We start from the raw sequence: 278302 nt of genomic DNA, 5'->3' as shown, positions 1-278302 counted from the left end.
CACTCCTTCCAATGAACACCCAGGACTGATCTCCTTTAGGATGGACTGGTTGGATCTCCTTGCAGTCCGAGGGACTCTCAAGAGTCTTCTCCAACACCACAGTTCTAAAGCATCAGTTCTTCGGTGCTCAGCTTTCTTCACAGTCCAACTCTCACATCCATACATGACCCTGAAAGAAATAAAAGAAAGTGAAGTCATTCAGTTGTACCTGACTCTTTGCAACCCCGTGGACTGTAGCCCACCAGGCTCCTCCGTCCATGGGATTCTCCAGGCAAGAGTACTGGAGTGGGTTGCCATTGCCTTCTCCAATACATGACCCTAGAGGTAATCAAAATATCAAAGAGGATGAAGGCTTACTCTAAAGACCCCCAAGGAAACCCAAGTCCTCTGATACCCTGGGGAGGGAGCCCACCCAGAGGCAGTTACTGGGAGTTCAGTGGACACGTTAACACACTGTCTGCACCTGGATACAGACGTTTCCCTCTGTAATTTCAGGGGTGAGCAGCCTGCAGGCCTGAGGCCCGGCTCCTGGGAGGTCCTGCAGCGCCATCGTGTGGCAGCAGGAGGAACAGCACGGCGTCGGTCCCCTCTTGAGCTCAGAAGTATTCACACCCCTGGACGAGCCTCTTTCTTCAGAAGCATCTGTGAGAAATCCCGCCTCCAATTATCCTGAATTTTACCTGTCAACCCTGACACCCACATGATGAGCTGAGGCGAGAGGTCTCAGAAGACCAGAACCAACCTCCCTGTTATGACGGGAGCAGCTTCCTAGATGGAGCGTGAGGCAAAATCCTGGGATAAGCACCTTAATCCATTTTTTCACCCAATACTGAGAATCTCCTATACAGTCCTGAATAGATGAGACGCCCAAAGATCAGAAATACCCCTGGAGAGGAGCCCCTGCACACAAGGATGGTGAGGGTCCGGGATCCTCCAAGCCCGGAGAAGTGGTTTCAAAGGTGACATCACACAGGATCGATGCAGGCCATGGGCCCCACACCGGTTCCCAAGACCAAGCTGTGGGTGAGTCTCCACCTTCTCTGCGCGTCCACACCCGGGGCCATCAAAGGAGCACCACATGCTGGGGTGGTCACCTTCACCGAGAACAATATTCCACCAACAAAACTGACAGCAAGGTGCAGAAAGGACGGTATAAACACAGAGGACTTACGTCATGTGGGACACAGAGATCCCCTGGGGAAGCGGCACTAGAACCAGGAAGTGACCCTGTGTCCAGCATCACACCTCTCCCTGGACAGGTACATAGACCTTCTGGCCCAGCAGGCCCCACACCTGAGCATCTGCCCCCTCTCTCCCCTGCTGCTCTGACCGGCTCCACCCTCAACCCGCCGACCACGGGCTGCGGGCCCGCGGCTGCAGCTTTGAGGGCTGGGCTGCGTTTGGCTGGTGCGCTCGCTGGAATCAGAGAGAGCAGCATGAAGAGTGGGTGTGTGTGACCTGAAACAGGGTCCTCTGCTCCACTGAGAGGTTTAGGAGAACGACCGAGCCAGTCACCAGCATGAAGACTGCTGAGCTGAAATACAGTCCTCACACCTTAATCAGGCCCAGGTTTCCTAGAGACATGGGTCTGGAAATGAAGACTATGAATCTGAAACATCTTGTGATCCCAGAAAGCAGGAAGATGACAAAGAAGGACCACTCGGTCATGCCATTAGAAGGAGGCAAGAACTTGAAAAGACTCCCGAAAACAAACTAGAGATGGTGTGAACACCAGTTTTTCAAGTGGATTGCTACAGGTCAAGTATATTGACATCTATGAGTCCACAATCTCACACCAATCATAGTATAATGACATAGAAAAGGCACAGCTTAGCATAACTGTAAGATGCTTCATCTAAGTTTTATAATTGCTATTGTTGTTCAGTTGCCAAGTCGTGTCTGACTGTTTGCAACCCCTTGGACAGCAGCATCCAGGGTCCTCCATCCTTCACTATCACCGGCGTTTCCTCAAACTCAAGTCCACTGATTGGGTGACATCACCCAACCATCTCATCCTCTGTCGCACCTTCTTCTCCTGCCCTCGATCTTTCCCAGCATCAGCTTCTTTTCCAGTGAGTCACCTCTTCCCATTACCTGCCCAAAGTATTGGCACTTTAGCTTCGGGATCAGGCCTTCCAGTGAATATTCAGGACTGATTTCCTTAGCATAGACTGTTTGAATCTCCTTGCTGTCCACAGGACTCTCAAGAATCTTTGCCAGCACCACATTCAAAGCGTCAATTCATTGCTGCTCAGCCTTCGTTATGGTCCAACTCTCACATCTGTACCTGATGCCTGGAAAAACCAAGCTTTGACTATACAGACCTGTGTCATCAAAGTGATGTCTCTCCTTTTCAATACACTGTCTAGGTTTGTCAGAGCTTTTCCTCCAAGCTGGAATCAAGATTGCCAGGAGAAATATGAACAACCTTAGGTAGGCAGATGACACCACCCTAGTGGCAGGAGGTGAAGAGGCACTAGAGACCTTCCTGATGATGATGAAAGAGGAGAGTGAAAAGCTGCCTTAAAACTCACCATTCGGAAACAGAGACCATGGCATCTGGTCCCACCACTTCAGAGCAGATAGATGAAGAAAGAATGGAAAAAGGGGCAGATTATATTTTCTTGGGCTCCAAAATCACTGCGGCTTCATAGTAATCAGAAGCAAAATTCTACTGTGGATATAGAAAAGAGAAAGAGACAGGAATCCAGGTATTCCACTACAAAGAATCATCAGGTCAGAAAGGAAGACAGTAAGGGAGGGAGAAGAACTAAACTACAGAACAGCAAGAAGCAATGAACAAGAAGACGAGAGCAAAGCCCTCACCAGCAGTGACCAGCGTAGAGGAGTAACGTTCTCCAAATAAAGACTCAGAGAAGCTCTACTAAAACAAAAGGTCTGAATTAAAACATAATCCAGAAGAAAGAGTGAAGTTCCTACAAATGCTCTAATTCTATAGCTAATTGAAATATATGAGAGAATCATTTCAACAGGAATCGGAGGCACTGTGATAAAAACATGGAGGAGTGGAAAGGAACATGTGGACACCTGTAGAAAGAAGAGACCATCAGTGACCACCACACGAGAACACGAGGAAGAAGAACACAGAGAGGAACACAGCTTGCCAGAAACTGAGCAGTTGAGCCTCGAAAAAAACCGAGACATTCACCACGAGGGGAAAATGCAGAGCGGTATCACCAGCAGACAGGTAAGCAGATGCCGGCAAGTCAACACCCAGCCACACTGCATCCCTCAGAACCTCAGAGAACAGAGTTGAAATCTGTATTTTAAATATAAGAAACACTCCATGACCTGAGGAAAATCTGCACATTTAGCTGAAAGGAGGATAACATGTTCCAGGGGAAAACAGATGCGAAATGCTCAGGACTAAGAAGATATAAAATGATTACAAGCAGAATTCCATGGGTTTTAAGAAATGTTGCGAAAACACCAATCCCCCAGTCCCAGGGCCCTGGGTGGGGAGCCTTGGCTATCTGGTCAATGTCAGCCCCGTCTCTTGGAAACACCCTAAACCCAGCGATGCAGGAGCCCTATCTGCAAACACCTGATGGGAACAGAGTCACCCCTGAGACAGTCCCTATGGACACAGCATCCTCAAGGACTAGCCACAGGCAAGCAGGCCCTGCAGGACAGGAGGCCAGAGCTGCAGGCCCCTGGCTCCTCGACACAGCCTGGCAGGACCCATCCCTCGGGACTGCCTCACATCAAAGAGGAGCGATGGGAGAGGCCCTGATGGGACCCATAACGTGGGGATTAATGCTGAGTGATTACAAACGATGATCAGAGCAGGGACCAGCAACGGATGCCTGAGTGTCACATGTGAACTGCAGAATCTCCCCTTCATCCCCACGCTAATGCTTCTTGCATCTTCCAAGGGGACCGGGAGATTCCTATCAAATCTGCGTCATAAGTTTCTTTTGAAAACTGTTTTTCCCTGACTTGGTTTGTGTTATTCCCACCCTGCCACCCTGTTAAGGAAGGGCTGGAACCACTGATCTCCCCAATTTCCCAGAAGAAAGAAGACCTGGGAAACACAGTGTATCTTTTGATGTTTTTATGTGAAATTGACATGTATGCTGTGCTACAGAATTTCTGTCTTCCCTTTTACTTGCTGAATATGATATCTTTGAAAATTCAGTCACCTTTCTTTGTATGAATCCCGTCCATCTTCCCTCTGGTACCTAGTTCTCCAGCAGAAGCCTCCACCCGGCTTACTGAGGGTCTCAGCTGTCGACACCAGGGGAGCCCCCACCTTCCTCCCCAGGAACCAGGCCCTGCAGCACCTCCTATGTGGTCCAGGCTCTGAGTGCCTGCCTAGTGGGGCCATGGTCCCATCACACGCTAAGGGGCTTAGAGCTACTCCCATCTCCAGGATCAGATCTGAGCACCAGTGAGGCACGTCTGAAGGACATTCACAGCGTCTCCCGACACATAAGAAAAGCCCCGTGTACCACCCGCCTCCATCACTGTGCCTGATTTCAGAGGCTCAGGTGCCAGGTCACCCTGTCTCTACCTCCTGTCCTTCCCAGCCCTGCCTCTCAGGGCCCAGGCCCCATACCTGGAGGGTGACTCCGCTTCTCTGGTGATCCCTGAACTCTCCTGCTTCCACATCACTGCAGAATTGTTTGTTCAGTTCAGTTCAGTCACTCAGTCGTGTCCAACTCTTTGCGACCCTATGAATCGCAGCATGCCAGGCCACCCTGTTCATCACCAACTCCCGGAGTTCACCCAAACTCATGTCCATCGAGTCGGTGATGCCATCCAGCCATCTCATCCTCTGTTGTCCCCTTCTCCTCCTGCCCCCAATCCCTCCCAGCATCAGAGTCTTTTCCAATGAGTCAACTCTTCACATGAGGTAGCCAAAGTATTAGAGTTTCAGCTTTAGCATCATTCCTTCCAAAGAACACCCAGGACTGATCTCCTGTAGAATGGACTGGTTGGATCTCCTTGCAGTCCAAGGGACTCTCAAGAGTCTTCTCCAAAACCACAGTTTAAAAGCATCAATTCTTTTGGGCTCAGCTTTCTTCACAGTCCAACTTTCACATCCATACATGACCACTGGAAAAACCATAGCCTTGACTACACAGAACTTGGTTGGCAAAGTACTGTCTCTGTTTTGAATATGCTATCTAGGTTGGTCATAACTTTCCTTCCAAGGAGTAAGCGACTTTTAATTTCATGGCTGCAGTCACCATCTGCAGTGATTTTGGAGTCCAAATAAGTAAAGTCTGACACTGTTTCTACTGTTTCCCCATCTATTTGCCATGAAGTGATGGGACCAGATGCCATGATCTTCGTTTTCTGAATGTTGAGCTTTAAGCCAACTTTTTCATTCTCCTCTTTCACTTTCATCAAGAGGCTTTTTAGTTCCTATTCACCTTCTGCCATAAGGGTGGTGTCATCTGCATATCTGAGGTTATTGATATTTCTCCTGGCAATATTAATTCCAGCGTGTACTTCTTCCAGCCCAGTGTTTCTCATGATGTTCTGCAGTTAAATAGCAGGGTGACAATATACAGGCTTGGCGTACTCCTTTTCCTATTTGGAACCAGTCTGTTGTTCCATGTCCAGTTCTAACCGTTGCTTCCTGACCTGCATATAGGTTTCTCAAGAGGCAGGGCAGGTGGTCTGGTATTCTCATCTCTTTCAGAATTTTCCACAGTTTATTGTGATCCACACAGTCAAAGGCTTTGGCATAGTTCACAAAACCATGGGGAGCTGGTAGAACTGGCAGAGTGATTGGTTTGGAGGCGGTGGCATCTGTCTGTCCATCACCACCAATGACTGCAGGTTGAGACAACCCCCCGCAGTTTGGGGAGGACCAGCCTAGCGGGGGCCTTGCTGGCGGCTGACCCTCGCTCCGGTCCCTGTCTGTCCCTGCAAGTGAACCTCTGTCATGAATATTCTCACTTGTAGCCCTCTCTACAAGCCTGAAACTTTCCAAGCTCAGATAAATCAGCATTTTGTCATCTTACACACTGCTGCCCGGCGCTTCAGCTGTCAGTGTATTCTGGTTTCAGGCGATAGAGGAGTGAAAACCCACGTGATCCACCCCTGAGTCCCGGGACGCCCACAGCAACGTGAAGGGGCAACGCCGCTCTCTGTCCTTCCCTGCGGCCTCCGCTTGGAGGAAATTCTTAACGTGGAGCCTGCAGTCCATGGATGGACATCAGGTCTGATATGGAGTCTCTGAATTCGATGCAAAGGTGTGTGGTGACGTGCAGATGTGTGGACTTGTCTGAGGAGAGGCCCAGCAGGATTTCAAAGAGACGCATATGCAGCAGAAGTCCTTAGCAAGGGGCTTCCGGTCTGGGCCCCGATGCAGAGCAGGAAAGTGCACTGAAGCACACCTGGGTCTCAGCGTCAGAGGGCGAGAATGGACTAACACGCGCCCCCTGGCGGCACAGGAGCGTCTCTGCCTCACAGGAAGACCCTCCTCCCGGGGCAGCTCAGACTGCTCATCGCTGGGTGGGCATCAGGGAGGGGCGAGGCCCTGCTGTGCTGGCGGCTCAGCGGGAAGGCTTCAGGAGCCCCCTCCTCACCTGCTCAGGCCTGAGACCACTTTGCAGGTCTCAGTGACCCTGCTGCTGCTGCTGCTGCTAAGTCGCTTCAGTCGTGTCCGACTCTGTGCGACCCATAGACAGCAGCCCACCAGGCTCCCCCGTCCCTGGGATTCTCCAGGCAAGGACACTGGAGTGGGTTGCCATTTCCTTCTCTAATGCTTGAAAGTGAAAAGTGAAAGTGAAGTCGCTCAGTCCTGTCCGACCCTCAGCGACCCCATGGACTGCAGCCTTCCAGGCTCCTCCGTCCATGGGATTTCCAGGCAAGAGTACTGGAGTGGGGTGCCAAATCAAAGGAGATCCAGGCTCACTCTAAAGACCCCCAAGGAAACCCAAGTCCTCGGATACCCTGGGGAGGGAGCCCACCCAGAGGCAGTTGCTGGGAGTTCAGTGGACACGTTAACACACTGCCTGCACCTGGATACAGACGTTTCCCTCTGTAACTTCAGGGGGACGCCCTCCCTCCGCCTGGGGTGAGCTGCCTGCAGGCCTGAGGCCCGGCTCCTGGGAGGTCCTGCAGCGCCACCGTGTGGCAGCAGGAGGAACAGCACGGCGTCGGTCCCCTGTGAGCTCAGAAGTATTCACACCCCTGGACGAGCCTCTTTCGTCAGAAGCATCTGTGAGAAATCCCGGCTCCAACTATCCTGAACTTCACCTGTTAACCCTGACACCCACGTGATGAGCTGAGGAGAGAGGTCTCAGACACCAGAACCAACCTCCCTGTTAACGACAGGAGCACCTTCCTAAATGGAGCTTGAGGCAAAATGCTGTGATAAGCACTTAATCCATTTTTTCAGCCAAAACTAAGAATCTCTAATACAGTCCTGTATACATGAGATGCCCGAAGACCAGAAATACCCCTGGACAGGAGCCCCTGCACACAAGGAAGGGGAGGGTCTAGTACCCTCCAAGCCTGGAGAAGTGGTTTCAAAGGTGACATCACACAGGATCGACCTGGCCACGGGCCCCACACCGGATCCCAAGACCAGGCTCTGGGTGAGTCTCCACCTTCTCTGCGCGTCCACGCCCGGGTCTGTCAAAGGAACATCACAGGCTGGAGTGGTCACCCTCACCGAGAACAACATTCCACCAACGAAACTGACAGCAAGGTGCAGAAAGGACGGTATAAACACAGAGGACTTAGATCATGTGGGACACAGTGATCCCCTGGGGAAGCGGCACAAGAACCAGGAAGGGACCCTGTGTCCAGCATCACACCTCCCCCTGGACAGGTACATAGACCTTCTGGCCCAGCAGGCCCCACACCTGAGCATCTGCCCCCTCTCTCCGAGGCTGCTCTGACCAGCTCCACCCTCAACCCGCCGACCATGGGCTGCGGGGCCCGCGGCTGCCGCTGTGGGACTGTGCTGGAATCAGAGAGAGCAGCATGAAGAGTGGGTGTGTGTTATCTGAAACAGGGTCCTCGCTCCACTGAGAGGTTTAGGAGAACGACCGAGCCAGTCACCAGCATGAAGACTGCTGAGCTGAAATACAGTCCTCACACCTTAATCAGCCTGGGTTCCTAGAGAAATTGCTCAGAAAATGAGGACTATGAATGTGAAACATCTTGTGATCCCAGAAAGCAGGAAGATGAGAAAGAAGGACCACTCGGTCACTATGGCTGAATCATTTGAGCAGGACTCATAAATGAAATAATAAAACTATAGAACTCATAAAAGAAAAAACCGGAGACCTATAGATAAAAATTAACATTCATGATCATTATGCATAAAATCAATAAATAGAAATGGATGGACAGTTCAGAAATGGCTAGAAATTAGTCTGATATAACAAAAAAAAGAGATTTGAGAGGTTCACCATGCAGGTGAAAATGGAAACATATTAGAAAAGCAGAAAGGTTAATGGAGGTAGGGGCAGAGCACACCCACCTCAGTACAGGTGGTAAAGATCCCCAGAGGGGAACAGAAATGCAGTGTTTCAAATGCAAGACCCTCCATGAGGGTTGAAATCTGCACGTTTAGCTGAAAGGAGTATGACATGTTCCAGGAAAGCAGATACATAATGCTCAGGACTAAGATGAACTGAAGACATAAGATGACTACAAGCAGAATTCCACAGGTTTTAGGAAATGTTGCAAAAACACCACCAATGCCCCAGTCCCGGGGCCCTGGGTGGGGACGCTGTGGCATCTGGTCAATGTGAGCCCCATCTCCTGGAAACATCCTGAACCCAGCGATGCAGGAGCCTTATCTGCAAACACCTGATGGGAACAGAGTCACCCCTGAGACAGTCCCTGTGGACACAGCATCCTCAAGGACTAGCCACAGGCAAGCAGGCCCTGCAGGGCAGGGGGCCAGAGCTGCAGGCCCCTGGCTCCTCGACACAGCCTGGCAGGACCCGTCCCTCGGGACTGCCTCACATCAAAGAGGAGCGATGGGAGAGGCCCTTATGGGACCCATAACGTGGGGATTAATGCTGAGTGATTACAAACGATGATCAGAGCAGGGACCAGCAACGGATGCCTGAGTGTCACATGTGAACTGCAGAATCTCCCCTTCATCCCCACGCTAATGCTTCTTGCATCTTCCAAGGGGACCGGGAGATTCCTATCCATTCTGCGTCATAAGTTTCTTTTGAAAACTGTTTTTCCCGACTTGGTTTGTGTTATTCCCACCCTGCCACCCTGTTAAGGAGGGGCTGGAACCACTGATCTCCCCATTTTCCCAGAAGAAAGAAGACCTGGGAAACACAGTGTATCTTTTGATGTTTTTATGTGAAATTGACATGTATGCTGTGCTACAGAATTTCTGTCTTTCCTTTTACTTGCTGAATATTATATTTTTGAAAATTCAGTCACCTTTCTTTGTATGAACCCAGTCCGTCTTCCTCTGGTACCTAGTTCTCCAGCAGAAGCCTCCACCCGGCTTACTGAGGGTCTGAGCTGTGGACACCAGGGGAGCCCCCGCCTTCCTCCCCAGGAGCCAGGCCTTGCAGCACCTCCTATGTGGTCCAGGCTCCGAGTGCCTGCCTAGCGGGGCCATGGTCCCATCAAACGCAAAGGGGCTTAGAGCTACTCCCATCTCCAGGATCCGATGTGAGCACCACTGAGGCACGTCTGAAGGACACTCGGAGCGTCTCCCGACACATAAGAAAGGCCCCGTGTACCACCCGCCGCCATCACTGTCCCTGACTTCAGAGGCTCAGGTGCCAGGTCCCCCCGTCTCTGCCTCCTGTCCTGCCCAGCCCTGCCTCTCAGGGCCCAGGCCCCTCATCTGCAGGGTGACTCCGCTTCTCTGGTGATCCCTGAACTCTCCTGCTTCCACATCACTGCACAATTGTTTGTTCAGTTCCTCACAAAACATGCTGGACTTGGTAGCCTTGGCCGTGTCATGAGTTTGGAGGCGGTGGCATCTGTCTGTCCATTGCCACCCGTCGGTGCAGCTTGAGACAACGCCCCACAATTTGGGGAGGACCCGCCTGGCAGGGGCCATGCTTGTGGCTGACCCTCACTCCTGTCCCTGTCTGTCCCTGCAAATGAACATCTGTCATGAATATTCTCACTTGTAGCCCTCTCTACAAGCCTGAAACTTTCCAAGCTCAGATAAATCAGCATTTTGCCATCTTACACACTGCTGCCCGGCACCTCGGCCCTCAGTGTATTCTGGTTACAGGCGATAGAGGAGTGAAAACCCACGTGATCCATCCCTGAGTCCCCGGGACGCCCACAGCAACGTGAAGGGGCAACGCCGCTCTCTCTCCTTCCCTGCGGCCTCCGCGTGGAGGAAATTCTTAACGTGGAGCCCCCAGTCCATGGATGGACATCAGGTCTGATATGGAGTCTCTGAATTCGATGCAAAGCTGTGTGGTGACGTGCAGATGTGTGGAGTTGTCCGAGGAGAGGCCCAGCAGGATTTCAAAGAGACACATATGCAGCAGAAGTCCTCAGCACGGGGCTTCCGGTCTGGTCCCTGATGCGGAGCAGGAAAGTGCACTGAAGCACACCTGGGTCTCAGCGTCAGAGGGCGAGAATGGACTAACACGCGCCCCCTGGCGGCACAGGAGCGTCTCTGCCTCACAGGAAGACCCTCCTCCCGGGGCAGCTCAGACTGCTCATCGCTGGGTGGGCATCAGGGAGGGGCGAGGCCCTGCTGTGCTGACGGGAAGGTTTCAGGAGTCCCCGCCTCACCTGCTCAGGCCTCAGACCCTCTTTGCAGGACTCAGTGACCCTCAGTTCAGTTCAGTTCAGTCTCTCAGTCGTGTCCGACTCTTTGCAACCCCATGAATCGCAGCATGCCAGGTATCCCTGTCCATCACCAACTCCCGAGTTCCATCAAACTCACATCCATCGAGACAGTGATGCCATCTAGCCATCTCAACTCCTCTGTCGTCCCCTTCTCGTCCAGCCCCAAATCCCTCCCAGCATCAGAGTCTTTTCCAATGAGTCAACTCTCACATGAGGTGGCCAGAGTATTGGAGTTTCAGTTTCAGCATCAGTCCTTCCAATGAACACCCAGGACTGATCTCCTTTAGGATGGACCGGTTGGATCTCCTTGCAGTCCAAGGGACTCTCAAGAGTCTTCTCCAACACCACAGTTCTAAAGCATCAATTCTTCGGTGCTCAGCTTTCTTCACAGTCCATCTCTCACATCCATACATGACCCTGAAAGAAAGAAAAGAAACTGAAGTCACTCAGTTGTACCCGACTCTTTGCAACCCCGTGGACTGTAGCCCACCAGGCTCCTCCGTCCGTGGGATTCTCCAGGCAAGAGTACTGGAGTGGGTTGCCATTTCCTTCTCCAGGGGATCTCCCCGACCCAGGGATCAAACCCAGGTCTCCTGAATTGCAGGCAGACGCTTCAACCTCTGAGCCACCAGCAAAGCCATACATGACCTTACTGCTGGTACTACTGCTAAGTCACATCAGTCGAGTCCGACTCTGTGCGACCCCATGGACGGCAGCCTACCAGGCTCCTCCGTCCATGGGACTTTCCAGGCAAGAGTACTGGAGTGGGTTGCCATTGCCTTCTCCAATACATGACCCTAGAGGTAATCAAAATATCAAGGGGATGAAGGCTTACTCTAAAGACCCCTAAGGAAACCCAAGTCCTCTGATACCCTGGGGAGGGAGCCCACCCAGAGGCACTTACTGGGCGTTCAGGCTCCTGGATACAGACGTTTCCCTCTGTAACTTCAGGGGGACGCCCTGCCTCCGCCTGGAGTGAGCTGCCTGCAGGCCTGAGGCCCGGCTCCTGGGAGGTCCTGCAGCGCCATCATGTGGCAGCAGGAGGAACATCATGGCGTGGGTCCCCTCTGAGCTCAGAAGTATTCACGCCCCTGGGACACCTGGGACACCCTCTTTCTTCAGAAGCATCTGTGAGAAATCCCGCCTCCAATTATCCTGAATTTTACCTGTCAACCCTGACACCCACATGATGAGCTGAGGCGAGAGGTCTCAGAAGACCAGAACCAACCTCCCTGTTATGACGGGAGCAGCTTCCTAGATGGAGCGTGAGGCAAAATCCTGGGATAAGCACCTTAATCCATTTTTTCACCCAATACTGAGAATCTCCTATACAGTCCTGAATAGATGAGACGCCCAAAGATCAGAAATACCCCTGGAGAGGAGCCCCTGCACACAAGGATGGTGAGGGTCCGGGATCCTCCAAGCCCGGAGAAGTGGTTTCAAAGGTGATATCACACAGGATCGATGCAGGCCATGGGCCCCACACCGGTTCCCAAGACCAAGCTCTGGGTGAGTGTCCACCTTGTCTGCGCGTCCACACCCGGGGCCATCAAAGGAGCACCACATGCTGGGGTGGTCACCTTCACCGAGAACAATATTCCACCAACAAAACTGACAGCAAGGTGCAGAAAGGACGGTATAAACACAGAGGACTTACGTCATGTGGGACACAGAGATCCCCTGGGGAAGCGGCACTAGAACCAGGAAGTGACCCTGTGTCCAGCATCACACCTCTCCCTGGACAGGTACATAGACCTTCTGGCCCAGCAGGCCCCACACCTGAGCACCTGCCATCTCTCTCCACCTGCTGCTCTGACCGGCTCCACCCTCAACCCGCCGACCACGGGCTGCGGGCCCGCGGCTGCAGCTTTGAGGCCTGGGCTGCGTTTGGCTGGTGCGCTCGCTGGAATCAGAGAGAGCAGCATGAAGAGTGGATGTGTGTGACCTGAAACAGGGTCCTCTGCTCCACTGAGAGGTTTAGGAGAACGACCGAGCCAGTCGGCAGCGTGAAGACTTCTGTGCTGAAATACAGTCCTCACACCTTAATCAGGCCCAGGTGTCCTAGAGAAATGGGTCTGGAAATGAAGACTATGAATCTGAAACATCTTGTGATCCCAGAAAGCAGGAAGATGACAAAGAAGGACCACTCGGTCATGCCATTAGAAGGAGGCAAGAACTTGAAGACTCCCGAAAACAAACTAGAGATGGTGTGAACACCAGTTTTTCAAGTGGATTGCTACAGGTCAAGTATATTGACATCTATGAGTCCACAATCTCACACCAATCATAGTATAATGACATAGAAAAGGCACAGCTTAGCATAACTGTAAGATGCTTCATCTAAGTTTTATAATTGCTATTGTTGTTCAGTTGCCAAGTCGTGTCTGACTGTTTGCAACCCCTTGGACAGCAGCATCCAGGGTCCTCCATCCTTCACTATCACCGGTGTTTCCTCAAACTCAAGTCCACTGATTGGGTGACAACACCCAACCATCTCATCCTCTGTCGCGCCTTCTCCTCCTGCCCTTGATTTTTCCCAGCATCAGCTTCTTTTCCAGTGAGTCACCTCTTCCCATTACCTGCCCAAAGTATTGGCACTTTAGCTTCGGGATCAGGCCTTCCAGTGAATATTCAGGACTGATTTCCTTAGCATAGACTGTTTGAATCTCCTTGCTGTCCACAGGACTCTCAAGAATCTTTGCCAGCACCACATTCAAAGCATAAATTCATTGCTGCTCAGCCTTTGTTATGGTCCAACTCTCACATCTGTACCTGATGCCTGGAAAAACCAAGCTTTGACTATACGGACCTGTATCATCAAAGTGATGTCTCTCCTTTTCAATACACTGTCTAGGTTTGTCAGAGCTTTTCCTCCAAGCTGGAATCAAGATTGCCAGGAGAAATATGAACAACCTTAGGTAGGCAGATGACACCACCCTAGTGGCAGGAGGTAAAGAGGCACTAGAGACCTTCCTGATGACGATGAAAGAGGAGAGTGAAAAGCTGCCTTAAAACTCACATTTCGGAAACAGAGACCATGGCATCTCGTCCCACCACTTCAGAGCAGATAGATGAAGAAAGAATGGAAAAAGGGGCAGATTATATTTTCTTGGGCTCCAAAATCACTGCGGCTTCATAGTAATCAGAAGCAAAATTCTACCGTGGATATAGAAAAGAGAAAGAGACAGGAGTCCAGGTATTCCACTACAAAGAATCAATTGGTCAGAAAGGAAGACAGTAAGGGAGGGAGAAGAACTAAACTACAGAACAGCAAGAAGCAATGAACAAGAAGACGAGAGCAAAGCCCTCACCAGCAATGACCAGCGTAGAGGAGTAACGTTCTCCGAATAAAGACTCAGAGAAGCTCTACTAAAACAAAAGGTCTGAATTAAAACATAATCCAGAAGAAAGAGTGAAGTTCCTACAAATGCTCTAATTCTATAGCTAATTGAAATATATGAGAGAATCATTTCAACAGGAATCGGAGGCGCTGTGATAAAAACATGGAGGAGTGGAAAGGAACATGTGGACACCTGTAGAAAGAAGAGACCATCAGTGACTGCCACAGGAGAACATGAAGGAGAAGAGCACAGAGAGGAACACAGCATGCCAGAAACTGAGCAGCTGAGCCTGAAAAAAAACCGAGACATTCACCACGAGGGGAAAATTCAGAGCGGTATCACCAGCAGACAGGTGAGCAGATGCGGGCAAGACAACACCCAGCCACACTGCATCGCTCAGAACCTCAGAGAACAGAGTTGAAATCTGTATTTTAAATATAAGAAACACTCCATGACCTGGAGGAAACTCTGCACGTTTAGCTGAAAGGAGGATAACATGTTCCAGGGGAAAACAGATGCAAAATGCTCAGGACTAAGAAGATATAAGATGATTACAAGCAGAATTCCACGGGTTTTAAGAAATGTTGTGAAAACACCAATCCCCCAGTCCCAGGGCCCTGGGTGGGGAGCCTTGGCTATCTGGTCAATGTCAGCCCCGTCTCTTGGAAACACCCTAAACCCAGCGATACAGGAGCCCTATCTGCAAACACCTGATGGGAACAGAGTCACCCCTGAGACAGTCCCTGTGGACACAGCATCCTCAAGGACTAGCCACAGGCAAGCAGGCCCTGCAGGACCGGGGGCCAGAGCTGCAGGCCCCTGGCTCCTCGACAAAGCCTGGCAGGACCCGTCCCTCGGGACTGCCTCACATCAAAGAGGAGCGATGGGAGAGGCCCTGATGGGACCCATAACGTGGGGATTAATGCTGAGTGATTACAAACGATGATCAGAGCAGGGACCAGCAACGGATGCCTGAGTGTCACATGTGAACTGCGGAATCTCCCCTTCATCCCCACGCTAATGCTTCTTGCATCTTCCAAGGGGACTGGGAGATTCCTATCCATTCTGCGTCATAAGTTTCTTTTGAAAACTGTTTTTCCCTGACTTGGTTTGTGTTATTCCCACCCTGCCACCCTGTTAAGGAAGGGCTGGAACCACTGATCTCCCCAATTTCCCAGAAGTAAGAAGACCTGGGAAACACAGTGTATCTTTTGATGTTTTTATGTGAAATTGACATGTATGCTGTGCTACAGAATTTCTGTCTTCCCTTTTACTTGCTGAATATGATATCTTTGAAAATTCAGTTACCTTTCTTTGTATGAACCCCGTCCTTCTTCCCTCTGGTACCTAGTTCTCCAGCAGAAGCCTCCACCCGGCTTACTGAGGGTCTGAGCTGTGGACACCAGGGGAGCCCCCGCCTTCCTCCCAGGAACGAGGCCCTGCAGCACCTCCTATGTGGTCCAGGCTCTGAGTGCCTGCCTAGTGGGGCCATGGTCCCATCACACACTAAGGGGCTTAGAGCTACTCCCATCTCCAGGATCCGATGTGAGCATCAGTGAGGCACGACTGAAGGACACTCAGAGTGTCTCCCGACACAAAAGAAAGGCCCTGTGTACCACCCGCCGCCATCACTGTGTCTGACTTCAGAGGCTCAGGTGCCAGGTCCCCCCATCTCTGCCTCCTGTCCTGCCCCAGCCCTGCCTCTCAGGGCCCAGGCCCCTCATCTGCAGGGTGACTCCGCTTCTCTGGTGATCCCTGAACTCTCCTGCTTCCACATCACTGCAGAATTGTTGGTTCAGTTCAGTTCAGTCACTCAGTCGTGTCCAACTCTTTGCGACCCTATGAATCGCAGCATGCCAGGCCACCCTGTTCATCACCAACTCCCGGAGTTCACCCAAACTCATGTCCATCGAGTCAGTGATGCCATCCAGCCATCTCATCCTCTGTTGTCCCCTTCTCCTCCTGCCCCCAATCCCTCCCAGCATCAGAGTCTTTTCCAATGAGTCAACTCTTCGCATGAGGTAGCCAAAGTATTAGAGTTTCAGCTTTAGCATCATTCCTTCCAAAGAACACCCAGGACTGATCTCCTGTAGAATGGACTGGTTGGATCTCCTTGCAGTCCAAGGGACTCTCAAGAGTCTTCTCCAAAACCACAGTTTAAAAGCATCAATTCTTTTGGGCTCAGCTTTCTTCACAGTCCAACTTTCACATCCATACATGACCACTGGAAAAACCATAGCCTTGACTACACAGAACTTGGTTGGCTAAGTAATGTCTCTGTTTTGAATATGCTATCTAGGTTGGTCATAACTTTCCTTCCAAGGAGTAAGCGTCTTTTAATTTCATGGCTGCAGTCACCATCTGCTGTGATTTTGGAGTCCAAAAAAGTAAAGTCTGACATTGTTTCCACTGTTTCCCCATCTATTTGCCATGAAGTGATGGGTCCAGATGTTATGATCTTCGTTTTCTGAATGTTGAGCTTTAAGCCAACTTTTTCACTCTCCTCTCACTTTCATCAAGAGGCTTTTTGGTTCCTATTCACCTTCTGCCATATGGGTGGTGTCATCTGCATATCTGAGGTTATTGATACTTCTCCTGGCAATCTTGATTCCAGCTTGTGCTTCTTCCAGCCCAGAGTCTCTCATGATGTTCTGCATAGAAGTTAAATGAGCAGGGTGACAATATACAGCCTTGACGTACCCCTTTTCCTATTTGGAACCAGTCTGTTGTTCCATGTCCAGTTCTAACTGTTGCTTCCTGACCTGCATATAGGTTTCTCAAGAGGCAGGGCAGGTGGTCTGGTATTTCCATCTCTTTCAGAATTTTCCACAGTTTATTGTGATCCACACAGTCAAGGCTTTGGCATAGTTCACAAAACCTTGGGGAGCTGGTAGAACTGGCAGAGTGATTGGTTTGGAGGCGGTGGCATCTGTCTGTCCATCACCACCAATGACTGCAGGTTGAGACAACGCCCCGCAGTTTGGGGAGGACCCACCTAGCGGGGTCCTTGCTGGCGGCTGACCCTCGCTCCGGTCCCTGTCTGTCCCTGCAAGTGAACCTCTGTCATGAATATTCTCACTTGTAGCCCTCTCTACAAGCCTGAAACTTTCCAAGCTCAGATAAATCAGCATTTTATCTTACACACTGCTTCGGCGCTTCAGCTGTCAGTGTATTCTGGTTTCAGGCGATAGAGGAGTGAAAACCCACGTGATCCACCCCTGAGTCCCGGGACGCCCACAGCAACGTGAAGGGGCAACGCCAGTCTCTGTCCTTCCCTGCGGCCTCCGCTTGGAGGAAATTCTTAACGTGGAGCCCTCAGTCCATGCATGGACATCAGGTCTGATATGGAGGCTTTGAATTCGATGCAAAGCTATGTGTGAAATGCAGATATGTGCACTTGTCTGAAGAGAAGCCCAGTAGAATTCCAAAGAGACGCATATACCCCAGAAGTCCTTAGCACGGGGCTTCCGGTCTGGCCCCCGATGCGGAGCAGGAAAGTGCACTGAAGCACACCTGGGTCTCAGCGTCAGAGGGTGAGAATGGACTAACACGCGCCCCCTGGCGGCACAGGAGCGTCTCTGCCTCACAGGAAGACCCTCCTCCCGGGGCAGCTCAGGCTGCTCATCGCTGGGTGGGCATCAGGGAGGGGCGAGGCCCTGCTGTGCTGGCGGCTCAGCGGGAAGGCTTCAGGAGCCCCCTCCTCACCTGCTCAGGCCTGAGACCACTTTGCAGGTCTCACTGCGCCTGCTGCTGCTGCTGCTAAGTCTCTTCAGTCGTGTCCGACTCTGTGCGACCCATAGACAGCAGCCCACCAGGCTCCCCGTCCCTGGGATTCTCCAGGCAAGGACACTGGAGTGGGGGCCATTCCTTCTCCAATGCATGAAAGTGAAAAGTGAAAGTGAAGTCGTTCAGTCCTGTCCGACTCTGACGACCCCATGGACTGCAGCCCACGAGGCTCCCCCGTCCCTGGGATTCTCCAGGCAAGGACACTGGAGTGGGGTGCCATTGCCTTAGAGGTAATCCAAACATCAAAGGGGATGAAGGCTTACTCTAAAGACCCCCAAGGAAACCCAAGTCCTCGGATACCCTGGGGAGGGAGCCCACCCAGAGGCAGTTACTGCGAGTTGGCTGGACACGTTAACACACTGCCTGCACCTGGATACAGACGTTTCCCTCTGTAACTTCAGGGGGACGCCCTGCCTCCGCCTGGGGTGAGCTGCCTGCAGCCTGAGGCCCGGCTCCTGGGAGGTCCTGCAGCGCCACCGTGTGGCAGCAGGAGGAACAGCACGGCGTCGGTCCCCTGTGAGCTCAGAAGTATTCACACCCCTGGACGATCCTCTTTCTTCAGAAGCATCTATGACAAATCCCGGCTCCAATTATCCTGAATTTTACCTGTCAACCCTGCCACCCACATGATGCGCTGAGGAGAGAGGTCTCAGAAGACCAGAACCAACCTCCCTGTTATGACGGGAGCACCTTCCTAGATGGAGCATGAGGCAAAATCCTGGGATAAGCACTTAATCCATTTTTTCAGCCAATACTAAGAATCTCTAATACAGTCCTGTATATATGAGATGCCCGAAGGCCAGAAATGCCCCAGGACAGGAGCCCCTGCACACAAGGACGGTGACGGTCCGGGACCCTCCAAGCCCGGAGAAGTGGTTTCAAAGGTGACATCACACAGGATCGATCCACGCCACGGGCCCCACACCGGTTCCCAGGACCAAGCTCTCCACCTTCTCTGTGCGTCCACGCCCGGGGCCATCAAAGGAGCATCACATGCTGGGGTGGTCACCTTCACCGAGAACAACATTCCACCAACGAAACTGACAGCAAGGCACAGAAAGGACGGTATAAACACAGAGGACTTAGATCATGTGGGACACAGTGATCCCCTGGGGAGGCAGCACAAGAGCCAGGAAGTGACCTGTGTCCAGCATCACACCTCTCCCTGGACAGGTAGACAGACCTTCTGGCCCAGGAGAACTGTTCCTCTGGTTCCTCTGCCTTTTCTAAATCCGCTTCTACATTTGGAAGTTCTCAGTTCACGTACTGTTGAAGCCTAGCTTGACGTATTTTGAGCATTACCTTGCTAGCATGTGAAATAAGAGTAAATGTGTGGTAATTTGAACATTCTTTGGCATTGCTTTTCTTTGGGATTGGAATAAAAACTGATTTTTTCCAGTCTTGTGACCATTGCTGAGTTTTCCAAATTTGCTGGCATATTGACTGCAGCACTTTAACATCATCACCTTTGAGGATTTGTAATAGCTTAGTTGGAAGTCCTTCACCTCCACTAGCTTTGTTTATAGTGATGCTTCCTAAGGCCCTCTTGACTTCACACTCCAGAGTGTCTGGCTCTATGTGAGAGATCACACCATCATGGTTGCCTGGGTCATCAAGACCTTTTCTTGTATAGTTCTTCTGTGTATTCTTGCCACCTCTTCTGAATTTCTTCTGCTTAGGTTAGGTCCACACCATTTCTGCATTTACTGTGCCCATCTTTGCATGACAGGTCCCTTGGTATCTCTAATTTTCTTGAAGAGATCTCTAGTCTTTCCCGTTCTCTTGTTTTCCTCTATTTCTTTGCACTGTTCCTTTAAAAGGGCATTTTTACCTCTCCTTGCCGTTCTCTGGAACTCTGCATTCAGATGGGTATAGCTTTGCTTTTCTGCTTTGCCTTTCATTTCTCTTCTTTTCTCAGCTGAGAACACTGTTCCATGAACGTAGCTGACAGCGAGGTCGGGGCAAGGTAGGGAAAGGACAGAATAAAGAGGGGGATTGGAAAATGTGAGAACAGAGTGATTCCCGGGGAACTGGCCCAGACAGGAACCAGGAAGGGAGCATGTGCCCAGGATAACCCAGACCCCTGCAGGCATGCAGAGGCTCCTGTTCCTGGAGGCCCCACACCTGAGCACCTTCTCTCTCTCCACCTGCTCCTCTGACCTGCTCCAGCCTCAACCCACCAACCATGGGCTGCTCTGGCTGTTTCAGAGGCTGCGGCTCCAGCTGTGGGGGAGGGGGCTATATTTGGTTGTTGTGGTATATTTGAATTTAAAAAGCAACATGAAATCTTGATGAGTATTGTCCCTAAAAAAATAGTATGCTATTCCATTGAAAGACCTAGAATAATGACCAACCCAGTAGCTATGAGCACTCCAGGACCAAAATTGCAGGGGTGCAAGACCATTTCCCGTATGTTAATGAGACCTGAGTTTTCTGGAGAAACAGATGTGGAAAAGAACAATCCTCTTGTTGTCCCAGGAAGCAGGAAGATAACAAAGACTACTCCGGTCAAGCCCAAGGACTGAGGCATCAACCTGGAAGAGGCCCCAGGAAACTGGGGACAAGGGGAAAACCAAGATTCCAAACGGACTGATACACAGCAAATGTGCTGAAATCCATGAGTACACAATCACACTCAGATAATAACAGAAATAGTACGCAAAATACATGGACTGTTATGAGACGTTTTATAGAAGCCCCTGATTACATAGTAATCAGAAAGTTAAAATTTGCAGAAGATAAGCAAAAGATAGACAGGAATCAAGGCATTCCACTACGGAAAAATCATCAAAGAAATAAGGAAGACAGCAAGAGAGAAAGAAAAAGGAAAACAAACTACCAAAGCCAGAAACAATCAACTAGATGATGAGAGGAAGTGCCCACCTCTCAATAACTACCTTACATGTAAATGGACTAAAATCTCCAATCAAAATATATACCAAAGTTCAAGGAAAAAAAGAAAATCTAAATTAAAACATAATTCAGGAAACAAAGACAATTACCTATAGATATTTGAGCTACACTGTAAATTAAAATATGGCTGAATCATTTGAGCAGGACTCATAAATGAAATAATAAAACTATAGAATTCATAAGAGAAAAAAGTGGAGACCTATAGAAAAATTAGCATTCATGATCATTGTACATAGAACCAATAAATAGAAATTAGTCTGCTATAACAAAAAAAAGAAAGATTTGAGAGGTTAACGATGCAGGTGAAAATGGAAACATATTGGAAAAGCAGAGAGGTTAGTGGAGGTAGGGGCAGAGAACACCCACCTCAGTACAGGTGGTAAAGATCCCAGAGGGGAACAGAAACGCAGTGTTTCAAATGCAAGACCCTCCATGAGGGAGGAAATCTGCACGTTTAGCTGAAAGTAGGATACCATGTTCCAGGAAAACAGATGCAAAATGCTCAGGACTAAGATGAACTGAAGACATAAGATGATTACAAGCAGAATTCCACAGGTTTTAAGAAATGTTGCGAAAACACCAATCCCGCAGTCCCGGGGCCATGGGTGGGGACGCTGTGGCTGTCTGGTCAATGTGAGCCCCATCTCCTGGAAACATCCTAAACCCAGAGATGCAAGAGTCCTATCTGCAAACACCTGATGGGAACAAAGTCACCCCTGACAGTCCCTGTGGACACAGCATCCTCAAGGACTAGAAGACAGGCAAGCAGGCCCTGCAGGACAGGAGGCCAAAGCGGCAGGCCCCTGGCTCCTCGACACAGCCTGGCAGGACCCGTCCCTCGGGACTGCCTCACATCAAAGAAGAGCAATGGGAGAGGCCCTGATGGGATCCATAACGTGGGGATTAATGCTGAGTGATTACAAACGATGATCAGAGCAGGGACCAGCAACGGATGCCTGAGTGTCACATGTGAACTGCGGAGTCTCCCCTTCACCCCCACACTAATGCTTCTTGCATCTTCCAAGGGGACCAGGAGATTCCTATCAAATCTGCGTCATAAGTTTCTTTGAAAACTGTTTTTCCCTGACTTGGTTTGTGTTATTCCCATCCTGCCACCCTGTTAAGGAAGGGCTAGAACCACTGATCTCCCCAATTTCCCAGAAGAAAGAAGACCTGGAAAACACAGTGTATCTTTTGATGTTTTTATGTGAAATTGACATGTATGCTGTGCTATGGAATTTCTGTCTTTCTTTTTACTTGCTGAATATTACATTTTTGAAAATTCAGTCACCTTTCTGTGTATAAACCCCGTTCATCTTCCCTCTGGTACTTGGTTCTCCAGCATAAGCCCCCACCACACCCCCAGGTTGCCTTAGCGTGGACACCAGGGGAGCCCCCGCCTTCCTCCCCAGGAGCCAGGCCCTGCCAGCACCCTCCTATGTGGTCCAGGCTCCGAGTGCCTGCCTAGCGGGGCCATGGTCCCATCACACGCAAACGGGCTTAGAGCTACTCCCATCTCCAGGATCCAATCTGAGCACCAGTGGGGCACGTCTGAAGGACACTCAGAGCGTCTCCCGACACATAAGAAAGACCCCATGTACCACCCGTCGCCATCACTGTGTCTGATTTCAGAGGCTCAGGTGCCAGGTCCCCCCGTCTCTGCCTTCTGTCCTGCCCAGCCCTGCCTCTCAGGGCCCAGGCCCCTCATCTGGAGCGTGACTCCGCTTCTCTGGTGATCCCTGAACTCTCCTGCTTCCACATCACTGCACAATTGTTTGTTCAGTTCCTCACAAAACTTCCTGGACTTGGTAGCCTTGGCCGTGTGATTAGTTCGGAGGTGGTGCCATCTGTCTGTCCATCACACTCCGTCGGTGCAGCTTGAGACAACACCCCACGGTTTGGGGAGGACCCGCCTGGTGGGGGCCATGCTGGCGGCTGACCCTTGTTCCTGTCCCTGTCTGTCCCTGCAAATGAACATATGTCATGAATATTCTCACTTGTAGCCTTCTCTACAAGCCTGAAACTTTCTAAGCTCAAAACAATCAGCATTTTGTCATCTTATACACTGCTGCCCGGCACCTCGGCCCTCAGTGTATTCTGGTTTCAGGCGAAAGAGGAGCGAAAACCCACGTGATCCACCCCTGAGTCCCGGGACGCCCACAGCAACGTGAAGGGGCAACGCCGCTCTCTGTCCTTCCCTGCGGCCTCCGCGTGGAGGAAATTCTTAACGTGGAGCCCCCAGTCCATGGATGGACATCAGGTCTGATATGGAGTCTCTGAATTCGATGCAAAGCTGTGTGGTGACGTGCAGATGTGTGGACTTGTCTGAGGAGAGGCCCAGCAGGATTTCAAAGAGACGCATATGCAGCAGAAGTCCTTAGCACGGGGCTTCCGGTCTGGTCCCCGATGCGGAGCAGGAAAGTGCGCTGAAGCACACCTGGGTCTCAGCGTCAGAGGGCGAGAATGGACTAACACGCGCCCCCTGGCGGCACAGGAGCGTCTCTGCCTCACAGGAAGACCCTCCTCCCGGGGCAGCTCAGACTGCTCATCGCTGGGTGGGCATCAGGGAGGGGCGAGGCCCTGCTGTGCTGGCGGCTCAGCGGGAAGGCTTCAGGAGCTGCTTCCTCACCTGCTCAGGCCTGAGACCACTTGGCAGGATTCTGTGAGCCTAAAGACATCAAAGGACCAAAGGGGATGGAGGCTCACTCTAAAGACCGCCCGTGAGAATAAGTCTTCTCATACCTGGGGAGGGAGTCCACCCAGAGGCAGTTACTAGGCGTCCCCCAGACACATTAACACACTATTCCATGCTCTGGGAGCTGTGACTCCAGCTACAGGGTCTGTGGCTGTATTTGAGTTAGAAATAGCAAAATGAAATCATAATATGTATTAATATTAACTTAAAAAAACACACAACAGTATTCTCTTCCATTGAAAGACCTAGAAAAATAGCCAACCCAGTAGCTATGAGCACTCCTGTGCCAAGACTGCCCTGGTGCAATATCACTTTATGTATCTTAAGAGAACCTGAGTATTGGGGAGAAATGGAAGTCCCAAGATGAATCCGGAACATGTTCTTATCCAGAAAGGAACACAACAAAGAAACGCTACTCAGTCATGCCATTGGAATAAGGCACCAAACTCTAAAAGACTCCCAGGAGACAAACTGGAGAAATGTAAACATTAATTTTTCGACTTGGCTGCAATCTATGAGCACATAATCATACACAAATATAAGTACAAATAATATGCCAAATGCATAAGCTGTCATGACTCTAAAAATTTCATCTAAGCCTCACAGCTCAGAAATCAGTACCAGCAGAAGATACAAAAAAGCTAGGAATCCAGGCACAGCACTACAGAAAATCATCACATCATCAAAGAAGAGAAAGAAGAAAAAGACCTGCAAAGCAGCCTGAAATAGACAAAAGTATGCCCCTACATGCTAATAAGTACTTTAAATGTACATGGATCAAATTCTCCATTCAAAAGACATAGAGAAGCTGAAGAAGGGAAGAGCAATCAGCCTCAATTGAAATATAATCCAGGAAACGAAAGTGCATTTCCTACACATGGTTGAGCGATACAGTCAATTCCAATATGGCAGAATCATGTGAATAAGGCTCATAGATGAAATGATACAACTCTAGAAGTTAGAAAACGGAGACGTGGAGCCCTATAGACACAAGCTGACCGTCAGAGATCATTGCAGATGATTCACAGAACATGTGAAACAGAAGAGCGCGGAGCCAGACAGAGAGCGGCACAAACTGAGAGGCTGAATGAGGAAGAAAAAGGACCTAGGAGGCTCACCGTGTGGCGGACGTGCAGAGCCATGACACCACCACAGCGGCGAGCAGGACAGGGCAGGGATGGCTGCAGAGTCCATAGCTGAGGCTCACCGTGTGGGTGGGAGCGCAGAGCTGTGACGCCACGAGAGTGGTGAAGAGCTACCTGGCGGGGGCAGTGGACACGCGGCCTCAGCACAAGTGTAAAGACTCAGTAAGTGGGATGGAAATGCATTCTTCAAATATAAGAAACGCTCCATGACCTTAAGGAAAATCTGCATGTTTAGCTGAAAGGAGGATAACATGTTCCAGGGAAAAACAGATGCAAAATGCTCAGGACTATGAAGACATAAGCTAATTACAAGCAGAATTCCACAGGTTTTAAGAAATGTTGCACAAACACCAATCCCCCAGTCCCGGGGCCATGGGTGGGGAGGCTGTGGCTGTCTGGTCAATGTGAGCCCTGTCTCCTGGAAACATCCTGAATCCAGCGATGCAGGAGCCCTATCTGCAAACACCTGATGGGAACAGAGTCACCCCTGAGACAGTCCCTGTGGACACAGCATCCTCAAGGACTAGCCACAGGCAAGCAGGCCCTGCAGGACAGGGGGCCAGAGCTGCAGGCCCCTGGCTCCTCGACACAGCCTGGCAGGACCCATCCCTCGGGACTGCCTCACATCAAAGAGGAGCCATGGGAGAGGCCCTGATGGGACCCATAACGTGGGGATTAATGCTGAGTGATTACAAACGATGATCAGAGCAGGGACCAGCAACGGATGCCTGAGTGTCACATGTGAACTGCGGCGTCTCCCCTTCACCCCCACGCTAATGCTTCTTGCATCTTCCAAGGGGACTGGGAGATTCCTATCAAATCTGTGTCATAAGTTTCTTTTGAAAACTGTTTTTCCCTGACTTGGTTTGTGTTATTCCCACCCTGCCACCCTGTTAAGGAGGGGCTGGAACCACTGATCTCCCCAATTTCCCAGAAGAAAGAAGACCTGGGAAACAGTGTATCTTTTGATGTTTTTATGTGAAATTGACATGTATGCTGTGCTACGGAATTTCTGTCTTCCCTTTTACTTGCTGAATATTACATTTTTGAAAATTCAGTCACCTTTCTTTGTATGAACCCCGTCCATCTTCCCTCTGGTACCTAGTTCTCCAGCAGAAGCCTCCACCCTGCTTACCGATGGTCTCAGCTGTGGACACCAGGGGAGCCCCCACCTTCCTCCCCAGGAGCCAGGCCCTGCCAGCACCTCCTATGTGGTCCAGGCTCTGAGTGCCTGCCTAGTGGGGCCATGGTCCCATCACACGCAAACGGGCTTAGAGCTACTCCCATCTCCAGGATCCGATGTGAGCACCAGTGAGGCACGTCTGAAGGACACTCGGAGCGCCTCTCGACACATAAGAAAGGCCCCGTGTACCATCCGCCGCCATCACTGTGCCTGATTTCAGAGGCTCAGGTGCCAGGTCCCCCCATCTCTGCCTCCTGTCCTGCCCCAGCCCTGCCTCTCAGGGCCCAGGCCCCACATCTGGAGGGTGACTCCGCTTCTCTGGTGATCCCTGAACTCTCCTGCTTCCACATCACTGCAGAAGTGTTTATTCAGTCCCTACACAGCCCTCTGGGAGATGTTAGAATCGGCTGTGTGATTAGTTTGGAGACAGTGGCGTCCCCTGGGCCATCACTCCCTTGTGTCAATGAGTGTTTAGACAACGTCCAGGAGTTTAGTGGAGGACCATCCTCGTGGAGCCATCCTGGTCACTGATGCTTGTTCTTCTGCAGGTTCTGTTCACTGCAAGTGAATCATTGTTGTGATTATTCTCACTTGCATCGCTCTCTACAAGGCTGTAATTTACCTTCCGCACGTAAAGCAGTATTCTACCATCTTAAATAATGGTTTACCCTGTGCCTTTGCTTTCGATGTGTTTTGCATTCAGGTGACAGAGGACTGAAAACCCATGTGATCTGCCCTCCAAACCCCTTGGGATGCCCACCGGAAAGCGAAAGGGAAGTGCTGCTCCCCTCTTGTTCCCTGGCATCTCTGCTAGGAGTGCATCCTCAGCGGGGAGATTGAGGACCATGGTGGGCTGACAGGGAGTCTATACAGAGCTGTGTGTTGACATGCAGATGCATAAATCTGTCTACTGGGAAAAGCATTAGAACTTCAGAGAGGGGTATATGCACAGAAAGTACTTCAGAGAGGAGTCTACACACGGAAAGTACGCAGAATGGGGTATACGCACGAGAAGTACTCAGAGAGGGGTATACACGTGAGAAGTACTCAGAGAGGGCTATACGCATGGAAAGTACTCAGAGAGGGGTATACACAGAGAGAGTACTCAGAATGCAGTATACGCACGAGACGTACTCTGAGAGGGGTATACGCACGGAAAGTGCTTCAGAGAAGGGTATATGCACAGAAAGTACTTCAGAGATGGGTATAGGCACGGAAAGTACTTCAGAGAGGAGTCTACACATGGAAAGTACTCAGAATGGGGTATATGCACGAGAAGTACTCAGAGAGGGATATACACGTGAGAAGTACTCAGAGAGGGGTATACGCACGGAAAGTACTCAGAGAGGGGTATATACGTGAGAAGTACTCAGAGAGGGTATACACATGAGAAATACTCAGGGGTATACGCACGGAAAGTACTCAGAGAGGGGTATATGCACGAGAAGTACTCAGAGAGGGGTATATGCACCGAAAGTACTTCAGGGAGGGGTATACACACAGAGTGTACTCAGAATGGGGTATACGCACGAGAAGTACTCAGAAAGGGGTATACACATGAGAAGTACTCAGAGAGGGGTATACGCACGGAAAGTACTCAGAATGGGGTATACGCAAGAGAAGTACTCAGAGAGTGGTATACACGTGAGAAGTACTTACAGAGGGCTATATGCATGAAAAGTACTCAGAGAGGGGTATACACACAGAGAGTACTCAGAATGGGGTATACGCACGAGAAGTACTCAGAGAGGGGTATATGCACGGAAAGTACTCAGAGAGGGGAATACACGTGAGAAGTACTCAGAGAGGGGTATACACGTGAGAAGTACTCAGAGAGGGGTATACGCAAGGAAAGTACTCAGAGAGGGCTATACACATGGAAAGTACTCAGAGAGGGGTATATGCACAGAAAGTACTCAGAGAGGGGTATATGCACGAGAAATACTCAGAGAGGGCTATACACATGGAAAGTACTCAGAGAGGGGTATACGCACAGAAAGTACTTCAGAGAGGATTATACACACAGAGTGTACTCAGAGAGGGCTATACACATGGAAAGTACTCAGAGAGGGATATATGCATGGAAAGTACTCAGAGTGGGTCTAAGGTGAAGTCCTTGATATGGAGCAGGAAAAGGATTTTAAAACACATGTGTTTCACCTTCAAAAAGTTAAAATTACCTAACATGCTGTGTGTAACACTGTAGGAGCATTTGTGCATCACAGAAATACCCTCCTTCCTGAGAGCAGCTCACACGCTGCTCATCGCTGGGTGGGCATCAGGCAGGCGCGAGGCCCCTGCCGTGCTGACGGCTCAGCGGGAAGGTTTCAGGAGTCCCCTCCTCACCTGCTCAGGCCTGAGACCACTTTGCAGGACTCGGTGATTCTAAAGACATCAAAGGGGATGAAAACTGTTGGTCACTCAATCATGTCCGCCTCTTCGCGACCCCATGGACTGTAGCCCGCCAGGCTCCTCTGTCCATGGAACTCTCCAGGCAAGAATACTGGACTGGGTAGCCATTCCCTTCTCCAGAGCGTCTTCCCCACCCACGGATGGAACCCGGGTCTCCCACATAGCAGGCAGATTCTTTACCATCTGAGCCACCAGAAAATCCCTAAAAAGAATGAAGGCTTACTCTAAAGACCCCCAAGGAAACCCAAGTCCTCTCATACCCTGGGGAGGGAGCCCACCCAGAGGCAGTTACTAGGAGTTCTCTGGACACGTTAACACACTGTCTGCACCTGGATACAAACGTTTCTCTCTGTAACTTCACTAACTTCACAGGGACGCCCTGCCTCCTCCTGGGGTGAGCTGCCTGCAGGCCTGAGGGCTGGCTCCTAGGAGGGCCTGCAGCGCCATCGTGTGGCAGCAGGAGGAACAGCACGGCGTCGGTCCCCTCTGAGCTCAGAAGTATTCACACCCATGGGACCCCTGGGCCATCCTTACTCTTAAAAATAACTTGTCTATGTGAAACCCAGGCTCCACTGGCCTCCTGAACTTTACCTGCCTACCCTGCCTCCAACCCTGGACAGAGTGACCGAGTGGCATTTTTTTTAAGACTCAGGTATATGATGCTTCCTACAGAGATTCATCTGAACTTCAAGGACATACATGGGCTAAAAATGAAGGGAAGGAAAAAGATATTCCATGAAAACGAATAGGGAAAGATACACTTACATCAGAGAAAATAGGTTTGTTAGTGAAAACCTATAACTAGAGGCAGAATGTCATTCTATAACAGCAAAAGAGTGAATTCATGAAGAGGATTACCGCCGTAAACATAGATGCACCCAACATTAGAGCAATTAAATATGTTATACAAGCACTAACAGACCTTAAATCGGAACTAGACACAGATGCAATAACAGCAGGGAACTCCTGTGCCTGCATTCAGCAATGGATAGACGGTCCAGACAGAAAATAAAAAAGGAAATATTGGGCTTGAATTCCACATTATATCACAAGGACTTAACAGATATCTATGTAATGTTCCACCCAATAGGATGACATGGAACATTCGCCACTCTTCATTCTCATATGTTCAGTTCAGTTTAGTTCAGTCGCTCAGTCGTGTCCGACTCTTTGCGACCCCATGAATCACAGCACGCCAGGCCTCCCTGTCCACCACCAACTCCCGGAGTTCACCCAGACTCACGTCCATCGAGTCAGTGATGCCATCCAGCCATCTCATCCTCTGTCGTCCCCTTCTCCTCCTGCCCCCAATCCCTCCCAGCATCAGAGTCTTTTCCAATGAGTCAACTCTTCGCATGAGGTGGCCAAAGTACTGGAGTTTCAGCTTTAGCATCAGTCCTTCCAAAGAAATCCCAGGGCTGATCTCCTTCACAATGGACTGGTTGGATCTCCTTGCAGTCCAAGGGACTCTCAAGAGTCTTCTCCAACACCACAGTTCAAAAGCATCAATTCTTCGGTGCTCAGCTTTCTTCACAGTCCAACTCTCACATCCATACATGACCACAGGAAAAACCATAGCCTTGACTAGACAAACCTTTGTTGACAAAGTAATGTCTCTGCTTTGAATATGCTATCTAGGTTGGTCATAACTTTCCTTCCAAGGAGTAAGCGTCTTTTAATTTCATGGCTGCAGTCACCATCTGCAGTGATTTTGGAGCTCAAAAAAATAAAGTCTGACACTGTTTCCACTGTTTCCCCATCTATTTCCCATGAAGTGATGGGACCAGATGCCATGATCTTCGTTTTCTGAATGTTGAGCTTTAAGCCAGCTTTTGAGTCTCAATATATTTAAGACTGAAATAATATCAAGTATCCTTTCTGACCGCAATGGCATGAAACTAGAAATCATTGACAGGAAAATAGAAAAGTTCACGAAAACGCGGAAATAAATAAGACACTCCTTAACAACCAACGTGTCAAAGAAAAAGATCAAAAGGGAAATAAATCAATATCTTGAAACAAACAAAAATGGAAACGCGACATACCAAAGCTCACGGGATGCAGCAGGAGCGGTTCTAAGAGACAGTCAAACGGCTTGAACAGCTGTGTCTGCCCCGCCGCCCAGCTCCGGGTCCTGCACTGAAACCCCAGCATCCCGTGTAATGGTGTTTGGACGTGGAGTCTTTGGAAGGTGCTCAGGTCGTGGGAGTGGGCCCCTGGTGAATGGGATTAGTGTTCTTATAAAAGAGACCCCATGGAGAAGGCAATGGCACCCCACACCAGCACCCTTGCCTGGAAAATCCCATGGACGGAGGAGCCTGGTGGGCTGCAGTCCATGGGGTCGCTAAGAGTCGGACACGACTGAGCGACTTCTCTTTCACTTTTCACTTTCCTGCATTGGAGAAGGACATGGCAACCCACTCCAGTGTTCTTGCCTCGAGAATCCCAGGGACGGGGGAGCCTGGTGGGCTGCCGTCTATGGGGTCGCACAGAGTCGGACACGACTGAAGAGACTTAGCAGCAGCAGCAAAACAGACCCCACAGAACTCCCTCGCCCTCCCGCCACGTGAGGACACAGCGACATGATGCCGCCGCGGAGCCCGGAAGTGGCCCCCCAGGGCGGAAGTCCTCCCAGCGCCAGCGCCGCGGAGCCCGGAAGTGGCCCCCCAGGGCGGAAGTCCGCCCGGCGCTAGCGCCGCGGAGCCCGGAAGTGGCCCCCCAGGGCGGAAGTCCGCCCAGCACCAGCGCCGCGGAGCCCGGAAGTGGCCCCCCAGGGCGGAAGTCCTCCCAGCGCCAGCGCCGCGGAGCCCGGAAGTGGCCCCCCAGGGCGGAAGTCCTCCCAGCGCCAGCGCCGCGGAGCCCGGAAGTGGCCCCCCAGGGCGGAAGTCCGCCCAGCGCCAGCGCCGCGGAGCTCCCCGGCTCCATGGCGTGAGAAACACGCTTCCGTCCTTTATAAGCCACCCCGCGTGCAGTCTTTTGTCATAGCAGCCCAAGTGGCCTGAGACACGGCTTACAGCAATCAACACTCACATAGAGACAGAGGAAAGGTCTCCAGAAGGCAACCTTTACATCTCAAGGAGCTAGAAAAAGAAGAACGAACTAGGTTCCAAGTTAGCAATAGGCAGAAAATAACAAAGGTCAGAGCAGAAATAAATGAAACTCAGGCTACAAAGCAATAGAAAATATGCAGGAGACCAAGAGCTGGGCTTTTGAAAAGAAACAAAACTGATGAGCCTTTAGCTAGATTAACTGGAAAAAAAGAGAGGGGGGGGAGAGAGAGAAAGAGAGAGAGGGAGAGAGAGAGAGAGAGAAACAGAGAGAGAAAGAAAGAGAGAGAGACAGAAAGAGAGAGAGAAGAGAGAGAAAGAGAGAGAGGGAGAGAGAGAAAGAGAGAGAGAAAGAGAGAGAGAGAAAGAGAAAGAGAGAGAGACAGAGAGAGAGAGAGAGAAAGAGAAGACTTGACCACAACATTATTAATCGACTATCCTCCAATGTAAAATTTAAAAAAAAAATGTTTTAAAGAACAAAAGGAAAGTAAGTTATAATAAAATAATGTGTATTTCAATAAAAAAGAGAAGATTCAAATAAAATCAGACATGAAAGAGGGGACATTGTAACAGAGACCACAGAAATCATACAAGTCTATTATGAAGTTATACACCAATGTCAACAGAAAAAAAAAAGGAAAAATGCACCAGTCGAGAGTTGTGAGTTAAGTTTTATTTAAGCTGTGTCCGCAGCTCCAAGGAACTGCTCTGCCAAGGTGAGGCGAGAGCTCAGTGTACGTGATTTTACTGAAGGAGGAGAAGGTGCGACCAAGCCTTGGTTGGCAGAAGGCTGCTGCTGGTCGCGGGAATCAACTGTCTCAGGTAATGACGTTAGTGCTTGTCCAGACGGGAGGAGACACCCAGCTCGTCGGTCCTTCTCCTGATACATGTCTCTCTGAGGGCCTGTTCTGCTAGTCTTCTCCCAGGCACATTGTGCTTCATTCCTGACCTCCTTTCAGAGGGCGTTGAAGGCCGGTGACCGCAGTGCCTCGTGACCTCATTCCTACAGAACCAGAGGGTGAGGGACGATTTTTAGTTGGCACCAACAAGCCGGAAAACTCCAATGTGTATTTTTTCAATACCACCAGACAATTTTTTAAGTTCTCTGTGGTCACTGACCAGGTATCCCACAAATGTAACTCAATTCTGTTCTGACACTGTCTACCTGGAGTCAGTGTCTGACCCCAGGGGTTACTGCTCGGTCCTTCAACTGCCCACTTTCAACTTCAGACACCAACATCAAGTCCAGGTTGTCACCGGCGTGTCTAAACTGGACACGGAGCAGAGGCTCAGCAACCCTCTCCTTGGGGTTGACTCATGTGCCAGAGCAGCTCACAGAGTTACTGGATTACTGATCTAGCGTAAAAGGATGGGATTCAGGAACCACCGGTGGGAGAGGCGCAGGGCAAGGTGTGCACAGGGCACAGCACTTCCATGCCCCCTGCAGCCGCCCGCTCTGCCCGAGCCTCCGCGTGCTCGTCAGCCTGGACGCTCACTAGCCCGGACCGTTGAAGAGCTTCTGCAGAGCTTAGTCCGCAGCTCCCCCTCCCCAGACGTCAGTGGGTCAGGCTGCGAGTTCTCTCTCAATCAGCCTGAGAGTTCTCTCTGATCCCTAGTCTTTCTGATGGCCAGCCCCATCCTGAGATACTCCAGGGGTCCCACCTGGTCAGCAACCACTCAGGTGCTCCAACGAGACTTCTAATGAAGGACAGACATTCCCATCACTAAGGAAATCCCAAGGGTGCCAGGGGCTCTGTGCTGGGAACCAGGGACAAAGACAATATGTATATTCTTATTAGATGCAGTACCCTAGAAGAAAGAGAGTCCTGGACACACATGACCAAAACCAAATCATGAAGAAACACAAAATCTGAACAGACTGAATCAAAACACTCCCAGCAAAGGTTCAGCACAGATGGCATCATGAGAGGCAAAAGCAAAAATAAACAAGTGGGACCACAGCAATTCAGCAGTTTCTGCACAGTGACGGACACTGTCAACAGAGTAAAAAGACAACCTGGGGAACTGGAGGAAATGCTTGCAAATCATTTATCTGATAAGGGGTTAGTATAAACATATAAGGAACTTACACGACTCAATAGCAAAATACAAACAATTGAATTAAAAATGGGCAGAGAGCATGAACAGATATTTTTACAAGAAGACATACAAAAGGCCAATAGGTACACTGCAAAAAGTGCTCAACATCACTAACCATCAGTGAGATGCAGGTCAAAACCACAGTGAGGTCCCCCTCTGCACCTCTCAGAATGGCCATCAGTGAGATGCAGGTCAAAACCACAATGAGGTCCCCCTCTGCACCTCTCAGAATGGCCATCATCAAGATAAGAGAGCAGGAACTTGGTGAGGATGTGGAGGAAAGGGGGCCCTATGTGTTGGTCATGGGAATGTAACTTGGTGCAGCCCTTATGGAGAGCAGCAGGGAGGTCCCTCAAAAAATTAAAACTAGAACTTCCATACAATCCAGCATGCCACATCTGGAATTGTTTCCAAAAGAAATGAGCGTAGTATATCAAAGAGCTATCTGCACACCCGTGGTCATGCAGCATTAAGCACAACAGCCAAGATACAGAAGCAACCTAGGTGTCCATCAACAGATGAACGCGTGTGGTTACATCTCAGAAACCTGAGGTGGTTCATACGCATACCGGAACGGTATACTGCTGCTGACTCCCTAGGTCGTGTCCGACTCTCTGTGACCCCACAGACTGTAGCCCACCAGGCTCCTCTGTCCATGGGATTCTCCAGGCAAGAGCACTGGAGCTGGTTGCCATTTCCTCCTCCAGGGGATCTTCCCGACCCAGGGATCAAACTCGAATCTTCTGCATTGGCAGCAGATTCTTTACCACTGAACCACCAGAGAAGCCCAATGAAACAGTATACAGCCTTACAAAAGGAGGAAATCCTGCCATGTGTAGCAACATGGATGAGCCTGGAGGGCACTGTGCTAAGTGAAATAAGCCACACGTAAAAAGACAAACGCTGTGAGATCTCATTCACATGAGGACTCTAAACCACCTGAACTCATGGTAACAGAGAGTAGAGTGGTGGTTTCCAGGCACTGGGCTTCCCTGGTGGCTCAGGTGGTAAAGAATCTGCCTGCAATGCAGGAGACCCAAGTTCGATCCCTGTGTTGGGAAGATCTCCTGGAGAAGGGAATGGCAACCCACTCCCGTATTCTTGCCTGGAGAATCCTGGGGACAGAGGAGCCTGGCAGGCTATAGTCTATGAGGTTGCAAATAGTCATACATGACTGAGTGACTAATACACACACTCCCAGGGACTGGGGAGGTGACGGAAACAGGGACCTGTTGGTTAAAGGGTACAAGCATTCAGCTACAAGACAGGTAAGTTCTGGCTTCTGATGTACAGCGTGGTGACTATAGTTAATAATGTATTAAATGCTTGAACTTTGTTAAGACAGTAAATTATCAAGTGTTCTCATCACAGGAGAAGGGTGGCTATGTGAGGTGACAGGTGTGTAAATTAGCTGGATTGTTGGAACCATTTCACAATGTGTGGATCTAATGCATGTGCTCACACAGCGGACAACAGAAGCAATTTTTATGTATTTATCAATCGTATCCTTTTTTCATTTACAGAAAAAATATGCAAAATGCAAACCCTACTAGCTGGCCTTTGGAGGAGGCTGAGAACTGATTCATTAAACATGAGTAGGTTTATCCAATTTTTCATACACAAACTCTATCTCATGGTAATCATAAAATGAAAGGAAGAATTCCAGCTTATAAATGGGGAGAAATCATAGGATCAGAAACTCAACGTCCTGTATCACTCATGAAATAATGAATCTAGGCAAAGATAATGAATCACTATGTATGGAGTTTACTGAAGGCAACCAAATCAGCACTTGGAGAAAAATGGATACCCTGAAATGCACATTAGAGTAAAAAGGACGGGCTTAAGACTACCAAGTCGAAAACCCACCCCAAGTACAGACAGAGGCTGAATTAGGGCTGTTGGCAGGCCCTGCCCGCCTTTGGGAGCCCGGCAGGCAGCGGGTGGGCAATGGTGGAGCTGGCGGGTCCCCTGGAAGCTCCGCGTGGCCACTGAGCCGCCCGAGCGGGACTGACGCGAGGCCGCATCGCTCCTCCTTCTTGCGGGGTGCCCAGGGGTGCTCCCGCCGAGCCCCACGGTGAGGGGCCGGGCAGAGCCGGCGTGACCCGCACCGGCAAGAAGGCACGCTCCGTCCCGGCGGACGGACAAACGCGCAGAGCTGTGGGGCAGCTCAGGGTCCGGGGCGGGCGTGGGAAGGAAACTGGCAGGACAGGCCGGCCGCCGCCCCCCAGCCCCTGGCGAAGCCCCTGCATCTCCGGGGAGAGCGCAGACAGCACCGTGCTGCCACGGGGAGTGGCTGCGGCTGCGACCAGCAAAGCATTTGGAGAAAAACGTGGCGTTTGAAGGACTGCTTGCTTTACAGTCAGAGGGGAAGTCTGAAGAATCCGCTTAAGAACTGGTCACAACCTCAAAGTTGAGAGTTATGCTTTATTTACTAGGTGGAAATTTTTAGGACTTAAGCCTGCGAGGCAGCATCTCAAGCAATCCTGAGAGAACTGTTCCTTGGAGGCAGGGGGAGGAGTCAGGTTAATACAAGTTTGCAACAAGGGCCCGGTCATCTGAAGATCAAAAGTATTTTTGTGAATTAAAATCAGATATCTCAAGCTAAGGGATTCAGTGCTATTCTAGGTATGGGAAGATGCGAGAGTCTGGGCTCACTGAAGTCGTTCCTCTCGCGTGCATCTCAGCCGTCTGGGGCCAGCGTCCTGAGCGCCTCGGAGCTCATGGAAGGTGGGGCCGCAGCCTGGTTGGTTACCAGATGGCAAGGGTTGCCCTCCTTCCTGGGTGCCCTCAGGGCTCAGAAATTCACATTTGGGGGCTGGAACTTTTGATGACTGTGACATCCTTGTTTACTGAAATGGCAGGAATACTCCATTTCTCAGAAGAAAGTCCATAAAGCTGGGGAGACACAGAATTCTCAAGCCCAACTGGTCAGTGAAAACACTTAGAAGGTGGCAGAGCGGCCAAGGACGCCGAGATTCCAACTAAAACGTACCCACTCTAAGCGCAAGCCTCTCCAAGGCCTTGCAGGGGCCACACCTGCAGGCAGGGAATCTGCACTCACACCCTATGAGAGCTCGGCTGTCCACAGGGGTTTTGATTAGCCGCGTGGATGTTCAGAGTGACTGGAGGGGGAGCCGGTGTGCAGAAAGCGCTGTGCGTGTTGGTGGCGGTGTGAAGGTGGTGAAAGAAGTGAAGTCGCTCAGTCGTGTCCGACTCTGCAACCCCATGGACTGCAGCCCACCAGGCACCTCCGACCATGGAATCTTCCAGGCAACGGTACTGGAGTGAGTTGCCATCTCCTTCTCCAGGGGATCTTCCCCACCCAGGGATCGAACCCGGGTCTCCCGCATGGCAGGCAGACGCTTTTACTGTCTGAGCCACCAGGGAAGCCAGCCAGATCCCTGATGTGTTTCAACAGCAGAACTGAGAGGAGCTGGTGGGACAGAAGGAACCCATGCCGCCTGTGGAGTCCTGGCTCCATCCCCATCGACCCCCCCCCATTTGAGAGCGGCTCCCCAACGCCTGAACCTCCTTCAAGAACTGGGACCCATGCCCAGGAGCCCCCTCGGCACCCACCCCCCCGCCCAGCCCGCGTGGCCCAGGTTCAGTTCCTCGGGTCTGGTTACCCCAGGGGTGAGGAGGGCCTTCAAGTCCTGAAAGCATCCACCGCCCAGCCAGCCATTTCTAGAATGAGTCTGCTCCCGTCGCCCCCCTGCTGCGATGCAGTTTATCCCCCATGCCTGTCGTGTCTTTGCAGCCCCAGATGCTGAGGCAGTCAGGTGAGTGTGAGGGAAATGAACCCCTGCCGACACTCACTCATACAAATCGAGTTTGCCATCCAACACAGAACTAAACGTAAAAACAAAAATGGACGCTCCTAGAAGGAAAGCTAGCAGATTTTTCAGAGGGCTCAGAAGAAGGCATACTAACCATCAAAGATAAAAAGTGTTCAATTAGATCATGAAAGTAAAAAAAAAAAAAAAAAAAACCTGTCAAAGGATGCTGTTAAGATATCAAGAAACAGACTTCCCAGGCGGTCGAGTGGTTCAGACTTCGCCTTCCAATGCAGGGGGTGTGGGTTTGATCCCTGGTCAGGGACCTAAGACTCCGCTTGCTTCACAGCCAAAAAGCCAAAACAAAAAACAGCAGCAATATTGTAATGAATTCAACATAGACTTTAAAAATGGTCTGCATCAAGGTAATCTGTAAATTGAAAAAAGATATCAAGACAATAATGAGGCAAAGCAAATAATAGGAGAAATATATATATATACACACACACACAGTTTATTTAGATATAATTTGTGAGAATTCCAATAAATCAATCATGGAAAAAAAGAAAAACAAATAAAAACCCACAATAAAATTGGCCCCAAAACAGAACGAATGTTTTTTTCCAGAGTATACAAATGGCCAGTAAGCATGTGGGAAGGTGCTCGACAACCTGAGTCACCAGAGAGATGCAAATCGAGGCAAACGTGAGCTATCACTGCCCACCCATGGGAACACTGCAGATTTTTTAAATCTGCAAATATAAGGGGAGACAGGGAGTCGCTGTATGCTCAGACCCACCAGCAAGGTTGAAAAAGGCATGAGTGTCATGGAAACCATCAGGCTCTGATGAAGTTAAACCCTTGCCGCAGTCCCCCACCCACAGTCCACAAGCCCACGTCTACACGTGTAACCGAAGCAAACAAGACACATTCTCAGAAAGACGCATGCATACACACATGTAACTGAATCCCGATGCTGTGTACCTGAAACGAGCAACACTGTACGTCAGTCACGCGCCAGCAAAACAGAAACAGCGCGAGCCGTTCACAGGAGTCCTGTGCGTCGCGGCCCAGTGCCGGGCACAATGCCGGCGTCTGCGAAAAAGGGGGTGAGAGGGTCCCCGGGAGCACACTTCCACCTGGGACACTTCCTGGCGATTAAAAGTTCATGCACGAAAACACAAAAATAAATAAAAGTTCACGCACGTCTCTGAGACACAGGATAAGATGCTAAGTCAAAGAAGCCAGGACATATGCTTATGATATCGTTTATGTGCCTCCAACTACAGGAACACCAGTCAGAAGGGAGGGGGCTGTGGGCCTGGGGACTGGGGCTGGAAGGGCCAGAGACCCTGCATGATGGACACCAGCCAGCGCGACCAGGGGGCAGTCACATCACAGCCTGTGAGCGAAACTGCTGGGGTCGCGGATTCGAAGCACTTGAATCACATCTCTGGATGTAACTGTCACCTCAGTAGGAAAATCAAAATCAATCCTAGAAAATGAAGTTCCATCGGAGAAGATGTCTAACCAAATGGTGGCCAATCCACCCAAACTATCTTCACAGCCCTCAAAGACAGTCAGTGTGCACTATGTCAGTTGATTCATGGGATTTTTATAAAAATGGACTGAAGAAAGCTAAAAAGCGTAGGAGGCGTCAGAGCAGTTTGTGAAGCCAGGTCCTGTGAAGAGAAGAATAGGGGGTCTAATTCATGTTTGGGGGGATGAACTGAGCAGAGGGAAGGCAGGAAGGCCAGAAAGGCAAAGGACTTCAAATCCTGCTTCTCAAATTCAACAAAATATTGAGACTGGCAGTGTCGGGATTTGGGAACTATAAGTAGTCTTTTATTTTTCTGCTCAATAATTTTATTTACAGAAATGACACCAACTGATCTTTAAGAAGAGAAATAGAAACTTACAGAGGTTTATCGATGAGCAGAAACAGGAAAACCAAGGATGTGACTCGCCGCCTGGGGTGGTCAGACCTCAGGGCTCCCTGAGCTGGGAGCACAGGCTCTGTTTACAAAGAGAAACACCCTAAGGAGGAAACCACATTTAGAAATCAAGGAAGCAGACCTCGGTGTGAGCTACTGGGGGCTCATGGGACTGTAAAGAGTTTAAGAATAACGTGTGTGTTTGAAAGAGGTAAACACACAAGAGGAAGTCATGTGTTGAGTATAAACACCCGGCAGGTATATAGAGGCTCCTGGCCCAGGAGGCCCCACACTGAGCACCTTCTCTCTCTCCACCTGCTCCTCTGACCTACTCCACCCTCAACCCACCAGAACCATGGGCTGCTCTGGCTGTTCCGGAGGCTGCGGCTCCAGCTGCTGTGTGCCCGTCTGCTGCTGCAAGCCCGTGTGCTGCTGTGTGCCAGCCTGCTCCTGCTCCAGCTGTGGCAAAGGGGGCTGTGGCTCCTGTGGGGGCTCCAAGGGGGGCTGTGGCTCCTGTGGGGGGTCTAAGGGAGGCTGCGGCTCGTGTGGGGGCTCCAAGGGGGGCTGTGGTTCCAGCTGCTGTGTGCCCGTGTGCTGCTGTGTGCCAGCCTGCTCCTGCTCCAGCTGTGGCAAAGGGGGCTGTGGCTCCTGTGGGGGCTCCAAGGGGGGCTGTGGCTCATGTGGGGGCTCCAAGGGGGGCTGTGGCTCGTGTGGGGGCTCCCAGTCCAGCTGCTGCAAACCTTGCTGCTCCCAGTCCAGCTGCTGTGTCCCCGTTTGCTGCTCCCAGTCCAGCTGTTGCAGACCCTGCTGCTCCCAGTGCAGCTGCTGTGTCCCCGTTTGCTGCTCCCAGTCCAGCTGTTGCAGACCCTGCTGCTCCCAGTCCAGCTGCTGTGTCCCTGTTTGCTGCCAGTGTAAGATCTGAGGCTCTGACTGAAGACTTCAGGTGGCTCCTGAGGGTGTGGGCTTCCCATCGAGCGCCTGTAGACGTGTCCTGGATCATCCCCAAGCAGTTCCTGTCCAGGTGATGGACAGCTAGAGTCTCCTGGCTCCAGACTCCTCCCCAGAACCTGAGGGAAAGGCATGAAGTTCGCCCACACACATTTCCTGAGAGGGGGGTCCCGTGCCCCAGACACTTTTGCGCCTTCTACCCACACACCCTAATGCCTGAGCCAGACTCACCCTGAGAATGGCTCACAGATCAGGGAGGTGGCCGAAGCTTCCATCCCTAATTCTTCTGTGCCAGGCACCAAGCCTGTGTCTTTCTCTGTTTGCCAGGAGCTTTATCACTCCCATAAGTGTGTCTCCAATAACCCACCTGATTAAAACAAGTGCATTAAGACCCACAATGGGTCTGGGTGCACCAATAAATAAATCCTCCACCCACAGACCTTGGTCTCACTGTGGTTTTCCTTCCAGCCTGTCTTGTTAGCGAAATCAATCGTGTTTCCTGCTCCTGCTGCCTAATCGATCAGCTCCCCAGGCCCTTTGCTGCTCTCACCCCAGTGCCGGGCTCAGCGGTCATTCCACAGACATTAGGTAAATTAATGAGTGGAGGGACCACTGAGTGCGTGTGTGAGTGAGCAAAGAATTGATGGAGAGCGAATGGAAGACTCTTATTAGCAGAGGCGGGGTACCCTCTGAGTGAATGGGATTCAGGATTCAGGTTGTCCTTGCTGGCATCAGGGATGCAGCTCCTTCCCCAGAGAGGATGTGCTTGGAGGAGGAGGAGACATTTGCCCTCAATGTCCAGAAAAAGGTCTATTGGGTGGGCTGTGCACCGCCCAGGCCCCAGAGCAGGGGTCAAGCCTGGAGAGAAAGAGGTGACGAAAACGAGCTGAGCTCCTGAGAAGCTGCAAAGATATAGACTGTCCTGTTTCAGAGACCAGTGTCGGCCCGGCTCAGCATGGAACAAGGAGCTCTCTCCCCACCGCTGGGCTCAGAGTCAGTGAGAACCAACCACTCTCGGATCTCAACAGGGGTGGGGCTGGAGGAGGAACGGAAGGGGACCTGATGAAGGTCACCTGCCAAAAACCCCCAGCTGACATCACACCTGCTGTGAGAGCCTGGACACCTTCCGGAAGATCAGGAGCAAGCAAAGGGCATCCACGCGCCCCATGTCTGCTCAGCATCACTCTGACGTCCTAGCCAGGGTAAGAAGCCAGAACAGGAGGCAACAGCCATGAGCTTCCCTGGTGGCTCAGTGGTAGACAATCCACCTGTCAATGTAGGAGACACGGGTTGAATCCCTGGTCTTGGAAGATCCCACGTGCCTCAGAGCAACCGAGCCCATGCACCACGACTACAGAAGCCCAAGCACCCTAGAGCCTGTGCTCCGCAACAAGAGGCCACTGCGATGAGAAGCCCACGCACTGCAACCCGAGAGAGCCCACCTGCAGCAGAAGGCCCAACACTGCCAAAAATAAAATAAACAATAAAATTTTAAGAATAAACAATGAAAGAAATAACAGTCATCCACACTGGGAAGGAAAAGGTAAAACAGCCTCTATTCATAGAAGACAATACCTTGTGTATGGAGAATCCTAAGCACTACACACACACACACACAATTATTAGAGCTAAGAAATGAATTCAGCAGGCCACAGGAGACAACATCAAATATACAAAAATCAACTATATTTCTGTATACCAGCAATGAGCCATCAGAATTTAAATTAAGAAGACAATATCATGGAAAATAACAAAACAACTTAATAAACTTAACTGAAGTGCAAAACTGCAAAACACCATTGAAAGAAGTTAAAGAAGGCCAAAATAAATGGAAAGCTATCCAGTGGTCCTGTATCAGGAGACATAATATTGTTAGAATGACAGTATTTCAAAACTCTGCAGATTTAACATAATCCCTTTCAAAATCCCACGTTGCTTTTTGCAGAAAGTGACAAGTTGACCCTAAAGTGCATATGGAAATTCAAGGATCTGCAGATAGTCAAAGCAATCTTGACAAAGAAAATCTAACTTGGAGGACTCACGTTTCCCAATTTCCGATGTATTACAGGGTTACAGTAGGACTTGTCTGGTGGTACGGTGGATAGGAACCCACCTGCCAGTGCAGGAAACCCGGCTCTGACCCCTGGTGCTGGAAGAGCCCACGTGCCTCGGAGCAACTAAGCCCGTGCCGGACAAGTGCTGAGCCCGCCTGCGGCAACTACAAAGCCCATGCGCCTCGAGTCTGCGCTGCCAGGAGAGGCCCGAGTACCGCAGGAGCTGCTGCGACCAGAGAGACCAAGCGCGGCCAGAGACGCAGCCCAGCGAAAAATAATAAATTATGCATCAAAAGCTATAGTAATAGAGCTGTGTGAAACTGCATAAGGGTAGACATAGATCAATGGAACAGAACTGAGTCTAGAGACAAATCCTTCAAATTATGGGCAACTGATTTTCAACAACGGTGCCACAATCATTCAATGCAAAGTCTTTTCAATGAACAGTGCTGAGACAAGTAGTGACCACACGCAAAAGAATACAGTTGAACCTTTATCTCAAATCATATGTACAAAAAAAAAAAAAAGCCTTGAAATGGATCCATGACCTAATCATAAAAGCCAAAACTAGAAACTATAAAGCTCTTAGAAAAAAAGATAGAGTAAGTCTTTGTGATCTTATATTAGACAATGGATATTAGATAGGACAGCAAAGTGAAAGTGAAAGTCGCTCAGTCGTGTCCAACTCTTTGCGACTCCATGGACTGCATAGTCCATGGAATTCTCCAGGCCACAATACTGGAGTGGGCAGCCTTTCCCTTCTCCAGGGGAGCTTCCCAACCCAGGGATGGAACCCAGGTCTCCTGCATTGCAGGTGGATTCTTTACCAGCTGAGTCACAAGGGAAACCCAAGAATACTGGAGTGGGTAGCCTATCCCTTCTCCAGCGGATCTTCCAGACCCAGGAATCAAACCAGGGTCTCCTGCATTGCAGGCAGATTCTTTACCAACTGAGCTATGAGGGGAGCTTTTGACAGCAAAAGCATAAGCAAAAAAAAAAAAAATTATATAAATCAGACTGCATCAAAATAAAAAGATATTGAGCTTCAAAGGACAGAAGTCAAAAAGTAAAAAGACAATGTAGAGATAAAATATTTGCCAATCAGATATTTGACAACTGCCTTATATTCAGAATATAGAAAGAACTCTCACTCCCCAAAAAGGAAGAGAAATAACCCGATTAGCAAAGGATCTGAATAGATGTTTCTCCAAAGAAGATACACAGATGGCTAATAAGCACATGAAAAGATGCTCAACATCATTAGTCATCAGGAAGACACAAATCAAAACCACAGTGAGATAGCACCTCATGCCCTTTCGGGTGGATATCATCAGAAAAACAGGCAGTAACAAGTGCCGGTGAGCACTGGAGACGTCGAGCCCTGTGCACGGCTGACTGAAGAAGTAAATGGCACGATTACTCCGAAAACCAGTTTGGCAGTTCACCAAATGTTAAATACAGAATTGCCACACGCTCCAGAAATGCCATCGCTAGGTATATGCCCAAGATAGTGGAAAACACGTCACACAAAAATCTGTGCAATAATGCTCATCGTAGCATTATTCATAATGGCCAAAAAATGGAAATAAGCAAATGTCCATCAACTGGTGAATGGATAAACAAAATGTGGTCCACGCACACAGTGGCGTACCCCTAAACAGGAAGGAAGTTCTGACACATGGTACAAGAGAAATAAACTTTGAAGCATCGTGCTAAGTGAAAGGCCACATATTATGCGACCACATTCACATGCGGTGTCCAGAACAGGTGACTCCACAGAGGCAAAGGGCAGATGAGTATTTACCATGGGCTGGTTTGAAAGAGGGAGATGAAGCCTCCCCATTAAATGTACATGGAATTTCTTTCTGAGACGATGAAACTGTCCTGGAATTAAGTGGTAGTGATGGTCATGTGACTTTGTGAGTCTACTAAAAAGTCACTGAATTATACACTCTAAAGGGCAAATTTGATGGTATATGAATTGTACCTCAATTTTAAATTATAATTTAAATTTAATTAAAATTTAAATTTTAATTCATGTAATATGCTTTGCTGTCGTTCAGTCGCTCAGTCGTGTCCGACTCAGCGACCCCATGGACTGCAGCACGCCAGGCTTCCCTGTCCTTCACCATCTCTCAGAGTTTGCTCAAACTCATGGCCATTGAGCCAGTGATGCTATCTAACCATCTCACCCTCTGTATGTGTTTAAGCACTTCCCAATATTAAAGAATCTTACCAAATCACCATGTGATTTCCACTGAATATGTGTATTTTTTAGCCCTTGATTTTAGAATCATTTCAAGATAAATGTTATAAATGATCCCAACTAAATCTAAAGACAGTACTGAAATATTTAGGAGAGCTTGATATTCACTCTATCAAAGGTTTTGTGCATCTGGCCAATGAACATTATGTACTAAAGGAGGTGTATGTGTTGGTGCTCACTAAGTGTTTTGAGGGTGTAAGTCATTCCAGTCTAGCATGGAGGGAGCTCGGACATGGCCATTCCCAGGCACACAGCAAGGAAAAATGCTGAACAAACTGAAAATCAACACTTCTTCTGAGATCCATCAAAGACCTGAGGTCACAGGGCACAGGGTGGTCCCCCAAATTGGAGAAAGACAGGCACATACAGAGAATCAGAGAAGCAGAAACATCCGTGGGAACCCGCGCCCAGCCCGCAGACTGCTGGAGGCTCAGTGCAGACAAGTCCGCGAGTTAAAACTCCAGGGAGACCGAGTCAGATGAGGTCCCCGCACTCTGATAAGTTTTACCTCCAGGAACCCCACTAGGTTCTCACAGTGGAGACTGGAGAAAAACCCCTTCGTGCTTTTGGCAGGGGCAGGGGCAAGGGGGCATTCTGAAACCCGCAGAGCATTCCTAACACGACCTGCCCTCTTTCGATGCTGAGTCACAGCTCTCTCAGTAAACGCCACGTTGCACTTGAAAATATGCGGGTTAGTTTTAAAAATCTTTTGATACTGACCTCTAATATAATTCCACAGTAATAAGAGAGCAGAATCTATGATTTCAATACCTTTAGATCTGAAATTTCTGCACCTTTTTTTATGTCCCTGGATATGTTCCAGTGTCTCCTAGTTTATGCTCTATGGGAGCTTGAATAGAATTTGTATCCTACTGTTATGTGAAAGTTGTATAAATATTAATTATGTCAAATTGGCACATAATACTTGCCAGGCCTACTATATACTTCTACTTCTCTGTACATTCATGCTATTAATTTCCGGAGTTTGATATAAAAACCTTAATTTTTCTTCTTGAAACAAGCAGTTGTAATATATGGTGGCAGCATATATAGCTTTGTTCTGGATTTTCCAAGTCTCTTGTAAATGTGTTATCGCATTTTCATAATTTAAAAAATAAAAAAGAAAGATTAAAAAAAAGACCTGCCCTCACAATAAATTAGTTTACCAAGCCCAACCTGTGGGGGTTTCATCAGTGCTCGTGACCTCGGGGGAGAGAAGCCCCCAACTCCAGCCCCTGCAGCACTCCTAACCCAGCAAGGGGCGAGGAGGGACTGAGAAGCACTGGATCCGTCACCAAGCCCAGGAAATAGACACTGCCCCCCCCCCAACACACCTAACCTGCACATCCCAGAAGGCCTGCTGGCCACAGTTCCCATCACCCACGGATACATCGTGTCCAGCTTTGAACAAGAAATCACAGGGCGTCCTCAGAGGCAAGAGCGCGGCTGGAAGAGAGAGAGCCAGCATCAGAGCCAGACTCAGACAAGGCAGGCAGGTTGGAATTCTCAGACTAGGAGATGACTGTGTGTGTTACAGGCTCTAAGAAGACACTCAAGAGCTAATGGGTTATGCGGGGGCGGGGGGAATCCCAGGAGAGAATCAAAGAAATGCTAGAAGTCAAAGCAGCGTAAAGAAATGAGGAACACCTCGGACGGGCTCATCAGGACGCTGAGCCTCCTCAGGAGCCTTCATCAGGAGGCTGGACATCAGGACGGATCAAGGCTCTCAGCAGACCTTCCACCCCGAGCGAAGAACCAGGGAGCGTGAAACAAAGACACAGTAGAAGGGACTTCCCTGTGGTCCGGTGGTTAAGAGTCCACCTTCCAATGCAGGGGACGTGGGTTCCATCCCTGGTCTGGGAACTAAGATCCCACGTGCCACGCAACTAAGCCCGCACGGGGCAACCACTGAGCCTGCGCACAACTGGAGAGTCGGCCGTGCGCCACACGAAGACCAGCACAGCCAAAATAGTAATAATGATTTGCTACAAAAGAATAGAAACTCCCCAAACAGAAAAAGAGGAGCAAGTCTGAAAAAATGGAACAGAATACCCAAGAACAGTGAGGTAATTACAGAAGAGGTAAAACCAAAGGTAACTAATGTATGCCTGTGGCTAAAATGTGAACGGGAATGTAGCTAAATTATAAAATTGATGGGATGTTTAGCTTAAGAAAGTTTGGACCATTCCAACTTGAGTTAATGAAACATTAACCATAGGTCCTTCTGACAGTGATTGTTAAATTTAGTACATCTACATTTTTGAAGTTATATTTTAAATATATATATCATAAATACAGTATATATTTATAAATATATACTGAATTAAATTTTATATAATTATTAAATTATATCTATTTTATAAAATATAAATGTCAGTAGCTAAAATTATATTTATTTTCTATATTTATAAATTATCTTTATAAAGTTTTAGAATGTAAGATTTTTTAAGCTGTAATGCTAACAAATTGAATATTGATTTCAATACCTAAAGCAATCAAGGACTTCCCTAGTGGCGCAGTGGGGAAGAATCCGCTTGCCAAAGACGGGACACAGGTTTGATCCCTGGTCCAGGAAGATTCCATATGCCAAGGAGCAAGTAAGCCCATGCTTCACAACTGCTGAGCCTGAGCTCTGGAGCCTGGGAGCCACGACTCCCGAAGACCGTGCGCCTAGAGCCCGCCCCACAGAGAGCCGCCACTGTGGGGAGAAGCCCGACCACTGCGACAGCAAGTAACCCCGTGCACACCAGACAAGATTGCTGTTTATAAAATGTAAATATCAATAGCTTAAATATAATAAATATATTACAATACATTTATATATTATAATTATATATAATTATAATATATATTTGGAGAAGGCAATGGCGTCCCACGCCAGTACTCTTGCCTGGAAAATCCCACGGACGGAGGAGCCTGGTAGGCTGCAGTCCATGTAGTCACTAAGAGTCGGACAGGACTGAGCAACTTCACTTTCACTTTTCCCTTTCGTGCATTGGAGAAGAAAATGGCAACCCACTCCAGTGTTTTTGCCTGGAGAATCCCAGGGACCAGGGACCAGGGAGCCTGGTGGGCTGCCATCTGTGGGGCTGCACAGAGTCCGACACAACTGAAGCGACTTAGCAGCAGCAGCATAATATATATTATATATCATTACAATATTATATATATTTATTATATATTATATATTTATATATTTTAATATATAATAAAATATAATTATATAATTGTATATTATATATATTTATAATATATATTTATTATAACATATTATATATAATATATAAATATATAAATAAAATTTATAAAATATATTATATTATATATAATACATATTATATTTTATATTATTATATAAAATAATATATGTTTATAATATAATATATTTTATAAATTTTATTTATATATTTATTTTAATATAATATATTTAATATGTAATATATATTTTATATATTATTTTACTATATAGTATATATTATTTATATATAAATATATATTTATGTAGATTATTATATATTATAATAAAAATTTATTTATATTTATATTTATTTTTAATATAATAACATATTTAATATGTAGTATATATTTTATATATTATGTTAATATATAGTATATATTATTTATATATAAATATATATTTATATAGATTATTTATTATATATTATAATAAAAATAAATATCAATATCAAAATATAAATATAAATATCAATGGCCCAATAAATATATATAATTATTTATATATAAATATATATCAATATATCAAATATAAATATCAATAGCCCAATAAATATATTATTTATATATAATATATATAATCAAAATATAAATATCAGTAGCCCAATACATATAATATATTATATATATAATTATATATTTATATATGTATTGTTTAATTATATATTTAAATATATATAATATATTTAATATATTTATTATTTAATTATATATTATAATAAATATAATAAAATCAATATCAAAATATAAATAGCAATAGCCTAATAAATATATTGTATATAATTATATATTTATGTAACTTATTTAATTATATATTTAAATATAATTTAATATATTTATTATTTAATTATATATAATATATATTATACTAAATTTGATAAGAATAAATATCTTTATCAAAATATAAATATCGATAGCCCCTTGCACACCAGCAACGAAGACCCAGCGCAGCCAAAAATAAATAGATAAGTGTAATAAAAAACAGACAAACTCTCAAGCAACCGGAAACCCACAGGGAGCACACACGGTCCTCACACCGTCCCTGCCCCACCGGGTGAGGGCTGCCTGGAGGACAGGCCAGGTGAAGCCACTCGGAAAGCAGTGAACCGCGGCGAGACCACGTTGGGGCGCCTCCCTGCGAGCGCCCCCGAGGACGCGGGAGACGCGGAGCCGTCGCTGCCCGCTGCAGCCTCATTCACCATTTTCCCCGCTGAACCACCAGCAGATGCTCGTTTCCAACGCCCGCACCCTCAGGCCCCGCTGGTCTCAAGGTCTGAGCTCCCGAGGGAGGGGGGCGCCCACCAGGGGACCAGTGGGCAGCCACCGGGCTGGTGCGGGGCGGCCACGGGCCACTTCCGGCCCCTCAGGCCCAGCATCAACAAAGAGGTTTTCTGCCGACTGCAGTGACTAATCCTGATTACCAAAGAGAAACCGAACCACCGGTCAACAAGGGACGTAAGGAAGACGACAGTCAGCCCTCATATCAGCAGAAAACCGGTTCCAGGACCCCATGTGCACCAGATTCCAAGGATGCTTCAGTCTCGTGGATAAAACAGCGTTGTTGTGTTGTCGTTGCACAGTCACTAAGTCATGTCCGGCTCTTTGCAACCCTGTGGACTGTAGCCTGGCAGGCTCCTCTTTCCATGGGATACTGAAGCGGGTTGCAGTTTCTTACTCCGGGGGATATTCCCGACCCAGGGATGTAACCCACATCTCCTGCATTGGCAGGGGGAGGCTTTTCTGCTGAGCCACCAGGGAAGCCCATAAAGCAGCACAGTATTTTCATTTGACTATGCACGTCCTCCTCTGCACTTTAATTAATCTCTAGACGACTTGTGATACCTAATACAAAGTCAATGCTACATAAATAGTTGTACACACAATGTAAATGCTATGTACACTGTTGCCAGCAGGGCAAATTCAAGTTTTCGTTTTTGGAAACTTCTGGACTTTTTCTGGAATATTTTCAATCCCCAGTTGGTTGACCCCTGGCTGGCTGGCTGGCTGGATATAGGAGATCCCTTGAGGCATGGTCAGCATGGCCAGGCCTGGGACTCAGGTCCATGGAAAACTGAAACAGCCCAACTCAGGCAGGACCACAGACCATGTGGCTAGGATTGCAGGTGACACGTGCTCTGAATCCCTGAGATTAACAGGAAGGACGTTCCCCACCGCCGCCTGCAGTGGCCTCCTGCCTGGCACTCTCTCCACGCCCTGAGGCCACCATCAAGACTTCACAGTCCAGACGTGGTCAGGCGTTGTGCCAGGGTGATGACCAGTATGGCCCTGAGGCTCAACCTCTGTCTCCTGCAAACAAGGAACACAAGCCCATCAGGTGATGAAGCCGTGTGCTGGGAACACGCAAGACACAGCAGGAGCGTTTCTTATAAACACCACAATGTGTTCACGACTAAATCTATTTTAAACACTCAGAATTTTTCTGCTGGAAAGTGGTGCGAACAGGAACCAGGAAGTGAGCCATGTGCCCAGCATCTCACCTGACCCCTGCAGGTATATAGAGGCTCCTGGCCCAGGAGGCCCCACACTGAGCACCTTCTCTCTCTCCACCTGCTCCTCTGACCTACTCCACCCTCAACCCACCAGAACCATGGGCTGCTCTGGCTGTTCCGGAGGCTGCGGCTCCAGCTGCGGGGGCTGCGGCTCCAGCTGCTGTGTGCCCGTCTGCTGCTGCAAGCCCGTGTGCTGCTGTGTGCCAGCCTGCTCCTGCTCCAGCTGTGGCAAAGGGGGCTGCGGCTCGTGTGGGGGCTCCAAGGGGGGCTGCGGCTCGTGTGGGGGCTCCAAGGGGGGCTGCGGCTCCTGTGGGGGCTCCAAGGGGGGCTGTGGCTCCAGCTGCTGTGTGCCCGTGTGCTGCTGTGTGCCAGCCTGTTCTTGCTCCAGCTGTGGCAAAGGGGGCTGTGGCTCCTGTGGCTGCTCCCAGTCCAGCTGCTGTGTCCCTGTTTGCTGCTCCCAGTCCAGCTGCTGCAAACCCTGCTGCTCCCGGTCCAGCTGCTGTGTCCCTGTTTGCTGCTCCCAGTCCAGCTGCTGCAAACCCTGCTGCTCCCAGTCCAGCTGCTGTGTCCCTGTTTGCTGCTCCCAGTCCAGCTGCTGCAAACCCTGCTGCTCCCAGTCCAGCTGCTGTAAACCCTGCTGCTCCCGGTCCAGCTGCTGTGTCCCTGTTTGCTGCTCCCAGTCCAGCTGCTGCAAACCCTGCTGCTCCCAGTCCAGCTGCTGTGTCCCTGTTTGCTGCTCCCAGTCCAGCTGCTGCAAACCCTGCTGCTCCCAGTCCAGCTGCTGTAAACCCTGCTGCTCCCGGTCCAGCTGCTGTGTCCCTGTTTGCTGCTCCCAGTCCAGCTGCTGCAAACCCTGCTGCTCCCAGTCCAGCTGCTGTGTCCCTGTTTGCTGCTCCCAGTCCAGCTGCTGCAAACCCTGCTGCTCCCAGTCCAGCTGCTGTAAACCCTGCTGCTCCCGGTCCAGCTGCTGTGTCCCTGTTTGCTGCTCCCAGTCCAGCTGCTGCAAACCCTGCTGCTCCCAGTCCAGCTGCTGTGTCCCTGTTTGCTGCTCCCAGTCCAGCTGCTGCAAACCCTGCTGCTCCCAGTCCAGCTGCTGTAAACCCTGCTGCTCCCGGTCCAGCTGCTGTGTCCCTGTTTGCTGCTCCCAGTCCAGCTGCTGCAAACCCTGCTGCTCCCAGTCCAGCTGCTGTGTCCCCGTGTGCTGCCAGCGCAAGATCTGATTCTTCAACACACACCCCAGTATGTATCAGATGCCCTGGATGGAGATCAATGCTTGACCTCAAAGCCCTGAATCCCAGCCCTGGCCTGCTGTTTCAGGAATGTGGGAGCGGGGGTGTTTATAGTAGAAAGAGCACACCCAGCTCACCCTTGAGAGGGTCTGACCCCTGACCTCCCATCAGCTTCCTGTGAAAAGCCTCGACCACAGCCCTCAGACGTCTCCCCTGAACTCACCGGCTTGATTCTCTGTCATGGGCTACAGATTCTGAGAATCCTTGCAATTCCTTTCAATAAATGTATGCCTTCCCCGCACACGTCCTGGTCTTAACGTGATTCTTTTCTTACTGTTTCTGGTAATTTACCATTTCAGCATCCCTCCTCTCTCTGTCTCCTTTGGATTTCCTGAATCTCAACAGAGCATTCAGCAACCCACTGCCCCGGGCAACCCAGAGTGCTCAGCACCCACAGCACGCACTGTGCAAGAAACTGGGGCTCAGGAGAGAACCGGGCACACACCTGCCCGAGGCGGGGAAGGGGGCAACCCTGATCGGGTTCGGGAGGGGGCGGGGCCAGGCAGCCACCGGGGCACAGGGACGCCAGAGGAGGGACGGACCTGAAGGTCTGAGGCCGGCTGCAGAGGCGGTGGGGGCGAGCCCCGTTTCTCAGTAACTTGGGGGTAAGAATTCTGAACACAATGGCCGTTTGGTTCCGCGGCAGGAAGCTGAGCCGTGAAGAGAGGTGAGTCGCAGCACCCGAGAACTGAAAGCGACCTGAGTCTCTGGTCTTCGGTGTGGTTCCGCACAACCTCCACAGGATGGCGCTGGAGCTGCTGTAAGCGGTTTCGCGTTTGCTTGAAAGGGGTTTATAGTTTCAGGTCTTTTTAAAAAAAAAAAAAAAAAAGCAGACGGGGAAATCCCACGCTACCCACGCGCCTGAATCCTGGAGACGACCAGCCCTTCTGCAGAGAAGGGAGCGAGGCTGCTGTGCAGACACTCACGTCTGCTCTTCAAGCTCAGAAAGAGGTGTGTGTGTGCGTGTGTGCGCGCGTGTGTTCACATGCCCATCAGAGGACGAGAGAGACGCCTTCTGAACCGCGGGGACTCAGAGCTCGGAGCCCACCATAGCCAGTCGCGTACCTGGAAGGCTCCTGAAGCCCGGCTGGGGACCCCAAAGTGTGCACCCAGTCACACCCCGGTGGCTGCTGCCAGCTGCCCTCCGCGTGTTCCTGCCGGGGCCTCGGGTCCCACAGCCGAGACCGGCAAGTGCTAAGCTGAGATACTGCAGACCCGGGGTGCTGCTCAGAGAGCCACCCGTGTCCAGCTGCCTCCTCGTCAGTGCCGGAAACCGGCCCGGTCCAGCCACAGAGAGAAGCCCGCTCAGCCTGGGGCCAGGGGGTGCGCACAGGGGCCGGAGCCTTTATCTCCAAACTCTTAAGTCGTGTCTGCCCGTTCTGGCCTTTGCTTTCTGTACCAGACTCTCCACTTGGGACAGGACCGTATCCCAGGCTGACGGCGGGTAGGGGTGGGGGGGCCGGGGGCAGATGAAGTGCACAGCAGGGGGGTGTGGGGTAAACAGAGCTTGGGCTCCTGAGCTTGCCTGCAGAGCTGCTCAGGACCCAGCCCTGAGCCCCTGGGGTCCAGCCGCAGGGCAGGTGGGACGCCCTGACTGCCCCGCTGCTCTTGTTCAGTCGCTAAGTCGTGTCTGACTCTTTGCGACCCACAGGCTGCGGCGCACCAGGCTCCCCTGTCCTTCACTATTTCCTGGAGTTTGCTCTCACTCACGCCCATCCAGGTCAGTGATGCCATCCAACCATCTCGTCGTCTGCCGCCCGCTTCTCCTTTCGTCTTCAATCCTTCCCAGCATCAGGGTCTTCTCCAATGAGTTGGAGCTTCAATTTCAGTATCAGTCCTTCCAATGAATATTCAGGACTGATTTCCTTTAGGATTGTCCGGTTTGATCTCCTTGCAGTCCAAGGGACTTTCAAGAGTCTTCTCCAACACCACAGTTTGAAAGCACCAATTCTTCAGTGCTCAGCCTTCCTTATGGTCCAATTGTCACATTCGTACATGACTGCTGGAAAAACCACAACTTGACTATACGGAGCTTTGTCGGCAAAATGACGTCCCTCTTTTGAGTACATTGTCTGGGTTTGTCGTAGCTTTTCTTACAAGGAGCAAGAGCCTTTTAATCTCATGGCTGCAGTCACCATCGGCAGTGATTTTGGAGCCCCCAAAATAAACTCTGTCCATTTTCTCCCATTCTGTTTGCCGTGAAGTGATGGGACTGGATGCCATGATCTTGGTCTTTTTAATGTTGAGTTTTAAGCCAGCTTTTTCACTCTCCTCTTTCACCCTCATCAAGAGTCTCTTTAGTTCTTCTTCCCTTTCTGACTGTCCTGGGGAGACCAGACAAGACCAGTGCACGTGGCCAGCAGCATCACATGCTGCGTCATCTAGGCCCCGGCTGAACTCGGACAATCAGATATTTTCTCTATTTGCCTCTATTAAGCCAGGTCTCCCCTTCTGGGTTTCTGCAATTGGTTTTTGGACATAAGCTGCCACTGAGCTTCCAGCCATGCCCATTCCAAGCTCTGACCACCCAGACAACCTGCCGACCGCTGTTTCTGAATCCTAAATCCATCTCTTCTTTCCTACAAACAGAGCAGCCTAGTTACACCCTGCAAGCTCTGCCCACGACTGGCTGTCCCTCCACCACCTGCGGGGCCAGCCCCCTGCCCCGGGCTGTGATGCAGCAAACGTCCACTGGGGATGCTGAGCCCGGCACAGACCAGGCCACAAGGCTTCTTCCCCCACTAGTGGTCCTAGGAAATGCACTGGAAGCCATGTAGGGAAGGGAGAGTCCAGTCACCCCGAAGTCTCTCTGGTGTGAGCATACGGCAGTCAGGAGGCATGGAAGAGGAGTTGGGAGAAGTCTGAAACAGCGGGTCAGAGGGAGAGCGAGTCACCAGCCAGATTCACCGAACACAAGGCGCCCGGGGACTCAAGGGCAGACCTGGGTCTGGAAAGGGGCGGCCACATCCACCAGGAAAGGGGCCGCGGTTCCTCTTGTTTGACCCGTAAAGAAAGTCTCTTCTGAGAACTGAAAAGCATGGGTGACCTTCGAGAATAAAGAAAGCATGTTCATGCCTGCTTTTAAAAAAATTACATGGGATCAACCAAAATATGAACACTCTAGGACTTCCCTGGAGGTTCAGTGGTCAGGAATCCGCCTGCCGATGCAGGGGACACTGGTTTGATCCCTGGTCCAGGAAGATGCCACGTGCTGCCGGGCAACCAAACCCACCCACCACAACTACTGGGCCTGTGATTCTAACACCCGTGCTGTACAGCAGAAGCCACTGCGTGAGGAGCCCGCGCACCACGGGCCGAGTGTAGCCCCTGCTCGCCTCAACTAGAGAAAGCCCACGTGCAGCAAGAAGACCCAGCGCACACGTGCACACACACACACACTCACGACACTCTAGAGAGTGGGATTGTGGGTGATTTGCCTTCTCTACTTCTCCAATTTTGTTTAACTAAGACCTCACTCTTTTCCTGAGAAATAATTGATGTATCTCTCTCTCTTTAGTTGCTCAGTCCTGTCCGACTCTTGCAACCCTGTGGACTGTAGCCCACCAGGCTCCTCTGTCCGTGGGATTCTCCAGGCAAGAACACTGGAGTGGGTTGCCATTCCTTCTCCATTTGACCTAAATGCTGCCTTCAGGTGGACACCGCAACGATTCAGCATTTGTATTGTGAAACCGTCACCACAGTACATCTAGCAGCAGGCTCACCTTCTAATTACAATGTTTCTTCTTGTGACCAGATCTTCCCGCGACTCTCAAACATAGAATACGGCATCATTAACTATTGTCTCCATGCTGCACCTGAGGTCCCCAGGACCTGTTTATCTTGTAACTGGCATTTGTACCTTTTGACCCCTTCACCCACCTTGCCCACCCTTCACCCCTGCTTCGGGCAACCCCAACCTCTCTCTGTATCTATGAGCCTGCTGGGTTTGGGGCGTTTTACGTCCCACATATCAGTGAGACCACACAGGATATGTCTTTCTCTGTCTGACTTATTTCACTTAGCTTAATATCCTCTAGGTGTTCAGCTGCCCGGTGTCTGACGCTTTGTAACTCCATGGACTGTAGCCCTCCAGGCTCCTCTGGCCACGGGATTCTCCAGGCAAGAGTACTGGAGTGGGGTGCCATTTCCTTCTCCAGGGAATCTTCCCGACCAGGGATCAAACCTGGGTCTCCTGCATCTTCTGCACTGCAGGCAGATTCTTAACTGCTGAGCCACTGGGAAGCCCCCACAATATCCTCTAGGTCCATCCCTATTGTCCTAAATGGCAGGACACCTTTCCTTCTCTTTATAGCTGAATAATACCCCATGATACCCCACATCTTCTTATCCATTCACCCCTAATGGACATGTAGGTTGCTTCCATGTTTTCACTCATGTAAACAATGCTGCAATAAACATAGGGGTCCAGAGGTCATTTCAAGGTAATGTGTTCATTTCTCTAAGATAGTATCCAGAAGTAGAATTGCTGGCTCATATGATAGCTCTATTTTTAATTTTTTGAGGAAACTCCATACTGTTTTCCACAGTGGATGCACCAACTTACATTCCTACGAACAGTGCCTGAGGCTTCCCTTCTCTCCACTTCCTCATCTTGCCATTTGTTGTCTTTCTGATAATAGCTATTTGCAGGTGTGGGGTGATACCTTGTGGTTTGGATTTGATTTCTCTGACGGTTAGGGATGCCTGAGGCGTCCCTTCTCTCCACTTCCTCATCTTGCCATTTGTTGTCTTTCTGATAATAGCTGTTTGCAGGTGTGGGCTGACACCTTGTGGTTTGGATCGATTTCTCTGACGGTCAGGGATGTTGAGCATCTTTTCATGTGTCTGTGGGTCATCTGTATGTCTTCCCTAGGGGAAAAAAAAGTCCATTCAGATACTCTGCCCATTTTTAAAGCATATTGTTTGCCCGTTTTGGGGGGTGTTTTTTTTCGCTATTGAGTGATATGAGCTCTTTATATACTTTGGATATTAATCCTTTATCAAAAAGGATTAATCAAATGATTTAGAAATGATTAATCAGATATTTTCTCCCACTCAGTGGGTTGCCTTTTAACTTTGTTGGTGATTTGGTTTCCTTTGCTGTGCAGAAGCTTCTTAGTTTGATACAGTCCTGCTTGCTTACTTTTGCTTTTGTTTCTACTACAAACCTCAAATTTTAAAAAATAAAACTTTGAAGATAAGTAATGGGGGGGTTTTCAGTACAGAAAATAGATGTTGGGAAAGATCCCAGGACCCCCAATTATATGTAGTCAGCAGAAAATTGGAAATAGCACAAAGCTGGAGCTGTTCCTTTTTACAGGAAACAAACAAGACAGGGAAGAAGCCAGACTTAGAAACCCAGGAGGGTGTCTGCTGGGAAAAGTCAACAGAAGCCCATGGATTCCAGGCCCACAAACAAGACACAGCACAGATGGGAACCAGGAAGTGAGCATGTGCCCAGGTCACACCTGCCCCAGCAGGTATATAGAGGCTCCTGGCCCAGGAGGCCCCACACTGAGCACCTTCTCTCTCTCCACCTGCTCCTCTGACCTACCCCACCCTCAACCCACCAGAACCATGGGCTGCTCTGGCTGTTCCGGAGGCTGCGGCTCCAGCTGCTGTGTGCCCGTGTGCTGCTGTGTGCCAGCCTGCTCCTGCTCCAGCTGTGGCAAAGGGGGCTGTGGCTCGTGTGGGGGCTCCAAGGGGGGCTGCGGCTCGTGTGGGGGCTCCAAGGGGGGCTGTGGCTCCTGTGGGGGCTCAAAGGGGGGCTGTGGCTCATGTGGGGGCTGTGGCTCCAGCTGCTGCAAGCCCGTGTGCTGCTGTGTGCCAGCCTGCTCTTGCTCCAGCTGTGGCAAAGGGGGGTGTGGCTCCTGTGGCTGCTCCCAGTCCAGTTGCTGCAAACCCTGCTGCTCCCAGTCCAGCTGCTGTGTCCCTGTTTGCTGCTCCCAGTCCAGCTGCTGCAAACCCTGCTGCTCCCAGTCCAGCTGCTGTGTCCCTGTTTGCTGCTCCCAGTCCAGTTGCTGCAAACCCTGCTGCTCCCAGTCCAGCTGCTGTGTCCCTGTTTGCTGCTCCCAGTCCAGCTGCTGCAAACCCTGCTGCTCCCGGTCCAGCTGCTGTGTCCCCGTGTGCTGCCAGCGCAAGATCTGAAGCTGTGTCCAGGGACCTCAAGTGGCTCCCGGGAACCCAGGAATCTAGGAAGTGACTGATGCCCCATCCAAGATTAGCAAGTGGCAGTTTTGAATCCATCTTTTCTAGAACGGGGAGCCCAGCAGATTGCTTCCCAGATGCAGGCGAAGGCAGACCTCTTCGTGCCTTCTGTCCGTTCTGGATCCCCGCCTTGAACAAGTCATTTCCTTCCCAGTCTCTGCATGACTGCAGTCCCCACAGGCCCCTGATTCCTGGAGCCCATTGACCCTTGTGCTTCGGACTTGGCCAACCTGGCCCATCCCACAAGGCCAACATTCGGACCACAGACCCAGAGGGTGCCCCCACTCTCCTCAGCTGGCCCAATGCCGCCCTTCACCAGGATTTGCTTGTGCCTCCTTCACCGGCCACAGTCCAGTCTGGACCTGGTGCAGACTCTAAATAAACACATTCCCCTCTCAAGGACTCTGTCTCCATGATACTTCTTTATTTTTTTAATATTCTTTAAAATTTTTTTGGCTCCACTGGGTCTTCGTTGCGGCCATGGGATCTTTTAGTTTGGGCACATGACCTCAGTTTCAGCATGTTGGGTCTAGTTCCCCAACCAGGGATCGAACCCATGCCCCTCTGCATTGGGAGCATGGAGTCTTAGCGATTGGAGCACCAGGGAAGTCCCCAAGATACTTCTTTAATGGAGACTCTAATAAGGAATTCAAAAAACAGCTGTGCATTGTTGATGGGAATAAAAAACAGGTGCAATTTCTTTTTTCTGAAGGTATTTTTGGCAATATTTACTATAATTTCACTGTTGCTGGCATTATTTTCCTTGCTTTGGTGGCATTTTTAAATAAAGTTATTAGTAAGAATGAAACAAAATATAGCAGTTGGAAAAGAGAAAGTAAAATTATCATTATCTACATATGTTCCCACTGCATACCTGCGGGGGAGGGGGGAGGTGAAAAAGTACTGCAAAATGTAAGTGAACTCAAGCAGGAGGCTGGGGACATAAAATGTAAAATCAACAGCCTTTCTCCTTACACAAAACAAACAGAAATACAATGAAAGACAGGACTTCCTCCACTCCTTAAACGTGAACTCTATAAGAACCATTTCTAAAATCTGCATAAAAAGCACTCCTTCTAACAGTAAGAACTGGAAAATGTCCAGATGTCCATTAACAGAAAAGAAGAATTGCTTGTGGTTTAGTCGCTCAGCGGACCACCAGGCAGCAATGGAATCTTACAGACTGATGCTGAGTAGAAGAAATCGACAGAAAGGCACACGCTGTGACCATTTCCACATGACGTCCACACACGCAGAACAGACTGGTCTACACCACCAAGGACCGGGATGCGGCTCCTCTGGGGGAAAGTGGTTGGAAAGAGGACAGAAGAGAGCTCCCGGGGTCTGGGGACGCTCTCTCTCCAAATCTGGGCGTGCTGGTTACATGTGTGCTCAGTCTGTGAAAGTCTGTCAAGCTGTGAAAGACGGGCACTCAATATGATGCATGGTGAGCGTGTGCTGCGTGGCTGGAACGGGGGGGACCTTCGCATTCTGTCACAAGGTCGTCACTAAAGGGATGTTGGCTCTAAGCCTAAACTATGCTTAGTGGCCCATCTTTGGAAAACTTGCCTTGCAGGTTATGGGCATTAAGGTAAAATAGCTTCACAGGAAGCGTGGTGACATTCTTCTCCATGAACTTCTATTTCAATAAAAGTCTTTAAAAATCTATGTGAAGAAAGTTGTAATATACTGAGAGACATGAAAGGAGTCATGAATAAAAGAACAGATAATTCTTGTTTTAATAGGAAGGTTTTTCATTTATATATATTTATTTCAAAATGTTTATACCAGTACTGCTGCTAACTTGCTTCCGTCGTGTCCGACTCTGTGCGACCCCGTAGACGGCAGCCCACCAGGCTCCCCCATCCCTGGGATTCTCAAGGCAAGAACACTGCAGTGGGTTGCCATTGCCTTCTCCGTATACCAGTACAGTGAAACTAAATTTGAAAGACACTGGATATCATCAGTTTGGATATTGTTCGTTTATTATAAAAGAGAAACATGGAAATTATTTACGTGATGAAAGATGTCACGACTTCAGTGGAACGAGCAGCTTCATGTGATGTCATTTCAATAGTGACTTATTTCAGTCGACATAGTCAGCAAGAACGCCACCATCTCTACATAAGAAGTGATCCTTGTTGTCTATAACTACTTTGTGTGCTATGTGCTAAGTAAATTGTATCTTTACTTCATCTCTGGTGCTCATTCGCTTCAGTTCTGTCCGACTCTTTACAACTCTATGGACTGTGGCCCACCAGGCTCCTCTGTCCATGGGATTCTCCAGGCAAGAATACTGGAGTGAGTTGCCATGCCTCCTCCAGGGGAACTTCTCGACCCACGGATCGAACTCACATCTCCTGGGAGGAGAACTGTATTTCCAATTTGCCCATTAACTGGTTGAATCTCTCCACTCTTTCCGTTAGAGCCCCATCCACAGCTACTACCATTGCTTGCAATGTTTCCTTGTGATTTTTCTGGAAGCCTAACGCCCCTTTGGTTACAGTTTCAGCTGTCCTTCTTTCAACTAATACTCGGTCAAAGAGGGGAGGAAACTTTCTAAATGGCTGTCCTGCCATGACCCCGGCTGCCGCGGCTCCCAGTCACGCTCTCACGCCTTGCTGCAGGCAGCAGGAAGTGTTAATATTTTAAGCAAGTCATTCTTCCTAAATTAATCTATATACTGGATCTGAATACATATACCAAGAAGATATTTTAAGTAGCTACGCTGACTGTAACATTTATACAGGGGGAAAAAAAGATATACATAAAAATAGCTAAGAAAATGTTGAAAAGAAAGGGGACCAGGGCTTCCTTGGAGATCCAGTGGTTGAGAATCCGCCTGCCAAAGCAGGGGACACACGTTCGATCCCTGGTCTGGAAAGATTCCACATGCCGCAGGGCAGCTAAGCCCGAGCCGCGAAACTACTGAGCCCTCCTGCCACAGCTGCTGGAGCCTGAGTGCCCAGAGCCCACGCTCAGCAATAAGAGAAGCCCCTGCAGTGAGCAGCCCCAGCACCAACTAGAGAAAGCCTCCGTGCAGCAAAACCCCAGCACAGCCAAAAATAAATCAAGGGAAGAGACAGTTTCGGAAAGAGTGCACTGCCTAAAAGAAATGGAACCAGATAGCAAACCTATTCTTAAGTTATGAGCATTCAAACAACTTGAAACAAACGTAAAAATCCAACAAATAGAGGTAAAAGAACAGACCACCAGAGAGAGGTTGAAACGTGCGTGAGACTTTTCTACATATAAAAGAGAGCATATTATATTTGTTCAAAAATACATTATTCCACAAACGGATATTAAAGCAACTATGCAGGGCCTTCCTGGGCGGCTCGGTGGCAGAATCCACCTGCCAGTGCGGGAGATGCTGCGTCCATCCCCGGCCCAGGAAGACCACGCGCGCCGCGGGGCGACGAAGCCCGAGCCGCGCAGCTACTGAGCCTGCGCTCTAGAGCCCGGGAGCCGCAAGCACTGAGCCCACGAGCCGCAAGTACTGAGCCCACGAGCCGTAAGTACTGAGGCCCGGCTGCCTAAAGCCCGTGCTCCACAGTAAGAAGCTCACGCACTGCAGCTAGAGAAGAGCCTGCGTGCAGCAACAAAGACCCAGCACAGCCAAAAACAACTATGGAGGATGCTAAAAAATCAAAATTGTACCTTTACTTCATCTCTTGTGCTCAGTCACTTAGCAGTAGTGTCTGACTCTTTGTGACCCTGTGGACTGTAGCCCACCAAGTTCCTCTGTCCATGGGAGTCTCCAGGCAAGAATACTGGAGTGGGTCACCATGCCCTTCTTCGGGGGATCTTCCCGACCCAGGGATGGAACCTGGGTCTCCTGTGTCTTCTGCATCGCAGGCAGACTCTTCACCGCTGAGCCACCAGGGAAGCCCCACTTCATCTCTTACTCTAAAAATAAATACCATACAGAGTAAAGATTCAAATAAAAAATAAAAACACAAAATGACTGAAAGAAAAGAGGAACTTTTAAAATAATACTGAGATGGGATAGTTGTTTCTAACCATGGCACAAAATTCAGCAGCTCACAGAAAGAAAAGATAGACAAATTTGGCATAAAAGAAAAATAAACATATAAAAAGAACAATCTGTATGGCAAAAAATAATAACAACAGTGTCGACTGATAATTAACAAAGGACGAACTTCAGCTGGAGGGATGGCCGTCCCATCAGTCTGGCCTGCTGGGGGGCACTGACTCGACTGATTCTCTCGTTTGGAAGCCACAGGAAACAGACACAACACAGGCCGCATCCGAGCTGCCTTTCCGGGGTGGGCGCCAGGGGCTGAGATGATGGGCTGCGCAGAGGGAGCCGGGACTAAAGGCCCGGGAAATCCACGGTGATGTAAAGTGCACACACGAACCCAGAGAAGACACCTCCCCAGAAAAGGTCTGAGAGCTACCACCTCACCCGACCAGAAGGACCACAGTTATAAAGACAAGGAATAACTGGTGCTGGCGAGGACGTGCAGAGTAGGGGAGCCTGGCGCTGCTGGCAGGAGGGCCAACTGGCGCAGCCACCACGGGGAGAGGAGGGCGGCTCCTCCAGAAATCAGAAACGGGCCTGTCATGCGACCCGGCGATTTCACTTCCGGGCGTCTACCCAAAGGAAACACGGACATGATCAGAAAAGACGCAGGACACGAATGTTCACTGCAGTGCTTTTCACAACAGACAGAACACAAAACCGAAGAACTGATGCTTCTGAACTGTGGTGTTGGGGAAGACTCTCAAGAGTCCCTTGGACTGCAAGGAGATCCAACCAGTCCCTTCTGAAGGAGACCGGCCCTGGGATTTCTTTGGAAGGAATGATGCTAAAGCTGAAACTCCAGTACTTTGGCCACCTCATGCGAAGAGTTGACTCATTGGAAAAGACTCTGATGCTGGGAGGGATTGGGGGCAGGAGGAGAAGGGGACGACAGAGGATGAGATGGCTGGATGGCATCACCGACTCGATGGACATGAGTCTCAGTGAACTCCAGGAGTTGGTGATGGACAGGGAGGCCTGGCGTGCTGCGATTCATGGGGTCAAAAAGAGTCAGACACGACTGATCTGATCTGAAGCATCCATCAGTAGATGAAGAAAGAAGATGTGGGGTGTATATATATATATGTGTATATATATATATGTATGTATATATATAGCTTTTTTCTGAAGGACACTTCAGAACCAAATTCTGAACTGTATTCATCTTTGCACGAGCCCTCACAACTATGTCAAATGTAAAAGCACATGTGACTCATTTATCCAAAACAGTTCATGAAAATTCAACCCAAATAAATGAGAATATGTACAAGATAAACCGTGAAATAAACCAGACACAAATATGTGTCCAGGGCTGGATATGCTGCTTGGAAATGGTGAACCCCGATTGGCTGGCAAGAGTTGTCCGTTGCTTCTGCCACAGCAAACTTTACAAGCAGTGTGAAACATTTCCACCGACAGAAAACAGTCCACCTGTGACTTCACTCAACAAAGGGAAAGACGTGGCTGCCGCAACCAGCGCTGGAGCGGCGTGTGTGGTTAAGGGCAGCAGTGCGCACCCCTCTTCAGAAGGGCAGGTGCTCATGCAGAGCACCAGGCCGTGTGCAGCCCCAGAATCCCCGCAGGCAGTTCCCTCCTAATGCTGCAGCGTCTTCCACAATAGCTCACGTTTTTCTCCACAGAATCTGAAAGTAACGATGGCTTGCTATGGTTTGCCAGTAGAAGGCTGTGGAAGCCTCGCAACGTAGATTTGATGTTTTAAGTCCTCTTAAATAGATCTTCAAAAATTCAGGAGAGAAATCTGAACACACACAATGTACCAGAAGTGCACTCAAAAGGACGAGTTTGTTGTTAAAAGACAGATGTGCTTTCTGAACTGCGGTTTGCCAGCTCAGTCACTCAGTCTGGTCCAACTCTTTGCGGCCCCGTGGACTGTAGCCTGCTAGGCTCCTCTGTCCTTGGGATTGTCCAGGCAAAAATGTCTGTGCTGTGCTATGCTTAGTCGCTCAGTCATGTCCGACTCTTTGCGACGCCCGTGGAATGTAGCCCGCCAGGCTCCTCCATCCATGAGATTCTCCAGGCCAGAATACTGGAGTGGGTTGCCATGCCCTCCTCCAGGGGATATTCCTGACCCAGGGATCAAACCCAGGTCTTGCGCATTACAGGAGGATTCTTTACTGTCTGAGCCACCAGGGAAGCCCAAAAATGTTTGGAAATATGTTTTTTAAGCATTCCAGGTAAAAAACTGAGACAGGGGCTCCCGTGGTGGTCCAGTAGTTAAGAATTCGCTCACCTGTGCAGGGCAGAGGCTCCAATCCCTAGTCTGAGAAGATTCCACAACTAACCCTGTGCACCAACAACTACCGCGGCTGCGCCCCGGAGCCGAGAGCTGCAACAAGAGAGGCCACTGCCACGAGAAGCCCGCTCACCTCGGCCGCAGGGCAGCCCCCGCTCGCCGCGGCTGGAGAAAAGCCCCCGCAGCAACAAAGGCCCTGGGCTGAACATGCAAGAGCAAAGTGTCTTTTGTCATTTTCACACTTAGTTATTAAAGAACTAAGAAAGATTTCTCACAAAAGTAGTAAAATGTACCCTCCTACACTGTTGATGGAAATGTGAATTGGTATAGACACTACGGAGAACAGGATGGAGGCTCCTTAAAAAAATAAAAAGAGAGCTACCAAATGACCTGCAATCCCACTCCTGGGCATGATCTGAAAGGACGCACCCCAGTGTTCGCTGCAGCACCGTTTACAACAGCTGGGACGTGGAAGCACCTAGAGGTCCATTGACAGAGCAATGGATAAAGAAGGTGTGGTACAGATGCACAACGGAATATTACTCGGTCATTAAAAAGAATGAAATGGCATTTGCAGCAACACAGATGGACCTGGAGAGTGTCATACTGAGTGAAGTAAGTCAAACAGAGATGGAGAAATAATGAATGGCATCCCTTATATGTGGGATCCAAAAAGAAATGATACAAATGAACTTACTTATGAAACAGAAAGAGACTCAGAGAATGAACTTATGGTTGCTGGGGGGGAAGGATGGGGGAGCGGATGGTTAGGGAGTCTGGAAGGGCTGTGTACACACTGCTATATTTAAGACGGATGACCAACAAGGACCTACTGTGTACCACATGGAACTCTGCTCCGTGTTATGTGGAAGCCTGGATGGGGGCGGGGTTTGGGAGAGAATGGGTTCATATGTGTGTGACTGGGTCACCTCGCTGCTCACCCGAAACTACCTCAGCATGGCTAGTCAGCTCTACTCCCGTGTGAAGTAACAAGTTCAAAGGAAAACAAGTAATAAGATGTGAAATAAACATGCGAAAATAAGCTGTAAGTCATTCCTAAAAGTGAAAATATTATTCAGTCAATCATATCCAATTTTTAGTGACCCTATGCACCATAGCCTGCCAGGCTCCTCTGTCCATGGAATTCTCCAGGCAAGAATAGTGCAATGGGCTGCCATTCCCTTCTCCAGGGGATCTTTCCAACCCAGAGACTGAACCCAGGTCTCCTGCTTTGCAGGCAGATTCTTTACTGTCTGAAACACCAAGGAAAGCATGCTGATGAAAAGCACAAATTACAGCAAAAGTTTCATATCACGTCAACAGCAGAATTCATTAACAAGGGGCGGTGCATTTCAAACAAAAGTAAGGAAAGCTCGTTAACTATTTGATAATCCAGTAAATGTGTAATAGCAAGTCACATGAATATTTTGGTAAAGGTTTACGTTTCCTGCTGATTTGACATGAAAACATTGACACAGTCAAAGATAGTATTAAACACATAATGAGCCAACTCCACCAAGGACGTAATCACAAACAGGCTGACAGATGTAACTTAAAATGAGATATAAGGTAAACAAGCAGGTCAAACCAGTCCATCCTAAAGGAAATTAGTCCTGAATATTCACTGGAGGGACTCATGCTGAAGCTGAAGCTCTAATACTTAGGCCACCTGGTGTGAAGAGCCAACTCATTGGAAAAGACCCTGATGCTGAGAAAGACTGAGGGCGGGAGGAGAAGGAGACGACAGAGGATGGGATGGTTGGATGGCATCACCGACTCAGTGGACAGGAGTTTGCGTGAGCTCTGAGAGATGGTGGGGGACGGGGAGCCTGGCGTGGTGCAGTTACGGTTGCCGGGCCGGGGGGAAGGGTGGGGAGTGGATCAAAAAGAGTTGGACACGACTTATCAACTGAACAACAATAAGACTCAACACCACACAATGCTGCTCCCCTGAAGTTTTACAGCACAAATGTAAAGACATTTGATTAATATTTCCCCAGATTCAATAGCAAGCCTAAATACTTACATATCATGAGGCTAAAACAAACTTTCAAAATCAACAACTAAAAAAAAACCTCAAGCAGCCATGATAAAGGAAAAACTGAAGTAGCTTTGTGTTCACTTTAGAAAGTGAAACTCTGAAATTGTTGTCATATGATTAAGTGATGAAGGATATGTGGCCAAAAAAAGAAAAAAGAAAGAAAAACCATAGTGGAGGATGCCCTGGGGTAGAGAAGAGGGGTTGGGGCAATTCATTCAACAAAATAAGATTATTTTCCCTGCGTCTGTGCTCCGTAACGTCTGCCTCTCTGTGAACCTGGCTAGGCTCCTCTGTCTGTGGGATTGTCCGAGCAAGAATGCTGGAGCCGCCGCGACTTCCTCCTCCAGGGGATCTTCCCGACCCAGGGACCAAACCCGTGTGTCCTGTGTCTCCTGCGCAGCAGGCGGACTCTTGACAGCTGAGCCAGTGTGTAAACCCCTTATTCTCTCAGGTCCGGCCGCATTTGTGGTATCTATCATTTCTTTAAATCTGTAATCTACTGTTATTTCTTTTCTTACTCGGTTAACTCTAATACATGCATACCCTCTCTGGGTTGGACCTCCAAAGTCAGACAACGGATACAGATCTTGAACTCCAGCCTTTAAGCTCGAAACGAGGCCAGATTGGAGTCAAGCGCGTTCCGCTCCCGCAGAGAAAGCGGCGGGAGCCTCGGCACCCCCTGGTGACGACGCAAGAAACCGCGCCTGGGGCCCCGGGCCGCGTCGCCCGAAGCCGGGCGGGAGCGGGGTCTGGCCAACTCCAGGGCAAACATGCAAGACACGAACACTAGGGCCCCAGCTTCTTCAATATTTCTAATAGGAAGCTGTCAGCACTCCATTTTGAGGTATTCCCTTCCCAGTGACACATTTTATTTTCTCTGTTAGAGTTCTAGATATCTAGATACCAAAGAGATAGCCAGGTTTCTTGAAAGAACACTTAAGAGTCTTGGAAACAGAGACCCAGAGGCGTTGCACACGGCCTCAGGGATCCTATTCTGGCTAATAATGCCCTTAGAAGCTGCTCAAGTCACCTCTGTACGTTCGATTTGCTGACAATAAAACTAAAAGCTGAAAATGGTTCAAGAACTCAGCTTGTGTTCTGCTAGAGGGTTAAGGTCAATAACACTGGTTCCGAGCAGCTCAGTGGATCAGAATCTGTCTGCCAGTGCAGGGGACACGGGTTCGAGCCCGGGTCCGTAAGTCAAGTCGTCAGCAAGGCCGTGCTCCCTCCGCAAGTCTGCAAGGAGAGCCCATCTGTCATCGCCACCACCTTCTGGTGGCTGCCAGGATGCCCTGGCTTGTGGCCACCTCACTCAGACGCTCAAAGCGGCACCTGCAAACCCCCTCTGCTGCACCTCACACCCTCTCCTCCTCTCGGCGTGCTAAGGCCTCCCCCACCTGTCTCTCACAATGATGGATGTGCTCACACTTAACCCATCACCACCCAAGGGGATACTCGCTCATCTCAAGATGCTGAGCTTAATCACACCTGCAAACTCCCAACAGAGATGGAGGAGCCTGGACCCAATGCCATCCTCACAGGTCACACACAGTCCAACCAGAGGCAGGTGACCAACTACCGGGACGCTTAGGAAGGACAGACTGAAATCCAGATGAATGAGGAAGAAGCAAAATTTAGAAACCTAAGAAAGTTGTCAGTGACCCAGGCAACAGGAGCTCAGACAACAAATAAAAAAACATGACCTGGAAAAACAGACAAGAGGAAGTGATCAGCGGCCTGGTATACACCCCAGCAGGTGTATAAAGGCTCCTGGCCCAGGAGGCCCCACACTGAGCACCTTCTCTCTCTCCACCTGCTCCTCTGACCTACTCCACCCTCAACCCACCAGAACCATGGGCTGCTCTGGCTGTTCCGGAGGCTGCGGCTCCAGCTGCTGTGTGCCCGTCTGCTGCTGCAAGCCCGTGTGCTGCTGTGTGCCAGCCTCCTCCTGCTCCAGCTGTGGCAAAGGGGGCTGCGGCTCCTGTGGGGGCTCCAAGGGGGGCTGTGGCTCCTGTGGGGGGTCTAAAGGGGGCTGTGGCTCCTGTGGCTGCTCCCAGTCCAGCTGCTGTGTCCCCGTTTGCTGCTCCCAGTCGAGCTGCTGCAAACCCTGCTGCTCCCAGTCCAGCTGCTGTGTGCCCGTGTACTGCTGTGTGCCAGCCTGCTCCTGTTCCAGCTGTGGCAAAGGGGGCTGCGGCTCCTGTGGGGGCTCCAAGGGGGGCTGTGGCTCCTGTGGCTGCTCCCAGTCCAGCTGCTGCAAACCCAGCTGCTCCCAGTCCAGCTGCTGCAAACCCAGCTGCTCCCAGTCCAGCTGCTGCAAACCCAGCTGCTCCCAGTCCAGCTGCTGCAAACCCAGCTGCTCCCAGTCCAGCTGCTGCAAACCCAGCTGCTCCCAGTCGAGCTGCTGCAAACCCTGCTGCTCCCAGTCCAGCTGCTGTGTGCCCGTGTGCTGCTGTGTGCCAGCCTGCTCCTGCTCCAGCTGTGGCAAAGGGGGCTGTGGCTCCTGTGGGGGCTCCAAGGGGGGCTGTGGCTCGTGTGGGGGCTCCAAGGGGGGCTGTGGCTCCTGTGGGGGGTCTAAAGGGGGCTGCGGCTCCTGTGGCGGCTCCCAGTCCAGCTGCTGCAAACCCTGCTGCTCCCAGTCCAGCTGCTGTGTCCCCGTCTGCTGCTCCCAGTCCAGCTGCTGCAAACCCTGCTGCTTCCAGTCCAGCTGCTGTGTCCCCGTTTGCTGCCAGCGCAAGATCTGATGTAATGGTCACTCCAGCATTCAGCTAACCTCTTCCAACTGCGGCATCTGTGAGGCTCTCTGGCTTGTCATTCTCCTGCACACATCTTGCTCTGTGGACCTCTTCCCTGCATTTCCTGCTCCAGCATAGGAAGCACCATTCACATGAGGAGACTCGGCTCTGTCCCCATCCATCTAGGATATCATTATGCAGAGGAAGGCCACATGCTAATAGTCCTCTAAACCCAAGTGGCCGCCACCTGTCCTTCTGACTCTTCTAAGGGCCATCATCTGCCACAACCAGGCGCTGACCCTCATGTGAAGGGTCTGGTCAAGGACATCCAGCTCCTGGCTTCTCAATTAGAAAAGATGCCACTTTGATCACATCCAAGTTTCCTTCTCCAATGAAGCCCAGTCCAGCAGAACTCCGTTCCTTACGGCAGGTTTCTATTCTTGTTTGTTAAAATACAATAAAATGTCCTGTCAATAAAATTATCTTTGTCCCTGCCAACCAAATTCATTCCCAGTGTAACTCTTCGTAGCAGTCTCTGTACAATGTACTGATGAACAAGCGGGTTCACTGGAAGTGGGTGCCCGGAAGCCCATGCCAGCTGACCAGGCCCTGACTCCACTTACCGCCAGGTGTCCCGTCTGCCTCCAGCCATGGCCATACTCCACCACCGATGTTGTGGCCAGGGGACATTCCAGGGCGCAGCAGAGAGGCCTGGGCTCCAAGTCAGGATGTAGCATGTGCATCCTGGATGTGTGGCTGTCCAGCAGTGGGACCTTCCCTTTGGGGGGGCAGTAAACTTGCTGTGTCGGGGCCAGCACCCTCTCCATGCCCCTCCTCTCTCACGTCCAGAGGCTGGATGGCACTCTCCTGGCTCTCTTGTGGCCATGGTTCAGATGCAATGGCTCAGCCCTTGCAAATGCCAGATGCAGTGGCTCAGCCAGTCTGCATTTACCTTCTCATGGTGTTTAGAAAAGAAAAATAACGCAGAAGCAGATAAGGGCATTGTGGACCTCTGCGTGGGACATTAACAACATCCACTGTCCAGCCGCAGGTGTCATGCTCGTCAGTCATAATGCAGCAGGGTGGGCTCCTCACCCAGACTGGCAGGGGTCCTCACATACAGGGGAAGTTTAGGGGCAGACGGACGCACACACGGGGAAAACACGGGGAGAAGATGAAGCAGAACTCTGGTGATGCTTCCAGAAGCCAAAGATCACCAAAAATGGACCAGGGACCTGGGAGAGAGCATAGAACAGATTCTCCCTCCCAGCTGTCAGGAGGGAGACAGCACTGAGAAATTCACCCAGACTGTAACAGTCATAAAGAGTTCAGCCATGAAATAGAAGCCAAGAACCGCGGAAGAGGGATCAGAGGCTCCATCACAGCTCTACCACATGTCCCACACGGAGAGATCAAAAGAAATGGCAGGAGAACAATACTCAGAGAGATGACACGTGAAGCTTCTTCAGATCAAAGGCACAAACTTGGTACCTAGGAGGAAGCACAAGAATATATACAAACAAGTCACGTCAGAGTGAAACTGGAATACTGCAGACAACAAGAAGTGGATTTCTGCCGCCATGTAAAATGTGGTAAGTTGCAGCCTCCCAGAATTCCTACTACAACAACTAAAAGAAAACCCTGATGCTGGGAAAAATTGAAGGCAAAGGAGAAGAGGGTGGCAGAGGATGAGATGGTTAGATAACAACACCAACTCAGTGGGCAGGAACTTGAGCGAACTCCAGGAGATAGCGGAGGATAGGGAAGCCTGGCGCGCTGCAGTCCATGGGGTTGCAGAGACTCAGATACGACTTAGTGACTGAACAGCAAACACAACAAATTAGGGACTTCCCTGGTGGTCCAGGGATAAGAATCCGCTTGCCAGTGCAGGGGACACAGGTTTGACCCCTGGTCCAGGAAGATTCCACTTGCCATGGAGCATCGAAGCCCGTGTGGTCTAACTGCTGAGCCCAGGTGCCCAGGGCCTGTGCTCCACAAGAGAGAACACCACGTGAGACGTCTGCACGTGGGAAGTCAGCACGTGAGACGTCTGCACGCCACGGCCAGAGAGGAGCCCTGCTCCCGCAGCTAAAGCAAGCCCGCACAGCAGCGAGGACGCAGCACAGATAGAAAGTAAAGAAATAGTTCTTAAAATAAAGCCAGGTAAGTTACCAAAAGTGTATCTGAAAGACAATGGGGAAATATAGAGTAACAGGGACTAGATGGATAGGATAGGACCTTTCCCCCAAAAGAGGGCCCTCCCATGATGGAAGATTATACCATGTAAAACTTCTATGGTCCTTCCATAAAAATAGCCAGTACACACTAAAAAAAAATTACCAGATGTAAAAAGAAATAGGAGGGACCCTCCTGGCAGTCCAGTGGTTCGGACTTGGCACTTTCACTGCCAAGTCCTGGGTTCAGGCCCTGGTCAGAGAACTAAGATCCTGAAAACTGCATGGCCAAAAAATAAAACCAGAAATAGGAAAATGTGACAAATAATCAAAAGGGGAACATGTGATAAAAGCAGACTCAAAATGATTCAGATCTTACTGTTAACTAGCAAATACTTAAAGATAGCATAGGGAAAATATGGACAAACTAGATGAAAAGATGGAAAAATTCCGCCAAAAGAGTGTCCATAAAAAGATAATAAAATGGACATTCTAATACTGAAAAGTACAATATATAAAATTCAGAATTTATCAGATGGCTTTAACAGATGACTGGACATAGCAAAAAAAAAAAAAAAAAAAAAAACAGAATTAGGGAATTCAATTTTTTAAAAAGTCCGTGGAAAAACATCCAAACTGAAGCAGATAGAAACGAGAATGCAAAAAATAAATGAGTGCAAAAGACGTGTGGGAATGAGCCAACAACTCTAACATAAATGTAATTGGAAAATCAGAGGGAAATAAGATAGAAATGGGGCAAAAGCAATATTTCAAAAGAGAGAGGTTGAGAATATTTAAGACTTAACCAAAGATACCAACCCATAGATTAAAGAAGTTCAGCAAAACTCAAGAAGAAACTTTTAAAACCCTAGCTACAAAATGACCATCTTTTGAAAGAAAAAAAATTTAAGGTCTTAAAAGCAAAGAATATGGCACATAATTCCCAAAGAAGCAACAGTAACATTTAGAGCTGACTTTTCAATAAAAACCATGGAGGCCAGGGGACAAGGGCACACCACCTATAAAGGGGTGAAAGAAGAAACTTGTTAACAATTCTGCACTGGAGACTACTCTGAAAAAATACGTTTTGCAAAAGTGAAGCTTAAATAAAGATATTTAAGAAAGACAAAGACTATGCCAAAGCCTTTGACTGTGTTCAGTTCAGTTCAGTCGCTCAGTCATGTCCAACTCTTTGCAACCCCATGGATCGCAGCATGCCAGGCCTCCCTGTCCATCACCAACTCCCGGGGTTCACTCAGACTCACGTCCATCGAGTCGGTGATGTGATTGTGTGGATCACAATAAATTGTGGAAAATTCTGAAAGAGATGGGAATAGAGACCAGACCACCTGACCTGCTCTTGAGAAACCTATATGCAAGTCAGGAAGCAGCAGTTAGAACTGGACATGGAACAACAGATTGGTTCCAAATAGGAAAAGGAGTACGTCAAGGCTGTATATTGTCACCCTGCTCATTTAATTTATAGGCAGTGTACATCATGAGAAACACTGGGCTGGAGGAAGCACAAGCTGGAATCAAGATTGCCAGGAGAAATATCAATAACCTCAGATATGCAGATGACACCATCCTTATGGCAGAAAGTAAAGAGGAACTAAAAAGCCTCTTGATGAAAGTGAAAGAGGAGAGTGAATAAGTTGGCTTAAAGCTCAACATTCAGAAAACAAAGATCATGGCATCTGGTCCCATCACTTCATGGGAAATAGATGGGGAAACAGTGGAAATGGTGTCAGACTTTGTTTTTTGGGGCTCCCAAATCACTGCAGATGGTGACTGCAGCCATGAAATTAAAAGAGGCTTACTCCTTGGAAGGAAAGTTATGACCAACCTAGATAGCATATTCAAAAGCAGAGACATTACTTTGCCAACAAAGGTCTGTCTAGTCAAGGCTATGGTTTTTCCAATGGTCATGTATGGATGTGAGAGTTGGACTGTGAACAAAGCTGAGCGCCAAAGAATTGATGCTTTTGAACTGTGGTGTTGGAGAAGACTCTTGAGAGTCCCTTGGACTGCAAGGAGATGCAACCAGTCCATCCTGAAGGAGATCAGTCCTGGGTGTTCATTGGAAGGACTGATGCTGAAGTTGAAACTCCAATACTTTGGCCACCTCATGCAAAGAGTTGACTCATTGGAAAAGACTCTGATGCTGTGAGGGATTAGGGGCAGGAGGAGAAGGGGACAACAGAGGATGAGATGGCTGGATGGCATCACCGACTCAATGGACATGGGTTTGGGTCAACTCCGGGAGTTGGTGATGAACAGGGAGGCCTGGCGTGCTGCGATTCATGGGGTCGCAAAGAGTCAGACACAACTGAGCGGCTGAACTGAACTGAACTGAAGAAAGACAAAACTAAGAACATTCTTCACAAGCAGACTCATACTTCCAGAAACACTGAAAGATGTTCTTCAGGCTGAAGGAAAATGGTCCCATAAAACACACACACACACAGATCTACAGGAAGGAATGAACAGCACTAAAAGTGTAAATATATAGATAGATACAAAAGAGTAATGACTATAATGAGCTGAATTGTGCCCCCCCAAAACTCTTAGGCTGAAGCCCTAATGTCATATTTGGAAATAAGGCTGTTAAGAGCAACGCTCACTCAGTCGCTTCAATCATGTTTGACTCTTCTGTGACCCCCGTGGACTGTAGCCCACCAGGCTGCTCCTCCCGTGGGATTTCCCAGGCAAGAATACTGGGGTGTGTTGCCATTTCCTCCTCCAGGGGATCTTCCCAACCCAGGGATCGAACCCAGGTCTCCCGCACTGCAGGCAGATTCTTTACCAGCTGAGCCACCAGGGAAGCCCAAGAATACTGGAGTGGGTAGCCTATCCCTTCTCCAGCAGATCTTCCGGACCCAGGAATCAAACTAGGGTCTTCTGCACTGCAGGGGGATTCTTTACCAGGTGAGCCTTCAGGGAAGCCCTTGTAAGGGCAGAATTAAGGTTGAATGGAGTAGTAAGGATGGGACTCTAACCCAATAGGACTTCTGTCCTTATAAGAAGAGGAGACACATCAGCTCTGTCTCCCCCTGCTCTCCTGACAAAGGTCATGGAAGGAGACAAGCCAGAAAGAGATGTCTCACCCAGAATCAACTTTGATCTTGGACTTCTAGCCTCCAGAATTGTAAGAAAATAAGTTCCTCTTGTCTCTGACACCCAGGAAGTGGTCCTTTGCCAGGGCAGCCAAGCAGAGTCATACACTGAGTGCTTAAGGCAACAATAATAAACGTGATTTCTGGGATTCACAAGAGTGTACAAGTGAACTGTGCAGTAACAACACTCAAGTCAGCAGAGGGGAGGTAGCCCCTAGTAATGCTCTTGATTTCCTTGTGAAGAAGTGAAAATCACTAAGGGTGGACTAAGTTTGTCAAGGAAATCCTGAAATGTGAAATACGAATAAACACAAAAGAAACATCCAAAATAATCTACAAATAAAGCATCACAATAAATAAGTAAATTTAGCAAGATCAGTGGGGAAACAACAAATATAAACTAAATTTTCCAAATGTACTAACAACAGTTAGAAAATTTTAAACATATATTTATTTGTATTAAAATACAAAAATTATTTATAATTGATCCCCTAAAATAATAAACCTAGAAATATAAATCATATGAAAGATGTACAGATTCTCTAAAGTGAAATTATAAAGCATTATTGAAAGAAATTAAAGAGGATTTAATCAGTGGAAAGCTACGCATGTTCACAGATCACGTGATTTGATGTTGAAAAGGTGTGAATTTTCCAAAAATTGATTACTGTGTTCAGTTAAAATCCTAGCAATTTTTTTTTTTAATTTGACAAACTTACTTTGAGTAGAAGGGGTAATAGTGAACATTCTTCCCTTGTTCCCAGTCTTACAGAAAAATATTGTTTTTGCCACTCTGAAGGGCAGGGAAGCTTGGCATGCTGCAGCCCATGGAGTCACAAAGGGTCAGACATGGTCTAACGTGGTTAACTACACTGATTCATTTTCAAATATTAAGGAAACCTTTTTTTTTCAGGTATGATAGTGTGAGAGATTAGTATTAGATATTGTCTAAAAGTAAAACATAGTTATTGTTAATAATATGATTCTTAGTTTTATTTCAATTTAAACTAGCCATAAGGAACGAAGATGGCAGCCGTGGTGGGAAGGTTGCTCCGGTCTTCGCGGTCTCTTCATTATTGACCCCAACAGAGTCATCAAGCATCTGAGTGTCAATGATCTCCCAGTGGGCCGAAGCGTGGAAGAGACCCTCCGCTTGGTGAAGGCGTTCCAGTTTGTGGAAACCCATGGAGAAGTCTGCCCGGCCAACTGGACACCTGAGTCTCCTACAATCAAGCCCCATCCAACTGCTTCCAGAGAATATTTTGAGAAGGTAAAACAGTAGACCGTCCCGTGCACACCTGCAGCTTCCCACACCAGAAAAGAACCACAGTGGGAACTCACTTGTAGCTTTTCAAAGATTAGTATTTATAGCAGGCAAAAAAAAAAAAAAAAAAAAAAAACAAACCCAGTGATGCTTATATTCATAAATAGTATTACTCTAAATGCTTTGTTTTTGTAATGTTGGCCAAGGCTTTTAAAATGTTTTCAGTTACTAATGTAATGAGTCCAAGGCAAGGTGTGGATGGATGGCTAGTTTCTACGGAGTGTGTATGTGGATCACCTGTTTCTTGGATCATGTCTTCAGTGGGAAAAGGAAACAGATCTTTTTCCTCAGCCTTACTTGAACCTTTGTGTATACCAGAGTAGTACGACAGGTATTGAAAACTTCTGATCAAAGGTCTTGAAATTTTCCTCTTGAATTTCTTTGTATTAAACTGAATTTTCTTTAAAGAACATAGTTTTAAGTTGTTGGTATCAGTGGTCTAATTTAACACTTGCATTGAATGTATGGTTGAAGGAAATGTGAATCATGTTTTTTTTTAAAAAAAAAACACAGTGGCAAAGTGACTTAACTGATCATGCATGCTCCCCACTCCTGAGGGACTATAAAATCATAGTTTATATAGTTATTTTACTTACTGTGTTAGCTGACTTAGTGTCTACATACATTTCTAATATTGATTGGGTAAAATTAGAAAGGATATTTATTGAATCCAAGGATTGCAGTATGAATTTGAATCATTCATGCATTTGAATTATTGTAATGATTTTCTTTCTTGAAGTGTTCCATGTAAAAAATATAATAAAAAATATACATATTTTAAAATAAAAAAAATAAACTAGCCATAAGCATATAATAATTCTTTCATTAGTAATGCACATCTCTTACTCTGTCAGACTTTTTTTTTTAATTTATTTATCTATTTTAATTGGAGGAAAATTCCTGGGGTAAAGCCTCATGAAAATTTTTAAACTATATGTCTACCACCTTGATTAAAAAATTAAAATTAATCTTTATGTAGTAAATAATAAATTTAGTGTGAAGACGAATTGGAAGTTAGTATTCTCCTAAATAAGCTGAGAGGAGCTGCATTTGGGGCGCTGAGCGTAAGCTGGGCCAGTCCACCTGGAGCCACGAGCCTCTCCCGTGCAGGCAGGCACTGAGAAGGAGGCCCCTGGGACTCTGTTGGGTACAGACTTGGGCCATCCTATCGAGGGCCACTTGTGATGGGCAAAAAGGGCAGGTGACCAGTTCCTAGGGATGTCAGGAAGGAATGGGCAAGCAGAGCTCAGGCGCTAATTATAGGAGCCAAAGGGGGGGGAGACACCAAATTTAGAGCCCTAAGAAAACAGATGCTCATGAGTCAGTGAGAGCACAGGGGCAAGGAGGAAACAAATGCGGCCCAGACAGGAACCAGGAAGGGAGCACGAGCCCAGGTCACACCCGCCCCCGCAGGTATATAGAGGCTCCTGGCCCAGGAGGCCCCACACTGAGCACCTTCTCTCTCTCCACCTGCTCCTCTGACCTACTCCACCCTCAACCCACCAGAACCATGGGCTGCTCTGGCTGTTCCGGAGGCTGCGGCTCCAGCTGCGGGGGCTGCGGCTCCAGCTGCTGTGTGCCCGTCTGCTGCTGCAAGCCCGTGTGCTGCTGTGTGCCAGCCTGCTCCTGCTCCAGCTGTGGCAAAGGGGGCTGCGGCTCCTGTGGCTGCTCCCAGTCCAGCTGCTGTGTCCCCATTTGCTGCTCCCAGTCCAGCTGCTGCAAACCCTGCTGTTCCCAGTCCAGCTGCTGCAAACCCTGCTGCTCCCAGTCCAGCTGCTGTGTCCCTGTTTGCTGCTCCCAGTCCAGCTGCTGCAAACCCTGCTGCTCCCAGTCCAGCTGCTGTGTCCCTGTTTGCTGTTCCCAGTCCAGCGGCTGCAAACCCTGCTGCTCCCAGTCCAGCTGCTGCAAACCCTGCTGTTCCCAGTCCAGCTGCTGTGTCCCTGTGTGCTGCCAGCGCAAGATCTGAGATGCTGAGCTCAGACCTCAGGTGGTTCTAGCCAGTCCCAGCTCCCTGACTGTGAGCAGTGACACGTCCAGACCCCAGGGCACACTCCATCTCTCCAGGGTGGTGAAGTCTGAATCTCCGGGACCAGAGATCCTGTCCCACACTCCCTGATGGAGAAGGGCTTCCCCTTGTCCTGCTTGAGCCATCTGGGGATTCGCTGCCACTTTCAACCCATGAGAATCTCCCTCCTTGGCAGCTGAGTTCCTCCATCTGCAGGCTGCTCAGGGACTAAGCCACAGAGAACCCACCCCTCATCCTCTGATGGGCACAGAGCTGTTCTAACCATCTGCTGGCTTCTTGCTGCTCTGCCCTGGTTCTCACATAACCTCAGGGCTGGTGTTGACCTCCCAGGGCCTGGGGCCCAGATCCACCAAATAACCCTCCCCTCTTCCGTGACTCCACCTCCTTCTGATCTCGGTCTAGCAAATCCTACTCTGGGCTTGTGAAGCTGCTAAATAAACAGACTGTCCTCAACAAAGCTTGTCTCACTGTGATTCTTTTCTCACAGCCTTTCTCAGGAGAAACGTTTCTAAACGTCTAAACATCAGTGGTAGCGGAAACCAGAGTGTGTTGGCAATATTTGCTGAAATTTATAGTATTACACGTAGACCTTTCCTCTCTCTCTTTTTTTTTAAATTTTTGTTTTTTTTTTAATGTGGACCGTTTTTTGGTAAGTCTTTATTGCAGCTGTTGCAATACTGCCTCTGTTTTATGTTGTGCGGGTTTTGGCCGCAAGGCGTGTGGGCATCGAACCCGTGCCCCCTCCACTGGAAGGTGAAGTCTTAACCACGGGACCACCAAGACGTCCCACAGGCAGACCTTTTCATTCTGTGCATTGAGTTCTCATTATTTATTGGGAGGAAAGGATACTGTAAATTCACAGATTTTGTTGAAATAGCTGGTTAACACAAAATTATTTATCAGAGGATGGAATTAGCCACCACCTAAAACTGAATGGCTGACACTTGTTTATGTGACTTAGGATACATTCTCTGGGTGGATGGAAGGGGACTCCAGACAAACGGTAGCGATGCCTGTGGGGTCACTGTGACTTGATGCTGGGGTTTTGTTATTATGTCAGGACAGAAAGTCAGGACACAAAATATGAGAAGCATGTGGTCAAAACCATGCGTGGCCAAGAGACGGATGAGCTGATGTTTCCTTAATGTTTTATTTTTAATTTTAAAAATTAGTAAGCTTTTTAAAAATACGCAGATCTGGGACACTGTGAGCACTCCTTAGTCTCATGAAAATACAGTATCCAGATGTTCTTAAGTCACATGAAGAAAACAGATCACATCAGGATTTCCTGGTGGTCCAGTGGCTAAGACTCCATGCTCCCAATGCAGAGGGCCCAGGTTCGATCCCGGGTCAGGAAACTAGATCCCACACTCTGCACCTTAAGACTTGGTGTGCCATGGCTAAGACCTGGTATGCCATGGCTGAGACCTGGTGTGCCACGGCTGAGACCTGGTGCAGCCATGGCTGAGTCTTGGTGTGCCACGGCTGAGACCTGGTGCAGCCAAATATATAAACATTTAAAAAATAGGTCACATAGAACCCCCTTGCACAGTCAGTGGGAATGTAAATCGATAGGCCACTATGGAGAACTGTATGGAGATTTCTCAAACAACTGTGACGAAAGCTATCAACCCAGCAGCCCCGCTACTGGGCACACACCCTGAGAAAACCATAACTTGAAAAAGACACATGTACCCCCGTGTCTGCTGCAGGACCTGGAGGTAGCCTAGATGCCACCGGCAGATGAATGCATGAATGAAGAGGTGGCGGTACATACACACAGTGGAATATCACTCAGCTGTAAAGAGGGATGACTTTGAGTCAGTTCTAGTGAGGTGGACGAACCTAGAGCCTGTTATACAGGGTGAAGTCAGAAAGAGAAAAATAAATACTGTATATTAACACACATACATGGAATCTAGACAAACGGTACTGATGAGTGACCCTAGCGGCAGGGCAGGAACAGAGTCACAGACATAAAGAACAGACTTGTGGGTGCAGCGGGGGAAGGAGAGGGTGGGTGAGCTGAGAGAACAGCACTGAAATACACACGCTGCGTTCGTAAGACAAGGAGCTAGCGGGAAGCTGCCGCACAGCACAGGGAGCTCGGCTCAGGCCCTGTAACGACGGAGACGGGTGGGATGGGGCTAGGTGAGCGGGAAGGCCGAGGGGGAGGGGACGCAAGCATGCGGGTGGCTGAGTCGCCTTATACGGCAGAAACCAACACAACATGGTAAAGCAACGATCCTCCAGTGACAAATAGAGTTTTTAAAGAACGGATCATATCAAGTCCAGCGTTGGATGTCAGGGGAAAATCACTTCCCTCATTTTGCCAGATACAGGGCCGCAGGCCTCAGGAAAGAGCTTGCCCCTACGTTTGGTTCTCCAACTACGCTGTGTGTCCAGGACTGCTGACGTTGTCAACACCAAGAAGAGCTGGGACAGAGCCTGAAACCTTTTGTGAAAGTCACTCTTGTCTCCCATAAACTCAGAGTTAGGAAAATCCTTGCAGAGTACCAGAGAGGCCCAGGCCAAGAACCCTGGCAGGAAACACAAAGACTGCACAGTCCATCACCAAAAGGGCAGTCTCTGCAGACAGGACTGGTGTGTTCCAGGGGCAAGGCTGATGACCACCACCCAGTATCATTCACTGGTGATCATCATCAGCCAAACATTCCCGCCTTGTGGGGAGGGATCCGTCTAAGAGGGGGAAAGAGTCTTTCAACCATGGCGCTGGGACAGCTGGAGACCCACATGGCCTTATTCCACACCATACACAAAAATTAACTAGAACTGGACCCGAGAAGGACTTCCCTGGTCGTCCGGTGGTTAAGAATCCACCTTGCAGTGAAAGGTGCAGAGGCTCTGCCCCCGCGACCACGATCCCACATGCCGGTGGACACTACGCCAGCCCCCGCGACCACGATCCCACATGCCGTGGACACTACGTCCACCCCTGCAACCACGATCCCACATGCCGTGGACACTACGTCCGCCCCCGCGACCACGATCCCACATGCCGTGGACACTACGCCCACACACCACAGCTGGAGAGCAGTTCCCGCGCCACAGCTGAGACCCAAGGTGGCAATCAACAAACAAACCAATCTCAAAATTAGACCCCAGACCCAAATCTAAGTGCTCAGACTATGGAACTCTTAAAAGAAAACATGGGTGTAAGTCTTCACGACCTTGGGTTTGGCGAAGGATTCTTAGATATGACACAAAAAGCAAAGCAATAGGGAAAAAAATGGATAAATTGGACTTCATCAAAATTAAGAACATTTGTGCTTCAAAGAACATCACTATGAAAGTGAAAAGACAACACAGATTGGAAAAAATGTTTGCAAATTACATGTCTAAAATGGGCCTTTATGTGATCTATACAAACTTCAGTCTGTCTGACGGTGATTGCCAATGATTTGCGCTCAGGAAATTAGAAATAGAAAGAAACTTCCCCAAATTGATAAAGAACACCTACAAAAAACCTACCGGCAACATCACACCTAATGGTAAGAAAGTCAAAGCTTTCCCACTAAGATCAGAAACCAGGGGAAAATGCACTTCTCTCTCACCACTGCTTTCCAGCACCACGCCGGAAGCCCTAGCTAACGCACTAAGACAGGAAAAGGAAATGAAAGACATACAGATTGGGAAGGAAGAAATGAAACTGTCCTTGCTCACAGATGACATGAGCATATGTGTAGAAAATCCAAAATAATCAATAACAACAACTCCCAGGGACAGAACTCCCACCTGTGTTCCCCGCCTCTTGTTTGCAGAAAAGTTCTAGCCTCCGAGGTCTTCCCTGAGTTCCAAAGGGCAAATCAGAGAAGTGAAAAAAGCAGAAACAAAGGCAAATAGTCAAGCAAGACACAGTAATAATAGTTTAGCCATAAACTACTTCCTCCTCAACAGCGGTAGATAATATCATGAGCCACATCCTGGAGCTGTTTTGCAGATACTGAAGCCCCCAGCAGGTGGAAGAAATTAAGTGCAGGCTGCCCACAAGCACAGCTGGAGCCATAAGGGTGATGACCGAGATTCTTCAAGCATCGCCCTATTACTTCACCGGACTGCCTCTCTCAGAACTGTGCACGAGCTAGTCGCCCACCCTGGGACCCTCTCCCTCACGCTGTCTTTAAAGACCCTTCCCCCTGGAAATTCCGACAGTCCAGTGGTGAGGACTCCATGCTGTCACTGCTGAGGGCGTGGGCTCAATCCCTGGTTAGAGAACTAAGATCCTGCAAGCCATGGCTATAAATACATAAATGCGATTTGAAAAAAAAAAAAAAAAAATCCCCTTCTCTGAAAGCCACGGGGGAGTTCAGGTCTTCTGAACCTGAGCTGCCAGTTCTCCTGGCCTGGTGCCTGCAGTAGACTCGGCGCTTCCTTCCGGCAGACTGTGTCAGAGACTGGCTGTGTTGTGTGTTTGGTTTTGTAACACCTTCTTGGGACAGCAGGAGCACAAAGGCACCTGCAGGGAAGTGGGGGTCTGGGCTTTGTTTGGGGCCCCACAGAGAGAGCAGCACACACCTATGAATGGCAGATATTGCATTCTAGAAAATTCCAGAACAGCTACGAATTCCGGAAAGTTCTTTCCATTTATAACTGCAAAACAAAATCGCAAGAGATCAAATTTAGAATCATGGGAAAGGAGATGGTGGACAGAGCCAATGAGAGGCCAGGGGCAAGCAGTGTGTGTGCACAGACACACACACACACACGCACACGCACTCGTGGGCCCTGGAGAAATGCACAAACAGGAAGTATTAATAGGAAGTCAGCATATGATCCACCTGTCCTGGCAGGTATATAAAGGCTCCTGGCCCCAGAGGCCCCACACTGAGCACCTTCTCTCTCTCCACCTGCTCCTCTGACCTACTCCACCCTCAACCCACCAGAACCATGGGCTGCTCTGGCTGTTCCGGAGGCTGCGGCTCCAGCTGCGGGGGCTGCGGCTCCAGCTGCTGTGTGCCCGTCTGCTGCTGCAAGCCCGTGTGCTGCTGTGTGCCAGCCTGCTCCTGCTCCAGCTGTGGCAAAGGGGGCTGCGGCTCCTGTGGGGGCTCCAAGGGGGGCTGCGGCTCCTGTGGGGGCTCCAAGGGGGGCTGTGGCTCCTGTGGGGGGTCTAAAGAGGGCTGTGGCTCCTGTGGCTGCTCCCAGTCCAGCTGCTGTGTCCCCGTTTGCTGCTCCCAGTCGAGCTGCTGCAAACCCTGCTGCTCCCAGTCCAGCTGCTGTGTGCCCGTGTACTGCTGTGTGCCAGCCTGCTCCTGTTCCAGCTGTGGCAAAGGGGGCTGCGGCTCCTGCGGGGGCTCCAAGGGGGGCTGTGGCTCCTGTGGCTGCTCCCAGTCCAGCTGCTGCAAACCCAGCTGCTCCCAGTCCAGCTGCTGCAAACCCAGCTGCTCCCAGTCCAGCTGCTGCAAACCCAGCTGCTCCCAGTCCAGCTGCTGTGTCCCCGTGTGCTGCCAGTGCAAGATCTGAAGCTGTGACCTTGAACCCCCCACAAGGGACTCCAATCTGAGCTCCCATGGCTGTGACCAGTGAGACACCAGTATCCTCAGAATGCAGAGTCTCGTGCATCTTCATCAGGAAAGGCACCACCTGAGACTCTGGATCCTGAGCGCGCTGCAGGCCACCTCGTGCCCCCGCCCCATCTTGGAGCCCCTCCCCAACTTGCCGTTCTCACCTCTGCTCTTGTATCTGCAACTTATCCGGGTCTGAGCCAGAAACACCCCCCACTTCCCTCACTGGCTCCAAGGACCAACTAGTGCTCTGGCTGCCAGAGACCTGCCCGCCTCCCCGTCACCTCTCTTCACCACCTGTAACACCTGAGCTGTGTGGGCTCAGGACCCCCAGGAGGTCGCTAACACTCCCCCGCCCTGGGATTGCCCAGGACCCCCAGCCCAGCTCCCTTCCTCCCTGGACCTTGCTCTCCAGCACCTGCTCTCTGCTCCAGACCCTGAAGAACCCCTAAATAAACACGTTCTCCAACACCAGCTGGGGCTCACTGTGATTCTTTTTTACTTGCTCTGTAGACAAAACACCGTAGAAACACCAGTGGGAGTGAAAACTGGTGAAGTTTCGTGACATTTACAAATGTTGAACTCAAATTCCCTTTTTGAGAGATGCATTTTCTCAGAATGTGTCCTAAGGGACAATTCCTGGTTATTCCCCAGAAACACATGATAAGGCTATGAGTCAGATTATTATTCACAGAAGCGAGAACTCGGGCGGTGTCTGCGAGTACAGCGAGTGTGACGCAGTGGTTAAGTTTCCCATCCCCAGGCGGGCACCAGGCCGAGGGCACGGACACCTGTGTGCCCTGGCCACCTGAAAGGATGGCTCTGGGGTCAGGAGGGATATGGCCTTCTCTCAGCTGTGCGCCCTCGGGACCTTAGCAACGCTTCTCTTTCATTGCTTGGCTGGTGCTCTGTTCTGCTCTGACGCAGTCGGGACCAGCCTCATAGGAGACTCTGAGCTTATCTCGTGAGCATTTTTAAACTACACATTTATTTTGTTGTTGCTCAGCCACTAAGTCATGTCCGAGTCTTTGTGACCCCATGAACTGCAGCACGCCAGGGTTCCCTGTCCTTCACTATCTCCCAGAGCTTGCTCAAACTCACATCCATTGAGTCGGAGATGCCATCCAACCATCTCATCCTCTGTCATCCCCCTCTCCTCCTGCCTTCAATCTTTCCCAGCATTAGGGTTTTTTCCAATGAGTCGGCTCCTTATATCAGGTGGCCAAAGTATTGGAGCTTCAACTTCAGCATCAGTCCTTCCAATGAATATTCAAGGTTGATTTCCTTTAGGATTGACTGGTTTGATCTCCTTGCAATCCAAGGGACTCTTAGGAGTCTCCTCCAATACTACTGTTTGAAAGAATCAATTCTTCAGTGTTCAGCCTTCTTTATGGTCCGGCTCTCACATCCGTACATGACTGCTGGAAAAACCATAGCCTTGACTATATGGACTTTTGTTGGCAAAGTAATGTCTCTGCTTTTTAATATGCTGTCTAGGGTTTTCATAGCTTTTCTTCCAAGGAGCAAGTGTCTTTTAATTTCACATCTTGTTGATTCAAAGATATGGTTTAAAATAACACATAAATGATGAAAGAAATGACCCAGATCTTCTAAATAATTCCTAAAGGAAGGCATTCTAGACATCGGAACTCATGGCCTCTCAGAAGAGAAACATCTCTGGTTCTCAGAGGCTGCCAGCCCTCGCTGGCTCCATGAGCACGTACACAGCACCTGCTAGGCACCAGGCCCTGTTCTGACTCAGGAAATAGCGGCCAACAGCGTAAAGGACCTGCTGTCGAGATCTTGGCTGTCCTGTCGAAGAAGCAGACAGAAAGAGAGTGATCAGCCTGCAGGTTATGCTGGGCGCTGAGATGGCGCCGTGGAAACGGGAGGGAAGGCTGGCAGGGCAAGCACCACGCTGCAGAGCCCAGACGCTACATGGAGGACCTGCGGGCACCTGGGGACACAGACATGGGTGGCAGCCCTCCTCGCCCTCAGACTAGAGCAGTGGTGCCTCCCAAGGCCGGCAGGAGACAGGAAGGTTCTGGTTTATGACTAAACTCTCCCCACCCACAAAAAAAAAAGAGGAAAAATCTCATTTTTCATGAATTTGAAGTGGTGCAATGCAGTGACTTCCCCGGCGGTCCACTAGCTAAGACAACACTTCCAATAGAGGGGACGGGAGTTCTGGCAAAAGCTGAAAGCCAGATGAGTGTAAGCGTTCTGTATTTGGGGGCCAGTGGGAAACAACACCCCAGTATATCCCCTTTCCTCTGTCCTAAATGCCCACGGCTGACTTTGGAACCGTGGCCAGCCAGCCACCAGGACAGGGTGGTCTCTATGGGCCCATTTTCTTTTCCTTTCAATAAATATTTTAAATTAATTTAAAATGTGGGGTGGGGGCATGGATCCAATCCCTGATCAGGAAACTAAGATCCCACATGCTGAGTGGTCAAAAAGAAGAAGAAAACTCAATGCAGAGACCTAAGCTTGCCGCTGAGTTCCTATCTCTGCTCACGATTGAGGTGACACCCGACGCTGGTCTCAGTGACGGGGGCTTTTCCACGTCCTTGACGGCAGAAAGAAAAGCTGCCGACGACAAGTCGTTCCCTAGGACCATTTTGTAAAACTTCATAGACCCATGAAATCCAGAACCCTTAGGGCCACTTTCTTGGTCCTAATAGGACACGATCCCCTGATGAGAAAGCCTCTCCAGTAATGTGATTTGTTGGTGCATCCACTTAGAAATAGGAAAATACCCTGTGGACAGTCACAGAAAAGCACACACAAGCTCTCAGACCAAACGTTGTTGACGGCTGCATTTTAACTTACGGGCCACCCAGGTGACTCAGTGGTAAAGAATCTGCCTGCCAGTGCAGGGGATGCAAGAGACCAGGGGTTCGATCCCTGGATCAGGAAGATCCCTGGAAGAGGAAATGGCAACCAGCTATTTTTGCCTGGAAAATCCCACCAACAGAGGAGCCTGGAGGGCTACAGTCCATGGTGTCACAAAGAGTTGGACACGACTTAGTGACTAGGCACCCATGCACACATTTTAACTACCCTCTGCATAAACCAACTAGAATTACACTATTCACATTACTTTGTAAGCAACTTGATTTTTTCCAATAACACGTATTATCATGGATACCCCTCCTGGGAAGTGGCTGAAGGTCTGACTTTTATACGGATCTTTATGTCTTTACACCTAGACAAGCATAGTTCCCACATTGGACTCACTTCTCTATTGTCATCTTCTTGGCCAGCCTCCTACCCGCCCCCCACCCCATGCTACCATGCCACCCAACCACCACGCTACCCCAGCCTCAGGGACACGCCCAAAATACATGCAGGAGACACTCTGTATTGTTTGTAACAAAGTAGGGTGCTATTCTTCTCATTATCTGCAGCTACATGCTGGAGCTGAAGCTTTGGTACTTTGGCCACCTGATGTGAAGAGCTGACTCGTTGGAAAAGACCCTGATGCTGGGAAAGATTGAGGGCAGGAGGAGAAGGGGGCGACAGATGATGAGATGGCTGGATGGCATCACCAACTCAATGGACGTGAGTTTGAGCAAGCTCCGGGAGAAAGTGAAGGACAGGGAAGCCTAACAAACCGCAGTCCACGGGGTCACAGAGAGTCGGAAGCGACTTACTGACTGAACAACAATGCATTGATCACTAACCGATGCCTCAGGGAAATTTCTCCCATCCATCTGGTGTGGCTCATCTAATCTTCTTAAAGGGCATTATTATTGGTTTCTAACTGGGTGGTATTTTTTGGCCAATGCTGCTGCTGCTGCTAAGTTGCTTCAGTCCTGTCTGACTCTGGGCAACCCCATAGATGCAGCCCACCAGGCTCCCCTGTCCCTGGGATTCTCCAGGCAAGAACACTGGAGTGGGGTGCCATTGCCTTCTCCAATGCATGAAAGTGAAAAGGGAAAGTGAAGTTGCTCAGTCGTGTCCAACTCTTAGCGACCCCATGGACTGCAGCCAACCAGGCTCCTCCGCCCATGGGATTTTCCAGACAAGAACACTGGAGTGGGGTGCCATTGCCTTCTCCAAAAGTATCTATGTGTGTTTATGTTTGCTTTTATTTTTAGCAATTTCAAGGCAAATTGTATTGATATCACCTAATTGTTTTAGTTGTTGTTTTTAAGAAAAAGAAACTAAGAATTTATATTCCCAGAAAAAGCGTATAAGGGCACCCTCTTCTTCAAATTCACCAGAAAGAGGTATTATTATTCTTGTTAATTTTTTCCCAACTGGTAGACATAAAATAACTCATTCTTACTTTGATTTGCTTTTAACTACCAAGAAATTTGATCTACTTTTCATTGGGGGCAGCAGAGGATAAAACAGTTAGATGGCGTCACCGATTCAATGGACATGAATTTGAGCAAACTCTGGGAGACAGTGAAGGACAGGGACGCCTGGCGGGCTCCAGGCCACGGGGTTGCAAAGAGCTGGACACAAGTGAACACGACAATTTGCTCTTCAGATAACTGCCTATTTTCTACTGGATTGCTTGTATTCTACCTGTGAATTTATAAGAGCTGCTAATGATTATAGATCTTAGACCTGATAAAGGACCCCAGGAGCTCTTCAGGCTACAGGGTCAACATGCAAACCTTGACTGTATGTCTATTCACTTGTAATGAACAATCAAATTAAGAATGCAATTCCATAGTTCTGCAAAGAATAAAATACTTTGGAGTAAATTTAACAAAGGAAGTGTGAAACTGATGATCTGCAGATGACAAAAGATTATGGAAAGAAACAAAAGAAGATCCAAGCAAATCAAAACACATCACGTGTTTACTGTGTCTATGTGCCTCTAAAAGTCTACATTGAAGCCCTAACCCCCAGTTAGGCTAAATGTGGAGGTGGGGCCTGTAAGGAGGTCATTAAGGTGAAGTGAGGTCACAAGGGTGGGCCTTTGACCTGTACGAATAGTGGTCTTTTTTTTTTTTTTTGGTCATATCTCTTGGTTCTCGGCAGTGAAAGTGCCAAATCCTAACCACTGGACAGGGAACTCCTAGGAGGAGTGTCTTTATGAGAAGAGAGAGCAGAGACCCTCTACCCCTCTCTCTCTGTCTGTCTGTCTCTCCTTCTCTCCATCTCTGTCTCTCTGTCTGTCTCTCCATCTCGCTGTCTCTCCATCTCTCTCTCTGTCTCTCCTCCTCTCTCTGTCTCTCCATCTCTCTGCCCGTCCTTCTCTCTGTCTCTGTCTCCTCCTCTCTTTCTCTGTCTCTCTCTGTCTCTCCTTCTCTCTGTCTCTCCTTCTCTCTGTCTCTGTCTCCTCCTCTCTTTCTCTGTCTCTCTCTGTCTCTTTCTCTCTCTGTCTCTCAATCTCTCTGCCCCTCCTTCTCTCTGGCTCTGTCTCCTCCTCCCTTTCTGTCCCTCTCTTTCCCTCCCCCCACGCCTATGCACACACATCCTAAAGAAAGACCGTGTGGAAGACACAGTGGGAAGGCAGCCATTAGCACCCAAAAGGAAAGCCCTCACCAGAAGCTCAGTCGGCTGGCGTGGTGATTTGGACTCCAGCCTCCAGAACTTTGAGAAAACAAGTTTCTTTTGTTTAAGCCATGAGTCTACGGTACTTTGTTGTGGCAGCTCAGGCTGACAAATACAACATTCATGTATCAGAAGATTTAACTACGTTGAGATGGCAACACTTCCCAAATCGCTCTACAGATTCAGTGAAACCTCCATTAAAATCCCAGCTGGCCTCTTTGTAGAAACCGACAAGTTGATCTTAACATGCATATGGGAACTCAAGGGATGCAAAACAGCCCTGAAGAAGAGAAACATGGTTTAAAAACATAATTTAAAAACAGTTAGAAAAGAGAACCACACTTCCTGATTCCATAACTTACTACAAAGCTCTTGTCGTCAAGACAGTGGGGCAGCAGCGGGCACGGGCACGCAGACCCATGGGACAGACTCGAGAGCCTGGAGACGCGCCTTGGCCTGTGACCGGTGACTGCGGACAAGGTGCCCAGGTCAACGGGGAAGGGACAGTCCCTCAGAAGGGCTGCTGAGGGGCCTCCCTGGAGGTCCAGTGGCTGGGGCTCCATGCTTTCACTGCCAAGGACCCAGGTTCAATCCCTGGTTGAGGAACTAAGATCCAACAAGCTGAGCAGCACGGCCAAAAAGGGGGGAAAAAAATGATGTGGAGAAGACTGGACCTCCACACTCTTAAGACATAGGGGTAAATTTTCACGACCTTGAATTTAGCAATGGTTTCTTAGTACGACACTAAAACACAAGCAACAAAAGAAAAGAATAAATCGCATTTTAATGAAGTTTTGACATTTTGTGCATCAAAGGACACGACCAAAAAAGTGAAAAGATAGCCAGCAGAATGGGAAAAATATTTACAGATCACATATCTGTTAGGGCCTAGTAGCCAGGATGTATTAAGAATTCTTACAACTCAAAAATAAAGAGACAGATAACCCAATGAAAAATGGGCAAATGATCTCAACAGATATTTATCTGAAGAAGATCTAGAAATGGGCAACAAGCACGTGAAAAGGTTTGCAGCATCACTAGCTATCAGGGAAATTTAAACCAAAACCACAATGAGATACCAAGAGAAGCCACCACAGAGAAACACAGGCACCGCAACGAGAGAGTATCCGCTGCAACTAAACAAAGGCCACGCACAGCATCGAAGGCCCAGCGCAGCCAAGAATAAACACACACATGCGTTTTTTACAAAGATAATGGGAGAAAATCTGGTGACCCTGGGTTCAGTGAGGACTTCTTAGACACATCAAAAATGGGATCCATAAAAAATGATAAGCTGCACTTCATTAAAATTAAAAATATCTGCTCTGCAAAAGCACTGTTAAGAGAATGAAAAGACAAGCCACGGCCTGGGGTAGAAGTTAAAAATCTTTCCAAAGCACATCTCAGATACAGGACTGGTATCCAAAATACACAAAGAATTCTTAAACTTGACGAAAGAAAACGAACAACTCGATTTAAAAGTGTGCAAAAGATCTGAAAGGACACATCCCCAAAGGGATGTCAGATGACAAACAAGCACATGAACACAAGCCCGTGTCGTAGACCGTTGAGGACTGGCAAGTTTAAGTGACAACGAGATACCACCACAGACACTCTGGGAGGAATGCAACATGATGCAGCCACCTTGGCAGTGTCTCAAAACATTAAACATGCTCACACCCGACTACTCAACAATCCCCTTCCTCGGTATTTACCCAAAGGGGCGGGAAATTTGTGTCCACACAAAAACCTGCACCTGGGCGTTGACAGCTCTGTTACTAATAACGACCAAAACCTGGAAGTCACCACAGTGCCCGAGTAGGTGGCCGTCCAGACAAGGGGCTGTTCAGTTCAGTTCAGTTCAGTCGCTCAGTCGTGTCCGAGACTCTTTGCGACTCCATGAATCACAGCACGCCAGGCCTCCCTGTCCATCACCAACTCCCGGAGTTCACTCAGACTCACATCCATCAAATCGGTGATGCCATCCAGCCATCTCATCCTCTGTCGTCCCCTTCTCCTCCTGCCCCCAATCCCTCCCAGCATCAGAGTCTTTTCCAATGAGTCAACTCTTTGCATGAGGTGGCCAGAGTACTAGAGTTTCAGCTTTAGCATCATTCCTTCCAAAGAACACCCAGGACTGAATGGAATATTATTCAGCACTAAAAAAGAAATGATCAAGGCAGGAAAAGACAAAGAGGAACCTTAAAAGCATGCTGCTAAATGAAAGAAGCCAATCTGAAAGGCTTACGCACCGTGTGACTCCAACCAGACAGCATTCTGGGAAAGGCAAAGCTGCAGAGACAGTAAAGAGTTTGTGGGGAAAGGTGATGGTAAGGAGATGAGATGAATAAATGGAGAGTAGAGAACTTTGAAGGCAGTGAAACTGTTATTCTGTATGACACAACAATGATGGATACATGTCCTTACACTCTTCTCAAAACCCACAGAAGGTACGACACAAAGAGTGAAATCTAAAGTAGACTATGGGAACCTCCCTGGTGATCCAGTGGTTAAGAGTCTAAGCTTCCAATGCAGGAGACACAGGTTCAATATCTAGTTGCGGAACTAAGATTCCGCATGCTAAGGGGCAGCTAAGCCCGTGTGCCACAACTAGAGAGCCCTTGAACTCACAACTACTGAGCCCCCACTAAACACAAGCAACAAAAGAAAAGAATAAATCACACTTTAATGAAGTTTGGACATTTTGTGCATCAAAGGACACGACCAAAAAAGTGAAAAGATAGCCAGCAGAATGGGAAAAATATGTGCAGATCACATATCTGTTAAGGGCCTAGTAACCAGAATATATTAAGAATTCTTACAACTCAAAAATAAAGAGACAGATAACCCAATGAAAAAGTGGCAACTTATCTCAACAGATACTTATCTGAAGAAGATCTAGAAATGGGCAACAAGCACATGAAAAGGTTTATTCACCCACAGATGAATAAATAAAATATGGACTTTGGTTAAACAATGATAGATCAGTATTGGCTGATCAACTGCAACCGATGTACCACACTAATGGAAAATGTTAAAAAAAAAAAAGGGAAATCATATAGGTGGAAATAAAGGGTATGTGTGGGAATCCTCTGTACTTTTTACTCCATTTTTTCTGTTAACCTAAAACTGTTCCAGAAAAATAAAGCCTATTAAATGTTTTTAAATCTTTGGGTGTGCACCCGACTCCCCTTAGCTACTCTTCATTTTTGTTGTTGCTTACTTGTCATGCCTCCACACCAGGAGCTCCATTTTATTGGGGATTGTGCCCAGCCCTCCAATTCCGTCGCCCCTTAAGTGTGATCTCAGACCTCCTGCTGCCCCGTGGAGTCCGCTCCATCCACAGAACACCTGTGCGGGCTGCATTCTCACAGGACGTGGAAGGCACTCTGGGTTCTGGCCCTGGGGACCCTTAGGCAGCACAAAGCAAAGGTCGGATCCCCACCAGGAGGAATCCACTCTGCTCCCCAGTGTTCCCACTGTTCTTACAGAAGTAGAGAGGACTCAGGCTTCCTTTTTTCTTACCTCCTTGGGGACAGAGAATGAGGACACTTGACCTGACTCCCACTCTGCTCTGGGGTCCTCTGGGGTTCACATAAAGACAGACACACAGACCAATGGAACAGAATTGAGAGACTAGAAACAAACTCTCATCTATACGACAAGTGACTGTTGACAAGGATCCAAGTCTCCCTCCAGACCCACTGCATCCCAATATTTCCCCAGGCCAGGGTCCTGACTCTTTCCAAGTCCTCTTCAAGTCCAGAGTTTCAAGGAAAGCTGAAACTTCATCCATAACCCCATTCACGACCTCCTGCCCACTGCCCTTGAAAGACACATGGGTTGGAAACAAAGCTGACAACAGAGGAGATGTGCTACATATTCAAGCTGCCATCTTCCTAGAATCCCCTCCAAATTTTATTTCTGAATAGAGATGCAAATTTTCTAAATATTAACCAATAGGATACAACACTGTATCAAAGTAAACATACACTATGAGCAACATGGGTTTATTCCAGGCATGCAAGGACGGTTCAATACCAGGAAATCTAGTCAAACCCACAGATGGAGAGGTCGCCATCTGACTATATACTAAGAAGCCCTGAGATAAGGGCACAACCAAACACAGGTGCTGCAGACTGTGTAATCAAGTAGAAGACAAACTTCATGAGGAGAAAGGTGCATCTTTACCAATGATAGCATCATGTAATTTGAAGGGTTCCTTCTCAGGACCAGAATCAGAGGTAGAGACTGAAAGAAAAGTGGAGAAAAAGGCAGGGAATTTTCATGAAAAGGGAGGATGCCCAGCGAAAGGCAGCTGGGCTGGGGGCACGAGGAGGAGCTGGTGCCCAAGTGGATTTGGGAGCACTGACACCTGAGGCGCAGGCGTAAGCCTTCCTTTTCAACAGAGCAACCCTCTTATGCCCTCCTCAGGGCTTAGAGCCGTCCCTTCAGCCAGCGTCCCTGGACCAGCAATGGCCCGGTGACTAGAGGGGAACCGCTCTTCCTCCTGTGGAGCAAGGCTGGGAGGGAGGACCAGCAGCCAAAAGAAGCCGCCTCAGGAGGCGATGGTTTGAGCGGAGAGGGGAAGAACAGGACCTGAGATGAGACCCTTGGAAGGGCAAAAGCACTCAGGGAGGGAAAGGGGCTACCTTCTAATACCAGGATGGCGGGTGGGGGGGGGGCGGTTGTTCAGTCGCTCAGTCATGTCCAACTCTTTGTGACCCCATGGACTGCAGCACACTAGGCTTCCCTTTCTCCTGAGTTCCCTGTCCTCTGAGATCCCTGTCCTTCCGAGTTTCCCGGTCTTCTGAGTTCCCCATCATCTGGGTTCCCCATCCTTCTGAGTTCCCCGTCCTTCTGAGTTCCAGGTCTTTGAGTTCCCTGTCTTCTGAGTTCCCCGTCCTTCTGAGTTCCCCGTCCTTCTGAGTTCCCCGTCCTTCCAAGTTCCCTGTCTTCTGAGTTCCCCATCCTGAGTTCCCCGTCCTTCTGAGTTCCAGGTCTTTGAGTTCCCTGTCTTCTGAGTTCCCCGTCCTTCTGAGTTCCCTGTCCTTCTGAGTTCCCCGTCCTTCCAAGTTCCCTGTCTTCTGAGTTCCCCATCCTGAGTTCCCTGTCCTTCTGAGTTCCAGGTCTTTGAGTTCCCCGTCCTTCTGAATTCCCCGTCCTTCTGAGTTCCCTGTCCTTCCGAGTTCCCTGTCTTCTGAATTCCCCATCCTGAGTTCCCCGTCCTTCTGAGTTCCAGGTCTTTGAGTTCCCGGTCTTCTGAGTTCCCTGTCTCCTGAGTTCCCTGTGCTCTGAGTTCCCTGTCTCCTGAGTTCCCTGTGCTCTGAGTTCCCTGTCCTCTGAGTTTCCTGTATCCTGAGTTCCCTGTCTCCTGAGTTCTCTGTCCTCTGAGTTTCCTGTCTCCTGAGTTCTCTGTCTCCTGAGTTCCCTGTCTCCTGAGTTCCCTGTCCTCTGAGTTCCCTGTCTCCTGAGTTCCCTGTCTCCTGAGTTCCCTGTCCTCTGAGTTCCCTGAGTTCCCTGTCCTCTGAGTTCCCCGTCCTTCTGAGTTCCCCGTCCTTCCAAGTTCCCTGTCTTCTGAGTTCCCTGTCTTCTGAATTCCCCATCCTGAGTTCCCCATCCTTCTGAGTTCCAGGTCTTTGAGTTCCCGGTCTTCTGAGTTCCCTGTCTCCTGAGTTCCCTGTGCTCTGAGTTCCCTGTCTCCTGAGTTCCCTGTGCTCTGAGTTCCCTGTCCTCTGAGTTCCCTGTCTCCTGAGTTCCCTGTCTCCTGAGTTCCCTGTGCTCTGAGTTCCCTGTGCTCTGAGTTCCCTGTCCTCTGAGTTCCCTGTCTCCTGAGTTCCCTGTCTCCTGAGTTCCCTGTGCTCTGAGTTCCCTGTCTCCTGAGTTCCCTGTGCTCTGAGTTCCCTGTCCTCTGAGTTCCCTGTCCTCTGAGTTCTCTGTCTCCTGAGTTCCCTGTCTCCTGAGTTCCCTGTGCTCTGAGTTCCCTGTCTCCTGAGTTCCCTGTGCTCTGAGTTCCCTGTCCTCTGAGTTCCCTGTCCTCTGAGTTCTCTGTCTCCTGAGTTCCCTGTCCTCTGAGTTCCCTGTCCTGTGTTCCCCGTCCTTCTGAGTTCCCCATCCTTCTGAGTTCCAGGTCTTTGACTTCCCTGTCCTCTGAGTTCCATGTCTCCTGAGTTCCCTGTCTCCTGAGTTCCCTGTCCTCTGAGTTCCCTGTCTCCTGAGTTCCCTGTCTCCTGAGTTCCCTGTCTTCTGAGTTCCCTGTCTCCTGAGTTCCCAGTCCTCTGAGTTCCCTGTCCTGTGTTCCCCATCCTTCTGAGTTCCCCATCCTTCTGAGTTCCAGGTCTTTGACTTCCCTGTCCTCTGAGTTCTCTGTCTCCTGAGTTCCCTGTCTCCTGAGTTCCCTGTCCTCTGAGTTCCCTGTCTCCTGAGTTCCCTGTCTCCTGAGTTCCCTGTGCTCTGAGTTCCCTGTCCTCTGAGTTCCCTGTCCTCTGAGTTCTCTGTCTCCTGAGTTCCCTGTCCTCTGAGTTCCCTGTCCTGTGTTCCCCATCCTTCTGAGTTCCCCATCCTTCTGAGTTCCAGGTCTTTGAGTTCCCTGTCCTCTGAGTTCCCTGTCTCCTGAGTTCCCTGTCTCCTGAGTTCCCTGTCTTCTGAGTTCCCTGTCTCCTGAGTTCCCAGTCCTCTGAGTTCCCTGTCCTGTGTTCCCCGTCCTTCTGAGTTCCCCATCCTTCTGAGTTCCAGGTCTTTGACTTCCTTGTCCTCTGAGTTCTCTGTCTCCTGAGTTACCTGTCTCCTGAGTTCCCTGTCCTCTGAGTTCCCTGTCTCCTGAGTTCCCTGTCCTCTGAGTTCCCTGTCTCCTGAGTTCCCTGTCTCCTGAGTTCCCTGTCCTCTGAGTTCCCTGTCTCCTGAGTTCCCTGTCTCCTGAGTTCCCTGTCTTCTGAGTTCCCCATCCTTCTGAGTTCCCCATCCTTCTGAGTTCCCTGTCTTCCTGAGTTTGCTCAAACTCACATCCACTGAGTCAGTGATGCCGTCCACCCATCTCTCCTCTGTCACACCCTTCTCCTCTTGCCCTCAGTTTTTCCCAGCATCAGTCCATTTACCAATGAGTCATATGAGGGGATTCAGGCTAGATCCTTCTTATTTGGATATTAAAGGAAAGGGCATCCCCAGAGAACTGACAGAGGCTCTGGTAAAAAGAGGCAAAAGTACCAACATACTTGTTCATGCCTAGAAACCAAACAAAAGCCATCTTCAGATGACAGGATTACAGACAATCTGCTTTCTTCTCTAGTTTTTTTTTTTTTTTTTTTTAACTGTTTCCAGTAAAGACCAAGAATGATCTTTAAACTCTACTCATGTAAGATTAACAGTCAGGGAGAAGCCAACACAGCAAAGGTAACAGCACCTGAGTGGACTCGGTCATCTGAGGTCAGCAGAGAGGCCAGGGGACTAGTGCCCTGGAGCCCCTGGGGAAGCGCCGAAGCCTGAGGTCCTAAATACAGGGGCCAAGAAAAAGGGGAAGAGGACAAAGAGGGAACAAAGAAAGTGGACGCTTCCTCCTGAGCCAGGAGGAAGGCAGCAGCGAAAGGGAAACAGGGCTAGAAAAATCATAAAAACAGCCACGAGAAAGTGAGCATGTGCCCAGCATCACACCTGACCCTGCACAGGTATATAGAGGCTCCTGGCCCAGGAGACTGCACACCTGAGCACCTTCTCTCTCTCCACCTGCTCCTCTGACCTACTCCACCCTCAACCCACCAGAACCATGGGCTGCTCTGGCTGTTCCGGAGGCTGCGGCTCCAGCTGCGGGGGCTGCGGCTCCAGCTGCTGTGTGCCCGTCTGCTGCTGCAAGCCCGTGTGCTGCTGTGTGCCAGCCTGCTCCTGCTCCAGCTGTGGCAAAGGGGGCTGTGGCTCGTGTGGGGGCTCCAAGGGGGGCTGTGGCTCCTGTGCGGGGTCTAAGGGGGGCTGCGGCTCGTGTGGGGGCTCCAAGGGGGGCTGTGGCTCCTGTGGGGGGTCTAAGGGGGGCTGCGGCTCGTGTGGAGGCTCCAAGGGGGGCTGTGGTTCCAGCTGCTGTGTGCCCGTGTGCTGCTGTGTGCCAGCCTGTTCTTGCTCCAGCTGTGGCAAAGGGGGCTGTGGCTCCTGTGGCTGCTCCCAGTCCAGCTGCTGCAAACCCAGCTGCTCCCAGTCCAGCTGCTGCAAACCCTGCTGCTCCCAGTCCAGCTGCTGCAAACCCTGCTGCTCCCAGTCCAGCTGCTGTGTCCCTGTTTGCTGCTCCCAGTCCAGCTGCTGCAAACCCTGCTGCTCCCAGTCCAGCTGCTGCAAACCCTGCTGCTGCCAGTCCAGCTGCTGTGCCCCCGTTTGCTGTCAGTGCAAGATCTGAGGCTCTGCCCCAAGACCTTGGGTTCCTCATGTTTGGAATCTTATATTCTTACAGTTTTCCTGCATCAGCTCCCTTCCACACATCCTCCCTGATTTACCCACAGCCTCCCCTCCTCCTCGCTCACGTACACATCTCCCTCCAGGCTCAGCACTGGGGCCTGTGTTTACCCTCCTCTCCAGGGAGATGTGTATTTCTGGTCACAGGAGACGCATCTCCTTAGAATCAGGTGGCCCTTCTGAGTCATGTGTGGGTCACCTTCTGCTCTTCCTGGGCCAGCTGGGACCCTGCAAGGCCAGGTCCACGTTCTGAGTGATGGCTAAGGACCCTCCTTCCCTGTGCCCTCTGCTCCCTACGAGAGCTTCCTTCCTTCTTTCCTGCTGCCTCTAGCTTCCTGTTTATAAAAATAACAACTGAATTCCCTCTAATAAACATCTCTCATCTCTGACACCAACTGTGATTGTCTTCCTTTCACCCTGTTTCTTGGGTGGTGACGATTAGCGGCTTCTCTGTAAATGTGCTCTGGGATCCGAAAATCACGCTGGGAGGTCCAGGCTGGAACGCCCACGTGTTCACAGACCATGCACCAGTTTCTGTCTTCCCAGCAGCCCCCAGATAGCCTCACCCTCTCTGCCTCCAGGACAAGAGGGCTCAGCCCTGGGGGAGAGGCAGTGAGGGGTCCACCCAGGAGGTCCTGATGTGCAGCCGGTCCTGGGCATGGTAGGTGTATCCAGTTGGGTAAAAGACGCCCACCGTCCCACCTCCTTCTCCTCCCAGGCCCCAGGACAGGGATGCTGGCCCTCAGAAAGACCAGAGCCCGCCACAGCAGGGAGAGGAGGTGTAAAACAGCAGGATCCCCTGACCAGCAAGCCACATTCCACCTTTTATAAATTACTGAATGAAAAATCCTTACAATTCTACAGTGCTTTACAATTTTCAAAAGTCTGACACAGAGATCAATGAAACAGGGTAGAGAGCCCAGAAATAAACCCATGCTGCTGCTTCTTAGGCGCTCAGTCGTGTCCGACTCTGTGACCCCATGGACTGTAGCCTGCCAGGCTGCTCTCTCCATGAAATTCTCTAGGTAGGCAAGAGTACTGCAGTGGGTTGCCATGCCCTCCTCCAGGGGATCTTCCAACCCAGGGATCGAACCCAGGTCTCCCGCATTTCAGGCAGATTCTTTACCAGTGAACCACCAGGGAAGCCCCATGAACCAATGCACATATAGTCAATTAATCTATGACAAAGGGGGCAAGAACATACAGTGGAGAAAAGACAGTCTCTTCAATAAGTGCTGCTGGAAAAACTGGACAGCTACCAGTATAAGAATGAAATTAGAACATTCTTTAACATCATATACAAAAATAAACTCCAAGTAGCTTAAAGACCTAAATATAAGAGCAGATACTATAAAACCCTTAGAGGAAAGCACAGGCAGAACACTCTGGCATTAATCACAGCAATATTTTTTGGATCTGTCTCTTACAGTAAAGGCAATAAGAGCAAAAATAAACAAATGGGACCTAATTCAACTTAAAGGCTCTTGCACCTCAAAGGCAACCGTCAACAAAATGAAAAGACAACCTACTAAATGTGAGAAAATATTTGCAAATGATATGGCAGATAAGGAGTTAACATCTAAGACATATAACCAGGTCACACAACCCAACATCAAAAAGAAAAACAACCCAATTTTTAAAAAGGGCAGAAGAACTGAGTAGATAGTTTTGCAAAGAGGAAATGCAGCTGGGCAACCGGCACGTGCAAAGATGCTCACCATCAATAACGATCAGGGAGACAAAAGTCAAAACCACAGCGAGATATCACCTCACACAGGTCAGCATGGCCATCACCAAAGAGCAAACAGGTAACAAAAGTTGGTGAGGAAGTGGAGACAAAGGAACCCTTGAGCACTGCTGGTGGGAATGCAAATTGCTGCAGCCACCGTGGAAAACAGTACAGAGGTTTCTCAAAAAACCAAACTGGAACTGCCCTATGACCCAGCACTTCCACGCCTGAGCCTGCGTCTGAAAGAAACAAGACACTAATTTGAAAAGATACACGCATCCCAATGTCCACAGCAGCACTATTTACAACAGCCATAAGTTGTGCGGAGACAACATCAGTGTCCATGAGTGTCCAACACTTTAAAATCAGGGTTTCCAACGTGTAGTCTCTTCTGGGCTCCTCTTCTGTCCCTTTGTCTATTTGTCTGTTTCGGTGCTGGCAGCAAACTTGTAGCATCTGAGAGTTGAAGAACACCTTAATATCTGCCAGAGGGCTCCCTCTTGCCCATTATTCACAACTGCCTCAGTTACTCATCAACTTTACACAGAAGTTTTAGATCTATGCAGAAATTTTGAAGTTAAATCCTTCTGGGACTTCTATTGGAACTGAACTGAATATGGAGCATAATATGGGGAAATTAACATTTTATTCTTTCCACCCCAAAACATAGTATCAGTTCAGTTCAGTCTCTCAGTCGTGTCCGACTCTTTGCCACCCCATGGACTGCAGCACGCCAGGCTTCCTGTCCATCACCAACTCCCGGAGCTTGCTCAAACTCATGTCCATCGAGTCGGGATGCCATGCAAACATAGTGTACTCCTCCATTTTTCAGTTCCTCTAAGTTCTTTTAATAAAAATAAATAAAAAAAAGAGGGATTGCCCTGGTGGTCCAACGGCTAAGATTCCGAGCAGATTTTTACACTTTGCCCTTAGGGGTCTCAGGCATTCTTTACAGATTAATCCTTAGATTCCTAAGATTTTGTTGGTATTTTAAATAATGACTTACTCTCCGTTGGATTCTCTAAATATTTATGGTGAAAAGGAATGCTCTGTTCTTGTTGGTTGATCTGGAAACCATGAAAACATGAACTTGGCTTTGCTACCTGCTGGTCCTTTGAGGCTGTGATTTAAATCATCACGTTCTTCACAAGAGGGTAAGGACTTCCGTCCTCCCGTCCTCCGCTGACAGCAGGGCTGGGCTGGCTGCCAGGCTTCCGCAGAGGGTCTGAAGTTGCTCGGAGGGTTACGTTTACCGCAAGCTTTCAGTGGACGGGCACGCAGCCATCCCATGCAGTCGCCTCTGATCTCTCCAGCCCCCACGGCGACCAGAAACGCCTTGAGGACCCGGACTCTGGTCACCAAGCCCTGGTCCAGGCCCTGCAGGTATATCCTCATCTCTGAAGAACCCACCGCTGGACCCCAGTCTCCAACAGCTCGATTTGTGCGGCTGCTCTGAGCGACAGCGCGTTCAAAATCTCCTCTGGCAACCAGGCAATCGGCCTCCTCTTGGGGCCGGAGGGTCCCCCGGCCACTGCAGGGGACCGACTTGGACACCCCGGATCTCCCGCTGCGGCTCAGCCCTCCACGGCCCCCTGGGGAGTCCCCTGCCCCCTACAATGGGGGAGGGCAGGGCAAGGAGGAAAACCGGAGGACGGTGCCGCCCCCACCGGACGCGTCCTTCTCCTCCCGGCCGCCAGAGGGAGCAGTTTGAGGAGGAGACGTTCTCCAAGGTCAGAGTCAAGGCGGAAGTGAAGGCAGACAGGTGAGGAGGCGGCTTCCACCGGGAGAAGCGGGGGACTGGCCCCCGCCCAGACCCCCGAGCCTTACTCAGGGGTGTTAAAAACAAGGCAACGGGCTTAAATCGAGGTGCTTCTGCTACCCTATGTCACCAAGCCGAGACACGACGGTTTCAGCTTCTCCCAGGAATGGAATGTTGAACCAGCCCATCAGGAACGGCCTAGTCCGCTCAGGTGACTCAGCGGCCCGACCGACCCCTGGCGCCCGAGGGAGACCGACCCGGACGCACCCAGCCCGCGCCTGGCTGCCGCGACTGCCTCCCGCCCGGAGAACCTTCCCTGCGCACAGCTCCTTGCAGTTCCTTTCCGTCTGCTGGAGGGGGTGCTGCCTGAGTCACAGCGTGCTGAATACAGGAAATAAGATCTCCAAAATGGAACTGAGCTTTGTTTTTAACTCAGGGAAACACTAGGCCAGAAGAAACCCAAACACCAGCAAGGTAGCTGACGAACCCAGCTCCGGCCTCACTGGCCGCCTCCCACAGGTTAAGCGCAGATGAGCTGTGAGCTCACCATTCAACATTAACCGCCACTGATGCTGCCAAGCCGCTTCAGTCGTGTCCGACTCTGTGCGACCCCATAGACAGCAGCCCACCAGGCGCCCCCGCCCCTGGGATTCTCCAGGCAAGAAACACCAAACCACCCAGGATGGATGTTGTCTCAGCCTAAACAACAGGCAGCAGATTTAGAACCCTGGACCCTCAAAAACAGATGTACTCAGTGGGTGAATAGAATACACTTCAAATATTTGAGCAATAAAAATTAGAAAGGTATCAAACAGGTGCAAATAGAGCAGGCAGGGACTTCCTTGGTGGTCCAGTGGTTAACAGTCTGGGCTTCCAATACCGGGCGCATGGGTTCAAACCCTGATCAGGTAACTAAGACCTATATGTCACATGCCCCCTCCCCCCAAAAAAGAGCAAAGGCATCTTTCGAAAAAGACAAAGTAGAACTTCTGACAATTAACACTCAAAGTAGCCTCCAATCAGCTACGGCTGAAGAGAAAGCTGAATCCAGAGAAAATAGCCAGAATGCGACCCAGGAGATGAAACACAAAACCTGAGAAAGTTGCCTCCGATACACGGGGCCTGGTCAGCAGGCCCTCAAAGACCCAACCACACAACCAACAATTCTACTCCCGGGCATCCACTCAAGAGACATCAAAACACACGTCAGCACAAAAGCTTGGATGCCAATGTGTAGTGGCATTTCCCAAGATAGCCAAAACTGGAAACAATCCAAATATCCATCAAGAGGTAGATGGGTAAATACAAGGTGTACCATCCACATGACGGAATAACACTTGGTGATAAACGTAAAGTAGTGATGAAGTATTGATGCATTGACAATATGCAGAAAAAAAGTGAAAGTGAGAGTGTTAGTCGCTCAGTTGTGTGCAACTCTTTGCAACCCCATGGACTGTAGCCCACCAGGCTCCTCTGTCCATGGGATTTGCCAGGCAAGAATGCTGGAGTGGGGTGCAGGTCCCTTCTCCAGGGGATTTTCCCAATCCAGGGATTGAACAGGCAGATTCTTTTGGCAACATGGATGAGCCCTAAATTCAACATGCCGAGGGCAAGAAGCTGGTCACAAAAGACCTCACACAGTATCATTTATGTGAGATGTCCAGAACATGCAAACCTAGAGACAGAAAGTAACCCAGGACAGGGGAGGGGCGGGGGGTAGGCTTGCGCAGGAAAGGGGAGTGACAGTGATGTCTGCGGGGTCTCTGGGGGTGATGAAATGTTCTAAATTTGATCATCGTGGAACGATGCTGTGTAATTTTTTTCCTTTTGGCCATGCAGCTTGTGGGATCTTAGTTTCCCGCTCAGGGAGGGAGCCTGCACCCTCTGCAGTGAAAGCACCAAGTCCTGACCGCGGGACCGCCGAGGCGCTCCCTGAATTGTGTGCTTTAAACGGATGAACGGTGTGATGTGTGGACTTATGTCAGTAGAGCCAGCTTTTTTAAAACTATGGGCAGAGCAGCATGACATTTGTCCATTTAGAGAATAGACAGACTGAGGAGAGGCCATTTCCAAAGAGAATCCCCAAAACGGTGAGAAAAAGCATTGGCTTCCCCAATAGCGCAGTGGGTGAAGAATCTGCCTGGAAAGCAAGAGACGCTGGTTTGATCCCTGGATCGGGAAGGTCCCCTGGAGGAGGAAATGGCAACCCACTCCAACATTCTTGCCTGGAGAATCCCATGGACAGAGGAGCCAGTGGGCTACAATCCAGGGGGTCGCACAGAGTCACGCACGACTGTGCACACAACACATTAAGCACCATCGGGGTCCCGAAGCACCTAAAGCAGGTGAAACAGTCAAACCCTCAGCAAATTCTCGAAATGAACACAGAAGACAGATGCTCAGAGAGGAGGCGCAGACGGACCTCAGCAAAGACGGCAGGTGGGCGCACAGAAAACCCTGGGAAAAACAGCCGCCAATCTGGGATTCCGTCCCCAGGGAAAATAATGTCCACAGTGAGTGGGGAGAGCCAACCACTTCCATAGAAAACAGTCTGCTAAGACATGCTCGGTGAGGGGGCTGCAGAGGATGGTTCTGAGAAGCAGGAGAGTGAGAGGAGGAAGGACTCAGGTGTGAGCAGAGGGCAAAAAGAGCCATTGGCGGACATGGGGGTGAGTTTAAGCAAACACTGACTGTAAAAACAAACAAGAACACACCACGAGGCAACAGAAGAACAGGTGGCGCTCCGACACTGGAAACACCCATGCAGGACAGAGCTCGGGTCGAAGTTTCCTGAGCTCTGCCCACTGCTCTTCAGAGGCAGGTAGAGGGCTGATAGCATTTAGACAATGTTTTATTTAAAATACATATGAAATAGGGGCTTCCCTGGTGGCTCAATGGTAAGGAACCTGCCTGCCAATGCGGCATACTCAGGTTCAATCCCTGGGTTGGGAAGATCCCCTAGAAAAGGAAATAGCTACCCACTCCAGGATTCTTGCCTGGAGAATCCTATGGACAGAGGAGCCCAGGGGGCTACAGTCCATGGGGTCACAAAGAGTCAGATACTAACTGAGTGACTAACACTTTCTTTTTCTGGCACTCTCCATGCAGGGGGCCCAGGTTCAATCCTTGGTCAGACAACGAGATCCCACATGATGCAATTAAAAATCCCACATGCTGCAACTAAGACTCAGAGCAGCCAAATAAATAAATAAAAATAAATATCTAAAAAGTAAATAAATAAAATAAAATATGTCTGAAATGGAGAGGGTTGTTAGTAACACAGGGAATACAGTAAATAACTTCTAAGTCATTCAAGGCAAAAAAAACCAAAGCTTAAAAAACCCATATTTGCTAGGAGGAATAGAAAGAAAGCATTAAAATAGGACAATTAAATGCAAAGGAAGGAAGGAACAAAAGTAAATATATCAGAAATCACAGAGTCACATGGATTCCACTCCTGGGTTAATGGACAGAACCCCCAAATACGGGAGTTTTTCAGTAGTTCTGCACGAGTCACAAGAGAGAACCCCAAACACAAGCACACAGGAGGCTGAAAGACCCTGGCCGGGAAAAGGCACGCCGGCCAGCATCAGGACAGTGCCGATCAAGCAGCAGGTTTCCCTTTTTTATTGATTCTTTTTATTTCTTGGCTGTACCAGGTCTTAGCTGCGGCATGGGGGATCTTAGTTCCCCGACCGGGAATCGAATCCAGGCCCCCTGCACAGGGAGCACGGAGTCTCAGCCTCTGGACCCCCAGGGGAGTCCCAAGTGGGAGCCCCTGGACACACTGCTTTTCACCTCTGATAATCACGCGGACAAAGAGTTGGGAAGGCCGCAGAGTGTCCACAACACCACAGGCTGTCGCGAAGGCTCACTGAGCCTGGAGGACACAGAGGGCTCTTACACACGTTGGGGCCACTCAGGAACTGTGCCCACGTGCTAGCCGGGGGTGTGCCCACCGAGACCAGACGGCCAGGCCCTGTGCTCAGGCCTCCTCGCACGTCGGACGGAAATCGGGCCGTGTGATCGGCCGCAAAACCCTAGTTGTTAGGAACACTTCCACCATTTCTAGACAATGCAGGGGCCAAAGAGAAAATCAAAAGGCCAATTATAGAAACAGTTACCACTGACTAGTGATGAAAATAGTACGTGTCAAACTTGGGGTTACAGAACTAAAGCTTTATTTTAAAATATCGTTTAATCCAAAATGCTTGTTTCAGAAAAAAAAAAAGGCTAGAGATTAATGAGCAAAGTATCTGTAACAGAAAGTAGACAGAGAAACAGCAGAGAAAAATAATAGAGGAGAAGGAAATTAAGGCGAGAACAAAAATAGTTAATTTTTTTTCAAATTTACAAACGCTTAATTATTATAAAGCAATATAAAATAGCAGTAGGTTTCTTTAAGAAAAGAAAAAAGTAATTATGTTAATTTTTAAACATCTCCCTGTGCCTATGCCTGAGTATGTCTATGTGTGTGTGTCTGTGTGTGTCTGTGTGTGTGTGTGTGTGTGTGTCTGTGTGTGTGTGTGTCTGTGTGTGTGTGTGTCTGTGTGTGTCTGTGTGTGTGTGTCTGTGTGTGTCTGTGTGTGTGTGTCTGTGTGTGTCTGTGTGTGTCTGTGTGTCTGTGTGTGTCTGTGTGTCTGTGTGTGTCTGTGTGTGTGTGTCTGTGTGTGTGTCTGTGTGTGTGTGTCTGTGTGTGTGTGTCTGTGTCTGTGTGTGTCTGTGTCTGTGTGTGTCTGTGTGTGTCTGTGTGTGTGTGTCTGTGTGTGTCTGTGTGTCTGTGTGTGTGTGTCTGTGTGTGTGTCTGTGTGTGTCTGTGTGTGTGTCTGTGTGTGTGTGTGTGTGTGTGTCTGTGTGTGTGTCTGTGTGTGTGTGTGTCTGTGTGTGTGTCTGTGTGTGTGTGTGTGTCTGTGTGTGTGTCTGTGTGTGTGTTGGCATCACAGATACATATAGTTTAGAATCTTGCTTTAGTCACTTCCCTGCACACTTCTCACCATATCCTAGGACTGGCAGAATTACACATACTTGGAGGATCTAGTTTTTCTTTATTAGTGAAGCATGGTTGATTTACAATGTTGGGATACCTTCAGGTGTAGAGCTAACGTTCAGTTATACGTGTATATAATCTATGCTTTTTCAGATTCTTTTCCTTTATAGGTTATTAAAAATATTGAATATAGTTTCCTGTGCTATACAGTAGGTCCTTGTCGATTATCTATTTTAATAAAAATTAGTTTTAAATACACAATAAAGATCAACAATACCAGAAACTGGTCTTCGCAAAGACTAAGAAATTCACCAACTCCTGGCAAAACTGACCAGGGAAACAAAAGGGATGGAGCAGGAACATAAAGTAAGTGCAGCAGAGCATAACCCTGGGAAGGAAATGGCAGCCCACTCCAGTATTCTTGCCTGGGACATCCCGTGGACAGAGCAGGCTGGCGGGCTACAGTCCATGGGGTCGCAATGAACTGGACACGACAGAGTGAGTGAAAAAAGCAGCAGTGTATATAAAGCAGGAGCCAGAACAGCACATCGACAGACCCGGCAGTTACCAAACAGGAGACATCAATGCGAAAGTGCCTGCCAACACGTGAGGAAAGCTTGGGTTTGTGACAATCTTGTCTTAAGAAGAAACAGACACCCAGGGATATCTCAGCCACATCAACTGGCGAGTGAAACGTCACCCTCCGGACACTCACCTGAGACGCACACCGCTTCACAAACAGGTTCTACCAAACGAGCAAGCGATGAGTAACTCCGAAGCAACAGACCTCTCCAGCCGGTAGATGTGGGACACACCCATACCCCCTGCCCCCAGGCCGGTGTGAGCCCAGCACCAGAAGTGGGGCAGGGGAGTCTGGGAAAATGAAAACCACTCTTGTTTATGAATTAGGCATACAAACTCCGTGAGCAGAACCAACCCAGTAATAACAGGCTGTGAAAGCTGTAACCATGCTCAGGAACGCAAGGACTATTTACATTTTAAATCAATCCTAAAATTCACCATACTAGTCAAAGGAGAAAACTTCTAGCCACTTCAACAGCTGCAGAGATATTCAATAAACTTCGACATCCACTGAAGACAAACAGAAAATCACTGGACTAAAAGAAACATCCCTTAATCTGACAAAAATCTGCACCAAAAATTCACAACCAGTATTTCCTATAATGGTGAAATGTTAGAAGCATTACCTTGTATTGATGTGAACGATTTGACATTGCAGCCTATGGGAAAGACCTTGATATTGGAAAAAATAAGAAAATGAAACCCTGACTTCAAAAAAGGTCCAAAATTTAATTCCAGGTAGATTCCTAAAACTCTAATCTTGGGTTTCCCTGGTGGTTCAGACGGTAAAGTAGTCGCCTGCAATGCAGGAGTCTTGTGTTCAATCCCTAGGTGGGGAATATCCCCTGGAAAGGGAATGGCAGCCCACTCCAGTATTCTTGCTGGGAAGATTTCATGGACAGAGGAGCCTGGTGGGCTGCAGTCCATGGGGCCTCCAAGAGTCAGAGCTGACTGAGCGACTAACGCTTTCACTTTTTTCAATCCAACACGCACTGAGCTTTGGACAAGAAAAGTGCAGTATTGTTTGAAATAGCGACAAAAAGAGACAAATGTCCAACAACCGGTGAAAGGGGATAAGTCAGTGGAGGAGCCTGGCGGGCCACAGTCCATGAGATTGCAAAGAGTTGGACACAACTGAGCGAATCCACTTCCACTTCCTTATAACTTTAGCAGTGGATAAAGAGAGCCATGTGCATCACCTATGTTGTTATCTATACCCTTTGTAGAGCTAAAAGACATCATTTTTAATCAACGAGTCTCAGGAATGGGCTGGACCCTCGGGGGTCTCCCTCAAGTCTGGACACAGATTCAACAAGGGGAACTGGATTCAATGAGTGACCAGTAACAGCTAATGACACACGGGCCTTACTTCAGGGGCTGATATGCAGAGGAAAACAAGGAAAAGTCCCAGACCCGGCACAAACAGGAGCCAGGAAGGGAGCACGCGCCCAGGTCACACCTGGCCTGCACAGGTATATAACGGCTCCTGGCCCCAGAGGCCCCACACTGAGCACCTTCTCTCTCTCCACCTGCTCCTCTGACCTACTCCACCCTCAACCCACCAGAACCATGGGCTGCTCTGGCTGTTCCGGAGGCTGCGGCTCCAGCTGCGGGGGCTGCGGCTCCAGCTGCTGTGTGCCCGTCTGCTGCTGTGTGCCAGCCTGCTCCTGCTCCAGCTGTGGCAAAGGGGGCTGTGGCTCCTGTGGCTGCTCCCAGTCCAGCTGCTGCAAACCCTGCTGCTGCCAGTCCAGCTGCTGTGTCCCCGTGTGCTGCCAGCGCAAGATTTAATTTTCGGTTTTGCAGGGATTCTTACCAGACCCAGCACCATCCCTGGTCAGGAGTCCTGGGCTCCAGTGAAGCCGCCCCATCCTCCTCCCTTTCCAAGCATGAACATTTTTTGACCTCCTGTCCAATGCGATGGGGGTGTATGTCCAATGACTTCCAAAGCCTCATTCCCAGCATCTGGAGACCATCCCCCGCCACCTGCATCAGTGAATGGCCAGTCCCGAGCCCTGACCAGCTGCACCCGCTCCTGCGAGGACATCTGAGCAGACGACACAGGCTTCTCTCAGCTCTGCCACTCACACCTCTCTGCCTCTTAGCCTAATAAAGCCCCTGGTCCCAGAACCTACTGCTGTTCACCCGTTTGTCTGTCTGCAGCTGGGCAGGGTGTGCGTCAGCATCACACCGGTGGCCACGCTCATTCCTGGACCTGCTAACTGCCCACCTGCCTGAGCTGCCCATAGCATGCTCAGCCGATGTGGATCTGCGTCTTCCAAACGCCGTGTGTGTGTTTTCTACAGCCAGCTAGCTGAGCAGCCTTGAGCAAGTCACCTTTCCTCCCTGGACTTCAGTGTCCACACCTGTAAGATGGGCTGCTGACAGCACCTTCCTCGCAGGAAACGCTCCATGAACGGTAAAGCAGCGGCATGAGGCGGGACTACGCTGTGGCGGCCAGCGCTGAGTTCTGCACGCGCCCCGGGCCCAGTGCTGAGCTGAGTAGTGTGTTGACTGAAGCAGCCAGACCAAAGCAAAGCCCCTCCTATGTGGTTCTGGCACTGTGCGCCTCCAGAATGCCCACAGCAGCCCCAGTGCGCCTGATCCCTGAACTGGAAAAGGCCAAATTAATTGCAAAACCCATAAGTCAAAAGACTAAGTAAATTTTATACCACCATCATGGAGAGCAGAATGGAAGTTCCTTCAAAAACTACAAACAGAACCACCACATGACGCAGCAACCCCACTACTGAGCATATGTTTTGATAAAGCACAATTCAAAGAGATGCGCACACCCCGGTGTTCACAGTAGCAACATTCGCCATAGCCACGACATGGAAGCAACCCAAATGTCCATCAACAGGAACGGATAAAGAGATGCGGTACATATATGCTGTGTTACGTCGCTTCAGTCATGTCCATCTCTATGGACTGTAGTCCGCCGGCTGCTCTGTCCATGGGATTCTCCAGGCAAGAATACTGGACTGGGTTGCCATGCTCTTCTCAGGGGATCCTCCTAACCCAGGGATCAAACCCACATTTCTTATGTCTCCTGCATTGGCAGGTGGGTTCTTTACCACTAGCGCCACCTGGGAAGCCCATGGTACATATATACAATATTCCATTGCAGTACATGTATACAGTGGAATATTATTCAGCCATAAAAGAAGAATGGTATCATGCCATTTGCAGCAACATGGATGGACCTACAGGTTATCATACTAAGGGAAGCAAGTCAGACAAAGTAAGACCAGCACATGGCATCACTTTTATGTCGCAGCCCAAGAATGAAACAGATGCACTTATTTACAAAACAGAGACAGACTCACAGATTGGAAAGCAAATATGTGGTGCAGTGCAGTCCAGTTCAGTCCAGTTCAGTCCAGTCACTCAGTCATGTCCGACTCTTCGTGACCCCATGAATCAGAGCACGCCAGGCCTCCCTGTCCATCACCAACTCCCAGAGTTCACTCAGACTCACGTCCATTGAGTCAGTGATGCCATCCAGCCATCTCATCCTCTGTCGACCCCTTCTCCTCCTGCCCCCAATCCCTCCCAGCATCAGAGTCTTTTCCAATGAGTCAACTCTTCGCATGAGGTGGCCAAAGTACTGGAGTTTCAGCTTCAGCATCAGTCCTTCTAATGAACACCCAGGACTGATCTCCTTTAGGATGGACTGGTTGGATCTCCTTGCAGTCCAAGGGACTCTCAAGAGTCTTCTCCAACACCACAGTTCAAAAGCATCCATTCTTCGGGGCTCAGCCTTCTTCACAGTCCAACTCTCACATCCATACATGACCACTGGAAAAACCATAGCCTTGACTAGACGGACCTTTGTTGGCAAAGTAATGTCTCTGCTTTTCAATATGCTATCTAGGTTGGTCATAACTTTCCTTCCAAGGAGTAAGCCTCTTTTAATTTCATGCCTGTAATCACCATCTGCAGTGATTTTGGAGCCCCAAAAAGTAAAGTCTGACACTGTTTCCACTTTTTCCCCATCTATTTCCCATGAAGTGATGGGACCAGATGTCATGATCTTAGTTTTCTGAATGTTGAGCTTTAAGCCAACTTTTTCACTCTCCTCTTTCACTTTCATCAAGAGGCTTTTTAGTTCCTCTTCACTTTCTGCCATAAGGGTGGTGTCATCTGCATATCTGAGGTTATTGATATTTCTCCCGGCAATCTTGATTCCAGCTTGTGCTTCTTCCAGCCCAGCGTTTCTCATGATGTACTCTGCGTATAAGTTATATAAGCAGGGTTACAATATACAGCCTTGATGTACTCCTTTTCCTATTTGGAACCAGTCTGTTGTTCCATGTCCAGTTCTAACTGCTGCTTCCTGACCTGCATACAGGTTTCTCAAGAGGCAGATCAGGTGGTCTGGTATTTCCATCTCTTTCAGAATTTTCCACAGTTTATTGTGATCACACAGTCAAAGGCTTTGGCATAGTCAATAGAGCAGAAGTAGATGTTTTTCTGGAACTCTCTTGCTTTTTCCATGATCCAGCGGATGTTGGCAATTTGATCTCTGGTTCCTCTGCCTTTTCTAAAACCAGCTTGAACATCTGGAAGTTCACGGTTCGTGTATTGCTGAAGCCTGGCTTGGAGAATTTTGAGCATTACTTTACTAGTGTGTGAGATGAGTGCAATTGTGCAGTAGTTTGAGCATTCTTTGGCATTGCCTTTCTTCGGGATTGGAATGAAAGCTGACCTTTTCCAGTCCTGTGGCCACTGCTGAGTCTTCCAAATTTGCTGGCATATTGAGTGCAGCACTTTCACAGCATCATCTTTCAGGATTTGAAATAGCTCAACTGGAATTCCATCACCTCCACTAGCTTTGTTCATAGTGATGCTTTCTAAGGTCCACTGGACTTCACATTCCAGGATGTCTGGCTCTAGGTCAGTGTTCACACCATCATGATTATCTGGGTCTTGAAGCTCTTTTTTGTACAGTTCTTCTGTGTATTCTTGCCATCTCTTCTTAATATATTCTGCTTCTGTTAGGTCCATACCATTTCTGTCCTTTATCGAGCCTATCTTTGCATGAAATGTTCCCTTGGTATCTCTAATTTTCTTGAAGAGATCTCTAGTCTTTCCCATTCTATTGTTTTCCTCTATTTCTTTGCATTGATCACTGAGGAAGGCTTTCTTATCTCTCCTTGCTATTCTTTGGAACTCTGCATTCAGATGCTTATATCTTTCCTTTTCTCCTTTGCTTTTCGCTTCTCTTCTTTTCACAGCTATTTGTAAGGCCTCCCCAGCCAGCCATTTTGCTTTTTTGCATTTCTTTTCCATGGGGATGGTCTTAATCCCTGTCTCCTGTACAATGTCACGAACCTCCGTCCATAGTTCCTCAGGCACTCTGTCTATCAGATGGAGTCCCTTAAATCTATTTCTCACTTCCACTGTATTATCATAAGGGAGTTGATTTAGGTCATACCTGAATGGTCTAGTGGTTTTCCCTACTTTCTTCAATTTAAGTTTGAATTTGGCAATAAGGAGTTCATGATCTGAGCCATAGTCAGCTCCTGGTCTTGTTTTTGCTGACTGTATAGAGCTTCTCCATCTTTGGCTGCAAAGAATATACTCAATCTGATTTCGGTGTTGACCATCTGGTGATCTCCATGTGTAGAGTCTTCTCTCGTGTTGTTGGAAGTGGGTGTTTGCTATGACCAGTGTGTTCTCTTGGCAAAACTCTATTAGCCTTTGCCCTGCTTCACTCTGTATTCCAAGGCCAAATTTGCCTGTTACTCCAGGTGTTTCTTGACTTCCTACTTTTGCATTCCAGTCCCCTATAATGAAAAGGACATCTTTTGTGTGTTTTAGTTCTAAAAGGTTTTGTAGGTCTTCATAGAACTGTTCAACTTCAGCTTCTTCAGCGTTACTGGTTGAGGCATATACTTGGATTACTGTGATATTGAATGGTTTGCCTTGGAAACGAACAGAGATCATTCTGGCGTTTTTGAGATTGCATCCAAGTACTGCATTTTGGACTCTCTTGTTGACCATGATGGCTACTCCATTTCTTCTAAGGGATTCCTGCCCACAGTAGTAGATATAATGGTCATCTGAGTTAAATTCACCCATTCCAGTCCATCTTAGTTTGCTGATTCCTAGAATGTTGACGTTCACTCTTGCTATCTCCTGTTTGACCACTTCCAATTTGCCTTGATTCATGAACCTAACATTCCAGGTTCCTATGCAATATTGCTCTTTACAGCATCGGACCTTGCTTCTATCACCAGTCACATCCACAACTGGGTATTGTTTTTGCTTTGGCTCCATCCCTTCATTCTTTCTGGAGTTATTTTTCCACTTATTTCCAGTAGCCTATTGGGCACCTACTGACCTGGGGAGTTCCTCTTTCAGTATCCTATCATTTTGCCTTAATGTATGGTTACCAAAGGGAAAAGACTGGGGAAGGGATAAATTAGGAGTTGTGATTAACATATATACACTGCTATATACAAAATAGATAATTAACAAGGACTCACTGCAAAGCACAGGGAACTCTACTTGATACTCTGTAATGATCTATACAGGAAAATAATCTGAAAAAGAATGGATACATGTATATGTATAACTGAATCACTTTGCTGTACAACTAAAATTAGCACAACACTGTAAATCAACTATGGAGAAGGAAATGGCAATCCACTCCAGTATTCTTGCCTGGAGAATTCCATGGACAGAGGAGCCTGCTGGGCTACAGTCCAAGGGGTCACAAAGAGTCGGACACAACTGAGCGACCAACACAAACACAAATCAACTATACTCTAATATAAAATAAAAATAAAATACTTAAAAAGACATTAGTAAATCTTATGTGTTTTACCACAATTTATTCATTTATATTTTTAAGTGGGATGTATACATTAATATATATATGACATCAGAGAACTGTGGAAGCAATGAGGTACAGATGAAATAAATTCCAGAGACAGAAAGCTCATCTCAGATAAACTGAGCATCAGTCGCTGTCTTCCTTCAGGTGACTGGCCAGCTGCGCGTGAGGGCTCGTTATTGGCATAACCCAGAAGGAGGAACTATACTGGGAAAGCAGAGCTGGTGGCAGCTGAGCCTGGCACAGCCACATGAATACAAATAAACATTAAAAAAAAAAACAGAGAAAACAGCAAAAGCAACAGGAGGAGCACACAATATCTTTGAAGGAACAATCATAAAAATGATAGTTGACTTTTAAACAGAAATGGTGGGATCCAGAAGATAATGGGATGGCATTTTACAGAGCTGAGAGAAAAAAAACCCTCCCAGCTTGGAGTTTTATACCTAATGAAAATATCCTCCAAAATGTAAGTGGAGTAGAGTTGTTTTCAGCTGAAAGATGATATCACCGAAAGACCTACAACACAAGAAATACTAAAGTTCTTCAGGATGAAGAAAAGTAACTCCATATGAGAGTATGGAGGATCGGGAATTGAGCAAAGGATAGTGGCAAGTGTAAAAATGTTGGTAAGCACACACACACAAAATAACTGTTTCTAACAATACGCTAACATCCTGTGAGACCTTTAACATTTGCAGAAATAAAATGTAGAAGGATAAATGGAATTAAGAGCTGTGAAGTTCTCTCCCTGTTCAGGAAGTCATGAGACTTCAAGAATGTAAAATGTTATCTCCAGAATAATCATTAAAGAATAATACATGAACATATAACTCAAAAGCTAATAGAAGACATAAACTGAATTTTTAAAATTCGGTGAATCCAAAAGAAGTCAAGATAAAGGAATAAAGAAACAAAGAAGAGATGAAAGAAATAGAAAATAAAAACAGCAATTAAACCCAACAATATCAGTAAATTACAGTCAATGCAAATAATCTAAATACTCCAATAAAAGTCAAATGTCAGATTGGAAAATTAAAAGAATTTTCAACTGCATACTATTTACAAAAGGCACACTTTCAATAATGGAACCCAGAAAGGTAAAAAGAAAAAAATGGGAAAAGGATATATCATGCAAACACTAATTTTATAGAAAGTTAGTGTAGCTATATTAATATCAGACAAGGTGGACTTTAAGACAAAACTCTTACCAGAGAGAACAAAGAACATTTCATGATGTTAAAAGAGTCAATGAGACCGAAAAAGGAAACAATCCTAAATTTCTATTAACCAAATAACAGAGCTTCAAAATATATAAAGCAAATGTTGACAAAACTACAAGAAGGAAAATACAAATCCACAAATGGAATTGAGAATTTTCACTTTTATTGCAATATGTCTCAGTAACTGATAGAACAAGGAGATAAATCAGTAGGGAGTTAGGAGATCTGAATGTGATTAGCCAATTTGACCTCATTGATATATATTGAAATAATACAGAGTATATGCTTTGACAGAGACACAGAGTATGTACAGTATGTACTTTGACACATACTCAGTAAGAGAAAGATATCTGTTTTCAAATCCCCAAATGTTTGAAAATTAAGGCATAGATTTCAAAATAACCCATAAGCCTAAGAAATCACAGTGGAAATTGGAAGATATTTTGGACTGACTTATAATGTAAATATGACATCAAAACCTGCTGGATACAGCTTATGCAGTGCTTAAAGGAAGGGGACGACAGAGGATGAGATGGCTGGATGGCATCATCGACTCGATGGACGGGAGTTTGGGTGAACTCTAGGAGTTGGTGATGGACAGGGAGGCCTGGCGTGCTGCGATTCATGGGGTCACGAAGAGTCGGACACGACTGAGCGACTGGACTGAACTGAAAGGAAATCAACCCTGAATATTCACTGGAAGGACTGATGCTGAAGCTCCAATACTTTGGCCACCTGATGTGAAGAGCTGACTCATTGGAAAAGACCCTGATGCTGGGAAACATTGAAGATGGGAGCAGAAGGCAGTGACAGCGGATGAGATGGTTGGATGGCATCACCAACTCAGTGGACATGGCTTTGACCAACTCTGGGAGATGGTGATGGACAGGGGAGCGTGGTGTGCTACAATCCATGGGGTCGCAAAGAGTTGGACATCGCTTAGTGACTGAACAACAAAGAAAAATCTACAGGTCAAAATACATACTCTCCTTTTAGAAAAGGAGAGTAAGTGAAAATCAACCATCTAAACTTTCAAGAAACTGGAAAAGAGGAAAGCAGATTGAATCTGAAATAAGGTAGAAGAAAGAAAACAATGAAACTAATAAAATAAAAATAAATATTAAAAGGGAGCACAGATCAATGAAATTGAAACCAGATGTAAGACAGAGAAAATTAACATAATCAAGTGTTTGCTCTTCATAAAGATTAACAAAATTTACAAACCACCAGCAATACTGATCCAAAAACAGAGAAAAAGATACATTACAAATAACAGAAATGAAAAGGTGACATCACTACATACCCTGCACACAATAAAAATATGACTAAGTACAAGAATAAATTACATGAACAATTTCAAATTTTAGATAAAATAAGCAAAGTCCTGAAAAACACAACTATATCATAACCGAGATAAGAAAGTTTGAATGGTCCTATATCTGTTAAAAAAATTGAATCTGTAACTGAAAACCTTTCCAGGGAGAAAGCAGAAGGCCAGTGTCTTCAAGACTGAATATCTTCAGGGACTTCCCAGATGGTCCAGTGCCCAAGACTCTGCACTTCCAATGCAGGGGGCCTGGGTTTGATCCCTGGTCAGGGAAGTAGATCCCACATACCACAACTACAATCCGACACAGCCAAATAAATAAAACTTTTTTTTTTTTAAAGAGTGAATAGCTCCAGATACTTAAGGAAGATATCATGCCAACTGCGGTAGACAGAACGATGGACACCCAGACACGTTCACATTCTAATCCTTGGAATCTACACGGCAAGAGAGTCTGTGTTCTAGGACTCGCCATTGACGCTGACACAGCTGGTCTGGATGACTACCTACCTGGCACTGGGAGATGCCCACTACAATATTCCTGGCAGCGCTGCCACACACAGAACAAGCAGCGCAGGAAATGTGTTCGTCAGTGGAGACCTGCACAGCAGCCACGCTGGATGGACCAGGCTCGCCCGCATCAACAAGGACGCACACAGGCAGTGGGGGAAGAAGGGAACCTGCAGGAAGGCAGTTACAATGATTCCATACACGAATACTTTACAGCACAGACGATACTGCGTGGTGTACACGGGGCTTAAACACGCAGCAAAGTGACAAACCAGAGCCAGGAAGACACTGGCCATCTGGAGTGGCACTGCCTCTGGACAGAGGGGTGGGAGAGGTTCTGAGAGCCCGCTGGGGTCTGCACTGTGCTGTGGCAACCTGAAGCAAAACGGGAGAAAATGTGGACATGTTTGGGTCCCGCAGTTAGGTGTTTGTTATACCCTTCTCTGTATTTATTTGTACACTACAAAAATGTCATAACATACTAGGAAAGAAAATAGCCTGAAATGTGAATAATCTGAGATTAAAAGCATATGGAAGGGACTTCTCTGGTGGTCCAGGGGTTAAGGAAGCCCCTGCCACTGCAGGGGGACACAGGTTCAGTCCCTGGTCTGGGAAGATTTCACATGCCCAGGAGCAACTGAGCCCCTGCGTGCACCACACCCACCGGGCTTCCGAGATGCGACCACTGAGGCCGCAGCACCTATAGTCAGCGCTCTGCAACAAGAGAAGCCACCGCAGCCAGACGCCCGCGCACGGCAACTGGAGAGCTGCCCCGGCGCGCCGCAACTGGAGAAAGACCCAAGCAGCCACTCAAGAACCAGCACAGCCAAATAGAAACAGCACTCAGATGGAGGCCACTTTACTGCATGGCTTTTAATAGCCAAGGTACGGAAAGAATCCAGTGCATAAAAACGGAGAGTTGGTTGAAGCATCCGCGCACACCCACAACACCCAACTGCACACAGTTACAACCAGGCGGTGGGAGGCGGGGATGCGACGAGCCTCAAAAGAACTTTGTTGCGTGGAAAAAAAAAAAAAGACACAAAAGAATGCACACCGCTTGCTCGCGCGTGTACGAAATTCAAGAACAGCAGCACTGACGGGATGGGTCAGAAAGTGAGGGGAGACTGGGAAGGGTCGCCCCGAGGATTTTTAGGACTAGTTCTGGACGGTCAGCGCAGCTGCCAAAGGCCGCTATCGCAACACCTGAGTGGGCGTCGTACTAACTATACCTTGACTTAAAAAGGTTGTGGGAAACGTAACGCCACGGGTACAGGTTTACTGTGTCATCAGTTGAAACACTGACAGGTCAGCAGGAACTAGGGAGCTCCGTTTCCTTTGGCGCCGAAGGCGGCTTTCAGGGCGGCCGCAAGGGGGAGCGCACGGGCCGCACCTACCGCGCTCGCACCTGACCGCCGCGGGCGCGGGTCCCTCGGGGGCGGCGGGCTGTGAGCGCGCCGGGCCGGACCGGCTCGACCCGCCCCGTAGGGGCCACGGCGCCTCCCGGGGCCCTCGCAGGACTCTGCTCCACCCTGGGGACCCCGAGGCGGTTTCTGCACGTGCGGGCTGGCACGGCCGCGATCACCTGCCCGACTTGGACATTGACCGCCTGGCACTGCCGCCCCATCCAGAGAGCCAGCTGCGGAGCTGCAACCCACGCGAGGCGTCCCTTCAGCCCGCAGCCAGCTTCCCAAGCCGCTTCTGCTCCTCCAAAGCTGCGCGCCCGCCGAGATGCTGGCTGCCCCTCCCTGAGCCTGCGGGGTCTGGGGGCGTGAGCGGCAAGGGCCACCCACCAGGCAACGCACCTAGACCTCTGGCCCTCCGCGGGTGGTGCTTGAGGGGAAGGTGATCTCGCCCCCAACTGCAGAGAACCCAAGAATGCTGCTAAGCATCCTGGTGACCTTGGAGGTCGCTGTCCTCCCCAGAGTGGGTGCCACCCTACCCAAATGTACCATCCTTGCAGAACCCCAGGTTTTACACGAGAAATGACTCCTTGGATGATAAAATAATCCTGAACTGGAAATTCCCCCGCGGTCCAGCGATTAAGACTATTGCCCTCACTGCCCAGGCCGCGGGTTCAGTCCCTAGTGGTGGCAACTAAGATCCCTCAAGCAGCGAGGTGAGGCCAAAAAATAAAATAACCCTGGCCCAAACATGCTCCCCCAACCAGACACACCCACTGCACACCACTGCCTCCCTCCCAGAGGGGGCACGAGGACACCACCCCTCCCCTCAGTTTACTGCCGCCTGCTCAAGGACAGAGCCAGGAGCTGCCCTTGGCCACATGCAGGCGCTGACCACGCCTGGGCTGGGCAGAAGAGGAGCCACTTGGACGGTCCTCCCTTGCCCTCTCTACTGGGCTCATCCTGGATCTGGCCTAGGGAGCAAGAGAGCGGGGAGTCCTCCCAGCCCAGCTGACAGTTCCCCTGTCCCCCACTCCTGAGGGTCCCAGGCCCTTTGGGTTCTGTCCATGCTTCCCCAAGGGCCTCTGATATGGGCTCAGGCCACCCAGCCAGCTGCGGGGCTCAGCCTGAATCTTCCTACCCTCTCCCAGGAGCAAGCCTCCCCCACTCTTCAGACATGGAATGAGCCCAAATGCAACAAGCTCCCCGCCACACCCTACACTCCATCCAGACCTGACCTGGCTATGCACCTGGGCTGGGCATCTCGCTGAGTTCAGGGTCCACCTCCAGCCAGGGCTTCTCTCCTCAGCAACACCTTACTCCTTCGGTTCCACCTGGGGCAGGGAAAGAGGAAGGACCTCAACCCAGCCCCAGCCCCAAACAGCCCTGGAGTTAGCCAGTGCTTCCTTCCGGGATAGCCCCGCCCCACCCCCACCCCACGATGTTTGTTATCCAAAGTGCTGGCTCGGAGTCAAGAACACACTCTCCTAAAATAAAAAATAAAAAAAAGAACACACTCTCCTCCACACACACACACCCAAATACTCACACCTGAGTGCTCAGGCTAGTAAGGGAGAGGCCCCAAGGGCTTACTAAGCACCTACTGGGGACAAAGCTCTGAAGCCAGAGGTCAGGAGAATTGAGAGTGGGAAAGAGAGGGCCCAGTGGAGGCCCTGGCCATCACGACCTTCCCCAGCTGCACTCACAGCTCTAGGGTCCCGAGGGCCCACCTGTCCCAGGAGCGTATAGAAAGCAGTCTCCTGCAAGGATTTTTGTGACCCTTCATTCAAACAGCCGAGGCTGAGGGCGCCTCTCAGATCCGTCCCTCCAGGCGAAGGAGCTGCGCTCTCCGGGGGGCCGAAGCCTCTCAGAGCCCTGAGATGCCCCCACGGGCTAGAGGAGGCCCCGCCCTCACTCTCCACTGGGCAGCCCTGGGGACGGGGGTTAAGGAATGTTTGGGTCGTCTGGTCACAACATTCCCCCCGCCCAATTATCACCTTCGAAAGCTCCCGGGGTTCCTTGGCCCCCTAGGCAGAAGTCTTTCTCCCCTCCTCAGAGCGAGGCCCCCAGGGCCTGGCACAGGTACACACCTGGCACAACACAGATGCCCGAAACATGCCCCCCACCCCGCCCTGCGGCTGCCCCGAGCCGGCGGAAGGACGAGGTCTTCGCAGCCTGCGGGGGTCCCTGCGCCTCCGTGGCCTCCAGTCGCTGTCTGTCCATCCTGGGGTGGCCTCCCGGACGCTCCCCTCCACGCTCCGGGGTGTTTCCGGCAGACACCGCCTGAGGTGTAATTACCTATGTTTGCTCCCGCTCTGGACAACCAGAGTCCAAGCGGCCGAGGGCTCGTGTTCCAACAGCGGTCGGCTGGGGCGGACCCTCAACTGCCTTTACCGGGCTGGGGGGCACCCTGCGAGGGCGGGTCCCGAGAGCGCCGCTTAAGGTGGACTTCTAATTGGAAGCGACAAAGGCTGGGGGTACAGTGCTGCCCAGGGGGCCACCACGTCCCACCAGAGTTCAGATGTGTGACCAGAGGCACACCTTCTCGCCTCTGAGCTTCCCACTCCACCTCCCACCCCGTAAAATGCAGACCCGGGCTCCCACCGCCAGGGCTCGTGGAGAGGGGACGCGCGCGTGCCTAAGGTAAAGCGCCGCCTGGGCCGGGCTCGCGGGGTGCGCTCGTACCCGTCCCGGGCTAGAGAAGCCGCTGCCCGCGGCAGGCCCCGCTCGAACAAAGACTGCCGGGGGTGGGGTGGGGTGGGGGGCAGCTCCTGCCAGGCCGGTGGAGAGAGGACGCTCGCGCTCGGGACCCGGAAGACTGGACCCTCCGCGGGTGTAAGATGAGACTGGGGGGTCTCCGGGTGGGGCGGAGCGCTGGGGCCCGGAGGGCTTCCTGGAGGTGAGGTTCCAGGCGCGGGATCGGAGGCCGCGCGGCCCCTTTAAGAGCCGGGGCCAGGGCAAGAGGGGAGGGCAGAGGGCGCCCGGCGACGGCGCGGAGGCCGGCCCCCGCCCCCCACGGCCGCCGCCTCTAATCTGCACCCGGAGCCGGGGCGCTGGCTGACGTCACCTGCCCCCGAGCCGCGTGCGCTGATTGGCTGCAGGTGACGTCAGGGGCTTTTTTCGCTCGGCATGACCTCATCCCCGCCGGCGGCCCCGCCCTCCGCCCCGGGCCTGTCACTCGCGGCCGAGCGCGGCGGCCAAGCCGGCTCCGCGGCCCCCGCCCCCCGCCCCGCCGGACGCCGGACCCCGAGCCCGAGCCCGAGCCGGAGCAGCCCCGGCCGCGCCCGCCGAGCCGCGGGGTGGGATGCGCGCGTGCCCGCCCGCAGTGCGCGCGCTCGGGCCCGTGAGAGCGCTCCCCGCGGCGGCGGCGACGGCGGCGACCCGCGCGCTCCCCCGGCCCCGGCTGCGCGGGCCCCCGCCGGGCCCATGGGCTGCGCGGCGGAGCGGGCGCGCTGAGCGCAGCGCAGGTCCCGGGTGCCGGCCTGAGGCGAGCGAGAGCGAGGTGAGCGGGGCGCCGGTGGGGCTGGGGGACGCGCGGGGCGCCGGCGGGGCCGGGGGGTGGTTTTCGTGCGGGGCGCAGGCGGGGCTGAGGGGGGTCGCGCGGGGCGCTGGGGGCCTGGGGGCGACGCGCGAGGCGCCGGGGTGCTGGGGGTTCGCGCGGGGCGCCGAGGGCCTGGGGGTACGCGCGGGGCGCCGAGGGGCTAGGGGATCACCGGCGCGAGGCCCGAGCGCCCGGCTCGGCCGGGTGGGCGCTGCATCGGGAGCGCTCGGGGGGCTGCGCGGGGGCGGGCACGGGGAAGAGGAGATGGCCTGGAGATGAGCGGCCCCCACCGGCCCTCAGGAGCGCCGCGGACCCGACCGAGAAGTCCTTCCCCCGCCTCCCGCGGACCCCGGCCCGGCACACACCCGGCCACCGCTTCGCCTCCTTTCTACGCGCGATTCTTTCTTATTTTGGTGGGGGAGGGGCATGAATTAAGGACGAGGACGACCATTAAGATCGAGCGTGGATCTATCTGAGCCCCATGTGCCCCCCAAAAAGCCACCCCCCCCCCCACAACACACACACAGAGGGACCAGGATTGAAGAGGATCTTCCTTTCCAGGGCCGGGCGCGGAGATGCGGCGGCCTGGGCCGTTGGAGCTCAGGGCGTTTGGCGGGTGGCAGCCTCAGGAGACGTTCGCTCCGTGTCTGGCCTTCTCCCCTGTCTTGCCAGGCTGCGATGGGCACCCCCACCTCAGGGAGCTCAGCTGGCCTCTGCGGAATAAAGGCCAGCCGCCAGCCTGCTGCAGACGCGGCGGGTGCTGGGGGAGGGGCTGGCACTGCCAGGCTGAGTGCAACCAGCCTCCTTCAGCCTGTGCACCCACCTTGGGGTGAAGGGTATGTAATAGTCTGGCCTGGAGGGGAAGGGGCAGAAATGGGCCCAGTCTGCACGAGGTCATCCCTTCTGGGAGAATTTACCTTCTAATTTCCTGCTGCAAAAAATGTACTGACTTTGCAAGGGGGAGCGTTGGGGCCTGGGCTCTCAGTGATGGGGTGGGGGTGGGCGGCCTCCGTAGGATGGGGGAGAAAGGCGACGGGTGGAGTGTGCGGTCTGCAGTTTTCTTGCGCAGCTTGGTGAAGGGGAGGGGGTTCTTCTTGCCTTGTGCCCTCTGCTCCTGGGGGTCTGTGGAGGTCTTAGGGACTGTCCGTTCCCAGCGTCTCCCCGAGTCCTTCTTGCTCCCACAGCAGCCCAGGAAACGCAGGTAGCATCCAGCACCCCTGTCCTGCCCCAAGAGGGCAGGTGTCCCTGGCATTTGCTCCTCAGATGGTTGATAAGCATCCGCCAAAGATGGCCAGGTCATGTGACCAGGGACTGGGAGTTCGTCCTGAAGTCTAACTGAAATACCTCCTGCTGTAGTCAGCCTAGGGCCCTGGGGGAGTTGCTAGGCAGGTTCTAGTCCCCTGCTGCCCTCCGGAAGCTTCCTGGGTCCCAGAGGCTGCCTCTGGAAAGGGCAGGTTCCAAGCACAGAGATGCAGAAAGATGTTTGAAGCCCCTTTCCACACCAGGACCCTTCCCAGCATCACCTCTCCTCTAGGCTGAGGCTGACCTTGAGGCCCAGAAGCTGCAAAGAGCTTGGGGTGGGGGGTGGGGGGCCCGTAGGCCGGGGGTGGAGGAAGCGGAGGTTGTCTGCCTGTCTCCTAGATGTGCAGCTCCCAGGGAGAGGAGAGGAAGGGGCGAGCCCACAGCAACAGTGATGAGGCTCTGGCTGAGACCGTCAGACTGCACAGGCTGAGGCCCCCTCTGCCTGAACGTCAGACGGTGACTGGTGGGCGCTGGCCCCGGCAGTTAGCATGGGGGAGGGGTGCCCAGTAGAAGTCCTGCAGATCAGCGGGGATAAAACCAGCTAGGCAGGAGCAGAGGAAGCCAAGACTGGTGCATCCTGAGCCTGCCTCCCCGAGGACCCTTGTGCCAAGCCCTCCAGTCCCAGTTCAGCCCCAACTCCTGGGCACTGAGGGTAGAGCCCCACCCCACTGTCTCCCAAGTCCATAGCCTCCCCAGGTTAGGCTGGCTCTGCCTGGCCTTGCCAAGAGCAGCCAGGACAGAGTGGACGCAGCTTGGGTCCTGTGCCAGTCATCTCAGAGAGCTGGGGGGCGGTGCAGAGAGCAAACCTGGTGAGCACGTGGGCCCTGCCTATGAGAGGCCACCCCTGCCAGCCTCTCTCCTGGCTTCCAGAGGGTAGCAGTTTCTGCCTCCAAGCCTGCCCCAGGGTCAGAGTGAGCCAGAAACCCAACACCGGGGGTCTGTCCGCCGTCAGCTCTGCCTGAGGCCTGCCTTTGTGACCTGGCTCCGCCAGGCCGGAGCCACGCTGAGTGGTGGCCACGGTCTGTGTCTGCCTGTCCCTGGGATTCCCGCGATCCCCTGATGCTGAGCACAAAGTGCCATGGTGAAGATGCCCCTAGTTGGGAGTTTTCTGGTTGTACACGTGCTGAGGGACATGGATGTCCCTCTTGGAGGCCATGGGAGCTGGTGAGGAGAGGCTGTGGCTGCATCTGGGGCTGGGGCGTGCTGGAATCTCGGGCACTCGCGTGCAGAAGGTGAGGACACGCGTGCAGTGACCACGTGAACGCGCACACACGTGTGAATCATGGCACACGGGGCTGGGATGGATTGTGGGAACCGGGTAAGTATGTGCCATGAGCGTGGCCAGTGGCAAAGGGCTGTGTCCAGCCTGTATTTCACATGAGGGCCAGGCGGCGCCGTGGACCCCAGGAAAGCAGGGAGGCGGTGCCTGTGGCCTCCCAGGCCTGGCCCAGCGGCAGGCAGGGAGGGGCGGGGCTCCTCCTGCTTCTGGCCTGGGACCCTGTCTCCTGGCTGCTGCCCTCTGGTGGGGCTGACCCAGGCTCCCAGCTGACCTAGGCTCTGGGTGCTCCCTCCCCAGGGGAGGGTCTCGGCTGAGCCTGCAGGGGGTCCTTAAAAGCCGGGAGGCCCAAGCCCCTACACATGCATTTCCTCTGCGCCGCCTGGCCTATTGCAGCATCTCCACCCGCCCCTGCTCTGCCCAGCTCTGCGCCCTGCTCTGCGTGTCGCAGCTGGGGAGGTGAGGGGTCTGCCCAAGGAGGGCCTGGGGGCCAGCACGATGCAGGGGGTCCCGCCCAGGAAGGGCAGGGCTCCCCAGGATGGGAGAGTGAGCCTGTGCATGTGGGAGGTGACTGGAGGGTTAGGACCTGGTGGGGCGGGCGGGGCTGAGGTGGTCCCACCCAGCTGCTGGGCACCTGAGGGCGGGCGCGGGGAGCGGGCGAGGAGCGGACCTGGCTCTGCAGCTCCGCCTGCTGCCGCAGGAGCAGCGGTTGCCTGGCACCCCTGCTGTTGCCATGGCAACAACGGAGGTGCCAACTTGCTAATGAGTCCCCCTCAGCTGCGAATAACAATATTACAGTGGTTAATAGGGCCAAGCCAGAGGCTCCTCAGCAGCCAGGGGTGGGGACCAGGTACCAGGTGGGCCCACAGGCCAGCCGTCCACCCCTCCAGCCCCTGCCCCCTCTCCTCCGCGGGTCTCCGGCCTCGCCTCCCTGCCCCTCCGCCAGCCTCCTTTCCCCTCCATGCAGTGGGCACCCCTTCACGCCCCTCCGGCAGTGTAAGGACTGGAGGGCAGGGGCCAGCAGGCTGGCCGCAGGGGCAGCAAAGGCCTCCTCCCCCGCCCCACCTCCCCCCATGGGAGGAGGCTCTGCCCATGGTGTCCCCACCCCACGGCCTCCTTGTCGGGGTCCTGGGCCTCTGGACTGGATGCAGGTCCCACACCCCACGGTGGGAGGCTCTGCCCAGGTGGGTCAGGGGGGCCTGGAGGCGGGTCCTGTCCCAGCCTTGAAGGGAGTCAGGCAAGAACTTGGAAAAACCTCTCAAAACCGCTCGACCAGGAGTCGAGTTGGGAACCCCTGGGCACATGGACAGAGGCCTCAGAGCAGGTCGGGCCCCTCAGCAGGCAGACCCACTGTCTTGCCATGGCCCTCAGGAGGGCAGGGCCCCGTCTGCACCCCAGGCCCTGCCCCCACCATCAAGGCGCCCAAGCGCCTGAGGAGCAGCATCTGTGAGCAGGACCTCGAGCTCCCAGCACTGCCCAGGGCCTCCCTTGGCACCAGCTCCAGTTGCCCAGCCCTGGGCTGCCCGTGCCAGGCGGGCCAGTCCCCACCTGCCGTGCACCTACTCCTCTGTGACCCCCGGCACCCCCCACCAGCCTGGGAGCTCATCCCAAGGGCTGGCACAGAGACAGTGGCCACTGCCCCCAGGGCCGGCAGTGCTGACTGAAAGGCGAGGCGTGTCTCCAAGCGCTGCACCCCAGCACCCTCTGTGGCTGCCAGCGAGGGGCTTACCCAGGGAGTTCCCTCACTGGCCCTGTGGGGGAGTCCGTCTCTCAGCCTCCCCGCCCCCAAGCTGGCAGAGGAGAGACCCCGGGTGATCAGGGCGGCCGTGGGCCCCTTTCTGTCCAGTGTCCTTGATGCGACCTTGGGTTGATCCCACCCCTCCCCTGAGCCTCAGTTTCCCCAGCTTTCGAGCAAACTCGTCATCCTGAAGATGCATGCCTCCCTGGGCACTGTGAGGCCTGGGAGGGGGGGCGTTGAGAAAGGCCAGTCTTGGCAGGTGGGCCAGTGGTGGCAGAGGCTTGGCACCAAATCAGAGGGGGCTTCTGCCCAGACTCCAGAGCCTCACGTCCCACCCACCTCCTACTCCCTCCAGTCACCCCTGAGCCCGAGGGTCCTACACAGTCACCCACACTCACCGCTGGCCACTATCCTTGGGTGCCCTCCGCCGCACCGCAATCCTTGCACCCCCCAGGCTCCCAAAGGGGCCTCCTCAACCCCAGGGCACTGATGAGTCTGTGGTGCCCCGTCATAGTGTCTGCCCCATTTCGTAAGTGTGTGACCCAGCCCTGCAGAAGGAGGAGGAGGCTGGCCCCCTGTGTGCCTGAACCCTGGCCCGCAGAACTGGGACGCAGAGCTCCCGGCCCAGTCAGTGCCCTGCCCTCCACCCCATCCAGATGATCGGCTTATGGAGCCAGCGGGCCACGCCATCCAGAAAGTGGGGGGCAGGGAGAGACCTGTATCCCCAAGACAGGACAGGCAACGCGGAGGCAGAAGGGGGTGCTCTAGGAGGGGTGAGCATCCGGGGGGCCCGGGCCTGGGGGAGGGACCCTCGGGCCTCATCCTGCCTGAGTCCTGCGGTCCTGCCTTCTGTGGTCCCCACTCGCCTTGCCACATCCTGCTGAGAGGCTGGCGCTGTGACCTGGAGGGCTCAGGATGGGACCAGCCCCTCCCGAGCACCCTTCCCAGGGTCACAGACCCCAATGGGAAAGCAGCGGGCTTAGGGAGCCCAACCTCCATGAAGGAGCCAGAGGGAGCAAGAACCCTCCCCACTGGCATGTGTCAGCCCCAGACGCGCTGCTGCCCTTGGACCAGTCCCCTTGCCAGCCCGTCCGAGGCCCAGGGGCCTGCGGGACCACTGACCGTCCGCCTCTCCCCGCAGGTCTGGCGCCATGCCTGGGCACTCCAAACCCTAGGCCACGTCCAGGCCGTTGGAGCTGCCCCTGCCCGCTCCCGGGGTCGCCCCTCCCCACCGCCCACTGCCGCGCCATGGCCGGGGACCGGCTCCCACGGAAGGTGATGGATGCCAAGAGGCTGGCCAGCCTGCTGCGGGGTGGGCCCGGGGGGCCGCTGGTCATCGACAGCCGCTCCTTCGTGGAGTACAACAGCTGGCACGTACTCAGCTCCGTCAACATCTGCTGCTCCAAGCTGGTGAAGCGGCGTTTACAGCAGGGCAAAGTGACCATCGCTGAGCTGATCCAGCCTGCTGCCCGCAGCCAGGTATGCAGCCCGCCCGCCTCTCTGGCTCCTCCGGGAGCCAGGGCTGGGGCAGCCTTCCCTTTTTCTGCCCTTGAAGCTGCCCTGTGCTCCTCGGGGTCAGATTCCAAGCCATTGGCAGGCAGCGCCCCTGTCCACCTTAGGCCTACAAGAGAGCTCCTCCCCAGGGTGACCCTCCGCCGACAGACTCAACACCCTCCTACCAGCTTCCCGCCCTCCCCACAGAGCCACTGACCCTGCCCAGATCCCCACTCAGCCCCACACAGAGGCCTCCATGCAGGGCCCAGCCACGTGGTGTGGCTGTGCCCGGGCCGTGGATGGAGCCAGAGGGGACACGGGAGACAGACGGGCAGCGAGGGGGGGCGGCTAGGCCCACTCTGACCACCCTGAGGACTCGGAAGAGGACCAGACGGGCAGCTGGGGGGCTCACACAGGCACAGGGGCATCCAGCCCCGGTCTCTCCCCCTGGAGTCCTGAGGACCAGGAGTTCTCTCCGAGGCCTGCAAGACCGTCTCTGGTCACCTGCAGGCAACAGTTGTCTCTGTTGCCCAGGGGCATCGAGCCCACACTGGACTGTGACCTGGGAAGCCCGCGTGGGGGAGGTTTGAGCCCCCCACCCAGAGGCTCAGGGAGGAGTCTTGGTCACTGGCCCTGCTTGGGGCAGAGCTGGGATGTGAGAGGAGCCAGACGGGAGTCCCCTGCGGCCTCCAGTGAGGGGAATCCGGTGATGAATAACCCCCAGCAAGTGCTGGGCCAGAATGCTCTTCCATTGGCTGTCGGTGACATCATCGGCCCAGGGCTGGCAGCTCAGCAGGCTTAAGGGCTCAGCGTGTTGGGGGGGGCCACCAGCTGCTCCGAGCCCAGCGGCTCACATCTGGGCCCCCAGCTGGTAGCAGAGAGGGGAGGGCCGGTGGGCCCCAGCTTCCCACTGCTGCCACTGGGATGGCTGGGGGCAAGGAGGGCCTGCTGCAGCCTCCGGAGGCCCCATCACTGGCCAGGGACAGAAGGAGACCCCAGACCCAGAGGTCCCCCCACCCAGCCTTCCGAATCCCCAACGTGTGCCTCCTGGGGCCCTCGGCCTCCCTGGGAGCCAGCCAGGCCTCCCTGTGCCCCGGAGGTCAGGGCGCCCGCACGCGCCTCCTGCGAACTCACGCCTGCCCCGCGTCTCCTCCACGGGGGCTGGGCCCCGGTGTCTGTTCACTGTACGGGGGAGCGTGGCTGCCTCAGGGGCTGTGTCCCCCGACCCTCCCTGCTCCGGGGCTGCCCTGTGGCTGCACAGTCAGCTGTCCAGGGTACACCGTGGCTGGGCGCCCGCCCTCCCTGCCTTGGAGGCACCACAGGGACAGGCCCCCCTTTCCACCGCCTGACCAGCAGCAGCGGAGGCGGCAGGGGATGCGGCGACTGGCGGGCACCTGGCCCCCCTGACCTCTGCCCTCTGCCCAGATGGAGGCCGCGGAGCCTCAGGACGTGGTGGTCTACGACCAGAGCACCCGGGACGCCAGCGTGCTGGCCGCAGACAGCTTCCTGTCCATCCTGCTCAGCAAGCTTGACGGCTGCTTCGACAGCGTGGCCATCCTCACAGGTGCCTTCCCGAGGCCTCTCTCCCCGGCTGGCGGCAGGGCGGGGGCGGGGGTGGGGGGGCACGTCCAAAGGGTCACGTTCCGGATCGGCCTCTGCTCTCCTCTCTAAGCCCAGGGCCCAGCGTCTGCTGGGGCAGTGGGGACCCAGTGGAGGCGAAGCTCGGGAGCTCTGAGTTCTCAGGGACTCCTCCGACCCCCTCCCCCGGGCCCCCACACTTCAGGTCCCCCCTCCAGCGAGGGCCCAGGCCCACCACCAGCAGGTGAGACATGGACAGTGGGAAACCCCGACACAGGCCTGAGGCAGGGGAAATGGGGGGATCTAGGCAAAGACCTGGTGTACCTTGGAAGCTACCCCCCCACCTGCACACGTGCGCGCGCGCGCACACACACACAGACACACGCATACAGTCTGAGGGAGGAGGCATAGGCCCCACCCTGGGGAACCCTAGTCTGAGCGGGAATTGATCCCCCACTGGGGGGTCCTCTGAATGCTCCCAGCTGGCACAGGGAGCCTAGCAACCGCCTATTTGATCACCACCGCTATCTGCCAGGGGGATGTCCCCATGGGGCTTACATTCCCCCAGATCAGACTGGCCAGCCCCCTCCCCAGGTGGCCCAGGGCCTGTCCCCCGGGATGTGCGACCTCCCTGCCTGGGTACCCTGGGCTACAGCAGGAGGGGGTGGGGGGAGGGCCCACACCGGCATCACCCCCACCATCACACAGCTGCTAGGGTGCTGCTCTTCATTCTGACACCTGCCCTGAGCACCTCCTGAGCATGACGGGCATTGGGAGCACCAGGCCAGCCCTCCTGTGAGGAGAGGGGCTGCAGACTGCTCCTGCAGCTGCCGGGGGCCGGGGCTCCGGGCAGACCCCTCAGAGAACGGGTCCTGTGAGCGTGTGCTGTGCTCTCCATGTGTGGATGGGGTGTGTGTGTGTGTGTGCATGTGTGAGCTCTGGGAGCCAGAAGCCACAGAGCTGCAGAGCTGACACAGCTGATATGCCCTGGGGCTGTGTGGGCCGAGCGGAGGGGGCGTCACAGGTGTCCTGGTCTGCCCGCAGTCCCCGGGAGCCCCTGTGTGTGTGCACACACACGCGTGTGCGTGCCCTTGCTGCACATGACACCAGAGGCCCTCCCAGACATTTGAGAAGCGGGTCCCCGAGCAGCGCCCCGCTTCCCCCTGGGCTGCCCAGGGCCCTTGCTGGTCTGTCCCAGGTGAGCTGGGTGGGAAGTCCCCTGCGACCTGGCTGTGCCCCACCCCAGGGTTAGAGGGTTTCCCCCGTTTCTCTGAGGAGCAAGCCAGGGAGCAGTCATGACCCTGAGGAGGGACCAGGCTTGGGGCAGCGCCCACCCGAACCCTGGAGAAGGGCAGGGCTGAAGGGTTAGAGGCAGGCCGTCGGCCCAGCGAGCTAGGCACACGGAGCGGGCTGGGCAGACGCCCGCGGGAAGGACAGACCCCTCCGTGGGTGGGAGGAGAGGCGCCAGGGAGACGCGCGGCACAGCCAGGGAGAAGGGAACTCCAGGGCGGGGCGCTTTGCGGGAGCGAGCGGTGGAAGCGGGTCGCGCCGGGGTCCAGAGCCGGTGCCCAGACCACGCCGCGCCTCTCCCGCACGGCTACTGGCCATGACTCCCGGCGGGCATGGGGACTCGCGCCTGGCGCTTTAAGGGATGCACGGAATGCGGGCCGGTGTGGTCGCCGCGGGCCGCCCAGCCCCTGCGCGCCACCCCTGGACCCGGCGGAGAGGACTCCGGGGCTTGTGGCCCCTGCGCGGAGGGCGGGTGCCGCCCCAGCCCGGGACTGCGGCGGGCAGGGACTGCGGCGGGCAGCGGGGGCTCCGGGGCGCGCCCCCAAATCCTGGCCGAGCCGCATCCTCACTGGAGCGCGCAGTGACAGAGGTGGGTGGGGCCAGGAGTGCCTCCCGGGACGCGCGTTTTTCCCAACCTGCAAGGCATGGTTGGGGAGGGGGGGCTACCCTACCGAAGGAGGGTGCCCTGGAGAGCCTTAGGAGATCTGAGCACCTCCCCAGGTCCTGAGAGGGCTGCACCCGGGGGAGTGGGGGACAGACGGTCCAGGGCTGCTGGCACAGATGCTGCCCCTCCCATGTCACCCATTCCCAGGCCCTGGGGTGTCCGGAAATCATGGGAGGACGGGAGGCTACAGGGAGCACTCTAAGCTGCCTGACTCTGCCTGGAGGGCGTTCTTGGGGGTTCCAGAAATTGCAGCAAAGGCTGGCAGATCTCTGCCCCTCCTAGAGGCTCTCCTTAGGAAGAGGGGGTTCCTGGTGGAATTCTCCACCCCACACACTTGCCTGTCTTTGCTGCTCAGAGAGCAGAGGAAAGGGACTGGCAGAGAAGGGTCTTCTGAGAGATGGTGCAGGCCCCGCCCCTCCCCCACGGGCGTCCCTGGCTCTGCACAGTGAGCTACGGCCCGGCCGGCCTCCCCTCGGGACCTGAGCAGCAGTGCCCGTGCCTCTGTCACCTGCTTCTCCCCATGCAGCCAGCGAGCTCCCCTCCACGGCTGACACCTCCATGCCCCTAACCTGGAGGTCATGGTCCCCCAAAGTCCAACCTTGGTTAGGGGCCCCAGGAATGCACGAGGCAGGCACTCTGGTTTCTCTGAGCTGGGTCTAGGTGAAGAGCGAGGTCGCCAGGCATCTCTGTCTTCAGGAATCAGCCAGGTCTGGCCCCAGCTGTGTCTGCGGGCCCTCGCCTCGCCCCTCTGCCGCCTCCTGGGGACAGGTCGGCCGTGACCTGGCTGTTCGCTTATCCACTTCCATGAACCTCAGCACAGTGTCTGGGGCAGGCAGGACCAGGACACCGAAGCCCGAGGTCACTCGCTGAGTCCAGTGTGTGCCCGTGGGTCCCCCTCAGCCCCTTCCTGACCAGCGGAGGGGCTCCTTCTGCCCACGTGCAGTCCAACGTATATGCGCGGGCAAGGAGGCAGGACACACGCCGGCCACGTGTAAAGCGTGTGGCCTGCGTGCCCCAGTCCCCAGAGCTCCTTTCTCAGCCCAGCCTCTGCTCCTCCGTCGTCCCCTGCTGGGTGGAATGGAGCCTTAACCCGAGCGCACATGGCCCTGTGTGCTGTGCCAGCTCCAGAGAGTGATGTCATGCCCAGGGCACGGGGGGAGTGGCCCTCAGAAGCCCTTGCCTCTCTGTCCTGGCATCCAAGCCTGGCCCGGGGCTCCCAGCCAACTGGAGGGATTGCATCAGCCCTGGGGGAGAGGCGGGCAGGCCCAGCCTGGCCCCACGCCAAAGCGTGAAGACCCCTGTGGCCTCTGAAGCTGCCTGTGCGTGGGTGCTGCGTGTGCTGCGTGCTGACTGGTCATTTGTGCGGCCTCCACTTTTATGGGCATCACAGCGGCGTCCTGAGGGAGGCCAGCCCCTGATTGGCATGAGGAGGGATGTGGGCTTAGGGGCGGGTGATGGGAGCGGGACAGCCTGGAGCCCTCCAGGACCAGCACGGAGACCAGGTGCTCCAGCCAGGGGCTTGCCGGCAGACTGGGCTGGGGTCTGTGCAGGGGGAGGCTGGGCAGCTGCTCTCCTTCCCCATCCAGCCCACCGCCTGACACGCGTCTCATCCATCCGCCCGCAGGGGGCTTTGCCACCTTCTCCTCCTGCTTCCCCGGCCTCTGCGAGGGCAAGCCTGCTACCCTGCTTCCCATGAGCCTCTCCCAGCCCTGCCTCCCTGTGCCCAGCGTGGGCTTGACCCGCATCCTGCCTCACCTCTACCTGGGCTCTCAGAAGGATGTCCTGAACAAGGTGTGTGTGCAGCCGGAGCGGAGCCTCTCCTGGGCTGGCCTGGGGTGGGGGGGGGGGGGAGTGCGGGGGTGGGGGAGCTGACCGTCGATGTAGGGGGTAGATACGCCCGGGTGTGAGCCTGCCGGTGGTTTCACAGGACCCCAGAGGTCCCGGCAAGACCAGGGCAGGGCGGGGGCAGGGTCTGGCAGGGCTGGGCAAAGAGGCGGCTCCCTGCCCCTTTGGCTCTGCAGCCTACATGCCAGACTGCTGATGTCACTGGGCCCCTGGCCAGCCCTGAAAGAACCCCGTGTTTTAAAAATGGTGACGCGGAAAGAGGGTAAAGCCACCGCCCAGGCAGCGCAGCCTTAAAATTCCTGGGAGCGGGAAGCAGGCTGTGGGCGGGCCTTGCAGGAGCGGCCCCCCACCCCTCCACCTAGCGAGGGGCATCCCAGTTTTCAGCCGGCTGCACCCGCTTCCACCCTGTTCCCTACCCTCCCAGGATCTGATGACCCAAAACGGAATAAGCTACGTCCTCAACGCCAGCAACTCCTGCCCCAAGCCCGACTTCATCTGCGAGAGCCGTTTCCTGCGCATTCCCATCAATGACAACTACTGCGAAAAGCTGCTGCCCTGGCTGGACAAGTCCATCGAGTTCATCGGTGAGGTGGCCGGCACCCTCTCGCCCAGGCCCGGGGAGGGCTGGGGGGGGGGGGCGGGAGAGGGCGGGGGAAACCTGGGGGAAGGGAAGGGCTGTGCGGCCCCAGCACTCACGTGGACCCCCGTCCCCAGATAAAGCCAAGTTGTCCAGCTGCCAAGTCATCGTCCACTGTCTGGCCGGCATCTCCCGCTCTGCCACCATCGCCATCGCCTACATCATGAAGACCATGGGGATGTCCTCGGACGACGCCTACAGGTAGCGCCGCCCCCTCCACCCGCTCGCCCCGCCCCCTCCACCTGCTCGTCCGTCCGCGGAGCCACCGTTCTGGGCCGGGGAGGAGGCCTGAGCCCAGCCCTGGCCCACTGGGGTCTGCCCAGCAGCTAGGTGCCCCCGAGTGGGCACTGGGGGCTGGGGCGAGCCTGGGGAGCTGCCTGGCCCGGCCGGAGCCCTGCCCGCATCCCGCGGCTCTCCCCCAGGTTCGTGAAGGACCGGCGCCCGTCCATCTCGCCCAACTTCAATTTCCTGGGCCAGCTGCTGGAGTACGAGCGCAGCCTGAAGCTGCTGGCCGCCCTGCAAGGCGACGGGGCGTCCCACCCCGGGACCCCGGAGCCCCTGCCGGGCCCTGCCGCCCCACTGCCGCCGCCGCCGCCACCACCACCTACCTCAGAGAGTGCTGCGAACGCCGCCTCCAGGGAGGCTGCACAGACAGGGGGTGCGGAGGCCCCCGGCCCCGCCCCTGCCACCAGCGCGCTGCAGCAGGGCCTCTGCGGCCTGCACCTCTCCTCCGACCGCCTCCAGGACACCAACCGCCTCAAGCGCTCCTTCTCGCTGGACATAAAGTCGGCCTACACCCCGAGCCGGCGGCCTGACGACCCTGGGCCCCCGGACCCCGGGGAGGCCCCCAAGCTCTGCAAACTGGACAGCCCGTCCGGGGGCACGTTGGGCCTGCCTTCCCCAAGCCCTGACAGCCCGGACGCGGCGCCCGAGCCGCGCCCCCGGCTACGCCGGCGGCCCCGGCCCCCAGCCGGCTCCCCGGCGCGCTCCCCGGCGCACGGCCTCGGCCTGAACTTCGGCGACGCCACCCGGCAGACTCCGCGGCACGGCCTCTCGGCCCTGTCGGCACCCGGGCTGCCCGGCCCCGGCCAGCCGGCCGGCCCCGGGGGCTGGGCGCCGCCGCTCGACTCCCCGGGCACGCCCTCCCCCGACGGGCCGTGGTGCTGCAGCCCCGAGGGCGCACAGGGCGCGGGCGGCGCGCGGTTCGCACCCTTCGGCCGGGCCGGGGGCCCGGGCGCGGGCGGCGGCGACCTGCGGCGGCGGGATGCGGCGAGGCCCGAGGCCCGGGACGCGAGGACCGGCTGGCCCGACGAGCCGGCCCCCGAGACGCAGTTTAAGCGCCGGAGCTGCCAAATGGAATTCGAGGAGGGCATGGTGGAGGGGCGCGCGCGCGGCGAGGAGCTGGCCGCGCTGGGCAAGCAGGCCAGCTTCTCGGGCAGCGTGGAGGTCATCGAGGTGTCCTGACCGCGGCCGGAGCGGCCTCTCCGCGGGGACGCGGCGCCCCGAGCCCTTGGCTGCCCTCGGCTGGGCCCGCTATAAATATATATTATATATAATGCAAAGAAAGGTAAATGGTTTTACTGCGATTTTTATCGAGAAGTAAATATTTCAATTTTTTATTTATTTAAGCTGTTCATTCTGGCAATGATTTGGCAACAGTGCGGGCGGTCCTCGGAGCTCTATTTTTACTGTCTGGTATTTAAACTGAAACCCACGTTTCTAAGCAATATGAGGCCACCTTCAGTTGCAAGCTGGGGTGCCAGGCCTGGGGTTCCCTGCCCCCTCCCCCAGGAAACACTGCTGACCATTGCAAAGAGGCTGCTGAGCTTTCGTGCACTTTTTACATAAGAAAAGGGGAAAAAAGGATAGAAAACCTTTGCCGCAGACTGAGCCGCAGAGCCTCCCTGCTCTCCCGCTGCGTCCTCTCCTGCCCCTCCCTTCTCTGCTCCTCTCCCGGCTCGGCTCCTCACCAAAGCCATAGATGGGAGGGGGTGTCCCGGGAGCCGGGGGGCCCCCCAAGGAGGCGCTCACAGCCCCCTGCCAGCTCCAGGCACTAAGTCTCAGTGCCACCGAGGGCGTCCCTGCCACCCATCCCCCCAGCCTGTTGCCTGCCAGGTGTTGGGGGGCCAGGGTGGGGTCCGGAAGAGGCTAGCAGTGCAGAGAAGGGGGCTCTGAGTGTGAGGGGACATGAGTCCCCAGGGCAGGGTGGAGGTGGAACAGCCCCACTCGCGTCTGAGCCTGGGTCCAGCCTTAGTTCCAGTTCCGAGGAGGCTGCTACCCTCTCCTCCACCTTGTGCCCCCCCCCTCCCAGCGCCAGCTGCCAAGTGGGGAACTGGCAGAGGGGGAGCTTGGCCCCTGGGGGGCAGTGGGAATAGCTGGGCCAGCCGCGCTGGCTCCACTGGTCGGAGGGCAGATAGATTCAGGGTCTTGTTCTGCCGGTCGAGGTGCCTCTCAGAGGAGGCACCTCATGCCTCTGGGTGGAGGTGGGGTGGGGTGTGGAGGCTTTCCTTCACTTGGGAGAGCCCCCTCCAGCTAAAGGCCCCTCATGTGAGCAGATGCTGGAGGTGTCCCCCATGTCTGCCAGCCCCCACAGGGCCCTCAGAGGAGAAAAACCCCATACACCCCTCTCCTGTGGAGCGCTCCCCTCCCAAGTCTCCCTGATATCTTCGAGGTGACATGCCAGTCCCCAACCCCCATTAGCTTTTTGGCCCAGGTGGGCCAGCCTGGGGGTGAGGGCAGGAGAAAAGCCCCAGCTATCCTCACCCCCCACCATCTGGGGATCAGGGGGACCCAAGGCTTTTGGCAGCAGGAGTGGGTGTCCCCCGACCTTCAGATGTCCTGGAGCATCCAGGAGTGGATGCTGGTCACTTGGTAAGAGGCCAAGGCCTGGCTGGAGGGGTGGCCTGGGCAGGACTGAGTGCTTGGGCAGGTGGGCGGGAGTTGCCTGCCCCCAGCTGCCCTCCAGCTGTTTATTCTGTTTGTTCTTCTTTTGACCCCAGCTCCTGTCCCGTCAAACCTCCTTTGAGCAAAAGTCCTGTTCCTGTTCCCTCTGTCCCCACCCCGTTCCCCCAAGAAAATAAGCTATCATTGTTGTATTTGCAATCTATGGATTAGAGGTTTAAGTATTTATTATTATTGGTTTATTATTATTATTATTGATTATGTAAATCTGCCTCCTGTCTGTCTATCGCGTTGGGTTTCGGAGGTGACCCTGGGTGTGGAGGATGCACTGGTCCCCTCTCCGCACCCCACGCCTGTGCTGTCCAGGAGACAGTGGTGGGGGCCACTGGTTGAGCCCCACAGCCCTGGGGGCAGGTCCCACGGCCCGATCCCCTCCCTCCGTCCTTCTCCAGGGCTGCCGGTGCCCTGTGGCTTCTGGCCCGGGGCACATGGGGGCTTTTGCTCTTGAGACACTGGCTGAAGTGAGTTGTTGTGAAGGGAGAAGTCCTGGTCTCAGCCCCCCAGCCCACGCCTCTCCCCATGCGGGGGGCACCAGGCACCCAGCAAGAGCCCTTTCCTGGTCAGTCCCACCCACTCCCTGGGAGGTGCAGAGTGGGGCCCCAGGGCCCTCCCCTCCCTGCCGGCCCAGTGCCCTGGCATGGGGTCCCCAGAATGGACCTGGCCCCCTCCTATTATTTGCTGGAAAGTCCAGCGGAGGAGAGGTGGCAGGTCCGCCCACCCGGCTCCTGGTCCCTCTGGACTGGGCCGCCCACCCACCTGCCCGCCCCTCCTCTCCACCCCCTCCCCCATCGCGGCCGCTCTCTGCTCCCTGTCCTGTCCCCTTCTTTTGTATTTGGAAACAACGTGTTGTAATAAATCCTGAGATGGGTGTTTTCTCCATGCGTCTGGCTGCCTCTTTCTTCAGGCTGGTGGGAGGTGGTGTGGAGGGGCTTCCTGGGGCCAGGAGGTGGAGGGTATGGGACCTGGAAGGCCAGACTGCCCCCCACTCTGGCTCTGAACCCAGAACCCTAAACCCAGGGGGCAGGGGGGAGGGGGGAGGGGGGACGGGCAGATGTAGGATGTAGAACAGCCTTTTTTTTTTTTTTTTTTGCTGTTTCAAGCTACTGAGAATTTAAATAACGTAGAACTATATAAAAGGTAATCTCAGTTTCGGCCTTCAGCTCCCCCCAACCCTCTCTCCAGAAATAACTGCTGGGAGCAGTTCCACACCCCCCTGCAGACCTCCCTGTGTGTGCACGCATGAGCAGCGTGTGAGTACACGCATGTACCTACCACACAACAGCTCTTCCTTTTCACCAGAAACAGGGGTATAGCTCTACAGAGCATCTGCAACTAGCTTTAGGGTGTTGTTTAGATTCCTTATGGAACGTGCAAAGCCCAAAGGCACAGGGATGCCTGATGGGAAGCTCCCTGCATGTCTCTGGCCACCGGGGTCCTCTCCCTGGAGCCAGCGCCCCCTGCAGGCCTCCTTCCCTCCCTGCCGGGGTGGCCGAGCTGCAGTATCAGTGTCCCCCTGGCCACTGAGCGTCCTCCGCCCTCGCTGCGGCTCTGAGCATCCCCATGGTGTCTCCTGGGACACATTCTGGACCTGACTCCCCTGGCTCCCTCCAAAGTTTGCCCAGCCGTTACCATAACGACGGCTCCGCTGTACTGAGTGCTTGTGATGTGCTAGGCACCACTCCCTGAATTTCCTGGGAACCTCAGCTCTGGAGTCTCCGGGCAGCGTCCCCAGCAGATCTGTGCCCTCTGCCCCGCCGACCTCTGGCTAATGTGGCTCAAGATCTCCACTGGGGGGTCTGACCCTTCTTGGCGGTTGAACCTGCCTATCCTGGGGACCCTGCTCCTTTCTGAGCAGGCAGGTAGCCTAAACCAGTGACACCAGCCAGACCTGTGTCTGTGCAAGTGTGTGTGACCACACACACGTGTACACATAAGCACATGTGCACGTGTGTCAGCACACACACTTGTGTGGTGTATGTGTGTTTCAGGAAGCAGGAGAAAGCCAGGCCAGCCTCTCATCCGGGTCTTCGGGAGGAGGTAGGGTCCTTGAATCCTGCATCCTTAAGAGTCCTCAAAGAGGCCAAAAGCTAGAAGCATTGGCTGTCCTCTGGCAAAGCTATTTTTAGCTCAAGAACATCTATTTATAGCTCTGGCAGCCCCTTGGAGTCAATAAAGAGGAGGACTGGAAAAAGCTGATGGTTGTTTGCAGCAGCGCAGTGGCGCTTCCCCACCCCAACTCTGTAGGAGGACGGGAGACCAGCAGGGGCCCTGGGGCCAGGGCAAGACTCCAAACCCCCCGGCTCCCAGGGGTCAGCTGGCCCCAGGACTGAATGAGGCAGGCAGGGCGGTCGGAGCTGGACCTCGGGGGCTGGCCTCCGCCTGCTCCTGACCACAGTCTGGTCCCGGCCACACCGGGTCACCTAGGTTCTGGGCCCTCTGCTTATGTTTCCATATCTCCGCCGCCACCCCTCACCCCAAGACCAGGAGCTCTAGGCACTTGACGGGTTTGGGATGGGGGACAGATGGGTGCATTGAAATTGTTTGCGGTTGGCTTCAGACTGCTGACCGAGATACTGTGGGCTGGGATGCCCGTGGCCCTCACCTGGGCCAGTGTTACTTGCAGACACCCCCACAAACATTTGCCCACCACACATCTCAGCAACCACCATCAGGGCACTTTGAAAAAACAAGGATTATTACAGGCCCTGAAGTACACAGTGTGCCTGTGTTAGTCGCTCAGTCGTGTCCGACTTCTTGCGACCCCGTGGACTGCAGCCTGCCAGTCTCCTCTGTCCATGGGGTTCTCTAGGCAAGAATACTGCAGTGGGTCGCCATTCCGCCTGGGGTCATACAAAGAGGTCACAAGGAGAGAGGAAGGGTGCAGGCCTGCGGTTGTGCTCTTATTGGGGTCAAGTGTGGGGTGCCCAGGGTTTTGCAGTTTCACTCTTTGTTGGTGAATTAAGATATGAGCAGGAATTAAGGGAAGGGGACAGTTGTCTAGGTCACCAGGGCTTTCCACATGGGGACCCTCAGGGGTAGGATGGCCTGACTCTTCAGCTGTGCAGCTGGTGTGCGTGTCTGCTCAGTCGCTTCAGTCATGTCTGACTCTGCAACCCATGGACTGTAGCCCACCAGGCTCCTCTGTCCATGGCTTTCTCCAGGCAAGAATGCTGGAGTGAGTTGCCACGCCCTTCTCCAGGGGATCTTCCTGACCCAGGGATTGAACCTGCAACGTGTTTATTTCGGTTGGATACCTTTGAAACGGACGCCTCAACAATCAGTGCTTAGTGTCTGGCACTACCTTTACAATCAAAACGGCTATCAGGCACAGGGGTGGATGGACAGTTGGTGGGTAGCTACATGAGTGGGTGGGTAGGTGAGTGGACGGGAGGGAGAGATGGATGGACAGGTGGGGGATTAAGGAGAGGATGGGTCACACGGATGGATGGTGGGTGGGTAAATGGGAGGAAGGCAGGGAGGGAGGGAGAGAAGGAAGGTGGGTGTGTAGGAACCATCTGTCACACACTTGGGTGCATGCTAAGTCACTTCAGTTCAGTCCGACTCTGTTCAACCCTAAGGGCTGCAGCCCGCCAGGCTCCTCTGTCCGTGGGGATTCTCTGAGCACAAATGCTGGAGTGAGTTGCCGTGCCCTCCTCCACGGTATCCTCCCCACCCAGGGATTGAACCTGCATCTCTTAAGTCTGTCTGCATTGGCAGGTGGGTTCTTTCACACCACTTGTGCGTCCATCCACCCTCCGGCTGGACAATGGGCATCCTGTCCTTGGTTAAGGAAGGTGCTCAGTGGCGGCTCAATGACAACCACAGACTACCCATCTTGGAGGTGGACGCCACTGTAGAGACCCAGTCAACCCTCTCCAAGGTCCCAGGAGGGGACCCAGCTTCCCCAACAGCCCAGAGGGTCAGGGTCAGCCTCAATGGCCTCTCGGGCCCCTTGCAGCTCAGACCCTGCTTCTGTGAGTGGGTCTGTCTAGGTGTTTCTGAGGCTCAGAGTGTGGCAAGAGCCAAGAGGGCCGATTCTCAGGAAGGCTGCAGATGGCGGTTCAGCCTCTAAAGGCCGGGCTGCATGTGGAGAGGCTGGGACACGCGCAGGGAGAGGGCAGAGGCGGGGCTGTGCCCACTAGGGCCATGTGGGAGCCCAGCACCTCTGGTCAGGGAGTGGGAGGGAGACACAGCCCTCTGTGGCTCTGGAAGACAGCTTGGGGCTTCACCTCTTCTGCAGAAAAGTGCTCCGTCCTGAGAAGGGGAGAAGCCACAGAATCTCCGAGGGCCTGAAGAGTAGACAAGAGGAGTTGGTGTGCTACTCTTCCAGAAAGAGGGGGCTGGGTCCTGGGCACACAAGTTGGGGGCAGGGGGGCGCTGACTGCCAGTAGGGCTTCTCGTGGGTGCTAGGCAGCGGGGGCTCATTAGGCCGAGACCCCAGAGAAACCTCCGTCTTTTACCCTTTTTGGCAGGGGCGGGGTTTCTAGACTAGTAAGGCAGTTCTGGGCCTGCTCCTGGCCCTGGGGTTTGGGAGTCTCCAGACACAGGGTCCTTCTGAAGGAGAGGCCAGACCCTGAGGATGCGGCGTGACTTTAGGAAAGGAGAACTGGCCGGGAGCAAGATGAGGCGGATGGCGCCCTTGGGGACCGAGGACGGGACCAAAGCTAGTCTTGGGCAGAAGGGAGGGAAGAGGCTGCGACAGGGGCCGTTCCCAGAACCAGGAAGGGAGGCGGGGGATGAAGGAGGAGGACAAACGAACTCCCGCCCCGCCCCGCCCCCACCCCAAACGCACAAAGGCTGCGGGGCGGGGTGACGCCAGGGCCAGGCTTGGCCAGCTCTAGGCAGGTCCCCGGGGGAGCTCCCTCCAGCCTTTCAAAACCGAGCCAGGCTTCTAACGCCCCAGGCCAGGGGAACGGCAGGGAAGGGGCTGGGGAGAACCGGGGCAGACCTGGTTCTCTCCATCTCTGAGCAAACACCACTTGGGAGACCAGGGCAGCCAAGGGCAATTCGGGAACAGGGAGAGCCGTCTCTTGCCCCATCTCCCCCTTGAATTAAGTGAAGCACCCCGCCTCCTGGCAGCACAAACGCTCCTAGGGCTCCCCGCACACGGACACCTGGAGACTGCCCAGATCCCCCAGAGCAGATCCACCCAGGAGAGGAGTGTTGGCACTGCGGGCATCAGGCCGGCGGAAGCCGGCCTCAGCCTGACACAATTGGTGGACGTAGCTATAAAAAGCCAAGGAGAGTTTGAAATAGAAGTGGGGGAAGGGAGGAGGGGCTGGGAGGGGGGCCGGAGTCCCGGAGGGAGGCAAGCAGGAGAGAGGCCCTGGGTGCTGACACCAGGGTAGGAAACAAAGCCCCTCCTGGAGCACCCCAGCCCCCGCACCTGTCCAGTGGGAGTTCACATCTGGAAACATTTGGGGAAGCAGTGAAGTCCAGCCAGCCTGGTGCCCAGAGTGGGGGGACGGCGTGCGGGACAGGATGGCAACCAGGGCCGTCCACACCTCCCGCCTGGCTCTGGGCCGGTGGCTCCCAGGGGGCCTGAGAGCAGAGCAGCCTCTCGCCCCAATGCCTCCAGTCTCTGCCTCTTCCCGGGTCAAGCCCCTGGCCCTGGAGCCCCACCCCTCCTCCAGGCCCCCCACTCCACAGGGGCCCGGATCAGGGGAACCCAGGCCTGGCGGGAAGGAGGCTCGGCTCAGCCCACCTTTACCTGCTTCCTCTACCAGAGCCTCAGTGGCACCGCCCACCTGCCCAGGATACTGGGCTGATGGGGGTCCCATGTATGTCGGGCTGTGAACATCAAGGCCAAACCTGGGCAGCCAGAGGCCTGCGGCACTGACAGCCCCGTGGGCCCAGAGGGAGCAGAGAGACCCTCAGAGCTCCTTCTCTGAGTCCCCACACCCTGCCCCCGGCTGCTCTCAGCCCTGGTTCCCACAGGGACATCACTGTATCTGAGGTTCCTGCACCTAGGAGCCAGCCTCTGCCCCTGGCTCCTGCTGGTGGTCAGCTGTGGGGAGCTGGGCGCCAGGTGCCAGAGCAGATCTAGAACAAGAGGGTGGTGGGGAGCAGCTGATGAGGCCCTTCCCCTTGAGTCCACACTAACAGGAAAAGCCGGAGGGACTGGATTTGGGGCCGCAGAACGGGGTGAGGGTACAGCCGGGGGGGCCTCAGCTCTCCCTGCCGGTGGCTGGTGCCCTGGCCCTCCCCGGGGCCCAGCAGGGGAAGGGTGTGGCTGTACCGCCAGTGGGGGGAATGGGCGCGGCGAGGGTAGGGCTGGCCCGCTGGGCGGTGACGTCAGCCCAGTGTAGGGGTTCCTAGGGAGTCGGCCTCAGGACACGTCGCCGTCACACTCCAGTCCCTGGGGTCCCCCTTCTGGGAGCGCAGATCCCACCCTACCGCCCCGCACAGCCAGGGCCCGGAGGCTAGGCGCGGTGGGTGCGCCGCCCGCGGGCGCTGAGCTCCCGCGGGGACGGATCCGGCCCGCCGCGACGCCCTTGGTCCTCCAAGCGCCTCTGTCCCTTTGTTCCCCCGCCTCCGCGCGCCCTCGCGGGCCCCGGGCCGGGAGCGTAGGGGGGCGCGGTGAGGACCTGCCCCGCGCCAAGCCCGAGGGCACGGTGGCCCCGCCCCAGGCCCCAGGTGCGCAAACACCTGCCTGGCGAGTACTAGACTCGGGCGCCCCTCCTTGTGCTCCTGGCCGGCCTTCAGCTCCCACCCAGCTCTTCCCGATCCAGGCAAGCAGCCCGGCAGCGCCACCTGCTGCCCACGCCCTGGACGGGGCGGCCGGTGGGCGCGGGCCGGACCCCCGAGGGCCCTCCAGGTTGGGAGGAAGTGTGGCCTGGGAGTCCGGGTCTTCAGCGGTCTCCAGCCTTCCGGCACCCTCCCGCATCCTCCTCCGAGACCCTCCCCTTGGCCCATCTGCAGCCCCGACTGCCCGCAGCATCCCCCTGTTGCGGGCCTCTGGCCCACTGCCACACCCCAGGGCTCAGGGTCACATCTGCTGTCAACTGCCACAGCTGTGTCTCCAGCCAGATTTCATCCTCAGCCTTCAGACCCAGAAAGGACAAGCTGCCAGGTGCCACCTACAGTCTAGCTGGCACCTTGGCTCCCTTCCTTTCCCCTTGCCCACCCTCTCACCCCTCCTTCCCTCCCCTCACCCCAGTGCTCTCCAGCAAGCACATTGACTGTGGCTCCCAGCCCCTGCACCTCTCATCTGGATGGGGTCGCCATGTCCAGGCCTCCTCCGTGGGCCCCCACACCTTCCCACCTCCACTGAGCTGCCTGCAAGCACCCTCCTCTGCCAGCCACTGCTTCTCTCTTCCTGGAAGGTGCCCCTGCCCTGGTGCCACTGGTGCCAATGTGCTCCATGTTCATCCATGGCTCAGGTGCAGTCGTGTGCTAAGTCCATTCAGTGGTGTCCAGCTCTGTGCGACCCCATGGACTGTATGCCGGCCAGCCTCCTCCATCCAAGGAATTCTCCAGGCAGGAATACTGGAGTGGGTTGCCCTTCCCTTCTTCACCTAGGTGCAGGGCCTCACTCAAATCCCTCCTTTGCTGAGCAGCCATTCACACTCGTCCTCCTTCGTCAGGGGTCTGCCTCTGCCCCCACTGCCCAGCAAGGGCCTGGCGCTGAGAGTCCTGATCTCTGCCTTCACGTTCACATGACATTCTCCTGTGTGCCTGAGTGTGTCCAAACATCCCTTGTTTATAAGGACACTAGTCATACTGGATTAGGGCCCACATTCGTAACCTTATCTTAACTAATTTCATTTGCAAAGACTCCATCTGCCAGTATTAGGGGTGCACCTCCACCACCTCCCTGCAGGGTCACACCAGCTCTGCTGCCCCCCACCATAGCCCATGCAGAATCTGTTTATCGCAGGAAGCCTCACCGTGCCATCACACCGATGATGTCCCCTAGATAGACTGCAGAGCCCAGGACTGAGGGACATTCTAGATCTAAAATAACATACATGCATGCCGAAGGGATAGATCCCATGAAAATTTAGGAACTTGCCACACCTAGCTGACTGCACCTTTGGGGGAGTTCAGTTATCTGGAAGTGCCAAGACGTCCCCTCCAATGTGAGGGACACGTTTTTACACCTGAGCACCTCAACACTAGAAGAGCACACACATTTTGATGGGAATATCAATCAGGCAATTGTCTAAACTGGAAAGCACAGCAACATAAGATCTTTTCAAGTAAAAGAAGTCCAGGGAATTCCCTGCTGGTCCAGTGGTTAGGATTCCATGCTTTCATTGCCAAGGGCCTGGGTTCAATTCCTGGAGGGGAACTAAACTCCTGCAAACCACACAGTGTGGGGGAAAAAAAAAGTCCAGAAGTAAGAAGTGCAAGACTGCTGTGGAGGTCTCGAAGTTTCAGCAGTAAAATCAAATCCTTTCCATCTTTCTGCTCTGCCATTATTAGCATGCCTCATGGTCCAAGACGGCTACAGAAGTTCTAGCCATTGTCTTCCTATAATTGGCAGGAACCAGGAGACTGGGCCAGGGTTGGGTGGGATGAAGGATAGAAAGCATACCCTGCAAGCCACCTAACAACTTCCACTTACATCTCATTGGCCAATCTGTCTACATGGAAAGCTAGGGTAAAGGAGTAGAAGGAGGAAAATGAAGGAACAGAAAAAAGGGAAGGAGAAGAGAAGGATATGACACTGGGCAGGCAATATCATCTCTGACCAGAGTTCGCTGAGTGTGCTGAGCTCACTGTGCCTGCTCAGTCGTGTCTGACTGTTTGTGACCTCATGAACTGTACCCCACCAGGCTCTTGTGGCCACGGGATTTTCCAGGCAAGAATGCTGGAGTGGGTTGCCATTTCCTCCTCCATGGGATCTTCCTGACCCAGGGATCGAACCCGAAGCCCAGACCACCACAGGGACATCTGGGGGTGTGAGGGGACATCTGGGGGTGTGACGGGACATCTGGGGGTGTGAGGGGACTTCCGGGGTGTGACGGGACATCTGGGTCTGTGAGGGGACATCCGGGTGTGAGGGGACATCTGGGTCTGTGAGGGGACATCCGGGTGTGAGGGGACATCTGGGTCTGTGAGGGGACATCCGGGGTGAGGGGACATCCGGGTGTGAGGGGACAGCAGGTGTGAGGGGACATCCGGGGTGTGAGGGGACATCCGGGTGTGAGGGGACAGCAGGTGTGACGGGACATCCCAGGGCGTAAGGGAAAATTCCTGCGCCTGCTCCTGAGGACCCGGCGGGCGGGGCCGCGGTAGCAGCCGAGACTACGTTTCCCAGCAGGCGGCGCGCGCGCGTCACTTCCGGCGGCGCCCGCGGCGCGCGTGTGGGAGTGAGCAAGAGAGTGTTTACTTCCGGCCGCCGCCGCCGTGGGCTGAGGGCCGAGCAAGTCGGGCGGCGGGCGCGGCGGGCCCCGCGCAGCCATGGACTGGCTCATGGGGTGAGTCCGGCGACGGGGCGGGCGGGCCGGGTCGCGGGGCGCGCCGCGGGCGGAACCGGTCAAGGACATCCTACCGGGCGGGCGAGGGGCGACCCCGGGTCGGGCCCGGGGCCGGGGCTCCCTGGAGCGGGGTCGGGGCCGGGCCGGGAGCGGGCCCGCTTCCGGCCTGCAGTCGAGCGCTCGCGCTGAGCGCCGCGTCCCGGGAGCCGGACCGGAGCCGGCGGCCACACCTCGCCGCTGGTTGTCGGGCGGCGGGGGAGGTCGGACCGGGGCTGCTCGCCGGTCGGCGCGGGGAACTTGCTTCTGCAAGAAATAACATTGATGCCGGCAGAGGACAGTCCCTTTAAAAGGAGGGAAAAGGAGCCAAACAAACCAACTCTGCCAGCGTCCGCCGGGCGAGGTCGGCGGGCAGGGTGCGCTCTGCGCTTCCGCGGGCGGCCGCCGCAGGGCGGGGTAGGAAGGAAGCATCAGCACCGGGCCCGGGCCGGGCTCTCCCTCCCTCGGCGTGTGTTGGGCTTGCTGGAGGTTAGATCAACGTGCGGAACGTCACGTCGTCCTGCACAAGTTATTCTACCTGTTTCGGTCCTTTTTTCTTCCTTTCTTTCTGTTTTTTTTGTTTTTTGTTTTTGTTTTTGTTTTTTTTTTTACTTTTTGAGGATGAAGAAGGGCAGGCACTTCTCACCCAGTTGGGCGGTCCTTCGCCAGCCTGGCTCTAACATGCACAGCGCTCCTCTGGAGTCAGGGTAGTTACTCTAGGGCCTTGGGATGGGAGTGAGGGAGCGCTTGCCGTGTTGTTGGCCGGGGTGGGTGGAAGGCTTGTCTGGACACCGAAGTCCTGGAAGGGAGGCGAAAGGTCCCATGTACGTTTCATGTCAGTGTCTTATCAAGCTGTTGCTGGCGTAGACAGAGTGGAGGGTGCTGGCAGGATAGTCAGCATGAGATGAATGAGACCCTTCCGTGCTGGCAGGTCGGCTGCAGTCTAGTGAAGGGAGAGACCAGACAGCGTGAGGGAGGAATCAGAAGTTCAAAGACAGCTGCTGAGTGTGTCGGGGAGGACCTGGAGCTAGAGCGCAGGGGCCGGGACAGTACGGCGCTGTGGGGCAAAGCAGCTCACCTCGTTCCTTGCAGAGGCAGGACTCCAATCCCAGCCTTGCTGATCAAGAGCTTTGTGACTCTAGGTGGTCACTTCTTCTCCAGACCTGCTTTTAAAAAGTCATCTGTAAAGTGGGAGCCGTGGTCCTTGTCACCTGGCACTGTGGAAGGGTACGCTGAGGTGACAGCAAAACGTGAAGCGCACTGCCCGGCCTTGGTGCGTGTGAGTGGAGGTGTTCGTAGGAGGCCTTCGTAGCTCACGGGCACCGAGCCTGGAGGGCAGGCAGCTGTGTTCATTCTGAATGGTGGGTGCTTGCTTCTGCCTTTATCAGGAGAGACGGTGTCTGAGCCCCCTGGCCTCCTGCTCTGCGGTTTCAGAGGAGCAGACTGCTGATTGGCTGAGTTGAATTCGCAGGCCTCTCTGTATCAGAGGGACCAGCCTGTTGAGCGGGGTTGCCGAGGAGGCAGCTGATCATATTCTGTCTGTGTGATCATTCTGTGCTCGTATTTGTAGGAAGCAGGTACTCTCTCCCTGGAAACTGACCAGCAGTCTGTTTTTCCTAACTGCCTAAGGTCTGTGCTTTGGACTTTATTGTTATCATTGTGAACAACCAGAAATTTACTACAGCTGTTCTTGAGGCCCTTGTCAAGACTATGCACCCAGGTGGTCATCTGGGCAAGGTCAGCAGAGCACTGATTTCCTCGTGCTTGGTGGCCGGTGCCCGTGTTGGAGGAAGACAGTTTTAAAAGGGATTGGCTTGGAGTTGCTGCCTCTGTGGTCTCTGCGGAGGGAAGGAGCCCTTCCTGCTGCCTGGCTATAAAGTGGGCAGTTCTAAAGTGACTTGAGCTCTCAAGAGAGAGGTTAGGATGGAGTTTGCTTTTCTGTGTGTGTGTATCTTTTTAAACTTGGTGGACTGCGTGTCAGATTTGGTGAATCATGAATTCTTTCACGTCTCCTTAACTATGAACCCCCTGCTCCTTAAAAAGAAGGCGGAATAATCTCAGTCGTCAGGTTCTGATCTTGAGAACATGTTTCCAGGGTGGGTGTTCTGGGACACCAGAGCTGGGAGGGCCAGGGTGTCCCCTTGTCCATCCCACGAGTTTATCAAGCATCTGCTGTGACGTAGGAGGCTGCCGAGGCCCAGACTTCACAGCCACGGGGGATGTGAGCTGTGCAGACCCCGGGCCTCCCACTCTGGCCCACCTGCCGCTCCACCCGGTGCCTCTCTGAGGAGAGCTGGCCAGAGGCAGGTGAGGGGCCTGGCTCCTGCCGACGCCCTTTACGTGCCCAGTGCTGGGACTGCCGTTGGCCAGGTTGCAGCCTGGAAGAATCGAGGAAGTGTGTGTGTGTGTTTTACTATTTCTTGATATTTTTGTTAATTCACACCATTCGCTGTCAACCAGGTTGTTTGGAATAGAGTTTTCATGTTTTTCATGTTTTTTGTTCTTTTCAAAAGAAGGATTTTCTTTGCCTTCATTCATCTTGAGTGACAAAGTGTGGCCGCACGTGGAGTGGCGAATGGGGCGCCCTCCTCCTCTTGTGCTCGCCGTCCTGACCGCAGCAGCGGCCGACAGAGGCTCCGTGAGCTCGTGTCCTGCCCACCACTGCAGGGCCTTGCTGAGTGACGCTGGCAGCCTTATCTTCAGCTCTCCCTGCTGTGGCTGAGGAAAGCGAGGCCTGCAGGAAACCTGCTCGGGGAGCTGGAAGTGAAGCCAGCATGTTACGACTTGCTGCTGGGCTTTGCTGGGCTCACTTGCAGGAGAGCTTTGTGCCAGGCAGCTCACATCCGCTGTCTTCCTGTGCGTTTCCTCTGCTTGGCGTTGAGCCGGCCATTGAAGTTGGTGCGTGGTAGCTTTGTCCCTTGCCTTTTACGAAAGTAATTTCTAACTTGAAAGGGGCCGTGACTTCTTGTGTGGTCATGTCTCTGGTCCTTGGCTCTGTCCTTTCTGGACAGCGGCTGACAGGCTGGTACCCTCCTCACCCAGAGTGGAAGCTGCGTGAGCTGGGCCAGCGAGGGACCCACCCCACAGAGCGTGGTGGTTGGGGCGCCTTCACTGGCAGTGGCGGGCATCTGGGAGTGTTCGATAGCAGCGCGGTTTATGTTTTACCCAACAGAGCCACTCCAGAAGCTACCCAGCAGCATCTGGGAATGCAGGAGAGGAAATGCACTCCCTTCGCTTCTGCCTGGTGGGGCCCACAGGGTGAAGTTTGCAGGGACCTGCCTGCCAGGGCGGGGCCCGTGCACCCCGCCAGCCCCTGACTGGGGCGGCTCCCAGCCTTGATGTCGGGGCCTCCTATTCTTCCCTGGAGGCGGGGGGGGGGGCGGGAGAAGTGCAGGGAGGGCTTCCTGGCTCTCCTGCCGAGGAGAGCGGCTCCTGGACTGGTCACTTACTCTAGAGGGCGATGGGCTTGGCGCTTTTGGGCTGTGCCTAGGGTTTGCTGTGCAGACGGGGCCTCTCGGGCCCAGTGGCTCTGCCCACAGGCCTCATGTGCTCGAGTGAAGGGGACCCAAGCCTGTGGTTGCCACCCCTGTGGGTGTCTGAACTGGGTGTTGATGACTGTCCCTTGGCAGTTTGCCTCTGGGGAGGATGTCGTGGTGGCTGGCTGTCAAATCCAATCATGAGAACACCCAGGCTGAACTTTAACAGCTTCATGGAGGTGTAATTTACATACCATAAAGTTTACTTGCATTTGGTGTACAATTAAGTAATTTTTAGTAAAATTACAGAGTAGCGTGACCATCACCAGTTTAGTCTGAGAACACTGTGGTCACCCCGAAAGAAGCCTGGTGCTCGGTGGCTCCCTGTTCCCACCCCAGCCCCGGGCGATGACTGCTGTAGGGTCCACATCTGCACATCTGCCTGCTGGGCGGCTTTTGCAGAGGGGACGGAGGCACAGCACGTGCTTGTCTGTGAGCCGCTCGCGCAGCCCTGCCGTGGACGTCCTCCGTGCTGCTGCTGGTCTCGGCTGTCCCTCTGTTGCCGAGCGGTAATCCGTGGTGTGGAGACTCATGTGTATCGCCTCTTCATGGACACCTGGCTCTTCCTGCTTTCCGCTGGTCCTGAGAGACGTTGCTGTGACCCAGCCTCTTTCAGCCAGCCCTGCACCGGACGCTTCCCACCGGGAGACCTCCAGGCCCTGCTGTGTTCACCGTCTGGCGTGGGCCAGGCCCTGAGCCCAGGATGAGATGGAGAAGAGAGTCTGTACTGTGTCAGGCTGGCGCTGGGGGCGCTGAGAGCCAGGCAGGTGGCTTGGGAGGGTGCATAGGAACTTTCCAAGTAGGAGAGAGGGAAGGTCATGTCCCTGGGAGGAGGAATGGCCCGTGCAAAGGCACAGGGGCAGGAGCAGCGGTCGGGCGTGCGGCGGGTGGGCCTGGGCAGGTGTACCGACCCCTTCAAGGGGAGCCACGGTCATGTGGAGTGTGCTCTCTCTCCTTTTGAAAAATTATTTATTTTTGACTGCACTGGGTCTCTGTTGCTGCACACGGGCTTTCTCTCGTTGCACATGGGGGCTTAGTTGCCCTGCGGCCTGTGGGATCTTACCTGACCGGCGATTGAACCCATGTTCCCTGCATTGGCAGGCGGAGTCTCAACCACTGGACCACCAGGGAGGTCCATGCGGGGCCCTCTTGGAACGAGCCCCGTGTGTCTGCACACTTGGTGGTGACACGTCATTTCTCACTTGTTCTCCTGCTTGGAGGGTCTGCAGGGAACCCTTGCACGAAGCATCCCCAGGGCTGTGCTGCTGGTGAGAGACTGGCAGACGGGAACGCAGCAGAGCCACAGCGAGCCCGGTGGGTGCTGGGCAGGGCCCGCCTTCCGCCTGGCATCTGCTCCTGGGGCAGCCGCAGCGCCCCGTCCCAGCCGTTGGCCTTGCTTCTCACCCCTGCCCCGGTGTCACTGCCCTCTGGGCTCACCGAGGCCTCATCTCAGGACGCTGGAAAGCGGGGCTCACCGAGCCTCGTCTCAGGACCCTGGAAAGCAGGGCTCACCGAGCCTCGTCTCAGGACCCTGGAAAGCGGGGCTCACCAAGGCCTTGTCTCAGGACGCTGGAAAGCTGGGCAGCACCAGGGCGCTGGCTGCCGGACTCGTCCAGCACTCAGGCTGGCCTGGGAGGCGCCTGCTCTGGCGGGTGCTGGCGGCCACCTCTGCGGATGCCTCTGTTGACGATCTGCCTGCACCAGCCTTTCCACGCTGCCCTTGCTGTGTCCTGGAAACTTGCTGTATCCAGGCCCACCTGGTTGTGTCGGGGAGGGGTTTGCGGGGTCCGAGAGGGAGGCCAGGCCTGGGCGCAGTGCTCTCGGCGGGGCGCCCTCTGCACCTGTGTGGAGCGCGTCGGCCCCGCGAGCTGGTCTCGGCACCCAATGGTGACTTCTGCACGCATCACCACGTCTGTTCCCAGCTGACTTGGCTGGAGGGCCTGCGCTTCTTTGTCTTCCTCCAGTTTGTTTTTCTTTCTGCCCAGCATTTCTCCTGGCCCGGGGCACCCCGGGCCGTGTGCAGGGCTCTGCCCTGGAGTGGAGCCTGGGGACAGGGGGCTAGAAACAGCTGGAACCAGAGGGTAGACTGTGGACACTTCAGATGAGGAGGGGCTGGGCCGCCGGCTTTCCTTGCCTGGAGCCACGTGCCTTTGGGCCGCGGCCACGTTCTCCTGGTTTTCTTCTCTGAAGAAGTCTCCTTGCTGGTGGGAAGCGTGGCTGTGCATGCTCACCTGCAGTGGCCGAGCCTGATGTCCCTCTGCTGCTGCTGGCGGGCTCCCCCAGAGGGTGGGTGCAATGCTGGGAAGTGGGGCGGGGTGCTGTGGGGGGTTACACAAGAGCCGTTTAGTGGGGACTCTGAGGGGTCTTTGAGAAGTTGCTCTTTGAGCTAAGAGCTGGGGAATATGAATGGGGCCCAGGGCCCGGATGGTTTGGGGTTTGAATCCTCACTGCAGCATCACAAGATGTCCTGTCTCACTTTAGAGAGCCTGTTTCATCCTCTGTGAAAGGGGCAGAGGATGCACAGTAACCTTCCCAGTGGGTGGTGGGAGGGTGCTCTGCGTCCACGTGGAGAAGGCCCCGCGTGCTCTCGGCAGTGCCTGTGTGCAGAGTGCGGGGGAGGGCTCTGCATGCCAGGCCCCCAGCCCCCTGCCAGTGTCACCGCTTCCCGCCCTGCCGTGCTGCTGTGGCGAGCAGCCGCCCTGGTCCTGGGCACACGGCCCCTTCTGCAGCAGGCCCGGCTCTCGGGGTGACTCAGGAGGGAGCGAGGGTCCAGGGGCTCTGTGCTCTGCAGGTGCCTCATCCCAGCCCCTGCTGACCGCGCCCTCCATCTGTGACCCTCCGCTCACTGCCCCTGCCAGCGCCCAGTGCTGCTCTGACGCTGTCCGCTCTCCTGCCCCCCAGGTGCTGCGGGAGCTGCCCGGCCGCTCCTTGGGCCTCCTCTCCCCCCGGGTGGCGGTGCCGGGTATGGAAGGTGAAGTTCTGCAGCGGCATGTCCTCGGGTCCTCGCCTTCCGCACTGAGAGCCCTCCTGGGTCGCCCCAGGGTGCGTGCTGGGGCTGCGGGGCCGCCTGCAGGGCTTTCTGCTGGCTCTGTCCTCACAGCAGCCACTCGGGTCCCAGGCTTAGCTCCCCCGTCTGTGTGGTCCAGCTCGTGGTCATGACTGGCCCCGGTGGTCCGTCCCCCAAGTTCCTGGGGGCGTCTCAGAGGGAGGGCAGAGGAAGTGGTTATCACCTGTCCCAGCTGCCTGTTAGTGAAAGTGAAAGTGTTAGTTGCTCAGTTGTGTCCAGCTCTTCGCAACCCCGTGGTCTGCCCATCGAATTCCGCAGGCAAGAGTTCGGGAGTGGATAACCATTCCCTTCTCCCAGGAATCTTCCTGAAGGAAATAGCAGCCCACTCCAGTATTCATGCCTGGAGGATCTCATGGACAGAGGAGCCTGTCAGGCTACCCTCCGTGGGGTTGCAAAGGGTCAGACATGACTGAAGCAACTTAGCACGGCCATTCCCTTCTCCCAGGGATCTTCCTGACTCAGGGATCGAAGCCGGGTCTCCTGCACTGCAGCAGATTCTTTACCTCTGAGCCACCAGGGAAGCCCTCAAGAATACTGGAATGGGTTGCCGTTTCCTACTCCAGGGGATCTTCCCCATCCAGGGATCCCACCCGAGTCTCTTACATCTCGTGCAGTGCAGGTGGGTTACCACTGAGCCACCTGGGAAGCCGTTTAGTGAGGTGCTTCCAAAACAAACAGGCCTCTGGGCAGTGGCAGTTTTCATTCCGGGGCGGGGGGTGCCTCTCCCTTCCTGCCAGCCTGTGGGTTGACGGGTGCAACCCCAGCACAGAGCCTCTTCCTGTAGGGGCACCTCTGCTGGACCGTCTCCCAGCTGGGGCTGCAGGGGAGGGTCCTTCCCGCTTCTCCAGCTGAGTGTGGCCTTGTCTGTCCCCACTTCTGGGCTGACTCGGTGGTGTCACCCGGAGGTCCTCCATGTGGCCATGGAACGGACCCCCTCTGGGAGGAAGGTGTCTGAGGGCATGGGGCACACACCCCTCCTGGCCCCCGCTGCCTTGGTTCGTGGGTGTGCACGCTGGGCTCGGCAGCCACGCCTCGGAGTGGAAGAAAAATGTGGAAACCGGAGAGGGGCTTCCGAGTGGCCGGCCTGCTCCCACTGGGCGGGGCTTGCCGGGTCTCCAGAGCCCTGATCCACGCCAGCTCCCAGACCTTCATGCTTTTTGTGGCTTGGGTGAGCTCACCTCGTCAGGCCCTAACAGCTGCCAGGGGCTGGGAGTGGAGGGCGGGGAGCTGGGTGGGGGACCTGGTCTGTGGCCTTTACTGTTCTTCAGTCGCTAAGTCGTGTCTGACTTTTGGTGACCCCGTGACTCCAGTACACCAGGCTTTCATCTCCTTGACTGTCTTCCCGAGTTTGCTTAAACTCAAGTCCTTTGAGTCAGTCAACCATCTCATCCTCTGTGTCCCCCCTCTCTTCCTGCCCTAAGTCTTTCCAGCATCAGAATCTTTTCCATTGAGTTGGGTCTTCACATCAGGTGGCCAAAGGACTGAAGCTTCAACTTCAGCATCAGTCCTTCCAGTAAACATTGAGGGTTGACTTCCCTTAGGATTGACTGCTTTAATCTTGCTGTCCAGGGGACTCTAGAGAGTCTTCTCCAACACCACAGTTGAAAGCATCAGTCCTTCAGCACTCAGCCTTCCCTGTGGTCCAGCTCTCACATCCGTACACGGCTCCTGGAAAAGCCACAGCTTTGACTGCACGGTCAGCACTGTGGTGTCCCTGCTCTTTAACACTGTCTAGGTTTGTCTGCCGGAGAAGGCAATGGCACCCTACTCCAGTACTCTTGCCTGGAATATCCCATGGATGGAGGAGCCTGGTAGGCTGCAATCCGTGGGGTCGCTAAGAGTCGGACACGACTGAGCGACTTCGCTGTCACTTTTCACTTTCATGCATTGGAGAAGGAAATGGCAACCCACTCCAGTGTTCTTGCCTGGAGAATCCTAGGGACGGGGGAGCCTGGTGGCTGCCGTCTATGGGGTCGCACAGAGTCGGACACGACTGAAGCGACTTAGCATAGCATAGGTTTGTCCGCACAGCATGACCCTCATAGAATCCTTCGTTCCCCCTCCCACGCGTAGAAATGGGAGGGAGCCAGGTTCCTTGCTGTGCTGGGTGGAGGCTGTGGTTCACACAGCCCAGGGGCCCCTGGTACAGGGGCGGCCCAGGAGGACTGGAGAGGTTGGCATCCTTCTTGGTCCTCATGTGCCAGGTGCTGGTTAGGACCGGAGGGCTCTCTTGGGGGCATTGTCAGCCCTCTGGAAACGGAGCCTCTGAGTCTCTCAGAGAGGGACTTGAGCTGCTGAGTTTCATCTTCTTTCCTGTGGGGCTAGCACTGACTTGCACCCGTTTTTGGCTCCGCAGGGCCTGGGCCCTGGGTCAGGTGAGGGATGCTCGCGTTGGCCTTGCCGCAGCCCTGGGAGCAGGCTGCCTGCCAGCGGGGCTCAGCCCGGAGCCATCTCACCGTCCAGCTGGGCAGGGCCTGGAGCTGCGCCCCGCTGGGGTGCCGCTGGCTCCCGGTGGGCAGGAGTGCCGCTCGGCGCAGGTGGGGAAGGTGTGGGTTGGCCCGCGTCGGCCGTGGAGGCGGCAGCGAGACCGTTCCCTGGCTGGGCTGGGCGCGTGGGCCTCTATGGTCACTCGCGGGCCTGCTCTTTGCAGAGCCGTCTGGCTGCTTATGACTGAGGTGAGTCCTTGCTATTATGTTGGACAAAAAATTCCTTCAGTTTTTCAATGCTATAAAGAAAACGCAGGTTTTAATTTTCACCCAGAACTTTACCGAAGCGTTTTGTTCCACCGCCTCCTGCCGTCTTTCAGGTAGTGGAGCAAGATGACCTCCCGATTTCACCTTTGTAAACCTTCTGTATCTTTTTGATACAGAACTGTTGCGCGTGCCTTTTCACAGTCTGCAAGGGAATTGAATGTTTTCCATTTGCAGAATTTTTAACGACCAAGTAAAGGGAAATCTGAAGCTGCAGTGTCTGATGGATACGGAGATGAATCGGAACTTCCCAGCTGAGCTATAACAGGTTTTACCTGGTCATCACAGAAACGTGCGGTCCTTCTGGCCAGCCCAGTATTGTAAGGGGATCTGATCCCAAGTGTTAGGATGAACAGGACTTATTCTTAAAGAGACAGGGAGGAGCAGAGACAGGAACTGGGAGGTGCTAGCTCCCAGCTAAGGGTGCTGTCTCCCTTGGGCTCAGGCTCTGCTGCCGAGGAGAGGAGGTGCAGCCGTGCGGGAGCCCGAGCAGGGACCCCGAGGCGCAGCTGCGTGTGCGTGTGTCCAGGCCGAGGGAGCCGGGGGCCGAGTGTGCATCTGTGGGCTGCAGCCCCGGCAGGGCCTTGGGATGGACCAGAGCTCGTGCCCCTGCCCTCTCCTTCCTGGCTATGTGCACACGTGTACACACACACACACACACACACACACACACTCTGTGTTGGGACTGTGCGTGCCATTTAGTTGATTCTGTCGGGAAAGGAATTCCATTCTCACTGCCCTCACAGAGTGTGGCTCCCAGTCCAGGCCACATGTGGTCCCTGGGGCCGTGGGGAAGACGTCTGGGGCGGGGCACACAGAGAGCCTGGGGCAGTGTGGTCCTCCAGGTGAGCTCACGCAGTGCCCGGCCCCTCCTGGGTGTTGGGAGTGACGGCGGGAGGCAGGGCTGAGCTGTCCCGAGGGAGAGACTGTGGACACCTCGGCCTGCTTCCTGGTCCTCTGTCCTTTGGTCTCTTAGCTTTTGAAGGTGGTGAGTGAGCAAAGAACGACTCAACAGAAGAAAACGCAGGCCATGGCTGCCCCGGGCTGCCCTTCCTCTCCCTCATCTCGGTTGCTGCCTGGGCGCAGGATGACTCTCTGGGAGGACGACGTCCTCTCAGAGGACCTTCTCGCTGGGGGTGTGGGGCAGTTGGTGTCGTGAACGTCCTCCCTTGTCCAGCCGGCAGCGTGGTGTCCGGCGGCACGCAGGGCCAGGGCTGCCCATCTTCCTGAGCATGCCCGGCACGGGATGTGCGCTGGCGGGGCGCGGCTTTTTCCCAGGACAGGGCTCTGTCCCTCCCCCTAGAGGAGGCGTGCCTCTGGTGGCCGGGGGAGCGTGTGGCCTCCCTTGCGGATGCTCTTCTCTCCCAGAGCATAGGAGCCTCACTCCTGCAGCCCAGCAGCAGGCGGGCACCAGAGCAGCTGGCCTCGGGGCGTTGGCCCCATGGGCTCCGGTCCCAGGAGAGGTGCCAGGAGTGGGGCTCGCTCCCACCCCCCGCCCTTGCCACCCCGTCCGCAGGTTAGGTCAGCTCGGGGTCACTCACAGCTGCTCCCCGGGCCCTGGCGCCTGATGGGGAGGCTCCAGCCCCAGCCCTGCAGACTGGTTCTGGCTGGGAGGAGTTTTCTGCGCGGCGCCTGCTGTGTGGCAGGTGTTCTCGTGGCCGCGGTCATGTTCACTAGCTTCACGGACGTGGACGTGCTCACGCCCACCAAGCGTTGAGAGTGCCGGGGCACGCGGCGGAGATCCTGTGGGTCCCGCCTGTCATCACAGGCTGTCCCCGCCCTCCCTGCCCGGCCCGCTCCCGCCTCCTGGAAGCAGGACATTGGCTGGGTCTGTGTGGCCCTGTGCAGAGGCCCGGGTCTGGGGTGCTGTCTGCAGAGTGCCCCCATGTGGCTCTGCACTGTTGTGACGGAGACCCAGGTGCTTCTCCGGACGTGGGCCTGCAGCAGGGGTTGAAAATGCTTTGTGATGAAACCCTTGTTTTCAAGTACATTCTCTTGTTCCTGCTGGAAGGCCTCCTACCTTTTTGGCTGAAGAAGTGCTGGGCTCAGCTGAGTTCTGTTGAGAGCTCTGGCGTTTATAATCCATACAAAAATAAATGTGTCCTCTTGTTGTGACCTTGCTGGCTTTCGTGCACTTCCTTCCAGGCCAACCGCGTGTAGCTGGGCTTAATGTACAGTTGTCAGCCCCACCAGGCAGGAAGGCCCCTGAGCCCTAGCTTGTGCACGGCCGTGGATTTGTTGGGGTGCTGTGTATCATTTCTTCTCGTGTGTTGCCTCCTCACTGGACGTGTGGGTGTAGGTGGGAGCATTGGTGGTTTGCGGGCCCTGAGTCTGAACCGTCGCCAGGAAGATAGCGGGCCCCGGTTCACAGCACATGGCACTCTCTTGTGAGGTGGCGCCATGTAGGGGCGCAGCCCGCCACCTGCTGTGGAGCCCGTGGAGCTCACGTCCGCTCACGCTCCACCTCGGGCCCTGCCCAGCCATCAAGCTGGGGCCCGCCGGGCCCACGTGGCCGTCCACACGGTTGAGGGCAGGGGCGTGCACAGGCCAGCCCAGGGCCCCCCGCACCCCCCTCGGTTCCTGCTTGGGGGCTGAGGCAGGTCCAGCTGCCCTCCCAGCTGGAGCCCCCATGGGGTGCAGACATGCTCATAGGACCCGCGTGGACCCTTTCAGGATGGAGCAGCAGGGGCCTGATGGGGTCTGCCGTCAGCCTGCTCCTGTGTGCGGGTCTGCCTGGCTCCTGTCAGCACAGCCAGGACCCGTGGGCACAGGGCTGACCGGGGCCAGTGTGGCCGGCCCTGCACGTGGTGGTCAGAGGCCCTCTCTCTGCCGCCAGCTGGGTGGCCGCGGCTGCTGTCTTGGGTCTCCAGGCCTCAGTCTGGCCCTGCCGCCTCCCCCTGGGGGCTGTGGCTCCTCGCGGGCAGGGGCCACATCCTGGCGTCTGTTGCTGTCGTGCCCGCAGCGCTGGCTGCGTTGTAGGAGCCCGCTCCGCCGCGAGGGCCATGGTGCCGCGTCTCCACGCTGCCCTTGCCCCGGGCCTGCCCAGCAGGGAGGGGAGAGCGGGGCTGGGTGCGCAGCTGTGTTTGCCCAGCGTCCGTGGGCCCTACGGCGTCAGCGCGCAGCAGGACACTGGGCCTGCGGGCGTCCCCAGCTTTCTGCTGATTGGCTGTAATCAGGGTCACAGGGTCCTCCCGTAGCACAGCAGATGGGAGAGCAGCGGTGATCACCGGGCCCCTCCCGCCCCCCGGGAGCTGAGCGACCTGCCGGGAGCGGCTCACAGGTAGCACTGCAGTGTTCCACCTTGCGTGTTTTTCTCAGAAGTCTGGGTCACTTGGTTTCTAATGAAAACAATAAAATGTCCCCTCAAATGAGGTTTGGAGGGGTCTGGGCTAGAGACTGCACCCTGGCCTTTGTGAGCCTATGCTGGAGCAGGCGGGTCCTGACTGCTTGCACGGCCCACGGCCCTGCCCGCGGGACCTGACCCAGGAGTCACTTGTGGGCAGTGTGACCACACCAGGGTCACGACTTCCCTGGGCTCCCTCCGGGTGGGCCCACGGTTCCCTGGGCTGACCCAGCTCCAGGGCCTCAGGCCCTCCTAGACCCAGGCACCCATGGGTGGGATTGGGGAGCTTATGTCTTTATCTTTGGTTCGTATCTTCCGCAAACCAGCAGAGTACTGACCGTGTCGTACTCCTGCCCAGAAGACCCTCTGGACACCCTTGTCTGGGGGGTGGAGTCCTCATCCCCCTCCATCCCCACCCGCACCCGTGGGTGCCCCTTGCTCGGAGCCTCTGACGCCGAAAGCCCCGCCTGGGCTCCTTGGCTTGGAGAACCTCCCGCCTGCCCGCCGACTCCTGTGTGGCTTTCTGGTCACGGCGCTTAGAATAGTTGACCTCCAGCTTCAGGGCCCAGACGCAAAAGAGGGCAAGGGTTGAGCTTCCCAGCCATCTTCTTAAAGATGCTTGCTCTATCCGTTAGAGAAACGAAGGGGGCTTGCCTGGCAGTCCAGTGGCTGGACTCGGCTTCCACTGAAGGGGCCAGGCCCTGGTTGAGGAACCGAGACCCTGCATGCTACTTGGTGTGGCCAGAAAAAAAAAATTAAGAAAATGATCCCATTTGCAATAACATTGAAAAGAATAAAATATTTATGATAAACTAAGGAGATGAAAAATTTGTATGTTGAAAACTATAAGACATCAATTAAATAAATTGAAGGCATAAAAGATATTCTGTGTTCATGGATTAAAAGAATTAATATGGTTAAAATGTCTACACTCTCCAAAGCAACCTAGAGATTCAGTGTAATCACTATCCAAATTCCAATGTCATTTTTCACAAAAATATAAAAAATGATTGTAGAATTTGTATGGAAACACAGAAGACCCCAAAGCAACTGTGAACAAGAACAAAGTTGGAGGCATCACATGCAGTGATTTGAAACCACATTATAAAGCGGCAGTGATCAGAACAGTGTAGTGCTGGTAAAAGCAGCCGCGATCAACTGAACAGAATCGGAGCCCGGGGCGGGGCGGGGGAACAGCCGTGTGTGTGTGTGTGTGTGTGTGTGTGTGGTCAGTTACTTTACAACAAAGGAGCCAAGAATGTACAACGGGCAGAGGATGGTCTCTCTAACAAATGTTACCGAGAAAACGGCATGCACATGCAAAAGAGTGAAACTGGACCACTGTCTTTTGCCACATACAAAAATGAACTTAAAGTGGATTAAATATTTGAACCTAACACGTGAAACCTTAAAACTTGCAGAAGAAAACATAGACAGTATGTTGACATTGCTCTTGGTGATGATTGTTTTTTGCATTTGACACCAGAAGGAAAGGCGGCAAAAGCAAAAATCAGTGGGGTGACATTAACTCAGAGCCTGAGCACAACGGAGGCTGCCAGCAGAGGCGGAGACAGCCTGGGGGTAGGAGAGAATGGCAGCAAATGGCCCATCCGACGCAGGCTTCAGATCCAAAACACACCGTGAGCTCAGGTGTGCAAGCGACCTGAACAGACGTTTGCCAGAGGAAATACACAGGTGGCCAACAGGCACGTGAAGAGAGGCTCAACACCACTAGTCATCGGGAAAACGCACGTCTAAACCACACTGAGCTATCACCTCGCCCGTCACAACGGTCGTCGTGAAAAAGACGAGAGGTCTCAAGAGTGGTGCAGATGTGGAGAAAAGGGACGCTTTGTGCAGGGTTGGTGGGAATGTCAGCTGGCACAGCCACCATGGAAAACGGTGTGGAGGGTCCTCCGGGAACTGGAAATGGAGCTAGTGCCTGATGCAGCAGCCCGCTCTTAGGAGTATATCTGAAGGAAGTCGTATTCTTAAGAGAGTTCTCTACGTCCGTGTAGACGTCTCTACATCCGCTGCAGGCTCGTCGCAGTTGCCAAGATTCAGAAGTGTCTTCAGTGTCGATCGGTGGGTGCACGGATGGGGAAAGCGCGGCCTGCACGTGTGGGCACAGAGACCTCTAGGGAGGGGAAAGGCCAGCCGCCTGCGGAGGCGTGGTGCCCACGACCCCAGCAGAAGGTACGTCCAGACCCCATCAGAGAACAGAGGAACGGGCAGGGAGGATGCGCCCCAGGCCCCTGGGGAGAGCCTGGCCGTGCTGCTCGTGGCTGCAGTCGAGGGGCCGTCCACGACGCAAGGCCGCGCGTCTCTGCTGGCCTCCTGTAGGCGGACAGGCACACGTGCGGAAGTGCCCGAGGGTGGAGGTGAGCACCCTTCACCCTTAGCGCGCGTGTGTGTGGCTCCAGCCTTCCCGAGATGTGGGCCGAAGCCCTACTCAGGTGGAGGCACAGGGCGGTGTGGACGAAACAGGGAGGAGAGGCTGCGGGAGCAGCTAGGCTGTGGCTCCAGGGCCAGAAGCAGAGAGGCTGGGGAACAGGTGACAGGGACGTGGAGGGCACTCAGACGTGTCCGACTCTCTGAGGCCCCGTGGACTGTCCCTGGAAATCTCCAGGCCATAATACTGGAGTGGGTAGCCTTTGCCTTCTCCAGGGGATCTTCCCAACGCAGGGATGGAACCCAGGTCTCCTGCATTGCGGGCAGATTCTTTACCAGCTGAGCCACCAGCAAAGCCCAAGAATACCGGAGTGGGTAGCCTATCCCTTTTTCAACAAGATGGGTCGCCATATAGACATTAGCTGCGTGAGCGACTCAGCCTGTTTCTTACTGAAGGATTTTGAAAGTAGCCTCTGTTGATGAAAATCAGTGAGATCCTTCATTTTGTCTCTGCTGGTTCTGAGTGTTTGGGTTGAAGCTGTTCACAGGAGAGGTTGCCCCCGCGCTCCTGTCTGCAGCCCTGCCTCCGCTCTGGGTCGCCGGCTGGTGCCGTTAGAGCCCCTTGATTTGATTGTGAGGCCAGGGGGCCAGTGTCCACTGGGGTTTCTGGGCAGGCTTTGCTCCAGCACGCTTCCTGTCCCAGCAGACCTCACATGACCCCCTGGCAACCCTCCCAGTAGAGACCTGACGTGTGTCCTGGGGGGGCCCGGCTGTCCCCGCAGCGCCCCCCTCACAGGTTCCCAGAACCTGCTGGACCCAGTGTAGTTCCTCCTTCCATCCCGTTCAGTGTCTCGTTCTTCCCTGCTTCTCCACTGGGTGGCCAGCGATGCCCAGAAAGGCCCTGCCCGCGCCGCCGTCCGCGCTCCTGCAGCGTCGGGCCCTCCAGCCGGCCCTCTGGAGGCAGGCAGGGGGGCTCACGCCTGTGCGTCAGTCTCGGGGCCGGCCTGGGGAGGTGCCCACTGCAGCATGCACCCCGCCCCCCTCTGCCATCCCTGGCCTTAGGCTGGCATCCCCACACAGCAGCCTGCCCTCGACCAGGGCCTCTGCTGAGACAGGTCTGCCGGGCCCTCTGCTTTGGAGGGGAGCCGAGGCTGTCCCTTTGGTGGGTCCCTACCGCGCCCTGCAGAGCTTCCTATGAGCCGCGGGGGTCTGAGGTGTGACAGCAGCCCGTCTGTGATGGGAACGGAGCGAGTGCTGGGCTCCAGGGCAGCTCAGGATGTGGCAGCTTGCTGCCTCCCCCGGCTCAGCCGCCCTGGGTGACCAGGGACCTGGGGAGAGGGAAGCACACCCTCGGCTTCCTGAGAGCCAACAGACAGGTGAGCGAGGCCCCGCCGGGCCGCTGCGCGCCGCCTCTCGTTCTGGGTGTCCTCTAGCCCCCGAGGGAGTGTCCTCCTGGGCCGTGGTGGCCGGGCCTGTCCTCCGTGCTCAGAGGAGCCGGCGAGAGGCGGTGCCGGTCTCCCGCAGCGGCCACACACAGGACGAGAGCGCGATCTGCAAAGCCTGACGTGGCCTCTCTGAGTGCTGGCCAGAGACCCTCCCTTCTGGAGCTCACGGTCTCGCCTCCCAGGTCGGGCTTGGGCACACACTTCTGGGCACCGTGTGTCTTGTTCCTCCTTACAGGGCGAGGGGGAGAGAGCAGGTGTGAGCCTTTGCCTTTCTGGGGTGTGGACACAGTGACAAAGGCCACAGGCTGGCCTCGGGTGGCCTGGAGCACAGGGGCTCTGGCCGTGACGCCTCTGAAGAGACACTCCCGTCAGCCCTTTGGTTTCCCCGCATCAATATACGCAAGTCTGGATAAATGCTTGACTCCTTGCCTCTGCTTACCAGCTCTCAGAATTAAGTGTTGATTCTGTAATGCCTTCTCCAGGTAACCAAGGTTTAAGGTATATATTTTACTAAGAACTGACGGCTTGAAACAGTCTCGGCCTTGGAGTCTACTGCAGCTCTGAGCCTCCTTGATGGTCGCTCTGCCCCATCCGTGGCCCCTGGGCGCTGATTCAAGCTGGTCCAAGCCTTGTGACGGCGACTCCCGGGGCTTCGGAGGGTGACCCTGCTCTCTGCTGTGACAGCGAAGCCCCGGCTGGAGCCTTTCCTCTGAGGGGCCTGGTTTCTTGTGGTGGGAATGGCTCGTAGAGACCACGTTCCCGGTGCCAAGGGCGCCCACTGCTTTGGGATGGTCGTCGTCTCTGGGACTTCCCAGGGAACAGACAACGCGTGGAAAGACTGAAGGTGCCCTGGAGTCACGCTGGCCCTCCCCATCCCACTGTGGGGCCTGGGGCTTCCACGGGAGACCTGGCCCATTCTGTAGCCGTGCCTCACCACGCTGAGGAGCCAGGGGCTCAGGCGCCTGCTGACCGAGCCCTGTGACTCCCCCTTGTCTGGACGGGGGCCTCTCCTGCCAACAGTGGGGCCGGGGCGGCGGGTGTCCTGGACCCTCAGTCCTGTCTGGGCGCTCCATTGTCGCTGGGGCAGGTTTCTCTCCAGGAGGTTGTGCTACTAACCGGTTACATGATTAGAGACAACCGGCTCTCTGCTGTCGGTCTGAATCTTTGTAATTCTGATTCATGATCATGGTGGTTCTGTCCTGGCTTTTACATTTTCTTAATTTTTAAAACAATTTTGGAGTTATACGTGACAGTTTTTATTTTCAGGAGTAGATCTTCCTGGCATGCTGTCCTGGTATAGAGGCTGTTCTGATTCTTACTTATTTGTTCTCTGTGTTGTCTTTATGTTTTGAAAGAGAGCTCCACTTAAAAAAAACACACACCATGTGTTTATCTGTGAGTCTGTCTCTGACTTTGCTGGGTCCTCGCTGCTGTGTGTGGGCCTGCCCTGGTTGTGGCGAGCGTGGGCCACGCTGGTCGCCGCGTGCAGCTTCTCACCGCGGTGGCGGCTCCTGGTGTGGAGCACAGGCGGTCGGTGTGCGGCCTCAGGAGTTGCAGCTCTTGGCTCAGTGGCTGTGGCCCCCAGGCTCCAGAGCACAGGCTCAGTAGTTGACAAACGGGCACAGTCGCCCCTCAGCATCTGAGGTCTTCCTGAGTCAGGAGCCAGCCCTGTGTCTCCTGCATTGGCAGGCGGATTCTTACCCTCTGTGCCACCAAGGAAGTTCTCTGTGTTGTGTTCTAATAACTTGGGATCAGACTCCACCCATCACCTTCTTTGGATCTCTTTTTAAATAGTGAGTTTTCTCATGTGTGTATGTCTGTGTGTGTTGGGTGCCTACACCAGCCTTTTCAGTTCTGTGCTCTAGAGGTCCCGCTTCCATTATCAGAGGTGACAGAGTCGGGCAGGGTCGGCCTCCCTGTGCAGGCTCCCCCTCGGAAAGGAGCTGTGCGGGTTGGCCCGCGCTGGCCTGTCCACACCGTCAGACCTCACCACGTCAGGGTCCGCCTGAGCCCAGACGCCTCCATGCTGGGCGCCTTCCTTGCTTTCTGGGCACCTGTGTTTGGTGGCGGGCTCCCTGGCATTCACAAAGGCCCTTGCCCTCCTTGCTCTCTCCACACGCCGTGCTGCCCCGTCGTGTGCTTTATGCGCCGAGACGTTTCCTGTGGTTGCCCTGAATGTGTTTCAGATCCCTCTTTGAGGACGTCAGCAGGGGCACCGAGCAGCTTCTCTGCCCATGGAGGGAGTCGCTTTGGGGGGACTGGCCCCAGAGCCAGCACAGGTGTCCCCCTGTTGTCCCCTCGTCTCTCAGCTTCCTCTTTCTCCACATGAGCAGCAGTCTCGTTTCCCACCTGCCTGCTCTGCCCGGGGCAGCCGTGGTCACAAAGCTCCCTGACCCGCTGCGGGCCCTGGGTTCGGGGCAGCAGGAGTTTGATCGTCTGTGTGGGACAGGCAGGGTCTCCCTGGGTGAGAGGCTGGGATCAGGCCTCTAAAGGGCTCCAGGAAGACCCGGAGCAGGGAGCCTGACCCGGAGCGGGGAGCCGCTGCCCCAGCTCCACGTCCAGGTGCTGGGGTGCGGAGCGGCCAGCACCGGGCTCGAAGCTGAGCCGAGGCTCCTGGAGGGAAAGACGGGAGGGAACCAGGTGCAGCAGGAAGGCCCCGGGCGGGCCCGCTCCCCAGCTGGAGGTTTTTCTCATCGACCTGTCTTGACTCTTAAACCGCCAAACCCACTGGATCTGGAGAATTGCAGGCCTGGGACATGCTGGAGCCTGAGACGGACACGGAAAGGGAACCACGGTCCCAGGGTGGCGAGCTGGATGGCGGTACGGGGTCTTGGCGTGACAGTTCTGTAAGATGTGTTTGGGAAGGGCATTTATTCATTAAGTGGACACTTTGAATAACTGTCTGGAGTAGAACTTGAAAAACACTCTAAAAATAGTAGCCTTCATTTGAAGTTCACGGCCAGCCTGTGGAAACACGGATTCATTGAACACACTTGAGGGCAGCGCGCTTGGAGAGCGCTTCCCGTTGGCTGTTGTCAGGCACACTCAGCGTTTCTTTCGACGGTCTCCTCAGCTCTGTTGCAGGCCCCGGTGCCCACTGCGCCGTCTGCACCAGGCTCTCGTGTGCCCCCTGCGTGTACAGGAAGGACCCCCAGCAGACGCCTGCGGCCGGCGGGGCCCAGGCCCAGGCCCAGGCCCTTTGTGGACTGCCGTAGGTGGAGGGCCAGAGGCCGCGGCCGCCTGCTCTGGAGGCCTCTGTCAGCGGTGATCGTGACCCCTGGTGGACGCAGTCTGTCACGTGGCCTAGGGTGTGCTGTGTGCACGCGTGTGGCCTGTGCTCCCGCCGCCTGCAGTGTGGGAGCGGGGGTGAGACGCAGCCTGACCCGGCCTTGCAGCCACTGATGTTGGGACGGGCCTGGGCCAAGCACAGCCCCGCCTGGGGGTCCCTGGGCACTGGGCCCCCGAGGCGCCGGGACCCGGGAGGTCCTCTTCAGCCCCTGGTGGCCGCTGTCTTCAGTGAAGGGGGCGGCACAGGGGCCCCTGCTGCTCTGGGGCAGTCCTTCCCCCCCTCCCCCGCCCCGGCCTCCCCTCGCGGGGGGCCCCACACCCCTTCCTCTCTCTGAGCCCCTCCCTGGCCTGGCTGCGGCTTCCCGGACCCCCTCAGAGTTCACCGCGGAGCTCGGGACCCTTGCCTTTCACATCTTCCGCTCCCGGAACCCACAGTGGTGAGGCGTGTCAATGCGTGAGGGGAGGCTTTTCCCAAATAGAAGTCCAGTCTCACATCCCTCCTCGGGCCGAGCCTTCCCCTGAGCCCTCGTGGCGCTTGCCAAGAGCTGCAGGGTCTCGGGGGGCTGCTGTGCAGGGATGTCCAGCCCGCGGGCCCTGGTGGTCCCATGCCAATGGTGGGGGCTGCGGGGCCCGGGCCCTGTGTCCTCAGCCCCTCTCCCCAGCCGGGCCCGGGACGCGGAGGCGTGGAGACAGTGGAGGAGGGGGTGAACGGCAGGAGGGTGGGTCTGTTCTGGCTCTGCACCCCCATGGCCGTGTCACTCGTGTGAGTGTGACCCCATCTGGGGTGGCCGCTTCCTGGGTGCTGTCCCAACAGCCGTTCTCTTTGCTGCTTGTTTTCAGGAAACCATGGCTGGGACACCGGGTCCCACGCCTTCTCTCCCTGGCTGGCTGGCGGCCGGGCCTCCGTGGCTGCGGCTCCCCGTCCTCTCTGGCCCTCTGTTTGCTGCGTGGAGTGTCACTCCGTCGCGGTGTTTCTCGTCAGTGGGGCTGAGCCTGCTTTGACGTCTTTATTACCGTTTTTCATGAGCCTTCCTCTGGGAACTGCTCGGCAGGGTCTCGGGGTGCTCTTGGGGTTCACGTGCTCGCTGCAGGAAAAGGGTTTTTGCTTGTCCCTTCCTTCAGCCGCACTCACCATGCCGAGGGGTCTCCTCCGGGAGGCAGGAGCCTCCCTGTCAGGAGCCGCCTGTCACAGCTGGAGCGAGACCTTGGAAGCAGCTGGTGCTAGGTGCCTTGTTTGCGCAGCGGGAAGATTTCCTTTTCTTCCCACAGCCACGCTTGCCGGATCACTGTCCTTGCCTTCGCCACCTGCGTTCTGCTCCTGTGGAAAATGCTCCCCCACGTCATGTATCCTGGGGGCCCAGGCAGTTCAGAAGCTCTGCCAGCCGAGAGCTCCCTGGACCGCCCCGCAGCTGTCCCTTGGGGAGGGGGCGTGCTGGGAAGTGCTGGCCACTCTCTGCCCCAGCCCACCCAGCCTGCTCTGCAGGCCTCTGGGCTGGTCAAGGGGCACCCAGGAGGCAGTCTGACCCGCCTCGCGGTTCTCCGGGCCGGGGCGGGGATGGGGAGGCTGGGGAACTCTTTCCCACACTTGCTGTAGGAGGCGGGAGGCTTGCGTCCACCAGAGGGCGCGCCGGACACGCAGGACGCCGGAACCCCGGGGCGGCAGCCGCAGCGCGGGTGGGGGGGGGGGTGCTGCTGCTCCATCGGGTGGGCGTGGCACGGGGTGGGTTTGGTGGGAAGGTGGAACCTCGGGTTCCAGGGCCTGCACGGGACTCCCGTTCCCACCTGTGTGGGGCAGGGGCAGGGCCTGGGGAGGGGGCGCTTCCGGCAGCATCAGTGCCTCAGTGAGAATGTCTGAACGGGGAAGCAGGTGTTCGGTCTTCGAAGGCCCTGCTGCTGGCCTCCTTCATTGTGTCTTGCCCCCGCCTCGCCCCCACTGGGATCCTGTTTGAGGGGTTCTTGGCAGCTTGTGAGCACCCCCTGCCTGGAAGCACCCCTCAGGTGACAGCCCTCAGGGCACGTGTCCATACTGTGCCCGTGCTCTGGGGAGCCCTGGCCACCACCAGGGGCTGGCTGCAGCGACTGCCCGTGTTTGAGCAGTTAAGGGCCACCAAGGCCAGGGTCTGTGTTTTGCCGCTCACTGACCTTTGGTGAAGTTTTTGTCAATACTTCTTAGACTCCTCATGAAAACAGCAACCCCAGGCAGAGTGCACTGTCCACTGTACCCATTCTGCCACGATGGCCTGAGATCTGGGGCAGGTCATCCAGCATCAGGGGCTCCGCCTGTGGTCTCAGCAGAGGGGGCGGGGACCTCCCTGAGCCACAAAGCCCTCCTCCACGTGGTTTCAGAATTCCGAGGGGGGCGGTGGCTGGTGGCAGCGTGGTCCTGTGAAGGCAGGGTGCCCGAGGGGCCGCGAGCACGAGGCTCCCCAGGGCCCCTTTCTGGGCAGATGTGGTTGCGCCTGCTCCCCGCATGTCCTGCCCTTCCTGTGCAGGCAGGAGCCTGGGTTCCCAGCCCCGGCTGGCTCCGGCTGGGGAGTCCAGGGGATGGCGGACCTGTGCTCTGTCCTGGCCTCTGGGCACGTCTCCATGAAGACACAGGTGTCCATTCGGAGGCCTTGGGCGGGGCTTGGGTTTAGCCCACAGCCTTGGACAGGATGCGGGCAGCCCACTGACCCTCAGGGCTGGGTCCCAGGGTTCTCTGACTGATATTTGAGGATGAGGGATGGAAGGAGGGGAGTCGGGCAAGGCTGAGCTGTGAGGGGACACTGTTGAGATGAGTTTTCTCTGAGGCCCACCAGCCCCATAGGCAGGGTAGGCCAGCCTCCATGAATCTGCCTGAACTGGGTGGGAAGCCTTGCCCACAGGTGGGCAGAGGAGGGGTGTGGGCAGCTTGTGAGCACCCCCTGTCTGGAAGCACCGCTCAGGTGAGTGGCAGCTGAGGGGGGGCTGTCAGAAAGGGGCGAGCCCAGGGGCCCCATTGGAGGGGAGCGGGAGCTGCCCGCCAGTGTCCTGTCGTGTTGGCCCCTTTGCCTGAAGAGAGCGGACTTTGCACTTGTATGTTGGATCTGCTCCCTCCCCAGCCCCCCTGGAATGAGAGCTGAGAGCTCTGGAAAGGCAGAGACCGATGGGAACAAAGCGGGGAGACAGCAGAGTCAGAAGTTGGAAGGCTGGTGATCAGGTGGAACGCAGGCACGAGGAATCGGAAGCCTAGGAACCTAGCGTGGTTCCCAGGGCTGTGGGACCTCGGGACCTTGGAGGGGCCGGTTGGTGGTCTGGAGGTGCACGGCAGCAGCTGGACAGCCTGCTCCCTCCTGCTTGCCTCGAACCCAAGTATCGCTGTCGTGAGAGTGCGTGTCCCAGGACCGCGCCAGGGCCTCCGCCATGCAGACAGAGCCACGAGCGTGGTTCCCAGCCCAGCCTGTGTCCAGGGCCCTGGTGCCTGCTGTCCACTCCCCAGGCGGAAGGATGGGGTCTGACCCACCCAGAAGAGCCCTCCAGACACTGGACAGTGGAGGGGTGAGCATGCCCCTGCGTGCAGCCTGAACCAGCCCCGTCCCCCCTTGCCCCCGCTCAGCCCTCCACACGAAACTGTCGGTGAGCTCTTTCTTTAGTGCCCATCTTTAAATATGAGTGGATGGCAAGGGAGCACCCCATGTTTCATGAACTATGTGAACAGGAAGGCAGAGACCAAAACCAATAGAAAAAGAGGGAGCAGACTGAACAAACAGATGAGCTGGCCCTGTCGTTCATCTCCTGAGAGACTGCAGAGCACGGAGGACCCCTCGGCAAGTAAGAACCAACCGGTGGAGAAAAGGAATGTCCAGAGAATTAACAGGAGTGCTTGGAGGCTGGAGGCGTGATGACAAAGTGAAATCCTGGTAAGGAAGAGGCGGTAGTTGGGTGTATTTCCCAGCAGGGCCAGAGCGTCAGCTGTGGACACCAGGTCGGCGGTGGTGAGGGTGTCAGCGCATCGGTGCGGGGCCCTGAGCCACGGCGGGGTTCCAGAAGAGGGGCTTTGAAGCAACTTGGAAAGTTTCTAGAATCACAGGAAGTGAGTTGAGATTGAGTAGGCTCACCCCTTGCCCCAGAGTGAAAACTTCACCGCTCCTACCAGGAAACATGAGTGGGACCTTCAGAGCATGGGATAAGGGAAGGATTTCAGAAACCTTCAGAAGGGAACAGAGCAAAACTAACCAGGACTCTGAACAAAATCCAACCCGGAAACTAAAAAACAAGGAATTCCAACGTGGAAGTCGGTTCACATCAGCCGAACTAGTAATCCAACGCAAGGACAGAATAAAACGTTTTTTCACTTGCAAATTCTGGAAAAAGTAGTCCTTCTCATCCGCCTCCTATTGGGAAACTAACTGCTGAGGAGACCCAGCACCAAAGGGAGAGGAAGGGGGTCCTTGGAGGTGGCGCAGCCCAGCAGGCAGCTGGGGGCGGAAGGGGAGACTTTCCTCCCAGGCTCCCCGTCAGGACCTGCCTGGGAAGTATCGAGGTGGCTACAGGTTCTGTCAGAGGAGTTTGATCCTTGCTGGGAGCCTGTCCTTAGATCTCCCCTCAACTCACGGTGGGGTTACCTCCCACCAAAGCTGTCGTAAGCTGAAAATATGGAAAGCTGAAAAGGCGTTCAGTGCATCTGACCTCCTCACCTGCTTCAGACATGCCCAGAACTTGCACAGCAGGCTCCACGGGGGCCAGACCATCTCACACAGAGCCCTGCGAGTACCCCCGGGGACAGGCCCGCCCTGGGCCCGGTGGCCACAGCGGGACAGCGGCCCGGCAGGGAGGCAGGTGCCGCTGGGTTCACCTGCATGCCGTGTGTCCGCGACAGGAAGCTGCTCCACCCGCGTGGTGCGCCTCGGGCGCCCCTGGGTCGTGGGGGGCTCTCCCAGACACTTGACGGGGTGTCCCTGGAGGCGGTGGGGGCCAGCCTGGGGCGCTCACCGTTGGGGGAGGGGGTGTCACTCTCCACCCCTGCTGAGCTCCCAGCCTGTCTCCTCTCGGGGTCCTTTCCACTCGGGAAGCTTCCCTACAGCCCTGCATGAGCAGTGGACCTCGTCCATCTCTCTCTGACATTTTTCTCAGGGAAGTCTGTTTCTTGGTTGGATTCCAGCGTTTTAGATTCAGAGAAGTCCCAGTGTCTGTGCCTGAGTGCCTGTAGGGGTTGGGCCCTGGGCGGGGAGGCGGCTCCCCCAGCCTCCTTCCTGTGTGCTGCTGCTGCTAAGTCGCTTCAGTCGTGTCCGACTCTGTGCGACCCCATAGACAGCAGCCCACCAGGCTCCCCCATCCCTGGGATTCTCCAGGCAAGAACACTGGAGTGGGTTGCCATTTCCTTCTCCAGTGCCTGGGCTAAATGTTGCCTCCGACGTTTTTATACCAGCAGGGAGGGCGGGGTGACTTGGCAGGATCCACCTCAGCCTTTTCTTAGGCAGCCTGGGCTCTGTGCCTGCTGGGCTTGGGAAGGCTTGTTGTGAGAGACAACAGTCCCTGTGCCCAGGCCAGCGCTTTGGGGGGTTCAGGAGTGGCGGCTGCGTGACCTGGGTGCCCCGTAGGCAGCGGCGGCCCAGGAGCCAGGGGGCAGTTGGCTTGGCTGGATCCTCACACGAAGCTGACAGCCTGTCCTGCGTTCGTGCCGCGCTCCCACCCCCTAGCCTGCGGGATGCAGCCTGCCTCCCCGCTCCCATCCAGGCGCTCTTCCCGCCTAGCTGCCCCCTGCTCCAGCATCCAGGCGTTTCCCAGCTCCCCCTGGCAGCCGGGCCCAGGGGGCACTCTGCCCCAATCCGCACATCTTCTCTGCCCTCCTTGGCGGGCGGTCCAGGGGTAGGGGGCTGACACGGGACGGATGGATGCAGAGGGAGCCCAGCGCTCAGCCTCTGGCGGGTGAGGCTAGCGGGGCTCCTGTTTGCCCAGGCTGCATGAGGTGGGGCGCTGCCCTTCTCCCCGCTAGTGTGAGGAGCCCTGGTGGCCTGGGGCTTCCTCCTCCTCTGGAGAAGGAGCGCAGGGCCGGGAGGGAGGCAGGTGTGGCCCTCACACTCCCCAGTGACTCACCTGCCGCCCGAGCAGCAGCAGGGCTGTTGGTGAGGCCCGCCTCTCCCTGCCCAGGGCAGCCGCGCTCTTGCCAGGAGTAGAAATTCACGTTCCTCAGTCCCGGGCCTGCCCTCCTGGAGGTGTGAGCGCCCCGGAGCCCGCGGTGGCGGGGTCATATGTGGACCTTGTCTCGGCTCTGCCTCCGCCTCCTGCACCGTGAGATGGGGCATCGGGTCAGGTGAGCGGGCCTGGAGAGGGGAGCACCGGGACGGGGCGGGGGGTGGCCAGGCCTGGGGCTGGCACGAGGGTGTCGCCCTGGGCAGTGGAGGCCCAGGAGCTAGTGCCCGGAGCTCCCGGCCATCGAGGTTCCAGCTGGCTCGGGGCAGAGCAGAGATGCCACGGGAGGTGCGGCTCCTGCCCCACCCCGGGGGCCGTGGGCGGGGCCTCTGGCCTCAGGAGGCTGTTTCTGTGCGGGCCTCGAGGCAGGCACTGCAGAGGACCCCCCACCCACCCTCCACCCCCGCCTCTCCCTGGTGTGTGTGACCTCTCCTTGGCTCCAAGCAGGTTTTTTTGAGTGGGTCTCTAGCTTTCCCCTCTGAGATCCAGCGTGGTGACCACCCCCCCTACCACCACCGGTAGCATCAGCTGTGGCATTTAGCAAGGCGTCCCAGCCCTTCTGACTGAACCACAGAAGCCCCTCTTTCACTCGCAGGGCCTTGAACAGGGGCTCCGTCCACCCGCCCAGCCTCGAGCTCACCAGGCTGCTGGCGCCTCTGGATGTGGCCCCAGTGGTGTGGCTGCCGTGAGGGGTGCCCAGGGGCCTGTGTGTGTGTGGGGGGCAGGTGGTCTTGGGGCTCTGAGGACAGACACAGGGCAGGCCTGGGAGGAGAGGCCCCCAAACCTTTGCCTGCTCCCTCTTGTCTTTGAAAACCCAGATGAAGCTGTTTGCCATCGCTCAGAGAAAAGGGGTTGGAGAAAGTGGTGACAGAGCCCGAAACCACCTCCAGCCTGGAAAGAAGGCTCTCCGGCACGGTCGTCCTCTTCTCTCTCGTGCGATGAGTGACTGGCTCTTTGCAGCAGGACGCGCGAAGGGAAAGCACTGCAGCTCCAAACGCACAGGTGGCGGGTTTCAGGTTAGCGCCTTGTGCCCCTCCGAGTCATGGAGCCGGAAAGGAGCTGGCCCTCTGGTGCCCCCTGGCCTCTGGCACCTCTTGCCCTTGGGCGCCCTGTGCCTGGAGTCCTCGGCAGGGGCCCCGTGGGCCGTGGCTTCTCTGGGGCCCATGGGACCCCCTGCAGGGGCGCCAGCGAGAGTCCCTGCTTTCCTGTGGGTGTGGCGTGTTTGCCTCCAGTCAGCTTGCAGAGGTGTAATTTACATTCCACTGAGTCTGAAGGTAAGCTTTGTTTAATTTTGATAGATACACGTAGTCTCTGACCTCCCACAAGACTGATCTAGAACCTTGGATGGCCCTCGCCACACCCTCGGGGCTTAGCACCCACTGAGCTGCCGCGGGCCTCAGGTTCCGACCTGAAGCCGTCTAGAGGGGACCCTTGAGTGTCCGGTGTGAGGGGTCTGCCCTTGGAGCCTGCTGCAGGGAGACTCGCCCGTGCTGTGCAGAGCTGTCCTGTGTCCTCTGGTGAGGCGCGGCCTCGCACACAGGAGGCCCGGCTGGCCCCGCCCTTCCCGCGCGCTCAGACCAGGATCGCGCCGCCGTGAGCACCCACAGTGTCTCTGTGTGCCTGGCGCCTTCGTCCTTCCACCCAGAGGAGCGGTGGCTGGGTCCCGGGGGGTGGTGTGGCCTGTGGAGGCTCACGTCTGTGTCCACACGTGCTGTCTGGCCCTGTCGGCCTCCGTGGTCTGATTCTGACCTTCCTGGTGGGTGTGGGTGCAGCTTCTCTGGGGGCATGTCTGTTACCATGTCCTGCCCATTTTCAGTTGTGTTTTGAGAGCGCTCTGTCTGTTGGGGAGGGAAGTCCTGGGTCAGTACCCGATGCTTGTCTTTTCATTCTCTCACGGGGTCTCTTGAGGTGCAGAAGTCCTTGCTGTGGATCGTGTCCAGCTCCTCATCACTGTCCGGGGACGGGGCCCTGGCGGCTTGCTCTGTTATGTGCAAGGACTGAGCGTTGGTTCCTGCTGCTTCTGGACAGGATGCCCAGTTTGCTGCATGCCCTTTTCTGCACGCCTGGGGCCAGCCTCCTGAAGGGGTCAAGGGCAGGCAGGCAGGGTGTCCGGGTGGACATGGGCACCTGACTCTGTCTCTGCGTTCTTTACTGGAGCTCACTGACTCGATGGACATGAGTCTGAGCAAGCTCCGGGAGTTGCTGGACAGGGAAGCCTGGCATGCTGCAGTCCATGGGGTCGCAAAGAGTCGGTCACAACTGAGCGACTGCACTGAGCTTACCAGAGCTCAGGAAGGTAGGGGGCGAGGAGAGACGCATCCTGACACCAGCCACAGGCCTGTAGAGGGGGGCCTGTGGTCCCGGAGGGTGGCAGCTCCTTCCCTGTGCCCATTCACAGCACCCTCAGGGGCCAGCAGGGTGTCAGGGGTGCCCTGGGAAAAGCCTGGGCCAGGGGTGGGAAGGAAGGGCATGGTTGCCCTGCAGCTGTACTCACACTCCCACTCACACACACCGCTTCCCCGTGTAGACACGCACACACGTTCACCTGTACAGCCCTAGAGGAGTCCGTGGAGGCTGGACGGTCCAGATGCTTGTCTTGAGAATAAATATGCGGGTGGCTTCCGGCCTGGAGAACTGCTTTGCCCGCTCGGGGAGGCATGTTTACGTATCTTTACGTAGACGCACGTGCCACCTGCCGTGCACGGTGTGGTTAGGGCTTTGTTTCCTGGTGTGCGATGGTCTGAGAGGAGCTTGGCGGTTGGGAGGACTGTCCGGACCCCGAGTGCGGGGCACTCACTGCATGGGGTTCTGGCGCAGAGGTGCCTCTGGTCCAGCTCTGCCATCCCCTTGCCTCCTGGCCTCAGCGGAGGCCTGAGCTCTCCAGACTCACCTTCCAGCGCAGCAGGCTGCTCTCTGTTCTCCTGAAAGTCCGCCTGCGGGAATGGGGGCCTTGAACTCATGGTGGCGTCTTGCCTGCGGTCTTACCAAGGAAGCGGGCAGAGTGATTTGTCAGGGGCCCCAAGGCCCTCCTTCATCAGCCTGGGTCAGTCCGCCCCCAGGGCACTTGGGCCGAGCGCGCACATTCTGTGTGCTCATGGGTGCCCTTCTGGCAGCAGGGCCTGGGCCCAGGTTGTTGGTGGTGAAGGGCTTGGGGGGCCGTGGGAGCAAGGTACAGGGCTTTGTTTGTGTCCTGAAAGGCCCTCTCCTTGGGGACAACAGCCCTCGGGGATGGGCTCTGAGCTCTGGGCTCTTGGCGGGGTCCTGGGTGTGGGGGTGCAGACGCCCGAGCGTCCTGAACACGGGGCACCTGGCTAGAGCGGCTTGTGCTCCAGGGCACAAGTGCCCATGCAGAGGCAGAGGTCCACCCGCAGCGCCGGCTGGGGGGCATCCCCGGGCGCTCTGGGCATCATTCGGTGGGTGGTGCCTGGGAGGCCTGTTCGCCCGCTGCCAGCAGCTGCATGGGTTGTTTCCAGTTTGTGACCTGGCAGGCAGGTTTCTTTGTAGGCCTGAGCTTGCTCTCGCCGGGGCAAATTGCCTGGTGGGGTCTGAGAATGCTGGGCCGCCTTCCCCCGGGCCGGGCCCACCTGCCCTCTCTCGCTCGCTGCAGCCTCTGAGTGTGGGGGCCACTTGTGTCCAGCCTGGTGGCCGCGTGGCCCCTCACGCTGACTCCTCTGCTCTGCCTGGAGGGTCCCTTCAACCCTTGTCCCTGATGTAGGAGGAGCTGGATCTTCCGGGCGGAGGCGGGCTAGTGGTCTTCCCAGGAGGCAGACGCGGCCCCTCTTCTCACAGCCGGTCCCTCGAGCTCCTGCTGCGGCACCTTCTGTCATCGCCACTGTGTCTGCAGCGTTCGGCCTGCCTTCACCTCCATTCAGGGTACTTTTTGTCTCAGATATTTCAGTTTCTACAAGTTCAACTGGGATCTTCAGAAAACACTTTTTAAAATCTCCTTGTAACGTGTCCGGTGTTTCTCTTGTCTCTGGAACAGGTGGGACACAGTCATAGTGACCCCGACATCACTGTCTTCTCACTGTCTCCCTGAGCCCTCTTGAGGTCTTTTTTGATCAATTGATTTGATTCCTAGTGTGGCTCAGACAGTAAAGCATCTGCCTACAATGCGGGAGACCCAGGTTGAATCCCTGGGTCAGGGAAGGTCTCCTGAAGAAGGAAATGGCAACCCACTCCGGTATTCTTGCCTGGAAAATCCCATGGATGGAGGAGCCGGTGGGCTGCAGTCCACAGGGTCGCACAGAGTCGAATGTGACTGAACGACGTCCCTTGCGTTGTTTTCCTCCTTCTTGAGGTTGGTGGTTTCTGATTGGACAGAAAACCTTGGCAGCTTCACCTCGGCTGCTGTTCATCTGTGTCCTTCAGTCGCTAAGTCGCGTCTGACTCTGTGACCCCGTGGACCGTGGCACGCCAGACTCCTGTCCTCCACTGTCTCCCAGAGTCTGCTGAAATTCATGTCCATTGAGTCAGTGATGCCATCCAACCATCCTGTCCTCAGCCGCCCCCTCCTCCTGCCCTCGACTTTCCCAGCAGCAGGGTCTTTTGCCTTGTTTGGTGCTGGGTATCTCTCCGTGTCTGTAAGTTGCTTGGACTCAGGTTGGAAATGACTGATCGCTCTCAGTCTTGCGTCTGTTCTGTGCTGGTGGGGTTATGACACAATTACATATCTGGCCGGTTTTTCTCACCACTGACCTCGAGTTTGCCACCTGTCCCACTCTGGTTGGGGGGAAGGAACTCGTTTTAGGCCCTTGCGAGCCTTGAGGTCAGCCGCGCCGATCCTCCTGGGTGGGGTGTCCTCCTGTAGCCGCTCCTGGAGCATGTGTCCTGGCGGGCTCAGCCGGGAACCCGAGGGCCTGCAGCACGTCCGCACGGCGCTCGGCGTCCCGTCCCCCTGGTGCGCTGCCCCTGATCTCTGCCCGTTCGGCCTCCCAGACTCGCTGCTGGGGCCCCTCAGCGGGGTCCCCTCCCTGCCGAGCAGGTCCTCGCAGGCAGTGGTCAGGCACCACCGCAGGCCTTCGCTGGTCGCCTCCCTGCCAAGGAGCCCGGAGGAGGAGACACTGCCCGGCTGACTCAGTGAGGCTGGGACAAGACAAGACCCCAGCAGGAAGGCAGGGCTCAGCACAGCGCCCTCCGTGAGCACTGCGGTAAAGCTTCCTCAGCCCGGGAGTTGGCCGAAGGCTTCGTGGCCCTCTGTCCATCCGTGCGGCCCTAGTCTGGGAAGCCCCGCCCCCTCTGCTTCTCTGCCCCACATGTCCGCAGCCCCAGCTCTGTTCTTGCGTCAGCTGTGGCCGAGACCCTGGGCCCTCCAGCGGGCCGTCGCGGCCCTCCCCAGGCCTTCTTTGCCGTCCAGGGCACCATCCCCCGTGTCCTCCAGCGTCTGAAACCAGTTGCTTCTTATGTTGTATCCAGTGTGCGGTTGTTGATGGTGGAGGGCGGGTCCACCGTCGGTTACTCCCAGTGGAGAAAGGTCTTCATTCCCTTTTCATTAAAAACCACAAGCCCTCCCCTCTCATGTCTCCCCGGCGCTGCCGGGGTGTCTCCTCTCATCTAGACTTCATTTAGGAGCTCCCATTTCTGGTTCTTATTGGCCTTTTTGTCTGTCTGTTCAGTTCTTTCTTTAATTCTATTTGTGAGATTTCCAAACTTGAATTTATTGAGGTGTGTGTTTCATCTGTTCTGTGTGTGTTTTTCTGGGTTGTTGTAATTATCACTCTTCCTTGTTCTTTTCCATCTTCGTTGGACTTAGCCTTGAAGCTTTGCCCACTTGCTTTTACGTGAACCACAGGTTCCGGCGCCTTCAACCAGGGTTCGGGCTCTGCTGCCTTCACAGCTAGGGCGCCGTGAGTGGGGGGGTTGCAGACAGGTGGGGAGGAGGTGGGCATGGTCTCCGGGGGCGGACCAGAGGCAGAGGCGTCAGGGTGCACGCACGCCGGGCTCCACGTTGGATGCCGTGTCCGCCAGTGGGGACGTAGACGTTGAGGTGAGCATGCACACCCATGCCCTTGCTCTGTCAGCCCAGAGCGCCCAGGAAGGGGACTCCCCGGTGGCAGGGTGGCCGGGTCAGGTCTCAGTCTTCCATCTGCTCCCATGGGGGGCCCGGGGCCCCTTGAGGAAGTGGCAGTTCTCATCCTGTGGCGGGGAGTTGGAGGCAGCCTCTGCTCAGTTGCACCAGCTGCCTGGCAGGCCGCGTCCTCCCCACCCAGGGCGGCCACAGCCCATGCTCCCCGGGTCAGCACGGTGCCTGGGTCCTGCCCTGGTCCTCACGTGTGGCCAGACAGCCAGCCTGCTCCACTGCATGTGGGGTGGTCCTTCCGGGGGCTTTGCCACAGCGCAGAGCTGGCTTGAGCCTGGGTGAATGGTTGGCTCTGTGGGATGCGGCCGCGGGGCAGAGAGTCCGGCTGAGGCCGCGGTGTGGGGGCCTGGCCGCTCCGGGGCCATGCTCCTGCTGGATGGGGCTGCTGCTGAGCGCAGGCCAGCCCGGTGCTGACAGCGAGCTGGGCCTGTGGCCAGTCAGAGGCTGGAGGCCAGCCGGGGTCGTCCGGTCGGACGGTTGCTTTTCTAGTCCTTGACGGTCCTGTGTGGCGCCCGCGTGACGAAGACCTCGGTCACACCCCTCTCGTGCCCCCTCGGGAGGCCTCTGGCAGTGTCCACGGGGCTTGCCACCCTCTTCCTTGTGCCCACTTGGCACCCTGTCTTCCCAAGACCGTTTGGGTGGAGATGCTGCCTGCCTGCCTCCGTGCTCTGCAGGTGCACAGCCCGCCTCTCCCTGCAGCCCTGCCTGCCCAGAGCGTCCCCAGCTGCATCAGAAGGGCCCCCTGACAGGTTCCCTCTGGGGCCATGCTGACCCCGCAGCAGTGGCCTCGCCCCACACAGCGCCTGAGCGGCGCCACTTTGAAAGGCGACTGAGACGTCCCCTCAAGTAACCGGACTTGGCCGGCCCTGCCTGTAAAAGGAGCAGCTGCTGTCCCTGCCCGGCCGGGGCCCGGCCGCCCTCCCCGCCCAACTTGTCCTCATTGGCCGGCGTGGCTGGCTCCCAGTCAGGGCTGCGAGGAAGGCAGGGAGCGCTGGGGCTGGGGCGCCTGCTTTCCTGGCCCGCTTCTGCGCTGCCCACCATGCTTGGAGACCACAGTGGTCTCCCCGCAGACCGAGCTCTGCTCAGCCCGCCCCCCAAGGCCGGGCTCAGCTGCAAGACGGTGCTTCAGGCAGTTGGCAAAGCGCTCAGGTGAGCGTGGCAGGGCCGCGGGTGTTGGAGAGTCCCTCATCCCACCCCGGGGCTATCTGGGGAGGAGTGGCCGTCCCCCTGGTCAGGTCTCCGTGTGTGCAGACCCCGCCTGGGCTGGGGAGCGGATGGGCCTGGAGCGGGAGCAGCTGGGCATGCTCAGAACTTTGTTTGGAGTGAGGTTCTCCCTAGACTTCAGCCCTTCCTGCTGTCTGTGGGAGGCAGGGAGCCCCCAAAGCGGGTGTTCAGCCCAGAGGGTCTGGGTGAGAACAGGGGGCCCCTGAGACTGGCGTCTGCTTGCGGTGAACTGTGCCCGCGGCAGACCTGTGTCGTGCCCTGCTGAGCCCCCTGGACCGTGCCTTCGCCACCCCGGGTCCCCAGGCAGGGTGACCGGAGTCTGTGACGAGCGACCTTGTCCGGAGCCTGCCCTGGTCGTGTCTGCCGTGGGCCCTCTTTCCTCACCTCCCTCAGCTGCTCCACAGAGCCTCCAGTGTCCCACGTGAGAGGCTAGAGCCTCTCCAGAGCCTCTTCTGCGTCAGGGTGGGAGCGGCTAGGTCGGGCATTCAGGAGAGCATGGGGGGCTGGGGAGCGGGCCTCCCCGGCCCTCCCAGGCGGGGCGTCCGTCCTGTGCTGCGTGCTCTGGGGGCCCGGCTCAGCCCTGTGGTTAGGGGGCCCTGGACACGCAGCTGGCGGGGTGGAGCACTGCCCTCCTCCCCTGGAAGCCGCAGTTCAGACGAGACCCGGCCGACCTCGACCCCCGTTTGCACGTCTTGTGTTTGCTTGTGATCTGGGTGCATCACGGCTCTGAAGGAAAACTCTCTTTTGCTCTTCTAGTTCTGTCTTTGATTGTAACCAGGCTATGCAGGCTTCTGTGTGAGGGTTTGGGTGAGGCCCAGCTGTGGCTGCTGCTAGCCCTGGGGGAGGGACCACCTACGGGCTCCATGACCCGCGTCCCCAGGTTTCTGTGGTTGCCACCCTCCTCCCCCACAGGGCCACCCCCGGCCGCCCCCCACCACGGAGCACTCCGCGGGGTTGTAAGCGGAAGCCCAGAGTGGGCTGCCGAGTGAGCTGCCGTGTAGAGGTGTGGGGAATGGCCACGCTGGCAGGGCCCCCTCCAGGACGTTGGCTCTGATCAGGAGGGTGACGCCCCCAACAGTGCGGGGGTTGCCCTGTGCGCCCAGCGTGGCGGGGGGGCCCAGACCCGGAATGGGCGCCACGGAGGACAAGGGCAGGGCCGGCCCTCCGAGCTGTCTGGGAGAGAGAGACCGAGGCCGAGGGGACCAGGAGGACTTCACACAAAGGTGGCGATTCAGCCAGGACCCAGAAGAGCAGCTCACCTCCCCGGGAGAGAAGTCCCGTGCATGCGGGCTCAGCACGCGGCGGCCCCTGGAGGCTGCGGTGCTGGGTGGGGCCTTGCCACGAGCACCCGATGCGCGAGGACTGGTCTCGGGGGTCTCCGCCGTCCTCCGTCTGCCCGGCGCCTTCCCTCTCAGCCGGTCTCTTGTTTGGTGGGGACGCACAGCTTGTGAAAGCCCGCTCTGTTTCGGGTGCTGACCGCCTGGCCTCTAACCCAGAAGAGAAACAACTTCATGTGTCTCCCCACAGCGTCTGGCCGCTGCAGCCCGTGGGGATTTGACAGGGGTTCCGTGGGGGTCTTCCCAGCCTTCTGCCCCCACGTCCCTGCTCTAGAGAGGAAGGGGCCGGGCGCCAGGGCCCATGAGGACCCGTGAGAACGTGGCCGGGGGCAGGGTGGTCACCAGGTGTCGAGCGCAGGTGCCCAGGCCTGCTCGTCAGAACGTGGGGTCTTGGGAGGCCGGGCTCTCTGCCGGGCACCTCCTTCCTCGGATCGCCTGCCGCACCGCTCGGTGTGTCCAGGGCTTCCCTGTGGGGCCCACCCAGCACCCGGGTTTTACTCGGAGTCCACGTCCTCGCGTCTGCAGGAGGCTCGTAACCCAGCTCCCCTCCAGCCATGAGGCCGCGCCCAGGCCGCCCGCCTCCGACAGGGCCTCCATGCGCCCCCGCGCGCCCTGCTCCTGCAGCCCCCGGCCCAGGCCGCTGTGAGCCCCCTCCTGGGGAGTGCGCTGGCTGCTCTGGCGTCTGTCAGCATCGGGAATGCGGCGGGCCGGCCGGGCTCTGAGGGCAGGGGGGCGCCGCCCCCACTGTGTCCGTACCCCCAGTCCAGTGCCACCTTGCCAGCTCTGTGCCTGAAGGCCCCGGCCCCTCGCCTAGCACTGACGCTTGGAGGGGTGGTTTGTGGTAACACCTGAACTGCCCTCCACTCCCGGACGTCAGGACCTTGCCACAGGTGTCCTTGTGGTGGCCCCTGGGGCGGCCTTGCCTGGGGCCGAGCTGACCGTGGTGCCTGTGGAAGGATCGATGGACGGAGCTGGCGGCAGCGCTCGGCACCCGGGGCCTCAGCTCGGGGGTGTTCAGTGCCTGAGCCGGCGGAGAGGACCGAGCCTGGCGCCAGGGTCACCGTGTGTTGCCAGGAGCCTGTGCCTGAGGGCTCGGCCTCCCGGCTCCAGGCCTTCCTCTCACAGAACGGACTGCACGGGGGCGGAGGCACCTGGGTGTGGCCGGCCCTGCCAGCCCCCAGCCCCGCCCCAGGCAGGCCCAGCCCTCAGTCCTGCGCCTTCTGGCCAGCGGCTGTCCTCATGGTGGCGTGTGCGTGGGGCGCGGGTGTGCGCGGGGCGCGGGTGCAGAGAAGGCCGGGCCTGCTTCCCTGCAGGGCTGGAGCCTGGGGCCCAGGGTGCTTCTGCCGGCCGGCTTTGGGAGGGCAGGTGCTGATGGCGGAGTGAGGGAATGGGGAGGCGAGGCCTCTGACCACGCAGACCACAGCCCAGGGCCCCCGAGGCCCATCTCATGGAGCAGAAGCCCAGGTCCTCTGGGGGGCGTGTCCCCTCAGGAACCAGAGACAGAGGGCACCCCCAGCTGGAGGGGCCGACCATCTCCCTGGAAGGGACGTGTGGACACGGGGACACCACGCTCTGGGCAGGAGGAGACCCTGGGCAGGCCTGCGCGAGGCCCCTCGACACCCCTCCATGGCGCCCACTTCCTCTGCCCCTCAGCCCAGCTGCCCGTGTGAAGACCCCCAGGGGGAGGCTGCTGCGTGGAGCTCAGGGCGCTTGGGCAGGGCCATCGGGGGCTTCTGGCCGGGGCCCCCCTCGCCCCAGCCCTCATGGCTGATGGCGGCACCTTCCACCCCCCGCCACCGCCTTGGGGTGGCTGGCCCCAGCCAGGTGTGCCACCTGGAGCAGAGGCGAGGGGGTTAGGTCAGCGGGGCCGGGCACACAGTGGACAGTCGCCCGTGGGCAGACACTCAGGGATGGGCAGAGCATAGGGCCACTCGGGGTGGGAGGTGCACTCTGCGGGCTGAGCCCGGGAGCCTGGGGCTGTGGACACAGCACCGTCCAGGCGAGTGCAGGCTTCTCCCCGGGCGGCGGTGGCTCCAGGCTCAGACCCAGGCTCCGAACACGCTCCACCCACCGGTCTCCGCAGCCCCTCTGGGGCTTGGTCACTTCTGTGCCCCTCAGAGGCCCATGTCCACACTTGTCCCCGTGGCCCGCACCCCCCCAGGATTTCTGAGGTGCCCCCGCATGTGCCTGTGTGTGCTGTGTCTGCACCTGGGCCTAGCGCAGGACCTCGTGGCCCCACCCAGTGCTGGCCGCTGCCGTGCCGCACCCAGAGGCCGAGCACACGCTGCCTTTTAAGGCAAAGATCTGCTGTGCGAAGCTGAGGGGAAAACATTTCCCTGGCATTCAGGGAGCATTTTTCCTTCCTGTTTCTCTTAAATAAACCACTAGCAACTTTTCAAAACAGAAGAACAAAAAGGGCAAGGTCAGGAGCTGCAGACCTTCATCCTGTGTGACCCCCTGACCCCTGTGCCTCGGTGGGGCTGGAGCGGGGGCACACGGAGTGTCTCGTCGCTGCCCCACGCAGGGTCCACGGTGTGTCTCCCCCGGGCACCCGGGTCCTCCTCTGAGACCGGCCCCACCCCCTAGCCAGGCTGCGTCCCCAGGCCTGTGGCTGCCCCTCGGGTGGGGGCCTCACTGAGCATTTGTGCCCTCGTATGCCCCCACCCCATCCCAGATGGCCCTTCCTCAAGAGTCCACAGCTGAGGGCAGCCTTTTCTGGTCAGTGGACTCAGGACAGGCTGATGGACCAGCCATTTATTTGCTCAGAGTCAGGATGGTGCACTGGAGATCCCAGGCACTCGAGTGGAGGAAGAAGACGAGTGTCTGTTCTCAGCAACCTCGCCTACCCTCTGCGAGAGCCCGACCAGCCTTGAAACGTGGGTGGGAGCAGTGTGACCCCATGTCGGCCCGGGGGCCCTGCTCTGGACACGGCACACACTGGCTCCCTCTGCCCCAGCCTGCGGAAGACACGGGGACTCGGGTGTAACCCGGCCCGGGCTGGCGTCCCGGCCACGGCTCCGGCTGCTCCATCAGGCGGTTTCCTCCCTGGGGGATGTGCTGCCCCTCCGTCTCGGGCCTCAGGTGGAGGGGATGCCGGCTGTGGGCCCACCGCCATCCCCGCTGAGGTGGGCCTGGGGCTCCCTCAGTCCCAGGAGCGCTGGGTCTTGGTGCTCAGTGTCCAGAGAACACCTCAGAGGCGTGTGTCCTGTTACACGGCAGCAGACTCTCAGCGGATAAGAAAGAAAAACGTTAGTGAGAAGTGGCGTATCGTCAAATCTCTGTGACATCAGCTCGCGCCGACATCTGTGCCTGGAACCGCGTGGGGCCGCTTAGCGGGCGTGTGGGCGGGGGGCTGTAGGGACAGCAGGCCTCGGGGCGGCCTGGGGCGCTGGCGCAGAGCAGGGCCTCAGCACGGCGGGTTGCTGGCCCCCTGTGTGGAAGGATTCCAGGCAGGACCCTGTGAGGCCGCGGGGCCATGGTGTCACACGTGGGGGGGCGGTGAGCCGGCTCGTATGGCCACTCTCCCAACCTCGGGTGGGGGGCGGTGAGCCGGCTCGTATGGCCACTCTCCCAACCTCGGGTGGGCTGCAAGCCCCCTGTTGCCTCGGGTTCCAGGCTTGAGCCCTGACAGGGCAGGGAGGGCAGAGGCGCAGGGTGGCTTCCGCCCACACCAGGGCCCCAGAAGCTGTAACCCCTGAGCTGCCCCCCGGAGCCGGGCCTGCGGCCTCCACGCCTGCCTCCGCCGTGACCCCTGCCTCTCTTCTCTTCGCAGGAAGTCCAAAGCCAAGCCCAACGGGAAGAAGCCCGCCACCGAGGAGAAGAAGGTGTACCTGGAGCCAGAGTACGCCAAGTCCAGAATCACGGACTTCGGGTTCAAGGAGCTGGTGGTGCTGCCCCGGGAGATAGACCTCAACGAGTGGCTGGCCAGCAACAGTGCGTGGGGGCGGGGGCTGGGCGGGGCAGGACAGCCTCTCGCTTCCCCGGGGACCCCCGGAGCTGGTGCTCAGCATCTGCACGCACAAGCTGATTGAAGCTGAGGCACAGGATGGCCAACCAGCAGGGCCTTGGGGTCCCTGCAGAGACGGCTACTCGGTGCGGGTCGTGGTCACACCGGGGGCGGGACACCAGGGTCGGGGGAGGCTGCGGGACGCGAGCGTGGCAACAGGGCCAGGATGGGGAGGGCCGCGGCCTGGGGGGCGGCTCGCCTGCACCTGCCAGCCAGGCTCGGCGCTCGGCTCACAGAACGCCCCCGCAGGGCCGTGTGCCCGCTCTCTTCAGAGGAGCAGTTGTCTCTGTGGCCGTGAGCTGGTGCTGCCGGCCATGTTAGTGGTGTCCCCGACCGGCTGGGGATGGTAAGAGCCGGGGTGTGAGGTTTTCTGCCCAGGCCTTCGTGGAGGGCACTTGGTCTCAGTGGCCAGGGGCACTCTGCCCAGCTCAGCACCGTGGCCCGTGCTACCCACCCCTGAGGGCAGTGCTGTGCTGAGGCTGTGGTCTCTGGTCTGGTCAATGCCAGCCGCCACGCCCAGTGCCTGAGGAGAGGCTCTGGTCCCCTTGGGCCCGCAGGACCCTGGAGGCGAGGCAGCCCCGGTGTGGCCCTCAGGCTCCGCTTTCCCTTCGCAGCCACGACGTTCTTTCACCACGTGAACCTGCAGTACAGCACCATCTCGGAGTTCTGCACGGGGGAGGCGTGCCAGACCATGGCCGTGTGCAACACGTGAGTGCACGCCCGCCGCGGCCCTGCCCCGGCCCCCTCCCAGCCCCTCCCCACGTGTCCTTGTCGAAGTCTCACCAGGGCTGCTCCCCTGTCTCCAGAGGCCCCACCTGGTGGGGAAACAGGAAGCAGAGCCCAGCAGAGGGGGGACCTGGGCAGCATGGGTCCCCCTGGGCACAGGTGCTGGGAGCCAGCCGGGCCCTGACGGGCTGTGTCCTGGGGCAGAGACATTTCCACAGGACGTGCCCCCCGTGCATCCTGAGACCGCGGGGCGTGTGCAGCCAGAGACACTTCCTGGCGCTGGTCCCGCCGGCTGAGGGCCGACCCGGAGCTCACACTCTGCATGAGGAGGCGCTGCCGGCCCACGGGGCTGGGATGCTTTGGCGCCCCTGGCGCGGTGCCCTTCCTCAGGCCTGGCAAGGCTGCTGTCTTCTGGAAATGGGCACCCCGAGGACTCCAGGACACCCCGCCTCTGCAGCAGCTCTTGAAGCTGCAAGGGTAGGAGAGCCACCATGTAGCCCTGGGCTCACCCCCAGCCTGGGGGGCAGAAGCCACGGAAGCGGCAAGAGGCCGCGTGGGCCAAGGGGGAGGCGTGGAAGCTCCTCTCTGACAGCCCCTGTCAGGGTCACGGCCTGCGTGCCGGGCTGACACGAGCGTGTGCGAGCAGCCGGCGTCCACTAGTGGGCGTGCTGTGCTGTCGCGGGCAGCCCAGCTCAGACCCGAACAGGGGGCCCTGCTCTTGCTGAGACCCCTGAAAGCTCAGCCCCACAGAGGGCGTGAGTGCAGAAGACGGCTGCTCTCCACTCCTTACTCACCCGGCGAGAGCTGCTGATGGCGTACCCGGGTGTCACTGTGTCCCCAGAGAGCCACAGCCCAGCCTGGCCCGCAGAGGGCACGGCAGTGCTGGGCGCACGCGCGAAGTGAGCCCGGGTTCCTCAGTGTGAGGCGGTGTCCTCTAGAGCAGACGTGGCCGGGCAGCCAGAAGGGGGCAAGGGCAGTGTGGCATTGCCCTGCCTACGGCACCCTCACAGCAGGTGCCTGGCCAGGCAGTGTCAGAGGGGGCCTGTGGGCTGGCAGATGCGGAAGCCAGGGCCCTCCTGATGCACCACCAGGCGCCCTTCAGGCACCAGAGTGCTTGAGAAGAGGCTCCTGGAAGGGGCACAGGATTTGGTGTCGGGCAGACCTCTGTCTAGATGTTGGCTCTGCCACATCAAACTTGGAGATCTGGAGATCTTCAGAATTCTGCTGTTTAGCCTTCCTACCTGTAACCTGCTTTATAGGGCTTTTGTAGGTTTATATCAATGGTTATTGTTGCTCCTTCATTCAGTAATGCACAATTCTTTGTGACCCCATGGACTGCAGCACACCAGGCTCCCCTGTCCTTCACCGTCTCCTGGAGCTTGCTCAGACTCATGTCCATTGAGTCAGTGATGCCATCCAACCATCTCATCTTCTGTTGTCCCCTTCTCCTCCAGCCTTCAGTCTTTCCCAGCATCAGCATCTTTTCCAGTGAGTCAGTTCTTCGCATCAGGTGGTCACAGTATTGGAGCTTCAGCATCAGTCCTTCCAATGAATATTCAGGTCTGATTTCCTTTAGGATGGACTAGTTGGATCTCCTTGCAGTCCAAAGGACTCTCAAGAGTCTTTTCTAACACCACAGTTCAAAAGCATCAATTCTTTGGTGCTCAGCTTGCTTTATGGTTCAACTCGCACGTCCGTACGTGACTACTGGAAAAACCATAGCTTTGACTAGATGGACCTTTGTTGGTAAAGTAATGTCTCTGCTTTTCAATATACTGTCTAGGTTGGTCATAGCTTTTCTTTCAAGGACTAAGCGTCTTTTCATTTCATGGCTGTAGTCACCATCTGCAGTGATTTTGGAGCCCAAGAAAATAGCTTTTGAATGTTGAGTTTTAAGCCAGCTTTTTCACTCTCCTGTTTCACTTTCATCAAGAGGCTGTTTAGTTCCTCTTCACTTTCTGCCATAAGGGTGGTATCGTCTGCATATCTGAAGTTATTGACATTTCTCCCTGCAATCATGATTCCAGCTTGTGCTTCATCCAGCCTGGCATTTTGCATGATGTACTCTGCATATAAGTTAAATAAGCAGGGTGACAATATACAGCCTTGACATACTCCTTTCCCACCCAGTTTTGAACCAGTCCATTGTTCCATGTCCAGTTCTAACTGTTGCTTCTTGGCCTGCGTACAGATTTCTCAAGAGGCAGGTCAGGTGGTCTGTTATTCCCATCTCTTTCAGAATTTTCTGCAGTTTGCTGTGATGCACACAAAGGCTTTGTTGTAGTCAATAAAACAGAAGTAGATGTTTTTCCGAAATTCTCTTGCTTTTTCAATGATTCAGTGGATGTTGGCAGTTTGATCTTCAGTTCTTCTGCCTTTTCTAAATCCAGTTTGAACATGTGGAAGTTCTCGGTTCATGTACTATTGAAGCCTGGCTTGCAGAATTTTGAGCATTACTTTGCTAGCGTGTGAGCTCAGTGCAATTCTGCAGTAGTTTGAGCATTCTTTGGCATTGCCTTTCTTTGGGATTGGAATGAAAACTGACCTTTTCCAGTCCTGTGGCCACTGCTGAGTTTTCCAAATTTGCTGGCATATTGAGTGCAGCACTTTAATAGCATCATTTTTAAGGACTTGAAATAGTTCAGCTGGAATTCCACTACCTCAACTAGCTTTGTTTGTAGTGATGCTTCCTAAGGCCCACTTGACTTTGCATTCCAGGATGTCTGGCTCTAGGTGAGTGATCACACCATTGTGGTTATCTGGGTCATTAAGATCTCTTTTATATGGTTCTTCTGTGTATTTTTGCCACCTCTTCTTAATATCTTTTGCTTCTATTAGGTCCATACCATTTCTGTCCTTTATTGTGCCCATCTTTGCATGAAATGTTCCCTTGGTATCTCTAATTTTCTTCAAGAGATCTGTAGTCTTTCCCATTCTATTGTTTTCCTCTATTTATTTGCATTGATCAGCGAAGAAGGCTTTCTTATCTCTCCTTGCTATTCTTTGGAACTCCGGATATATCTTTCCTTTTCTCCTTTGCCTTTCACTTCTCTTCTTTTCTCAGCTATTTGTAAGGCCTCCTCAGATAACTATTTTGCCTTTTTGTGTTTCTTTTTCTTGGGGATCATAGAAAAAGCAAGAGAGTTCTAGAGAAACATCTACTTCTGCTTTATTGACTACGCCAAAGACTTTGACTGTGTGGATCACAACAAACTGTGGAAAATTCAGAAAGAGATGGGAATACCAGACCACCCTGCCTGCCTCCTGAGAAATCTATATGCTGGTCAAGAAGCAACAGTTAGAACTGAACATGGAACAACGGACTGTTTCATAATTGGGAAAGGAGTATGTTAAGGCTGTATATTGTCACCCTGCTTATTTAACTTATATGCAGAGTATGTCATGTATAATGCCGGGCTGGATGAAGCACAAGCTGGAATCATGATTGCAGGGAGAAATATCAATAACCTCAGATATGCAGACGATACCACCCTTATGGCAGAAAGGGAAGAGGATCTGAAGAGCCTCTTGATGAAAGTGAAAGAGGAGAGTGAAAAAGCTGGCTTAAAATTTAACATTCAAAAAACTAAGATCATGGCATCCAGTCCCATCACTTCATGGCAAATAGATGGGGAAACAGTGGAAACAGTGACAGACTATTTTCTTGGGCTCCAAAATGACTGCAGATGGTGACTGCAGCCGTGAAATGAAAAGACGCTTGCTCCTTGAAAGAAAAGCTATGACCAACCTAGACAGCATATTGAAAAGTAGAGACATTACTTTGCCAACAAAGGTGTGTCTAGTCAAGGCTGTGGTTTTCCCAGTAGTCACATATGGATGTGAGAGTTGAACCATAAAGCAAACTGAGCACCGAAAAATTGATGCTTTTGAACTGTGGTGTTGGAGAAGACTCTTGAGAGTCCCTTGGACTGCAAGGAGATCCAACCAGTCCATCCTAAAGGAAATCAGTCCTGAATATTCATTGGAAGACCTGATGCTGAAGCTAAAGCTCCAATACTTTGGCCACCTGATGCAAAGAACTGACTCATTGGAAAAAACCCTGATGCTGGGAAAGACTGAAGCCAGGAGGAAGAGGGGATGACAGAGGATGAGATGGTTGGATGGCATCACCCACTCGATGGACATGAGTTTGAGCAAGTGCTGGAAATTGGTGAAGGACAGGGAGGCCTGGTGTGTTGCCATCCACAGGGTTGCAGAGTCGGACACGACTGAGGGACTGAACGGAACTTCTTGAGGATGGTCTTGATCACTGCCTCCTGTCACAAACCTCCGTCCATAGTTCTTCAGGCACTCTGTCTATCAGATATAATCCTTTGAATTTATTTGTCACTTCCATTGTATAATTGTAAGGGATTTAATTTAGGTCATACCTGAATGGTCCAGTGGCATTCACTACTTTCTTCAGTTTAAGTCTAAATTTTGCAATAAGGAGTTCATGATCTGAGGCACAGTCAGCTCCCAGTCTTGTTTTTGCTGACTGTATAGAGTTTCTCTATCTTTGGCTACAAATCAGTCTGATTTTGGTATTGACCATTTGGTGATGTCCATGTGTAGACTCGTCTCTTGTGTTGTTGGAAGAGGGTGTTTGCTATGACCAGTGCATTCTCTTGGCAAAACTCTGTTAGCCTTTGCCTTGCTTCATTCTGTACTCTAAGGCCAAATTTGCCTGTTAACTCCAGGTATCTCTTGACTTCCTATTTTTGCATTCCAGTCCCCCTATGATGAAAAGGACATCTTTTTTTGGTGTTAGTTCTAGAAGGTCTTGTAGGTCTTCATAGAACTGTTCAACTTCAGCTTCTTCACCATTGCTGGTTGGGGCAGATTACTGTGATATTGAACGGTTTGCCTTGGAAGCAAACAGAGATGATTCTGTCGTTTTTGAGATTGCACCCAAGGACTTCATTTTGGACCCTTTTGTTGACTATGAGGGCTACTCCATGTCTTCTAAGGGATTCTTGCCCACAGTAGTAGATATAATAATGGTCATCTGAATTAAATTCTCCCGTCCCAGTCCATTTTAGTTCACTGATTTGTAAAATGTCGATGTTCACCCTTGCCATCTCCTGTTTGACCACTTCCAAATTACCTTGATTCATGGACCTAACATTCCAGGTTCCTATGCAATATTGTTCTTTACAGCATCGGACTTTACTTCCGTCACCAGTCACATCCACAACTGAGTGTTGTTTTCGTTTTTGTTCCGTCTCTTCATTCTTTCTGGAGTTCTCTCTCCACTTTTCTCCAGTAGCATATGGGGCACCTACCAACTGGGGGAGTTCATCTTTCTGTATTGTATCTTTCTGTCTTTTCATACTGTTCATGGAGTTCTCAGGGCAAGAATACTGAATTGGTTGGCCAGTCCCTTCTCTAGTGGACCACGTTTTGTCGGAAATCTCCACCGTGACCAGTCTGTCTTGGGTGGCCCTACGTGGCATGGCTCATAGTTTCATTGAGTCAGACAAGGCTAATACTCTGTCTAAGTTTGTCATAGTTTCTCTTCCAAGGAGCAAATGCCTTTCTAGGAATCATTCAAGACCAAGGAATGGAAACTCACATGAGTTAGTTTAAAAGGAAACGGGAGGTTTATCAGAGGTCCACAGAGCCGTGTGCCATCTGTCACAGGGCCCTCAGGTCCACCCAGGGCCCAGAGTGGGGCTGCAGCCCAGGCCAGACACCGTTCTCCACCCTGCTGATGCCTGAAGGACTGGAACCAAAGGGGAGTTCGGAGTCCCAAGAGAAGAGAAGGACACCCGTGCCCGAACACATTTGAAGACCTAACAGCTGAAAAGTTACAAAGTTGGCCAAGACACAAACCTATAGATTCAGGAAGCCTAATGAGTTTGGGCTTCCCTGATGGCTCAGAGGTTAAAGCGTCTGCCTGCAATGTGGGAGACCAGGGTTCGATCCCTGGGTCAGGAAGATCCCCTGGAGAAGGAAGTGGCAACCCACTCCAGTATTCTTGCCTGGAGAATCCCATGGAGGGAGGAGCCTGGTGGGCTACAGTCCACAGGGTTGCGAAGGGTCGGACATGACTGAGCTACTTCACTTTCACTTTCAGTGAGTTTGAAATAGGATAAACCCAGTGAGTCCACCACAGGCACAAAATCAAACTGCTGTCGAGAACATGCTGTAACAGCAGCGGAGCCGGCAGCATCGCCCCTGCAGGGCTGTGCTGGGGTGGCTGTGGCCATCCTTACCCATCTGGGGCCGGGAGGAGGCCCCACAACATGGTTAAGGTGCTGGCTGGAAACAGCAGCCTCCCGGGAGCTCCACGTAATGTCCTTCAAGGGTGAAGGTAAGACAGGGACAGCTGTCAGCGAAGGGACACTCAGAGAGCTCACTCGGCATGCAGTGAAGGAAGCAGTGCTAGGTGGGGCCATAGGGCAGAGGACACGGGGACACGTGATAACCGCCTCTTCTCTTCAGCTCTTGGAGACAGGTCTGGGAGGCGAGCAAAAGCCGTAACTGTCGACATGTCTCCAGTGTGTGTCTGCAGCACTGAGACAGCGGCGGCCCGGGGCCGGGCAGAGAGCCCTGTGTGCTGGTCGGCTTTCTGACTCCAGATGTGGAAGAGGTCCTGGGTGCCAGGTACCAGGTGGAAATGTCAGGATGTGCTTTGTAATCCTTTGAGCAACCTCTAAAAAAGTTGCATAAGGGACATAAATCATAATAGATAAATTAAAAGGAAATAGTGCAGAAGAAGGCAGGAAATATAAGGAGTGAAAAGCAAAGGGAACAAATAGTAAACGATTGTGAACTTAAATTCAGACAGATCCGTCATCACAGTTAACGTCGTGCCGTAAGCATGCTGGTGACGAGACAGAGGCCGTAAGTTGGGGCTTTTAAAATGAACCAGCTGTGCAGGGAATATGAGAAAGTCACTTTAAATGCAGTGACATTGGCAGGTTGAAAATGGAAAAAGAAATGCCAACAAAACATATGTCAGAAGAAAACTAAAGTGGCTGCGCTCATACCAGACAAAGCAGAGTTCAAGTCAAGAAGTACTGACCTTGAATGCATCTGTGCCAAATAGCAGAGCTTTTACACAAAGCAGTCGGGCAGAACCGCAAGGACGAATGCTGTGGTTGCAGATTGCAGCGCTCCTGTCCTGGTGGTGTGTGGACTAGTGGGTAGAAAGCCAGCAAGAGCCTGGGACGAAACAGCACCGTCAGCCAGCTGGACTGGAGTGATGTTTACTCCCCCTCAGTAGCCAATCCGTGTTCCTTTCAGGTGCTCTGGGGCCACTCACCATAGGAGGTCACGTCCTGGCTCACAAAACAGACTAGCGAACTAGTCAGAAGTGCAGAGTAAGTCATCCAACCACAATAGTTACATTTGAAATTGGTAACAGAAAAGTCTCCAAATGTTTAGAAAATCAGCATACTTTTTTTCTCTTGCCATGCTGTGTGGCATGTGAACTCTTAGGTCCCTGATCAAGGCAGATGGAATGTGTCCCCAACATTGGACACAGTCTTAACCACCAGAATGCCAGGGACATCCCAAGAAATTAACACACTTTCAAATAATCTGTGGGTCAGAGAGGCAGTCTCCAGGGAAATTAGCAAATGTTATAAACGAAATGAGAGTGCAGCATATTTGAACTGCACTTGCGATGCAGCTAAAGCGAGGTTTAGAGGAACATTTAGAGGATTAAACGCTTATTTTGGAAGAAGAAAGATCTCAATTCAGCCTAAGCTTCCATATTAAGAAACTGGAAAAAAAGAAGCGTGTGCATGCATGCATGTGTGTGTTGTCATGTCCAGCTCTTTGCAGCTGTAGCCTGCCAGGCTCTGTCCATGGGATTTTCCCAGTATTCTCAAGAATACTGGAGTGCGTTGCCATGCCCTCCTCCAGGAGATCTTCCTGATCCAGAGATAGAACCTGCATCTCCTGTGTCTTCCTGCATTGCAGATTCTTTACCACTGAGCCACTGGGGAATCCCAGAAAAAAAGAGCAAAAAACAAAACCCTAAATTGAGCAGAAGAAAAGAAATGATAAAATAGGAACAGAAATCACTGACATGGATTTCTGAAAACAAATGAAACCAGAAGCCGGTGCCTTGAAAAGAGAAGTAAAATTGAGAAACCTCTAGTAAAACTAACAAAGGTAAAAAGAGAAAAGACAGATTATCAATATAAGGAATAAAAGAGGAAGTAACTATAAAGCCAGCAGAAATTAGAGGGCAATAAGGAAGCTTCAGAAAAATCTCTGCTTACGTAAATTTAACAATTGAGATTAAATGAACTAGTTCCTTGGAAAGCACAAAATATCACAATTGACCCAAGATAGGTAATGCAGTAAGGCAAGAAAAAGGGATAAAAGTCATTTAAATTGGAGAAGAAAATGAAACTGCATTTGCATACAGCATGATTGTCTGTGTGGAAAAGCCCAAGAACTCGAGCAAAAAGTTGAATCAATAAATTTAGCAAGCTCAACACACAAAAAATCAATCATAGTTTGTATACTAGCCGTACAACCGGAACACAAAATTGATAAAGTTATATCATTTACAGTAGCTCCAAAAATAGTGAAATACTTAGATGTAGAGTTAAGGAAACACGTACATGCAGCAAACTACAAAATGCAGATGAATGAAGCCAAAGACCAGCGCAAATGGAGAGACACTGTATTCCTGGACGGGAAGACAGCACACCAAAAGTATAGATGTATTTAATGCAACTTCAGTCAAACTCCCAGCAGAGTTTCTATCCGTAAATAAGCTGATTATAGAATGTACATGGAGTAGCAGAACCCCTAGAATAGCTACAGTGATTTTGAAAAAACAGTCAAATCGGTAGAGTCCAACAGTGCTGTGCTAAGAGTTACTATAAGACTGTGGTGACCAGCACTGTGCTGTTGGGGAAGAAGAGACACAGGTCAGTGCAACAGAGCAGAGTCCAGAAATGCCCCCACAAACATGGCCCCTTGATGTTTGACAGGGGTGCAGAAGAATTCCGTGGAGAAAGAATAGTCTTTTCAACTAAAGCTGTTAGAAAAACCAGTCATCCAAATGTCTCCTTCTGCCAGAGTTGACTTGAAGTAAATGTTAACTCTAAATATAAACCATAAAACTTTCAGAAGGAAACACAGGAGAAACCTTCATGATGTAGCATTAGGCGAAGAGTTCTTGGTCATGACACAAGATACAGTCCATTGATGAAGGAGAATCAGGAAAGTAGACTTCATCAAAATTCAGAACTTTTGTTCTGAGAAAGACACTGTTGAGAGGAAGGACAGACTGCAGACTGACCCCACATCCCTGGAAGGACTGTTGGCTGGAGGGGTCAGGACCCTCACAGCTCACAGTGAGGAGCCAGGTTATCACTGGGCAGAGGACGCAGACCAGTCTCGGGGGGTGCCCTGGGCCCCCACGGGCAGAGGAGCACCAGCAGCAGGTGGAGCGCACGGATTCAGACTTGGCTGTGGGGGCGTCTGTTACCTCCTCGCCACGTGCCGGTGCGGAGGGAGGGGGCGCCGGTGGGGCGGCCGTTGCTGGGACATCTCGGCGGCGTTCCTGCTGTGGACCCGGCTGTCCTGCTCCCGAGCATCCACCTGAGAGAAATGGGACCTGGCGCTCAGACAGACACCTGCCAGGAGGGTTTGCAGCCTGACCCATAGTTGCCCCAAACTTCAGGGCACCCAGGCGTCCTGATGGACTGGTGCGTCCACACAGGAGTCCATCTCAGTGACGAGAAAGGCAGGACGGGTGGCAGAGCCGGGCTCCAGACACCAACTGAGTTCCTGAGGACGCATCGCTAGCGTGCGGGGACTGACCAGCAGGCCAGGGGCCGGGCTGGGAGCTGTGCCCCATCGTGTGTCCTCTGTTGGGGTTAAAACCTGTCAGGCTGCACGCCAAAGCCCGTCAGCTTTACTGTAAGACGGTGCAAAAATAAAATGAGACCGGAGGAAAGGAACGCTGAAAGTAGCGGGTCCCAGCTGCCACGGGGGTGGGGTGGCAGCAGGGCCCCTGAGGAGATGGTGTCTCCAGGTCTGGGCCTCATGGAAGGGTCTCCTAGTTTCGAGCTGCAGTGGTTTTTCTGACTCTGGCACTGGTGGCCAGGGGCATCAGCACCAAGCAGGGCTGGGGAATCGCTGGGGTGGTGCTGCCTCCCTCCTGGCACTGGCCCCGGGACCCCAGGGGCCTCTGTGAGGGGAGGGGTGCGTCATCTGTCCTCTCAGCGCATCCTCAGGCGGCGCAGGGGCCCGGGCAGAGGACAGATGGTCAGCAGGGCCACCCTGTGGTGGGGAGGGCTCTGGATCCTTGCTGATTGTCTGCTTCCTGGGGGCCCGCAGGGAGCTTGGCCAGCTTCTCAGGGCTTTGTCTGACCCGCTCCGGGGCCTTGGGGGGCGTGCAGGTGCTGGGCTCTGCGGGGCCCGCAGTGCTGGGGCAGCCTGGGTGCAGGCGTGGCAGGGAGGCCTCGCCGGTGGAAGTGGCTGGCAGGTATCATCTGCCTTCTGCAGTGGGGAGACTGGGGCCTGGTACCCAGTGGCAGTCAGGGCTGTGTTCCCTTGTCCACAGAGGGGCGGCCTTTTTCCTGGTGGCCTGCCCATTTGTTGTGGGCTGTGTTCCCATCTTGTAGCCTGACCCCAGCCCGACCAGGGGCACAGATGAACTCACAGGCAAGGGGGGTGAGAAGAGCCCTGGTTCCTGCTAGAGGAGTAGGGGTGGGCAGCAGGGCTGTTCTGAGGTCCCCTGGGCTGTGTCTTTTCTTTTGGCCGGGAGAGATGGAGAGCCTGCTGTCCTGACAGCAGGTCTGGCCAGGTGTTGGGAGTAGGGGGGTGCCCTGTGGCTGACACCCAGGGGTGCTTAGTGAGCTCAGGAAGTCAGGGCAGAGTGCTCAGGGCCAGCCTGGGGTCCTGGCCTGTGATAAAGTGGGATGGTGTCGGGGAAAGCTGTCAGTTCTGAAGCCCAGTAAAGAGCAGGAAGGGGGCAGGCTGCTGGCAGAGGTCTGATGGGGCAGGGTTGGCGCCTAGGCCGAAGAAGGGGTGCCCTGGTCATCGCCCACTGACCCAGGCAGCCTGCAGTTCCCCCCTCCCCGCCAGCGGCTCATTGCAGCCCTCGGCCAGCCCGCCTGCAGACACAGGGCCCCCTGCTGGGAAGACTGGAGCCCACCCTGGGGCCGGAGGGGAGAGAAGGACATGGCGGCTGCAGGGCCCATGTCTGGAGTACAGCATAACAGCAGCGTTACGTGAACTAGAAGATGCGCCTGGTCTCAGGGCTGGGCTGGGGTCCGCATCTCCCAGCGCCCTGACCCACCCCCACCTGCTGGGGAAGTCTGTGAGGGACCCAGGGACAGGGGCCCCCTCCCCCGACCCGGCCCAGGGCGCAGGTTCGGCCCATCCTGGGGGCAGCAGGGAGCCGCCTGTGGGCGCGTGACCGTGCTGGTAGCTCAGTCACGTTTGACTCTGCTGCCCGTGGACTGTAGTCTGCCAGGCTCCTCTGTCCATGGGATTCTCCAGGCGAGAGTACACAAGTGGGGTGCCAGTCTCTTCTCCAGGGGGATCTTCCCGACCCTGGGATCGAACCCAGATCTCCCGCACTGCGGGCAGATTCTTTACCATCTGAGCCACCAGGGAAGCCCCGGATCCTGACAAGTCAAGGCAGGGCCTCCGGGGAAAGATGGGAAAGCTGTCTGCCACCGTTAACGCAGGGGGAGGTCCCGTGTAGAGCAAAGCGTGAGCACGGCCAGCTTTCCTGGCCGCCCGTCACCGCTCGCTTGTCCCCACAGACAGTACTACTGGTACGACGAGCGGGGCAAGAAAGTGAAGTGCACGGCCCCCCAGTACGTGGACTTCGTCATGAGCTCCGTGCAGAAGCTGGTGACCGACGAGGACGTGTTCCCCACGAAATACGGTGCGTGTCCCCGCCCCGCCCCGCCCACGACCCCGCCCACTCCAGGCTCTGCGCCCTGAGCCGCCAAGGCAGCAGTTGGCCCATGGGCGGTACCATCGCCCAGGCCCCTCCTCTGCGGCTAGGGCACCGAGCGCCCTGGGCGCTGGCCCGGCTTCGGCCGGGTCGCGGGCCCCTGGTCCCAGAGGCGCCCGGCCCAGCGGGGAGAGCGCCCACCGTCGGGACCCCGCGCGGCGCCCAGTCACTCGGGCGCTGCAGGCGGGCACGCAGGGAGGCCTGCGGCGGGGGGAGGGGGGCAGACCCCGATCCGGGGCCGGGGTGGTGACCCGGCCGCCCCGCAGGCCGCGAGTTCCCCAGCTCCTTCGAGGCCCTGGTGAAGAAGATCTGCAAGTACCTGTTCCACGTGCTGGCGCATATCTACTCGGCGCACTTCAAGGAGACGCTGGCGCTCGAGCTGCACGGACACTTGAACACGCTCTACGCGCACTTCATCCTCTTCGCCCGCGAGTTCAACCTGCTCGACCCCAAAGAGACGGCGGTTATGGACGACCTGACGGAGGCGCTGTGCGGCGGGGGCGGCGGGGACGGGCCGGGCGGGGCAGCGGGCGCACAGAACCACGTCAAGGAGAGGTGAGCCCGGCGGCGCCCGCGCGCGTCGGTGTCTGTGGGCGCCCGGACTCTGGCGTCGGCCCCGAGAACCTTGGACTCCGCTCGTCCGTGGCAGACACCTCCGGGGCCGCCCGTCTGCGTCTCCCTCTTGGGGTCTGCCCCTCCGGGTCTTCCGCGCCCGCCCCGCCCCCGGCTCGGCCTTGGCCTCCGGGGAGACACGCAGCGGGGCGGGGGCCCTTCCCCGCGGCGGGGCCCGCAGGCTTCGCTTCTGCCGCCCTTTGTCTTGGCTCGGGCTGGAGTGGCTTTTAGAGACCCCGGCCCGGCTTTCTCCTCCCTCCGCCCGATCTGGACTCTGGCTCAGGGCCGGCTGGAGGGGCGCGGAGGCCGCGTGCCTGGAGCCCCGCGAGCTGCAATGTCTCCCTCCGCTGCCCTGACTGCCCAGGAGGGGAACAGGGCTGGCCAGGCTCCGGGCTGCAGTGCCCCGGGGGCCGGCCTGTGCGGAGCCGCGGCCGGGGGCAGGAGAGCCTGGTTTCCCTGTGCGGGTGTAATAAAGAGACTTCTCTCAGGTCAGCTCCTGTGTGTGTCCTCAGCGTCTCGGCGCTCCGTGCTTTGGCGGCCTGGCCATGCGCCCTGCTCCTCACATGGCCCGGGGCAGCGCCCTCCCTTGCATGCCAGCCCACGGAGCTCTCACTGAGCACAGCTGTGCTGGCCGAGAGCAGGTGCTGCCTCCCTGCCGGGGCTCGCCCGGGACTCCCCTGCTGCACGTGCCCACGGGTTGCCAGGAGCTGGGGGCAGGGCTGTGTTCTGTGGGTCAAGTCCCCAGGGGTTCTGGACCCTCGGGCTCCCTGTGGTGCACTCTCTCCACACTGGCAGCAGGGACCCTGCAGTAGGGGTCACAGTCTGCCGGAGGTAGGCATCCTGGCCAGCCGGCACAGAGGCTCTGCTGCAGGGCCCCCCTCTGGACTGGGCAGCATCGCTTGGGTGGGTGTAGGATAGCTGGGAGGGTGGTGTGAACAGCCCTGGAGCTGGTCCAGTCCCCTGTGGGCAGAGACGCGCCTGCAGGGCCCTGCGCCTTCTCCGGGTGTTGATTCCTGTCACACACCCACCCCGCTCCCCCATCAAACATGAGTGGCAGTGACGGGACCCTGGGCTCTGGTCTTGACTCCCAGCTACTGGGGCTCCTATACTCTCCCCACCAGCCTGTGCCCTGCTGGGTCCTGAATTTCCTGTCCTCCTGACGCTCAGCTGACCTCAAACTCAGTTGTGGCCAGCAGGCCCTTCCTCTGCGGCCCTGGCATGTCACCAGCCCCCAGGCCTAGCGGGGCCCCCTGCTCCCTCCGCCTCCCGGCAGGACAGGCTCCTGGCTGGCCATGCTGCGCCCACGCACACGCTGCCAAGAGCCCTGCGCCTCTGGGAGGCCACGGCCCCTCCCAGGCCACCCATCCTGCTCACCTCCCCTCTGCCTTCTGGCTCACTGTGAGCCCTTGGCCTGCAGGCCGCGTGGGCTGTCCCCCTCCTCTTCTGGGTATGGATCTCTGAAACAGAGGCCTCAGGACGCAGGGGAACTGGACCATGGCTGACCTGGTGCCCAGGGAGGACCCTCTGGGGGGAGCCGGAGTGGGGGCGGAAGGGAGCCGGCCTGCTGGGTCCCCAAATGTCTGTGCAACAGACTTGTGAGCAAGCAGCTTGGGTGTTGAGCTGAGGAGACTCCAGCCAAAGTGTCAGAGGTGCAGCCTGCTTTCTCTGCTGCTTGTAGTAAAACACACATTGAGAGATTGAGGAAGAGCTAGTAACAAGAGGGATCAAAACACTTGATGGTCGAGAAGGTCTCAGCCAAGCCCAACTGCAAAAAGACACTAGAATGAGGAGATCGCCTGTCAGGAAATGCAGCCTGGAGAAAAAGCCAAGGGTTGTTGGGCAGCCTTTTGCCGGTAACGCAGAACATGAACCAGGGCAGAGATTCCGTCATAGAGTCTTGGAACAGACTTCAGTCGTCCCGGCGGAAGCCAGAAATGGGAAGAATCTCGGGAGGATCTGAAGGAGCCTCTTGTCTTAGGGACTGAACCCCCATGACATACCACGATACAGCCATGGTTCTTGAGAACTTCATTCCGTCAGAAACACTGCCAGCTTGGACTGAAGGGACAGAAGGTCTAGTGGGAGGCTGTTGGACTCGCAGCTCTCTGGGCAGGATGCAGACTGATGGAACCTTGGCCGAGGACGCTGGTCCTTTTCTCTAAAATGAAGGGCTGAAGTGGGCAGAGGGTCCTGGGGGTAGAGCCCTCAGCTACAGAGGGTAACTCCCAGGCCTTGCTGGGCACCGGCCTCAGGTTCCATCAGTCTGCGTCCTGCTCAGTTCATATTCCGCATCCGCTATTACCTGATTCAGGTGGTTTAGGTGAGGTTTGGAGCTTGACTTGAGCCTGTAGTGGGTGGAGACTTCAGGAAAGGGGTGTGTTTTACACGTGAGATGGATGTGGAACTTGATAGGGAGCAGTCTGCAGTGGGCGGGGCACACCCCCCCCCCCAGAAAGAGCCCACCCCCCTGCGCCTGGGACCTGTTGGCCTGTTGGCTTCCCCAGCACGGGGGGGACAGCTGCAGATGCAGGGAGCTTGCTCACCGGCTGGACTTGAGGGGGGAGACGGCTGAGTGTGGTCACGGGGCTCCTTCAGACCGAGCAGGGAAAGTCAGGGTGACATGGCACTGGCCTGGCTTCCGGCTCCAGGAACGCAGGGGCCTCCAGAAGCTGACCGAGGGGTGTGCCTGGCGGCTCAGTGGTTAAGAACCGGCTTTCAGCGCAGGGTGGTTCAGTCCCTGGTTGGCCCCTCGTGCCGTAGGGTGACTGAGCCCACATGCCTCAACTGAAGAGCCTGCGTGCCCCAACGACACAGACTGGGGGCACCCAAGAGTAAATCAACAAGTGCTAAAAAAAAATAAATAGCTAAGGAAGGATATCGATCTTCCGCCAGGGTTGGCAGAAGTGAGGCCATTTCAGTGAGACCACATTCCTGAACTTCAGAACTTAAAAAGGTATGTTTGTATGGTTTCATTTCAGTTCAGTCACTTAGTCGTGTCCGACTCTTCGTGACCCCATGAATAGCAGCACGCCAGGCCTCCCTGTCCATCAGCAACTCCTGGAGTTCACTGAGACTCACGTCCATAGAGTCGGTGATGCCATCCAGCCATCTCATCCTCTGTCGTCCCCTTCTCCTCCTGCCCCCAATCCCTTGCAGCATGAGGGTCTTTTCCAATGAGTGCACTCTTCGCATGAGGTGGGCAAAGTATTGGAGTTTCAGCTTCAGCATCAGTCCTTCCAATGAACACACAGGACTGATCTTTATAATGGACTGGTTGGATCTCCTTGCAGTCCAAGGGACGCTCAAGAGTCTTCTCCAACGCCACATTTCAAAAGCATCAATTCTTCGGCGTTCAGCTTTCTTCACAGTCCAACTCTCACATCCATACATGACCACTGGAAAAACCATAGCCTTGACCAGACGGACCTTTGTTGGCAAAGTAATATCTCTGCTTTCTAATATGCTATCTAGGTTGGTCATAACTTTCCTTCCAAGGAGTAAGCGTCTTTTAATTTCATGGCTGCAATCACTATCTGCAGTGATTTTGGAGCCCCTAAAAATAAAGTCTGACACTGTTTCCACTGTTTCCCCATCTATGTCCCATGAAGTGATGGGACCAGGTGCCATGATCTTCATTTTCTGAATGTTGAGCTTTAAGCCAACTTTTTCACTCTCCTCTTTCACTTTCATCAAGAGGCTTTTTAGTTCCTCTTCACTTTCTGCCATCAGGGTGGTGTCATCTGCATATCTGTGGTTATTGATATTTCTCCCAGCAATCTTGATTCCAGCTTGTGCTTCTTCCAGCCCAGAGTTTCTCATGATGTACTATGCGTACAAGTTAAATAAGCAGGGTGACAATATACAGCCTTGACGTACTCCTTTTCCTATTTGGAACCAGTCTGTTGTTCCATGTCCAGTTCTAACTGTTGCTTCCTGACCTGCATATACATTTCTCAGGAGGCAGGTCAGGTGGTCTGGTATTCCCATCTCTTTCAGAATTGTCCACAGTTTATTGTGATCCACATAATCAAAGGCTTTGGCCTTTGATAAAGCAGAAATAGATGTTTTTCTGGAACTCTCTTGCTTATTCGTTGATCCAGCGAATGTTGGCAATTTGATCTCTGGTTCCTCTGCCTTTTCTAAAACCAGCTTAAACATCTGGAAGTTCATGGTTCACATATTGCTGAAGCCTGGCCTGGAGAATTTTGAGCATTACTTTACTAGCATGTGAGATGAGTGCAATTGTGCAGTAGTTTGAGCATTCTTTGGCATTGCCTTTCTTCGGGATTGGAATGAAAACTGACCTTTTCCAGTCCTGTGGCCACTGCTGAGTTTTCCAAATTTGCTGGCATATTGAGTGCAGCACTTTCACAGCATCATCTTTCAGGATTTGAAATAGCTCAACTGGAATTCCATCACCTCCACTAGCTTTGTTCATAGTGATGCTTCCTAAGGCCCACTGGACTTCACATTCCAGGATGTCTGGCTCTGGGTGAGTGATCACACCATTATGATTATCTGGGTCTTGAAGCTCTTTTTTGTACAGTTCTTCTGTGTATTCTTGCCACCTTTTCTTAATATCTTCTGCTTCTGTTAGGTCCATACCATTTCTGTCCTTTATCGAGCCCATCTTTGCATGAAATGTTCCCTTGGTATCTCTAATTTTCTTGAAGAGATCTCTAGTCTTTCCCATTCTATTGTTTTCCTCTATTTCTTTGCATTGGTCACTGAGGAAGGCTTTCTTATCTCTCCTTGCTATTCTTTGGAACTCTGCATTCAGATGCTTATATCTTTCCTTTTCTCCTTTGCTTTTCACTTCTCTTCTTTTCACAGCTATTTGTAAGGCCTCCCCAGACAGCCATTTTGCTTTTTTGCATTTCTTTTCCATGGGGATGGTCTTGATCCCTGTCTCCTGTACAATGTCACGAACCTCCGTCCATAGTTCATCAGGCACTCTATCTATCATATCTAGTCCCTTAAATCTATTTCTCACTTCCACTGTATAATCAAGGGATTTGATTTAGGTCTTACCTGAATGGTCTAGTGGTTTTCCCTACTTTCTTCCATTTCAGTCTGAATTTGGCAATAAGGAGTTCATGATCTGAGCCATAGTCAGCTCCCGGTCTTGTTTTTGCTGACTGTATAGAGCTTCTCCATCTTTGGCTGCAAATAATATAATCAATCTGATTTCGGTGTTGACCATCTGGTGATGTCCATGTGTAGAGGTTTCTCTTGTGTTGTTGGAAGAGGGTGTTTGCTATGACCAGTGAGCTCTCTTGGCAAAACTCTATTAGCCTTTGCCCTACTTCATTCCGTACTCCAAGGCCAAATGTGCCTGTTATTCCAGGTGTTTCTTGACTTCCTACTTTTGCATTCCAGTCCCCTATAATGAAAAGGACATCTTTTTTGGGTGTTAGTTCTAAAAGGTCTTGTAGGTCTTCATAGAACCTTTCAGCTTCTTCAGTGTTACTGGTTGGGGCATAGGATTGGATTACTGTGATGTTGAATGGTTTGCCTTGGAAACAAACAGAGATCATTTTGTCATTTTTGAGATTGCATTCAAGTACTGCATTTCAGACTCAGTGGAATGTGGTCCACTGGAGAAGGGAATGGCAAACCATTTCAGTATTCTTGCCTTGAGAACCCCATGAACAGTACGAAAAGGCAAAATGATAGGATACTGAAAGAGGAACTCCCCGGGTCAGTAGGGGCCCAATATGCTACTGGAGATCAGTGGAGAAATAACTCCAGAAAGAATGAAGGGATGGAGCCAAAACAAAAACAATACCCAGTTGTGGATGTGACTGGTGATAGAAGCAAGGTCCGATGCTGTAAAGAGCAATATTGCATAGGAACCTGGAATGTCAGGACCATGAATCAAGGCAAATTGGAAGTGGCCAAACAGGAGATGGCAAGAGTGAACATCGACATTCTAGGAATCAGTGAATTAAAATGGACTGGAATGGGTGAATTTAACTCAGATGACCATTATATGTACTACTGTGGCCAGGAATCCCTTAGAAGAAATGGAGTAGCCATCATGGCCAACAAGAGAGTCCGAAATGCAGTACTTGTATGGTTTAAGCCCCTAGGTTTTTGATAACACATTATACCAGCAGCGTGTGTAAGACAGGCCATGGAACTCTTACAGGGTCATCAAGGGCTGAGAGGGTCCACGAAGGCACTGCACCCAGGGCCCGACCCTGCGGACAGGCCTGACTGCAGCATAGACTCTGCAGCCCCACCTGCGCCCTGGAGCCGGCACTTGGCTCCCCGCCTTGCTAGGGGACTGTCTCCGCAGCCCCCGCCTACGCAGACACCCCGGCTTTGACGTTCACGCCGCTTCTCTCTCCTCCCCGCCCTGGCCACCATCTCTGCGCCCTGCCACCTCCACCCTTGCCAAGCCACACCGGGAGACCGGGCTGCTGGGGGGTGGGGGTGGGAGCGGGGGCGGGCCCTGGAGGGAGGAGGTGTGGACTGGACCTGGTGGGCGAGGGTGAAGCAGGAGTGGGCGCGGATCCGCGGGGGGCGGGGGGCGGGCCAGGCCCCTCCTGCGGCGAGCTCTCTGCTCCGCAGCGCCCCCGGAGGCCGGCCGGTGGGAGCGGGGCCTTTCAGCGCCGGGACGCGCCTCTCTCCGCGCGGGCGCCACTGTCCGCTGAGCGCCTGGACAGGCCAGGGTGGGCTCCGGGCAGGGCAGAGGGCGGGCTGGGCGGCAGCTGCACCCACGGCTGGGTGCCCCGCCCACCGGCTCTGCCCCCAGCAGCGCGCCGCGCCCCGGCCCAGGGTGACCCTGGGGGGCAGCACCGGCCGGTGGGTCACCAGGCCTGCAGCGTCATCCTGTGATCCTTTTTGTTTTCTGCAAGGGCGCATTGAAGTCTCTACTTCACAGACATAGTGCTCAGTGTAAGGTGCTCCGAAGGCGTCTGTCAGCACACTCGGATGTAGTTATAGGAGTAAATAGCAGCAGCAGCAGCTTTTGGCTTAGCTTGCTTTGGTTTCTTTTATTTACAACCGAGAGAGAGCTTGGTGTAGAAGCGGGACTGCGGGAGAGGGCGTGCCCCCTGAGGGAGTGCGCTGGTGGGCTCCCACGGGAGGCTGCGGGTCGCTGGTGTTGACTGCGGTGTCCTCTTCGGGGGATGCCAGTCGAGCCCACGGAGGCCGACTCGTCAGAGCGCAGGCTCTAAGAGGGCCAAGGGAGAGCTGAGGCGGCCTGTGGCGAGTCAGCTGGTCTCAGAGAAGACACGCAGAACTGTGGGGTCAAGAGAACCTCTCTGGCGGCAGGCCAAGAGCCAGACAGCCACGCGCCTTGCCAGGATGTAGCAAGCAACCCTCCTCCCTCCACCTGGTTCTTAAGCTGAAGTGAACGGGACACCACGCAGTGCAGGGACCACAGCAGAACCTGGGCCCAGAGCACCTTCTGGGCACCGACCCCCTCAGCGATGCGGCGGTTTCCAGCGTCGCCCCCCGGCCGCAGACCCTCATGAGTCTGGGGCCGCTGCAGCAGAGCCCCCAGGCTCAGAGCTACGCCCGGGAAGCCCGGCGCCTCCAGCACGAGGGCCGAGAGGGGAGCGCGGGAACCCTAGGCCGGATCTGCCCGCCCCAGGGCCAGACGGCAGCACCTCGGAACAGCCGGTCGGCGGCTGTGGGCCAGGGATGGCGCCGTCCCCACCACGGGCGAGACGGCCGCCCAGCCCCCAGGCCGGTGGCACTGTGCTGGTGCGGACGGCTGGGTGCACAGTCCCCTCCACACGCGGGGAGGCGGCTCCGCAGGCTTCGTGCTCCCTGCTGGGGGCCACGGCCAGGGGCTGCTCTGCGTCCCTCCTCACGGCCGCATGGTGACTCCCGGGTGCTGCCCTTGAGACATGGGCCTGGGTGGCCCACGGCCCTCGGGAGGCTGGGCCTGTCCTTGGCATTGCAGCAACGGGGCGGGGGCGGGGAGGGGCGGCTGCCCGCCTGGGGGTCGTGATGCCTCCACCCCTGGCGGGAACCACGCTGCCCTGCCAGCCTGCTGTCCCAGGGCTGCCCACCTGCCTCGGCCCGTCACTCCAGGCCTGGGCCACACGCCCCTCTGCCTCTTCCCGCACAAGAGAGGGCTGGAAAGGAAGGTCATGGTCCTGGAAGGGTCCGGGTGCGGTCTCAGGGTGCTGGTCTCGGGGAGGCAGCAGAGCCGTAGTGGGCTCGCCCGGTGCCCGACCCCAGCAGCGTGCCCTACCGGCGTCCGCGCCCCACCCGGCCCCGCCCCCGCCGCCGGGCAGACGTCGCGCCGTCACGCCTGCTGGCTTGGTCCCAGGCCGTCCCACGTCCCACCCGCCCGCACGGAGACTGGCGTGGGTGACTTTACGGAAGGAATTTATTGTTCGGAACTAAGTTGCTCACAGTTATTTGATGGGGTACACGGGGTGGGCGCGTCCGTTTCCGTGACGTCTGTGTGTCCGAGTACAAAAGAGGAAGGCTAAGGAGAGTATTGCTTCCCGGTCCTCGTCTCTGGAGAGGCCCCTCCCACGGGGACCGCGTGGCTTTTGCTGTTGTAGGTGTTTTGTTTTTTGTTATGTACTGAGGCCCCAGCCTGGGCGGGGTCAATGGAACAGAAGCATTAAAATGTGTCCACGACGGGCGAGCAGGCAGGTGGATGCGAGGTGGACGTGTGGCGGCCAGGGCATGCAACCCCGCCTGCCGCCGCGGCCCTCCGGACGCAGGGACTCGCTGCCTTTCTCTTTGTCCTTGGTTGGTTTTATTTTTTTTTTTTAACTTTTTGTCATTTTAGTAAAAAAAAAAAGCCTGCAATGCCCCTGCTGTCTTGCGTGTTATGTGTAGGGGGCCAACTCAGGCCTTCCCCAGGTCCCACACTCGGACACAAAACCAAGATGGGCCCTGGCCCGGGCCCCCCAGGATGGAGTCACGTCTCCTCGGACCGAACCTGGGACAGAGCGAACCACGCCATTCTCTAAATATATTTATATGTGTGTGTATAGAAAGAACCGAACTCCAAGTCTAGCCCTGCCCCGCGGCCCGCCCCCGCCCCCAACACCCTTCTCCAAAAACAACCAAGAAAAAAAGTTTATAAAAATATCTTGCAGGAATTCTTTAAAGTTTACAGTAGCTTGCCGGCACTGCACCAGCCGGCTGCCCCCAGCACCCCGACGGCTCTGTCCACGGGGCACCTCGGCCCAGACCCCACCCTGCCCAAGACACACACACACACACACACACACACACACACACATACACACACACACAGACAGACAGACGGACGGACAGACGGCAGAACGGCGCTGCTGCTGCCCCTTCCCTGAACAGAGAAGAAACTCAATAAGTTAAAACAGCAAATAAATAATACTGATCTCGGCCAGCCTCGGGGCAGTGGGCACGCTGGGCCCTGGGTCTCTTTCCACCTGCGGCCCCCAGGGAGCTGGGGGTGGGACGCGGCAGGTCAGGTGGGCGGCGCTGAGGTGCATGGACGAGGAGCGGCGGGGTGGGGGGGCGCGCCGGGGAGAGGCCGAGGCGGCAGGGCCAGACGACTGCTTCGCCCCCTCGGGCCCGCCCCGGAGGCCAGCTGGACCTGCCGAGGGCGCTGGTCGGCGTGCGTCCAGTTGGGGGCCTGGGTCCTCCTCCCCATGGCCATGCGGAGCTGAAACTGGGCAGAGCTGCCGCGCGGGCAGGCGGGCGGGCGGGCGGCAGGAGGAGAGGGCGGGTCTGCGGCAGCTGCCTTCGGTCAGCCGGAGTCCGGCGGAGAGCACGGAGGGCGGCCTCGTGGAGGTGACATGTTAACTTTTCGGGATAATTCCTGGTATCAGAGTGGAGACAGTGGCGTTGTCAGAGACAGGCAGAGAGAGAGAGCAAGAGAAAGAGAGAGCGGGCCCGGTCGGCCCAGCCTGGGCTGCGAACCCCGGGGCCCCCTTTCCTTTCCTCCCCGGCTTCACGACAGTCTAGACGGACAGACGGGCGTGGCCCTGGGTCCACCCCGGGCGGGCGGGCGGGCAGCGGGCCGCACGAGGGGAGGGGGCTATGTGTCTGTCTAAGGCTGCTCCCGGCGGGCGGCGGGCAGCCCCATCCTGGCCGTGTCCTTGCCCGCTGGGTACTCGGCGTCCCCTCCAGGGCCGGGGCCAGCGGCCGCGGAGTCCCCAAGTGGGCCGTGGGCACTCCGCTTGGCGGGCGTGCTGGGGGCCTGGGCCGCCTGCCCATTCTTCTCGTCTGAAAAAAGTTGTTTAATTACGTCAAAGAAGTTACTCAATGGGCTGCCTGGGTGCACAGAACAGAAGACAAAAGAAAAAAAGAAAAGAGAGAAAAGGAGGGAGGGAGGGAAGAGAGAGAACAATAGACGAATGAGCCAGGGGCCCACTAGGGCGTCTGCGCGGGCGCGGGGCCGCGGCAGCAAGCGGGGCTGGCGGCCGGGGGCTCGAGGCCTCCGGGCGGCGGGCTGGGGCCCAGGCCGGCGGGGACCCTCCTCCTCCGCCAGGCCTCCCGTCACCCTGAGTCCTCAGCGGCGGGAAGGCCGGGGCTGGGCGGGACTCGGGGACTGGAGGCCGGAGCCAGTGTGCCCGTCACACTCCTCCTGGGAGGCCTGGAGCCCCGCCCCTGGCCAACCCGGGTGGCACAGCGTGGACACAGAGGTCAGCAGCAGACAGACAGACGGATGGATCGGTGGACAGGCATGGAGCTTGGGTGTGGTGAGGGCTGGGGCAGGCAGCCAGAGTGGGGGCCCTGGTCCCGGAGAGACCGTTCCGAGGGAAAAGGAAGGGGCAGCCGTGGGGGCCCAGCCCCCCGGGGGCCCTGTGGTCCTGGCCCTGGGGCACCTCAGGCCCTCCTCCTAAGCCAGGCCCCCACCTGGGCAAGAACAGGCAGGACCCCCATCTCTGCTCCAAAGACGGAACAGCAGGAGCCCTGTCCCGCCCCGTCCGGTGGCAGAGGGCCTGACCCGAGCCTGCAGCCCAGGGCCTGGGGGCGCCCTGACCTGGGGCCGGAGCCCGCAGCTGGGAGCCTTGCTGGCCTTGGGGCCGAGGCGCCCCTTCCTGCTCTGAGTCTTGGAGTCCCTCCCTGGCCTGCCCTGATCTTGGGCCGGGCCTGCAACCGCTCTGGGAGCTGAGTGAGGGAGGCGGCTGGTGGCAGGGGGGAGGGGCTGGGCACAGCCGGGCGCCTTGGGGGCAAGCGCGGCCACGTGTGCGTGTCCAGGCCCCTCAGGTACACAGGGACCCCAGGACAGCCGGGGGTGGGGGCAGCACCCGCCAGGAGCAGGCTGCAGGGGGTGCAGGGGTGAGCAATGGGGTGACAGGCTGGGGGGCCCAGGTGCGCGTGAGGGGTTCTTACCACATTTGGAAAGCCTCCCCGTCATCATTTCCATACAGTTAGTGGTGTCTGGAGCACAGAACGGAGAAAGGAGGGGAGACGTGTGAACACAACTTCCAGCTCAGACCTCGAGCTGGGGGGGCAGCCTCAGGCCGGGCCCTGGGAGGGGGCGGGGCCCTGGGAGGGGGCGGGGCCTGGGGCGTGGCCAAGGGCGGGCGGGGCTGTGGCCAAGGGGTGGAGCCAACGCAGGCGGGCTAAGAGGGCCGGTGCTCAGAGAGGCGCCGGAACGTGGAATCCGGGGCTCAGCGAGGAGGCTCCCGCCGGAGCTGCACAGGGCTCGGCAGAGGGCAGCAGAGAGTTGGACCCCTCTCCTGGGCACTGAGGGGTCATGCCTGGCCCTCCCTCCCCTCTGACTCTGGGTCCAGGGCACTCGCTTAGAAGCTGAGAGGTCCAGGCCTCTGGCTAGGGTCTGTGCAGGCCACCTTTGGGTCCTCAGCCTACCACTCACACTCTTTGACCCAGTGGCTACAAGGTTCCCCTTAGCCCCAGACTCAGGGAGGCACCCCGTTCCCGACTCTCTCCACCTTCTGCTGGGCCAGGCCAGGTGGGCTGGGGGTGGGGAAGGCAGCCAGGCCCTCTAAGGGCCTCTCCCTGGGCTGCAATGGGGCCCTGCTGGAGTGGCTACCAGGTCTCAGCCTGGTGCCCCAGAGGGACCCCAGCTTCTGCCCCCTCCCCACATCCAGTGGCTTTAGGAATGAGCTCTCTGGATGAGCGAGTCCAGTATGAGAGGGAGGGACCAGGTAAGGGCCCTGGGGGAGGGGCTGGGGTCCCAGCCTGGGCTCCCCAGGTCCAGGGCTCCCTGAAGGAAGGTTGGGCAGACGGGCTTGGCCCAGAGCTGGCACCCAGCAGTCTCCAGGGAGGTGGTTCAGACCCAGAGCTGGCGCGGGGGTGGGGCCCTGCCAAAAGGGTCGGTCCACCAGGTTTGCTCCTGGGCCAGGGCCTAGTGCGGGGGACACTGGCTGACGGGAGGGGACCCCCTAGGGCGGGACTCTGCCTGGCCAGGAACACAGAGAGCCCGTGTCCCTGTCCTCCAGGCAGTTCGCCAGGCCCCTGCTCGCTTCCCCGGACAAGCTGTCCTGCCTCAGCTTCGGCCTCCCCCTGGGAGTGCTGCCTCCTCTGAGGTAGGGGCATTAAAGGCACAGCCCCCAGGCCAGCCAGCTCCCAGGGCCGGGGGAATGGGCCCCCTCCGTGGGTTAGAGCCCTCCAGCCCCAGCCCCCCCACCAGAGGGGCACACGTGACAAGGAGGCAAAGGTGGAACACAGACGATGGAATGAGCATGGCGGGGCGGGATGGACGGGGGCCGCTCGGCCTCTAGGACCCCACACACAAGCACAGACAGTTGGCCACAGGGGCCCTGAGAGGGGGGCTCTGGGCTGGACCCTGCGCTCCCCAGGCCCCACACGGGCCTCACGGTCAGCTGGCATCTCCCGCCGCAAACCCGCGCCGCATGCCCTCCCTGACACGCTGCTCACCGATCATGCACGAGCCCCAGGGCTCACCCGCACCCGCGCAGCCACAGGCCCTCCCCGCCAGGGCCCAGCCGTGCTGACCCGCAGGCTCCCGGGCCTCCAGCACTGCAGGCCTGGGCAACGCCAGCCCCTGTGTGCCCCCGTCTAGGCCCACTGGGAGACCCCTGCTTCGCCTGGACCTCAGGCCCCCATGTCCTGCCCGTCTAGGGGAGGGTGGGTGGCAGACAGCCCCTCACATCAGCCAGAGTGGGTACCAGAGTGGGTACCACCCCCCACCCTGGAGGATGCTCTCTGGGGGACCCCAAGGGCGCAGGGCCCCGGCAGGACCCCGGTCACTCCAGAGGAGCCCGCTCTCGCTGGCCAGGGGCCGGGCTGCCCCGTGTCCAGCTGCTCAGCTGGGTGCTGGGCCTGCATGGCCTGTCCAGGGCCGGGAGGCAGCCACTGGATGTATGGGTGGGCGCAGGGCGCCCTCCTCGGGCCGGCCTGGCTCTCGCAGAGGACCTGCCCACAGCCCCCTCCCTGCCCCGGCGGTGGGGCCGGACACCTTACCTGCCAGCGTCAGAGGCTACTCTCGTAGCTGGTGGCCACCTTCTGGCCCTTAAGCCCAGCACCCCAGCTTAGTCCTGGAGCTGGCGGGGGGGGTTCTACAGTGGACAAGAGGCGCCTTTCAGTGTGGCGTGCGGCCCTACCTCCCTGGTGTGCAGAGACGCCGCTGTGCGGGAGCGCCCTGCTCCCTGGGGGCACGTGGCTGCGGGCCAGGCGGCTCGCAGAGGGGCCGCACCCCGTCCCCAGCCCTCGGGCCACCAAGCCGGGCCCCTCCCTCACCTGACAAGTGCTGGGCAGAGGGCTGCTCGTGTGTGCTCAGCAGCTGGGCCTGAATGGTCTCCACGACCCTCTTGAAGCGGCGGCTCGGGCCTGGGGGAGACAGGGCGGGTGAGGGGCAGGGCCAGCGGGGACCCCCACACTGCAGCCCCGCGCCCAGGGGGCGGCCCCGGGCCTCCCCAGCTGCTCACCGGACAGGAGCGTGAATGTGACCGAGTAGATGCCATTCTCCTTCTGCGCGGCCCCGCCCTCCGTGTACGTGATGTCCACCTGGAACTTGACCGGCTTCTGAAACACAGCCGGGCCCCCCGTCGCCTTGTACTCGGCCCGGAAGCTCGTCTGGGAGATGACGCTGTGGCTGAGGCTGGGGATCTGTGGGCGCAGGCAGCGTGAGTGCGGCCTCCCCTCATGGAGCCGCCCGCCCCCTGGCCCCCAGGCCCCAGCAGCGGGGGCTTTCTGCCTCAGGCAGGTGGACCCCAACATGGGGCAGAAAGCAGGGCTCAAGCGGTGGGAGGGGAGAGGCCGGGCCAGAGCTTGGGCCGCGTGTAGGGGACACGCCCCCCAGGGTCGAGGCCCGGCTCTGCTGGATGCGGGCCTGTGGCTCTGGTCGGGCTGAGCAGCCTCTGCACGGAGGGGCGCGGGGCTGCAGGAGGCAGGCAGCGGGCACACAGGACAGGGTGCCAGGCTCCTGGGGACAGTCTCGAGGCCCCAGGCGAATCCCCCAGACCTGCAGAGCCCCCTGCCCCACGACGAGGCCGCAGGCCCCTCCTCAGAGTGGCTGTGCATCACCCCACCTCAGTGAGGGGTCCCTGGAGGCACCCCCACACCTGGCCTGGGCCCTCCCCAGGAGACACCCGTCTCCCGCCCCCCTGGCCCTGCCCAGGCCGGGGTCCTGGGGTCAGGGACTTCGTGACGAGAGGCTCACCGACAGGAAGGCGTGGACGATGTCGGCTTTGATGGAGCTCAGCGGCTTGTCCTTGATGACCACGAAAATCTGCTCCTCCTTCTCCAGGCTGATGAAGTTCCCGAACCAGGACTTCTTGGCGAGCCTGAGTGCGGGCAGACGGCTGGTCAGCTCAGGGCACGCCAGCCAAGCTGAGTGCTGGCCTGTCCGCTCCCCGGGCTGCAGGCAGCTCGCTGTCATAACTGGACCCCTTCCCTGGCCCCACCATCCTGACCCTCAGCCCACAGCCCTGACCCCCACCATCCTGACCCTCACCCCACAGCCCTGAACCCCACCATCCTCTGACCTCTGACCCCATCATCCTGACTCTCAGCCCACAGCTCCTGCTTTGATCTCATCACGGTGACCGTGACCCCACAGCCCTGACTCCCCCATCCTGACCTTGACCTCTGACCCCATTATCCTGACCCACACCCCACAGCTCCTGCCTCGACCCCATCACAGTGACTGTGACCCCACAGCCCTGACCCCATCCTGACCCTGACCCCTACCCCAGCCGTGACTGTGACCCCACAGTCCTGACCCCCCCCCGATCCTGATCTCTGACTCCATTATCGTGACCCTCACCCCATAACCCCTGCCTTGACACCATCATGGTGACCATGACCCCACAGTCCTGACCCCCACCATCCTGACCTGACCTCTGATCCCATCCTGACCCTCATCCCACAGCCCGTGCCTTGACCCCCATCATGGTGACCGTGACCCCACAGCTCTGACCCCCCCCCCATCCTGACCCCCATCCCAGCCATGACTGTGACCCCATCTGGACTCCACTATCCTGACTGACTCCCCGCCCTAACCGTCCCTCCATCCTGACCCTGACCAGCCCCACCCCGAGGCCTGCAGCCCTCAAGGTGGTCCTGCAGCCACCCCCTCCCTCCTGGGTGTGGGCAGCACCTGCTGAGACCCCGTCAGGAGGGGAGGAGGGGAGAGTGGGGGGCGCCCTGCCCTTGAGCACACCCTGACCCCAGCCTTGCGTTACGCCGCTATTTGGGGGTGACTTGTGGAGCGGCCTCCCTGCAGCTCCCAGGGAGAGGTGCCCATCGGGGGCTGTGTGGGTGGGGCAGGCGGGGGACCCTGTGCATGTCTGCCCGGGGTGGGGGACAGGGACGGGGGCAGAGACGGGGGCTGGGGCCCAGATGCCACCTGCCCTCCCTCTGTGCCCGGGGGCTGGTGCCTGCCGCCCCGCCCAGATCACTCCTGGAACACGGAGCTCGCTCAGACCCCCGGGGGCCAAGCTGCTGCGTGGGGCGGGGCAGGGGCCACCCCAGGGACCCAGGGCGGCAGCACCCTCTCGCATGAGAGCCTGCACCTCGGGGGCACCCGGCCCGCCCTGCCCATCGTCCTCTGTCCCTCTGCCGTGTCCGAGGCCCCCCTCTGGGCTGGGCCGCCCCCTCAGCACACACGTCCTGCCTCCCACATTCAGCCCATGAGGGCCCCTCCCACGGTGGACAAGGCCGGGACTCGCTTCTGAGCAGGAGGGCAGCGGGCCTCTCCCCCAAGATCAGGCTCTGAAAGGCCGGCCTCCCCCTGGCCAGGGGCCTCCACCTCGTGTGGACAAACTGACATGGTTAGACACAGCAGGACAGACGGACGGGATGGGGAGGCCTGTGCAGCCAGGAGCCTGAATCCTGCTGGTGACCAGCTGAGCCTGGAGGTGGACGGAGCCCTGGATGGGCCTTGAGATGACCATCACTGACCAATGCTGTGGAGCGGGGCCTGACCCCGAGGCTGGCGGGTGGACAAGCGCTGGCGGGAGCGCCTGCCCGACACCAGGAGCTCAGCCGCGGACACGGCCAGGGCTCCACAAGCAGGGGCCCCGTCCAGGCCAGTACTGCTCGGGTGGCGCTGGCAGCGTGAGTGGGTCTTCAGCTCACAGGGCGTCCTCCTGTGCGTCTCCCCTTTCTCTTGCCCGTTTCCGGAGCTGGCTCTGGGGCCCGTGGCAATGCTGTGGCGGCAGGCAGCCTGCCCACAGAGGCCATGTCCACTCGTGGGGCTGGAGCCGGCCTCTGGGTGTGGCCTCCGAGGCAGAGACCTGCCCTTCCCGGCCCCCGGCAGTCGCCGGCCACCTTCGCCTCCTTTCGCACACCCTGCTGGCTCTGCAGCCGTCGGCGCGTCCAGAGTTCCGCGGGCCTCAAGTTCAGACAAGGGCCAGGAGGTGGCTCTGGAGCTCGCGGTGGGGGCCAGCGCCCCGTCTCCCTCAATGACAAGACTGAGTAACGGGAGCGCTCAGCTGTGCACTCAGCGTCGGGTCTGACAGCAGCCTGAGGGGCTGGGAAGGCCTGTGCGGTTCAGTCCGGGCCCGGCTGGGCCTGTTGGTGAAGGCGTGTTGTCTGATAGCAGCTCTTACACGTGCTGACGCGGACTCAGCCTCACCCGCTGGGGGAAGGCGCTGAGAGCAAAGGCTGGGCCTCCCGGAAGAGACAGAGCTCATGGCCTGAGATGAGGTGCCGGCCTGGTTCCCGCCCCTGGAGCTGAGAGCCTGGGCCATCGTGCAGGCCGGGTGTGAACGCTGCGCACACACGACGGACCGAGGCTGCGACCACGTGGAGGCGACGTCTCTGGGCCGGAGACCGCAACCTCATGAGGAGCGGATGCCGGGGACGCCCCTGACCCCAGGGCCACCCGTCTGCTCCCCCGTCAGCCACACCCACTGGGTGGGGGGCGGGTGCCAGCCAGGGCCCTTGTGGGGGGACCAGGCCTCCAGGACTTGAGAGTGGGCGCGAGGCTGTGGGCTGCCTGCACGGTGCTGTCCGCTGCTCTGGGTAGGCTTTTTTTAAAGCTTTTCTAGAAAACCTAACAAGTTACAAATGTGGTTGCCAGAGCTTCTGATGACGGCAGGAAATCCTGACCAAAGGGACACCAATGGGGGGTCCCAGAGGCCCCGAGGCCCTGCATCTGGGGCTGGTGGCCCTCCGGCTCCACCCCAGCGCTGTCCACAGGCCCACGTGGGCCTCGATGCGGTGGTGACAGACCTTCTCCTGCAGTGAGGTCGCGGCGACCCTGCCCGTGGCCACCCCACAGGCCTCGCTGACACAGTGAAGGGAGAGCAGGCTGGGGCCTCTTGGGGGTCTGGGCCCCAGACACAGGGACTTGTCTCCAGACGTCCAGCGCAGCACTGCCTCCCTGTCACCTCAGGGCCGCGCTTCCGCCTCTCGTGGGACCATGGGCGGAGGCCCTTCCTATAGGCACCTCACAGCTGGCCCCCAGGGGCTCGGGGCCCCCCAGCCTCCCCGTGTGGAGCCCGTGGCTCGCAGCAGGAGCGGATGGTCACTCTGAAGCACGGCTGTGCCGTCCCTGCCACCCGCACTCCCCACCCCCTGAGCTGCAGCTTCGGAGCAGACCTGGGCAAGGCCGTGTCACCGCCCTGGCCCCGCACCTGCCCTGGCACTCAAGGTGGAGACGCAGGCAGCCCCAGCACCCTAGTGACCCTGGCCTGACACCCAGGGTCCATCCCGGATGCCCACACACTCCACGTCCAGGCAGCGGGAAGGAGCCGGCAGTGCACACTCGAGCTTGAGCAGGGCCACTTACTCTGGGGACGACTCCGGGGTCAGGTTGGACATCTCCTCGGGCGTCGGAACTGCACACGGGACAGGGAGAGAGCGCGGTGACCTCCCTGCCCCGCCCCCAGCAAGGCCGCGGGCACAGGGAGCTGTCCGGTCTCCTGGTGCTGAAACCAGGCTTTGCCTTCTCTGGCCTCCAAAGGGCCCTGCTGTCTCGGGGAGGTGGCCACGCCCCCCATGCCCTGCCCGTTGACACGGTGCGGCTGGTGTGCCCTGCTGGCCAGGATGGACAGGGCCTCCACCCCCCCACTCTCCCAAGCACCCCCCCGCCCCCACCCTCCCTCCTGAGCTCCCCCCACCGGCCCCCTGCTGTGTCTGGCCACTCTCACCTTGCAGTTTCCGGCGGTGGAAGCGGGGCGACCCCAGAAAGCTGTTCTTGATGGAGTTGAGCCGCGTCCTCCAGGGCACCCCTCCCACACTGGGGCTGGACGGCGGCGTGGGGTTGGGCGTGCCGGCCGGGCTCTCCTTGGGCGTGTGCACAGGTGTCCCCTTGGGGGTAGGGAGGGGACTGCCCCTCGGAGAGGGGTGAGGGGTCACCTGTATGGTGGGGACAGATTTGGTGTTCGGTTCAGTCCCGGGGGGTGGGAGCCGGGCAGGCGACCACAGGGCGGGTGGGCCCGGGGGCAGGGCCGGCTGGGTGCTGAGGCCCCCTGGGACAAGGGGCTGGGCCTGGGTGCCAGCCGGGAGTGGGTTGGACTTGGTGCCCTGCAGCGGCTTGTCGGTCAGCTTGGCCTTGCTCGGCAAGGTCTGGGTCTTGGGGTTGGGCCGCGGGGCGGCCTGTGGAGGGAGAAGGTGTCCGGGCCGGGAGGCACTCCGGCAAGCTTCAGGCTCCGCGGAGGTGGCCGAGGGGCAGGCCACAAAGGGGAGCTCGGGGGGCGGGGGAGGCAGGACAAACTTTCTAATAGGCTACAGGGCAGGCAGGAGCCACAGGGGAGAGCAGGGGGCCCCCCAGAGCCCAGCGCATGCCCCGCCCCCCGCAGGCCCCGCCCCCGCAGGCCCCGCCCCCGGCAAGTACACACAGCGCCAGGAGGACCCCAGGCAGGAGGGGGCAGGCGGGTGGGGGAGCATTCGCCACAAAAGAAACCGACAAACGAGAAAACAAAACAGAAAACGTGCCGTTAGCAGAGCAGCCGGAGCCCCCAGAGCAGCAGGCAGGATGGGGGTCCGCCCGACCGCCCCCCGCCCTGGGGGGCGCCCTGGTGGGCGGGGTCACTCACCCGGGGGCTGCTGAGCGGGCTGGTGGACAGGCCCGAGGAGGCACCACTGATGGACCTGGACCTGGGAACACAGGCGCGCAGGGCGGCTCAGACGGGGCGCTCCCGGCGCCTCCCCCCTCAGGTGGGCCCGCAGAGAGCCCCGTGGTGGCCCCGGCCCAGCGCAGGCCTGGCAGTGCCCAGGGCGGGCCTGCCGTGTCCCCCGCCTTGCACCAGACCCAGGAGGGCCCGGGCCCCTGGGGGTCATGGGAGCCCCATGGTGCAGCCAGCGGCCTGGGGGCTCCTCTTCCCCCCACGCAAAAGCTGCCCCACATCCGAGGCCCAAAGCCCCAGGCCCAGAGGGCAGAGAGGGGCCCTCAGCACAGCTCTCGAGCCTGATGAGCAGAGGGATGTGGGAGGCGAGGCTCCCAGGGCCCCCTCTCCACACACCCACTGACCCGAGCCCAGCTGAACCTCCGGGCTGAGCTGTCGCAGACCCAGAGTCCTGCACTCTGCCGAGCGCCTCACCCCCTGGTGCCTGGGCACCAGCCCAGCCCCTCCATGTCCACAGCCCACCCGTGTGGCCCAGAGCCACCCACCGCCCCCTCCTCATTCGCACGGCGCCTGTGACGGCCGTCAGCAGGGACATGGACTCTGTCCACCCCAGCCCCGTGTGGCCTGCAGACTTGGCCTGGGCACGACCGCAGAGAGGTCACTGGCCAGCACGCCTGGCAGAGACCACTGCGGCCGCTGCCCCCTCGGGGCAGGAACTGGACACCTCTCGGGTTAGGGCCGGGCCTGCGGGGCCTTGCTCCACCACCCACGTGGCCTCGAGGGAAAGGAGACGCCCGCTCACCCCTGGGCGCCGGCACCGGCCATCCTTAGAGGAAGGAAACCGGAGGGGTCGAGACAGCCACAGGAGAGAAGAGGACAGAACAGAGTGAAGGGCGGCCACACCGCCCACCCGGCCACACCGCCCACGCCGCAGCCAGCCCCTGGGCCTCAGGGAAGAGCCGGGCCCCGCTGGCCAGGCCCCCGGCACCCATGGGCTGGAGCCCCACGGCGACGACCCTCCAACCCGACGCAGCCACGGAGCCGGCACCTTGCCCTTGGCAGCCCCAGCCCAGTCCGCCCATGTCCGCTGGACAGGGCCCGAAGCCCTCAGACGTGAGAACGGAGTGCGGGCTGGCGGTCCCAGCGGGGGCCCACCCTGCACCACGGCCGGCAGGGGCAGCAGCTGCGAGCTTGCCGCTCGGCATGAAGGAAGCAGAGAAGCAGCGGCAGAAAGACGGGGCCGCATCCACGCCCTGCTGTCTAAGCCTGGAAGCTGAGCTGCGGGAAGGACACGCCAGTGCAGAGCAGCCGGGGTGGGAGGGGGCACGGAGGGGGAGCCAGGGGGCCTGGGGCCAAGCGAGGCCCCGCCATGGGCGCTGCCGGGCAGCGGGCCCTGCAGGCGGGGCGCCAGGGGCCTGGAGGGCTGGGCGGCGTGCAGGGCCTCCTGGGACCTGCACGGCCCCTGCTCCTTCCTGGGGAGCTTGCAGCGCCCGGGGCGACCACCTCCACTCTGGTCCGTGTGGACAGCCGGGCGGCCCCCGGACACAGGCCAGTGTGGAGTGGGGAAGGGGAGCCGAACAGGCCCAGAGGCCCGCTGACCATAGCCGAGGGCAGCCCAGGGCCCGGGGTGGGCAGAGCCCGGGTCTCCTGGCCCTCCTAGGGGGCCACGTTCCTCCTCCTGGGCGTCAGCCTCAGCTGACCAGCCCTCCCCCCGGCTCACGGGAAGGCTCCCTCGCCAGAGGCGGGTGGCCACCCGAAGCCCAGCCCTGCCCCCAGGCCCGCCGCTGTCTGTGGGGCTGGGGCGGGGGATGAGGGGGGCAGGGTGTATACCTGTCTTCTTTGCTGAATTGGGGGTGGGCTTCAGCGATATCCAGGCTTTTACTGAACATTGCTTTACTACAGCGGGAACAAAGTGAGAAAACAGAGTTACTGCCACGGCCCCGCCAGGCGGCCCAGGAGGCCGGCACTCCACACCTCCGAGCTGGGCACAGCCCGCCGGCCGAGGCCAGGCGCACAGGAGGAGGGCCGGCCAGGCGGGCGCAGCACAGCCAGCGGCCTGATGGGCAGGGCGGCCTTGGGGGACACCTGGCGCCGCCCCAGGGGTGCGGCCTGTCACCTCAACAAGGGCCCAAGCCAGGGGGGAGCAGCCTCTGAGATGGAGCAGAAAGTGCGGGGGGCGAGGAGGGTCAGCGTTCCAGGGAGTGACCCCTGGGATGGCTGACCCCTGACCCTGCCCCAGCCCCCCGCCGCCCCTGAGGCACGCGGGCCTGAAAGGCAGAGTGGAAGCCAGGACGGCCGAAGGTGGGGTGTACAGGGCAGGGGGAGGCTGGCGAGCCCCCAGCCTGCCCGCAGCTGTGGAGCCGGAAGCCAGGGCAAGGCTCAGGAAGGACGGCGCCTCCAGGAGAGGTGCCCCGACAAGCAGGACCTCCCTCCTGCTCCTCCCCGCCCCCCACCCTGGGGCAGGAGGCCGCGGGCAGTGGACCACGGTGGCCGGCAGACCTGGAGAGGGCCCCAGAGGCTGGGACCCCAGAGGGTGGGGGCTGGGACCGCCGGTGGTGGGGGCCGTGGCTGGTGGGTCGGTGGCCCGTTTAATCCTGACGGTGGCCCGCAGCCTGCAGTTCCTCAGAGGCCCGGCTGGCCCCAGCGCCGAGCACCCAGCTGACCAGTGTGGCCGGGGCTCCAGCGGTGACACCCCCCGCGAAGCCTCCGCCCCAGGGCCTCCCCGAGGGCTGAAGGCCCTGCCTGGCAGGGAGGCTTGGTCTCGCCCAGCATCCCGGGAACAGCAGAGGCTCTGCAGGGCCCTGATGCCCACCCCTCCTCAGGGGGCCCAGACTCCCCACCCCAAGATTCCACATCCCTGACCCCCGCCTGGCCACAGCTGACCCAAACACGGGCTCAGCATCAATCGGGGTTAAGCCTCCTGGGCTGCGGCTCTGAACCCAGCTGACCTCCGCCCAGCCCTGCCCGGCCCTGCCCAGTCTAATCCACTCCAGCCCAGCTCTGTCCAAGATGGCCTCACCCAACCCAGCCTGACCCAGGCCAACCAAGCAAAGCCCTGCCCCTCTCAGCCCAACCCAGCCCAGTCTGCTCGGGCGCAGAGTTCAGCCCAGATCACCTTATTCCAGCTCAGCCAGCCCAGTCCAGCTCAGCTCAGCCAGCCAGCGCAGCCCATGCAGGCCCCCTACCCCGACACCTCCGCAGGCACAGCTCAGTGCAGTGCCGCGCAGCAGCCTCAGGCCAGCCCCAGGGCGGGGTGCAGAGAGGAGCCAGGCCCGGCCCAGCGCCGCCTAGCCAGGGCGGCAGGAGGCACGCACCTCTGGCCGTGCTGGGCCATCTCCAGGGCCCGCCGTGCAGGCACGGGGGAGCCGCCGTCCGTGACGCTCAGCACCTCCATGGACTTCCGCTCGGGCCGCCGCTTGCCGTGCCGGTTGAGCATCGGGGAGTCCACACGCTTCCGGGGCGGGTCTGCGTGCAGAGCGGGGTCAGGGCCGGCAGTCCGCAGGGGCGGCGCGGGCGGCCCCGGGACCCCGTACCTATCTCGTTCCTGGGCGGCAGGTCCTCATCCTCGTGGCTCGGGTACCTCTCCTTCCGGTCCAGGAGGAGGAAGTAGATCATCTTCTCCTGATTCTCCCTGCAGAGGGTGAGAGGCGCCGGGAGGCTGGATGGGGTCCCTGCAGGCCGGCGCCCCCGCCCCCGGGCAGGCCCCCGGACGCACTCCTCGGACAGCAGGTCCTGCAGCAGCTTGTTGCGGTCCCGAAAGCAGCCGAGCGAGTGCATGCTGTCCAGCACGTCGGGGTCGATGTCCTCCAGGCTGGGCAGGGAGCGGATCTGCACCTTGCGAGGGACAGGCTGCTCCGGCTCCGGCTCGTTCTTGCCTCCTCTGCGGGGACAGGGCCCGGTCACTCCCTCCGGCAGCACCCGAAGCTCCTCGCCCGCTCCCCGGCCCTGGGCCTGAGTCCTGCTGCTCTCCCTGCGCCCGGCCCCTGCACATCTCCTGCGTCCTGCCTGTGCCCAGCACGAGCTGGCCAGGGTCCCCGAGAGCTGGCCCGGGGGCCCGAGGCTGGAGGTAGGCCTGCGCTGGGCCGGGCCCTCCCCCCGCCGTCCCTAGCGGGCCCTTCGGGCCACAGAGGCAGGCAAAGCAGGCGATGAGGGCAGGAAAAGCTACTTACATATACCATATGTGTTTCTGAATGTGCTCTAGCTACAAGGAAAGAGAAACAGGGAGTTAGTACGAGGAAGGAGCGGAGGCCGCGTTAGGAGGCCAGAGGAGCGGGAGCGGAGGGGCGGGGCTGGAGGCTGAGCGAGGAGTGAGACCGACGGCGGGGAAGGAGCGGCGGGTGGTGGTGCGGAGGGAGGAGACAGGTGTGGAGCCAGGGGCGGGAGGGAGCGCGGGGACGGCGGGGGCTCACGGGCTCACGGAAGGGGGCCATCCCAGACGCCTGGCTAGTGCCCTGAGCCTACCTACCCACGGGGGAGAGGACAGGCCTCCCCGGAGACGGCGGGGAGATAGGGGAAGCGGGGCTGCAAGCAGGGGTAAGGCGCTGCGGGGTGGGCAGCAGGAGCCCCCGGGGCTCAGGGCGGGGCGGAGGGAGGGGAGCAGCGGGCAGCGGGGCGCGGGCAGAGCGGGGAGGGGGGGAGCTGGGCGAAGGGAGAGCAGGAGGCGCTCCGCCCCGACGGGGGCGCGCTGGACCTCTTTCAGAGCGGGGGGGGGCCCCCCAAACCCTGGTCCCCTCCAGACCCTCCCCGCCCGCCCCCGCCCCGGAGCGGGCCCGGAAGGACCGCGCACGGGGCCCTGCCCGGGCGCACGCACCGTGAGGCGCCGCGCCGCGTCCACCTCGATCATGCCGCGCAGCAGGCTCTGGCAGTCGGGCGGGATGAAGTGCGGCATGTGGAAGACGCCGCGCTTCACCTTCTCCAGCAGCTGCCGCAGGTTGTCGTCGTCGAATGGCAGCGCCCCCTGCCGGCGGTGCGGGGTCAGGGCGGGCGGACCCACGAGGCAGGGTGTCGGGGGTGTGGGGGCAGAGAGGCGGGGCTGGGGGGGCGGGGGCCAGGGGGCGTGGGGTGGACCGACGGGGCGCGGGGAGCCTCACCACCAGCAGCGCGAACAGAATCACGCCGCAGCTCCACACGTCTGCCTTGCGGCCGTCGTATTTCTCCCCCTGCGGACAGTCCTGGGGTTGGTGGGGGCGCAGGGCCCGAATTCTTGCGGGGACACAGGGTCCGGGAGGCTATGGCCCCGGGGGCGGCGCCTCAGACAGGCAGCCAGGCCCCGACCTGGGGGTCTGCAATCACCGGGGCAGGGAGGCCCCTTGTCTGGACAGGGGCTGGGGTGGGGTGGCTACTTACCCGGATCACCTCCGGACAGGCATAGTGGGGCGACCTGAAGGCAAAAGCCAAAGTCAGGGCAGGAGGCTCAGGACGCACCGTGCCCTGGCCATCCCACCCCCTGGACTTCTGGGCTGCCCCCCAGAACGGCAGCAGGTGAAGACCGAGGGCGGGATGACCCCCGCTCCATGCCTCCAGACTCTGCCTGGCATGGATGCCCTACTGGGGGGTTCCAGGGCTTTGGTGCCAGTTCTCCCACAACCTCATAGCCTCTGCATGCTCCCAGGAGCCAGGGACCCAAGGAGCCGGCGGGCAGAGGCAGGGCCACGGGGCACGCCTTATCCCTGCCCCGGCAGCCCCACGGGGGCGCCGGGCCCCTGCCTCCAGCCCAGGCCGCTGGGCCGCCTGCCGGGGCAGCCATGGGGCCAGGCTGCGGCCACCGTCCTGGCCCGTGTAGGACTGGAGGCCGGCTCGGGGCTCAGCTCACCCGCAGCTGGTCTCCAGCAGGCTGTCGCCAACCTGCAGCGACGCCATGCCGAAGTCTGCGATCCGGATGTTATTCTTCTCGTCCAGCAGAAGGTTTTCTGGTTTCAGATCCCTGTGGCTGGAAGGAAGGCAGGATTGAGGCTGACCGCAGCGGCCCCTCTAAAACCCCGCCTCACAGCAGGAGGCCAATGGCAGCGCAGCCCGCTGATGTCACCAGCGGCCAATCGGAAGTCTCCCTCGGGCCGATGGCTGCAGGGTGGCAGGATGGGCGGACAGGACTGCCAGCGTTGGGCACGCTCTGCTTTACTCCTTGGAATCTCTCCCCTTTCCTGCTTCCCCCACCACACCTCACACCTGCTCTGGGCCAGCACCAACCTGGGGCCCCCAGACCAAGGATACCCTGGCCCCTGGGCCTCTGAAAGCACCAAGGACATTTGGGTGGGCACCTGGCAGAAAGCTTTCTGATGCCCCGAGGGGGTCAGTAGGGATATGCTGCCTGATTCAGTGGGGGGGCGGGGGGATGCAAGAGCTGGGGGAGGCACACGTGCAGGGATGGGGGCTGCTTGGTGGGGAATGGGGTGCCTGGGTGCCTGCACAGAGATCCAACCAGTACATCCTAAAGGAAATCAGTCCTGAAAATTCATTGGAAAGATACATGAAGCTGAAGCTCCAATACTTTGGCCACCTGATGCAGAGTTGACTCATTGGAAAAGACCCTGATGCTGGGAAAGATTGAAGGCAGGAGGAGAAGGGGGTGACAGAGGATGAGATGGTTGGATGGCATCACTGACTCAATGGATATGAGTCTGAGTAAGCTCTGGGGGTTGGTGATGGACAGGGAGGCCTGGCGTGCTGTAATCTATGGGGTCACAAAGAGTCGGACACGACTGAGCGACTGAACTGAACTGGGGTGCCTGGAGGGGTGGGGGGCACGTGGTGGGGCGGGGCACCTGGTGGGCGGGGACACACCATATGGAGTGGCTGTGGCAGAAGTCCAGCGCAGAGATGATCTGGCGGAAGAACTTCCGGGCCTCTTTGGGGGTCAGCCTCCCCTTCTTGACCAGGTAGTCAAAGAGCTCTCCACCAGACACATGTTCTAGCACCAGGTATCTGCAGGGGGCAGGCAGGCGTTGGGTGGGCGCACCCAGCCAGGGCACCGCTGCTCCTCAGCAGGTGGGCGCCCGCCACTCCCCTCCTGGCAGGCCCAGGCAACAGACCCACACTGAGCCTCAAGACCAGGGGGCACTGAGGTAGCTGACCCTCTCCTGAGCCTGAGGTTTGGTCCTTCCAGGCCCTTCCTGGGCTCCTGGATGAGCGAGGACATGTCAGATGCTCAGACCCTGAGGGAGCCGGGGGCCAGCAGGGCGGACCTCAAAAGGGATGGGTTGGGGCAGGGCACAGTTGGTCTGGGAAGATGCGAGGCAGGGTCGGGGGGAGGGCCCGGGTGGGGGAGGGGCCTGGGCGGGAGGAGGGGGCCTAGATGGGGGAGGGGCCTGGGCAGGGGAGGGGCCTAGGTGGGAGGAGGGGCCTGGGCGGGAGGAAGAGCCCGGGCAGGGGAGGGGCCTAGATGGAAAGGGGGGGGGCCTGCGCGGGGGGGAAGGGGCCTGGGGGAGGGACCTAGGTGGGAAGAGGGGCCTGGGCGGGGGAGGGGCCTAGGCGGGGGAGAGGCCTGGGCGTGTCCAGATAGCAGGTAGTGACTGCTCCCAACTTGGCTCAACACAGCTGGATGGTGTAGAGGGGGGGAATCCCATGGCTCTCTGAACCGAGAACGGGGCTGTGTCCGAGCTGAGCCTCCCTGGGGTGGAGCCTGAGGGGCTGGTTTCTGGGGTGGGGTGGGCGGCGGTCCTCAGGGGAGCTGGGACTCAGGCTGAGCACAGACCCTGAGGAATCCCCGGTGGGAGCTGGACAGGGGTGGTTCTGCTGGTCTGAGGGGGCTTGGGGACGGGAGAGGGTGACAGGAGCCGTGCGGTGGGACCAGGGCTGGCAGGGACGGGGTTGTGGACCTGGAGCTGGTCTTACAGAAATGGAAGGGCCGGTGGGGGGGCAACCTGTCTGTGGCGAGGAGTTGGGGAAGGAAGGGGCTGGGACACAGGGCGGGGATACGCTGGGGTGTCAGCGGGGAAAGAGGCGGTTCCCGGGGCCCGCCCTGTTCCTGAGAGGGGGTTCAGGCGGCACCGCAGCTCAGGGGCAGAGGCCCTGCCTAAGCTCCCACGTCCAGGCTCCCGGCCCTCCCTGGCACCTTGGGAGGGCGCTGGGCCCAGCAACAGCCAGGCCGGCCTGTGTCCTCCCAGCATCCTGTCCCATCACCCAGCCTGTCTTGACTGTGTCCTCCACCTAGCCTGCCATCCCCAGCCCCTCCCTGCTTCTAGCCCATCCTGGGGGGCCCCCTAGGAGCCCCACTCTCTGCCCATCAGCCCCATAAGTATCAGAACAGGACAAGTGACTGTCTCCTGTGTGCAGACGTGGGCAAGACCTGCCCAAGACCTGCCCAGCACCCACCCGCACCCCAGGCTCACGGGCCGGCATCGAGACACAAGCAGGTGGGAACCCAGTCAGGCCAACGGGGCTGATGTGGACAGGAGGGGAGACCCATGGGTCGTGCCCCTCATCGTAGTCCTGATGGCAGCTCCAGCTCATCAGTGTCGGGGGCCCAGGACCACCCCTGCCTCCCTCAGCCCCCAGGCCTCTAATGCGAGGACCCTGTTTTTCCCGGGGCTCCATGGGGGCGGCTTGTCACACCGTCTGCCACTAAACACTTGGAAGAGGCTGCTGGTGGGGCGCTGGGCCCCCTGCTCCCCAAGAGCTGCCCAGGACAGAGCCACTCAGGCTGGCCGGCCTGCGTGCATCAGGGCGCAGTCAGGGCTGGGCTGGAGGCCCCAAGGAGCCCCTGGAGCAGCGGGCCTGCGGGAGCGGTGCCAGATGGACCTCCTGCCCGCAGCCCCTCACTCCGCCGCTGTCCCAAGAAGGACGTGGGCCCTGCCTCCAGCCACGCCCGCGGCAGCAGCAGAGCCGACGCCCCCTTCGGGTCCACCCTGGGTGCGGTCGCTGAGGTCACGCGCGGGAGGGGGCACGTGAGCGGACTGCCCACGCAGAAAGATGTCCGCCGGCCTCGGTGGTGACGGAAGGTCAGCCACGCTCAGGCAGCCGGACAGCAGGCCGTGGAGACAGTGCAGCCAGCCAGCCTGGGGTCCCCACGTCCGTGAGGAGCACATAGGGGCTGCTGGGGCTGCGCGAGGGTCACGGGGCAGGAGAAAGGGCCTGAGTGGCTCCTGCCCCCGGCCCCGCCCCCGGAGGCCCCGCCCTCCCCCGGAGGCCCCGCCCCCGGAGCCCTGCCCGCCCCCGGAGCCCTGCCCCCCGGAGGCCCCGCCCTCCCCCAGAGGCCCCGCCCTCGGAGCCCTGCCCCCCGGAGGCCCCGCCCCCGGAGCCCTGCCCGCCCCCGGAGCCCTGCCCGCCCCCGGAGCCCTGCCCGCCCCCGGAGCACTGCCCCCAGGAGGCCCGCCCTCGGAGCACTGCCCCCAGGAGGCCCCGCCCCGCTCTCCGCACCCAGCAATACCTACAAATATTTTTTGTTTTCATAGACGTCGTGCAGTTTGAGGACGTGGGGGTGCTCGATCAGCTTCAGGATCGCGATCTCCCGCTCCACCTGCGGGGGGCCGCCGTCACTGGGGACTCCCCCGGGGGGTCTCCCTGCCCCCTGGCTCTGCCCTGTTCCTGCCCCCCAGCTATGCTCTGTCCCTGGCCACACCCCCCCCGCCCCTAGTTGCGCCCCGTCCCTGCCAGCCCACCCCCGGGTCCCCTTCCCTGAGCTCCCAGCTCCCCACCCGGGTATCTTGGAGCATCTAGAACTTCGTGCCCCAGACCCACACGGTCACCAGCGGCAGGGCTCCCACCCGCCCTCCTCACCTTCATCAGTACAGACTCGCTGAGCTTCTCCCTGTTGACGATCTTGACGGCCACCTTCTGGCACGTGACACAGTGGATCCCCAGCTTCACCAGGCCTGGGGGGACAGCAGGCCTCAGACCCCGTCCAGCTGGGCCACGGCTCGCACCCTGCCCTTGGGGCCCCTCACTCAGCCACTGGGGCCCTGGGCTCCTGCCCTGCCTGGCGAGTCCTGAGCCAGACCCCAGGAACTCTCTGCCCCTACTCCTCAGGCACTGGCCAGAGGCTGCCCCCAGCATGGTCCCTGCCCCACGCCACACGGCGGTCTCGGCCTCCTCCAGCCTGGCCTCAGCATGGCCCTCACTCCCTCGCTAGTGACACCTGGAGTCGCCCCCCAGACCTCAGCGGAAGCCCAGCCCCTCAGTGGGGAGCCAGGGTGACACCTGCCCCCCACCAGACCTCAGCGGAAGCCCAGCCCCTCAGTGGGGAGCCAGGGTGACACCTGCCCCCCCCCCCATGCTGGGCCTCACCAACCCTGCACCACTACCCATCACCCTCCTTCTGGCCTGAGGACCTCTGGACAGAGGGGCCTTGGGCACCCGCTCACCCTGGGACACTGGTGCAGGGCCCCTGCTGGGCAGGACGCCATCACCACACCTCTGCTGTGGCTGCGGGGACCCTCGGTCCTGCTCGCTGCCTCCTGGCCACGTGGGCACAGCTGGGCACCTGCCCCCCTCCCAACCCCGCGGAGATTCGCTGACAGAGCCCCTGGCAGCCTCTCTCCCTCCCCAGCCTGGTTCCTGGCCTCCTGTGCCCTCAGACCCAGACACCCTCTGCTCTCCCCGCCCCAGCCTGGGTCCCGCCTGGACATTCCCCGATGGGCACGGAGGTGGCCCCAGCCTGGGCCCCGCCTGGACATCCCCCGATGGGCACGGAGGTGGCCCCAGCCTGGGCCCCGCCTGGACATCCCCCGATGGGCACGGAGGTGGCCGCCACAGCTGGAGCCGCCTCCAGCACGTGGGAGCCCAGTGGCAGCCCCGGGGGAGACGCCGGGCTCCGCAGCACTGCAGCCGTGCTTGGCCTGGGCGGACGCCCATCTCATTCACGCTGTGCTGCTCTGTGACCTCGACGCGGCTCGCGGCTCGGACCAGCTGGGTGTGCACTTGCCCCTTTGGATGCTGCTGCGGGGCGGCTCTCAGAAAACCGCAAAGCCCTTTGCTTGAGAAACAAATCTTGCCACATGCAGCTTCCCCTAAGGGGCATGCGTCTCTTTATCTGACTGTTGGTGTCGTTTCATGAACGTTCACACCTTGCCAGCAGCTCGCGTCCTCCTCCTTGCCCACTGCCCCCTCCCCACCGCCCCTGCCCCGCAGCCTCGCCCATGGGCAGCAAGCTCGCAGGTGGCTGGGAGGTGATCCGTGCTCCCCAGAGGCAGGTGGGCTGGACGAGGGCGGGGGACCTGGCCTGGTGGAAGCCCTGAGCCCTGAGCCTGCCCTTCCTCAGCTCAGGGGAGGACAGAGGCCCCGCAGTGGGGCCCGCTGAGCCCCAGCTCCTGCCGGCGAAGGGCTGCGGCTCCTGGGGCTCTCACCAGCTGCCTTTGATCTGAGCCTGTGATTCAGGTCAGGAGACAGCAGAGCGAGCGGGCCCCAGGGACCAGGGGCAGCAGCGGTGTCTGCGATTCAGAGCTGAGGCCCACCCAGGGCCTCCACACCTCCAGGACGGCACCCAGGCCTGGCACATACCCCTCGCCCAGACAAGGTGGACAGGCCTCAAGGAGCCACAGCCACGGTGGCCCGGCTGCTCCCAGGGACATGAGCCCCTCTGAGGCCCAGGGCAGACATGGGACAAACTGCAAACAGAACAGGCGAGGGTTCCTGGGGAGTCGCCGGCGGCCCTGCCGCCGAGCCTCACAGCCTGCACGGGGGCTTGGCACACCAGTGCACACACATACCCCTACACACGCGTCCTCAGGAGGCAGGACTCAGAGACACGTGGGGAATGAAGGAGCATGAGCTTCACCTCAATAGTGACCTGGAGGGTGACATAGGCGGCCCCAGAAGTGGGGCCTGAGGTGGCCACCCCCGCTCCCCGATAATCACGGCAGGCAATCTGCTGACGGCGCACGGGGCTACGAGACACCGGCACACAGAGAGGCCAGGACGACCGAGAACCCTGTGGACAAGGCGCCCGGGACACGCCCCAGGCAGGCGGGGAGCTGCTCTGGGCCTGGGCACAGCGGGCTGCCCTGGGCCGTGTCCTAGAACTCTGGTGGCTTCCTCCCTGCCTTCATTTCTCCCACTTGTTGCCTCTGTCCACAGAAGTCCACTGTGCACGGATTCCTACACACCCTGCAAAGCCCAGCATAGAGGTGCCTGTGTCAGGTGGAGCTTCCGGGCCCCCCTGGGTGTGCCGGTCTCCTGCAGCCCCAGGGCTCTCTGGGTGGGAGGTTTGGGTTTCAAGTAGCCTCACCACTTCCCTGGAGGCAGGGAGCAGGGTGCACCCTCGGGAGGGCCTGTGAGGGAAGCCCAGGACCGCCCTAATTACCAGCCCTCCAACTGCTCAGGCTCATTTTCCAATTGTGACTTTATCTCTAATTATTGTCTTTACAGCAAATTCGGGCACAGGCAAGAGAAGAAAAGTGTACAGTGTCACAGATAATTGCTGGAGAAACTGGCAGTCCTGCTCAGGCGGCGGGTGCCCAGGGCTGCAGGGAGGGCTCCTCAGAGCCAACCTGAGAACCCTGGGCCCAGCCACGGGGTCCCTGCTGCACCCCAGCAGGCACCCGTGTACATGTGCATGGGCACAGGGGGGCAGGCTTCCTGAGCGCAGCCTGGGGAGTCCAGGGACCCAGGGGCCGCTGGCTGAGTGCAGACCCCCGCACCTAGGCCCAGGTGCTGACCGCAGGACTCTCCCCCACCCTGACAGCCCAGCCTCCCGAGTAGCTCTGCCCTCCCCTCAGCTATTGGGCCCGCGGGCCTAGAGGCAGGCACAGGCCTGGCTCCTGCCCCCAGCTGCTGGAGGAAGGATGGCAGAGCCTTGGGGACCTGGGAGCGGGGGGAGCCGAGGGGGAGGCGCACGGCTCAGGCTGCAGCCCTGGGGCCTCAGATCTGCAGGGAGGGGGCTAGAGGGCCTGAGGGGTCGGAGGCCACGTGGGGTGGTCCCGAGCAGATGCCTCACCCGGGCCCTCTGGTCATCCTTGACTCCCCTTTTCTTTTTGGTCATGGTCCTTTGGAAAAGACCCTGTTGGAGGGCTCAGCAACGCGGGGACTGCCAGCTTGGAGAACAGGACAGAGCACAGGGGCCACCGTGCCACGGGGAGTCCCGGGGTGGGCCCAGACCCCACTGCCCAGAGACTGCCTGGGGCTGGACAGAGGTCTGGACAGGCGGTGCTGCCGCACCTGAGGGGGAGGGGACCTCTGCGCACCGGGCCCAGCCCTGTGGCCCCGCAGGGCAGTTGAAGCCGGGGGAGGGGGGAGGCAGCAGGACTGCTGGGGACCCCCTCCCTACAGACATGGCAGGAGACACTCCCCAGACTGCGCCCCAGCCTCCAGCACCGTTTTCCCCCCTTCCCTGAGCAATGAGCCTCTACAGGCCTGGCCAGGCAGGCACCAGGCTCCCCTTGCCAAGCTCTCGAGGTGCCCAGCCAAAGTGGGCTGCCCTCGGCCTGCAGCCCCTGTGGGCGGGCAGCACAGCTCAGCTCCCCAGGCAATTCCTCCCTCCATCCTGAGCTCAGGGCCACCTGAGGCCCTCTGGCCGTCCACCTCCACTCCACCCTGGAGACCCCTCCTGTGGCTTCCGCCACACACCCCCCAAAAGAGGGTGAAGGCTCATGAAAGGGTGGGAGTCAGCTTGTCTCCCAGAGGCTCTGGGGGAGGGGGAGGGCCCCAGCCCCGAGTGGGCACTGCTGATCTAAGTCACTGTACCAGGGAGCACGGAGGCAGGGGCGGGGGCAGGGGCAGAGGTGGACTGGAACCCACGTCGCTGCGGGGGCCGCTCCGGCAGCTGTCCGCGGTGTCCAGACGCCCAGCTTGGTCTGACAAGCCCAGGTCTCTGGGGGACGGGACACACCCGCTTCTGCGGGGCCCCCGTCAGTGTGCCCACACCGGCCGGGTGACCAGGCTGAGCGGGACGCCAGGCACCCGAGGGCCCCTCCCCGCAGCCTTCCGCGGAGCCAGGAGGAGGGAAGGGCAGCCTGGACCCCCCAGAGCCGCTCTTGGTGCCTCAGGAGACACCAGCGTCCTGCCGCTGATGCTCACGGGACCACCTAAAGGTCGCTGACGCTGGGGCAGGTGGCCGGCCCTCCCCATGGCCGTCACTGCCCACTGGACCATGTGGCCAGCTCCCCGGGGCCACAAGCACAGCTGATAGCGACCCAGTTTCCGCCTCCTCTGCACACCTCGCGTGGGGGTGTGGGGGACGCTGCTTCCCCGGGGTGGACAGAGCAGACAGCCCACCGCCCCTCCCACAGGGCTCTCCCTGGACGAGGGCAGGGGACGCCGCTCCACACTGGCTCGTGGGGAAATGAGTCAGCACAGCTGGCCACCTTGAGCCGGCCCTGCATCCCAGCCTGGCTTCCCACGCCGGCACGGGGGAGCTTGGAGGGCAGTGGGGGCAGGCACGGCTTGTTACCGTAACTGAGAAGGGGCAGGACAGGGCTGAGTCCCCACTTTGGAAGGGGACTCCTCTGGCGTACTGCTGAGAGCCTGCGGGTTGCCCGTGACCATCCCCGGGACCAGAGCTCCCCTGGCCCTGCACCCAAGGCCAGCCCAGTGGCCTCTCTGAGGAGGTCCTGCTGCAGTGGGGATCTCAGCTGCTCCTGCAGCTTCCCAGCTCTGCCCTGGCCACACCCCCATGCCCCCCTCCAAGAACCAGCCCAGAGACCCCAGCCCACCCTCACTGGGGCTCACATGTGCCCTCTTGATGGAGAGGATGGGTGGTTGTGGAAGCAGAACTCAGGAAGGGGCCCCGGTTCTCCATGAGCCCAAGGCCTGGAGAGGAGCCTGCACCACCAAATGTCCCAGGGGGCAGTCAAAGTGGGGGCACAGGACCAGGGCGGACCTGAGGGGCTCCCCAAGAAACTGCGCCCAAGGAGCAGCCCCTCCCCCAGCTCCCCAGGCCCCACCAGGCAGGAGCGATGAGGCAGGAGGCACAGGCCCAACTCGAGGGGCACGCATGACTGCACCTGCCACCTCGGTACGCTGCTGTCCATTCACCTCAGCAGAATGCAGCCCCCCAAGGACCCCTGGTGGCCCCCAGGGCAGTGTGGTCCTCCCCAGGGACCCCCCGGACAGTGTGGTCCTCCCCAGGCTTCACCAGGGCTGGTCTGTGTGGCCAGCGGGATGTGGCAGAATGGACAGCCTCCTTTCTCCAAGGTCAGATGCTAACAAGAGCTCAGCTTCCTTTGGGATCCCAGGGGTCACTGCTCGAAGGAGCCTGCTGCCCTGTCTCAAGGCGATGCTCCGCAGAGACACACACTGACCCATCTCTCCCCCTGACATGGCCTCCTCCAGGGTCTGCCTGGGTGGGTGGGGGTTCTGAGGGTGGGCAGGAGGCCACCCTACTACTGTGAGAGTTAACCCCTTGTGCTCACCTGGCTCTTCTCCAACCCCTCGCCCGCGGGTGCCGGCTGTGGGCGAGGAGCCCTTCCAGGAAGGGCATCAGCTCCTCGTCCTTCAGGACGAGTGCTCTGGGTGGCGGCTGAGCAGCTCCTGCCCAGGGGCAGGGATCTGCCTGGGGCCCCAAACCCAGGTGCGCAGGGGTCAAACGGCAGCCCATGTCTCAATGCCTGGACCCCACGCGTGAGCCTGTTTGGGAAACCGGCCTTTGCAGAGGCACTTAAGTCACAGATTTCAGGAGGAATTGCCCTGCGTGTAGGACAAGTGGGCCTCACATCCAACAAGTTTCTCATAAAAGAAAAGCAGATGGAGGCTGGACACAGACATGGGAGAAGGCCTCGCCGATGAGGGGGCAGAGGCCGCGGGGCTGCTTCCAGAGGGGCCGCAGGCTGCTGAGAGCTGGGGGAAGGGGTCTGGGGCCACCCTCCCTCAGGCCAGAGAGCCACCCGCAGACTTCTGACCCCCGGAGCTGAGAACAAGACTGTTGTAGCGACCAGGCTTGCGGCAGCGTGTGCGGCCCAGAGGGCTGTGCACGGGGCCTTCAGCTCACACGGCATTCACCGTCTCCTCTCATCAAACCTCCTGGTATGTTTCAGAAGGGTTTCCCTTCGTTTCAGAGGATGCTATGCAAGCACGGGCTTCCCTGGTGGCTCAGACAGTAAAGAATCCACCTGCAATGCAGGAGACCTGAGTTCTATCCCTGGGTTGGGAAGTTCCCCTGGAGAAGGGAATGGCTACCCACTCCAGTATCCTTGCCTGGAGGGCTCCATGGACGGAGGAGCCCTGAGCAGTGGCCGGGCCTGGATGCAGCCACAGCTCCAGCTACACCACAACCTAGTCAGAACTCAGGCTCCTCCATGTGCTCCACGTGAACGCCGACCCTTGCAACAGCCCCTCCCTTCCTCAGAAGCGGAAACGAGACCAGGCCAGGCCTGCGCAGCTCCAAGACCCACTGGCTGCCGCTGCCCGAGGGATCAGGAGAAGCTGCTCCATGGCCAGCTGGCCCTGAAGGCGGGCCTCCCCATCGCCCCCTCAGAACAGGCTTGGGGAGTCGCAGGTGTGCTGGGCAAAGAGACGGGGGCAGGACAGAGATGATGGAGCGACTACCTGCCCCTTCCCTGGGGCTGCGGAGGGGCACGCAGCAAGCTGGGCACCGAAGTCCCTTTCAGCACCACGGACAGGAGCCGGCGCCGGCAGTGGGAGGGGCCCGCCCGCCCAGGGAGCCCTGGAAGCCAGCTGTCGGCTCCAAGGCACCCCCTTCTTCTCTGGGCCGAGCAGGCGGCCTCCCACACCACACCCCCGGCTGTGACCTCAGCTCAAGACACCCCCGACACTAGCCCCAACCTCAGGAGATGCTCCCCACCAGCACAGTCCTGGATGCCGGGCCCCATCTACACCCCCACAGGGCCTCGCACAGCCCGAAGGGCCCTCGGAGTCCAGGAGCACACTCTGCAGGAGCCTCCACCCTGGGGGCGGGGGCAGGGCCAGGACGGGCCGGTGGGGGATGGGACTCCAGGGCCCAGGGGAGTTCCTGGGGGAGGGACCCTCCCTCACTGGGGGATCCTCTTCACTCTCTCCAAGCCTGAGGGAGCCTGTGCTGGGACAGGGCCCACGGTGCTCTGGGCTGGACCAGGGGGAGCTGGGGGGTCGCAGGGAAGCCAAGCCTCACCCCCACTTGCCGCTGTTCCGCCCACCTGCCGCCACCTGCCGGCAGCCCTGCAGCCCGCTGCCCAGCACGCTCTCTAAGTGACTTCCCTTCGCACCTGCCCACCCGGGGTCCATGCTCGGCTGGGGAAGTTCTGGGGCTTCGGGCCTCGCCTTCAGTAGGCAGAAACCTGATGAGTAAATGGAGAAAGGTCACAGAGCCCTGTCCTCCGGAGGCCAGCAGCGCGCCCAGTTCCATCCGCGACCCTGGCCGCGGCCCCAGTGAGTCCCTCGGCCTGGACTTGAGGCCGGGCCCAGGAGGACGTCTCCGGGCGCCCTGAGTAGCCGCCCCCTCTTCTGCGCTCCCTGGCAGAGTCCAGGACCGCCTCCCTGGCGGCTTCAAAGTCTGCTCCTCCAGGCGCAGCGCAGGGAGAGCGGAGAGCTGGACCTGGGGGCACCCCCACTGCCTCAGGCGCCCCGGGTCCCAGCCCTGGGGGCGCCTGCCTGGAGGCCCACTTCAAACAGGCCGCCGCTCGCGCGCAGAGCCTGGCGGACGCAGACCCGCGCGGGAGGGTCGGCCTCTTTGAAGCTGCCGCCACATCAAAGCTGCCCGCTTCCCTTCCTTTGCGGCCCCCAGGCCACGCTCTCGTGCGCAGAGCGCACCCCGGTTCCCTCGGGCTCTCCTTCGGAGGCCGAGCTCCCCAGCCTCCCCTCCTCCCCGGGCTGGTGGGGACGCCCTGGTGGGGACGCCCGCATCGCGAGCCTAGGCTTCGCGCGCCATCCACCCTGGGGGCACCCACGCTTCCGGGCCCCCCGCGACAGCCTCACCCCCGCCCCGCGCTCCTCTGGGGCTGGGAAGGATGCCGCGAAAGGAGGACTGGAGCCGGGGGCGCGCCGCACCGCGCGGCTCTCTCAATATAGACTCCGCGGCTTCCTTCGCCCACCAGCGCCAGGCAGGCGGGAGGGGGAGGGGGCGGCGCACGTCTCTTGGGAGACGACTGTTCACGCTCCGAAAGGAACCTCTCAAATTAAATTAATTAAGCCCTGAAATATTTCACACAGCACTGCAGCCGCCTCTGCAGGGCTCCCTGCCCGCTCCCCCCACCCACAGCACCCAAACACCAGAGGGGGCTGCCGGAGGCTCAGTGGGGCAGCCCTCGACCCAAGGGAGGAAGGAGACGGGGATCTGCTCCCCTCCCGCCATCAGGAGCCCTGCCCGCCTCCGTGGCCATCCTGCCCTGCCCTTGCATGGCCCCCTTCCTGCTGGGACCTGAAGGCCCTCCAGGGCTGGGCCAGCGGTGGGCACAGAGCTGCGGTCAGGACCCCCATCCTCTCCTGGTGGGGGGGCTTGCCTGCCCTCCCCCCACCCCCCCCAATCTCCTGCTCAGGCTTTGTGGTCAGGGCCCCCATCCTCTACTGGGGGGGCCTTCCTGCCCTCCACCCAACCCCCCCTTAGCTCCTGCTCAGCTCCGGGCCCAGTAGGAAGGTGCTGACGGACACCACCAACCGGAGCCCTGGGATGAAGGCTCAGTTGCCAGGGCCCAGTGGAGGGTTGAGGGAGGGGCCACAGTGACCCTGGGGACACAGACCCTCCTCCCCAAGAGACACTCAGCCCAGGTTCCCCAGGTCAAAGCTGAGAAGGGGTAGGAGAGGCTGGGCACCTGCCAGGCATGAAGGGGGTGCCAAGAACCCAGGCCGCTGGCTCAGCAGCTGGGAGACCCCGCCCCCACCACAGGCTGGCGTGGGCTTTGGAGGCAGCCAGGAATAGGAGCACCCTCCGTGGCCAGGAGGTGGCCGGAGGCGTTTCCCAAGCAGGCCCCACCGAGGCCTGAGCGCAGAAGCAGCTCCACCAACAACGATGATGAATCAGGAGAGGACGGGGAGGGGGCAGCGGCCCAGAGGGCTCTGCTGGCCCAGGTGACTGAGGAGCAGAGCCGGGCGGGGCTCTGGGGCGGAGGGGGGCAGGATGCTGAGGGGACCTGGGAGGAGGTCGGCTGGGGGTCAGCACCAGGAGAGGCTGCCAGGGTCCTGCCAGCCAGACAGGTCCGGGTGCCTTGTGTTTGCCTCCTGCTGACCCCACCCCACGGATTATAAGAGAGGGAGCCTGGTGGTAGAAAGGAGAGATCTCAAAACCAGAGACCTCTGGAAGGAAAGGCAGGTGATGGGGGCCGGGCAGGGGCCAGGCCTGCCAGCCTCCAGGTGGGGTGCCCAGGAGAGGCTGCAGGTGGCCAGCGCAAGCTGGGATGGGGCTGCAGGAGCAAATGGGCACTTACCGAGGGTGCAGCTGTGTGGGCAGCACAGGTCAGCATCCCCCCCTACCCCGGCCGAGAGTGCGACACGGCCAGGGACACAGCCCAGGACCCCAGGGGCCAGGAGGCGCCTGCTTGCCCTCGTCCTGGCAGGCCAAAAGGCCGGGCCCTGCCCTCAGCATGCCCCCACCAGACACCGCGCACCGAACTCGGGGCAGGAGACGGCCCAGGAGAAGGCCCGGCAACCAGACAGTCCTGATTCTCCCACAGGTGGTAAACGGCCAGGCACACGCCAGAGGGCGTCTGGGAAAGAAACAGAACTGGCTTGGTAGAAACAGAGCTTTTAAGTGTCTTACTGTTTACTGTATTGATTTACCAGGATTTCGTACGTTGCTACACCTATAAAACAAGAAATCCCCACAAAGGATGAAAAAACAAGGAGGAGCTCTAAGATATAACAGTAAGAGCTAGAGAAAGAAAGTGTGAAATAAAGACTAAAAGCATGGGGAAATGCCCAACAAGGCAGAGCAAAAAGAAGAAGTGAAGTGGAAGTGGAGAGCGGTGATCAGCCCAGGAGAGAGGTGATCAGCCCAGGGTGAGACCTGAAGGGAGTAGCTGAGTGGAGAGAGCTAATGCCCGGAGCCGATGGTCCTGCCAGAGTAGAAGGCCCTTGTCCGCCCATCCACTGCTCACACGTGGACCCACATCCGGGCACGGCCTCTCAAAGGTGAGGCCACGGACGCATGCTTCATTCACTCACTCATTCACTCGACAAGTACGCACTGGGCTTCTCCAGGGACAGGCATTTGAACCAACGACAAAAGAAGGTGCCCACACGGTGGGGCTTAACACCATCGAGACGCCTGGCTAGGGCTGGACAGAAAGTCACTGCAGCGGCCACTCAGTCCTGACCCAGAGAAAGTCCCCGATGGGGAAGGTGAGCCTCCCTGGGGGACCCACCGGTCTTCCGAATAAGTGACGCCTGGTGTACAATAAAGACAATGGCATGTACAGAGAAGCAGGAAAAGTGACCCGGCCCTCCAGAGGAAAAACAGCCAACGAGGCAGGCTGCAGCTGGCCCAAGTGGCAGGATTTTCTGAAAAGGACTTTGCAATAATATTACAAAATATCTTTTTAATTAGAGGAAAAGATGCACAAAAAGAATTCATTGAAAGGACCACACAGCAGACTGGACACAAGAGAAGAAAGGACTGGTGAAATCTAAGACAGGTCAATGCAGAGCGTGCAAGCTGAACAGAGCGCAGCAGAATGAAACAGTCTGGCCCTCACGGGCCCCTTCGAGGGTCTCCCCAACGGCCCCGGGCAAGGACGTTGAGGACAAGTGGTCTAGAGCCACGTCTAAAGAGATAACAAAGGGGAGGGTGGGGGCCAAACACTGAAAGAGGGAAGAAGGGGCAATAATTAAAAATACCTGGTTGAAAGTGAACAAGGCAGCAAAGGAGGAAGCAAAGAGAAGACGGACAGACGGACGGCAGCCGCCAATGTACGGGAAGCAGAGGAAGCAAAGAGAAGACGGACAGACAGTCGGCGGCCGCCAATGTACGGGAAGCAGAGGAAGCAAAGAGAAGACAGACGGACAGACGGCAGCCGCCAACCACAGCACGTGCGCGACCACAGTGAAGGCGAACGCCCCGAACATGCAGACCGCAAGAGGCTCAGCGCGGGCAGAAGGCACACCCAGCCTGAAAGAGGGGAGGACGAAGCTGCACCAGGCAGGCCCTGAGCACACAGGGGGCAGAGGCCGCCTGTGGTGACCGTCCGCCGGCAGAGGACAGTCCAGCTCTCAGCCTGGTGGGATTAGAGGGTCCGGAGAAGTGGAATGGGAGGCAGGAACGAGAGGGCAAACGCGGGGTTTCACGAGTGAAGGAGGCTGTCCACCTGCGTCCCACACTGGGACAGGGCAGGCCTGCCAAGTGACCACAGACTCGGCGCCGTGAGGGTCGGGCAGTCGGGTCAAGAAGCAGAGGGAAACGAGCCTGGCTTCAAGGAGCTCTGATGCAAAGCAAGAGGCAGGAGAGCCAGACGGGCTCCTGGCCCTATTAGCACTCGAGGGCCAGCGCTCATGGGGGCACCTCCCTGGCCGCCGCTCCTGGGAAGTCACCTGCCAGGCGGGCGCACCAGACCAGAAGGAAGCCACCATCCCACCCAGAGGGGTCCTGGGAACCCCCCAAGGAGGAGGCCCCTTAGAGACACACGGCAGTCCAGGGCAGGACAGAGGGCTTCCCTGGGAGGAAGGAGCCTGACAGGCTGGGCGGCCTCCCCGGAAACCCGCACACGAGCTGACAGGAAACACTGCCGAAAGGCGATGGGGAGCCAGGAAACCAACGGACTCCCGTCCCTGGCAGCCCAGCGACTAAGCCATCAGACGGGGCCTAAAGGAGGGACGCTGTCTGCAGGAACCTCCAGCCTGGCCTTGGGGAGGGTGTGGCAGGGGCAGGGGGCACAGGGTGGGCTGAGGGGCCTGATCGCCCCGCAAAGTCGGGCCCCTCCCCAGACACAGCAGGACACGGTGGACCAGAGGGGCCGTGGCCCCAAGACCCGCTGGGGCTCGGTCACGCTGGGCTGGCACCCTGGGCCGGGCACCCCTGCCATTGGTGGTGGCATGGGGTGACGCTGCTTCGCTCAGCCAGCCCGTCTCCCACCCCAGGGACGGGGGCACAGCCAGGCTCACTGCCCAGCCGCAGCCCCCCACCCCACTGTGCCTGCTGACCCAGGCTCCTGGGGTGTCCGGGGGGGCACTGGCCTCGAGAGGAGGGGAGAGGTGGGGCGGGCGGGACATCCGCAGGGGCGCTCGTGTCTACAACCTTCCTGGGAACTGGGCTGCGCTGGGGGCCAGAGTCCCCGGCCCCTCCCTGCAGGATCCCAGCTGGTCTCCAAATCCCCAGCCTCCTCACACAAAGCCCTCCCCCTCCTCTCTCCTGCCAAACCACCATCTGTTGCCATGACGACGCCGGGAGCAGACAGACAGGGGCACTGAGACCGCCCCCCCCGCCCGCCACCGCTCGCTCCCTTCAGCTGGGCCCTGGGCTCACAGTAAGCCGCTGGCTGCAGCCCCCATGGGCCTCAGGGACCCCTGCCCCAGCCCCAGCAGCACCTGCCTCCTGCACAGAAGGCGAGGCAGAGCCCCCTCCTCTGCCCACTCCCCTCGCCCCCGCCATGGTGCCAGCCTGCCTGGCGGGGCCTGTCTTGTGCTGGGGGTGGCTGATGACCTGCCTGGTCCCTAACCCACCTCCCCTACTGTGCCCCCACCCATGAAGCCCCGGCCTGCGGCCAGCCCCACCCAAGGAGCACCCCCAGGAGACCAGCCCGCCCCCGACCCTACCCTGGGGTGGCTCTGGGAGCCCCGGCATCCCGTGGGCAGGGCTGGGCAGGAGGTGCCCCAGGCCAACTCAAACGGAGCAGGGAGGCCCCCGAGAAGAGCGGCCAGCACACACGGGGGCCGTAGCTGGTGAGGACACGCGGCCGTCGTGGCGACGAGAAGGCACACAGCTGCGGGCGGCTCTCACGTCTGCTCTCACCACAGGGCCCGGCTCAGAGGCTCCGTGGCCGGCCCGGAGTAGCCTAAGCTGAGACCGTGCAGAGCGGAGGGTTTTCCTTCTCTCGCGTTTGCTGAGCCCAACTTGCTGCCCTGTCTCAGCAGCTCTGAGGAGGAGTCAGCAACTCGCAGAAAGTGCTGGAGTGTTTCCACCTGGGTGCTGGGACCAGCCGACCACCTCCCCAAGGCGTCCAGGCCCCATCACCCCCGCCCCAGTAGCCTGCTCACGGTGCTCAGCGCACCTGCCCCGGGATTTCCCATGAACTGAGTCGCTGGGAGACACACAGCCAGAAGTGACTCAGGCAGGAAGGAGGCCTGGTGAACCCTGCCCTCCTATGTGACGAGCTCTTTTAGAATCCGAATCCGCCAGCGCCGGCTGCTTCTCGGAGCCGAGGAGACCGGCAATTCCCAGGAGAAACACCAGCATCCGACACACCTAGGCAGGAACCGTGGCTGGACCGGAGCCAGACAGAGCCGTGCGCAGACCTGGGGCCTGAGACGCTCCAGGTGTGGCCCCAGCCCCCAGGCCCAGGCCCAGCCCAGGAGCCGGGAGCCAGGAGGGGCTGTAGGCAGAGCTGGGGGCCCTCCCCGTCTGCCAGGCTGCCCTGTGGGTCTGGGAGGCAGGGGTGGGAGGGAGCAGGGACAGCCTGTGGCTGCAGCATGACACCCCCCACCCCTGTGGTCACCATGTTCCCCCCAGGTCCTTCCAAAGGCCACTGCCCTGGCACCTGTTCACCCGAGCGTGTCCAGGACCCCCACACAGGGGGGACCCATTCGGGGCTGCGGAAGGATGTGCTCATGGCAGGCACAGCGGGGTCTGCATGCAGGGTCAGGGCCGGGGAGGCTGAGGTGCCCCCACCCCAGGCTGACAGGAGACGCGGGACGGCCAGGAGGTTCAGGGCCCAGCCAGCAGGCCACCTTCTCCCCAGAGACACTGCCCCCAGCTCAGCAGCACGCGGTTACCATGGCGACGACAGGGCGGCGTCCCACTCCGTGGAGCCGGGGCAGAGGGTGGACGCTCCTCCCCAGCTGAGGTCCCCTGGCCGGCACCCAGACCGAGGGCATTACAGCCCCACGTCCAGGCTGAGGCTTCCCTGCACGTAGCGGGCCCCCGGGACTCCTCAGCCACGCCACCCGAAGCCCACCCGCCCGGCCAGCGTCTCTGCGGGGCATCCACCTACTGTGTGGTCAGCACCCCCCGCTTGGAGGCACCCCTCCTCCCGCCCTGCTGGGCTCCTCGGGGGCCGTGGCCACCGGGCAGGATGCCCCAGAGGGACTGTGGCCCTGTCTGGGGGGCACACGCTGTGGACCCGTTAGCTCTGGGCTGTGCGTGACCCAGCGACAGTCCACAGCCAGCTGGGCCCCCTCCCTGTCCAGACCCCGCACCCACTCACGCGGGGAAACCCTCCCAGGTGGCCAGGGAGCGGACTCCGCTCCTAACGGTGGCAGATGACCACGTGAGGTTTTTATTAACTGCTTTATCAACTCAACACTGTAAAATTAGCCCAATGAAACATTCTGATTGAATTCAGCAACTGTTCAGTAATTCAATCTGGTAAATTTTTTTTCCCCCAAGCTGGTGCCTTAGTTTCAGAAGCCTTAAGACTGGGAGCTGATGCCGGGGTTGCTGGCCAGGCATCTGTAAGAAGGTGGGTGGCTGGCCCGAGGGGACCAGGGAGTGGGCGGCAGAGGGTGCAGCCGCCCTGAGGACAAGCTGTGAGGAGCCCCACATCCAGGGAGACGGCCGCCAGGGGCTGGGGTCACACCTGCCGTGGGGACGCTGGGGTGACAGCGGAGGCCCCGCTGGGTGCAGTGCCCTGGCCGGCAGCTGTCCAGGCCCCGGGGATGCCCGGCGGCGGACAGACAGAGTGGGGCTGATGGGCAGGAGCGACGCAGGGTCAGTGACCCGGGGCCTGGTGCGCGAGGGGAGGGGAGGGGTCCCCAGCAGAGGTAGGCTGCCTGCAGGCCCTGGGCGGGCTTCAGCAGCAAACCTGGCCCCCCAACACCCCAGGCCCCAGGGAGCTGACAGGGTTGCCTCGGTGACGGCGACTCGGCTGGGGACGTCTGCCCCGGGAGACCCACGGGAGTGCCGCCTGCCACGGCGCACACAGACGGATGCACCCACAGCCTCCCTGGTGGCAGGTGTGGCCCACGCAACTGGCCAGGCGTGCGGGGCCCTGCAGCTTGGAGCCGGCCCAGAGCTGCTCGGAGCCAAGCCAAGGGCGGAAAGGAGCCCAGGGCCTCTCCCCGGCCCCCACCCTGTGGGGCTGGAGCTGCGGGTGAGCCCCTAGCCCTGCCTGCGCCCAGCTCTCGACATAGGACGCAGGGAAGCTTCGCGCGTGGCAGGCTCCTCCCGTCTGCTGGCCGGCCTGCGCTCAAGCAGAGGAAGGCTCAGCGTGCTCACTTATGGCCGCACCCCCGCCCAGCACGCCTAGGAGGGCCGCTGGATCGGCCTGGGAAGCCACACGAGCACCCGCGGCCCAGCAGGTGGGGCAGGGTCACGGCTGCAGGGCAGACAAGCCCTCCGGTCAGTGGCCAGGAACTCCTGCCCCTCCGAGGGCACGGAGCCAGGGCCACAGGACCATTCTGCCGTGTCAAACGTGGACTCTGCTTTTAAAAAACCCTCATCCACATTTAAAAAAACTATTTGCTGACTTGGTTTCTCCAACCTCAAAACAGGTCTTGTGCCCTACCCTCCCCAGGGCCAAGAAGCCTCTGTCCCCACCCCGCCTGTGGGTCGGAGGGCTGGGAGCCCCATCCTAGACTCATCCCAGGAGATCAGCTGTCCGAGCCCTGCTCGGGGGGTCCCGGGTGGGACAGGGAGGTGGCTGCAGGCAGGCCCGGGGCCTGGTTTCCTCCTCTGCACCCGCCCTTTCTGTGGAGCCTTGAGACCACATGTGGGGGGCACGCAATCTGGGGGAGTCAGGGGCTGAGGCGGCTGCCGGCCGGTGCTGGGCATGAGACAAACAGCAAGGCGCTGGGCAAGCTCCCTGCCAGGCCCCTCAGACAGACAGACAGACAGACCCACACACTGCCTGTGCTACCAGCAGGGAGTGAGAAACGCCTGTGGCCCGAGCCCCAGCCCTGCTCAGCCGGGCTCAGGCGTCAGGAGCGCGCGCCTGTCCCCGGAAGGGCGCCTGCGGGCGTGAGTGCCAGCACGGGGTAAGAACAGAAGCTGCTCAGCGGTCAGCAGGCAGCTCCCCTGAAGGACGGAGGGAAGGAGAGAGGCAGGGAGCGCCCGCCCACACGGGCCCCCAGCGCGTCCAGGGGGTCCAGGTGGCCCCTGCCCGGAGCTGCCCAGGCTGTGGAGCCCGCGGGATGCCCACCCCTCCACCTCCTGCCCGTGGGGCTGGCACTTGGGGAGCAAATGGAACGGCTGGGCAACAGGACCTGCCCGCCAATGGCACAATGGGCACGGGGCCTCAGGACGGGAGCCCAGCCCTGCGGGGACATTGCAGTGGCCCCGCCGGATGTGCCGGCCCCAGGACCTGCTCAGCGTCTCCTGGACCTCTGCCCTGACCCCTGACCCCTGACCCCCGCCCCGGGCAGCAGAGCCTGTCCCTCGTGCCGCCCCCAGCACATCCCAAGGATGGGCAGGCAAGGCACTGGATTTGCGCACAGCTCCTGGGGGCCTGGACTCAACACCTCAGGAGGTGAAGGCACACGCCATCCTGCCAGCACGGGGTCCCTGGGCTCTCGCCCTGCCGGCCCCCACCTGCCCGGGCCCCCAAGCCGGAGAAGAGGAGGGGCACAGGCACCCCAACCTCCCCATCAACACCCACCCCAAGCCTGCCCAGGGCTGACAGCCCCCCACAAACCCACGCTGTTTCCAGGGCCGCCCCACACCACGGGCCTCTTGGCAGCCCAGAGCAGAGGCGCCCCGTGGGGATAGGAGCCGGTCCACGGCGCCACGGGCTCGGCACGACTCACCCACGTGGGAACCTGAGGCCCAGCAAGGAACCGCAGAGCCCTCAAGACAGCACCTGTGCCGTGTGCTGATGCCCACCCGCCCAGAGTCTGCCCAGGGCCCGACGGGCACACACGGGGCCCTTTCCTCCCCAGGGCCCACTGGGGGCTCTCGGCAGGGGGGGAGGACAGCCAGGACCCAGGCCCAGCCGGAGCGGACGGGCCCAGGAGCCGCCCTCCCTGAACCGTGGCTGCCCGTCCGGTCCTGTCCTGGTCAGGACTGCACCCAGCAGAGCCTGGCCTGCTTCACCCAGATGCCCCGACATGTTCAGCGGCCGGAGACCACCGCCTCCTGCAGCAGCGCTAGGAGGGCTGCCAGCCAGGCCTCGGTCACTACCCGACCCCTTGCTCACCACCTGGCACCACGGGACTGCCACCTGCCGGGCACGACTCAGGACCCTCAGCCCCTGGACAGACAGGAGGTGAGCCTGCGAGCTCGGGGCCCTGGTCACCTCTGATTGGCCCCAGGCTCATACCCTGGCCCTCTCCCTGACGCGGCCAGCGGCCCAACTGCGCTGTCCCACCAGCCTGGATCCTGACGGGGCATCACCAGCATCACCCCGACAGGGAGGGGGCCCCACGCCCCCTGCTGCAGACACCAGGGCAGCACACAGATGCCCAGAGGAGGGCATGCAGAGCCAGGGGCAGGAAGCAGGGCCCCTGAGCCGAGGCCCTACAGCCAGCCGACCCCAAAGGCGGGCTGCAGGACAGGGGTCTGAGTGCCCCTCCGGCAGAGGGACGGATGGACGTGGGTGGCACCAGGGCAGCAGCCGGCTCTCACGGACGCTGAGACACCACATGCCCAGCAGGGCCAGCAGCGAAGCCGACCGTGCATCTAGGAACATGGCCCACATACCCTGGGCCCCTGGGCATCAGGCGGAGGGGTCCCTGCAGCCCCCAGGAAGTGCCCGGCAGCCACCTCCCAGGTGGCACAGCCCACACCCGCCCACAGGTGCCCTCAGCTGCCCCACAGCATCTGCTGGAGAAGGGCCTATCTGTGCCGCTTTATAATTAGTCACAAATCCCCCGGGATTGGGGTTTAGAGCCAGCAAACCTCCAATCTGAAAGGAGCTCTCGCCTGGAGAGATAAGCCAGTGTCTGACCCTTCCCGTGCGCCCAGCCCAGCCCCCACCCCACACACGGGTATGATACTCTCTCCACCCCAAGGCCTCGGTCCATCCCAAACACCGCCCGTCCCCGGCCTCCCCACCGGCCTCGCACAGGATGTTTAGTGGGGGTTGGAGCTGGGGACCCTCGCTTCCTGAGTCCAGGCCCCAGGCCTGGGGAGGGGCCTGCTGGCACAGCCTCTGAGGTCAAGGACCCTCCCTGTGCGTGCAGGGAGCTTCGCAGATCCCCCCAAGGCTGAGCCAGTGGAGGGTAACATCTGCCCTTCACACCCACCACATCCCTGTCCCCCCAGGTAGGGGCTCAGGCAGGCAGACCCCAGACTCAGAGGGTCGGCACAGAGCCCAGCCCACAGATGGTACCCCCCTGACCGCTTCCAAGGCCACCCCGATGTCCCAGAATTCTGAAGTAACGCCTGCATTTCATGCACTCTTGGGCCACAAGACCCTCGAGATAAGGGGACCCAGGAGGGAGCCAGAGCCTCTCACGGCCTGCCCACCCCTCCCTGGGGAGCCCAGGTGGTTTGGGGCACCTGCAGCCTTCAGAGCCCAGGGACAGGCGGGTGAGGGCTCCCAGGGAGGCACCGAGTTGACGCGAGATCAGAGAAGGCGCTGCAGCCCTGGAAGGCGGACAGCACTCGCGCGCAGGGACCCTGCCCTCCCCTCGCCTGGCCGGTCAGCAGCAGCCCCAGGAGAGCTGGCCACCAGCTCCTTCTGCCCAGAGAGGGGAAGGGGGGCCGGGGTCTCCCCCAGGAGCACGCCTGGCGGCTCCCACCTGCCCCTCCTCAGCACAGGACCAGTCCCACACCGGGAAGCCAGGTGTGGGAACTCTCCAAAGACCCCTGGGCCTGTCCACAGGCCTGCTCACAGCTGCAGGGGACGTGGGAGGACAAACTGCTAACGGCAGCCTCTCTCCTGTGGCGCCAGGAAGCTGCGGACTTCAGCACTACCACGCTGGACAGCTCCGCCCGCAGGCCGCCCGGGGCGAGGGCCTGGCGCCAGGTACCCGGTGACCACCCAGCCTCTTCCCTGCAAGCCTGGAGGAGGCTGCGGCAGAGGCGGCACCGCCCAGGGCCTGCACTGCCCTCCCTGAAGACAGAAGGGCGAGTGCAGGGGGTGGGGGTCCCACAGGCAGCTGGCCCTGGGGCTGTCCTTGACCATCCTGCTCCTGAAGAGCAGTTCTCCCAGGTCACCGGGGCCCCCAGCTCTGTGCGGAAGCAGGCGCCCCCAGCGTGAGCCCCACTTTAGCAGGAGCATGTGCCCTGGCCTCGAGCAGCCCCGACGCCAGGCAGGAAACCCCAGACCCAGACAACGCGAGGGGTCCAGGCTCGGGGGCTCCCAAGTGAGGTCACAGGCCAGACGTGGTGGCAGAGGCGACCCAGGAGGAGGACCTGGAGGCAAGGGCTGGGGGTGGGCAAGCCTGAGGCTGCCCTGTGGATGCATGGCCGGCCTCACACGACATCTGTCCGCCCCCCAGTGACAGGGCCACCGCAGCCTGCGGGCAGAGCCAGGACCCAGCACGACAGAAGGACGCAGGGCACCCACCCACCCGAAGCTGTCCAAGCTCTCCAGGACGGCCTCCCTCAGCCCCTTGCCCCCCACGTGAGGCCCCCGCTCCATGCCTGTTCCTCACTTACACCCCCAAGGGCTGCAGCAGCTTGGGCTGCGGGACCAGGGAGTGACTGGCCACCATCTTCCACTGTCTCAGGCTCACTCACTGCAGGACAGAGCTGACCCTGGGAGCTCCTCACGGAGCAGCCCCCCTGGGCCCGCACCCACGTGCATGGTAAGCAGGGCAGCCTGGGTGGGCCCACTGCCCCTAAGCAGGGTCAGGCCGGCATCTCGCAGTGCACCGCCCACCGGCACCAACGGCCATCACAGCAGGGCTGGAGAGGGAATGAGGGGGGCCAGACCTCCAGGGGCCACGCCCGGAGCCAGAGGGACTCGGCCTCCAGGAAGCAGTCCTTACCCACCAAACCAGCGTCTGACGGGGCTTCTGCCAGCTTTGGAAATCAGTGCTGACTTCTCAGGATGCTAAGCATACGGTACTTTATAAAGAGTATCTTTTAGACCCAGCCCTGAAACATTGGCAGTTCGACGACAATGTCTGGGGAGTGGGCTGAGGCAAACAGTCCCTGTGACTGGTGCCGAGGCTGGGTGGGCTCTTGGGGCCCAGCGGGGCTACTTTCTCTACTGCTGTCTCTGGAAATGCCCGTATGTGGGGGGTTTCCACAGCAGCCCAGGAATGTTGGGGCCCCCCGCCCCCCCAGCGGGCCCCTGGAACAAAGGTGTCTGCCGGCCACGTGGCAGGAGGCACAAGACGTCAGTGGGGGTGGGGGCACAGGGGACAGGCCGCCCAGAGCGCCGTGTGCCACGGGAAGGCACAAGACAGCCCCCAGCCCAGGCTGCGTGTCCCCCGGGGCCCTCAGCCCAGCACAGCTGGCCACTCCGCCACAATCCCCACACACTCTGCTCACTGGCTGCCCCCAAAACCGGCGCTGCATGGAAATACGGCTGCCGAGGGGAGAAGCAGACACGACGCCCACCTGTCCCGTCCCGGCGCTGCCTCCCCCGGCCCCCAGCCCAGGCCGCGCATTCAGCCCAAGAATGACCGCTGTTGCCAGCCCCCTACCTGGTCCCAAGCAGGTGCGTCCCCTAGGGGCACACCACCCCCTCACCCCGGGGCCGGGCTGGGAAACTGAGGCTTGGAGATGCGTGACTTTCCCACGGCACAGCCTGCGCTGGGGGCCCTACCCCACGGGCTCTGCACCCAGGCTGACCGCAGAGACCCCGGACAAGAGACCCAAGATGCTCTGTTGGCCCAGGACGGGGCGCCCTGTCCAGCTCCTTCCCGGCTCCACAGGGCTGGCCAAGGGACTCCTGAACAGCTGTGTAAGACTCAGCCCCTCAAACACACCAAGGCCCACCCTGAAGAGCAGGGGCTGGGGAGCTCCACACGCAGTCCTCTCCAGGGGTCTTGGACATCCCTGGGTCCCCGCAGCTGCCCACCCAATGCCTGCCCCACTCGCTGCAGGGAGGAAACAGGCCCACGAGGCTGCCCAGCTCCGTCGCAGGCCCTCCTGGACGACGGGTCGGGGGGAGTCTGCTGGGGGCGGCAGAGCCTGTGCTCCCATGTGAGCAGGGCTCCTCACAGCCTCTGCCAACCCGGGTTCCCATGGCCCTGCCCGCCCATGCCCCAGCCTCCAGCTGGCGCCAGAGTCAATGCCCAAGGAAGCTGGACATACGGTCCCAACGCACCAATGGACCTGGCTCAGGGGCAACTGGGAGCAGGAAGCAGCAGCCTCAGGGCTGCCGTCCCGCCCGCCCAGCCCTGCCCCGGGGCTACTCTGGCCTCATGGCCCGTGGTCCAGACCAAAACTGGCCATCAGGAGGGACCATCGGGAGAGACCCACTGGGTTCCCGTGGCCACCCTCCACCACCAGGCACCGCCTCGGCCCCCACCCTCCAGCTCCTCCACCGAGCGGCGGCTGCCAGCAGCTCTGGAGTCACCCAGGGGCACTGCGGCCAAGCCTCCCCCAAGAAAGGCCAAATTCCTGGCCGAGCAGCCTCCCGCCGCCCCCGAGAACTGCCCACGGCCTGACGTGTCCCCAGTGCCAGCCACGTCACGCAGGCCAGGCGGGTCTCCCAGCTCTGCCCTGGGGTGAGGAGGGCCAGACGCGGGGCTTGGCTAAGCCCAGGGGGCAGCCGTGGCCTAGGTGCCCCATTGTCCCGCAGAGCACAGCCCAGAACCATGGGGCCTGGCCGGGGGCGGGGCCCAGGCCCCATGTGGATGAGGACAGGCCAGCCCCCGGGGAGCGCCCCTGTCCATGCAGGCCAGCACCCCGGCCGGGGGTGTCCCAGGATGCCACGTTGGCGCTGGACACACACTGACTTCAGGGGCCCCGATCCAGCCCAGGGCACAGGGAAGAAACTGAGGCCCAGCGGCCTCCCGGGGCCCTGAGGGACGAAAGCCAAGCGGTCGGGAAGAAAACCCAGAAGAGGAGGGCCATTTCCTTGGCCCGCGGGGGGCTCCCAGCTGCCCCGCTCCGAAACACTGGCCCCTCAGAGGCTGCAGAACAAGGCCGGGGCCGCCTCTCAGGGCCCAGCCCGGACAATCCCCGCTTTGTCCCCGCGGCCTCAGCCCCAGCCCAGCCTCCGCCTTGTCCCGAGTCCGAGGCAGCTGGCCTGGCAGCCCCACTCGGTGGCCGGCAGCCCGCCTGGGGCGGCGCCTCAGGCATGCCATGGGCAGCTCCAACAACCCCAGCCAGGACCTGGGTGCTGGGCTCACAGAGGCCCACCCTGGGCCCACCACCCAGCGCGGGCTGGCCTGGCCGCATCGGCCGGCCTGTGGGGGCCGGGGGGCTGGCTGGGCCTGTCACTGGGGAGGGCTCTCCTGCAGGGCTTGTCCGGAGGCGCCAGCCCACTCTGCGTCCAAGGACTTCTTGCAGAGTCCAGGCAACACCAGGGACCACCAGAGGTGCAGGGGGCCCTCACCCTCCCCCAAAACCCTCGATGGGCCCTGGCCGGTGCTGGCCCATGCGCGTCCGGCACTGCAACTGGCCATCGGGGCCTCACAGAGGCCGTGGGGGGGCCTGAGGCTCAGAGCCCCTCGAGCACCAGAGCCAGGGGTCGTCCCCGGCTGTGACTCCAGATCGTGAACACAGAACTGCCCTGCAAGGAACAAGGCGTCCACGAGGTCCTGGGGGCCTGCTGCACGGCGGGGTAGGCCAGGCCCACAGCGGCGCCCCGGGGGCCACAGGCAGGCCTCGTGATCCATGCGGCCGCAGGCCCCGAGGGGCCCCACTCTGAGCAGCCAGGCGGTGCGGGTGGACTGGGCAGGAAGGGACGCTGTGAGCGGGTGGCCAGAGGGCAGCTGCCTCTGCGGGCACTGCCTGACTCTCTGGTGCCCACTGGCCTCCACCTCTGCGGGCACTGCCCGACCCTCCGGGTGCCCACTTGCCTCCACCTCTGCAGGCACTGCCGGACCCTCTGGGTGCCACTGGCCTCGAAGGTGCTCTCCAAATCGGAGCACGAGGTGGCACCAGGTCCCCCGGACACCCCTGGTGCAAGGCAGCCACACACCTTCCCTGGGCCCATGAACACGGCAGCACGGCCCATGTAAGCTGTCCGTGCGCAGGCTCTGACCCTGGAGGGCCTGCCCGCTCCAGGCACACGGAAGGTGCCAGCAGTGAGCAGGGCGCATGGGCAGGCAGAGGAGACGTGGCCAGGGCTGCTGCCCAGCCTCTCAAGACACCAGACTGCCCCTTGTCCCTGACACCTGCAGGCCCAGAGATCTCCCCACAGACAAGTGCCTGGAGTGAAAACCAGGGAGAAAGCAGCCAGAGAAAAGTGGGGGTGGACAGACACGACCTGGCGTCTCCTGGTCGAGCCCTCGCCACCCCACCCACAGTGGTCGAGGTTAGCTGGGATGGGCCAGGGCAGGGGAGCCAGCCCCGGGGGCCCCAGTGCACACATGCCCCCGACACAGCCCAGCCTGCCAGTCACCAGCGAGGCTCGGGGATGCCCTGGCCACCGTCCAGCAGCCCGGGGCTGAGTCTGAGACCCTCCACTCCCCTGCCCAGAGCACAGTCAGACGGCTGCCTGTCCTGCAGGGGTTCCCCCTGGAGCCCCGAGTGAGGATCTGCCTCAGGGCTGTGGCCAGTGTTGGCCTGGCTGCTTCCAGAAGAGCCAGACCTGGCCCTGTCCACAAGCCACTCCTAGACAGACGACTCCAGAGACGATGCCTGGCACACGTGGGCAGAGGCGGGCCCCCCACACCATGCTGGGGGCCGCCACTGGTCCCCCTGCCCCCTGGAAATGCCACACAGACGAGCCCTGGCCAGAGTGGCAGTGGGCAGCACCTCTGCCCCCACCCCGTCTCTGCAGAGCCTGGCACCACACTAGTGGTGAGGCAAGGGGGTGGGGCAGGTGCACGAAGACCCAGAGGTGTTCAGAGCCACAGGGGACCATGGTGGGACCGGGGTCCTTGGGCTCGGTCCACCCAGACCCTCCCATCCCTTCAGGAAAAGGCCCGCCCTCTGAGGGCAAACCCCCCTGTCACCCCGGGGACCCCGTGCAGAGCTGCCCTCTGTGCACAAGCACAGCCCCCCCAGGGCCGGCTCCAAGCCTAGGCAGGGGGAGGGTCTGTGCCTTGGGAGACGGCTGAGCGGCATCTGTCCCAGCATCACCGATGGGGCGCCAAGCCTTTCCACCCCCCATCCCGCCAAGGAGGCAAGGGCATAGGTGTGGGCTCTCCACTGCCCTCCAGCTCTGCCCACAGCTCCTCAAGGACAGGGTGCTAACGTCTAACCAGGGTGCCGTGAGCATCGCGGGCTTTCCCACGGCCGCTGGGAGCCACTGTCCTGGACCAAGTTAGGTTCTGGCCTGCTCCCTGCTTATAAAGTGGGTTAGATGGACTGGATCTGGCCTGAGGCACAAAGTGGGAGGCTCCGGACCCACAGCAAAGGACGACATGGCCTGCCGACCGCATTGACCATCCGACAGGACAAGCGGTCCATGTGCGGCCAGTGGAGGCCCACCCTGCCCAGCCTGCTCTGTCCACCCACACAGGGACGCCCACTCCTCCGGGCCTCAGCCCCCCATGGCACCCCAGGCTGGTTCCTGGGCCAGCCCCTCCCTGACCACCGCCGGGGCCGACGGGTTGTGGCCACTGGCTGGCTGCACAGCTGCCTCCCTCTGCTCAGCCTCCTGAAATGGACACAGCCCTGCACACCACCCCGCCCGTCTCCACCTCTGCCTGCCCCCGCTCCTGGTCCTGAGCCAGGGTCATCCCAGGGTGCAAACCCTCCCTCCAGCTCACCTGTCTCTCCTGCTCACATCTGCCCCTTCCCAGCTCACCTGTCTCCCTCCAGCTCACACCTGTCTCTCTTCCCAGCTCACTTGAGTCTCCCTCGCTCACCTGCCCCATCCCATCCCAGGAGTCCTCTCCAGCCTGCCTGCCACCAGCACCCACGTTAATTCTCCCAGGAGTCCCTCGAGAGCCTGCAGGGGCTCTCCCCACCGGCGCGCCCATCACCCTGCGAACCTGCCCAGGGGCAGCTGGGCAGCCCCTCGATCCCCTCTTCTCTCTTTAGCTGGATGGACTCCTTGCCAGACAGCCCCGTCTCAGCCCCCATCTCCTCCCCGCTGGACGAGGGGTTTCCAAGGGAGGACTCCACCTCCTCCCGTGGACCCAAGCACCCACCTTCCTCCTGTCCTCCCTGGGGTCCTCCTGGCCGACGGGTGCCGAACCCCCCACCCCAGGTCTGCTGCGCCCTGGGGGGTGTGCTGCACGCTTCCTGATGGGGCTGGGGGAGTAAAGATGGCACAGCCCCTCCTGGCCTCCTCGGTCCTTGCTGGACCCTCTGGGGGTGCCTCCCCGGCCGTCCCCCCACCTGAAGAAGCCTCCCCTAGACAAGCAAGTGGACTCCACCCTGCAGAGCGACACCCGCCCCAGCGGGCCTGGAAGGCCCTGTCCCCCAACCGACCAGAAACCCCGGTGCAGCCAGGGTGAAGACCCTCGCCAGGCCGCCACAGAGGCAACGCCAGGCCGTTAAGGACAGCTGTGTGGAGATGATGTCCTGACCACCTCGCCAGCCCTGACGGGGAGGCCCAACACTGCAGGAGTGACAGACCCCCGCCCTGAGCCCAACACCAACCGAGCAAAACAGAACCACTCGTGGCTACAGAGACACAACAGAAATGCAAACTGGACCCTGCCAGCCACCAGAGGGATGTCCAGCCAGACGGAGGAGTGGCTCTGTCCACACCTGCCCTCCATGCCTGCAGTGTCCCCCACCCCACATCTGATTCCCCAAAGGCAGTGTCTCGGGGGAGAGGGGCGGGCCCGCCTCCCAACAGGACCCGCGCCCCCCCTGCCCCTCCCCAGGACACGGGGCCAGAGTGGCCGGATCAGCCACCGCACACAGCCCACCGCCACTGAAGTCTACCTCAGCTCCCTTTACAGAACCTTGGCAGAGGACAGGCCATGCGTGGGGAGGTCGAAGGTGTCCATGAGACAAGGGGGGCCGGGCTGGACCCCCCACACCCCGGGTCTGGGGGGACCGCACGGCTCAGGGGGAGTTGCTCCCCCGCAGCACACTGTTCCCTGAGGGCTCCTGGAAGGAAGCCTAGCCCCCAGATAAGGTCAGGCAGTTATCTTGGGACTAAAGGGACAGGCCTGGGAAGTTACAGCTTTCTGGGCATTTGCTGCCAAAGAGCAGCCTACAGGCCAAGTGAGCAGGCCTGGTGGACGCAGGCCACGAGGCTCCGTGTCCACTAAACTCTAGGTGACCCTGCCACAGAAGGGACAGAGAGACGGGCCAACAGGAAGCTGGCGCTCCAGCCATCAGGGTCTTGGGGGGGAGGGGGGCAGCTCTGAGCACTCAGGCCAGGAGGAGCAGGGGACAGACAGACCCCCAGAGGGGCCTCAACCAGAGAGCTGATCCCACTCCGAGACAGGGGCCCGAGGAGCTGCTTCTAAACATCGCGGGGCCTGTTGTTCACACACCATACACATCCTTTTGTGTTCATTACTGTTAATTACAGTGGGAACCTCCTGTAATTAACTGTACGACAGAATCACTCAATGAAGAGTACGGAGGCCAGCCCTACCCACGGAGACACGCTGCCGTATAATTACAAGCCGATGTTTCCTTATAACAACATTTTATTGGTACAATAATTAGATTATTTCACTGCCTCCTGCATTCTGCTGCCCCAACGCCCCTCCCCCATTGAGGATTTCACCAACGACGGTTGTTTCTCCCAGGAAACATGCGTATTTTGAACTCAGTTGAACACGGGCTGTCTGCCACCTCCTCCTTGAACCCGGCCCGCCACCCCCACTTCCAAAGCCGCTGCACTAGAGCCCAGGGCCCCAAGTGCCTCGGCAGTTGGCACCAGCCAGGGCTATCCACCCAGGAGGAAAGGGAGAGCACCCACCTCCCCCGCCCAGGCACCCTCTCTCGGCCTCAGTTACATCACAGCCCCCACCCCACCCCCACCCAGCCCCGAGCTTGGCCCACTTTCCTGCCACCTCCAGGCTCCGCCTCTGGGCCACCCTGGGGGGCTTGGGGAGGGCCGGCAGCGTCCCTGGCTGGAGCGGCTCCCTCCTGGACGCCGAGCCTGCCGCACCCTCCTGAGGTCCCAGGAACTTCCCAGGGAGACAGGGGTAGGGGGCAGTGCCAATCGGACCTCTGGGCCGCGAGAGAGGCCCAACCAGCGGCAAGAAGAAAATGGCTGAGCGCTGCCTCTCACAAAGCAGATGGGGAACTGGCCGCCGGCCGGGTCTAACCCAACTGCCAGAAAGACCGCCGGACAGGAGCAGCCGGTGAGCCCCCTCCTCCCCCGGGCCGCGGGTCTGCTCCGCTGCCTGTGTGGGATCCCGGGCCGGGCTCTGCGCTCGGGCCCGTCAGCAGCCTCCCTCTCCCTCCCCCGGGGGAGCGCAGTGTCGCAGACGTTCCGAGCCGAGGCGGGGAGGAGAGAGAGGCGCTGTCCAGCCCCGTGAGTGGCCCAGGCGCTCTCCCACTCCCACCGTGAGGGAGGGCCCGGCTTGGCCGGAGCGGCCGGTCCCCGCAGGACGCGCGCGGCGACCTCCCCGCGAGCCGGCCGCCGGAGTTGGGGTCGCGGCCGGGGGCGCGCGGCCCGGGACGCAGCTGCTCGGGCAGCACGCCGATTAGCGCGGCCGCGGCAGACGGCAGATGGGCGCCCGCCCGGCCCCCTCCTCCCGCGGCACAATGGGCCGGGCCGCTCGGGCTCACAATGCGGCCGGGCCCGCGCACCTGCAGCAGCGCCGAGGGGCGCTGGCCGGGCCCGGGCCCCGCCGCTCGCGCCGCGTGTCCTTGGGCCGCGCCCGGCCGACCGCAACCGCGCGGCCTGCGGGGCTCCGCGGCGGGCCTGGGCGCCCGGCCTCCTATTGTTCGCGGCTCCGGGCCGGAGCCGCGGGCCCGGCCTGCGGCGCCCAGCTCGGGGCGGCCTCCTTCCCCGGGACCCGCGCGGCGCTCCCGGGCGGCGGGCCTGCGCGCCCCCGGCCCTCGCGGTCCCCTGGCTCCCCCGGCGCCCATCGGCGCCCCTGGCCCTCCGGCCCCGCCGCGGGCCGGCCTCCCGGCCCCGGCCGGCGCGCACGCACCTGTCTGCCCCTTGCCCAGCGTCTTCTCCAGCCGGTAGGGCCCCACATACTGCGCGTGCTGCGCCCCGCCGCCGTCCTTCCCCGTCGATGTCATCGCTCCCGGGCCCGGCGCCGGCGAGGTGGGCGCCCCGGGCGGGCGCGCGGGCGGGCGGCGGCAGGGAGGGGCCGCGTCCGCGCGAGTCCGTCCGTCGGCTGGGCCGGGTCGGAGGCGCCCGGCGGGCCGCGCTCGCTCCGAGACCCCGCGCCTCCCCCGCGCCGCCGCCCCCCGCGCCTGCGCCCGCTCAGCTACGGCCGGCGCGCGCTGCCTCCGCCTCTGCGAGAGGACCGGGCGGGCGGGGGCACAAGGCTTCCGCCGCTGCCGCCGTCGCCGCCGCCGAGGCCCGCGCCCCGCGCCCCGCGCCCCCCGCGCACGCCCGTCCGTCCGTCCGCGGCCGCGCAGCCGAGCCGAGCCGAGCCGAGCCGAGCCCGCACGAGCGCAGCCCGACGCAGCGGGGGCAGCGAGTGGCTCCTGTGCCGGCCAATCAGCGGCGCCGACCAATCAGCGACCTCCTCTGCCGGCCCCGCCTCCGCCCCGTCCGTCAGGCCGAGGCCTGCGCTCCCGGGAGCTGGTCTCCCGGAGGCGAGGCCGGGGCGGTGTCCGGGCGGGGCCGGGGCGAGGCGGGGGCGGGGCCTGCGAGTCTCGGGCCCTCTGCCCACCGCCCACCGCCCCCAAGCCCGCGGCCCCGCCCAGGGGGCGAGCTGCGGATGCCCGGCGGCCCGCCTTTAAAGCGCATCCCAGGACCGGGCAGGCGGCAGGCCCTGGGGTGGACGGTCTGCGACCCCGGCTCCCGGCGCCGTCCGTGCTGGGCGCGACCACCAGGGTGCAAAGGCGTTGCTAGCCCCTCCGCACCCTCCTCGCGGGGGCTGCGGCGCTGCGTGACGCGTGGCCCAGCCGTGACGTGACCTTGCGCGCCCGGAGGCAGTGCCCGGGACACTGCGCTCCTCCACTCCGTTTTCTCGGGTACACGACGATGACCAGCACAGCGGAGTCAAGAACTCATCCAAGGCCACACAGCAGGCCTTTGTGCTGGCCCACCCCGCAGAGGGAAGCCTGACCTGGGGGGCCTCCTGTTTCTTGCGGAAAACAGACGAGCTTCCTGAGCCAGGGCCGCAGAGGCGGGGGGTGGAGTGGGGGGAGAAGAGAGATGAGGGCCCGGAGCAGGGAGCGCCAACCGTGCAGGCGCGGCCCCACACCCTCTGAGCCTCTGGGTGCCCTGCTGTGGCTCCGATCTGCCGCCAAGTCCTGGGCCGCAGCCCCAGCCCGCACTCCAGTCAGGGTAATGCCCTGCTCCGGCCCAGCCTGTGGGGAGGGCTGCGTCAGCTCAGGGAACCCGCAGATCGTCCCAGCACCCGCCCTGGGAGGGCTGGCTTACGCTTTTTTCCCCTCTCTCCGCTCAGGAAAGGGAGGCAGCCCTCCAAACCCCAGCCCTCCGCCCTTGAAGGCGCCCCCTTGCTTCCTGCTTGTTTCTTAAAACGTTGCAGACTGAGTCTTCAGGTGGCAGGTGCTAGGTTCTCCAAAGGTGTGCAGAGCCTCACCCCACAAAACAGACTGCTGCAGACAGCTCCAGGCTTGGGCGGTGGGCACAGGTTTAACTGGATATACGGAGAGTTTGGGACTTTGGAGGGGAGACTCCAGGGGCTGAAGGCGCAACAGGAGTCATCAGGTCAGGATGATGAATCAGGGCAGGATTCGGGCTAGGGCTATCGGCAGATGGAGGAGGGCGGTATGCCCAGGCATCTGGAGGAGGGGCAGCTGCCAGGAAAGGGACATACCCTGTGGCCTGCCTGTCTTGCTCTGCTGGAGCCGTGCCTCCATGGTCCCCTGGTTTCCCCAGCCTGCAGGACTTACCAGACACATCCTTCTCGTGCCCTCAGTAGCCTGGCCAGCTAACCATTCTTATCTGGATACTCTTGGGCTAAAGCACCTGGCTTTCAAGATTCCCACCCGCCACCCACACTGCACCCTGTGCTCCTGGGGTCTTCCCTCTCTGGCCACTTTTCAGTATTCTGTGTCTGTGCAGCCTGCACCCATCATCCTTTTTCAAGGCTCCATGGAGGACCCCTCTGCTTGCCTCTCCGTGTTCCCCCCTCCTCTGTGTTCTGAAAGCACTCTGCAGTGCTTTCATGTTATTTCTCCATGTCCATTTCTCCATGTCCACTTCTAGTGCATTTCTGAATCACCCTTGCCAGCTCCAGGGCCACAGGGCAGCCTCCCTCCTGCACAAACCCTCCAACTTAACACAGCACAGAACCATCTTTGTGCATGGCCCCTCCTGGCCGGGCTTCCATCCGCCTGGCCCAGCACTGGCCTTGATGCAGAGAAAGTCCAGGTGGGAGGCCTCACTGGAGGATCTCAGCAAACCTTTAAAGGAGAAATAACATGGTCACTGCAGAGTGCTTTCAGAACACAGAGGAGGAGGGAACTCTTTTGTGAGACCATCTTAACCCTGGTAGCAAGTCCAGACAGGACACGACACGAAAAGGAAATTTAAGTCCAGTACACTTCATGAGGCCACACAAAAGTACTTAACAGAGTATTAAAAGAAGAATACAAGGGCTTCTCTGGTGGCTCAGTGGTAAAGAATCCACCTGCCAATGCAGGAGACATAGGTTTGATCCCTGATCCTGGAAGATCCGACACGCCTCGGAGCAACTAAATCCTTGTGCCACAACTTCCGAGCCTGTGCTCTCGAGACCGGGAGCTGTGACTACTGAGCCCCTGTGATGCAGCTACTAGAGCCTGAGCGCTCTGGAGCCTGTGCCCCACAGCAAGAGGAGCCATCGCAGTGCAAACCCTGCAAACCACAACTAGAGAAAGCCCAGCAACGAAGACCCAGCACAACCAAAAATAAATAATTTTTTTTTTTTTTTTTTTTTTACAAAAGGACAACACATGTGACCAGGCAGGGCTAATTCCGAGAAGGTAAGTTACTATAACATTTCAGGATCAACAGTTCACAATGTGAGTGGTCTGAAGCAGAAAACCACAATCATTTCCATAAATGCAAAACAATTAAGGCATTTGGCAAAATTCAACACCCATTGATGATTTAAACACATACACACACGTCAGTAAACTAGGGCTGAAACGAGCTCCTTCATGGCTCAGCCGGTGAAGAATCCGCCTGCAATGCTGGAGACCCCAGTTTGATCCCTGGGTTGGGAAGATCCACTGGAGAAGGGATAGGCTACCACTCCAGTATTCTGGCCTGGAGAATTCCATGGACTGTACAGTCCATGGGGTCGCAAAGAGTCAGACACGACTAAGCGACTTTCACTTCAACTGATAAAGGGGATCTAGAAAAACCCAATGACGTTACCCTTGATGGTGAAAGACGAATGGGAATGAGGCAGAAACATCCACTGCCACCAGGTGGCGCTAGCGGTAAAGAGCCCGCCTGCCAATGCCGCAGACGGACGGGATGTGGGTTCCATCCCTGAGTCTGGAACACCCCCGGAGGAGGGCATGGCAACCCACTCCACTATTCTTGCCTGGAGAATCCCATGGACAGAGAAGCCTGGTGGGCTACAGTCCATAGGGTTGCAAAGAGTCAGACACGACTGAAGAGACTTAGCACACAGGCATCGCCACTTTACTAGAGGACCCAGCCAATGTGATAAGGCAAGGAAAATAATATTTTTATACAGCTGGAAAGGGAAAATTGAAAGAATCTTTATCCACAGATGACATTTTTTTTGTCTGTAAATTAAAGTACATGATACTCCTAGAAATAACAAGTGAGTTTGGCAAAGTCACAGGATAAAAAGCCAAAATATAAAAATCCTGTCTCTGTGTCCTAACAGTGGACAATTAGAAGTTGAAGTTGTAAGAACAATATAACTTATAAACAGAATAAAAAACCATGAATTATTTAGAGAAAGTGTAAGAACAATACAGTTTATAAATAGAATTTTAAAAATCATGAATTATTTAGAGGTAAATTTAACAGAATGTGTGTGAGACATATACCCAAAAAACTATAAAATATCGCTGAGAGATCTGAAAAGACCTAAATGCATGCAGAGTCATGCCACGTTTGTCACCAAGCCAATCCTGGATCCAATCACCCAACATGCAGCAAAGCCACTCTTCTGACCCCGGGTTGTGATGAAGAAAAGTGCATTTTATTGCAAGGTCAACCAAGGAGAATGGGCAGCTCAGCTCATGCTCAAAAGGCACAAACTCCCCCACAGCTTTCAGGGAAGGGATTTTACAGACAGTGTGGGGAGGGGGGTCACAGGGTATGCACAATTCTCTGATGGGCTGCTGGTGAAGTGTCGGGAATCTCAATCATCAACCATTCAGTTCCAGACTGTCTGGCGTCTCCGTGCTGATGGTCAGCTTGCAGTTAACTTCTTCCACCTGCGTATCAACTTGAGGCCATGTCTCAGAGTATTTCCCGCAGCCCTTGAGGGGGAGCCTTGACTTTGACTGTTATTGTTTTTTCTTGCTTGACTCCTTGCCTTTGTTTCTGCATTTTCTCACTTCTCTGATTAAATTTGCTCTTCAGAACTCAGGGGAGGCCTAGGAGGCTGAAGCCTTCCTATGTACAAGAGGTGTGGGACCCGGAGGGAGTCTGTGCCTGAAGCCCCCACAGGGTCCCGCTCAGTCTCATGGTCATGGGTTCCAAGACTGTATTGTTAAGGTGCTGATGCTTCCCCGTATTGATCTGTAGGTTCAATGCAATTTCCAGCAAAACCACCCAATTTTTAAAAAGACTTTGACAAGATGATTCTAAAATTTATAAAGAGATACAAGGGACGAAGGAAATTCCAAACAATAATAAGAAGGAAGTTAAGAGACTTACACTACCGGATTCCAAGTCTTATAAAGCTATAGCAGATAAGACAGAACAGTGTTGGCTTAAAGATAGACAGATAAATCAAAGGACAAGACTAGAGTTTAGAACTCAGTCCCTGCATTTATGACAAGAGGGTTTCAACAAAGGTGCAGAGGCCATCTAACAGAGAAAAGACTCATTCCAGCAGAAGGTGGTGAAATAAGTAGACAGCAGCTGTTAATAAAGGAACCTGGGGCTTCCCTGGTTGTCCATCAGTTAAGAATATGCCCTGCAATGCGAGGGACACCAGTTCAATCCCTGGTCCGGGAAGATCCCACATGTCTTGGGACAACTAAGCCCATGTGCTATGACTACTGAGCCCAGCTCTAGAGCCCACGAGCTGCCAGGGCAGCCAAAAATAAACAAATAAATAAAATTTTACAAAAGAACCTCAAAGCTCACTCACTGTCTTTGATACAGATATCAACCAGACTAATGCTTATTCATATTGACTGGCAACTGTGCAGATATAAATGTAAGAATTATTAGCGTAAAACTGCTAGAAGAAAGCACAGGAAAACAGTGTTTATGTCCTTGAGTTTATGCAAAGATTTTTCTAGATAAAATGTGAAAGGCACAAACCATACAAATTTTTAAATAATAAATTGGACCTCATCAAAATTAAAAATATTTGTGCGCCAAAAAACACGGTAAAGAAAATGAAAAGCCACAGACTGGGAGAAAATATTTGCAAAACATCCCCAGTAACAGAGTCGCATTGTGAGTACACAAAGAATACTTGCAACTCAGTAAGAGACAGCTTGACTTAAACGTTGAGCACAACAGGGCTTCCCCGGTGGCACAGTGGATAAGAAGCTGACTGTCAATGGAGGGGACACGGCTTTTGGTCCCTGGCCTGGAAAAATTCCACGTGCCATGGAGCAGATAAGCCCATGTGCCGCAACGACTGAGCCCGCCTGCTGCAACTGCTGAAGCCCGCGCGCCGTGGGGCCTGTGAGCCGCCACCAACGAGCCCCCGGGTTGCAACTGCTGAAGCCCGAGCACCTGCAGCCCGCAAGCCTCGACTGCTGTAACGACACCCAAGTGCCTGGAGCCTGCGCTCCGCAGCCAGAGAAACCACTGCGGTAAGAAGCCCACTCACTGCAACGCAGAGGCGTCCCCGCTCGCCCCACCAGAGAAAAGCCCACGCAGCAACAGAGGCCCAGCCTACACAAATAAAGAAAAAGTTCAAGACTGGGCAAGACATTTCAACCAAGAAGAGAAAGGGATGGCGAATAAGCACATGGGAGGAATGGCCAAAGTGATTGGGCACGTGATCCAGGAAAGGTCCGGCCACAGCTACAGACCTGCTGGAACGACTGAACGCCCAGGGCTGACGGCGAACCCCTCCTACTGCAGCTCCTGTGTGCGTCGCTGAGGGGTGCAGACACCCGGCCACTTTGGAAATCAGTTTGGTAATCTCTTGTAAAGTTCAACACACACTTACCACACAATCCAACAATCCCACTCAGAGGTATTTTCCCAAGTAAGCGAAAACTCAGTCCACTGGAACCAGCATGCCAGTGTTCATGGCAGCCTTGTTTTTTGTTTTAATTTGTTTTATTTCAGTCTGTGTGGAACCAGCAGCGTTGCTACTTGAGCACATCATGGCTTAGAGTGTTACACGTGACAGTCATACTGAAAATAGGGGCATCTCCAAGTTGCAGACGATCTGAAACTGCTTTCTGTTTTTGAGGTAATTCTCACTGGCATTTATTGCTTCACGGGGCTGTCAGTCGCGACAGCTGCACAGTGTACGCAGCTGCGCACGTCGCTGCTGCTGCTGCTCAGGCGCCCAGCCATGCCCGACTCCTTGTGACCCTCTGCGCTGTAGCCCGCCAGGCTCCTCTATTCGTGGGTATCTCAGGCAAGAATACTGGAGTGGGTTGGCATTTTCTCCTGCAGTCCAGGGATTGAAACCAAGTCTCCTGCATTGGCCGGCAGATTCTTTACCACTGAGCCACTTGGGAAGCCCACATATCACATATATATGTATGTGTGTGTGTGTATAGATATATATTCCCTCTTTTTTTGGATTTCCTTCCCATTAGGTGCCACAGAGTGCTGAGCCGTTTCCCTGAGCTATTTATACAGTAGGTCACAGCAGCTCTATTCATAATGGCCCCAAATTGGAAGCAACCCAAATGCCCTCCACTGAGTGGCAGGGTGGGTAGGCCGGGGTCCCCCACGGCGGGCACCTGCCCCACCTTAAACAGGACTGTGGCAATGCCCGCCGTGACGCAGATGAACGGCAAGCATGTCACACCGAGAATCTGGGCTCAAGAGGCGTGGAGTGATGTCACGTATGACGTTGCAGAAGAGGCAAGACTGCAGCTGAGGAACGTGGACTGGGGCTTCCAGGTGCGGGGCGGGGGATGGGACGTCGCTGGCAGAGGGAGACGCTGGGAGTGATGGGCATGCTCTAGGGCCCCGCTGTGGTGGTGATGCGACTGTGGCTTTTGTCAAACTCATCGAGTTATACATGTAACACAGTTAGTTTTACCGCATGTGAATTTTACTTGGCTAAAGCTGACTGGATGGAGAAGGCAATGGCACCCCACTCCAGTACTCTTGCCTGGAAAATCCCATGGACGGAGGAGCCTGGTGTGCAGCAGTCCATGGGGTCGCAAAAAGTTGGACACGACTGAGTGACTTCACTTTCACTTTTCACTTTCATGCTTTGGAGAAGGAAATGGCAACCCACTCCAGTGTTCTTGTCTGGAGAATCCCAGGGACGGGGGAGCCTGGTGTGCTGCAGTCCATGGGGTCGCAAAGAGTGGGACACGACTGAGCGACTTCACTTCACTCACTTCTTTCTTTATCGTTGGAGAAGGAAATGGCAACCCACTCCAATATTCTTGCCTGGAGAATCCCAGGAACAGAGGGGCCTGGCAGGCCATGGTCCATGGGGTCACAAAGGGCTGGACACGACTGAAGTGCCTAAGCAAAGCTGACTGGCACAAATGGGATCTACCCAGGGAGCTGAGGGCCAGGTGGGGAGAGAGCCTATGTCCTCTGGCCATTTTCAGCATTCCCTGGCTGCAGCCAGGTGGGTGGCAGAAGGCTTCGTGGAGGAGGCGGGCTTGAGCTGCCTGAGGACCTGAGCGCAGAGCAGAAGACAAGGATGTCCGGCTGTCCCCGGGCCTTCCCACGTCTACTGCACGGGGTCAGCGTGGATACTGTGGGTCCACAGTGCCCACAGCCCACACACAGGCCCTCAGGAGGATGACCTGGGACGAGCAGGCTCGGTCACTCAGCTCCATGAGAGGCAGAGGGCAGTGGACCAGCCGCGGCAGGAGGGCAGGGTGTGGGGCTCAGGCCGCAGCAGCTCCCTCAGGAGGGGGTCTGGGGGCCACACGGGGCGTCTGGCTGGCCGTGACCGCAGCAGAGGGTCTCTCTCGCCTGCCCACCGTCCTGCCCACTTGCATCCCCAGGGACAGAGGCTCCAGCTCCACAGCACCAGAACTTGCTTTTGAGGCCAAGTGCAGATGGACTCGTCATTCACTCATTCCACGTGGCCTGAGGCTCATGGCCGCAGGGATTAAAGATGGGGTGGCAGCCCCTGGACAGAGAATCACACGCGTAGATAAGACAAGGCCTGGTGGCACAAGTGAGCTGCGGAGACGCTCACAGCCCTGAGTTACCAAGTCACCCCCACGGACAGATGTGATGCTGGGTGTGAGCAACCCCCCAGGCAGGGTGTGCAGCTCTGAAGACAGGCCAGAGGCACGCGGAGAGATGGGACTGGGCAGGCCTGCGAGGACAGAGGAGGCGGAGCAGTGGGCCCAGGGCGGGAGGAGGGGGTGCAGGGCAGATGGGACCATGTGTCCTCAGGATCTGTGGGGAAGGTGATGCTCACGGGAGTCTTAATTACCAAGCAGCATGTGCTCATGGAGAGCATTTAGATACAAGTGTTGCGCTTCTTTTGATAAATGTATTAAGTATTTTATTCTTGATGATGTTATATATGTGAGTGTTTTCATAATTTCATTTTCAGATCGCTCTTGCTAATATATAGAGAGGCACATGGTTCTTGTACCGCCTCTTATAAACCTGCCGACCTCACTAGTTCTGGCAGCTTTTAGAAGATCCCTTATGTTCCTATATTGCAGCTCAGGCTGTCTGCATACAGAGACGGCTTTACTCCTCTCTTCCGACCCGGATGCCTTTATTTCTTTCTCTTGCCTTATTACCCTGTCCCAACCCCCCTGGAGAGAGTTGAATACAAGTGGAGGTGAGCAGACGTCCGTGTCTTGTTCCTGATGTCAGGAGGAAAGCTAGTCTTCTGTTGTTAATATGGTGTGAGCTGTGGGGTTTTCCTAAATACCCTTTGTCAGGTGGACGAAGTTCACTTCAATTCCTAATTTGTTAAATGTTTTTATCACACAAGGGTGTTACATTTGGTCAAACGCTTTTTCTAAGTCTGTTGAGGTGGTGTGGCTTTCTAAAATCCAATTGATGTGGTGTATGACATTAATTGATTTTCAAACACCAAACCAGCTTTGCATCCCTGTGATCAATACCACCTGGTCATGGAGCACAGTGTCGATGGATCCAGTCTGCTAACATTTGGCTGAGGATTTTTGTGTCTATATTTGGAGGGTATACTGGTTGGAAGCTTTCTTTTCTTGTGGTGTCTATATCTGGCTTTTCTATCAGGGTGGTTCTGGCCTCGTAGAATGAGTCGGGAGTGTTCTGCCCTCTTCTTGGAAGGGTTTGTGAAGAATAAGAATTAATTCTTCGTTAATGTTTGGTCAGATTCACCAGAGAAGCCATCTGGGTAAGGGTTTGTCCTTGTGCGAATCTAAATTATTAATTCGATCTCTTTACTTGTGACAAGTATGTTTGGATTTCCCATTTCTTTTGGAGTGAGTTTTGGTTGGTCGTTTCTTTCCAGGAACGCACCTGTCTCCCTACGTTGGTTGGAGCACATGTATAATCACTTGAGTCCTTTGCTGTCTGGGTCTCCCCTCGGCCTCTGAGGGGCTGAGACTGGAAAGTCAGGTCCTGTCCCGTCTCTGCTCGTCCCTTCCATGGCTCCCCCCACCCTAGGGCTCCTCTCCCACCAGCCGGCCCACCTCACCCTGGCTCCTCGCCGGGTACCTGGGTGCCAGGCACACTTGTCCTCACAGCCTGGAAGGGCCTGCATGTTCTTCATCAAGTGTCAGAGGCTTGCCTGCCAGGATGGCTGTAGCCAGTCCCATAGACAGGCTGGCTCAAACAGCAAACGCTCACTGTCTCCAGCCCTGGAGCTGGAATCCCAGACCCAGGCGTGGGCGGGGCTGGGCTTCCTGAGGCCTCTCTCCCACGCGTGCAGACGGCGGGTCGTCTCCTCCCGTGTCCTCACAGGGTCGTCCCTCTGAGTGTGTCCGTGTCCCGACCTCTTCCTGTAAGGACCCCGGTCCTGGGGGATTAGGGCCCACTCTAGTGACCTCACTTTACCTTGTTGCTTAGTTGCTAAGTCATGTCCAGCTCTAGTGATCCCATGGCCCGTAGCCCATTTTGCCTTGATCACCTCTTTAAAGGCCCAACTCCAGACAGCTGCACTCTGAGGCTCCGGGGCTTAAACACGGGAATCTGGGGCACAGGATTCAGCCCATAACCTTCAATTCTCCCTGAGGCCCAACATGGCCTCGCCTCTAGAAACGGACATTTCCTTCCAAAGACTCCATATCCCTCTCCCCTGCTCACTCCTCCCCTGCTCACCCCTCCCCTGATCACCCCTCTCCCCTGCTCACCCCTCACCTGCTAACCCCTCCCCTGCTCACCCCTCCCCCGATCATCCGTGTCCCCTGCTCACCCCTCCCCTGCTCATCATTTCCTTTTCCACGGCAGGTATCATCTTCTGAGGTCCATTCTACATTACCTTTGGTCCATCTCCCACTGTGGAACTCAGCCCTGTGAGGCAGGATCCTTGTTTTGTTTCTGGATGAATCTTGGGAGCCAGAGCCCCGCATGGCACAAGGTTGGTGCTCAGCCAACGAGCCGCTTCCCTCCCTACAGGTCCCTTTGTTGCATGAGCTCCAGGGGCTGCAGCAGGTGCGGGCATCGTAACAGTGAATGTTAGCTAGGGTCTCCAGGGGACAGAAGCCGCAGATCTGTGCATCCTCTGTCTCTCTAATCTCCTTCCCGTCTCTCTCCCTGTAATGACAGGGAGAGAGCTGGAGACCCCCAGAGCAGGCAGTGTGGTTCCAGTCTGAAGGCAGGAGCAGACTGAAGTCCCGGGCAGGAGGGATTCTGTCTTACCTGGGGAGGCTCAGCCTGCTGGCCTATTCAGGCCTTCAACCGATCGGATGAGGCCCACCCACCGTTGGAAGAATCATCTGCTTTACAGAGTCCACCAATTCAGATGTTCCTCTTATCCAGACACACCAAGACTCTTTAGACACATATATATTTAAATTTGTTAATTGGGTGGTAATTACAATGTTGTGTTGGTTTCTGCCATACGTCGACAAGAATGAGCCACAGGCATACATGTCTGTCCCCTCCCCCCGAACCTCCCTCCCACTCACCCCTCGAGGTTGTCACAGAACCCTGGGCTTCCGCTCCCCGCGTCACACAGCAAATGCCCACCGGCTATGCTTTTTCCATATGGTGACGCACCGTGCATGTTTCAGCGCTGCTCGCTGGACCCACCCCACCCTCTGCTTCCCTCACTGTGACCACAAGTCTGTCCTTTATGTCTGCGTCTCCTCCGCTGCCCAGCAAATAGGTCCATCAGTACCATCTTTCTAGACTCCACAAATATGTATTAATGCACGATATTTGCTTTTCTCTTTCTGAATAGTAGGCTCTAGGTTCATCCACCTCATCAGCACTGACTCAAACACCCAGACTCTTGTTTGACCAAATGTCTGGACCCCCAGTGGTCCAAACGAGTTGACATGTAAAATCCACGCTCACACTGAGTCTTCACTTACAAACAAGGATGCTGGTCTGGCCCATCTGCACTCGTGTGCTTGACCTGCCTCTCTGATCACTTTCCTGCAGTGAATTTCCCAGCAGAGGCAGTCAGGGCACCGGGTGCTGCATTTTATACACCTTCTCTCTGCCCCTCCCGCACACGGCCCCCGTTCTAGAACAGGAGTGGGGATTTCCCGGGCTCTCCTGCTCACCCCCCATTATTCGAATGCTGGTGAACCACCTTCGTCTGTCCACCCCCGCGGAACGGGGTCATATGTTGACACCTGGAGGCTCTGATGCTCTGGTAGCCGCCCTCTTCATTCTCAGGACGGTTCCGGTCGGTGGCGAGGCTAGAGGTTTCCTCCCCTGCCTTTGGGCACCATTTGCATTTTTCTTTTGTGAATGAGTTCTTCATGTGTTTGCCTGCTTTTCTTTCGAGGTGTTCGGCTTCGCCTCACTGATTTGCAAGAGCCCTTTCAGTGTTGAAGACATTAGCGTTCCCTGGCACGCTTGCTGCAGATATTTTTTCCAGGCTCATTCTTTGACTCTCAGTCGTGGTTACAGTGTTCTGTGGGCTAAACGCATCGTTAGCATCTGTGTCCTCAGGTCTTGTAATCCCTCTACAGTTCCAGCAAGGTAGAGAGCTCTGTTAGGGCCCTCCTGCTGTCAGTGGCCTTAACCTCTGAGCCGTATCCGTTGGTGCCCTGCGATAGCGGCCTCGGGGCAGGAGGCCTGTCTGCCCACATGGGGCCAACTGGGGTCTCCCTCCTCATCATTTGGGACTGGGATCCAGAGGTGCCCACCGGGCACTGCTGCCCATTCCTCCCGAGGACACAGAAGCCTGGGAGCTGTGAGCATGGGGTGGCCCCTAGGGGCCCTGAGATGCAGGAACAGTCAGATTACTGACAAGGGGGCGGGAGAGAGGGTGGCAGAGGTGAGCAGACTGCGGGTGGGGGGAGGGACACAAGCTGTTGGGATGGAGAGAGCACCCCGGGCCTGGAAGGTTCCCCAGGCCTAGGAGGCCAGTCTGGGTCCCTGGGCATCTCTAGCTGGTTAGCTGGGTGGGTCATTTGCCCCCACAGAGCCTTGGTCAAGCCCCGCAGGGACGAGACGCCAGCACTCGAGTGTGTCTGGCAGCCTTACCATCTGCTGTCCTCCAGGAAATAAAGACTTCTGCGAGCAGGCAAGCCTCCCTAACTTATGCCCCCCCACCAGCTTGTCCTAGGGGGTCCCCAAGGGGCAATTTTACTCTCTTCTGGATGGGCTGGTCACTAGTTCCTGAGGTCACCACTCTACCCCTCCACCCCACCCCTCCAGCTCAGGGTGGGGAAGGAGAGATGACAAGGGCAGGGGGCTTGGAGCAGGTGACCCAGTGACCCCCAGGGCCAGTCTCAGACGCCTCCCTGCCTGCACCATGCTGGGATACACCCAGGTTCCCAGTGTTTGGCCCTTGGAGTGGGTTGGCCCTGGTGGGGTCTCAGAGGCAATTCTTCCATGCAGCCCCGCCCCCCATACTTCTGTCTGCAGGGGGAGGGACCAAGCCCCTGCAGCCCAAGCTGCTCCAGGCTCCCGCCCCCCAGCCTCCTGCTGCACACAAGCTCCTTCCCCTTCTTTGGATACCTGAAGAGGGAGTGGGGGGTGCTCAGTTTGTGGGTACTTCAGACCATCAAGGGCTGACCAGGAAAAATGGGAATCCCTGTTCCTGAGGGACCCCAAGGCCAAGAGGCACAGGTTCCAGGGATCAGGTTCTGGCCTGAGGACAGAAACTTTCCAGTAATTCAGAGATGAATGGGCTGCCCTGGGTCCCAGGAGGCTCTGAGCCACGCCCCTAGCTTGGTGGGGGGGACACCGGCTGGTGGGATGGGGTGGAGGAGCCTCCAGAGTGTAGAGACATCTTTCGCTGCAGGGTCAAGATCCAGGGTCCCCTGGCTTTGCTCCGTCTCTGGGGTAGCTATGTATTTCCATCAGCATTTGAATAAGAAATGGGGAATTAAAAAAACAGGCTGTTGGAGCTGGTTGCGGAACCATGTGAAGATACTTAATACCGCTGAACTGCACACTTAAAAATGTCTAAGAGGGTAAGTTTTTTATTTTCAACCACAATTTAAAATGTGCAAAGCAGGCTAGACAAAAGATGGGCGTCACAATCTTCAAAGTGGGGCTTTGTTCCTTTCCCCTCCCTTCCCTGGGACTTGGTGGGGGAACAGGGAGCCTGTGACTGCTGGGAGCCAGTGTGGCTGGATGGCTCAGGGAGCCCGGCCCCTTGGCCCTGGTCTGTGCGCTGGCCGTGGGAGGAGGGAGCGGGGCAGAGGGCCTTGTTTCCAAGCTGGCTCTCCCAGGGCTGGCCGCCTATTTTTGGAGCATTAATCCCATTCCTCGAGAGACTGCCCAGCCATCGGCCCCTCCTCCCTCGGCCCCTCCTCCCTCGCTGGCGGAGCTGCCAGGAGCCGGTGCGTGGGGGTCGGTGCCACTGCCCCCTCCAGGCTGGAAATAATGCTTGTTAGACCAACAGTGAACATGGGTGCTGGGCACGGAAGTGTGTGCGTGTGTGAGTGTGTGTGTTTGCATGCGCGTGTCTGTGAGAGTGTGTGCGCACGCGCAAGTGTGCACATTGTGTGAGTGTGCGTGCACGCATGTGTGCACGCGCGCCTGTGTGTGTCTGTGAGTGTGTGTGTGCACGTGTGTGTGCACGCGTGCGTGTCTGTGAGTGTGCGCGCGCACCCATGTCTGTGTGTATGCGCGTGTCTGTGAGAGTGTGTGTGCGTGCGCGCCTGTGTGTGTCTGTGAGTGTGTGCGTGCACTTGCGTGTGTGTGTGCGCGCACGCATGTGTCTGCGTGTGTGCGTGCGTGCATGTGTGCGCGCACACGTGTCTGTGAGAGTGTGTGCGCACACGTGTGAGTGTGCGTGTGTGTGCACGTGTGTGCGTGTTCGCACACGTGTGTGGATCTGTGAGTGTGTGCACGCGCGCCTGTGTGTGTGCTTGCACGTCTGTGAGAATGTGTGTGTGCGTGCACGTGTCTGTGAGAATGTATGCGCGTCTGTGAGTGTGTGTGCATGTGCCTCTGTGTGTGTGTGTGTGCGCGCGCGCGTGCGTGGGTGTCTGTGTGTGTGTGCATGTGTGCACGTGCGCATATGTCTGTGAGTGTGTGTGTGTCTGTGAGTGTGTGCGTGTGTGTGCGCATGTGTGTGTCTGTGAGAGAGAGAGAGAGAGAGTGTGTGTGTGTGTGTGTGTGTGTGTGTAGGGGCCTGCGCATTTCTCCTCCCTCGTTCCCCCTGGAGCTGACCACCAAGAATTGATGTAAAAGAAACGTGCCCAGGCAGAGTCCCCACCTGACTGGTACCGGCAAATCCAGACTTAATGACGCTCACACCGGGCGAGCTGCAGCTTAATATTCCATGCGTTTTCAGTGAGACTGTCCTTGTATTTACTTGCTTAATGACATGGGGCCCCGGAGACCCTGGAGAGGTCCCGGCCGTGGAAGTGCTGCAGGGGACAGGGAAGTGCCTCAGCCCGCCTTCCCGTTCTGTCTGCTCCTGGCTTGCAGTGAGACCATTTATTTATGTTTTCAATTTGGTTTTTATTATTATTTGTTTTTTCAGATTTAGGAGAAGTACATCAAACATCCTCACACCCCCAGAAGCCAGTCAGATAGATGTCTCCGAAGTGCAAGCAAAGTGTCTCCCTCAGATGGGAGCCGAAGAAAAATATCTAATAATTATGTTGAATGTTAATAATTAAAGTTAATATAACTCAGTGGATTGAGTCCATATTTCTTGGCGTGCGCACGTCTCATCGCTAGGCAAGCCTGCGCATCAATTCTTTGCACACAAATAGCTGGCAGATTTGCATTTCCGCAGTGTTAGTGTTTCCCACGAAATTGGCCTTTAATACGGGATTTTTCTCTTGTTTTCTCAGGACCCCTTTGACACGGTCGGCCACTTGGTCTGGACCTGACCTGATTCCTGAGTCCCATGTGAGGCAACCTGTGGTTGACCTTGGTCATCCGTGGGCTCCACTCCGTCGGGCACTCATGGGAGAATCTCCAGGGGCCATCACCAGCGATCTGGGAAGCAGCCCACTGCAGTGACAGCCCGCGGGGGGAGCACAGGCCTGGGTGAGGACTTGGAAGCCTCTTTGGTCGCTGGAAGGTAGAGCCTTTCAGGATTGGGTGCAGCTGCTGGAGACCTGTGTAGATTCCCCGAGACCACGTTCTCGGGCCTGCGCCTCTGCCCCGGTTGGGGCCCAGGAGCACAGTAGCTGGGACAGGAGCCGGTCAGGGCTGCCCCTCCCGGGAGGGGCCTCGGTCCATTGCGGAGGGAGGCGGGGTCCAGCCCAGGGGCTGCAGGCCCCGCGATGGGACAACGCCTTGCGGCCCCGCTGCAGCCCGGGGCCAAGTCCTTCCCTCCCTTCCCACGGCCATGTGCTCCCAGGCTCTGGTCAGCACTGGCCACGTGTGGTGGCCACCTTCAGGCAGCTGAGCATCCCTGAGCCCCCAGAGCATCCAGCCCCTCCAGCCTGACCTCCTGGGCAGGCCCCAGGGAGCTGCCCGCTGCTGAGGTCATCAGCCCCGCTTCTGCTGCCCGCTGCTGCTGAGGCTCGGGGCAGCCACGTCCCCAGCAGCGCGCCCTGTGCTCAGAGCCCCGTGGGCCCTGTGGCTCCACCCAGCCCCATCATGGCCCGGTCCCCTGCTCCCCACTGCCTCCCGCTCTGGGTCTGTCTCAGCCTCCTGACTGTGCCCTTCGGCCACCTGCCCCACCCCCTCACGGGGTGTCGGGGGGCCTCTGGGCCCCAGTCTCCTGGCCCCTCCAGTACCAGTCCCCGGCCCACAGCACCCCCTCCCTCCAGTGAGGAGTGCAGCCTGACCCGATTCCGAGCCCCCTGATGGGCTGGTCCCTCATCACACTGCGCCCTGCCGGGCAGCTCTGGCCCCTCCTCCCGTCACTGGCCCCTGACAGTGACCCTGGCCCTTCCGGCCCCCGCCCTGGCACCTCTGTGAAGGGACGAGCGGCTGGACTAGAGGGCGCGGGAGGGAACGACCATCCAGGTGAGCAGCGTGTCTCAGGTCTGGCCCGAGAAGGCCCTCGCCCTGCTGCGGGGGGCTGTCCTGAGCAAGGCTGGGGACCCAGCCCGGACAGGGCTGCTGCATCTGCTGAGGCCTCGGCCACGTCCTGGGATGTTCCCACCTCAGGAACAGGAAGGGGTCCGGTTGCGCCGCTGACCGCCTCCCTGCTGTGGCCTGGCATGTGTCCCCCAGGGTCCCGGCTTGAAGCCCAAACCTCAGCGCCTCCGGTGTGGCTGTATTTGGAGACACAACCCCTTAAAGAGGTGATTAAGACGACTGAGGTACACCGGGGTGGGTCCTGATCCACAGGACCGGGGTCCTTATGAGAAGAAGCCGTCAGGACACGGACACACGCAGAGGGCCGGCCCTGTGAGAACACGGGGAGGAGACGGCCGTCTGCACGCCCGGGGTGGGGGGGGGCCTCAGGAGGACCACCCTGCCCACACCAGGACGGGGATTCCAGCTTCCGGTCAGGAAACAGTGAGTGCCTTCAGAGCCCGCGTTCAGACGTTGTTAGGGCAGCCCCGGGGGCCCACAGTCATGCCCACCACCATTTCTCCCGCTGCTCCCTGACCTGAGCAGGCTTTTGAGGGTGGCAGAGCCCGGCCTCCCAGGCGGGCTGTGCTCAGCGGCACTGCCAGCCAAGCCACGCCTGTGCAGGACGGAACCTGATCCAGGCCCTCGCTCCCGCCACCGCCGCACATGGGGCGTCCCTCCATGGGGGCTTCCCCAGGGCGACACGGCCGTGAGATTTGGTTTGGCCGAGGGGACGCAGGCACCAGTCGCAGCTTGCTGTCTGGCCAGGCCCCGAGGGCCCTGTGAGCTCCTGCCGTCACCGAGAGCACGGTCTCATGGGCCTCTCCAGAGGGGACACAGTGCGTGGACCCCAAGCACAGCCGCGAGCCACGGCCCTGACCCCAGCCCTCCTCAGCTCAGGCCTGTCTCAGGCTCCTTGCAAAAACTCCCAGCTCGGGGTTGGTTCTCAGGACTTTGCAGCAATGAGTGAACGGACAGGGAGTGGTCCCAGGGTGGTATGGGCGGGGTGCACCCCCTGTGTGTACCCCAAACCTGAACGTGAACCCGGCCTGCATCAGCACCCTCCCCCTCGCAGTCATTGCCCTCCAGGGCTGCTGGCCCAGCTGCCCCGTGTGGGCAGACCTGCAGATGCCCCCTGGGGCCTCAGGTCCCGGTGTCAGCCCCGAGGCCACTTCTCCCTGGACAAAGCTCCCCAGCCAATGGCTACAAGAGCAAAGAGGGTCTGACCTGTGCACAGCAGACATCAATGGGAGCAGAAAGGAAGTTGAGACCTTCCATTTTCATTAGAATCCCTCAAATGCAGGACAGCTAACCATGTTTCCTAATGGCCAGTACCTACTCCTGAGGCTGAGGCGGCGTGTCCACAGATAATTGACCGCTGGCGTGAGCGGGGGAGGTGAACGGAGGGCCCTGAAGGGCCAGGAGCTGCCATGTGCTGGCTGGGCGCTCCTGGCTGCTCACCCTCCCGCTGTCAGAGCCGCGGCCGGGGCACCCGTGAGGGGCCTCTCTCCACCGCCCGCTCCAGATGAAGCATCTGTGGCCGCGACTTTTCCTGCTTCGTGACATATGGCCCCTCGACGGGCTGCCCTCTCTGCAGATCCCAGGGGCCCCTCCACTGCCCACCCGTTGCCCTCCTCCAGCCAAGATAGGCCGGTGGCTGTGGGGTCAGACACCCTCCCCACCTCAGCCCTACACCCGGCACTCAGCACTGAGATGCGGTGTCTGCGGCCACCAGGTCACATCCTGGGGACACCCTGCGTGCACAAGAGCACGTGGGCGCCCACCGCCCAGCCTCGGGAATGGCTGCCTGTGGCCATTCACCGGAAGCTGGTGGAGCTGCCTGGGTGCAGCGTCTGTCTGAACAGAGGCTGAGGGTGCTCCCTGAAGCAAGTGAGCAACGGCAGGAGAGGGGACCTGGGGGAGAGCCAGAGGGTTCCCCCTCACAGGCAGGATCCCAGGAGAAAGGTGTGGTTGGTCTTGACACTTGTCTCGCCCCAAGGTGTGTCCAGCCCCGCCCAGGCCCCGCCCCAACCCCGCCCCAGGCCCCGCCCCGGCCCCGCCCACGCCCGCCTCTGGCCCCCACCACGCCCCGCCCCGCCCCCAGCTCCGCCCCCCACCGGCCCCCGGCCCCGCCCCCGGCCCAGCATCACCTGTTGGTTGCATCCCTTGGCCCTAACGCCTCCCGGTACTTGGTTTCCATAAAACGGGTTAATTCTCGACAGGGCTACACACTGAACCGGCAGGGTATGATGTGTGCGGTGGTCAGCCGCCAGGCAGCTGGAATTGTGATCACGGGTCAAAGACAGTCTGCGGACTAGTTGAACATTCTTATTCACCAAACTGCTGCTGCTGCTAAGCCGCTTCAGTCGTGTCCGACTCTGTGCGACCCCATAGACGGCAGCCCACCAGGCTCCCCCATTCCTGGCATTCTCCAGGCAAGAACACTGGAGTGGGTTGCCATTCCCTTCTCCAATGCATGAAAGTGAAAAGTGAAAGTGAAGTTGCTCAGTCGTGTCCGACTCTTAGCGACCCCATGGACTGCAGCCCACCAGGCTCCTCTGTCCATGGGATTTTCCAGGCAAGAGTGCTGGAGTGGGGTGCCATTGCCTTCCCTGTATTCACCAAAGGTCACCCAGAAAAAGAAAATAAAACTGTTTCCCAAGCAGTGATGGAAAACACTTTCCCTAAAGTCGGGTTTCCTGCCTGGTGAGAAGGGCCAGGGGCCAGGATGGACAATTTGGGGGGTTTTGCTTGTTTTTTTAAATTACTTATTTTTTCATTTTTGGCCGTGCTGGGTCTTCACTACTGCACAATCTTTTCTCCAGTGGCAACAAGCGGGGACTACTTCTAGTAGCGGTGCGTGCGGGCTTCTCTGTGCAGTGGCTTCTTTTGATGCAGAGCGCGGGCTCGAGGAACAGGCTTCAGCAGCTGTGGCTGCCGGGGCTTGGTTGCTCTGAGGCATGCGGGATCTTCGTAGATCAGGGATCAAACCTGTGTCTCCTGCACTGGCAGGTGGATTCTTTACCACTGAGCCACCAGGAAAGCCCTCCTCTATTAGTTCCTAATTAGTCTATTTATTTATTTTGGCTGTGCTGGGTGTTCACTGCCATGCACAGGCTTCTCTCGTTGTGGAGAGTGGGCCCAGCAGTTGCAGCACTCAGGCTTAGTTGCCCCACAGCACGTGGGATCTCAGTTCTCTAACCAGAGATCAAGACCCACCTCCCCTGCCTTGCAAGGCAGATTCCTAACCACTGGGCCCCCAGGGAAGTCCTTAATGGATCAGTTTTAGATATTACTCACTAATTTGCATTATTCTAGATGAGAAGCCTGTGTATCACTGACTGGATGGACATGAGTTTGAGCAAGATCTGGGAGTTGGTGATGGACAGGGGAGCCTGGCGAGCTGCAGTCCAGGGGGTCACAGAGTCGGACTCCTTACCTGTCCGCCTGTGTGCTCAATATAGAGAGTACCTCTAAATTTGAATCAACGGTCAATATTTACACCATTGTAGCTAAATATCACCCACCCCGGTAGACAAATAGCGTAATTTCATTTCCTTCCCTTTGCAGCCTATTGTCTTTCCTGGAGTTTGTTATTGCCACACAGTCCACTTGCATCAATAACTGTGTTTTCATCTTTGATTCTTTCCAATTTCTCTGCCCTACCTTAGAGCTGGCTACTGCTGCTGTACCACGCTGCCACAAATGTAGTGGGGAACGCCTTGAAGTGTTCACTTCATGACGAGTGAAGGTCCTAGAAGCATCCCTGTGCGTCCAGTTGGACCAGGTCCTGCCAGAGTGGACAGAGGCCTTCCCAAGACCACAGTGCTGGGCCAAGGGCTGAGCACAAGCAGGGAGGAGTGTCCAGGGGTGGGAGACCATGCCCACCCGGGAGGAGGTGTGGCAGCAGCAGGTGGCACCTGGCAGATAGGTGACATGAAGGGCAAAGGCAGAGAGCCAGGACCTGCTCCACCAAAGATCTGCCTCCTCGGCCACACCCTCCACAGGGGGCAGGACCGCCTGTCTCTGCTCTCCACTCTGCCCTAGCACCCAGCAGACCCTCAGACCAGGGACTGCCCCAAGACTAAGTTCTGGACGGAATGTCTGCCTTCATGGGGCCAGACGTGTCCGGAGAAGGCCGGATTTTGGGGGGAACCTGGGAAGAGAGGGGGATGTGCATTCCTGGGGGGGAGGGGAGGGGTACCCGGAGGTGGAGGGAAGAGGATACAGGGCTGGACATCAGGGGTAGCCAGCACCAGAGGTGTGGCCAAGGGAACCCCTGTGGGCACTGATGGGTGGAAGAAAATCTTATGGGCGGGGGCCCCCAGGATGGCACGTGGGTAGGAGGAGGCTGGGTGTCAGGAGGGAAGGGTCAGCTGAGACAGCCTAGGGTGAAGTGGGAGATGGCGGGGAAAGGGGCTATGAGAAGGTTCTAGAAGCCAGTGGGGCCCCAGTCCATGTTTGGGTCAGAGCTGGGCTGTCTGTCCACAGGGCCTCCAGGCAGGCGATTCTCTATCTAAATGGCTGTCCAGCCCAGCGCCCGGTCAGTTCCCACGGTCACTGCCGGCTCTGGCTGCCCCCACAGGCCTGCGGGGTGGGCGCCTACGGCCAGGGTCTCCGAGGAGGGAGGAGGGAAAAGACAACAAAGGCGGGAGAAGCCTGTCAGTGTCAGTCAGGCCAGATGGAGCAGGTGGGCCTCGGGGCCTGGGCCTTTGTGCTCCGGGGCCCAGTGACAGCCACAAATCATCCATCAGATTGAAGGCCCCATTGAAATTCTAATCGGAAGGGGGCTAGGAGGCAGGGACTTCCCGGGGCTGCCCTCCTGGCTGAGAGCTGTGCAGCACAGGGTCGCAAGGCCCCACGAGGACCACGCAGAAGTGCGGTCACTCCCCGAGGAGCGCGGGCCTTGGCTGGCCTTCCCGGGGACCCACAGGGAGGCAGGAAACTCCTCCGCCAGCCGCGGAGCCGCCCCTCCCCTGACACCTGCGGGACCGCTAGCGGAGGGCTGTGTGGTGGACAGACGAGGGAGGCTGGGTTTTCAAAGGGGCTCCGGTGCAGCTGGCCTTTTGTGTGCATGAATTATAGATGCTCCCCTCCCCAAGTGGCAGGACACGGCTCGCCCTCCGGTGCCCCCCACTGGGGTGAGTCCAGCGGCCTCTCTGCCCCGGTGTCCACTTGGGAACTCCCCATCCCCTCACCCCCGCCTAGCCTCATGTGCCCAGGACTCCATCTTGGTTTTCATTCAGCTCAGAACCAGGGTGGGGGGAGGGGTGCCGGCGACAGAACCCTCACACCCCAGTGTGTGTCTGCTGAGCAGGAGGGACCCCGAGGCTGGCAGCCTGGGACAGGTGGGCGACCGGAGGGGAGGGGTTGGGGGAGGAGTCCAGAGGGCCTGAGGACTTGGAAGCTTGTTCCAAAGGCGTGTCCAACTAACGGCTCACCAGAGATACACAGTTCAGACGGCGTCCCCTGCTGCAGGACCTCCTCCAGCCCTCTGACTTACTTACTTATCCTTCTGAGGGTCCTACCACCCCCAGATGCACCAAGAAATTACCCCGTCCATCTCCTGTGAGGCAGGGTGTCCACGCCCCACCCACCAGCACCGATCCACTGCCAGAAAGCTCAGTGCAGGACCCTTGGGCCTCTGCTGGTGTCTTGACCACGGCTGGAGATGGAGGAGGACTTGCAGGCATAGGGCAACCAGAGCCCACGCGAACCTGCCAGATGCCAACTGTTCACGGCTGTGATGCTGAATTTCACCTGATGTGTTTATCACCATGACCTCAAAATAAGTGTCTCTTATTTTAAAAGAGAGCGTGGTGGCTGCTGGTCTCTGTTCCTCTCGCAGTACTGGGGTGCGCAGCCCTTCCCTTCTCCAGGGGACCTTCCCAACGCAGGGATCGAACCCAGGTCTCCCACATTGCAGGCAGATTCTTTACCAGCTGAGCCACCCGGGAAGCCCCAAAATAAATGTCTCTTATTTTATCTTATTTTGTGTGTGTGTTTATACACTTCTATTTACTTTTTTGGAAAGGTGAGTTATGAAAATATTAATAATGAAAAGTCTCACTCCCGTCCTTGTCTCCCCCATTCATCCTGTTACCCCCATGGCCTCCTAATAGTGACTATTTTTATTAGTTTCTCCTATATCCTTTCAATGTTTCCTTATAAATATATCTATAGATTTCTTTCCTTTTTTTCTTTTCCCTTTTTATTTTTTTATTGAAGGATAATTGCTTTACAGAATTTTGTTGTTTTCTGTCAAACCTCAACATGAATCAGCCACAAGTACACATATACCCCCTCCCTTTTGAACCTCCCTCCCATCTCACCCCTCTCGGTTAATACAGACCTCTAGGTCAAACCCTGTTTGAGTTTCCCAAGCCATAGGGCAAATTCCCACTGCTCTCTGTTTTACACATGGTAATGTAAGTTTCCGTGTTACTTTTCCGCACATCTCACCCTCTCCTCCCCTCGCCCATGGCCATAAGTCTGTTCTCTGTCTGTTTCTCCATTGCTGCCCTGTAAGTAAATTCTTCAGTACCATTTTTCTAGATTCTGTATACATGTGTTAGAATACAATATTTCTCTTTCTCTTTCTGACTTACTTCTGTATAATAGGTTCTAGGTCCATCCACCTCATTAGAACTGACTCAAAGGCATTCATTTTTATGGCTGAGTAATATTCCGTTCTGTGTATTTACCACAATTTCTTTATCCATTCATGTCGATGGACATCTAGGTTGCTTCCATGTTCTAGCTGTTGTAAATAGTGCTGCAATGAACAGTGGGATGCGTGTGTATTTTTCAGTTTTGGTTTCCTCGGGGTATATGCCTAGGAGTGGGACTGCTGGGTCATAGGGTGGTTTTATTCCTAGTTTTTTAAGGAATCTCCATACCGTCTTCCATAGTGGCTGTATCAATTTACATTCCCACCAACAGTGCAAGAGTTCCCTTTTCTCCACCCCCTCTCCAGCATTTATTGTTTGTAGACTTTTTGACGAGGGCCATTCTGCCCTGTGTGAGGTGATATCTCATTGTGGTTTTGATTTGTGTTTCTCTAATAATGAGCGATGTTGAGCATCTCTTCATGTGCTTGTTAGCCGTCTGTATGTTTCTTTGGAGAAATGTCTGCTTAGGTCTTTTCCCCACTTTTTGATTGGGTTGTTTGT

General features: G+C 56.8%; 10 protein-coding genes and 1 pseudogene across 18 annotated transcripts; 9 read left to right on the top strand and 2 right to left on the bottom strand.

The window, feature by feature from the left end:
* Window positions 1-39176: 39176 nt before the first annotated feature.
* LOC129652201 (keratin-associated protein 5-7-like) lies at window positions 39177-40039 on the top strand. Its single transcript, XM_055580515.1, has 3 exons — window positions 39177-39509; window positions 39651-39883; window positions 39935-40039. The coding sequence occupies exons 1-3, from the start codon at window positions 39473-39475 to the stop codon at window positions 40037-40039; spliced, it is 375 nt and encodes a 124-aa protein (XP_055436490.1). The 5' UTR covers window positions 39177-39472.
* Window positions 40040-50213: 10174 nt separating this feature from the next.
* LOC129652196 (keratin-associated protein 5-3-like) lies at window positions 50214-51571 on the top strand. The gene is made up of 3 exons (XM_055580510.1): window positions 50214-50589; window positions 50659-50788; window positions 51152-51571. The coding sequence occupies exons 1-3, from the start codon at window positions 50228-50230 to the stop codon at window positions 51347-51349; spliced, it is 690 nt and encodes a 229-aa protein (XP_055436485.1). The 5' UTR covers window positions 50214-50227; the 3' UTR covers window positions 51350-51571.
* A 5424-nt stretch (window positions 51572-56995) lies between these two features.
* On the top strand, window positions 56996-57565 carry LOC129653518 (keratin-associated protein 5-1-like). The gene has a single exon (XM_055583246.1). It carries the CDS (start codon window positions 56996-56998, stop codon window positions 57563-57565), a length of 570 nt encoding a protein of 189 aa, XP_055439221.1.
* Window positions 57566-59028: 1463 nt separating this feature from the next.
* LOC129652202 (10 kDa heat shock protein, mitochondrial-like) lies at window positions 59029-60204 on the bottom strand (annotated as a pseudogene).
* Window positions 60205-67818: 7614 nt separating this feature from the next.
* LOC129652200 (keratin-associated protein 5-10-like) lies at window positions 67819-68706 on the top strand. The gene is made up of 3 exons (XM_055580514.1): window positions 67819-67863; window positions 67963-68054; window positions 68394-68706. The coding sequence occupies exons 1-3, from the start codon at window positions 67819-67821 to the stop codon at window positions 68704-68706; spliced, it is 450 nt and encodes a 149-aa protein (XP_055436489.1).
* Window positions 68707-76802: 8096 nt separating this feature from the next.
* On the top strand, window positions 76803-77434 carry LOC129652199 (keratin-associated protein 5-8-like). Its single transcript, XM_055580513.1, has one exon. It carries the CDS (start codon window positions 76822-76824, stop codon window positions 77275-77277), a length of 456 nt encoding a protein of 151 aa, XP_055436488.1. The 5' UTR covers window positions 76803-76821; the 3' UTR covers window positions 77278-77434.
* Window positions 77435-81999: 4565 nt separating this feature from the next.
* On the top strand, window positions 82000-83297 carry LOC129652198 (keratin-associated protein 5-6-like). The gene has a single exon (XM_055580512.1). The coding sequence runs from the start codon at window positions 82246-82248 to the stop codon at window positions 82816-82818; it is 573 nt and encodes a 190-aa protein (XP_055436487.1). The 5' UTR covers window positions 82000-82245; the 3' UTR covers window positions 82819-83297.
* Window positions 83298-96132: 12835 nt separating this feature from the next.
* LOC129652197 (keratin-associated protein 5-5-like) lies at window positions 96133-96750 on the top strand. Its single transcript, XM_055580511.1, has one exon. It carries the CDS (start codon window positions 96136-96138, stop codon window positions 96748-96750), a length of 615 nt encoding a protein of 204 aa, XP_055436486.1. The 5' UTR covers window positions 96133-96135.
* A 23649-nt stretch (window positions 96751-120399) lies between these two features.
* DUSP8 (dual specificity phosphatase 8) lies at window positions 120400-136351 on the top strand. Of its 2 annotated transcripts, XM_055580508.1 has the most exons (7): window positions 120400-120669; window positions 126166-126503; window positions 127944-128082; window positions 131675-131841; window positions 132320-132479; window positions 132610-132733; window positions 132955-136351. In XM_055580508.1, the coding sequence occupies exons 2-7, from the start codon at window positions 126273-126275 to the stop codon at window positions 133994-133996; spliced, it is 1863 nt and encodes a 620-aa protein (XP_055436483.1). In that variant the 5' UTR covers window positions 120400-120669; window positions 126166-126272; the 3' UTR covers window positions 133997-136351. The 2 variants fall into 2 exon arrangements, with proteins under 2 accessions (XP_055436483.1, XP_055436482.1); XM_055580507.1 differs by lacking the exon at window positions 120400-120669 and having other exon boundaries at window positions 122326-126503.
* An 8427-nt stretch (window positions 136352-144778) lies between these two features.
* Window positions 144779-203257, top strand: MOB2 (MOB kinase activator 2). 5 transcript variants are annotated; one of them, XM_055580502.1, is made up of 7 exons: window positions 144839-144918; window positions 170883-171045; window positions 171743-171940; window positions 183337-183497; window positions 184185-184278; window positions 196051-196171; window positions 196510-203257. In XM_055580502.1, the coding sequence occupies exons 3-7, from the start codon at window positions 171743-171745 to the stop codon at window positions 196800-196802; spliced, it is 867 nt and encodes a 288-aa protein (XP_055436477.1). In that variant the 5' UTR covers window positions 144839-144918; window positions 170883-171045; the 3' UTR covers window positions 196803-203257. The 5 variants fall into 5 exon arrangements, with proteins under 5 accessions (XP_055436480.1, XP_055436477.1, XP_055436479.1 ...); XM_055580505.1 differs by lacking the exons at window positions 170883-171045; window positions 171743-171940 and having other exon boundaries at window positions 144779-144918; window positions 196047-196171; XM_055580504.1 differs by lacking the exons at window positions 144839-144918; window positions 170883-171045; window positions 171743-171940 and adding an exon at window positions 151288-152176 and having other exon boundaries at window positions 196047-196171.
* A 2690-nt stretch (window positions 203258-205947) lies between these two features.
* On the bottom strand, window positions 205948-254338 carry BRSK2 (BR serine/threonine kinase 2). Of its 4 annotated transcripts, none has more exons than XM_055583276.1 (20): window positions 254245-254338; window positions 225985-226079; window positions 225639-225724; window positions 223051-223191; window positions 222083-222199; window positions 221617-221650; window positions 221361-221429; window positions 221081-221227; window positions 220440-220471; window positions 219986-220150; window positions 219804-219901; window positions 219585-219735; window positions 216241-216301; window positions 215353-215560; window positions 214992-215040; window positions 211416-211539; window positions 210682-210862; window positions 210494-210583; window positions 208160-208207; window positions 205948-206639 (listed from the first exon to the last, which is right to left on the bottom strand). In XM_055583276.1, the coding sequence occupies exons 1-20, from the start codon at window positions 254336-254338 to the stop codon at window positions 206620-206622; spliced, it is 2010 nt and encodes a 669-aa protein (XP_055439251.1). In that variant the 3' UTR covers window positions 205948-206619. The 4 variants fall into 4 exon arrangements, with proteins under 4 accessions (XP_055439251.1, XP_055439248.1, XP_055439250.1 ...); XM_055583273.1 differs by lacking the exon at window positions 205948-206639 and adding an exon at window positions 206871-207094; XM_055583275.1 differs by lacking the exon at window positions 205948-206639 and adding an exon at window positions 206871-207046.
* Between the last annotated feature and the right edge of the window lie 23964 nt (window positions 254339-278302).

Source organism: Bubalus kerabau, chromosome 5 (genome assembly GCF_029407905.1).
Source record: "Bubalus kerabau isolate K-KA32 ecotype Philippines breed swamp buffalo chromosome 5, PCC_UOA_SB_1v2, whole genome shotgun sequence".
In the NCBI taxonomy this organism is placed as follows: Eukaryota; Metazoa; Chordata; class Mammalia; order Artiodactyla; family Bovidae; genus Bubalus; species Bubalus kerabau.
Note: the sequence above shows the minus strand (reverse complement) of the source record. Positions and strands in the feature narration are given on the sequence as shown.

Excerpts from the sequence above, each read along its gene's own strand:
- BRSK2 (XM_055583273.1), bottom strand. The coding sequence starts at position 254,338 with ATGACATCGACGGGGAAGGACGGCGGCGGGGCGCAGCACGCGCAGTAT. Across the intron at positions 221,228-221,360 it reads TTCTGTTCGCGCTGCTGGTG|GGGGCGCTGCCATTCGACGA; the intron begins GTGAGGCTCCCC and ends CACCGCCGGCAG. Across the intron at positions 219,736-219,803 it reads GCCGCCCAGGAACGAGATAG|ACCCGCCCCGGAAGCGTGTG; the intron begins GTACGGGGTCCC and ends CTCTGCACGCAG.
- LOC129652196 (XM_055580510.1), top strand. The coding sequence starts at position 50,228 with ATGGGCTGCTCTGGCTGTTCCGGAGGCTGCGGCTCCAGCTGCGGGGGC. Across the intron at positions 50,590-50,658 it reads GTCCCTGTTTGCTGCTCCCA|CTGCTGCAAACCCTGCTGCT; the intron begins GTCCAGCTGCTG and ends CTCCCAGTCCAG. Across the intron at positions 50,789-51,151 it reads GCTCCCGGTCCAGCTGCTGT|TCCAGCTGCTGTGTCCCTGT; the intron begins GTCCCTGTTTGC and ends TGCTGCTCCCAG.
- LOC129653518 (XM_055583246.1), top strand. The coding sequence starts at position 56,996 with ATGGGCTGCTCTGGCTGTTCCGGAGGCTGCGGCTCCAGCTGCTGTGTG.
- LOC129652199 (XM_055580513.1), top strand. The coding sequence starts at position 76,822 with ATGGGCTGCTCTGGCTGTTCCGGAGGCTGCGGCTCCAGCTGCGGGGGC.
- DUSP8 (XM_055580507.1), top strand. The coding sequence starts at position 125,940 with ATGGGACCAGCCCCTCCCGAGCACCCTTCCCAGGGTCACAGACCCCAA. Across the intron at positions 126,504-127,943 it reads AGCCTGCTGCCCGCAGCCAG|ATGGAGGCCGCGGAGCCTCA; the intron begins GTATGCAGCCCG and ends CCCTCTGCCCAG. Across the intron at positions 132,734-132,954 it reads TCCTCGGACGACGCCTACAG|GTTCGTGAAGGACCGGCGCC; the intron begins GTAGCGCCGCCC and ends GCTCTCCCCCAG.
- LOC129652197 (XM_055580511.1), top strand. The coding sequence starts at position 96,136 with ATGGGCTGCTCTGGCTGTTCCGGAGGCTGCGGCTCCAGCTGCGGGGGC.
- LOC129652201 (XM_055580515.1), top strand. The coding sequence starts at position 39,473 with ATGGGCTGCTCTGGCTGTTCCGGAGGCTGCGGCTCCA. Across the intron at positions 39,510-39,650 it reads TTCCGGAGGCTGCGGCTCCA|GCTGCGGCTCGTGTGGGGGC; the intron begins GCTGCTGTGTGC and ends GGTCTAAGGGAG. Across the intron at positions 39,884-39,934 it reads GCTCCCAGTCCAGCTGCTGT|TGCAGCTGCTGTGTCCCCGT; the intron begins GTCCCCGTTTGC and ends TGCTGCTCCCAG.
- MOB2 (XM_055580502.1), top strand. The coding sequence starts at position 171,743 with ATGAAGCTGTTTGCCATCGCTCAGAGAAAAGGGGTTGGAGAAAGTGGT. Across the intron at positions 171,941-183,336 it reads GCACAGGTGGCGGGTTTCAG|GAAGTCCAAAGCCAAGCCCA; the intron begins GTTAGCGCCTTG and ends TTCTCTTCGCAG. Across the intron at positions 183,498-184,184 it reads CGAGTGGCTGGCCAGCAACA|CCACGACGTTCTTTCACCAC; the intron begins GTGCGTGGGGGC and ends TTCCCTTCGCAG.
- LOC129652200 (XM_055580514.1), top strand. The coding sequence starts at position 67,819 with ATGGGCTGCTCTGGCTGTTCCGGAGGCTGCGGCTCCAGCTGCTGT. Across the intron at positions 67,864-67,962 it reads GCTGCGGCTCCAGCTGCTGT|GGGGGCTGTGGCTCCTGTGG; the intron begins GTGCCCGTCTGC and ends GGGGGCTCCAAG. Across the intron at positions 68,055-68,393 it reads GTCCCCGTTTGCTGCTCCCA|CTGCTGTGTGCCCGTGTGCT; the intron begins GTCGAGCTGCTG and ends CTCCCAGTCCAG.
- LOC129652198 (XM_055580512.1), top strand. The coding sequence starts at position 82,246 with ATGGGCTGCTCTGGCTGTTCCGGAGGCTGCGGCTCCAGCTGCGGGGGC.